The sequence below is a fragment of the Ovis canadensis genome, chromosome 18, assembly GCF_042477335.2.
Source record: "Ovis canadensis isolate MfBH-ARS-UI-01 breed Bighorn chromosome 18, ARS-UI_OviCan_v2, whole genome shotgun sequence".
Lineage (NCBI taxonomy): Eukaryota > Metazoa > Chordata > Mammalia > Artiodactyla > Bovidae > Ovis > Ovis canadensis.
In genome coordinates this window covers 47,801,153-48,059,950 of record NC_091262.1, presented here as the reverse complement: position 1 = coordinate 48,059,950, position 258,798 = coordinate 47,801,153, and the positions used below count along the sequence as shown (strand labels likewise).

At 51.2% G+C, this 258,798-nt stretch overlaps 5 protein-coding genes and 2 long non-coding RNA genes across 37 annotated transcripts; 4 read left to right on the top strand and 3 right to left on the bottom strand.

Moving 5' to 3' along the window:
• Window positions 1–14,878: 14,878 nt before the first annotated feature.
• On the top strand, window positions 14,879–16,453 carry LOC138423248 (uncharacterized). The gene is made up of 3 exons (XR_011250192.1): window positions 14,879–15,134; window positions 15,702–15,815; window positions 16,269–16,453. It is a non-coding gene; the product is annotated as an uncharacterized lncRNA (long non-coding RNA).
• Window positions 16,454–17,306: 853 nt separating this feature from the next.
• On the top strand, window positions 17,307–21,017 carry ISLR2 (immunoglobulin superfamily containing leucine rich repeat 2). The gene has a single exon (XM_069558916.1). It carries the CDS (start codon window positions 17,313–17,315, stop codon window positions 19,560–19,562), a length of 2,250 nt encoding a protein of 749 aa, XP_069415017.1. The 5' UTR covers window positions 17,307–17,312; the 3' UTR covers window positions 19,563–21,017.
• A 14,026-nt stretch (window positions 21,018–35,043) lies between these two features.
• On the bottom strand, window positions 35,044–60,005 carry LOC138423828 (uncharacterized). 2 transcript variants are annotated; one of them, XR_011250466.1, is made up of 4 exons: window positions 59,867–60,005; window positions 58,501–58,793; window positions 43,104–43,153; window positions 35,044–35,841 (listed from the first exon to the last, which is right to left on the bottom strand). It is a non-coding gene; the product is annotated as an uncharacterized lncRNA (long non-coding RNA). The 2 variants fall into 2 exon arrangements; XR_011250465.1 differs by lacking the exon at window positions 35,044–35,841 and adding an exon at window positions 37,824–39,235 and having other exon boundaries at window positions 59,867–59,986.
• Window positions 60,006–60,662: 657 nt separating this feature from the next.
• ISLR (immunoglobulin superfamily containing leucine rich repeat) lies at window positions 60,663–63,932 on the top strand. 2 transcript variants are annotated; one of them, XM_069560190.1, is made up of 2 exons: window positions 60,663–61,086; window positions 61,913–63,932. In XM_069560190.1, the coding sequence occupies exon 2, from the start codon at window positions 61,914–61,916 to the stop codon at window positions 63,198–63,200; it is 1,287 nt and encodes a 428-aa protein (XP_069416291.1). In that variant the 5' UTR covers window positions 60,663–61,086; window position 61,913; the 3' UTR covers window positions 63,201–63,932. The 2 variants fall into 2 exon arrangements, with proteins under 2 accessions (XP_069416291.1, XP_069416292.1); XM_069560191.1 differs by lacking the exon at window positions 60,663–61,086 and adding an exon at window positions 61,555–61,707.
• Window positions 63,933–65,847: 1,915 nt separating this feature from the next.
• STRA6 (signaling receptor and transporter of retinol STRA6) lies at window positions 65,848–95,770 on the bottom strand. Of its 6 annotated transcripts, none has more exons than XM_069559569.1 (19): window positions 95,494–95,770; window positions 88,766–88,898; window positions 83,600–83,666; window positions 83,211–83,296; window positions 81,856–81,995; window positions 81,236–81,259; window positions 80,886–81,052; window positions 79,402–79,524; window positions 77,010–77,077; window positions 76,755–76,831; window positions 76,440–76,501; window positions 75,364–75,526; window positions 71,444–71,519; window positions 70,064–70,197; window positions 68,720–68,837; window positions 68,530–68,631; window positions 67,704–67,867; window positions 67,331–67,480; window positions 65,848–66,669 (listed from the first exon to the last, which is right to left on the bottom strand). In XM_069559569.1, exons 2-19 carry the CDS (start codon window positions 88,879–88,881, stop codon window positions 66,500–66,502), a joined length of 2,007 nt encoding a protein of 668 aa, XP_069415670.1. In that variant the 5' UTR covers window positions 88,882–88,898; window positions 95,494–95,770; the 3' UTR covers window positions 65,848–66,499. The 6 variants fall into 6 exon arrangements, with proteins under 6 accessions (XP_069415670.1, XP_069415671.1, XP_069415668.1 ...); XM_069559570.1 differs by having other exon boundaries at window positions 88,766–88,945; window positions 95,494–95,717; XM_069559567.1 differs by having other exon boundaries at window positions 67,331–67,451; window positions 88,766–88,945; window positions 95,494–95,717.
• CCDC33 (coiled-coil domain containing 33) lies at window positions 91,542–228,414 on the top strand. 24 transcript variants are annotated; one of them, XM_069559572.1, is made up of 15 exons: window positions 91,558–91,646; window positions 105,200–105,413; window positions 159,323–159,443; window positions 166,268–166,397; window positions 167,310–167,380; window positions 221,548–221,713; window positions 221,957–222,045; window positions 222,241–222,372; window positions 222,467–222,557; window positions 223,569–223,735; window positions 224,116–224,211; window positions 224,345–224,356; window positions 225,161–225,247; window positions 227,273–227,386; window positions 228,243–228,414. In XM_069559572.1, exons 3-15 carry the CDS (start codon window positions 159,399–159,401, stop codon window positions 228,285–228,287), a joined length of 1,245 nt encoding a protein of 414 aa, XP_069415673.1. In that variant the 5' UTR covers window positions 91,558–91,646; window positions 105,200–105,413; window positions 159,323–159,398; the 3' UTR covers window positions 228,288–228,414. The 24 variants fall into 24 exon arrangements, 22 of the variants coding, with proteins under 22 accessions (XP_069415678.1, XP_069415680.1, XP_069415673.1 ...); XM_069559589.1 differs by lacking the exons at window positions 166,268–166,397; window positions 167,310–167,380; XR_011250309.1 differs by lacking the exons at window positions 159,323–159,443; window positions 166,268–166,397; window positions 167,310–167,380; window positions 224,345–224,356 and adding exons at window positions 91,819–91,911; window positions 227,986–228,080 and having other exon boundaries at window positions 91,565–91,646.
• A 1,568-nt stretch (window positions 228,415–229,982) lies between these two features.
• Window positions 229,983–244,284, bottom strand: CYP11A1 (cytochrome P450 family 11 subfamily A member 1). Its single transcript, XM_069559564.1, has 9 exons — window positions 243,312–244,284; window positions 239,852–240,007; window positions 237,943–238,142; window positions 236,724–236,927; window positions 235,702–235,859; window positions 231,775–231,941; window positions 231,408–231,486; window positions 230,751–230,948; window positions 229,983–230,380 (listed from the first exon to the last, which is right to left on the bottom strand). Exons 1-9 carry the CDS (start codon window positions 243,578–243,580, stop codon window positions 230,249–230,251), a joined length of 1,563 nt encoding a protein of 520 aa, XP_069415665.1. The 5' UTR covers window positions 243,581–244,284; the 3' UTR covers window positions 229,983–230,248.
• Window positions 244,285–258,798: the final 14,514 nt, after the last annotated feature.

Genomic DNA, 258,798 nt, shown 5'->3' with positions numbered 1-258,798 from the left:
GTCTGGGATCATCTCCAAGGCGGGTAACCACGTGGAGGGAAAGAAGCACCAGTTTCAAGAATCACCCCCTAGGGGGAGTCAGGGACCAGAGAGACCAGGGACTTTACGTCTGCCTCCTGCTGGGTAACTTTGTACCCTGGCAGAGTTCTCACTGGTACCTGCATGGGTTCCCTTGGCACGGGCACTGTAGGAATTAGTCCCCCCCTGGCCTGGGTGAGGACCCAGGTAATGTGATTTGATCAGTACCCCCATCCTTAGCCTCACCTACCTGTCTCACTCACTCATGTCCGACTTTTTGTGGCCCCATAGACTAACCCACCAGGCTCCTCTGACCATAGAATTTTCCAGGTAAGAATACTGGAGTGGGTTGCCATTTCTTTCTCCAGGCGATCTTCCCGGCCTAGAGATCGAACCCGTGTCTCTTGCATCTCCTCACTGGCAGGCAGGTTCTTTACCAGCAGTGCCACCTGGGAAGCCCAGGTCTCTAATGGCAAATCCAGATACTTCTCCTGTGCTTTGAATCTCTGAATCGATCTCAGGTTTACCTATGTCAATGAACCACAAGCTTGCTGGGCTAGAAGCCAGGGCACAGAGTTTCAGTCCTCACTCGGTAGCCCCTGACTCTGGTCTGATGCATCAAGCTCACTGATGTCCAGGCTCTGAGTCTGTAAAATGGTATAAGATGGGTCTTTTTTTTAATCTCATAGAATCTTGTGTGAACCAGTAAGGAGACGTTTGTGAAAATAGCCTTTTAGTGTATGAAGAATTGCACAAACATAAGATCTGATCTTAGCAACAAACAAGATGACAGTGTTATTGCTTTATAAACAATGGAAAAATAAACAGATACTGGATCTTAGTAAACAAAGGACTTAGGCTTGTCTTCAGGGGGATGAAGAACAAGCTCTGGGATGGAGCAGACAACTAAGGAGTGGGGTTGGGGTGGGGTGTGCTGGTCCTGGGTCCCAGGAAGGAGAGCCAGGGAGTCTGCCTTGGAGTGGTTGAGCAGTGGGTGGCTTTGTGCCCCCTAAACACCCAGATGGGAGGTTTCAACCACACAGACCTGGAGCTGAAAACAGCCATCTGGGCCCTGCCCAACCCTCCCCAACTCTAGGGCCGTGTTCTGAGGCCCAGGAGCTCACTGACACCCCCAGGAATGTCACCTGCAAGTCTCACCACTTTCACCTCAACCTTGCCCTGCCTTTTACCTGCCCAACTCCCAAGCCACTGCTTCACCGCCGGGCGCTGCTGTTCCCCTGAGCTGCACCCTCCTCTCATCCAGCCCTGGCCGGCCCCGCCGTTAACATCTATCCTAGATCACTCCGATCCCTAAGTCCCATCCTTGACAATCCTCCGCAACTCGGAGTTGACCCTTCACCCCGCACCTGCCCGAGGCCTAGCCCCCACCCTATACTCACCATCTCCGACCTCAGGCGGGTCTCCACCTTGCACCCCAAGTGCCCCAGCCCCTACACCTGGAGCAAGGGGGTCCTTTCTCACTTCTCTTCACCCCTCACAACGAAGGAAAACCACATCGCTAGGGACAACAAACGTCCAGTCGGAGAGAGTCCCCCCTGGTGGCTCCAGCCCAGGCGGAAGGGGAGTCGAGCCGGAGCGGCTCCCAGACTGGCCAGCAGAGGGCGCTGCAGCCCCACTGAACCCGGTGCTGAGGCTGCGGCTCCTCGCGGACCGGGAGGAGCAGATTGTGGGTTCAGGCTTGGGATGGCAGCATCTTTTCCAAAGCGCCACGCGTACCGCCGGTTGCGTGGCAGGTATCTTTAAGTAGATGGTGCATGGAGAAACATTTTTAACGTGTTGATAACTTTATGTTTATTTTAACATCTATCAGAAAATATATAACCAGCGCATCAATGCCCTGATTTCTGGAATCTGGCTGCTCAGAATGATGCTAAAAGAGAATTCTTTAAAGGTCTGATTTAAGGACAACTATGAAGTAACTCGGAGAAGGCAATGGCACCCCACTCCAGTACTCTTGCCTGGAAAATCCCGTGGACGGAGGACCCTGGTAGGCTGCAGTCCATGGGGTCGCACAGAGTCGGACACGACTGAAGCGACTTAGCAGCAGCAGCATGAAGTAACTACAAGCTCAGAAGGAACACAGGAACAGCAAAACCTGTGGCAGTGGACGTGGAAGACTTAATCTGGGGAAATACTGGGTTTGCTGTTGCTCTGTTGCTGCGTCATATCCGTGTTCGGTGGCTAAGTGTAGTCATGCTCTTCTAGAAGCATCCAGCAGGGATTCCACCTGAGCTCACTGAACCCTGGGGAGGACACAATGACCATCCAGTGTGTGAGTGCCTGGGACAATCAGGTGAATAAAGCTCCCAACTAACATGACTGAAAGGTGACTTCGTGCTGGACACTCTTTTCTCACTCAGCAGAGCTAGCCGTATCTAGTCTCCCCAGACACCCTATGCAGTTTACATTATTGTCCCCATTCTATTCTGGACCTGGGATGGGGGCTGAGGCAGGGAGGCCGAGTACCTTGCTCCAGGTCATTGAACTTGAATGTGGCAGGGTCGGGATTTGCCCCACAGGGAGGCTGTGTCTACACTGGCGCCTTCTGTAGCCCACACTGCCAGGTGCCTTGCCAGGCATTTGTGGGGGTTTCCACCCTCTCCTTCCGGTGCCCTCCTGGGCTGTTTGATCTCACACGATGCAAAAGGCCCAGAAAACTCACACCAAAACCTTCTGGTCCCAGGGTCCCAGAATTTGAACTTATCCTAATTCTATTTTTGTCTTTAAGGACCCTGCTTCTCCAATTTCTTTCCCCATTATTGCCTGACACCCCCCACCCCCAAGGAGCCTTCTTAGACAATGTTTTTTCCTAGTTGAGACTCTCTCCCATGAAATTTTAATACTTGCTTCCTTAGGATTTTCTGTATACAATATTATGTCATCTGCAAATAGAGATCATTTTACTTCTTCCTTACACAGATGTCCTATATATCTGTGTATGTTCTGTGGTCCTTTGGAAGGTCAGAAACCATTGGAATATCTAAAGTGTTAGTGCCCGCTCTACCTTGAACCAATTTTCATCCTCTCTGGGGCAATATAGCCCCTGTTGAGAACTCATGATTTAGGGTAAGGCCCTATCTCTAGTTATCATGCAAGTCAAGAAGTCATGATTGGTGTCAGCCCCTCCACGTGGCTTGGTTCACAGTGGGGATGAGGTGAGTCTAGGCTGCAGGGAGATGGGAGGGAATGCGGGCAGAGGTCTCTGAGGATACGTTTCCCTGGGGTGGCCTTAGTCCTGGACTCAGACCCAGATCCAGGCTGAGCCTGGGGCTAGGAGGGATGGGGCTGCAACATTATTTATTTTGTCTTGGAATCCAGGTGTCAGCTCCAAAGCTTTTGGACCTGAATAAAGCAGAAATAGATCTAGAATTTCAACTGACTCCCCCTCTCAAAAAACAAAACCCAAAGTTTGAAAATCTCTACCCACTCCTACAGAACGCATTTGCTGCCAACAGAGGGAAAAAATTCCTTCATTCTTGGCTCAAGGAACTTCCTTATACTCAGCCCAGAAGAATTCTTTCAAGACCAGCTGCCTGGACTATGCTGAAGTCAATTGATAAATATTATAAATATCCCAAAGTTGATAGCTAAGCAGATTACAAAAGCTAGCTAGCAAACCACAGAAAATTTCCACAAAGCTATCCAGCCAAACAATTGTGACCGGAAATATTGCAAAATCCAGTGTCTCGTGTCTGATTGCCTAAAATTGCATTCTTTGTGCAGACAAAACGCAGAGGGCCTGGGGGTAGGGTTTATCCGAGGGCTGACTTTCTCCTGGAGTTCTCCAGCCATGCAGGCCTGGCCGACACCACAGTGGACTGATTGTAGGGTAAAGCAGACCAACCAAGGAGAAGGCAGGGGGTGGGTGGCCCTGGGCCCACGGTGGTGGTGCCCTGGTCAAGTCTGCTTGGGGGGGTTGTGCGGGAGATGATGAATAGTAGTTAGGATGTGGGCTTTGGAGAGACCTGGTTCAAACCCCAGCTCTGCTGAGTGACCTTGAACAAACAACTTAGCCTCTGAGGTCTCAGATGCAAACTGGAGGTGATAATACATACTTAGAAAATTGTGGGGATCAGATGAAATACATAGAGCATTAACTTTGTGAATTGAAAAGTGAAAGTGTTAGTCACTCAGTCATGTCCGACTCTTGCAATCCCATGGACTGTAGCCCACCCGGCTCCCCCGTCCTTGGGATTCTCCAGGCAAGAACACTGGAGTGGGTTGCCATTTCCTTCTCTAATGCATGAAAGTGAAAAGTGAAAGTGAAGTCGCTCAGTCGTGTCCAACTCTTAGTGACCCCATGGACTGCAGCCCACCAGGCTCCTCCGTCCACGGGATTTTCCAGGCAAGAGTACTGGAGTGGGGTGCCATTGCCTTCTCTGTCAGACGTAGCAATACTCAGTAAAAAATAACTATACATCCAGTGCCACAAAGGATAAGGCACTGGGTTGACTCCCAGAAAGCGATTGGTCTATAATACTCCTCTCTCTTGCCCTCCCCTCCCCCTCCCCTTAACCTCCCTCTCTCCCCCTCCTCTCTCTTCTGGTTCCAGTTCATTAGGATTTGGGCAACTCTGTCCCCAGCTCCTTTGACTAGTACCTCTGTCCGAATCTCTTCAAGCCTCCTCCACCTTCTCCTCTACCCCGATGGGGTCACCCTGCAGGCTGCAGGCTGGATGGATTTACTACAGCTTCCCCCTGACCCTGGCCCCTACCTGGCTACCAGACACAGCCCTCTGCAGGAAGGTCACTTTCACGCAGTACCAACAAAGATGTGGGTTGGACAGAGGAGGTCCTGGGAGAAGCTAATAAATACATCAAGTTCCCAGCTGGGTCTGGAGATAAGGGCTCCGGAGACAGGCTGAGGCATCGCTGTATCGGTTCACGCTTCCCAGCCTGTCCACCCTGGTTTTGCTGGCAGCAGGAAACCCTATTTGGGGAACTTCAGAGAAGGCATCGCAGAGAACTGTGGGGTGGGGGCTGGAGGGCAGGGAAGGGGCTGTCCCTTCTGGGGATGAATTTGGTAGGGACAGGCCTGACAAAAAAGAATGTGATGGATCCTAGCCACTGTTCCAGCTGGGGCCGGTGGGTGGGGAGGGATGGTTAGCCCCAAGGCTCAGGAGGGGAAACTGAATCCAAGAACAGAGAGAAGCTTCTCCAAAAGGCTCAGAGGAAGTCGGTGGAAAAGCAGGTACAGTCCCCCACCCCCAATCTCCTGTTCTGGATCCCCTTATGCTGAGCTCTACCTGGTGGTCACCAAGGGGTGGCCATTAGAACTGGACTTGCCTGGCTACAGATTGGAGGCCCCTCTGCATCAGGCCAAGACCCACTGAGGAGAGCTCTCCTTTCTCCAAACCTCTGGCCCAGCCGGCTGCTGGGATGAGGGCTGTAATCAGGGCTATTCCAATCCAGGGCACAACCTCAGTCTGGCTCAGACATGGGCATGGCTCTGCTGCTGATGACCACAGGGTCCAGAGGAGAACGGCAGGGGACTAATACGAGAAAGAAGTCGGAGCACCTGTCCCAATCCAGAAACACGCGCCCTCTGCCGTCAGAGAGGCCACACCTACTGAGAGTCTCGAGGACTTCCTAACCAGCAAGGTCAGGGATGGCCACTGAGCTCAGCCTGCCCTTGACCAGACTGCCCTGGGAGGGCATCTCAGAGAAGCTGCCTGCCGGGGGCATCTCCCAGCCCTGTCTGCTCTGTGACCTCCGTCTTGGCCTGACTTCTCTTCTGTAAAGTGGAGAGGTAGGGAGAGAGGACCTCCAGAGCCTGAGCCCTGATGCTCTGCAAATCCAGACAGCTCCCTATCTGTCCTTCATCTCAGGCAGGTGCAGGCTCCAGAGAGTCCTTCTGACTTTGGCCCAGGTGACCTGTTGGAGCCTGTCCAAGGGATGCTTGCCTTCCGGAAGCTGGCTCATACACACAGGAGATCTGATCATGCTGGGAGGTACTTGCCCATAAGCTCTATTAGGGCAGAGACAGCGTCTGCCTGGTTCACAGCTCGCCCAGGCCAAGCAAGGCACCTGGTAGCAGGGTGGGGGCCTCTGCATAGTCGCTCAGTTGTGTCTGGCTCTTTGTGACACCCCCCACCCCACCCCACCCCATGGACTGTAGCCCACCAAGCATCTCTGTCCAAAGGGATTCTCCAGACAAGAATACTGAAGTGGGTTGAAGAATACTGGAGTGGGTTGCCGTGCCCTTCTCCAGGGGATCCTCCCAACCCAGGGACTGAACCCCGGTCTCCGGCATTGCAGGCAGATTCTTTACCAGCTGAGCTACCAGAGGTGGAGAGACTCAATTAATATTTGTGGAATGAACGATGTAGCAAACCTGTCTCTGCTTGCCATCCCTCTGCTTCTGTGTGCTCTTATTTGGCGGGGGGCGCAGTGTTGGGTCTCTGCAGCAGGTGGAGGTGGGCTCTAGGTTGTGGTGCAGGCTTCTTTCCAGAGCTCATGGGTTCAGTAGTTGTGGTGCATGGGCTTAGTTGCTCCTTGGCACATGGAATCTTGGTTCCCAGACCAGGAATTGAACCTGCGTCCCTTGCATTGGAAGGCAGATTCTTAACCACTGGACCACCAGGAGAGTCCCGGCTTCTGTGCACTTTACTTCTGACAGCTCACACCTGCAACTTTCTTCCAAGACCTGCCCTTCAGCTGCTGAAACTGATTGCCTACAGGCACAGAGAGGGAAATGCCTGGAAGCTTCCAACCCCAGGGGCAGCCCCTTGTGACTATCCGTGTCTGTGGAAGCCAAGCTCCTCTCCCTAAATCAGGGCAAACTCTGAGGTGTGATTATGCCTAGAGCTTCCTGGGATTGGGCTAAGCCTGCCTGAAATCACACCCTGGCTTGGCTTCCTCCCTTTCCTCTCCTGCCTCCCCTGTCCCTTGCTGGTTTCTGCTGAGGCATTTCCTTAATGGATCACTGGGGTGCGAATCCCTGTCTCCATTCTGCTCTCTAGGAAACCATATTCAGAAACAAATGAAAAGCCTGCTGGCCACAGGAGACTTAAGATTCCCAGGAGGAAATTCAATTTAGTCCATGCTGCCACATGACCCCCATGGGCTTTGATGGGGACAGCAGATGCAGAGACCCTGGAGCTTTGAGTCTGAGGGATGGAGGTGGCAGAGGTTCCCTGGGCCTTGCTTGCCCTTGTGGGCTCTGCCAGAGACCACACTGGGTTGGGGGGGCAGAGAGTCTCTGACAACATATTTATTGAGATCTTCTCTCCAAGTCCTCTGATAACGCCAGGCAAGAGAGAGCTGAGGGCCCCAGAACAGAGAGGAGTGGCCTCAGCTGCTGGAAGAGTTGGAATCCCTTCTGCATCCCAACTCCCAACCCCACCCCACCAGCCAGGGAGTCCCTGGCAACCTTGGCCTTTCTTCCTGAGCCTACCTGCCATGCTCTTGAAATATTCACTGATTGGATTTAATCTCTAATCATATCACGCCCTCTGCCCCCAGACTCCTACCATGTGAAGGACCTTCAGGAAGTGTTTTGTAGCAGGAATCCCCCTGCCTACAGAGTTGTGGACAGCAAGCACTCTGGGGAAGGGTGAGCTCTTGGGCGCAGGGATGCTGATGGCCTCAAGAGATGAGGTGGGCTGCAGTGTGGTGGGAGAGGAACAAAAAACCTGTCTGGGGGCATGAAGGAGGAGGGCAAGAGGTGGTCCCCAGACTTTATGAAGAGCCTCTCCTGCAGGAAGCCCTGGCAGACGCCCCCTAGAGGCCTCAATTCAACCTGCAAGCTTGCTTCTTAAGCAGCAGCACCCCAGACAGTGGCCCTGGAAGGGCCTCCGAGCTCTTCTAGCCCATTCTTCTACCTTCCCAACGGTAGAGGCTTAGAATGAGAGAGGCCGAGGAGCTGCTTGAGATCACACAGCAAATCTGTGAAGCTGGCACCTTTGTGCCACCTCCGCGTTCTTCACAAGACCAGCAGAATTCTTCCTCCTGTTTTCCACCTCGACAGTAAAATGCCTCTCTCCCCTGCCATGGGACCCAGTGACATGTTCAGGATGTGAAGTCATATAGGAACAGTCTTTGAATTCAGAAACATCTCCTGTTCATAAATACCCAACTAACGACTGAAACTTCCACGGCTCCCAAAATAGCTTTGGATCCAGCGCTGGCATTTCCAAGAACAGATTTTTATCCTTTCAAGAATTCTATGAAAGCAGAGAATCCTCTAGTCTGTATGCCTGCTCAAGAGAGCTCCCTGATCCTGGTCACAGGTTGAGCCTTGACCCTGGTCACAATCTGTGGACATAATCTGGTCTTATTTCCAGATAAAAGGTATCTACTTTGGTTCATCATAATTATGTCAACCTCAATTCATTTTAACACAATGTTAGATTACTCTGATCATGTAATTCCCCAACTTCCATTGAAAGGAGATTTCTTGCTTGTAGTGAATCTTGGGACTGACTCCTCAACATCTATTTCAGGACTAGATGATTACTCTAAGCCAATCAATCCTATCCCCTTTGCCAGTGACTGGCTCAAAGATGGAGAGTCCTAAGCCAATATGTGTCCATAAGACCTAAGGAGAGGCAATATCTCCAGTCTCTCTCTTCCGGGGCCTGCTACTGATAAGCATGTTACCCCAGCTGCTGCCAAAGCCCTCCAATGACGCTGAGGGACATGAGGCTCAAGTTGAAGCCCTGTGGAGAATGGGAGAAGAGACAGAAGAACCCAAGCCTGCCAACGTCATTGAACTACTGAATCAGCCAGCCCTGAAGCCAGACCTGCTTCCTGTTTGTGAGATGATGCACGTAATAGTTTAACACACTTTAAGATGGGCAGATACGCAGATGACACCACGCTTGTGGCAGAAAGTGAAGAGGAACTAAAAAGCCTCTTGATGAAAGTGAAAGAGGAGAGTGAAAAAGTTGGCTTAAAGCTCCACATTCAGAAAACGAAGATCATGGCATCTGGTCCCATCACTTCATGGGAAATAGATGGGGAAACAGTGGAAACAGTGTCAGACTTTATTTTGGGGGGCTCCAAAATCACTGCAGATGGTGATTGCAGCCATGAAATTAAAAGACGCTTACTCCTTGAAAGGAAAGTTATGACCAACCTAGATAGCATATTCAAAAGCAGAGACATTACTTTGCCAACAAAGGTCCATCTAGTCAAGGCTATGGTTTTTCCAGTAGTCACATATGGATGTGAGAGTTGGACTGTGAAGAAAGCTGAGTGCCGAAGAATTGATGCTTTTGAACTGTGGTGTTGGAGAAGACTCTTGAGAGTCCCTTGGACTGCAAGAAGATCCAACCAATCCATTCTAAAGGAGATCAGTCCTGGGTGTTCTTTGGAGGGAATGATGCTGAAGCTGAAACTCCAGTACTTTGGCCACCTCATGTGAAGAGTTGACTCATTGGAAAAGATTCTGATGCTGGGAGGGATTGGGGGCAGGAGGAGAAGGGGACGACAGAGGATGAGATGGCTGGATGGCATCACCGACTCGATGGGTGTGAGTTTGAGTGAACTCCGGGAGATGGTGATGGCCAGGGAGGCCTGGCATGCTGCAATTCATGGAGTCGCAAAGAGTCAGACATGACTGAGCAACTGAACTGAATGGAACTGAACTGAAGATGGGCATTCTGTTGTCTGCAGATGGAAGCATCATAAATTATTCCCTGGCCTCCCTGCCCCTGCTTCCCCCTGCCACGGAGAGACTGGCTGCCCAGGACTCCAGCTCTGGGGGTTCCAGTCATGTCTGGACTAGGTAGAATAGCTAAGCATGTTGCCCAGGCAGGCGTGTTGTGTCTTCCAGGTGGGAGTTTCCTATCTTTGGTGAGACAAGCACAGACTCAGATAATTACATGAGATGCCACTGGAAAAGCTGTCGTTAATTTTGATGGCAATAAAGCGCCTTGCCAGCAAGTTAAGCTAATTTCATGAAAGCACTGGGAGGAAGGTCATGAACTGGATTCCAGCTTATTAATAATGTCGAGCTTCATTTGAACCATTCAGGAAATTCCTCCCAGTTGCCTCCAGCAAACTGCCACAGGTTGCTACTTTCCTCTGAAATCAACAGTCTTCCCATATGCAAATGTGGATTTTTCTGTTTTTCCCTAGAAAATAATTAAAGTCACAGAGCCCAATAAATACTTAAACAGATTGTGGTTTTAATTAAAAACCTTTCTCCAAGCCTGCAGCTGCAGGTCTCTGTTCCCAAACAGGCATGCTGGTGACAGCTGCAAATATGAGAACCTGGGTTTAAGCATCTGAGATTAGAAGATTTTACAAATAATAATAATAGCAATTCTGATTTTTACCTATGCCATGGTGTGTGGGAGGTACAGGAGGAGTGAAGAGAGATTTTGGGGGGAGGGCCAAGGCCCTTCTTCCTATTGGAGAGAAGTACACAAGCATATAGGAGCATGCTCAGTGGCACATCTCATCATCCCTGTACCCAGTGCTATAGGATAATAATGATATTCATTCTAGCTATTGTTGGGAGGGGAGGAATAGCTCATTTCTGAGCACCACCTAAGTGCCAGTGTTTTGCATGCATTGACTCATTTAATCCTCACAGCAACCCAATAAAAAGTTATTCTTATTTATACCCTCCACTCCACTCCCCCCACTCCACACAAAGAGGTTAAGTAACTTGGCCAAGGTCACACAGTACATACATGGTGAAGTCAGATGATAGCACCTTCCCTCCTAACCACTATGTAGAGTGTGTATGAGGAGAAGGAGAGATGGAAGTTGGGACTGAAGTGTGTTAGTCGCTCAGTTGTGTCCAACTCTTTGTTGGACCCCAAGGACTGTAGCCCACCAGGCTTCTTTGTCCATGGAACTCTCCAGGCAAGAATACTGGAGTGGGTTGCCATGCATTCTCCAGGGGATCTTCCTGATGCAGGTCAGGGAGATTAAACCCAGGTCTCCTGCATTACCAGCAGATTCTTTATCATCTGAGCCAAGGTTGGGGACAGGCTGGGGGTGGTGGTGGTGTGATTTTATAATCAAGGACTACAGAAGCTGAAAGATGGGAAGCTGTGTGTTTAAGAGATTTTGGCTGGAGGGCAAGTGGGAAGGGTCTCCTGAATAGGCTGCTACGCTGCAGATACTTGATGCCCTTCTGGGTTCTGTCTTTCTTACTCTCAGAGACCCTTGTTCTTTCATTAAATCGCCTGCCTGTCACATTAAATACAAGGGCATGATTTCCAAGTCATTGTCTGCTAATTCCATCATCTCTGTGGTTTCTATTTCTGTTGACTTATTTTTTTCTCTTAGTTATGGGTCCTATATCCACCTTCTTTACATGTACAGTAAGTTTTGATTGGACACTGCCCATTATGGAAGTTTGGATTTTTGTTCTTTTCCTTTAAAAAGCATTGAGCTTTTCTTTAGGAAGGCAGTAAATAAATACAAGGGCATGTTCACCTCTGCGTGCAGTTGCGGTGGAATGGTCTGCACAGTGTTATATGTCCTAAAAATTCCATCAAACGTCTACTACTTCCAACTCTGCAGTTTTCTATTTCCTTCTTAGAGCCTGAGAGAGATTTTCTTTTTCAGATACAGGCATTTTATAGGTCTGGCAAAATCAGAAGACCTAAGGTTGGCCTTCTAGGCGTGTGTGTGTGTTAGTTGTTAAGTCGTGTCCGACTCTTTGCGACCCATGGACTGTAGCCTACCAGGCTCCTCCATCCTTGGGATTTTTCCAGGCAAGGGTACTGGAGTGGGTTGCCATTCTCTTCTCCGGTCTAAGCCTGGGTACTGGACTCAAAGAGAAAGCACTTAGCCTGCACAGGGAAGGTAGGGGAGGAGTACAGGGTGGCTTCATCCCAGGAGAACTAAACTTCTTCGTTGCTCACCGAATATCCAGAGGGTGCCAACTGTGCCCTGGGCGTGGGAAACAGCGGGGTGCAAAGTGGGGACTGTGCCTGCGTTGTGCGGGGGGCGAGGGGGCGGGTGAAGAGGCTGTGGATTCCTGGGACGTCCACTGAGTGGTGGGCGTGGGGACGAAAGCTTTGGTGCTTGGGTTAGCATGTCCCACTTCGGAATGTCGCACCGCGGGATGCAGAACCGGGAGCCGCGCAGGCTTCGGTCCCGGCCCAGGTTCGAGCCTCAGAACCTCCCGGCCCAAGGTACCCCAGCCGCCGCCCCGCGCCTCTGAGCCTGGCAGGCGGTTTCCAGCAGGGGGCGCGCGCGAACCAGGGCTGGGCCCGAGCTTTGAATAGACAGAATCCGGGTAGCTTAGTGCCGGGATCCAGGGGGTCTCAAGTCACCCTACCCTCGGAACCGTGAGGGTCGGCAAGGTCACAGTTAAAAGTCCACAAAAAGCTGCCCAGAGCTCGAGTTACCCTCTCTGGGTTATCTAGGGTCGGCACCGCAGCCTGGTCCAAAAACCTTAGCCTAGATTCTGCAGATTTCAAACCTGGGCCCTTCACGCTGGCGTCTTGGAAACTTGTACCGCTTCTCTCCCCTATTTCCACGCACCTAATTAGGTGTCTGTTTCTTTAACCGTAAAAGACGTAGGCGGAGGTGGGGGTGGTATCTTCGCTCCCGGTTCTCCAGCCCTTCAGTAACTGTACCATCATCCACATTACCAACATTAGAGAGGCTGGCTCCTGCGCGCCTGGCGGCGCCGGTGGAGATACGCACAGCCTTCTCCAAGAGGAGCTCGGAGGCTGATTCTGGAATCGTAGCTCCCAACCGAGACCTCGGCGGACTCTGCCCCGGGGCGACTCGGGCGCCAGCCCTGCCCGGGCGGGCACTGAACTCTTCAGGGTTCAAGGCGGGGGTAAGGGTTGTCTTTTCCCCCAAGGCAGGCTCGGGGAACAAAAGCGCTTGCAGGAGAGTGGGTGGGAGCTGCGAGGGTCCGCGGGAATTGACTCCCTCTCCTGGGTGGCTACTGCGCCCTTAGCCCCCCTCCAGGGGCCTGGAGCCCTGTCTCCCTGCCAAATTCCCCTGGCTTCTGCATCCCTGGCAAAAGAACAAGGAAGGGGGTCTTTCTTGGCTCGCGGGCCCCAGAGGTCCCCAGGTGGGGCGAGTCCCCGCGGTAGAGGGAAGTTCTTCTGCGGAAAGAGAGAGAGGTCATTTTTCCTTCCATTTCCCGGCTTCTATCTTTCAGTCCTCAACCCTTCCGAGTTACTCCATCCCTGCCTCCCCTTAAGCTTCCTAGCCCAAGGCAAAAAGAACCAAAACGGGGGGAGGGAGTGAAAACTGGTCCACAAGTCACCTGCTTCCAAGCCTGAGTCTAGGTCACTGTCTTTAAGCCAGGCACCCCTCCCCCTGCCAAAGAAAGTCTCCAGGACCCCCCATCCAGGACTCTATTCTCCAACCTGGCTGCAGGGCCCCGTCTCCCCAGATCCCTCTTATTCGACCAAGGCTCCTGAAATTGCCCTTCAAGATTCCCAAGACGCTCAGACTGTACATCCAGGAAACCCCCCTTGCTGTGCAGACAAAGAAGCTGTGCCAGGCCTGCTGGCCGCGCCATTCCCCCACCTAGCCAGCCACCACCCCCCACTCACTCCTGAACTAGGGACCTGCTCCTGCTGCCCCTTACCCCTCCTCCCTCCTCGAAGACACCTTCTCCCTCTGGGTGCCCCCATCGCCTTCCCCGGAGGCGTCTGTAGGGGTTACAGACACAGGCAAGTGGAGTGAAGTTCCGGGTTCTGAATTCTGGGTTAATGAGATGCGCTGGTCCCATCAGGGCTGCCTGTAGCGACCGCAGGAATAGGCGAGAGGAAAGGATGCGGAGTATGCATGGAGCAGTCTGTTCATATTTAATTTACAAAGCCTCCTCGGAACCCCTGGTGGGGTGATCTCTTTAGATGCAGCCCTCCTCACCCGTCGCTCTCCCCCAGCTACTCAGCTCATTAAAATGCTCGAATTCAAATAAGAAGATTGATCTCAGAGGCCCCAAACCGACCCACCTCCAGAGACCGCCTTGGCCGGAGTGAGGGCTCAGGGGCCAAGAGCCCCCAGAGTGCTCAGTGTCTACGGGAAACCGAGGAACGGGGCTCTGCATGTTCACTGCCTGCAACCCCCTTTCCGATGCTGGTCAGCAACTCTGTCTCCAGGGCTGTCACGGGCACGGGGGGAACAGAAGTCGAGATCTATACAAATGCATGGACATCCCTGAGCCTCCAGTTTCTTGTCGCTAGAAGAAATGTCGGAGTTTCGCCAGAGACAGGAAGAGCATATATTCGAGTCTGCTGAGGCCGACTGTTGTGTGAGGGTGTGAGACAGTAGGGCGGTATCGGGGCTGCGGAGGCTGTCAGGGATAGTGTGTGTGTGTGTTGGGGGGGTGGGGTGGCTGATGGTGTGTTTGCTGGTTAGACCGTGAAGACGTTGGTGGGGGCGGAGGAGGGAGAGAGATGCTCAAGCTTTACATCCCCAACGCACAGTGCTCAAAAGGAGCAGACGTTTTGTAACCATGCCTCTCCATCCCACCGTCTGCTGCAGCCTCGGAGCCCCAAGCTAGCAAGACCAGAGGGCGAGGCGCTGGGGTTCGTGGGAGCGCAGGCTGGTACCCACGCTCCCTGCCACGCTCGGCGATACGCACGGTCCCATACGCTGGGCGGTGGGCTTCAAGCGCTGGGTTAGCCACAAAAGACAAGACGTACGCAGTCCAGCTGAGGAGGCTGGGATGGGGCGGTGGTGGGCTGGGGAGGGGAGCGTCGCTTCTCCGCGCGCCCAGTAGGGCGGTGCGTTCTAGTCTTCGGGTTGGGCTGTTGGGGGTGGGGAGGGGGCGGGGAAGACAGGGGCTTGTAGCTGCCCGGATCCAGGCAAAAATAGCAGGGAGGGTGAGGCGCTCTGCTAACACTATCAATTATGCATCGTGTTGAACGTGGCTTCGGGGAGGAGGCGGTTAGCAGCGAGGGTGCGGGAAGGAAGGGTCCGCGCGAGCCGGGCGGCGCGCGGCTCAGACAGTCCCGGGCGAGGCCCGTCGGCACCACCGCCTGCCTTTGCAGAAAGAGTTTTAAGGCAAAGACACGCCTCCCCCACTTCAGGCGTGCGCCTTTCCTTCCCCCAATTCCTCAAAGATGATTTGTCTCACGTGTTGCGGGGCGTAAAAGAGGCTCGCATTCAATTAGCAGCAAAGCTAACGGGCCCTGGCGGGACTCGGGCGTGAGGGTGAGTGCGCATGAATGTGTGTGCGTGCAGGCGGAGGAGAATGGTGAGTGTCCCGGGTGTGAACACTCACCGGCGAGTGAAAATGTGCGTGAACGTAGCGAGAGTTCAACACACTGGCGCGATTATTACATGATGATGGGTAATTCTAATATTGAGGAGCAACTGTGTGGACGGTGTGAGGGTCTGTGTCTGTGCCAACATGTTTGAACGGGGGGAGGAGGCTGCATAATTAAGAATAGTGATCATGCGTGCAGATGTGTAGAGGTAGGGGAAATGTGGGTTTGGGGAGTGCGGTGAACTAGAAAGAGCCAAGTCTAGGGCGGTGGGCGTGGGGGCGCCTCTTTGTGACCAGGGGAAGAATCTCTACGGCTTTAACAAATGTAGACGATGCGGGAGGTGGGAGAGGCTGCGCAAAGCCCCGCAGCCCGGGAGGACTCTTCAATCTGCAGCCGATGAGAGGTGCGGGGAGACAGATGCGAAAGAGAAAACTGAAGCGGGACCTCAGGGTCAGGGGAATCCACAACTTACCGGTCCCTTTCTCTGCCTCTCTACCATCTTCCCCCACAGTCGCAGCAACAGATGTGGGGAGCGCTCTTGGGCTGTCGTCCTGGCTCCGCGACATCCAGTCTGGAGAGGGGGTTGCAACCCGAGGGCAGCGCACGGAGAGGTGGAGAGCAGCCGGTAAGCCTCGGAGACCACTGCACACCCTGGCCCTGGAAGGGATAGAGTCCGTCCAGGGTGCCAGACCCTGCTGGCTCGCCCAAGCAGGAGACAGCGGGGAGCAGAGGGGAGGGGCCTTCCCTCGGGAACAAGAGGGAGTGGGGATGCCGGTTCTAAAGACCAGAGTGTGGGAGGGGCTCTTGCCAACCTGTCAGGAGCCCTAAGTGGAAGCCGGGATTCTGTTTGTAGGTGCATTTGTTGTGACTGGGGATAAGAATATTTTTTTGCAGGGGGGGGGGGTCGTTGTCAGGCATCTGGGCTACAGAAGAGAGGCCAAATCTTGAACCTTCTACTTGATTAGCTAGTGACAGGCGCCTTAACCCCACTGGCCAGGAACACCCCCTCACCCCATGGGAGGTCCTGAGGGGGAAGTGAGAATCTTTAGTGACATCCCTCCATTGCTCTTGGTCCCAGCTTGGAGAAGGAAGGTTGACCGAGCAGCCCTGACGGTTTCCCCTCCCTGGAGTTGCAGCCCCCGGGGAAGCAGCTTTGATTGCAGCCTGAGAGGGGCCTGGTGAGCCTGCTTCCCCGTCCCCATCCCATCTTCCTGCCACCTGCAGCAAGCTCACACCTTTTGCTGAACCGCTGGGATTTCAGTCTCAGAGGGCTGTCTACAGACGCAAGTGCCCACCTGTGTCCCGGTATGTGGGTCCGCCCATGTGAGGACCTGTGCCCTGATGTCTGTCAGTTCCAACAATGAGCAGGAAAGTGCCTTGCCCGGTGCTGGAGAACGCTGTACAAAGGCTGTGTTCAGTTCAGAGAACAATGAGGTCTCCAGAGTATATGGTGCCTGTGTCTGGGTGTCTTTGTGTTTGTCTGTCTATGAAATGTGTTAGGACCCCCTAATCCCCTAAACAGAAGTCCCCGTTTGATGGCAGGTGCCTGGGCTTGTGTTGTATTGTCCAGCGTCTGTATGGGCGTGTGTGGGCGAGTTCTGTGCAGTTCCACAAAGAGTTCAGGGGAGGACAGACCGTCATGGACAAAAATAGCCTATGTATCCCTTTCACTGAGTTAAACCTAGGGTTAGAAACAGAGTCAGGGATCAATGCAAAGCTCAGGGCAGACCGGGTATCGGCCCAGCCTGTGGAGGGTCTACCTGTGGAGGCTGACAGGATAGGTAGAGAGAAAACACCGAGATTGGAGGCTGCTAGAAAAGGAAGTCTTGAGAGGGAGCATCCACTGAATCCGGAGACTTATTGAGCTCCAACTCATGCCTAAGAGAGACTCTGGGCCCAGAGCAGAAAGTTACCAGAGCCCTGGGATCTGCCCTAGACAGGTTTACAGGAGGCAGGGCTTGGCAGGGGAGGGAAGCTAGAGCTCGGTGAGTCACATTCTCCCCCTACCCATCTCGGTCCCACGCCTCCCTCCTCTCTCTCCCATGCCTATCCTCCTACCCCCACCCCACGTCTACCACCCCCTCACCAGCCCCCCCCCCCGTTTCCACCTGCAGGATCAGCGATGGTACCCTTGAGGGCCCTGTGTCTGGCTTGGGCGCTGCTAGGAGCGGCCGCAGCGTGCCCAGAGCCGTGCGCCTGCGTGGACAAGTACGCGCACCAGTTCGCCGACTGCGCCTACAAGGAGCTGCGCGAGGTGCCAGAAGGACTGCCGGCCAACGTGACCACGCTCAGTCTGTCGGCGAACAAGATCACCGTACTGCGGCGCGGGGCTTTCGCCGACGTCACGCAGGTCACCTCGCTGTGGTTGGCGCACAATGAGGTGCGCACGGTGGAACCGGGCTCACTGGCTGTGCTGAGCCAGCTCAAGAACCTCGACCTGAGCCACAACCTTATATCCAGCTTCCCATGGAGCGACCTTCGTAACCTGAGTGCGCTACAGCTGCTCAAGATGAACCACAACCGCCTGGGCTCGTTGCCCCGGGACGCACTCGGTGCGCTGCCTGATCTGCGCTCCCTGCGCATCAACAACAACCGGCTTCGCACACTGGCTCCTGGCACCTTCGACACGCTAAGTGCGCTTTCGCATCTGCAACTCTACCACAACCCCTTCCACTGCAGTTGCAGTCTTGTGTGGCTGCAGGCCTGGGCCGCGAGCACCCGGGTCTCCTTACCCGAGCCCGACTCCATCGCGTGCGCCTCGCCTCCTGCGCTGCAGGGCGTGCCGGTGCACCGTCTGCCTGCCCTGTCCTGTGTACCGCCCAGTGTGCATCTGAGTGTGGAGCCGCCGCCCGAGGCGCCGGGCAGCCCCCAGCCCTCCGGCCTGACGCTCATGATACACTGCGTCGCCGAAGGACACCCCACGCCCCGCCTACAATGGCAACTTCAGATCCCAGGTGGCACCGTAATGCTAGCCCCGCTGGTCCTGAGCGGGGAGGACGGCGGGGACGGGGCGGAAGAAGGGGAGGGGGAAGGAGATGGGGACGGGCCAGCGCAGACAGAGGCCCCAACCCCGACTCCAGCACACGCCTGGCCGGCTCCCCCAGCCACCCCGCGCTTCGTGGCCCTCACCAATGGCTCCCTGTTGGTGCCCTTCCTGAGTGCCAAGGAGGCAGGCGTCTACACCTGCCGTGCCCACAACGAGCTGGGTGCCAACTCCACGTCGGTACGCGTGGCAGTGGCAGCTGCCGGCCCCCCAAAGCACGCTCCTGGCGTAGGGGGAGACCCTGATGGGCAGGCTCCAACCTCTGAGCGTAAGTCCACAGCTAAAACCCGGGGCAACAGCGTCCTAACGTCCAAGCCCGAAGGCAAAATCAAAGGCCAAGGCATGGGCCAGGTTAGCGTACTCGGGGATTCAGAGATAGGGCTGGAGCAGGAGGAGGCGGAGGAGGCAGGTGAGGGTGAACAAGTGGAAGACCAGGTCCCCGCCGACCCGATGGAGGAGCAGCGCTGTGGCCACGGGGACCTCTCGCGGTACGTGTCCAACCACGCCTTCAACCAGAGCGCCGAGCTCAAGCCTCACGTTTTCGAGCTGGGCGTCATCGCGCTGGACGTCGCGGAGCGGGAGGCGCGGGTGCAGCTGACACCCCTGGCGGCTCGCTGGGGCCCGGGGCCCGGGGGCTCTGCGGGAGGAGGGCGACCCGGGCGGCGGCCACTACGCCTGCTCTATCTGTGCCCGGCGGGGGGCGGCGCAGCAGTGCAGTGGTCGCGTGTCGAGGAGGGCGTCAATGCCTACTGGTTCCGCGGCCTGCGGCCCGGCACCAACTACTCCGTGTGCCTGGCGCTGGCAGGCGAGGCCTGCCACGTGCAAGTGGTGTTCGCCACCAAGAAAGAGCTGCCCTCGCTGCTGGTGATCGTGGCGGTGAGCGTGTTCCTCCTGGTGCTGGCCACCGTGCCCCTGCTGGGCGCCGCCTGCTGCCATCTGCTGGCCAAACACCCGGGCAAGCCCTACCGCCTTATCCTGAGGCCGCAGGCCCCGGACCCCATGGAGAAGCGCATCGCCGCCGACTTCGACCCGCGCGCCTCCTACCTCGAGTCCGAGAAAAGCTACCCAGCGGGTGGCGAGGCGGGCGGGGAGGAGCCGGAAGAGGCCCCCGGGGAGGGCCTCGACGAAGAGGCGGAGCAGGGGGACCCCACTGGGGACCTGCAGAGAGAGGAGAGCCTGGCGGCTTGCTCGCTGGTGGAGTCCCAGTCCAAGGCCAACCAAGAGGAGTTCGAGGCAGGCTCCGAGTACAGTGACCGGCTGCCCCTGGGTGCCGAAGCGGTCGACATCGCCCAGGAGATTAACGGCAACTACAGGCAGACGGTGGGCTGAACCCCCAGCCTAGATGGCAGCCCATCCCCGTCCCCGACCTCGGGTATCTGGGAGCAGAGGCGTAGGGCTGTTAGGATTTATGCCCCAACCCCACCTTCACTTACTCCACCCCCTTACCCTGACTACTGGGAGCGTCCAGTGGGGAGTGGGACGATTTCACCAGTCCCACCCACGACGGTCGTTGTCCCTGTGGGCTGAGTTCCCCTCCATGCAAGCACAGTCCCCCCCCCGCCCCCGCTCCACCCGCCCTGTGTGAGACACCATCCGCTGACCGTGAGGCGAACTCCAAGCCTCTCCATTCCCACTCCAATTATCTGCGCAATCCCGCCCCGGAGCCCACTTCACCGTGGGCTCGGAAGCCGAAGGAAATGGAAGAAGACGTTAGAAATATCTGATGGTCATGCTGTGGCTCGCGGTCAGCCCAGGACCCCCAGCAGACGTCCCTGGCGTGGAGCGCTATGGCGTCCCGCCTCAACCCCCTACTCTGCCCTTTCCGGGGCTGCGCATCCCAGCAGCCAGGATTCGGCGGCAATCCCGTTTCTAGTTTCAAAGCCCCCTCCTGACTGGAAACCAAACGCTTCTGTACTTTCATCGCTTCTCCGCTTCGGACCGGCTGGAGCCGAGCCGGGTGCCTGGGGCGCATTTCAGCGCCGCACTCCGATTTTCATATTTTCGTTGTGTTCCAAGACAGCGACTCTCCGGGTCTGGTGCTAACACTCCCTTCTTTGCCTCTGGGGAAAACTGTGTGTGTGTGTGTGTGTGTGTGTCTTGGGTTGGGAGGAATCCGTCTTCTTTCGCCCTCTCCCCTAACTTAAAGTGTCGGAGAACCACGCACCCCTTTTCCGCGGAGGGTGCGGCCTTGGTCCCGGGCCAGTTTCGTTGTGGGGGACTTGGGGTTTCCGGAGACTCAACAGCTCCGCTTCCGCTGCTGCTCGCGGCCTGGACCTCAGCTCGAGAAGGGCCGGGGAGCCCAGGAAACCTGCTCTGGCTTCCTGGATCAGGTCTCCCGTGAGGGACTAGTGCTCCAGTTCGCACAAAGCCTGCGCATGACTGCGGCGAGGTCCGGATGAAGAAAAGTCACGGATGCTCGCGCCTCCCCGCCCCGCCCCTCCTTCGAGAATAGTGTTTGCCCGGCTGTAGTCCTAGACGAGCGTGCTCTGTAGGAGAAAAGTCTGTGTCCCGTAAAAGTGTGTCAAGTATAGTGTTGGGAGGCGCGCGGGAGGGAGGGTGGGGAGAGGGGACGCGGCGCGGCAACTGGGGCGGTGGTCTTTTTTTTTCGTTCTTCTTGCAGAAAAGCCTAGGGGTTGGGGTGGGGGGTTAGGGGCATCGGGGACCAGACCTGTCGGTGAAGCGCAGCACAAGTGAGGCCTCGGGGTGGAATAGCCCCCTGGAGCCCGCGCCCTTTTCTAAAGGCGTCTGTATGATGTAAACAGTCAATAAAACAATCGATTTGAACTGGGCTTGGTGACTCTTTGTCGGGGTGGGCGGGGGGGGGGTGACAAAGGGAGGGGATGCAAGAGGAAACCTTAGAAGGAAGGAACCCCTGGGATCCTCCCTTTGGGGTCTTTTGTGTGATTTTTTTTTTTTTTTTTTTTGCTTGACTGCTTTGTGATTTTTTTTCTAGGTGTTTACATCCCGGTGCCTGCTCTGGGCGCCTCCAACTCCAGGATGGAGCCGGGAGACCAAGTGGGATGGGGGAGGCTGCAAGTGAGTGAGGAGGGTTAGCAGGGAGGGAGGGGTGGTTTTCTGCAGGCTGAACTCTTGGGGAGCTCCAGAGTGTGTGTGTGAGTGTGAGAGCGTGCACAGTCCTCCCTGGGTTGACCCTGTCACTATAATGGGCTGTGGCTTTGTGTGTGAGGACTGCCTAGTTCCTGTGTCTCAGCACCAGCTTGGGTTGTGTGAGGAGGTAGAGGGGCAAGACTTGTGCACACAAGTTGGCACAAGTCATGCAAAGGACAGAGTGGGCAAATGATGGAGAGCAGCAAAGGGGGAAAACTGCAAAGAACAAGCTGGTACCTTTACCCCAGGAGCCCTGTGTGTGTGTGTGTGTGTGTGTGTGTGTGTGTTGGTGGTGGCAGTGATGATGCTCAGTGAAGTGATGCATGGACACCTGGTAGGGCATGTGATGTTAGTGTGGGCTGAGGTGTGTACCCTCAGGACTGGAAGCATACTAATTTTAGTCCTAGAAATGGGGCTTCTTGGGTGGGAAACAGGAGAGAAGGATGAAAAGTGACACTCCCGTCCAGCTTACAGTGCTGGGACTGGGCTGGTGTGTTTCAGCTGAATGTCCTCCCACCTCCTCACGTGGTGGTGGGGTGGGGGATCGCAGGGTAGGAAGGAGGTTGGAAGAGGAAAGGAATAGAAAAGAGTGGGGCAGGTGAAGAGTCCATCCCTACACTCCCTACTTCTCGCTTCCAGTCTATCTCATCCCTCACCCTCTCTGTGGGTATCAGGTCTTCCTAACTGGATCAGGCCGGTCTGGAGACTAGGCCCAGGTCCAGACATCCAGCATCCTGTCCCAGCTGGGACACTTCCCAGGGCCAGAGCCCAGTTTCCCTTCCCAGGCCAGTAAAGCTGTCTCTGAGAAAGATTCCCCTCTGAGGGCCACAACCCTAAGCCCCGCCACTGTAGTCCACACCACTGTCAGGGACATAGCTCAGAAGTATAATCTTTTAGGAAGCAGGCTGCTTTGTTCTACCTGCAAATGCTGTTTTTGAGCCGGGGCCAGGGACTGACCCGATTTCTATGGTTCATGAATCCAACCACACGGTTGCATTTGGACACAGGCCCGGCTGATGAGTGCTTATCGATGTCAATCCCACACAATCCTCTCATTGTGGGAGGGCAGGCTCGGAGGGTGAAGGGCTCCTTCTTGTCCCCTCTGTTCTAAGGATTGAGAACCCTCCTGGAGAACTCCTAAGATCCTGTGTGCCCCTAAGAGATTGTGCAGAGTTGCTGAGAGTTCTGCCCTTCTTTGTCCCAGGCCAAGCTTCCTAATGAACACACACTGCTCAGGTGGGCCTCATGCCCCCTTGGTGGGGCCAGGCCCAAAGGCTTGGCCCACAGGACAGGAATGGGTGGGTGCTGAAGGGTGCTGTGACACTCTGCCCACCGCCTATTGAGACACCAGCCTCTCAGGAACTCTGAACTTTCTATCTGAATATTTGGCCCATGCATAGAATTGTCCCCAGCCTCCAGCCTTCCTTCCTGTCTCTTTTTATATTTTATTCTTTCATTTTCTCCCCCTCTCTCTTCTGATTTTTTTTTCTTTCCTGCCTTTTCCCTTTTTCTTCCACAAGGAATGTCATAAAATCCCAGGATGGGAAGGGACCCTGAAGACTTACTAATTCAACTACCCCCTCTGAGATTCGATTCTTTTCTACACTGTCTCTATTAGGTAGTTGTGCTCACTCTATATGGGAACTCACTGTTCACTCCCTCTCGCTGAAGAACCGGTGTTGAGCAGTTTAAAATGTCTGTCCTCTACATTTCCAGCCCCCAGGCCTGACACTGTTTTGACACGTGCTCTTTGAGAACTACAGATGTGTGGAGGTGAGAGCCCTGCCTCCATCCCTCACTGCAGAGCTCCACAGCTTCTCATGCAAAGCACATTTGTGAGCCTCTACTGAATGCTTTGGGTGCTGTGCTAGCTAGCTAGCTCCAGTGCATTTTGTCATAAAGCTTGTTTGGGTGGGAGTGGTGTGTAATGGGTTGAAGAGACAGACAGAGAGAGAGAATCTAAGTGTGTATGAGGGGACCTGGAAAATGGTCAGAGAATGCAGGATGACAGCAGTAGCCTTGGAACTCGGAGCAATTTATCAGGAGCAGTAATTCTTTGAGCTACAGAAACCAGATGCCCAGGATGTGGCCTTGAATCAGATCAGAAAACTGTCTGCAGAAAGGTGATTTGAAAGGAGTGCCCCCCTCCCCACCGCCCAGCATCTCTTAAAGATCAGCTGGAATGAGAACCATCTTGAAGATCATTAGAGAAAGTCCATTAATACAAAAGGAAAAAAGGAGGCAGGGCTTCTTTGAGGAAGTAGCAGCTGGTGCAGGGTCCTCAGCATCCTGATCTCCTGTCTGGGATGCAACCCCCACCACCGCCATGACACCTGAATAACATCCGCAACTAAAGCTAACATCTCTGAAGATTACCTGAGTCAGTAAATGTTTGAATTGCTATTCCCTGGTGGTGATGGTAACCTCGGATTTCCTTCTGGGGTATCAGGGTGATGCATTTTGGTACATAAAGGAAAGGGGATGGATGGCATCTTGCTATGGCTGCCTTGCCGCAGATTTTTTTTTTTTTAACATAAGTTCTCTAAACTCTACTTTCCTTTTAGAGGATTTTTCTGAAGGAGTATTTTTTTTCTTTTTTTTAAAATTTAACTGTCAGGTCTTAGTCATGGCGAGGGGCTTAGTTGCTCAGTGGCACATGGGATCTTAGTTCCTGCCCAGGAATCAAACCCACATCCCCTGCATTGCAGGGCACTTCACAGGAAAAGAGGGACCTTCTGTCTGCACAAAAGAAGGCATCTTCTATAAAGAAAGAATCATGACTGCAAGAGCATGAAAAAGAAACTGGGGGACCTTGTCCTTCTAGGGATTATATGTGTTCTCTGCTGAAAAGGCAAGCTCAGATACTAGGATATAAGAAAGGCCCCAGGTAGAGGCCATAAATTGCCAAGTTTGACCTAACAAATACCTTTACCTTGTAAATCTCCAACATAAAGACAATGACAAGAGCAATTCTGGAATATTGAAGATGGAGCAACCAAAGCCACTTCAGTTGTAATGTGTCAATTAATTGATTGTATTTACAACACACCCACCCACGCATATGTGCTCAATGACAAGCTTTTGCCTAAGGACTCAATAGAGAATAACATTACATTGAAAATGAAAGATCTGCTGTGACTGGCATACAAAAGAGATTGAATTATAAAATGTCTTACAATATTAGCATTTATTTCAAAATATGGCCAGTGTTCCTAATGAGACTTGATATGGATTAAAAAAAAAAAAAAGCCATCCAAAGACCCCGTGATGGGTAGACTTGTTGGTTTAAATTAGTTGGAAAGATTTTGTATCATCTGCTGGTTGAATAAGCAATTTAGGTAATTTGGAGATGGTATGATTTTTTAAATTGTGCTAATTGCATATGCTTTGTCTGGACATGTGAATGTAAGTTCAATAATTAAGTTCAAGTCCACATGGAATAAGGAGAATGAAAGTGTTTATATTTTTATCAACTGTTTGCTGCTTAAACATTTCCCCTTGTGTATTATGAGTTAATTTGGTTTTGGCAAATTAGACGCATTTTCTCTTAGCAACACGCTAGCAAACTGGTCCTTAAATTGAGTCTAAAAGCCATTCAAAGCATCCAACCATTTGTGAGAAAAACTGCCACAATCATAGAGATCAGAGAGAAACTTCATAAGAATTGATCAGTGTTGAAATGGAGAAAAGAATGGGAATGGAGAATTAATTACCAATGCTTTGTAATAAAAGTGGACTATCATGTATTAAAACTGGCTGGAAATGCTACTGGTGATCAAACGTTAATAAAAATATTAATAATACCAATACTGGCTAAGATTTATGGAACTACCATGTTTAAGGCACATGCTATAGAACTTGTAAGCCTTATTTTATTAATCCTTACGATAATCCTGTGAGAATATTATTTCCATTTATAGACAGAGACCAAAGTACAGAGAGGGTTAGTCATTTGCTGAAGGTCACATAGCTCTTACTTGCAGAGTTGAGTGAGGTTTGTTCTTTGGTTATCTGACTCCAACATCAGAACTCTAAGACACCAAGCCAAACCTCCTCCCAATACCTATATAAATCAATTTAAGCAAAGGGTAATGTATTTTACATAGTGTTGCCAAAGTTGCTTCTAATTATGGAATTTGTCTAGAAAAAGGATTTCTCTTGCTGTCTCTCTCATTTCTCAAACTAGCATTTCCACCCCCCCACACACACACCACAATTAAAGATAGGCATGATTTAATACATATGGTTATAGCCACACTGAGACAAATCTTTGACAGTATTCTAAAGGTAAAGATACAAAGACTTTATGATACAGCAATTTCACTCTCGGGCAAATACCCAATAGAAACGAACGCTTCTGTCCATCAAAAGACAAGTGAGACTTTTGATAGACGCAAGCACAAGGATGTTCATACTGGCTTTATTTGTAATAGCCCCAAATTAGAAAGAACCCAAATGCTCACCAACAGTAGAATGGGGGGTGCCAGGACTGCAGTATATTCATACAATGGGATACCACACAACCACGAAAAAGGACAAAGATACAATTACACACAACAGCATGGATGTCATAATGTTGAGTGAAAGAAGAATATGTAATGTGTGATTTCATTTACATGAAGTTCAAACATGGGTCAAACTAGTTTTTGGTGAAAGAAGTCAGAATAGTGTCTAAAGGGACTGACTAGGAGTGGGGGCGGTCAAAGGAGTATTCTGAATTGTGAGAAAGGGTTTTAGAGCAAGCCTGGAAGGCATATAAAATGTTAACTATGATTTTTGTTGGATGTGGTACTATGAATACTGTTATTTTTCTATATACTTTAAAAAATATTTATTTATTTGGCTGTCTCAGGTCTCCATTGCAGCACATGGGATCTTTTCCTTTGGAGAGGTGCATGGGCTCAATAGCTGTGGCGCAGGGGCTTAGCTGCCCTAAGGTATGTGGGATCCATGTGGTGGTGTTCTTTGTCTTTATTTTGGCCGCTCCATGAGGCTTGTGGGATCTTAGTTTCCTGACCAGGGATCAAACCTGGGCCCTCAGCAGTGAGAGCCTGGAGTCCTAATCACTGGACTGTGAGGGAATTCCCTGGTGGTGGCTTCATATCTGGAGAAAGGTGGTAGTTTCATGGGTCTGTGCATATGTGAAAATTCATCAAGCTATAAACTTGAAATTTGTGCACTTTATTATATTTGTTATACTCTGATTTTTAAAAATGGAAAAATAACCCTTGGAAACAAAGCAACAAAATAATATGTGCTCATTATGTTAGAACTGCCCTGACCAGTGCAGTAGCCACTAGCCGCATGTGGTTATTTAGATTTAATTTTAATTAATTAAAATGAAATGAAAAATTCAGTCCTCCATCGAATTTCACAGTTCCTAACCACATTTCAAGTGCCCAATAGCCACAATTGCCCGGTGATTTCTGTATATCGGTTAGCAGAGAGAGAGAACATTTCCATCCTCACGGAAAATTCTGTTGGTAGTATTTCAATAGAAAATTGAAAAATGCTGAAATATATAGAAACTTCCCTGGTGATCCAGTGGTTAAGAATCAGCCTTGCAATTCAGGGGATGCAGGTTTGATCCCTAGTCAGAGAACTAAGATCCCACATACCTTAGGGCAGCTAAGCCCCTGCGCCACAGCTATTGAGCCCACGCACCTCACCAAAGGAAAAGATCCCATGTGCTGCAATGGAGACCTGAGACAGCCAAATAAATAAATATTTTTTTAAAGTATATAGAAAAATAACAGTATTCATAGTACCACATCCAACAAAAATCATAGTTAACATTTTATATGCCTTCCAGGCTTGCTCTAAAAGAAGTTTTTATGAAACTTACATGAAACTTTTTGAAATTACATGAGTGATGTATGAATGCATTCTCATCCTAAAATAATTCAATGCTGATTAATTGAAACTCCTCTTGACCACTAGCTGCAATCCCAGCATTCTCTCCAGTGATAATCACTCTTATTGGGGTAGCATGTAGCTTTTCACACCCTTTTTGCATGCTGTTGTAAACATGTATGTATCTGTATGGGCGCGAGTGGTAAATAACCCACTTGCCAATACAGGAGACATGAGACTCAGCTTCCATCTCTGGGTGAGAAAGATCCCCTGGAGGAAGGCATGGCAACCCACTCCAGTATTCTTGCCTGAAGAACCCCATGGTCAGAGGAGCCTTGTGGTCTATAGTCCACGGGGTTGCAAATAGTCAGACAAAATTGAAGCAGCAGGCACACATGCTTGTATCTGTATGGAAATATAAGCAGTGTCATTAACACCACCCCAGCTCAGGGAGCTTCCATCTGGTTCAGTTCAGTCTCTTCCAGTGCATGTAAAGGATGTTATCTCCACCATCCACACCCCACCAGGGGTCAAGGGCTCCACTCCCCTTCCTCTTGATCTACTGTGATCCTGAGGTTTCGTAAGAACAAATGTCACGGGGCAAGTCAGACAAGGGCCCAAGCACGGTCTCAGCCCAGAGGTGCTTCTCCTATTGGATGCTCCCAGGACAAAGAGCTGGCGATAAGTCAGGCAGAGTGTTACTCCATACTGACTGTACGGAGAGCTAGCCTGTGGCCCAGGGCCAGCCTGATTGATGGTGGTGCTTGCTAGGGTAAAGCCTGGGAGGTCTGCAGGTAGGACTCTGCTCCCACTGCGGGGCCTCACACAAAGGTCTTCTGCTACTCTTACACCGTAATGGAGCATGGAATTCTTTTGTGAGGCTGCCCAGGATCGCATTAGTACCAACATAATAATTTTCTTTCCGAGCTGCACTGCAAGGATTGTGGCACAGGCTCCCTCTGACTCAGACCAATGCAACTCTAGGTATTTACCTTTTGAGTTCTGTTCTTAATTCATTAAATTTTAAATTTTCTTGATTTTAATATATGCATCTATAGCTATTAACGTTCCCCTAAGTGACACTTTAACAACATCTCCCAAGTTTTGATAGAAAGTGTTTGCATTGTCACTTAGTTTTAAATATTTTATTTCCATGAGATTTGTTCTTTGACTAGTGAATTATTTAGACATATACTTTTAAATTTCCAAATGTATGCATTTTCCCCTGCCACTTTTGTGTTTAATACTAATAGTTGTATTCAAAGAATAAGGACGGTACAATGTTGGCTAGTTGATTATTAAAACTTGCTCTGAGGAATAGTATGTAATAAATTCAGGTAAATGTTTATATATATTTAAAAGAATGTTTATTATTGAATTGTTGAGTTCATGTTTATATGATATGTTCATTAGATCAATTTGTTAATTTTATTATTTACATCTATTTCTTCACCAATTTTTTGGTCTGCTTGCTCTATTAATTTCTGAGAAAGATGTATTAAAATCTCCTCCTATGATTGTGGATTTATCTATTTTTCCTTGCATTTTGCTTATTTTGCATTGCATATTTTTGAGGCAATGTCATAAGATTCATTCTTTTTCAGTCAGATTTTTATCAAAGTGTAACATACATACAGAAAAATATTTTCACAAACAGAAATCATGTATACCATCATTCACATCAACAAAAAGAAAATTATCAGCATCCACAGCCTCCCTGTACTCTCTTCCAGTCACTCCCCTGCCCCCGCTATCCTAACTTGTAACATCACAGACTAGTTTTGCCTCTGTGCACAGTATGTCTCTGAGAGTGCTTCATCCAGGTCATTGCATATAGTTCATTCATTCTCACTGTTGTATAGTGTTCCAGCATGTAAATATACCACAGTTCATTTATTCATACTACTGCTGATGGACTTTTATGCTGTTTCCAGCATGCGACTATTAGAAATAATCCTGTTATATACATTCCTGTATATGTCTTTGGGGAATTGATACATTTTTGTAGGAGTAGAATTGCAAGATGGAGAAGGCAATTTCCCATGGACGGAGGAGCCTGGTAGGGTGCAGTCCATAGGGTCGCTAAGAGTTGGACACGACTGAGCGCCTTCCCTTTCACTTCTCACTTTCATGCATTGGAGAAGGAAATGGCAACCCACTCCAGTGTTCTTGCCTGGAGAATCCCAGGCACGGCGGAGCCTGGTGGGCTGCCGTCTATGGGGTCACACAGGGTCGGACACGACTGAAGCGACTTAGCAGCAGCAACAGCAGAATTGCAAGACAATACAGTGTGCATACACAGCATTGGTAGATACCTCCAAACAGGTTTTCAATATGTACCAATTCACACTTGCACCAGTAATGAGTCTTCATCAGCACTCAGCACTGTCTGCTTTGGTTTTAGACATTCTGTTAGGTATGTAGCAGCATTGCACTGTGGTTATAATTGGCATTTCGCTCATAAGATGAACATTGTTCTTTACTGTCCATTTGGATATATGTATATATATGTATGTATTTGGCTTCGCTGAGTCTTAGTCGCAGCATGTGAACTCTTAGTTGAAGCATATAGGATCTAATAATACCCTGACCATGGATAGAAGTGGAGTCCCCTGAATTGGGAACATGGAGTCTTAGCCACTGAACCACCAGGGAAGTCCTGGATATCCTCTTAAGTAAAATGTCTTTTACCCATTCTTCTATTGGGTTGTCTAGCCTTTTCTTTCTGATTCCTAGAGTTTTTAATATATTCAGTGTAGGACTCCCCTGTATTTAAAATGTCCTCTCCCTGTTTATGTCTTCTATTTCCATTCTTTGTGTGTTGGGGGTGGGGGTGGATGGGGGGTGTCTGTGCTTTAATGAAAAGTTGTTCTTAATTTTTGTTGTTCTTATTTAGTTGCTAAGTTGTGTCTGACTCTATTGCAACCCCATGTACTGTAGCCTGGCTCCTCTGTCCATGGGATTTCCCAGGCAAGAATATTGGAATGGGTTGCCATTTTACCATTTCTTTCTCCAGGCGATCTTCCCAACCCAGGGACTGAACCCACGTTTCCTGCTTGGCAGGTGAATTCTTTATCAATTCTTAATTTTAATGTATTCCAGTTGATTTATTTTTTTCTATATGGTTAGAACTTTTTTGGAGTTTAAGAAATCTTTGCCTATCCCAAGGTAAAATATTCTCTTATGTTTTCTTCTAAAAGCTTTTTTATTTTTTATTTTTTTGCCTTTTACATTTAGATCTACAGGCCATCTGGAAGTTATTTTTGTGTATGGATTAAGGTGAGGTCAAGATTAATGTTTTTCTAGGTGGATAGCCAGGTGATTGCACATTTTTTATTGAAAAGATCTTCTTCCCCCAACCCCTCAGCTCCCAGTTTAAGGCTTTGGCACCTTTATCATTGGATAGGAGACCATATCGGAGAAGGCAATGGCACCCCACTCCAGTACTCTTGCCTGGACAATCCCGTGGACAGAGGAGCCTGGTGGGCTGCAGTCCATGGGGTTGATAAGAGTCGGACATGACTGAGCAACTTCACTTTCACTTTTCACTTTCATGCATTGGAGAAGGAAATGGCAACCCACTCCAGTGTTCTTGCCTGGAGAATCCCAGGGATGGGGGAGCCTGGTGGGCTGCCGTCTATGGGGTCGCACAGGGTCGGACACGACTGAAGCGACTTAGCAGCAGCAGGAGACCATATATGTGTGCATTTTTTTTCCTGGACTCTGATCCTACTTTGGTCGTCATATCTCTTTTTGTGTCTCTTTTCTGTGTCTTTCTTCTATTTTAAGGATCTTTGTGATCATGCTGAGTCCACCCAGATAATCCAGGATAATCTCCTCATTTTAAATCAGCTGATTAACTATTTTAATTCCATGTGCAACCTTAATTCTCCTTTGCCACCAAACCTGAAATACTCAGAGGCTCTAGGGATTAGGATATGTACCTCTTTGTTGTCGTTTGGAAGCTGTCATGTCCAACTCTTTGCTACCCCATGAACTGCAGCACGCCAAGCTTCCCTATCGCTCACCGTCTCCCAGAGTTTGCTCAAACTCATGTCTTTCCCAGCTTCAGGGTCTTTTCCAGTGGGTCAGCTCTTTGCATCAGGTGGCCAAAGTATCGGAGCTTCTGCTTCAGCAACTGTCCTTCCAATGAATATATCTTTGGAGGTCCATTATTCTTCCTACTGGAATGAGTGATTCAGTTTTTCTGCATCCTCACAAACATTTGGTGTTTTCACTATTTTTTATTTTAGTCATTCTGGTATGTGTATGGTGATACCTCATTGTGTGGTTTTAATTTGCAGTTCCCTAGTGGGCAATGGCACCCCACTCTAGTACTCTTGCCTGGAAAATCCCATGGATGGAGGAGCCTGGTAGGCTGCAGTCCATGGAGTTGCGAAGAGTCGGACATGACTGAGCGACTTCACTTTCACTTTTCACTTTCAGGCATTGGAGAAGGAAATGGCAACCCACTCCAGTGTTCTTGCCTGGAGAATCCCAGGGACGGGGCAGCCTGGTGGGTTGCCGTCTATGGGGTTGCATAGAGTTGGACACAACTGAAGCGACTTAGCAGCAGCAGCAATGGGGAATGATGTTGAATATGTTTTCATGTGTTTACGTGCCATTTACACATCCTTCTCAGCAAAATGTCTGTTCATATCTTTTGCTGATTTCCTAATTAGATTGTTTGGAATTTTTTGCTATGGAATTTTGAAAGTTCTTTGTATATTCCAGATACTAGTCCTCTGTTGGGTATGTGGTTTGCAAGTATTTTCTCCCACACTGTAGTTTTTCTTATTGTTCTCTTAAGAGTTTTCATATAGCAAATATTTTTAATTCGGACGAGGTCAAATGTAACAGTCTTTGCTTTTGTGAATTGTGATTTTGCTGTCAAGTTGAAGAACTCTGCCAAACCTAAAAGAAGATTTTCTTTTATATTTTTCTCCAAAGTTTTACAGCTATAGGTTTTGTATTTATATCTATGATCTGTTTTAAGTTAATTTTTGTATAAAGTGTGAGGTTTAGGCAGATTGCCTGTGAATTTCTCCAACACCATCAGTTAAAACAGGTATCCTTCCTCCAGCAAACTGCTTTTGCATATTTGTTAAAAATCAGTTGGGTGTATTGGAATGGGTCTATTTCTGGGTTCTCTGTTGTCTTCCATTGATCTATGTGTCTATCCCTCCACATACTGATACCATAATGTATGGATTATTGACCGAATATCATGTAGAATGATTCCTTCCATTTTACTTTTCCTTGTCATGATTGTTTTAGTTATTCTAGGAACTGTTCCTTTCCATGAAATTTTTAGAATAGGCTTGTCTATGTTATTAAAAGAAAACAAAAACCTCCCTGGGATTTTTATAGGAATTGCATTAAACTTATGGACATCTTTGCTATATCAAATCTTTGAATCCACGAACATGATATGTCTCTCCATTTGTGTAGGCTGTGTTTGATTTCTTTCATGAACATTTTGTAATTTTCAGCATGGGGATTCTGTACATATGTTAATAAATGTATACAGAAGAATTTCATTTTCTTCGGGGTTTCTGTTAAAGGTGCTGTGTTTTTAATTTTGGCTTGCACATGTTCATTATCAGGATATAAAAATGCGATGGGACTTTGCTGGTGGCTCAGTGACAAAGAATCGACCTCACAAGGCAGGAGACACGGATTTGATCCCTGGTCTTCAACGATCCCACACGCTGAGGGGCAAATAAGTCCGTTCCCCACAACAGCTGAAGCCCGTGCACCCTAGAGCCCGTGCTCCACGGCAAGAAAAGCCGCCACAATAAGAAGGCCGAGCACTGCAGCTGGAGAGAAGTCTCCACTTGCACAGTAGAGAAAGCCCGTGTGTGTGGCAACAAAGACCCAGCACAACAAAAATAAATTAATTACTTAAATTATTTTTAATTTGTGTATGTCGGCCTTATACTCTGCAACCCTGTTGAGCTCACTAAGAACTTTTTTTAAGATTCCTTGGAATTTAATAGGCAGACATTTTAATGTTATTTTGATAGCCAAGTCTTGTATTTATTTGTCCACATGATCAAGTCCTCATTATCACTCCTAATGTTGTTTATTTATGTCTCTTCTTTTTACTTGATTCCCAAATTGTGGACTTTTAAAAAGAGCAAACAGCTTTTGTTTTTGTTAATCAACTGTACTATTTTTTTTCTTTAATTCATTATTTTCTGATTTTTTTTTTTTTTTAGTATAAACTGAGTCTTTATTTCAATGGTGTAAGTTAAGGTGTCTACCATGGTAGCTACTAGCCACATGTGATTACTTCAATTTAAGCTAATTAAAATTAAGTTAAGTTAAGTCGCTCAGTTGTGTCCAACTCTTTGGGACCCCGTGGACTGTAGCCCACCAGGCTCCTCTGTCCATGGGATTCTCCAGGCAAGAATACTGGAGTGGGTTGCCATCTGATTTTTATCTTTATCAATTTTTCTACTTTCCTTGGGCTTATTTTTCTGAAAAAAATTTTGCTTTTGAGTAAATTCCTTGAATTTACTTGATTTCCTTGATCCTTTGCATATAAATCCCATAAGTTTTCTATGTCATGCTTTTGTTCTTATAAAAAGTCTGTGTTTCATTATGGGATTATGAAAAAACTTCCGGAGATGGATAGTGGTGATAGCTGCATGAAAGTATGGATGAACTTAATGTCACTGAGTTGTACACATTAAAATGGTTGAAATTTTAGGTTGTATATATATTTGACCACAGTTAAAAAAAAAAGCTTGTAATTGCAGTTTGAATTTCCTCTTTAACTTGAGAGTTTTCCTAAGTGCATTTTAAATTTCCCAATTTTTGTTTTGTGGTGGTTGTTGCTGTTGTGTCTTTTGGCCATTTTTTTTTAACCCTAATTTTATTATATGTGGTTTGTGAAGGTATCACATATGCGTTGCTATTTGAACTTTATTGATTTCTTTTGTGGCCTGAGAAAGTTTAATTTAGGAAGAACACTTACTGTGTTCTTGATGAAAATATGTACTTTCCCATTATTGGGTAAAATATTTTAGGAAATTTTTCCATCTAGCTACTTAATTATTATCAAACCATCTGTGTTCTTACTTATTTGCTGTCTGATCTCATCTGCTGAAAGACGTGTTAAAAATCTGCCACTTTGATTGTAGATTTTTCTCATTATACTTCTGTCAAAGCTGTGTTAGTAGATGCATACGTGTTTATGCCAATTGTATCTTCCTGATGGACTATACCATCTATTAATATGAAATAGACTCCCTTTTTAAGGTGGGTTGCTTTGACTCTCCTTTTTTTCTGATGTTAAGATTGCAACGCCTACTTTTAAAAAAGTGTACACCTAGGACTTCTCTGGTGGTCCAGTAGTTAAGAATCCTTCTGCAAATGGGGACATCGGTTTAATCTCTGGTCTGGGAAGAATCCTCATGCCTCAGGGCAACTACAGCTCGCAGGCCGCAACTACTGATCCCAAGCGCCATAACTACTGAAGCCTGAGTGCCTAGAGGCTGTGCTCTGCAACAAGAGAAGCCACTGCAATGAGAAGCCTGCCCACCACAACTAGACAACAGTTCCCACTGCCACAAGCTGAAAAAGCCCATGTGCAGCAAGGAAGATCCAGTGCAGCCAAAAATAAAGAAATAAATAATTGTAATAAAAAATAATCAAAATGCATATGCCTAATGTATATTTTTCTATTATTAAAATTAATTTCCTATGAAATAATTCTCTAAGGCTCATGTTGAAAAATAGTCCTGATTTCAATTCTCTAAGGCAAACACTTTCAATTTTTTCAGCTACTTCTTCCAACATTTCCCACTGTATTAAAAAAATACTTTTGTGTTATTTCTTTCAATTTTGTGTATTACTTATTGACTTTCTATGGAAGTTGAAAAATTAGCTTTCTTTCATACCCTCTCTCAACCTCCTCTATCTTCCGATGAGATTAAATTATCATTTTTGCTAAAATCAACGTTCAGTGTTTACATTATGATAATTACCCAGACATTATTCACGGCTGGTTCCTGTAACTAATTAAGCTTCTATTTCTTTTCTTGTAGAACCTTTTGTTCTCTCTGGAACTGATAATTACCTTGGTTGTTTGGTGGGGTTTTTTTGTTGTTGTTGTTTATTTTTTGTTTGTTTCTATTACTCTGCCAATGCAGGAGACGCAGAAGAACTCGGGTTTTATTCCTCAGCTGAGAAGATCCCCTGGAGGAAGACATAGTACCCCACTCCAATATTCTTGCCTGGAAAATTCCACGGACAGAGGAGCCTGGCAGACTACAGTCCAAGGGGTCGCAGAGTCAGACACGTCTTAGCAACTGAGCATACCCTAAAACTTATTGCAGAAATATACATTTTCCCTCAGTGTACCCTTAAAAGTGAGTTACTTGGTCAGTTTCTTCTGTTTTCTTGGAGATATTCCTCTGAAGCTCTCCTTCCTTCTGCTCCCATCCAGGCCAGGCTGCTTGCTCCCTACACTTGCTGCACAGTTGCCATCCGGAGACTTCCCTGTACCATCATCCTCAAGTTTGCCCTGTCTGATGTTGGACCGTCCCTTTCCTGGGTCTTTTTCTTCTTGGTATAGTCCCTCTTTTTTGATGGAGCACCTTCTCTAGAGAAGCAGGAGAAGATCCTGATTTCATGGGGCCTAAGATAATTATACAAGATTAAATATAACAGAAAATAGTGTGAGAAAAGAAATCATAACAATTTGCATTTTTTGAAAATGGTAACAAATACCACAAACAACACAAAATCCAGGAAATAAGCCCAACATTAAACTGTATGATATCCCTCTGTAACAGTTTTCCTCCTGATATTTTAGTTGTGCTCTGATGCCTTCTGTATTAGTTGAGGTTCAATCAGAAACCAATCTCACTAGAAGGAAAAATTTCTATCTATCCATCAATCGTCTATTCATCTATCCATCTATGTATCTTTTAACTATCTATCCATACACCTATCAGGTATCTATCCATCTATGTGTCTTATCTCTATCTATCTATAGATCTGTTAGAGGGCTTTGACTTTGCACATCATGGGAGCTGGTTAAGCAGAATGTATAAGGCTGTTGCCTTTGCATCTTCAGCTGGAGCCTGATGTCTGCAGGGCAGGGAGGGTGAAAAGAAAGCTGGATGTTATGGGGGATACCATGAACAAACTGGCACCCCAGAGCATAAGCTGGGACCCACAAAGACTGACTGGAACTGTCTCCAACCTTGATGATGTGGCTGTCCTGGGGGAGAAGCTGGTACCCTATCTCGAAGAGTTAAAAACACAGTTGACTCAGGAGCTGGAGAATTTGAAGAGGCTCTAGGGGAAGGTGGTGCCCCGGCTGCTGCCCCAGACCAAGGATGTGAGCCAATTGGAAAGAAGCAGTATGTGTGAGCTACAAAGTAGCTGCTGCTTCTCTCCAGCTCTCTAAACATCCCTCCAAAGTGTCCCTTGTGGCCATCCCAAATGGAGACATACAAGAAAGGGAGTTCTGGGAAACAGTTCAGCCCGGCCAAGTCAACTCCAAAGGCACCAGTGCTTCTTTAGTGGTAATGATTTTGTAACATTTTATATTCTCCATTGAAAGAATAAAAAGGTAATACAGTCTTAATCATATAGTCAAATCTATGGTTTTTCCAGTAGCCATGTATGGATGTGAGAGTTGGGCCATAAAGAAGGCTGAGCGCCAACAAACTGATGCTTTTGAATTGTGGTGCTGGAGAAGACTCTTGAGAGTCCCTTGGACTGCAAACCAGTCAATCCTAAAGAAAATCAATCCTGAATATTCATTAGAAGGGCTTTTGCTGAAGCTGAAGCTCCAATACTTTGGCCACCTGATGTGAAGAGTCATCTCATTGGAAAAGACCCTGATGCTGGGAAAGATTGAGGACAAGTGGCGAAGGGGACAGCAGGGGCTGAGATGGTTGGATGGCATCACTGTCTCAATGGACATGAATTTCAGTAAACTCCAGGAGACAGTGGAGGACAGAGGATCCTGGCGTGCTGTAATCCATAGGGTCGCAAAGAGTCGGACAGTGACTTAGAAACTGAACAATAACAACAGTCTTAACTGTAGCATGTTCAATCAAAATTTATTTCTAGTATTTCTAGTTGAGATTCATAAAACATGTGACCTCACACAATTGGACCTGAGATTTACAATACTATTATAGTTCTGTGTCCCACAGACAGGGACTCTGATAAACTCCATTTCATATGGTTCTTACTCAAAAAGAAAAAAAAAAAGTGCCCTGACATTTAATCAATAATTTGGCTGGGTATGGAATTCTAAGTTTGAGATTATTTTCCCATAGTATTTGGAAGTTATTGGTCTATTTTGCAAATACTGAATATATTCCTGATAGGATTCACCATTGGTATTGACCAAGCTTCAGTGAGAAATGAACTCTTTCCTTACAATTTTGCACATCTGATGATGGGAGAAATTTCCTACAGACTAGCTTTTTGTTCCATGCATCTCAAACCTTGTTTTTTCTCTTCTGCCCACCTCAGTAATTGCCAGATGCCATAGAATATATTATGATTCAATATTTGGCCTTGCACCTTCCAGTCAGAGTGCCAGGTTAAGCCAGTGCCAGGTAAGTCAGTGGGTGATGGAAGTATTCCCAAACATGATTTTTCTTTATTAATTTTTATTGGAGTACAATTGTTTACAATGTTGTGTTAGTTTCTGCTGTACAGCAAAGTGAATCAGCTATACATATACCCCCGTCTTTTTTGGATTTCCTTCCCATTTAGGCCACCACAGAGCACTGAGTAAAGTTCTCTGTGCTATACGGTAGATTATCTATTTCATACATAATGTCAATAATATATACATGTCAATAGCAATCTCCCAGTTCTTCCCACCCCCAAACACCATTTTTACAATTAGATGTGAGTAATCACAACTGCTTAAGAAAGTGACTTAAAACCACATAAAAATACATAGGTCACTGTGAAAGGTTGCTGCTGGGAGCTGTGTGTTGCCAGGATTCGTGACCTCCAGAGGAGAGGATTTCGATTTGGGGTTAGAGACAAGGTTTGACTACTTGGAGATTTTTGTGTAGCAAAGTTTTATTAATGTATAATAGAGATAGGGAAAGCTTCTGACATAGACATCAGAAGGGGACAGAAAGAGTGCCCCCTTGCTAGTTTTTAGCAAGGTGTTTTATGTCTGTTAGAAGGCTATTAAACAGATAAGAGAGACACCTCAAGACTGATGGAATTGCACCAGGTCCATCCCCCACAATATGCACTTTTGAGATAGGATGGCACAAGGTGTGTCATTCCCCGGGCATAAAACAATTGACAGAAATCCTGGTTTGTTGAGCCATTATCAGCCCAAGGTTTGGGAAAAGAAAAAAAATTAGTTTTAGGCAGAACCATGTTGAAGGAAGGTAGATTAGAAAGCAAATACACAGTTTCAATAACACAGTTTAAGAAAAACATTTCTGTAAGAAAAACGCATTGGTTAGCTCAAGGCAGAACCAAGTGTTCTCAACACAGAATTAAAGAAGCCTCTTTCAATTTTGTGTAGAGAAGGAATGAAATGCCTGCCACTTGCAGTTCATTTCCTCAGGCTGCTTGGGGACCTCTGGCCTTCCCGATTGTTACCCTGTCAACTGAACTCACACTAGACGTACCCCCAGCTCAATACATTCTTAATCTGATCCCAGATATCCCTGCAGTCACTGCTAACACCGGCCAGCAGCATGTTCTGGACTTGGGACCACTTTGATGGATAGAATGTGGCAGAAGTAACTGGTTTCTGAAACTGAGTCTTCAGAAGCCTTGAAGCTCCCTCTTTTGCCCCCTCGGAACCACCCAATCATCATGTTGTGACGAAGCCCCAGCCAACCTCCTGCAGGATGAGAGGCCACAGAGAAGAGAGCCCAGGAACCCCGCCGAAGCCATGACCAATGACCAACGACCACGCGTGGACTGCGGACATCCCGGGTTCTTCAGCCTCAGTCGAGCTGTCCAGTGACATCAGCCACATCAGCGACGCCAGGCCGAGACCAGCAGAACTGCCCAGACGGCCAGCCCTCAAGATGGTGAGAAACATTTTTGTCTTTAACCACTACGTTTTGGAGCGGTTTGTCACGGAGCAGTAGATAACTTACTACATGTTAACCACACAATCACGTGTAACTAGATTTTTAAAAAACCCAGTTTGAATGCCCTTCTTTTCATTGATAACTGCTCAGTTTATTAGTGATATGTTCAAGTATGCGTACGTGCTAAGTCGCTTCAGTTGTGTCTGACTCTTTGTGACCCTATGGACTGTAGACCACCAGGCACCTCTGTCCATGGGATTCTCCATGCAAAAATAATGGAGTGGATTGCCACACCCTCCTCCAGGGGATCTTCCTGACCCGGGGATGGAATCTGCGTCTCTTACATCTCCTGCTTTGGCAGGCGGGTTCTTTACCACTAGGGCCACCTGGGAAGCCTGATACGTTCATATCTATTCCTAGCACCTTATTTTGAGTTTTCTCTCCATCACGATTTGCTTTTTTTTTTTTTGGCTTTTCCCCCCTTCCCATGTCTTGCCTTTTGTTAATTTGGTCCCGTTTTATTTATTGTATTTTTCTTCTCATGCCTTTAAAGTTACAAACTCTATTTCCATTCTTCTGGCTTTTCTATGAAACAGAAGAATATATGTGAACCTGTTTCTTCATTTTTCTTTGGCTAGCGGGTGTGCTTTGGGGGTAATTAGGCTGCATTTTACCCATTGGAAGGGAAGCCACTGCTTGTGGTCTAGAAAAATATAAAATATAGAGTAAAGCAATCAAAATCACAACAGGATAGGAGCCCTGTGAGCCTCTCTGTGTGTGGGCGTGCGAGTGGATGGTTATTGGAAAATGGCAGGAGTGCAGCTCGTCAGCTCTGGTCTTGCACTTATCAGCCGCCCACCTGACACTTATTGAAAGTGTCTGCAGATGGACCAAGCATCCACACTGGCCCCTTGCTTACCCTCTGCTTTTCCTTGACCACACTTTAGGCAGGCTTCTCTTTGCACTCCAGGCCCCTGATCCCTGTTCCCCCAAGCCTGCGCAAGCACAGAAACATTAGGCTGTGCCCCCCTCCCCCATCTGCCTCTCCTGGGAATTGCCAGACCACAGTGGAACACTTTTCCTGCCAAACCTCACTGGTATTTCCCCTTGCGTTTCAGCTTTCCCTCCAATGATTCTGCTTATCGCTTCTTGGCTCTCCTCTACCCTATAAACGAAAATCCCTTTTCTGTTTGGTTTTAAGATGTTTGCAGATTTCTGAGATGAATGTTCTCCCTATTGCAATAGTTTTTCTAATTAGAGTCTCTATCTAAATCTCTTATCTAAGTCTAGATTTCTGTTTATTTGACAAGACATAATTATCATTTGCTGAACTAAAAACCTGGATAACATCAGAAACCTGGAAGGTAAACTCTTTACAGGGAGTGGGACTAGCCCCTTATTTTTCTTTTCATGAACTTAGACTGCTCTTGAAACATTATTGGCATTGAATAGGTGTTTCCTAAATGGAGGAATGAACAAAGGAACAGTTGCTGAACTCAGGGGGTGAAGGAAGAGATTGGGACACCTTGTGCCTAGTCCCTCTTTGCCCTAGAAGTTAAGCTCTCCCTGTTCAAATCTATAGCTGCTAGAGATTCTGGAAATACATCTTCTACCTTGGAAATATGTGTAATCAGAGTGAGAAATTTTAAGTTACTTTAAAAAGCTATATTGTTTCAAAGCAGATCTCCTTACTCCTGCAGGAGGCAGTGACTGGATGACAATGGCGGAGTCACATGGTTAATGATGACAGTCTCACAGGAAGCTTAAACAATAGCTGGAGGTGCAAATATTTTTGCCACTTATTGAGTTCCCTGTGTCGTTTGCCTTGCTTTCTCCACTTTTACCTAACTTCTTGCAGCTGGATGCGTATGTTAACAGCAGCAGCTCAGCCCTCCCTAGTGACTGAGGCAGGAAGTTGGTCTGTTAATCTCAGCAGCTCTTGACAAAACCCAGTCAGCTAAAATCTGTCAACCCTTCCCCCAAAGCTGTTGCTGAAGCGAGTCCCCACCCCCTGGCGGCTTTGTCAGGCCTTGTTTATCTTTTCATCACTCTTGACCGGCTCTGGACTATTTCTGGATCCCATATCTGGGATTTCCCAGACAAATCCCACATCTCTGCCAGCTCCCTGGTGTCTGAGATTCTGAGAGGTGTGGAAAAACATTGTCTAACTGAACCAGCATTCCACTGTGGCAAAAAAGTAGATTTGTCCAAAGCAAGTTGGGCACAGGTGAATGTCCCTAGTCACCAAACATCCCCAATCACCGGTTTTCCCCACAGTGAGCTTTTGCCAACACTTACTCATCTCTATGCATTTTTATGCCCTGATATTAATTTCGATGGATTTTTCTTTCCCCTTTACTTAAAAAATCATTCAAATCCATTTTTAGTTGATTATTCCTTCTCTGAGCTGTTTTTAGAACAGCTGAAAACAGCACAATTATTAATGGCAAGAGATATTCCCCCTCACCTGGTGTGGGGTCCCTGTGATTGCAGGCTGGGGCTTACCTTTCTCTTCTCATTGGGCTCACTTGCAGCTAACCTATAGTCTGGTGGCCTAGCCTCTTTCCAACCAACTGACCTCTGCCTGGTCCACGCAATCTGACAGAGCATCTTCTTATTCCCGGTGGGAGGATGGGAGAGGAGCAACTGAATGGAGCAGAGAGAGGCCTGCCCGCGGGTAACTGATGACAGAGGTGCAACTGGGGACTTCCTTGGTGGTCCAGTGGTTAAAACTTTGCATTTCCACTGCAGGGGTCATTGGTTCGCTCCCTAGTTGGGGAACTAAGATCCCACATGCTGCACCGAGCGGACAAAAAATAAGTAAAGAAATAAATCTTTTTTTAAAAGGTGCAACTGATCTACGCACTCAACATGCTCTCTCTTCCACAAATGTGGGCTGCATCCCTATCACTGCGTCTGCTCACTCTCCCTACTCACCTCCCCAGTGCAGAGCATTGAGGATACTATATTAATGAAACCCTCCCCTCCCCCACATCTCTTAGTCACCTGTAAGGCCCAGAAGCAGTTACACCAATTAGAGCATCACCTCCTACCTTTCCAGCTACACAGTTGACTAGCTGAGCATCAGTCTAGAAAAGTCATCCTGAAACCTCACTCTAGTGTGGGGAGGCGACACACTCTTGCTTTGTTCTAAGAGATGTTCTTCTGAGGTCTCTGTAATGGAGGAGAGTACCTCCCTGACCAAGCACAGCAGCCTGGCTAGAGAAGGAAGGGTCTGTTCATAAGTCTGGGAGGTGACAGTTACTTCTAAATCAGTCAAGAGTTTTCATCTCCCCAAAGATACCAATGCTCAATTGAACATGGCAGCCGCTGAATTAGACTTATTATGGTGCTGTTTTCTCAATTGTCTTGTGAAACTAAGTTACATTTCCTGATTCAGAGGTTGTGGCGAAAATGTTCTCTGGGGAAACAAATGGGGAGAATTTTGTTTAACAGATGCGTTGGCCCTTTGCAGGGCAGAGCGGATTCTGTGAGCTGTTCCAGCATCCACACATTCAGTAACACATCTAGCCATGTGCTGAAAACGGCAACCCAAACAGGTTCTCCCGGGGTCTGTGGTATTTTTAGTTGAAAGATGGAGTTTTAAATTGTTTTCCTGATTTCTTTGAAGATCTTAGTGAAATCACAGATTATATGAAACAAAAGATTGTTATCTTGTCTAAATGTTAACTTTGCTCGTCTGTTGGCATATTGGCAAACAGTGCAAAAGTAAATGTTGAAAAATTCCATTTAGTCTATGAACTTCTCACCAAAGAGAAATTTTTAAATCTCACCAGGCTAAACGTCCTGTACACCTTTTACATAACACTGCTAAAAGGAGGTTTGATTTGCTTACCTTGGATATTGAGATTTTCATGATGAAAGTTTAGGTCACTTTTCCATTTCCTGAAAGCATGAATAAGCACTCAATGAGATTTTTAATTTATAGAAGTAGAAGAAGATAGCCTCCTTAGGCATACACTTACAAGACGTCTTATGGAATAGATGTTAAAATATTGACCTACTATAAAATAACACTTTCCAAGTGTGGGACCAGAAGAATGTCCTTCTATAACTTAGAAATACACTGAGACGGAATTCCCAGTGACTTAGTGGTTAGGATTCTCAGCTTTCACTGCCACGGCCCGGGTTCAATCCCTGGCCGGGGAACTGAGATCCTGAAAGCTGTGTGGCATGCCCTTGACCACCACCCCTCCTCAAATATACTGAGGATGAGAGTGGAGAAAGGGGTTACTGTGAAATGGAAATCTATATGCCATTTCTCCCCAAAATTGTCTGGTGCTCTTTGAAGAAGTTGCAGAAAAGGATGAACGGAGTGCACCTGACTAGTTCCATTCAGGTGCAGGTTGGACAGAAGCTCATCCAATGAAAAAAACGACTCATTTCTTGGAAGTGAGACTGCTTCGGAATTCAAAAAATTATCATCGGTAAAGGACAGCCAAGCTGAACAGGACTTTCTGAATTCCTTTGCCGTCACTCATTTGAAACCCAAATTCAGTTTCACAAGTTCAAATGGCCTCTGTGGTTTGGAACCACTTTTCCTGAGAAAAGAGGTTTAACTTGTGATGCCATTCAATATGCTTCAAGATGTTTTAAAATGACGGACATTTAAGGCTTCCTTGGTGGTCCGGTGGTTAAGAATCCACCTTCCAATGCAGGGGACGTGGGTTCAATCCCTGGTCGGGGAACTAAGATCCTACATGCTGCAAGGTAACTAGAGAAAAGCCCACGTGCCACAACCAAAAACCTCTCATGCTGCATTTAGACCAGACACAGATAAACAAATCAGATTAGTAATAAAGTAAAATAAAATGATGGATGTCTTAGACATGGAGAACATATGGGATGAATTTATAGACACAAAAGGCTGACAAACAGCTGGTCTCCTAAAATGAGCTTGTAGGTACAAAGAGGAAGGGCATTTTTGGAGAGGTGGAAATTAATTTCTACAAGTTCAAATTTCTGCTGATGCAAATAAGTAAAATCCTAAGTATTCCAGGCTCACACACTTTTTCTTGAGAGGCTGCCTAGCACAGTGTTGTCACGTTGAGCCAACACTAGGACCCTGTGTAGTGCAGGCTTGAGAAGAGCAGAACTGCAGGTCAAAGTGTTTAACTGTTTAAACTCTATTGGTCTCTATTCCATTTCACCACCACATAAAGAAAAAGAAGGCTGTCATAAAGGCTGCAGGCAATTCAGAGAGGTGTCATTGGTAAAAGAAGCTGAAAGAGTAAAAATATGCTACCATATCATGGGACAGAAGGAAAAACATCTTTGTTACTTTTTATTAAGTACAGGTAATATCTGTTTTGTTTAACTGATACTATTATATTTATAGAGTGTTCCTTTTAGAAGTCTTACATGTATGTATGATTAACTTACAAAATTTTAATATCCAATAGAGTTTAAAAGATAAACTGCTATGTCAGAGGATATAAGAGTACAAAAATATTTTTATAGTTTTTCTCACACTTACTACATGCCTAGTTCTACTATTAATGACCACCATTGCTCAGCTCAGTTCAGTCGCTCAGTCGTGTCTGACTCTTTGTGACCCCATGAACTGCAGCAAGCCAAGCCTCCCTGTCCATCACCAACTCCCAGAGTTCACTCAGACTCACGTCCATTGAGTCAATGATGCCATCCAGCCATCTCATCCTCTGTTGTTCCCTTTTCCTCCTGCCCCCAATCCCTCCCAGCATCAGAGTCTTTTCTAATGAGTCAACTCTTCTCATGAGGTGGCCAAAGTACTGGAGTTTCAGTTTTAGCATCATTCCTTCCAAAGAACACCCAGGGCTGATCTCCTTTAGAATGGACTGGTTGGATCTCCTTGCAGTCCAAGAAACTCTCAAGAGTCTTCTCCAACACCACAGCTCAAAAGCATCAGTTCTTCAGCGCTCAGCTTTCTTCACAGTCCAACTCTCGCATACATACATGACTACTGGAAAAACCATAGCCTTGACTAGACGGACCTTTGTTGGCAAAGTAATGTCTCTGCTTTTGAATATGCTATCTAGGTTGGTCATAACTTTCCTTCCAAGGAGTAAGCATCTTTTAATTTCATGGCTGCAGTCACCACCTGCAGTGATTTTGAAGCCCCCAAAAATAAAGTCTGACACTGTTTCCACCATTGCTACTATTGTTTAAATGATAGCTTTTGTGTAACAGAAAGTAAACAATATAGAATAATACATAATTTCAAATAAAAACCTATTTTTATACTTGTATAGTAAAAATTTGAAAGTAATAGCTCATATGTATATAATTATTTATTACACATGATATTATTGTACATTTATTTTTTGGTCTGGTATGGCATAGCTGTCTTAGACTCTCTGAAAAGTTGGTCATCCTGTTTGTAATTCAGCATAATGGTTCTGAGATTCATCCATGTCGTGTGTATCAGTTATTCAATGTTTTTTATTGCTAGGAAATATTCCATATTATCGAAGAAGGCAATGGCAACCCACTCCAGTACTCTTGCCTGGAAAATCCCATGGATGGAGGAGCCTGGTAGGCTGCAGTCCCTGGGGTTGCTGTGAGTCGGACATGACCGAGCGGCTTTGCTTTCACTTTTCACTTTCATCATTGGAGAAGGAAATGACAACCTACTCCAGTGTTCTTGCCTGGAGAATCCCAGGGATGGTGGAGCCTGGTGGGCTTCTGTCTATGGGGTCGCACAGAGTTGGACACAACTGAAGTGACTTAGCAGCAGCAGCGACCTTCCATATTATGGATGTATGCCTGTGTTTCTTTTAATTCGTTCACTACCTGATGTTGTTTCAGTCCTGGGTGATTATGAATAGTGCTACTTTAAACATATGCAAGCAGGCTTTCGTATGAACATGTATTTTTATTTTTATTGAGTACCTCCCTAAGAGTAGAATTGATGGGTTGTACACTAAATATAAAGGTAAGCTCTTGTATTGTTTCCCAAAGTGGCTGTGCCATTTTGCATTCCCCCAGCCATGTACGAGCTGCTCCGCATCCCAGCAAGCACCTGATTATTTTAGAGTTTGTTTTGTTTTAAATTCCTTTTCAGCCATTCTAATAGGTGAATAGTGCTATTTCACTGCTTTAACATTTCACAGCAGTCATTCTGATGGACGTGCACAACTGCCTTGAATGGAACTGAGACAAAAAGAAAACACAAAGAAAAGAAGTCCCCCAGTGAAATTGGAGAATGGGACAGGTGTGGAAAGGGCCCTGGGGAACATATGTGGCTTTGGGTAAAGAATCAGCTTGTGGTTGGGGAGGAACAAGAAGGGGATCAGCCAGACTCTCCCCTCCCCTAGAAGCTCACAACCGCAACCCTAAAAATTCTCAAGAGGAAAGAAGGAATGGGGGAGAGGGGAAGAACTCTTGCTCAGAGAGTTCGCTCTCAGGGACTTTCATAAACTCTATGAAGGCAGCCTGCTTTCCACCTCATCCCCTGCCTCTGTCCCCAGAAACTGCCTCATCAAGGAGCCCAGGGGATGCTACAGAGTGAATGAATGAGGGTCTCTGGGCCACGGAAGCTGCTCCCTCTCACCATCCCTTTGCGAACCAGTGAAGCAGTGACTGCCTTCTCTGCCAGCCCAGGGAAAGCCCCTTTGCTCATCCTGTCAGCAGAAACACACTGACTGAAACCACCCACCCTGGCCAAGCACCATAGTAACTGTTTGTGTGAGTTGTTTTAAGACAGGAGGTCCTGGTAAGGAACATGGAACTAACAAGCCACCACCAACCGGAAGAGTTTGGGAAAGGTCAAAGGGAGACACCACGCATCCTACCACCTCCCAGAATCCTTCTCGCTGGAATCCATCTTGGCTGAGCAATGTGTGTGCCACCAGTAAGAATCCTGAGTCAGGATGACTGGCCAAAGACAACCCTGAAACTAATCCCACCATCATAAAACCCGAGACTGCAAGCCATGAGGTTCTGGGGTTCCCCTACCCTTCTGTTGTCTGCCCGGGCGCCCCTTCCCAATAACGTCTCTTGCTTTGTCAGCACACGTGTCTCCTCAGACAATTCATTTCTGAGTGTTAGACAAGAACCCACTCTTGGGCCTTGGAAGGGGTCTGCCTTCCTGAAACAACCCCAAGCGCAGGCCCAACTTGTTCCCATCTGGTTATTTCCTCACTGCCTCTCACCCCTGCCCACTCCACTGCTGCCCTCTTCCTACTGCTTCTCCTCTGGGTGATTGACACAACCTCCTGACAACTCTCCCTGCACCCCAGCCTCCTTCTCTCCCGCCTTGCTAATCTATCTCCTCTGCTCCAGATGCCAAATTCAGAAATCGCAGCTCTTGTCCTGTAGTTCTCACATCCAAGCCTCTTCACCGGCTCCAAGGTGCCCACACGAGAGAAGTCAATGAGCTGTCAGGGCCTGGCTCCCTTCCTCACACTGGCACTCTGGTGGCTGGGATTTTGGTCAAATTCCACCTTCACGTCTCTTATCCTCCTCTTTCCTGATAAAGCCACAGTTGATCCAGAATGTCAGGCCCCTTGAGAAACAGAGAGATTTTGCATTCTGGTCCCCTTATTTCCTAAGCAAGGGGACATTGATGAATTTCTTAACCCTAGTCTCAGTGTTCCCTTCTCTGTGTTTAGTCACTCAGTTGTGTCCAACTCTCCATGACCCCATGGACTGTAGCTCACCAGTCTCTTCTATTCATGGGGATTCTCCAGGCAAGAATATTGGAGTGGGTTGCCATGCCCTCCTCCAGGAGACCTTCCTACCCCAGAGATCAAACCCAGGTCTCCTGCATTGCCGGTGGATTCTTTACCATCTGAGCCACCAGGAAAGCCTAAGAATACCAGAGTGGGTAGTCTATCACTTCTCCAGGGAATCTTCCTGACCCAGGAATTGAACCGTGGTCTCCTGCATTGCAGGCAGATTCTTTACCAGCTGAGCTACCAGGGAAGACCTCCCTTCTCTAGAATGGGTAATAAAAAATGCCTATGTTCTGTGTGGTTTTAAGGAGATAGTTTGTATGAAAGGTCTGGCACATGGTATTTAAAGAATGGTAGGTACAATTTTAGGTAATTCCTGCCTCAAATAAGAAAGAAAAAAAGGCTAAAAATGTAACAGGAGGGAAAAGGACAGGGCACAACTTTTGAAAGAATGACATAGCCCAAGACAACATAAACCGGTTAGAATCAAATGGGACCACGATGGTAGACAAGACTAGACCCTGATCCTCAGTCAGCAAGCTAAATGACACACCCAGAGGCACCACGACAGTTCCAAGGCACTATCAAAAGAGCAAGGAGTGGGCAGTGGCCCAGTTCCTGCAAACCTCCACCCATTCTCCAAAATAGATGGAATAATGCATATGAAACTACCCAGCCTATGAAAACTAGCCACACCACATTTGGCGGCCACCCTCACTCTCTGCCATGGCCCACACTTTGCCTGTGCTCCTCTCTAAGTAAGTAAGTGAAGTCACTCAGTCGTGTCTGACTCTTTGCGACCCCGTGGACTGCAGCCTACCAAGCTCCTCCATCCATGGGATTTTCCAGGCAAGAGTACTGGAGTGGGGTGCCATTGCCTTCTCCGGCCTGACTATATAACCTCTCCCTACTCACTGGGTACAGGGTGCATAGTTCTGCTGGCCTTGGCCTACTGTTTTCCCCCTTTGCCTGGCAGGGCAAAAAAGGCACCCTTTCTTTCTCCTCCATAACTCTGTCTCCTTATTTCTGTCTGGCATTGGTTCACAAAGAGCCAAGATTTTGGTAACACTGCCTCTGAGTTCAATGCCCCCACTGTGGCCTTTGGGGTATCCCCTAATCGTTCATACAACCTAAAGAGGGGTGGGTCAATCGATGTGCCCTCCCAACCCCTCTCTGCCCTCTTCCCACCAGCAACCAGCCTTCCTTCTTGGGAGAGAGGTCTCCAGTGTCCAATAGGAAGCAGTAAGGAGAAGAGCGAGAGAAGATCTCTCATTCTCTGGGATGGGCAATTGGGCTTTTCTTCATGTGTGAGCCTCATGTAGCGGCAAGATAAACCAACAGACGGAAGCTTCCTGAAGGTAGTCACTGAACTGGGGCTAGGCACAGGGCTCCAGAAACCACTAATAATGTTTGGAATTCTTCTAAGAAGGATACCCTCAAAATTCTCCAAAGTGATGGGCCTCTTTGGAGTAAAAACTTCCCCGGAATTGATGGTGTTCTAGAGGGAATATTATGATTGAGTATCAGGGAGGAGCTTGAGGGTTCTAAAGGGGTCTTTTGATTAGATGCCCTCTCAGTTCAGTTCAGTCTCTCAGTCGTGTCCGACTTTTGCGACCCCATGGACTGCAGCACGCCAGGCTTCCCTGTCCATTACCAACTCCCGGAGCTTGCTCAAACTCATGTCCATCAAGTCAGTGGTGCTCTCTCAAGCCTGGCCTCATTCTGGGCTCTATAACTGAACAAGGCATCAGGGTTTCAAAGGGCTTCCAGCTGCTTGAAAAGCAAAAATAAATAGAAGCAGCTCGTATATCAATAAAGCAAGTCATTAAGGAAAGTAGGGGCTTTTAATACGAGGCAATGTCAGCACAAGGAGATGTATACAAAGCGGGGTCATTTTTAGAATATGGTGAAGGCCCATTATTCTTTTGACAATAGGAATAAAGAAAGCAATTAGAAACTCCATGAAAATAAAAAGCCGTACAAAAAAAGCCATCACCCAAATATAAAGCAAATGAAAATGTGGCAAGCCTTTGAGTACTTGATGGAGCCTAAGAAAACTGAATACATGTGACCTTGGGGCATTCTCAGCCACCCTTTAAACGGCCTGGGCATCACGACCTCAGATCAGAAGGGAAGGAAATCATCCTTGGGTACATATTCCTTTGCTCAGCAGTGAACTGTACTCCTAGTAATATTGGTTTATTGATTTTTCTTAACTTTTAAAGCCGATCTAAAGAGAAAATGCAACTGACGTAATTATGACTTCAACACAGCATTTAAATATCATCATTCTTTTAAAATGTCAGACTGTTACAGACAGGTTGAGAGGTAGATGAGTGTGGGGGAGGGGAAGAGGAGAGAAAGGAATGGCAGATTTCTCATTTTGTTTAGTGGGAGGCATTAGATGGCATCTCCGTCCCTGGTGGCTCAGATGGTAAAGAATCTGCCTGCAATGCAGGAGACCTAGTTTCAATCCCTGGGTTGGGAAGATCCCCTGGAGGAGGGCATGGCAAACCACTCTAGTATTCTTGCCTGGAGAATCCCCGTGGACAGAGGTGCCTAGTGGGCTACAGTCCATCGGTAGCCAAGAGTCAGACACAACTGAGCGGCAAAGCACAGCACACAGCACCACTCTATGGAGGAGGAAGGAAGGGGTACTATTTAGAGAACAAAGGCAACCAACAGGAGAACCAGGACTATTTTAGCTAGCCCTGCACTTTAGAAGGCTCTGCTCTGACTCTAGCCTAGAGTTGCCATGTTTGGTAGAATTTCAGATAACAAATATGGTTTTTGTTCTTTTTTTTTTTTTTTCAGTATATGTATGCTCCCATTTACTATTGGGGCCATACTTACACTAAAAAATTATTGCTGTTCAATGGACTTCCTGTATTTTATCTAGCAATCCCATCTTGCACATGCCTCTCAAGGGGACTTTTCCACCTAGAGCCTGCACCCACTTCTAGACCTGGGACCCTGGAATTCTTTGCCCAAATGAACAGCCTGAAACCTACTTCCAGGGCATCTGTAAGTCTTCTCACCCTAACCACTCCTCCTGAGGGAGAGCTACACCAGGGTGTGTGTCCCCTTAGGCCTGAGTCAGTTTGAGGGAGGCAGGGGATGTGGACAGAGCTTGGGTGGCGGGACTGGGGCATTCACTTCTCTTTGCATAGGGCCCCTCATGGTATGGGATGGAGCCTGGGGTGGGAAGAGAAACAGGCCAGCTGTCAGCTGGGGGCTGTGGGAGACGGTGGGTGGGCCCTGCCTGCCTGTCTAGTTCTAGGACTCCAAAGAGTACAAGAATTCTAAATTTGAACTTGGCCTTCAAGCGGTTATGAAAGTACATTTTTCAAGGTAGGAGAATAGAACACTTTATGTAGCTTGCAGGATTTACAACTTCTAAATATTTAGACACATGCAATGTGTGCCCCCCGTGTGCCCTTGTCCCAGGCCCTGCAAACGTTCTGGGCAGGCCTGATGTGTGTAACCACAGCAGAACTAAAAACAGAAACCAGCCCAACTTGTTGCCTCTGGGGAGGACGGGGCAGGAAAGGATGGGAGGCAGAGAACTGTAATATTTTATATTAAGCCTCTCTGTCCATTTGATTTTCTGTTGTATGATTTGCATTCTTTGTCATGAAACACCATTCAAGTTCCAAGCTCCTCCCTCAAATCCTCCTCACCCCCAGCTCACACCCCCTTCTCCCAACCCCTACACCCCTACGTAGTGCAGCATTCTGGCCTGCCTGGCTCTCTCCCAGAGTTCTCTGCAGCCGAGGCCGCCTCCCCAGCTTGGCCGGCCACCTGTCTCCTCTTCTTGTCTTCCCCTGAGAGGCGGCCTTAGGCTGAGGTCAGCACAGCCCTGTGGCCCTGCTTCCCAATGGTCAGCAGCCTCAGCAGGAACTCCTGTCCTCCCTCCATTTCCGGGTGGTGCTCTCACTGGTACCCTCCAGGAAGCCTCTCAAGGTTGGGAGAAGCCTGCTGCCCTGCCTGCAACCTCTTTCTGCAGGTTTGTGTGGAGCAGGATTACATGGAAACGGTGCTGCCGCCTGGCCGGTTAATGGGCAGCATTAACCTGGAGGGCTCTCTGCTGCTGGCAGGATGCTCCACGCTCCTCCTAGCTGTCACCACCTTTGACACCCTGTTCTCTCATGGCTGCAGTGCTGCCTGCCCTCTCCTCTCTTCTTTCTCTCGCTGCCCTTGTCTCCCTGTTTCTCCTTTGGCATGTTTACATTAGTCTATAGTCTTCTGCCTACTGCCAAGGATTTTGCCTTCCAATAAGGCACAGGGACCATTGCTACTCTCCCATTCTGGATCCCAGACCCTGCTTCAGACCTGGTTTTAAAATACTCCTGTCCCACCCTCTAAACCTGCACCTTCATCCAAACCTAGCCTTTCAAGCTGACCCCTAACAAATAGCCTTTGGCCTGTTTTGGCACCCTAGAGCTACTTAGGGACAGGTATCCTGACCCTGTAACTCTGGCCCCAGTCTGGAACATTAGTTCAAGGCCTCATTCATTCGCAGCACTCCCCAGTCCCACCTCTAGCCTTGGAGAAGGGCTGGGGCTGCAAACTGGAAATCTGCTGTGTGCTCTGGGTGAGTGGCCAAGGTCTGAATTTCTGGAAATTGTGGGATTGACCTGCAGAAGAACAAAAATAATTCCAATGAAATATGTCCTAGTTGGCACTGCTGCTGAAAGTGGTCCCTGTGAACTAAGGGAAAGGTCAGGAGAGGGCAGTGAGGATGGTGCTAGGAGGTGGGGATCAGAAAGGCCAGCTAGAGAGTGTCCAGCGACAGAGAGGGCAGTGCCACACAGAAGGGAGGGGTTGGTGGGACACTGGGCAGACAGAGGAGGGCTGCGTACAGGGGCGTCTTGCTAGGAGCCTAGAGGTCTTTCTTCACTAATTCATTCAACACTATTTATTGAGCACCTACTAGGTGACTGGCCCTTGGCAGGCACTGGGGGTATTGCAGTGAACAGAACCAAATACCCTCTCATGTGGAGCTCATATTCAGACTAGGGAGATGGAGAAGAATTATACTCGGATACATCAAAGGTGTTAGGAAGAGAGACAGAGAATTTCCTTGTGGTCCAGTGGTTTAGGACTTTCACTATCGTGGCCCGGGTTCAATCTATGGTCAGGGAGCTAAAATCCTGTAAATCCCATAGCCATGCAGCTAAAAAAAAAAAAAAAATGAAGAAGAAGAGGGACAAATAAGGCAGAGTGAGGGGGCAGATTCAGAAACTGAAGAAACTAGGGAAAACCACTAGACCATCAGGTATGACCTAAATCAAATCCCTTCGATTATACTGTGGATGAGAAATAGATTTAAGGGACTAAATCTGTTAGACAGACTGCCTGATGAACTATGGCCAGAGGTTCGTGACAATATACAGGAGACAGGGATCAAGGCCATCCCCAAGAAAAAGAAATGCAAAAAAAAACACAAAATGGCTGTCTGAGGAGGCCTTACAAACAGCTGTGAAAGGAAGAGAAGCAAAAAGCAAAGGAGAAAAGGAAAGATATAAGCATCTGAATGCGGAGTTCCAAAGAATAGCAAGGAGGGATAAGAAAGCCTTCCTCAGTGATTAGTGCAAAGAAATAAGAAAAACAATAGAATGGGAAAGACTAGAGATCTCTTCAAGAAAATTAGAGATATCAAGGCAACATTTCATACAAAGATGTGCTTAATAAAGGACAGAAATGGTATGGACCTAACAGAGGCAGAAGATATTATGAAGAGATGGCAAGAATACAAGAAGAACTGTACAAAAATGATCTTCATGACCCAGATAATCACGATGGTGTGATCACTCACCTAGAGCCAGACATCCGGGAACGTGAAGTCAAGTGGGCCTTAGGAACCATCACTATGAACAAAGCTAGTGGAGGTGATGAAATTCCAGTTGAGCTATTTCAAATCCTGAAAGATGATGCTGTGAAAAGGCTGTACTCAATATGCCAGCAAACTTGGAAAACTCAGCCGTGGCCACAGCACTGGAAAAGGTCAGTTTTCATTCCAAACCCAAAGAAAGGCAATGCCAAAGAATGCTCCAACTACCGCACAATTGCACTCATCTCACACGCTAGTAAAGCAATGCTCAAAATTCTCCAGGCCAGGCTTCAGCAATATGTAAACTTCCAGATGTTCAAGCTGGTTTTAGAAAAGGCAGAGGAACCAAAGATCAAATTGCCAACATTCACTGGCTCATCGAAAAAGTAAGAGAGTTCCAGAAAAACATCTATTTCTGCTTTATTGACTATGCCAAAGCCTTCGACTGTGTGGATCACAATAAACTGTGGAAAATTCTGAAAGAGATGGGCATACCAGACCACCTGACCTGCCTCTTGAGAAACCTGTATGCAGGTCAGGAAGCAACAGTTAGAACTGGACATGGAACAACAGACTGGTTCCAAATAGGAAAAGGAGTACGTCAAGGCTGTATATTGTCACCCTGCTTATTTAACTTACATGCAGAATACATCATGAGAAATGCTGGGCTGGATGAAGCACAAGCTGGAATCAAGATTGCCGGGAGAAACGTCAATAACCTCAGATATGCAGATGACACCACCTTTATGGCAGAACGTGAAGAAAAACTAAAGAGCCTCTTGATGAAAGTGAAAGAAGAGAGTGAAAAAGTTGGCTTAAAGCTCAACATTCAGAAAACTAAGATCATGGCATCCAGTCCAATCATTTCATGGCAAATAGGTGGGGAAACAGTGGCAGACTTTATTTTTGGGGGCTCCAAAGTCACTGCAGATGGTGACTGCAGCCATGAAATTAAAAGACGATTGCTCCTTGGAAGGAAAGTTATGACCAACCTAGACAGCATATTAAAAAGCAGGAACATAACTTTGCCAACAAAGGTCCATCTAGTCAAGGCTACGGTTTTTCCAGTGGTCATGTATGGATGTGAGAGTTGGACTATAAAGAAAGCTGAGCACTGAAGAATTGATGCTTTTGAACTGCAGAGTTGGAGAATACTCTTGAGAGTCCCTTGGACTTCAAGGAGATCCAACCAGCCCATCCTAAAAGAGCTCAGCCCCGGGTGTTCTTTGGAAGGACTGATGTTGAAGCTCAAACTCCAATACTTTGGCCACCTGATGCAAAGAGCTGACTCATTTGAAAAGACGCTCATGCTGGGAAAGATTGAGGGCAGGAGGAGAGGGGGATGACAGAGGATGAAATGGCTGGATGGCATCACTGACTCCATGCACGTGAGTCTGAGTGAACTCCAGGAGTTGGTGATGGACAGGGAGGCCTGGTGTGCTGCGGTTCATGGGGTTGCAAAGAGTCAGACACAACTGAGCGACTGAACTGAACTGAGGGTCTCTTCCTTCTCTTCTTTGGTTTCACTTCCTCAGATCCTGAAAACCAGAAAGTGTCTCCGTGATCTGCACCACCCCCCACCCTGCTCCCTGTGTTCAGCTTCTCACATCACCTGCTCCCACCTTGGGGCCCTGCTATTGCTCTTTTCTCAAACTGGAATCTGTAGGGCTCACTTCCTCTATCTCTGGAGACTTTCAGATACCAACTCTCCAGATCTTCCCCAGTCACTATATTGTCACTCTGTCCCCTCAGTTCAGTTCAGTCAGTTCAGTCGTTCAGTCGTGTCTGACTCTTTACAACCCCATGCACGCCAGGCCTCCCTGTTCATCACCAACTCCCGGAGCTTGCTCAGACTCATGTCCATTGAGTTGGTGATGCCATTCAACCATCTTATCCTCTGTCGTCCCCTTCTCTTCCTGCCCTCAATCTTTCCCAGCATGAGCGTCTTTTCAAATGAGTCAGCTCTTTGCATCAGGTGGCCAAAGTATTGGAGTTTGAGCTTCAACATCAGTCCTTCCAAAGAACACCCGGGGCTGAGCTCTTTTAGGATGGGCTGGTTGGATCTCCTTGAAGTCCAAGGGACTCTCAAGAGTATTCTCCAACTCTGCAGTTCAAAAGCATCAATTCTTCAGTGCTCAGCTTTCTTTATAGTCCAACTCTCACATCCATACATGACCACTGGAAAAACCGTAGCCTTGACTAGATGGACCTTTGTTGGCAAAGTTATGTTCCTGCTTTTTAATATGCTGTCTAGGTTGGTCATAACTTTCCTTCCAAGGAGCAATCGTCTTTTAATTTCATGGCTGCAGTCACCATCTGCAGTGACTTTGGAGCCCCCAAAAATAAAGTCTGCCACTGTTTCCCCACCTATTTGCCATGAAATGATTGGACTGGATGCCATGATCTTAGTTTTCTGAATGTTGAGCTTTAAGCCAACTTTTTCACTCTCTTCTTTCACTTTCATCAAGAGGCTCTTTAGTTTTTCTTCACGTTCTGCCATAAAGGTGGTGTCATCTGCATATCTGAGGTTATTGACGTTTCTCCCGGCAATCTTGATTCCAGCTTGTGCTTCATCCAGCCCAGCATTTCTCATGATGTATTCTGCATGTAAGTTAAATAAGCAGGGTGACAATATACAGCCTTGACGTACTCCTTTTCCTATTTGGAACCAGTCTGTTGTTCCATGTCCAGTTCTAACTGTTGCTTCCTGACCTGCATACAGGTTTCTCAAGAGGCAGGTCAGGTGGTCTGGTATGCCCATCTCTTTCAGAATTTTCCACAGTTTATTGTGATCCACACAGTCGAAGGCTTTGGCATAGTCAATAAAGCAGAAATAGATGTTTTTCTGGAACTCTCTTACTTTTTCGATGAGCCAGTGAATGTTGGCAATTTGATCTTTGGTTCCTCTGCCTTTTCTAAAACCAGCTTGAACATCTGGAAGTTTACATATTGCTGAAGCCTGGCCTGGAGAATTTTGAGCATTGCTTTACTAGCGTGTGAGATGAGTGCAATTGTGCGGTAGTTGGAGCATTCTTTGGCATTGCCTTTCTTTGGGTTTGGAATGAAAACTGACCTTTTCCAGTGCTGTGGCCACGGCTGAGTTTTCCAAGTTTGCTGGCATATTGAGTACAGCCTTTTCACAGCATCATCTTTCAGGATTTGAAATAGCTCAACTGGAATTTCCTCACCTCCACTAGCTTTGTTCATAGTGATGGTTCCTAAGGCCCACTTGACTTCACGTTCCCGGATGTCTGGCTCTAGGTGAGAAACTCTCACACCTGAGCAATGGGGAGGGGTGTGTGGAGAGGAATGTGGAGGGTGGGAGAGAAAACAGGAGTAGAGTCAGCCGGGGGCCAGGCATGCTTTGTCTGGGCGAGGGCCTCTGGGTGGAGGCGAGAAGATGGGGCCTGGCCTATGCCCCCAGTTACAGCCTTGGGAGCCTGCACGAGGAGCTGACGCTGGAGCTGTCCACCCCTCATACCCACAGTGTGCACGTGTCAACAAGCACACATAGAAAACCAGCACAGTGCATGTAAATGGAAATGAACATGCATGAACACACATGTGCACGCAAACTCCTCATGCGAAGGCAGATGTTCGTTAGAAATTCTAGAACATCAAGGCTGAAGGACGTCAGACAGTCTCATCTGACTCCCACATGAAAAAGAGAAACTGTATTTTCAATGGCCCAGGACAGACTCTCCTTCTGGGGAGACCCACAGGCTTACCCAAGTCCCTCCAGGAGCAGCTGAGCTCCCTACCAATTATTCCCACAAGTTGTGTGGAGAGAGAGTGAGGTTGGGATCAAGACCCACCTGCCCTCTTGGCATGATGGCAAAACCCTACCACCACGGCTGCCCACGCTTCTGAGTGCCTGCTGTCTCCTTCCTCTCAAAGCTGATTTCCAGGCCCACTAGACCTTCTCTCTCCATCTCCTTTGCTGTGTCTTCCTTTGTCTACCTTCACTCTAACCCTGGTTCTTAGTGATTCTGCGGTTTTTTTCTTTCTTTCTCCCCCATCTCTCTGTCTCTCTTTCCTTGGTCTCTCAGTTTCTCTCCGGTTCCCTCTCTGCTGGGCTCTATCCCTCTCACTCTATTTTCTTTCTCTCTCTCTCCAGGATCTTTATTTGCCTTCCAGGAAAAGCTGACGTGGCTCTGGTCACTCAGCGGGAGTGAGGCCTCTTTGGGGTGGGGGCTTCAGGAGGGCTGAGCCGCTGCAGCTGGGGAGGGATTGGCCGCCCCATGGGAAGGAGAGGCTGGAGGGATGGGAGGAGAAAGGGCTGGGCTTCCAAGGAGGGCTGGAGAAGGGGGAGCCGGAAGAAAAACTCTGGGAAGAGGCGAGCACCACCTCCCCTGTTAGGGCGATCAGCTGTTCCAGCTGGCCTGGGACTGTCTGGATTTTAACACCGAAAGCCCTGCATCCCAGGACTGCCGGGCACTCTACCCTGAGGCCCACAGGAGCCAGGATGGGGCAGGCAGGAAGGGCTTCCAGACCTGACTCCTTCCCTCCCACTCCACACCTTCCAATTCTCCCTTCCACTGTGGAAGGGCTGCCGGGTATCCAGGGATGGTGCAGAGGTTTGGGGTCTGGGAGATGCTCTCTAGTCCTGGGCCTTTATGCCCGCATCTGCGATCTAGGGATAGTCAGGGTGTTCACACACTCACCAAGGACCCCCACCTCCAGGCCCCCAGGGAGCTCCTGGCCTGGAAAGAGAAAGGGGAGCTGACTCCCGGTTGTGTCCTTACCTGCTCGCATCATCTCCTGTGGGACAGGCTTTGCAGGGAGAGCTTGATAAGATGATGGCACCCGGAGAGCTGAGGGGCTGCCTAGGAGGTGATAAGTCCCACCCTTGGAGGCGTGCCACTGCTTCTCAGGCTTTGTGGTGGGTGGCCCCACGTGGCCCACTGTGAAGCGCCTTGGAAGACGCGAGACGCTTCTTAGTAGAGGCCCGCTGCGTCCCGGTGGCCCTTGTCCTGTTGTCCTTCCTGGGAGAGGTGGCTCATGCTGCCCCCTTTTTACCCTCAGGAGGTGATGGGATCTGGGCAGATGGGGGAGGGTTGTCAGTGACTGATGGGTGCAGACTCGGTGGGCAGGTTACTCTTGCTTCACCTGCCATAGCTCCCATTCCCCCCACACCCCCACCCCCAGCTGTTCTGCACGGGATTCTGAGGATGGCCTGGCGCTGGGTTACCATCAAGGTCTTTGGCAATGTGGAATGAGGTGCAAGGACCCTCAGGAAGGCTGGTAACATGCTCACATACCCAATGGACTGCGGATGCCCCACGCACGCTCATGCTCATGTTAAGTCGCTCAGTCATGTCCAGCTCTGTGCGACCCTGTGGACTGTAGCCTGCCAGGCTCCTCCATCCATGGGATTCTCCAGGCAAGGGTACTGGAGTGGGTGGTCATTCCCTCCCAACCCAGGGATTGAACCCACATATCTTATGTCTCCTGCATTGGCAGGCAGCTAGTGCCACCGGGGAAGTGGGTCCCCTACATTGTGTGAGATAGCCTTAAAACATCCTAAGGAACCTGGTCTGGACCCAGAGTCCCTATCTGTAAAAGAGGGTGTGGAGAAGGGAGCCTCCAAAGTGCTTTCATTTCTGGCATCTGATGCTCACCCAACTCACCCACTCGTTGAGTCAAGAACTATTTATTGAGCATCTTCTCTTGTGCCAGGGATTAGCAACAACTGGGAGGGCACATTGTCTGCCTTCAACAGGCTTCCTTCCTAGTAGAGGGGTCTCCCTTTAAACACGTGGGAGTACATTTATGTTGAGTGAATTAACTGAGAGAACCTCTAAAAAGAAAGACAGTTCTAAACAAGTAAACTAACAGGGGAAAATTAAAAGGCAACTTAAAGAAATAGACAATGTAGATAGAAGGACACTTTTTAAAAAAGGCTATTATTAGCTTCAGAGAAATAAAAAATATATACACATAAAACAAGAACTGGGTGTAAATCTCCTCCCCGGAGGCAGTTAGAGTTGGGACAGTGGAGTTCAAAGAGTGATACTGCCTCTCCAGACAAGCAGCACCAACGGTGGGGTTTCAGGCCCTTTGGAGACCCCAGAGAGAATATTACAGAAGGAGCAAGGTCCTCAACCTCACCTGGCTGCCAGGCGGACAGTCCTGGGTGATAGAGCCGTCTCTGTGCCTGAGTGCCTCAGAATCCCCATCAGAAAGCTGAAGCCTGGCTGATTCCTGTCCAGAGCTTCCTTTTACCCGACTGGAGTGCAGTCACACCCCTGCCTGCCTCCGCCCTCCTCTCCCAGCTCATCCAGAGACCTCCTGGGACTTCAAGTGTTTAGGACAGCCCAGCCCTGGAGCCAGCAGGCAGCCGTGACTTGGGGCGGCGGGCTGGTGAGGAGGATGTGTTTTCTTACAAAAACAGGTCTGAAGTTTTGGCTTCTCCCTGAGACTCTGCATCATGGTGGGTGTTTTATACACTTTGGCCTCAGCTTTTCACTGGAACACACCCACCACCCACACAGACACATGGTCACAGAGATGCACATTCATTTCTACACATAAACACACACACACGTGCCTAAATATACGAATTAGACTCACGCACATCCACACAAACACACAAAGACTTAACCTCACAACCCGCACAAATACACACACTCAAACATTCCCAAACACACAAATTCACACATACATGATCTCACACCCACATCCACACACACACACACACACACACACACACACACAAACTCATCCACACACAGAGATGTCACACCCACACTCAGACATGCAGACACAGTCCCTCACGTGGTCCCAACTTGGAGAATGCCCTCTCCTTTTTCTCCTGTTCAAAGTGAGGTTAAAAGTCCCCCACCTTCCATGGGATTCAATTTCCCACTCCTCCCTCCCATAAAAGCCTTCTGGCCCATCTTTTCTTGGGTCCTGTCCAGCTAGTGCTGTGGCTTTAAGGAAGTTGAAGCTGCTAAAAGTGAGTGAGAGAGAGAGAAGAAAAAAACAAAAAATTTGGCATCTTTTCCCCCTCAAGTTTCTGGTGTCACTTATGAAACACGGGTCCTTGTTGCTGCAGAGAGGCAGTCGTTTTGCTGGAAGGAGGGAGTATACGGACTGCCTGGGTTCCCTTCCTGCAGCCTCGTGTCAACAGATGGTCTCAGGCACCCTGTCTGGATAAGGGCAGGCCCAGGTGTGCAGACTGAAGGTGGGACAGGGACCAGGCTGTCCCTTCCTCCAGCATCGTCATCTTTCCTTGGCCCTGCAGACTGTCCAGGACTAACTCTTTCTTTGTTGCTTATTGGTTCCATCTTAGAAGAAGCTCTGCTTGACTAAGAAAGAGTAGTTTGAAGGTAAGTCAGCGGCAAAAGGGCTCTAAGGGCCAGTGGGAGGAGAAAGCAGTCTACTGGGCACGGGGACTGGACACTTTCCTGTTGGTTTGGGGTGCTCAAACAATCCCTTCCTTGGATCTGTTCAGGGGCCACGGATCCCTCTAACAACCACAGCTCTGGAAACCCCAGCAGTATTTGGGTTGAGCCACTGGCCTCATCCAAGCCAGCTGAGAGGTCCTGGCAGGGGTTTATTTAGGCAGCTGCCTGGTGTAGTTTGAACCGAAAAGGCCAAGGGTGTGAGTCTGTAGAAAGGGTCTGGTGTGTGCTGTGGTCACGGCTGGTAGGAGCAGGAGAGCGGTGGGTGGGGCGGATGGGGGTGGTGTGCACTGCACAAGGGGCCTTGTCTAGGCCAGGGGGCAGAGCATACCTTTGGGGGGCTCCAGGGGGAGGGGCTGTGGCCAGGATGTGGGAGGGCAGGAGGGAGGCTCTGCCAAATGCTGGGGGAGGAGGCGGCTGGAAAACAGATTTCAAGTCACAAAGTCAGCTAGGAGCCGGCGGAGGCAGGGAGAGCTCTCGGCTCAGAGAAGGAGCTGGGGTCCTCTTCCATCTTGTCTTCGCCCCCTCCTGACTGCGTGACCTCGGGCAAGTCCTGGACCTTCTGTGGGCCTCAGTTTCCCCTTCTGTAGAATGGGGGTGGTGGGCTAGGTGGTGTGGGGGGTGTCTTATCTGGATTATGTGGGCAGGGCCTTCTTATTATGGGGAAGAGCTCTGTGTCGGGGTGCTGAGAGGGACAAGTGCCTTCTGTGGGTCTTTGGGGGTCACCTTGGAGGCATGTCCTTCTCTGCAGGATGCAGGAGCTGCGTCTGCTGTGCCTGGTGGTCCTTGTGGGCCTGGCACGGGCCTGTCCAGAGCCCTGTGAATGCGGGGAGAAGTACGGCTTCCACATTGCCGACTGTGCCTACCGTGACCTGAAGGCTGTGCCATCCGGCTTCCCGGCCAACGTGACCACGCTGAGCCTATCGGCCAACCAGCTGTCAAGCCTGCCGGGGGGCGCCTTTAGGGAAGTGCCCCGGCTGCAGTCGCTGTGGCTGGCCCACAATGAGATCCGCAGCGTGGCCGCGGGTGCCCTGGCATCTCTGAGCCAACTCAAGAGCCTGGATCTCAGCCACAATCTCATCTCTGACTTTGCCTGGAGCGACCTGCACAGCCTCAGCGCCCTTCAGTTGCTCAAGATGGACAGCAATGAGCTGACCTTCATCCCCCGTGACGCCTTCCGCAGCCTTCGCGCCCTGCGCTCGCTGCAGCTCAACCATAACCGCCTGCACACGCTGGCCGAGGGCACTTTTGCCCCGCTCACTGCACTGTCTCACCTGCAGATCAACGATAACCCCTTCGACTGTACCTGCGGCATCGTATGGTTCAAGACGTGGGCCCTGACCACGGCCGTGTCCATCCCAGAGCAGGACAACATCACCTGCACTTCGCCCCACGTGCTCAAGGGCACGCGGCTGAACCGTCTGCTGCCACTGCCCTGCTCCGCACCCTCGGTGCAGCTTACCTACCAGCCCAGCCAGGATGGGGCCGAGCTGCGTCCGGGCTTCGTGCTGGCACTGCACTGTGATGTGGATGGGCAGCCAGCCCCTCAGCTCCACTGGCACATCCAGACTCCCGGTGGCACCGTGGAGATTGCTAGCCCCAACGTGGGTGCCGATGGGCGTGCCCTGCCTGGTGTCCTGGCGGCCAGCAGCCGCCCACGCTTCCAAGCCTTTGCCAATGGCAGCCTGCTCATCCCTGACTTTGGCAAGCTGGAGGAGGGCACCTACAGCTGCCTGGCTACCAACGAGCTGGGCAGCGCAGAGAGCTCGGTGAATGTGGCCCTGGCCACACCAGGTGAGGGTGGCGAGGACGTGCTGGGCCGCAGGTTCCGGGGCAAAGCGGCCGAGGGGAAGGTCTGCTACACGGTTGACAACGAGGTGCAGCCGTCGGGTCCGGAGGACAACGTGGTCATCATCTACCTCAGCCGCGCCAGGGGCCCCGAGGCTGCAGCAACAGCAGAAGGTGTCTCTGGGAAGCAGCCCCCTGGCCTGCTTCTGCTGGGCCAGAGCCTCCTCCTCCTCTTCCTCGCTTCCTTCTAGCCCCACCCCTACCTGAGGGCTTGCTGACTCCTGCCCTGACCACTGGCTGTCCCTCACAAGTGGTGCAGTGGCCTGGGGGTAGCAATTCTTGGAGCCTGCATCAGGGACTTCCCACCTTCCTACCTCCCCTTCTCATCCCTTCTGGGACACCCAGCACTCCCACTTCTAGACTTGCTCAAAGCTAGTGACTAGGATGAAATTGGATCCCCTAACTCACCGTCTACGGTGCTAATTGCTGCTAACCACGCTGCACATGCTCCTCTGTCTCGGGGGCAGCATGCCGACCAGGCGATGCCCTAACCACCCAGGGGGAGCCTCCCTGACGGACTTCCAGGCACTGGGACTGACAAGCTCTCTAAGGCTACGGTCAGGGCCTGGGGCCTGGGGCTGGGCGGGAAGTAGCCTAAAGCAGATGGGCACGGGAGATGTAGAATTAGGACACAGAGCAAGTGGCTGGCGTAGCTTGGAGGCTCTCTGATCTGCTTGAGCTCCTGCTGACCTTCCATGTTCTCTAACGACTTGAGGGCTGGGAAGTCTCTGCCCTCAGACAGGACTAGAAGGCCCAGGATGGTGCTCATCTCCAACTCTTCCTCCCTTGATGTGCCCCTCCATCCTGGATTCCTGCCCTGCCTTCCTCTCCAGGTACACATCTATCACCTGCCTTCCCCTCTACCTCGGGAGAGGCTAGCCAGCCTGGGGGCGGCAGAGAAATAAATAGCATTTCTGATGCTCCCCTGCGTCTGCCTCGAGTTTTGTCTGGATCTAGGAGCCCTGATGCCTCCAACCCCGCCCCTTTCCAGATCAAAGGGTGCTATACTTAGGGACAATAGCCTGTGAAAGAAGCTCTGAAGCCTCTGACCAGAGCCCCCAGAACTGCTGAGACCAGCAAAGTGGAGACAGGGAGGCCCAGGAACGTAGGGTAGCAGCTGTGAGACTTGGAGTCTGGCCAGCCCCCCTTCCCCCTCCTCTACACACAGTATCTCCTCATCCCTGTCAGCTTGCAGCTCCCACTAGGCTGCTGTCACCAGAGCACAGGCCGAGGATGACCTCACCTCTGATGGAAAACAGCAGGATGCAGCCAAGTCCCCTGTGCTGTGTTACCTTGGGTGAGTCACTGCCCATCTCTGGACTTTGATTTCCTCAGAAAACAAAGGATGGGGTGGGACATGGTAATGTCAAGGGTTCCACTGACTCTGAGTATCTAAGGCCTTATAATCCTAACCCAGCATGGACCCCTTGACATCTCTGGCTCTGTTCACAGCTGAGCAGGCTTGGCTTCTTGCAGTAGGATGTGGGCCTAAGACCTGAGTTGGGGGCAGCTGGGGAACACTTGTGTCCTGCCTGAACTAGCTAAAGTCCCCTGTGGCCCCCGTGCCCTCAGGGTGAAGCCAGAGTCTCCGGTCAGACGTTTCTGGCCCTTCTGGCTGGCTCTCTGAAGTCACCCCTCCCCACCCCTATGGGAACAGCTAATTAATTGTTCCTTGAACGCTCTGAGATGCGTCATCCTCTGTATATTTACTTACACTGTTCCATCTCTCCGGACATCCTCCTGCTTGTCACTTGACTAAGTCAGCTTTTGAGACTCGGCTTAGGTACCACCTCCTCCAGAAATCCTTCTGGATGCTTTTCCCTCACCCCCTCAGACTGGACTAGGCCCCCTCCTCCAGCTTACATAGCCCTGAGTGTCCAGTGTCCCAGTCTGATCACACACTTTTATGACTGTTTCCATATGAAGGACAGACCCTGTCAATCACAGACACAGGGCTAGGAATACATTTTTCAACGGGCTTCAGTGGGATCATCTCTGCCTCCCTTGCCCTCTTCCTGGGCACCCTTGAAGGTGAGTTGGAGCTCCCTGGCCCTGCCTGGCTTCCTGCCAGTTTGAGGCTGTAGTTTGGGATTGGGAATGTGGTGGGGGTGGTCTTCACTAGCTGTACAGACATCTCTTGAGGCCCCACTGATCTGGGTGTGTGGGGTGGCTGCATTCGGCCCACTCTCGGTAGCCCCAGCCCCACAGTAGTCCCCACCTCAGCCAACCCCCAGCAGGAGTGGGGGGCCCCCTCAGTGGCCCTTCCCTTTGCAGGCCAGTCTCCTCCCACCTCCGTGTGTGTGTGTGTGTGTGTGTGTGTGTGTGTCACTCAGTCTTGTCCAACTCTTTGCCACCCCATGGACTGTGGCCCACCAGCCTCCTCTGTCCATGGAATCAAAGTGGGTTGCCATTTTCTTCTCCAGGGGATCTTCCTGACCCAGGGGTTGCACCCCAGTCTTCTGCATTGTAGGCAGATTCTTTACCCTCTGAGACACTAGGGAAGCCCCCCACCCCAACCTCCATACTCTGTTTCATATTGCTTTCTCCTGAAATCTCTCCTCCTCCCCAAATTGCCCATTCTTGAAGACCCAGAATCAGTCTTACTTCCAAAGCCTACACTGACACAGCTCAGGGGTGGCACCCTGGGTCCTGAGTCTCTCCACCACCCAAAGGGATGTGGCCACAGGTTCCCCTCTGCCCTCTCCACCCAGCCCAGCATGTGACCAGAATACCCCAACCCCACCCAAGCCCCACAAACACACTGTTGATTCACTGAAAGTCTGGGTGGTTTTCCCCACATATCCCCTGCCCCCCCAACCCCCACCTCAGGAGGACTGCTTCTCAAGCACAAGTTTATTACAGAGAGCACACTAACCTCTTTCATAATCTCTAAGGGCATACCAACTACAAAAATATCAGGCTCTCAAGTGTGGCCAGCTCGGTGTGGGGTCTGGTTGAGCCATGACTTTGCTGTGGGATAGGAGCCCATGGCTTCCTCCTGGGCTGCCTTGCAAGCCATGAGAACCCCCAGAGGGAGAGGGGGAAAGCTGTAAGAGACAGGAGGCACTGCGTCTCATCACGGTGGTGACGAGAAGCTGAGGGGGCCAAGCTGGAAGGCTAGGCTGTCCTGGCCTGAACCGCCAACCCAGGTCAGGAGAAGGCTTCAGGGAAGCCTGGAGGCTGGTGGCAGGGCCGGGCATCGGGAGGGGCCTGGACCTGCTTCCTGGGCCAAGCTCGCCTTCTCCAGAGCCCTTACTGGCTTCCCAAGGTCAAGAGGGGCAGACCAGAGCCTTCCCAAGGCTCGAGGCTCATAGTGCTGACGGACTTCCATCCAACCACAGCGAGCCCCGGCTGGTTCGGCTAAATCCCCGGGCCCTGCAGGCAGAGCTGGGGCCAAGCAGGGGGCTGCCGTGGCCATGGTGATGACGCTGGGAGAGCCGGGGAGGGACGGGCTGGGAGGCAGGGACACGGCAGTGCAGCCTTCCCCGGCTCAGGGCTGGGCACCGTTGGCCCGAGCACCTGGCAGGGCTGTCTTCCGGAAGGCCTGCAGAGCTGGGTTGTGCAGCAGTGTGTACGCCAGACCCCAGCGAGCCCTGCCGTGGCGGGCCCTGGGCCCCGCTCCTCTGGCCACCAGGTCCTTGGCCTGTAGCAGCTGAATCCCTGAGAAGAGGCCTTCTGTGAGTCACTCAACAAACACCCGGCCAAACCCTGCCCTCCCCCCACCACCCCAGCACCAAGATGGGGGCCGAATCTGAAAATTGCCCGTGTAGAGTCGGGGAGATTGACGAGACAGGGGCTCCGGGTGCTATTTCACAGGGTGGGAAGCCGGAAGAAGTGTGGGGCTGCAGAAGGGGTTTGTTCAAGCTCAGGTGGTCACCCTCTGGGTGGCCGGTAGGACAGGGTGAGGAGGAGCTCTGTGAAGGCAGGGCTGGGACCAGGGACTGGAGGCAGCTCAGTGTCCCCCTCCCTACTACACCCAGGCTGCAGGGCAGGGAAGACAGACGGCTTAGAAGGAGAGTAGGGGTAGCCCGGGTGGGGCGGTGACAGAGCCCCTTAGCAAGACAGCGGTCTCATGCCCAAGTGAGGACTAAGTGTGTGTGCACACATGTGACAGACAGTGTGTATATGTTAGTATCAAGGAAAAAGTTACCCTGAGATGGACCAGGAAAATTCTCACTTCTCTCCCACAGGCAGCCCAGAGAGGAAGTAAGCATTTTCCTGGCCCTCTCTCCCTTGCCTGTGTTGGAGAGGGGGGCGTGCCTTCCTCCTGGGAGAAGCCAGCTGGGTTCCACCTCCCCCCGTCCCCACTGGAAGGGCATACCTTCCTCTTCCTCCCCCAGTCTGAGGCCATCCCGGGGGGTCATGCGGGGCTGGGGCCTCTGAGTCCGCAGGAGCAGGGTGCAGAAGGCTGTCGCAGCTGGGTGTGCCTGGCTGACCTCCATCTTCAAGAAGTTGCAATATGTGTGGTAGCCTGGGTGGGGGGTGCAGCGCTAGCTGGGGAGGGCCCAGATGCCCCGAAACACAGACCCCGGAAGTGTCCTGCACACCCTGCCTGTGAGCGCGCGGCCCCCTGCACATGCCCATGGCTCAGGGTTACGGACATCCTCCAAGGAGACTAGGTCAGGGCAGAGCCTCCCTCCCTGCTTGGCCAGGCTGAGCATCCCCCACCATCAGCTCCCGCCCAGTGACCTTACCGGGGTCAAGAGTGGCAGCTCTAAGCGGCAGCAGGCTGAGGTCCATCCGGCCAAGGTGGACGGCATTGTAGAGGGCGGAGAGGAGCACTCTCCAGGCGGCCACCATGGTGCCCACCAGCATGTTGATGGGGAAGAGAAGGAAGGTGGCTGCAGAGAGTGCTCTTCTGCGGGCCGGGAGAAGAGGGCTGAGGCAGGTCCCCACACAGAGGCCCTTCCTCGGGTCAGTGTCAGACTGAGATGACCACAGCTGCCGTGCATTTACTGAGCACACCTCAGTGCACCCACGTTGTGCCTTACGTCTGCCCTCTTAACCCAGCTCACCCATTCCCCCAATCTGGGATGCCCAGACAGATTGACTGACTTAGGTGACTTAGCTAAGGCTGCCTAGCTGGTCAGTGGCAGATTTGGGGTTTCACTCCAGGTCCACCTGGATCTTTCTATGATCCTGGTGTCTCCCACTTCCCTCCTCTGGGTCCCTTGTCCACGACTCTAAGCCTCTCCTGGGGCCAGGATCTCCCACAGCCTAGCAGAGAAATGACATGGCTATTAACCTCGTTCCTGCAAAGAGGGGAGCAGGGCTGATCCCCAAGAAGGGAAACTCAAGGGGGTATTTCTGGCCCTGTGACAGGTAAACAGAGGCATTTTGAACTAAGCTGGGCCACGGCAGCCTCTCTCTGTGGATAAGGCGAGCCCTTTTTACCACCTGCTGGGGTTCCCTGTTAGAGAAAGGGGAAAGACAGCAGTGGAGGGAGAGGGGGACAGAAAAGAAGACAGGGAAGAGGCGGCCAAGGGCCTGAGGGAGCCACGAGCCCAGGAGCCACCTCACCGGTTGGTCAGCCCCGGGCGTCCATGGTGAGTGTCCAGAAAGAGCCAGTGGGCGGCCACCTTCTGCAGGGTCACAGCCAGGACCAAGGTCAGCCAGAAGGGCCTGTGAGAGGTGAGGGGATGGGGAGGGTGTCACTGTTAGTGGCCCTTGGGGAAGGGGTCTCAGAACCCTCAGCCTTTTCCTCACTTACCACGAGGACTTCAGGTAATGGAGGAGCAGGAGGTTCCTGCCGTGAAGCATGGGCATGAACACCAGGAAGGCCAGGGTCAAGGTCCCCAGGAAGAAGAGGATCTGCTGTACCAGGAGTCCTGCCAGCATCGGGAGGAGGGGCGCAGTCATCAGCCCACCCCCTCCACTCCCAGGCACTCAAAGCTTTGGAATCAGGTAGACCCGGTTTCAGATCCCTGCTCTGCTGCTGTTTAGTTGGGCCACCTTGAGCAAGTTACTTAACCTCTCTGAGCCTTGGTTTCTTCCTCTGTAAAAAGGGGAAAGCAGCCCCTACCAGGAGGGCCGCGCTGAGAGGGCAGTGAGACGAAATCTGTGGCCACTCTTGGAAAACCACAAAGTGCTTTGCAAATGTTATTTTCCCCCCAATTGCTCCTGCATCCTTGAGGACAAGACAGTATTTGAAATTAATGTTTACATTCCTACTGGCCAGAGCCTGGCCCATGGTAGGCACCTGAAAGCTGTCTATTAAAATGATGGGCTATTGTTTACCTAGGATGTGTACAAAAGGGCTTCAGAGGCTTAAAGTTTACCAATTCAAGGAATTATGACTTTTAGTGCTAATAGTCCCTCTACCCCTTTATCATCTTTTCCCACCTTACCCAGAGGGGCGAGAACTGAAAGAAGCCGCAGGAAGGGAAATCAGGTCCTTGCTGGCTTCAGCCCGCTCACATTTGAGAGGACTTTACTCACTGCAGTGCCCAAGGGAAGAATCAGAAACTTGGAGCATGGAAGGGTCCTTGAAGTCCACTAGTCCAATTCTCTCAGAGTAGGACCCCCTTTGCAGCCCCCAGTAATGGCCACATAACCATGCTAGTGGAGGATGGGGAAGCCTGGCATGATACAGTCCACGGGGTTGCAGAGAGTCGGATGTGACTTAGCGACTGGACAATATCAGCCATGCTTGAATACTCCCATTGATAGGGATCTCATTACCTACTGAGAGCCCATCATGATATAGCCCTCCCTTACAAAAGCAGGAATGTGCCTCCTTCAACTTTCCAGCCCTGGGTCACCCTCTGTGCTAACACCTGGTAGCACCCAGGAGCCAACCTAGTGAGGGATGTTCTTTCACCAAGGGCTCCTGCTCCTAACCCCTCCCTCTCATCCCACCTGTGCAGACTCCCTGAGGGCAGGGGAGGCAAGGTGGCTCCTTCCTTTTGCTTTTATCCCAGAGCCAGCTCCAGCACAGGCAGACCTGCAGGGGCAGCCAAGACCTGCAGTGCATTCCTTCCCCTACTCGGGCCAGCGTCTGGGGTTGGAAGGCGGTCAGTGCTGAGGTCAGGTGGAGCGGGCGAGGGGGGCTCACCAAGGCAGGTAAAAGCAGTCTGGTAGGCAGTGAAGCTCATCCAACAGAATATGGCCTGGCGGGAGGGGTGGGGGCTCTGGGTCAGGGGGCCTATGTCCAGGGCACCCCCTCGGTGCAGAGCTCGCAGGTTGGTCCTAGGGTGGGAGTGAGGAAGGCAGGGATCTCAGGGTGCACACATGCTTCCTTATTGCCAGCTCTGGGCCAGCCTCTGGCTGAACTCCTAGTCTAACCCACAGCCACGGGCAGGGAAGCCCAGGGCTGTGGGAGCCCAGTGGAGCCTACTAATCCAGCCTGGGAGGTCAGGGAGGGCTTCCCAGAGGAGGTGATGCCTGAGTTGAGTTTTAAAGGATGAATAAGAGTAAGTTGGTAGGGGCTGGGGCAGGGATCAAGGGAGACAAATTAAAACAGAAGACTCAACCTGAGCCAAGTCAGGAAAGTGAGACACAACAGTAGGGATAGAAAATGACTTGCAGCTCAGCCACCAGGGCAGGAGGCCAGGTTCCAGGTAGGCAGAGGCTTGAGAGCCTTAGCCACCTGACAGGAAGAGCCGACTCACTGGAAAAGACTGCTGCTGGGAAAGATTGAAGGCAGGAGGAGAAGGAGGTGACAGAGGATGAGATGGTTGGAAGGCATCATTGACTCAATGGGCATGAGTTTGAGGAAACTCTGGGAGTTGATGAAGGACAGGAAAGCCTTGTGTGCTGCAGTCCCTGGGGTTGCAAAGAGTTAGACACAACTTAGCAACTGAACAACAACAACAAGTAGCGCCAACCCAGTAAGAAAAGATCCCGGAGCAGGAACCCTGAGGTCTGATCAATGTAAAGCACGGGGACCAGCTCCCTGCTAAGTCCCTGGCCCTCCCCTTCCCACCCACCCTACTCCCAACCAGAACTTTCTCTCCTTCTCTGCTCACACTTCTTCAGTGCTCCTTACCATTCACCATGAAAGGGCAAGGTAGGCGGCTTGGCATTCAATATCCCACAAGAATCTCTCTGGTGCCCTAGGCGCCAGCCGGCCCGCCCCCTCACCCACACTCACACTTGCTCTTGCTCAAGCAGCTCCTCCCGCCCATGGCACCCTGCCTCCCTCATCTCCCAGTAGGACGCCAGCTCTCCCAGGTAACCCCTCCTCAGAGGACAAACTCCACACTTCAGCCCTTCATCAGCCATGCCCTGCATTAGTCACAGACGTTTCTCCGACCAGACAGGGACACCCCACCTTCTCCACCCACTGCAGGGCAGCTGGCCTCAGGGACAGCTCGGTCCTGCAGGCATTCTCCCTCCCTCTAGTCCCAAGATTTTCCCCTCCTGGGTCATGGGTCCTGCAGGCCCGACCTCTCCCCGACATCTGTATCAGGGGGTGTCAGAGCCTGCCACTGACCTGTGTGTCACCAGCGAGTGGACCAGCATGAGGAAGGTGAGCAAGCAAGACAGGACCAAGGCCGAGATGTAGCAAACTGGAAAGCCGAAAAGGAGCAAAGTGGCAGGTCAGGGCCTGGGGCGGGTCTCCTGGGTAATCTCTGAACTGCCGTCAAGGGACAGCTGGGTGGGAGTTACCCCCACCCCACAGCCACACTGAGCAGAGGCCTCTCGTCACTTTCCCTGTTCTCAGATCCAGTGTAAGTCGACAACTTTGGTTGGCCCATACTGCCAGGTGACATCTGATGGCCAGGATGGGAGAGGCCAGCTCTGAGGTTGCAGACCTGGCCCTCACTCTGGTCTTGCTGCTTCCACTGCTGTGTGGCCCCCAGTGAGGGACTCCATGGGGGTCTGCCTGGTGTCTGCCTCCAGCTCCATGACCTCCCGGCTCTGAGGCGTCAGGAGACCATGCCATTGCCCAGCCTCAGCTTGTCCATACCAGGCACACCGCTGGGCTGCCCATCTCCCAGCATGTTGTGAACACTAAAATCCCATCAAGGCCTGCATTAGTGGCCTTGGTTCAGAGCACAGAAGATACAAGCACCCATCAGCGTGACCTGAGTCCATCAGAATGAGGGACATAACCGCTGCTGCGCCATCTCCTCCTCAACTCCCCATCCACCCTGGCCAGGAGTTCCTTGTATCAGCAGCAACTGGGAGAAAATGCATTGAACAAGCCTGGTCTTTAAGCATAGCAGAGCTGTAACCCTTCCTATATCCACAGCCAGTACCCTCCGTACCCTCAGAACAATCCCACAGGAGAGGCCCTGGGAGATGTGGGACCCACAAAGAAGCTGAGACTCAGAGCTGGTGGGCTTGACCCACCAGCCACACCACTTGGAAGTTATGGAGCAGGCTGTGCAATCTTTCGATCTAGGATAAGCCTGGGAGGTCTGCACCCTGATCTCATTAGTCATCTGAGGAAAGTGTTCCTGGTTCCCATCAGAGACTCAGGAGGGGAGCAAACACATCTGGTCCCCTACCAGAATCTGGTAGGAGAGGCAAGCACTGGGTCCGTGCAGCCACAGGTACTGGAGATATGAGTCTTATCACTGACAGCATATTAGGATCACCTGGAGTTTTCAGTTCCCATGGCCCAGGGACTTCCAGTGGCCCAGAGGTTAAGAATCTGCCTTGCAATGCAGGAGACATGAGTTTGATTCCTGGTCGGGGAACTAGGATCCCACATGCTGCAGGGCAACTAAGCCCACGTGCCACAGCTACTGAGCCTGTACATCACAACTGGGAAGCCGGAGTGCCACAAGGAAAGATCCTGACTACTGCAACTAAGACCCCACGCACCAAAAAAAATAATTTCAAAAATTCCCATAGCCCAAGCTGTGCCCCAGAGCAATAAAGTCAGAATTTCTGGGCATGGAACCCAGACCTTAGCTTTTGGGAAAGCAATCCCAGTAATTCCAACTTGCACTCAGGGCTGAGAACCACTGAACTGGTTTTTGTTTTTTTTTTCCAAAGTCAGAGCCTTAATGATTTCTTTGCGTCAACAGTTGATTGAAATCCAACAGGTCAACCATCATGTGTAAAGCGCCTGCTACAAGTGGTTCTCAAACTCAGTCTTGTATTTGAATCATGGAGAAGGCTTGTCCAGTCACAGAGGCTGGGCCCCACCCTCCAGGTTTCTGAGTCTGACTAGAGCCTTGGGATTTCTTTAAAGTTACCAGGTGATTCTCAGGCACAGACAGGAGCGAGGATGACCGCTACAGAAACCTGGGGCCACTGTGCCTGCCCCTGGTTCAGTCGTGCAGAGGGGGGCCCTTTACTGAACATGAGGTTAGAAGAAAGCCCTGGGCATGCACAGTTCTGCTCCGCTCTGTCTAGAGCCCTGCCCTCCTATAGCCAACATGATGCCCGCAAAGATACACTCTGGACTGTTTCTGCCAGGAGTCAAGGAGTTTGCCTGCAGAGGCTGCCAAGGTGAGCAAATAGGTTAACTGAAGGGAAGAGTTATCTGACTCTGATCCCCAGCCTGGCCTTGGTCTTCAGGTGTCTACCTCTCCCTCCTCTCTCCCTCAGTTGGTTCCCTCCTAATCCTGGTACTCATAAAATCTTCCTGCTCTTCGCTTCCTCTGGAACTCTGCACCTTCCCCCTTCCAGGCCTGGGTTTTGCGGATCAGTCTGTCTCCCACACCTGATCAGGAGTCTCGAGGACAAAGATGCCTTTAGAGCTTCAACACCCATCTTACAGGTAGGGAGATTGAGATCCAAAGGAGTAAACAGCTTGCCCAGGACACACAGCTGGTAAGTGATGGAGCACAAATTCTAATCTAGCTGGCCTGACTCAAATCTAGCTGGCCTGACTCAGAGTGCGAGCTTTCTGTGAAAGATGCCGGGCTTATGGTCCAGGTGTCGGGTGGGTAGCCCTAAAACAGGCTCTCAAAGCTCAGAAGACATTAGCTTCTTAGACTGAGAACAGACCAAAGGGCCTCAGATCTCATCTCAGTTCTACCCCTGGTTTGCCTTGTGCTTAGGGCATATCCCTAAACCTCTTGGGCCTCAGTTTGCCTTGCCTGTGAACTGGAAAGGTAAACACTGATCTACTTAACCCCCGCTTCCAAGGAGATTCAGAGTGGGAGCATCTGGACTTGGAAACTGCAGCATGTGATTGTAAGTGTCAAGTGTGTTGCATAGAAACCAAATCCCTTGTCCTAGACATGTCTGCCTCTTGATTTCCTGCTCTGTGAGAGGAGATCAATGATGCTAACCCAACAGGGCCGCTGTGAGCAAGGTCTGAGCTTGGATATGGACTGATAAGGGTCATGTCTGCTCCTGCCTGTGGCTCAGATTGCAACCAACTTGGAAAATCTTGGAGATGTCATTTTCAGCCCATCCAGAGCTTGTCACCTATGGGCTTCAGTCACAGTTCCAGGACAGATTCTGGTAGGGGAGCAGATGCACTCAGGAAAGTGGTGGTCAGGGAAGGAAGCAGTCACTGCACACACCTCTGCCCACCCGTATTCCCTCCCTGATGGTCTTGGTAAGGAAGAGCAGCAGAGCAGTCATACCTCCACCTGCAATAATGGCAGCCTAAGCTCCGACCATCACATGTTACTCCTCAGGAGCCAGGGTGCCTGTGCCAGCCAGGGACTCCCTAGCCAGAAGAGAGTGTAGGCCACATGACATCTGACCAACAGGCCCTGTCTTAAGGTGGTAGATAGTCCCAGCCTGGGTGTTAGGAGACTTTATTCTTCTCTTGGCTCTATTTCTGCCTGGCTGTACAACCTCAGACCAGTTCTTCCCCCTGTGTCAAGTGAGGATGTGTCTCAGTCTCCAGCATAGGGCTGTGGAGATGAGGTAGTGGGTAACAGGGCGAAGGGCTAGAGGAGGCATCAGACCACAGAATTGGCGAGGGGCACCTGGTATAGTTTTGGAGCCCAGGAGCTCATTGTCAAGGGAAGGAAGGAGAAAGGAGGTGCCTTGAGGACAGGGATTGGGAAGAGAGAGCATTCACCCTTCCTGACCCCACCCACCTGCCATAGGATTAACTCAGAATCCTGGCCTGCCATCCTGACACACTGCCTGCTTGCCTGCTTCCCTCAGAGCCCATGGCTGTCCCCTCAGCTTACACACTCCATGCCCTCCTCCACCTCCACCCCTGCAGAGCAGGGCAAAGTTGCTGGGGGCAGGGGTGGGGGTGGAGGTGAGAGATCCCACACAAGCTGACAGGGGACCAGTGAGATGACCCCTTCAGGTCTCAAGACTCGAAACTGGAAGCTCCAGCCTCCCAATTTGTAGATGAGGCAGCCGAGACTCAGAGAGGGGATGCCCAAGGCGCCCCACGTGTCCATGGCTCCTGGGATAGAGCTCAGGCATCCCAGCTTGGGTCCCCACTGCAGCGCCTCAGGGGCTTCTGGGAGGCCTCACCTTCTAGAGCCCACAGGTGGTGCTTCACCAGCTCTACCACCTCCTGCTTGTCCTCTGAGAGCACGATCCCAAAGCCGGCCAGCAGGTAGGAGACGTCCGTGGTGATCCCCGCCCTCACCTTCTGGATGGTGGGTACCACACCCACTAGCAGCAGCAGGGCCACCTGGAAGAACCCCAAAATTAGGATGGCAGGGCCTGGCTATGCTCACACCAGGCATTCCCATCCCAGGAGAAGTGTTTTCTGAGACTTCAGGAGATAAACTCCAGCAGCCTGTGGGCTGCAGCCACATGCCCATCACTCATCACAGTGTTCTTATCTGTCTCTTGGAGCAGCATCCTCAAGCCTCTAATCAGCATGTTACAGATACGACTTTAGCCTCATCGACCCCAGACATGCTTTCAAGCAACTCAAGTGCACATGTGCATCTCTGAATCGTCTATCTAAATTTAGTATGAAATTTCCAGTTTTTCCATGTTGGAGAAAGCAAAGTGTCCCCTAAATGAGCACAAGCATTGAAGCTAGCCAGACCTGGATTCGAATTTTGGCTACCCCGAGATATTGGCTGTAGGAACAAGGCCAAGTCAAATTCATCTCTCAGCCTCAATTTCCTCCATCTGTGAAAGGGAGAAGACTCATACCTACCTCCCAGGATGTTCCGATTTTTTTGTCTCTTTTAGGGGGAGGGGTGGTGGGGGGTGGTGGGGATTTATCAAACATACATTATTTCACTAAATCTTCCCGACTGAAAGGAAGTAATTCTATTTCCTCCATTTCACAGACAAACTAGTGCGTTCAGGGATGTTGAGTACCTTGTCCAAATCACTTGAGGTAAACAAAAGAGTGAGGATTTAAATCTATGTTTACATGACTCCAGAACTCATGCTCTGACCCTGTGTGAGCCCAACAAGGGTTAGCATCCCCTCCCTTCTGGGTAGGCCAGCATTCCCAAGATGGCCAGAAGCAAGAGGATAGGATTGCGGGTGGGGCTCTTGGAGAGTTGAGCCTAAGTCATCTCAGGGTTGGGGGTTGGGAGCAGGGGTCCAGAGGCACATGGCATGACAGAGGCAGGACATACCTGGTAGATGGCCGTCCCTGTCAGGGTGACTGAAAGCACCAGCTTCAGGGGGAGTCGGAATCCTGCAGTCCCCAAAAGGAGGGGTATGGTGAACCCCAGCACCACCCAGGCCCCGGAGCCCCCTCCCGCCCAAAGGACCCAGGAATAGGACCAGGGCTCACAGGATCCTGGACCACCAAGGCCAGTCAGGGGCTTCCCCTTGTCTCCTGATGACAATGGTACTAAAGGTAGGAGCTGGCCTTCTACAGCAGCTGTTCTGTGCGGATGAGGGGTGCGGTCACCCGTCACTCTTGACCTCAGCTCCCCACCCCATACCTCGCTGCGGAATGTAGATGGAGTGTCTAAAGTAGATCCAGGCCCAGGATGCGAAGCCATGCTTGCAGGTGTGGGAGCTGCGGAAAGACCCAGGCAGGGGGCAGCTCTCAGGAGAAGCTCCTGCCCCGAGCCTGGGCCCCAAGGTCTGGTTGATTCTTCAACTCTGCCCCACCATGGGGCCCAGCGCCAACCTCCCAAACAAACCTGCCTGCCCAGGCCTGTCCCCCAGCCCACAGGATGTGCCTGGAACCTCACCTGCTTTTCAGCTTCTTCTGGCAAAGGAGGGTCCTCAGATATTCTTCAGAGTAGCTGCTCTGCAGCCCCTGTGGGGACAGAGGACAAGAAGGTGGGACCTGTCTTGAGCCATCCCTGGGGCCCTGGCTCAGGATACCTTGCTGGGCACCCAGTAGGTGCTCCATACAAACCTCTTGGCTGTGGTAGAGTACAGAGAAAGGGCACCTTGTGGGCATAAGGGCCCCCCCAGAGCTGTCCTCCCCTCCTCCTTAAATAAAAGACTAATCCGTCTCCTAGCTAAGAACTCCCAATGCTGGCAAGTCTTTCCTAAGGGCTATTTCCAACCCTCCCCTGCTTTGCTCAGTCTCTTCACATCACTGCCTTCCTCCTGGCCCTCTGGCCTTTGCTAGCTGAGACGGGGGCTAAAGGGATACTATGTCCCACGAGTTTATCCCTGACCAGGACACAGGCTGGGCCGTTTTGGGTCAGATGCCCCAGGCCTCTCCTACTCCAGGGAGATCACAAGGGTGACCTGATTTGTCTAAGCCACATTCCAGGCCTTAAGCTGCCTGCCAAGTGGCAGAGGTCCACAGTAAGATGCGGTGAGCCCCTGGCCCCTGATCATTTGGAAAATATAGGCCAAGTCACCCATTGCCATGGGAACCCTGGGATCCAGGGCAGGTGTGGATCAGCTCAAAGAATGACTGTGTCCTTTGAGGATTAAAACTCTTTGACCAAGGGCCAAAGAGGATTTTATTTCTCCTAAGACTTCCCAAGAGGAAAGGCGTGCAGTGGAAGGAGAGGCTGAGACGATCCCCAGGAGAGGAGGGAAGGGCCTGAGCAAGGCAGAGACGTGCTGGTATCCTGGGGAGCCACTCTCCTCCTCTGAGCATCTGGAGGGCAGTAGTGACAAGTACTGAGGACCCTACTGCTACCCTGTGAGCATGAAACCTGCAGTCAAGGGGGCCAGCGGGGTATCCAGGGCCACCCTGGAGACACTGAGCCCACCCGCCTCTTCTCCCCTGTGGGGACCTCACTCCTTCTCTGGTTTCAGTCCCAGCCCCTCTGTTGAGCTCCAGGCCCAGGGTCCAGCTGCCCGCCAGACCCCTCGGCACCACACACGCACAGCTGTACATCGCCCCCCGCACACCTGCTCTCATCCAGGGCATCTCGCCAGGAACTGGCGCCACCACCCACCCGCTGTCTGTCCTGGATGCCACCCTTCAAGCCTTTCCTTCAACCTCCCCATCTGCAGAGCAACCAGCCTTTTGCATCTCTGTGGGGTAGTTTCCCTCCTCCCCCTCTCTCACCAGGAAAAACCTTGGACCCCTCCTCCACCCATGCTCTGGGATTGCAATTCTCGCACTGTAAGTATATCTCTGTATCCATTGCCCCCAGCACGCTGGGAAGTCCAACACAGGTCACCCAGCTGAGTCTAAAGCCCCAGCCCAGGACCTGGCATAGGATAGGTGCTTGGAGAATGGAGAATATGATTGGCGTATCTTGTAAGAATTCTCCCTTGCCATGACATCTTCATCCACACACACACCTACCCAAAACTTCAGAAATATTTGCTGAGTGTCTACCATGTCTACCAACTCTACCATGATGCTGGGAAAGTTTGAAGGCAGGAGGAGAAGGTGATAGAGGATGGGACGGTTGGATGGCATCACTGTGTCAGTGGACATGAGTTTGAGCAAACTCTGGGAAATGGTGAAGGACAGGGAAGCCTGGCGAGCTGCAGCCATGCAGTCACAAAGAGTCAGACACACTGAACCACTGAACAGTGTGCCAAGACCTGCCCGGTGCTGCAAACCATGCAAGAGTGAGCAGATGCAGCCCGTCTCTGCCACTCACACTCTGCCATGCCTGCAGTGCCTTTCTTTTTCTCTCCCTATGCCAGATCTTCCCTGTCCTTCACCCCCTGCCATGTCTGCTTCCTCCAGGAAGCCCTCCAAACACGACTTAGTTCTTCCAGCCCTGCCCTTTACCCAAAGTTATCCAACCTAGGGTTGATGTAATTCAGGTGCTCTCTGAATCATGTCAGCATCTACAGAGCTTCTATTAGGCCCAAGGCCCTGGCCTGTCTCATTTCTCCAGCTAGATCCTCTGTGTTCCAGAAATAGGGCTATGAGTTCCCTGTCTTCCAGCCCACTTCTCCTTTGTTGAGTCCCCACTCTGCAAACAGCTCGGTGCCCCAGGGATCCTGGGTGCCAGCCGAGGGCCTGACTTGGCCTTTGCTTGGGGAAGGACGACTCACCAGTTCCTCAGTGACTCAGCAAGTGTTTTCTGAGTACCTGCTATGTTCTAGGCCCTACACCAAGCATGACCACATGTAGGAGACCAAAAGACCTGGGTGAGTCCAAGGTGTCTTGAGTGCTAAGTACAAGCCCACCCAGCCCTGAGCCTTTACCTTGGAACCCGTGGCTGCCCCATGACTGAAGCTTCTCACCAGCTGCACTGGGTACCAAAGGCTCAGGAATCCGAGGCCCAGAAGGAGAGGCAGCGAGGCCAACAGGGAGTAGTGCTTGTAGATCTGGAGGAACAGACAAACACGAAGACACATCTGCCTTCTGCCTCCTTTCCCCAGTCAAAGACTGAGATTCATTTCCCTTTCCAGCTCACAGGGGCCCCTGAAGGTGATCGAGGGTGCTTGGGAAGGCTTCTGGTTCTATTACTATCCTACAACCTAGGTCACTTGGCACCGACTCCTACTTCTCCTTCTCGGGCCCCACAGAGGTGCTTGCCCCTCCTCCAGGCCCCTAGACTCCCCGGGCCCTTTCAGGAGCCAAAGGGAGGATGTTTTGTGAGTCCCTCCTACCCACTCCAGGGGACTGCCGTGGGACCTGAAACAGGAGACAGCCACCTTCTACGTCCCTATGTTCCTGGTGCTTTGACACTGGCCTGTTTTTGTTTTTTTCTATTACAGTTTGCAACCTGAGCAACTACGAAGAACATGCCCTGCCTCCTGGGGCTGAGGCCCTCCTAGGGTTGAGCCTGGATTCATTTATCTGTTAATGCCATATGTTTTTACTGAGAGCTTAGTATGTGCCAGGTCCTGGCTGGTGAAAAAGACCAACCAAGTCCTTACTCTCACGGGAACCACCTAAGCTTCAACTCTACCCTTAAGGATTCGTGTTATCAGCTCCATTGTGGGAGTGGGGTGGAGTGGGTGGGGGAACCTGAGCCTCAGAAAGGTGATAAGGTGTTCTCAAAGAACCTGGCACCACTTGGCATCATTGCATATATTTGCTTGTTTGACTGTGTGTCCCCTTCCAGAAAAGGCAGCTCTTGGGATGCCAGAGACTTCATCAGTCTTATTCACAGCTCTACTCAGGGCCTAGAAATGCCCCTGGGACAGAGAATATACTCAAATATGTTTGCGGAATGAACTAAGGCAGGAAGGGATAAAGCTGGATTCAAACCTGGTTGTCTGACTATGTAGGTTACACTCACACCCTTTGGGCTCTGGACCAGGCAGCTTCACACCCTAACCAAGCCCAGTGAACCAGGGTCTGAGGTTCTGGAATTCTCTTTTTAGCCCTCTGAGACCATCACCCAACTCAGTGCTTGCATTCTGCAGCTTTCTTCACTCCTTCTCCAGCCCGGCCAAGGGAAGTCTGGGCAATTAATAATGGGGAGATTTCAGGGTTCCTCTCCCTCCTTCTCTGCCCCTTCCCTCCCTTCCCTCTCCCAGACAGGAAGCTCCTGAGGGCAGGCCCAGCTGTCTCTCCCACAGAAGGGCCGAGCTTGGAAGGAGCACATGGCTAGAGGCATGAATCCCATGCCCAGCAGAAGTCAGCAGGGAAGCATGTAGACAGAGATGAAAGGAGCCTCGCCGGCTGACGCAGCTCCCCCATGCCATGCTTTCCCGGGCTGTCCCGAGTCCATGGTTACCTTGGGTGACTCGGGACACTCTGCCCTTTGCCAGACCTGGACCCCCAGATGAGCCCAGGACAGCAGGCTGCCGAGCAAGTGGGCAGCTCCATGTCTGATGGTGGCACAGGCAGCCAGCGGATAGTAGAGGGCAGGGTAATAGAGCAGAGCCAGTATCTTCCACGGCCCTGGAAGGCAAGACAGGCAGAGAGACACACAATGGAGGAGCAGAGGTGGGGCCTGGGTCCCTCCCATCCCCACTTCCCTCCCGTCTCTATCTCCCCAGCCCCTCAGCTGATTCAATAGGCAACAGCCCTGCATTCAAGCCAGGCTCTTGACTAGTATCACCTCCGTGATCTTGGACAAGTTACCTCTTGAAGTCTCAGCTTCCCCATCTGTAAAATGGAAATAAGAGAGCATATTAGCCAAGATCAAAGGAGAAGGTATATGTAGGGTGCATAGCACCGTGTCTGAGTTAGTACTAAATAAATTCAGCTATTTTATTAGTGTTCCCATCTCTGACCCTTGGCCTCCACCACTGTAGAATGGAGCTAATATCTGCACTTTGTGGAGTTGTTGTGAGGATCAGATGACCTAAAGAGGCCACGTTGGAGGGCGGTGGCTCCTCTGGATGGTGGCTGTGCTTTCTACCACCACTTCCTTAAGCCCAGATCAACTCTCCAGGACCCCTCCCTATTCCCCTCCCCACGCTCCTTCATGTTCACACGGGACTAGGCTGTCTGGGGTCTGGGGGACTCAGCCTTTGCCCCCTCACCCAGGGGAGAAGAGTTTGTACAGGAGCCAAGAGAGCAGCATTGACCCAAGGATGGAGTGACAAGATTCCAGGCACCGTGGTGGGACAGTTGGCGAGGGTGATGGGACAGTGTCTTCTGGCCAATGGCTCATGACTGTGATCAGGAGCCCCAGTGCTCTGGATATCTACCCGCCTGCTGCCGTCCATCCAGCCCCGGGCATGAGCCATGCTGGGTACCTTGGCCGAGTGGTGAGGCGAGGCTCAGGAAAGGCAGCGGGTCCTCGGTGGGGAGCAGCAGGCACAGGGAGCTGAAGAGGACCATGAAGACGGCGGCAGGCACGGCCCGGGGCCTGTCTCCAGCCAAGAAATCCACAGGGCTGGTACAGAGCAGGGGCAGACAAGAGCGAGTCACTCAGGCCCTGCAGGCCCGTTACCACCCCGTGTTCCAAACAGGGGGGAGGTGGAATCCTGCTTTCCAGATGGGGAAACTGAGGCCCCTTCATGTATTCACTCTACAAATATCTATGGAGTGCCTCCTACGGATCCAGACCTGGGCCCTATGGCAAGTGACTCAGGAACACGCCCCCCTCCCCCCAACACACAGATGCAGAAGGAACAAGTCTAAGCACTGCTCCCCCCCCCACCCCGCCCACTCTGGAAGCTTCAGGAAACGGCCGCCTCCACACTAATCGGTCTGTCTGGGCTGGCAGACCTTCAGAGAGCTGGAGAGTCACAACATCCTTATGCAACGGCCGCCGCCCTGGCCTGGGAGTGGCCCCAGGGCAGAGGGCAGACAGCGGGCACGGTTATCCCAGGCATTGCCCCTCTGAGCTCAGAGCAAGCCTCTGAGACCCTCTGCTTGCTCTAGATTGCCTCCATGCCCAGAGGGCTCTATCCTGCTTCGTTCTCCCCCGGGCCCACCCCTAGGCAGGGCAAGCTCTTTTTCCAACCAGCTGGTGCAGCAGAAACCCCCGGCTCATTCCCATCAAAACCAGTATGGCAGGCCCCACCTCGGTGTGCAGTTCTGAGTGCAAGGCTGTCTACACTGAGGCTCCGCCTTCCACCACCCCCGATTCTTCAGTTTCTCTCACACTTGCCTGCCCAGTCCCAACTCCTCAGAGTCATCCCCACCCCAGGCTCTGGGGTTGCAAGGCTGAAGGAGGCAGGGGGAGAAATGTCAGCCAGAGGGGCTGGAGGGCAGTCCCTCATAAGCCTATGTCAGTAGGAAACACCCTCAGGGAAGAGGGCGAAGATGGCGCGGAGTGATCATGGCCCGTCCAGACCATGGGTTGCCTGGCCCGTCCAGACCATGGGTTGCCTGAGGGGGTGTGTCCTGGAGCTGGGCCCTCTTGGGCTCCGTCTCCCTGGGGTCTGGAACAGGAGTGGGTGCCCCTGAGCAGGTCCCTCCCCTTCTCTCTGGGAGTTCCAAACAAACCTGGAGATCTCGGTGAGGGGGGGCAGACGGGAGAGCCTCCAGACTGAGAGGGTTCTGGGTGTCACTGAGGCCCAGGTACCTAACAACTCACCACCCTCCCAGAGTGGCCCTGTCAGCTGGGCCCCCCAGAGAGGGGAGCCCAGGCCAAGGCACCAACCTGGGCAGCCCGGGCCTGCCATGCCCGCAGCGGGGCCAGAGCTGGCGGCGCCGCACCAGCGTGGCCAGCAGGAGCAACACGAGGATCTGAAAGAAGAGCACAGAGGCGTGGCTAGGGCGCCCAGGCCTTCCCCAGGGGCTGAGTCAGAGCCCTCGGCCCTGGGAACCCCCTAACCCCCATGCACGCTCGGGCAGCATGTTGGGGACTGGCACGGAGGTGACAGAGGTTTGAGAGGTTTTACTCCGTCTGCATCCTGGTTTGGGTCCCTACCCTGGGAGAACTCCCAGTACCACCCCCCCCACCCCCATGTTTAGGCTCCCAGCGTCTCCCTTCACCACCCCAGCCTACATCCCCCTATTCAGGCTGGCAGCAGGTCAGTTTGGACTCACCGACAGCACGGCCAGGCAGGTGTGGTAGAGGCCGGGTGGCACGTTGGGCTGGCAGGAGGGGACCAGCCTGCAGAGCAAGTGAAGGCTGGTCAGGCTGAGGTAGGAAAACCCCAGGTGTGCGGCGAGGTCTGGGGTTCCAGGCTCCCTATGCTGGGGCTCTACTCATCACCTCCCTTGACCCCTCTGATCGCTCTCACACAGTTCCACCTTCTCAGAGCTGTTCTGGGCCCCATGACCCTACGGGGTGCCGGTCCCATACCAAGGCTTCAGGTTACAGGGCTGAAGGAGGCAGAGGGCTCCCCGGGGAAGACATGGGAGAAACAGAATGGGTAGACTCAGCCTTTCTCTCCATAAAGGCTCGCTCCATTCCTCCCTCCTCCAGGAAGCCCCCCAGACTGCTCCAGGTGTCAAAGGCCTCTTCTCCAAACTGCGGCTGAGCATACCACCTGGATCCAGCAATCAAGCACTTGGCTCTGTGATCTGCCTTTCACTCACTGGTATCTGAGTTTGGTCTGTCTGTGACTGGAATGATCTACCTTGGTCTCCCAGGATTTATGTCTCTACTTATTTTACTTTTGCTAAGGGCTGAGTCCTGTGTCAGTGAAAGGTATCAGGTGGAAGCCCTGAGCTCAGGATTGGACCTGAACCTAGAAGAGCAGATAGGATTGGGTTCCTGCGGGAGGGCTAGACCTCTGGGTTTGCTCAGCCAGAGCCTGGGAGCTCCAGCAGGAGGCCACCAATGTGGACGGGGCCACCAAGTTCTGGCCGATGAGGCATCGGAGGAAGCCCCTGCTGCAGCTGGGCCTGCCCTGCCTAGGGGTGGGGGTAGAGGGCTCACCCACCCTGCTGGGCTCCTTCCCCTGTGTGGACAAGACGAATCTCAAGGGTGAGCCTGAGGACTCTGCACTAGAACAGCCCAGGCTTCCTGAGCTTGGAAATATCAGAGAGTGAGCAGCAGGAAAGAACCCAATCCTGTGGGCTTGTCCTTCGGGTACAGGGTACAGAATAAGCCTTTTTTGTGCAACTTCTTGGCCCAAGCAGCTCCAGCCTCTTTCCAAAGCAGAGTAGTGCTCGTGGTAGAGTAGGCACCACAGGGGACCAGGTTCCTTCTGTCTGCGCTCAGGCCTCACACAGCCCACTTACAACTCTGAGGCACCTTACTGGAGTACGTGGGGTGGGGTTTGGGTGAGGCAGGCTCCCTGACCAGCCCCAAGAGTCCAGAGCCACCACTCCTGGCCATCCCTGCTGGCATCTCATCACTTGACAAAGTCCGACTCAATCCTGCCCCCACCCCCAGGCCCAGCCAGAGCAGGGGCCTCCGCAAACTGTTCCTGGGCAGCCTGACCCTTTCCCATTCATCCTAGACCAGGAGGCACCCTGGACCCCTCCACAGCCCTGTCTGGGGGAATCACTGGCCTTTCTGTACCACCTGGCATCCGCCTCCATCTACCCTTTATTTATCTCCATTTGGCTGAGACTCATGGACCCTCAAATGTTTGAGGTCTGGGCAACAGAAATTTGGCTGAGCAAATGCTTGGCTGATGGCCCGTGGACCCATGTTTCGTGCTATGGGGCAGACAAGATGGCACAGACACAAAGAACGCCATGGTGGGGAGGGTGGGAGCACGCTCCTTGAGGGAGTGCAAGCAGATAAAGATGAAGAGGGGGAGACATTTGGGGCAAGGCCTCGGGGCGGGTGGTATTTGAGTTTGGAAGATGGTTAGCATCTCTTCAGGCAAACAAGGGCCAAGGGAGATCCATGCGGAGGAAAGAACAGGAGAAAGTGCAGCGGCGGGCAGCAGCGAGTGGAGCTGGGGCCGCACAAGGCTTTCAGCTTGACTGGAGCCCAGAGGGCAGGCTGAGGGCCGGTTATAGCAGGCATGGGAGGCACTGAGAGTGTTTAAGCAGGACACTGCTCCAGATTCTAGGAGATTTCTGTGGCTAGATTTGAAGGACTTCCCTGGTGGTTCAGTTGTTGGGAATCCACCTCCCAACGCAGGGGACGTGGGTTCAATCCCTGGTCAGAGAACTAAGATTCCACATGCCGTGGGGCAACTAAGCCCACACACACAAGTGCTCTGGGGCCTGTGTGCAGCAACTAAGACCCAATGCAGCCAAATAAATAAACATTCAGCCTAGTACTTACTAAGCATTGAATAAGTGCCATGTACTGCTTGTTCCACATGCTAACTCAGCTGTTACCTAAGAGGTGGATGCTATTAGGATCCTCCTTGTGTAAATGAGGAAAACAAGGCTCAGAGAGGCTAGGCGTCTTGCCCAAATCACACAGCTAGTAAAGCACCAGAGACAGGATTCAAACTGAGGCAGTCTGACTCCGGTAGCCGCAAGTGAACAGGACGTGAAAGATAAGGAATATGTGGAAGCTATTAAGCTGAACCATATGAAACTGCCATTTCTTTACATCAAAGACAGTTGAGTATCAGCATTTTCAAATGGCTCGGCGCAAACAGTCTCAGAGGTATTCAGGAAGAAGAATTGACATGACTTAATGTGGAGGAGCGGAGGGAAGGGGCGTTTCTGGGATGGCTGTAGGGTCCTGGGCCTTATCCCAAGATGAAGAGTGAGAACCAGCGTCCAGTGGAGTCCAAGGAAGCAGAGGCCTGGTACCGGGCAATTCAGAGGTGGTAATGGGCACTCGGGGACAGAGGCCAGACTGCCAAGTGGTGAGGACAGTGGGACAAAGGAGAAGCCAGAACACTGTTTCTAAAGTTTGACTCTGAGCGAGAAGCTGCACAGGGCCCCACCCAGAGCAGAGGGTAGAGCACAGCTCTGGGGGTGAGACAAAGAGGCTGACTGTCTGGGGCAGGGGTCTGCAGGCCTGGGGTCCAGGGAGGCCTGAAGCCCTGCTCCCTGGCCCTGTCCCCCTCCCACAGCAGAGTGACCTGCGCATCACCCTGGCGTTGGCCTCGCTTGGTAGGAGGGCAGGCCATGGAGGAAGCCTCCCAGTTCCGCCTTCCAGGCAGCTCTTTGAAGTGGTGGGGAGGTGACTGACATCCTGGACAGCTGCCACAGATGTATTTGTGTCCCCAGGCTCTGGCTGGGGAGCTCAATATTGATGATGGGTGGATGACACACGAGCACATGGCAAGTAGCGCCCGTAACCTGGCCGGAGGAGCCTTTGTGGGGAGGAAGGAGCCAGCCTGGCTTCTATAGATCGATCCTATGTCCAGAGAAGACCCCTGCCAGTGCATCCCATCCCCATCAGATGCACCCCCACCCCCTAACCTCTCCAGCCAGGCCCTGGTGCCAAGGGGGCATGTGGGTAAGTGTGACCAGGAGGTTAAGTCTGTCCCAGACACTGTCACCATTTCCCATGACCCTGACTCCAGCCCAGTGAAGCACGGGGGGAACCCCTGTTCAGAGCTCCTCCAAGTTTGGGGGCACCACCTCACCGGGGTGTCTGACTCACACGGGAAGAAGTGAGTCCAAATTCACCTCCTTGGGATTCCCCTGGGCTCCCAGCTTCCCACGCCCACCTCAGCAAGAAGCTCGACTTGGTTGGGCCAAGTAAATAGAGTCAAACAAAGTTCTTCATTCTCACCTGCAGTGGGAGAAGGGAGCTACAAATACGAGATGTCACCTACCTCATAGGTAGTACTGCTCGTCACTCAGTCCCTGCCACGCTTCCAATTTTATTTAAAGGCCATGTCTAAATACCGGAGCCACGGAGCTGGCTACAGGCACCCGGCCCCAGCCAATGCCTGGGTCCTGAGGTGGCTATGGACACAGCTTCCAACTAAGGCCTTAACTTGGGTGGAAGTCTGTGTCCTCCTGGGGCTCCTAGGACCCTCTCCATTCTTCTGTTTCTCTCAGCTCACACGCACACACACACACACACACACACACACACTCACACACACACACACACAGCAGGAACCTGGGGAGCCCTGGGCTCTCAGGCAAGGGAGGTGGGTACATTGTGCTGACCGCAGGACTGCATCCCAGGTGGTCAGAAGCCCAAGTTCTCCAAACAACACTCCTTCCCCCAGGCTGGGGTGGGGCCTCCCTCCCTGCCGGGTGACCCAGGCCTGGCTAGGCTGCAGCCCGGCCCCTGGGAAGGCACCAGAGCATTTTCCCTTCTCCAGTTTTGGTTGCTGATGGAGAACAGATGTGCACACATCTGGCTTGACACCGCCCACCCCCAACCCCTGGCCTACCTCACCTTTCCAGTTCCCCAAACCCTCAGACAGAGCAGGGAGGTGGGGGATGGGGCCGAGGTCAGGAACAACAATGGGAGAACTGGGCTCTGGGGCCCACGCAGGCTGGGTGTCCTTGGCAGCATGGGGGCACAGGGAGGTCCAGCTCCTCTGCCAGCTTGCCCAGATTAAACAAAGATAGAGGGATCTGGGCAGAGGCAGCCGTGGGCCGAGTCCTCAGGCCACATAGGCCTGGGCAGAGGCCACCTCCCTCCCCTGACCTGGCCCGGGCACTCCTGCTGAAGAGAACTGGATCTCCTATCTCCACAGAGCCTCAGACCAGCCTGCGCCAACAGGGCAGCCTGTTCCCCCAGGCCTCCCCCTGACCCGGGCCTGCTCAGAGAAACTGACGCTCATTAACAGCGCACCCAAGATGGCCACCTCAGAGACCAGTAACCCCTTGAAGGCAGGACCAACTTCCCTCAGCCACTCACCCAGCACTCTCCGTCTTGGCTACAAGCCAGAGTCACCCAGCCCAGTTGGATCTGAGTTTGCAAGAGGGGCCCCAGGAGTCTATTTTTGAAACACACCACAGGGAGTTCCCTGGTGGTGCAGTGGTTAGGACTCAGCGCTTTCATTGCCAGAGCCCGGATTCAATCCGTAGCCAGGGAACTAATATCCCGCCGGCCACGCAGCATGGCACCACCATCCCCTCCAAAATAACAGTCAAAAAATAAACACACCACACTGGTGATAGTTAGGTGCCTAGCCTGGCCAAGGTCCCCCACCTCAAGTATCTTAACACCAGCGCAAGGGCTGTTCTCACAGAACAGGGGAGGAGTTGAAACCCAGAGAGGCTGTGACTTGCCAAGGGTCCACAGAGCAAATGAGCAACAGAGTCCCTCTTAGCAACCCTTGCTCAGGGTCTTCCCCACCTACCCCCCAATATCAGTAACCTCTGCCACACCCCACATGCTGGCCAAGAAGAGCCAGAGAGAGTACAACTCACCCCTCGGGCTGCAGCTCCTGGCCACCTTGGGGCTCGTCGACGTACCAGCTGTCATAGGAATCCTCGTCGTCAGTGGCCCCGGAGGAGGTCTGGTTCCCTGCTGCCTGGGTGGACATCCTCAAACCCTTCTCCTCTGACCCCGAACAAGAGGGAGAAAACCACTATAGATGTGAAAAGAGGCTTAGGGGGAAAGAAAAAGAAGAAAGAAAGAAAACCCAAACAAAGAAAGGTTTCTCTTTAATCCTAAAGGTTACTTTCTTGCTTTTAGCTTTCTGGGAAAAGCCCGTCTGGGAGTGAGGGCTGCAAGAGGAGGGAAGGGCTTCTGTCCCCTCCTGTCCCTTCCCGCCCAGTCTCGTGTGGTCTTGCAGGAGGCTATTATCCCTCAGGGTCGGTGCCCCCTCGGGGTCCCTAGGCTCTTGCTAGAGCACCTGTCTCTTTGTGACTGGCCACCGGTAGGCTTTGCCTCAAAGCACCATTTTCAAGGAAGTTTTATCCAATCCAAGCTGCTCACAGAGACCTCCCCCCTTCCTTCCCCTCCTCCCACCCACCCAGATGGACCCACAGACACACACTCAAGGAAGGACCAGGGAGGAAGAAGCTGCGGAGATGAAAGGGTGGGCGGGCAGCGGGCGGGCTCAGCACACCCGGCTGGACTCTCCCAGCTGGGCTCCTGTCCCCTCCCGCTCTCAGGGGTCCAGCCCAATCCCCTCCTCTTTGTTCAGGTTCCCTGGAGACCATCCCCCAGCCTCAGCCTGCCCCTCACTGGCCCCTGTGGGCGCCACTGATGGGAACATACCCAGGGTCCTCGCAAGCCCCCCTCCCAAAGGTGGAGGCCTGGCTCCACCGGCGGTCCGAGCCTGGGAAGAGCGTGGCCTGGAGGGCCAGCACCTCACTGCACCCACATACCTGCCTTCCGCGCCTGCCCCAAATCGCTCACACCTTTGCCCAGCACATCTACTGGGCCCCTACTTACAAGACAGGCATTCTGGTAACCCAGGGAGACTGCTGGGGCTGGGCCAGGGGTGGAGGCAGGGGAGGGAGCCCGTCCTTTCCCTCTCCTGGAGGAACATGTGTCCCTCGCGGGTAAAACCTTTTTGTTTCTCCAACTTGATTTCACAAGGAGATAACTCACCCCCACAAGGCATTTAAATTAGTCCTTTAAACTCAAACCAGACCCGCGAGTAGGCAAGAGCCCTGCCTGCCTCCTGTTCCCCTCAGAGTGTGGGGTGTGGGTGAGGAAGGCAGGAGTGGGGGTTCCTCTCCCCTTCCTGGTCCCCAACTGTGGGTGGGAGTACAGCAAGATACAGACGAGGCAGAGAGCGGTTCTCAGGACCCTACTCCTGGGTGGGAGTCAGACCCCCTCCCTGAACTTTTGAGGGTCCCTGAACTTTTGAGGGTCCCTGTCCTTTCAATACCCCACAGGTGCCTGAGCCACTGCCCTACCCAGCTAAGGCATTCATTCAACAGCTTCGGAAAAGGACATTTATCTATTTGTTTTAACACAAATTCACTGAACACCTACTAAGTGCCAGCACTGTTTGGGGCCCTGTGACAGGAGAATCTACAGTTTAGGAGGATACAGCAGTTTAGGAGGAGGCGGTAAATAAGCTCGAATCTGAAGGTCACAAAGGGAACGCAGATTGCCCTGCTGTACACAAGAAACTGAATTTGGTCTGAAAGGACGGGTTGGGTGGGCTGGAGGGAAGCATGTTCCTGAAAGAGGGAACAGCCTGAGTGATGCTCAGAAGGGTCAGAGCTTGAGATCCTAAAAGCTGTCCTTCCAGATTCTGCAGCCAGGCCCACCAAGCCTTCCAGAATTAGGACGTGATTTTGCCCTGTTGGCCTTGGCTCCTCCCTCTGCTTCCCAATGGCCCCTCTTCCGGGAAGAGGGCTCCGGCCACCCCTCCCCTCCCCCACAGAGACGTCAGTATCTTGCTGACTCAGAGCTGAACCTGAACTTTGATGCAACACAGGAGCCCACACTGCCCATCTGATTTCAGGCATGTGGGGGTGAATCCTGCCTCCCAGGCCCCGCTACGATCTAAGGACAGAGCTGGGTCTCTGCTCCTCTGCCCTCCTTCCCCCTGATGCATGGTTGACTGGGGCCACACAGGCTATCTAAGCTGGGTTTGGCTCGCTGCCTGCTCCGGTGACGATGACTCCTCCATGGGCCTGTCTCGTGCACGCTGCTGTTTCTCCAGGCAGGTTTCCAGAGCCCTCTGCTCCAGCACCCGACCCACCTTCCCTTCACTGCTCAGGAGTCTTAGACCCGTAGCTTGCATGCATGCCCGCTAGGTTGCTTCAGTAGTGTCTGACTCTTTGCGACCCTATGGACTGTACCCCACTGTCTATGGGATTCTCCAAGTAAGAATACTGGACTGGGTTGCCATGCCCTCCTCCAGGGGATCTTTTAGGGAACAGCTAACTCTCTGATGTTAAATCCCCCTCCTGATTCCTCCAACAACTGGAATCCAGTCTGTGCTGGGGAGCTCACTTGCTCTACCAGGTAGAGAAGTTCAGAACTGGATAAATGCCCATCAGAAACTGCTTCCTACCCTGCAGGCAGCCTGAATCTGCCTTCCCAGTCTGGTTTGTTCATCCCCTCCTTCATTCAACAGCTCTAACTGCAGGCCGATTATGTGCCAGGCAAGGTTCTCCACACTGAGAATAGAGCAGTGAGCAAGAGAGAGAAAGTTCTGCACCCCAGGGACCTTTATGTGTAGTGGGGGCGGGGAGAAAGAACACGCATCACGTGTGCTGAAAGGGAAAATAAAGTGAGAGGAGGGAGGAGAGACAGATAGACAGAAGCAGTCTGTTTTCGGCAGGATGCTGAGGACAGGCCAGGTGAGAAGGTGATGTTTCAGCAGACACCTGAACGAAGGTAGGCACCCAGATGGGCACTGAGGAAAGGCACTCACGCTGCCTGGAGGGGCCTCCATCAGCCTCAGGGGCTGCAGCCAGACCAGCAGGGAGGGGCCCAAGCTACAAGGTCCAGGCTTAGCCCCTTCCCCATAGCACCCTTTCCTCACCCAAAGCCTGCTCTGCTTCCAAAGAGACCTCAAGTGAAGTCCGTGCCTCCTCCCAGGACTAGCCCGGAGCCTACGCAGAGAAAGCGGAGACCACTTTCAGGAAGGCCCTCAGCAGAGGTGAGGAAATGATGAGCTTCGCCCCTCTCCCCAGCTCCAGGCGCAGTGGAGAGAGGGCAGCCTTCTGCCCAGTTCCCCGAGTCAGGGCCAGGCTGAAAATGGTAGGAAACAGGTCCAGAAGGAAAGAGCTGGGTTTCCATGCGGCAGCGAGAAGTGCCCCGGTTGGGCAGGCAACCTACCTGGGTGATTTGAGCCCTGGGACGGGCTGTGTGGCCGTGAGTGATTCCCTTGGCTTCTCTGAGCCTCAGCCCTGCCTCTCTTGCAGGATGGGGTAGGTTATCCAGCCAGGAGATTCTTTGTGGGCTCTCTCCTCTCTCCAAGGCCCCCACTCCCTGCCCTCAATGACTTCATGGCCCAGGAATGTGAAGCCAGCACACCAGGCACTGGTTGTAGTAAGAAGGTCAAAGCCACAGAGAGCGGCTGCGATTGCCCAGGGCCCCCCATTGTCTTTTACCCACCCACCCACCCTCTTGGCCCCCCAGTAGAGTGGCCTCCACTCCGGGCGGGGCGGGAAGCAGGCTGAGTTGAAGATCCATGGCTATTGGGTGGTTGCGGAGCTCAGGCTAGGAAGGGAACCCCACTTCTTGAGCCCAAAGCACCACCCTAGCTTGAAGGTAGGAGAGCTCACATCTGTGAAATGGAAGGTTATCACTGAGGTGTTAGGAAGGATGCAGCCCAGTCAGATTGTGAGCTGGTGAGGAAAAGTCTTGAGAAAAGAAAGATGGCAATGACATGCTCCTGAATTCCTCCAAAGGCCTGGAGGCAGAGGACAGGGCAGGCCCTCTGGGGTTGGCTGTATAGGGGGACTCTATCCAGAAGTCAGAGGCCGGCACCTGCCCTTAGGAGAGGAGGGGATGTCGAGTGGAGGTACTTGGAAGACAGTGAAATCTTGGAGAAGGGAGAAGAGGGGAGGAGGAATAACGAGATGCTTTGAGCAGTCCTGGAGGCTTCCTGGAGGAGGGGGCCTGGAGCGAGGCCCAGAGGCTCAGACTGTGAAGAATCGGCCTGCAGAGCAGGAAATCTGGGTTTGACCCCTGGGTTGGGAAGATCCCCTGGAGGGGGAAATGGCAACCCACTCCAGTATTCTTGCCTGGAGAATCCCATGGACAAAGAAGCCTAGTAGACTGCAGTCCACGGGGTCGCAAAGAGTTGGACACGACTGAGCGACTAACACTTGAGCAGTCTTAGAGACTTCCTGGAGGAGGGGGCCTGGAGTGAGGCCTTGAGGTCAGACAGGGTCAGCAATGGCAGCAAAGATGAGGTGTGTCATAGGAGAGTTGAGAAGGGGAATTTGAGAGACAAGGAGAGTGCAGAGCAGGGGTCAGAGATGCCTGGCACACTCAGATGAGGCCAATGCCAACACCCAAGGAACAGCCCAGGCCAACAGGGCTCCCAGCTGAATACAGATCTGGGGATGTTCATGCTGAGAGGGGGTCACTAAAAGCTTCTGGGCTTGAGCAGACAAAAGTCATCTGCCATCTGGGCTTGGCACTGAGCTGCCCGGCCCTGCCCCTCGGGCTGGAGTTGGCCCATGCAGACCTCAGGACAGAGCTTCCTTCCTCTCCGTGTTTTTGTTCAAGTTGATTAAATCTGAGGAATTTTTGCGTCCAGGAACAGAGGCCCACGTGTGTGCCTTCAGCAGCCCGTGGTTATCAAAATCCTTAAAGGGCAAAGTGCTAAGCTTAAAAGGAGCTGACAGTGGGCCAGAAGGCAGGAGGAAGAACCTCAGACACACCCCCAAGGACCCCCAGTTCCTCCAGAGGCCCCCACTTAGCATCTTAGCAATATCTCCAGAACTTTAGTAACACCGCAAGAACTCCCAGAACCCAGTGTCAACCCTTTATGAGCCCCCAGAACTTCAGTAACACGCCAGAACATCTACAACACCTGAGAACTCCAGCTACTTCCTGAGGACCCTCAACTCTGGCAAATCAGGCATGGGTGGGGCAAGATGGTCAAAATCATACTGGGCAGGTTCAAAAGGCCCAGAGACCCCTCACTGCTCACCACATTCCTATCCCAGCTTTTGCCTTAGAAGTCCAACTGCACCCCCAAAATTTCTACAGCACTGAAACCTCAGTAACATCCCAGAGCCTCAGCAACACCCCAGTCTCTGGCAGGGAGCCTGAAATCTCCCACAGCAGACTATGGCCAAGGAGTGCTTCAGTCCAGGAGTAGGGGGACGGCCCATGCCCCTGCCTGTGCAGTCCAGCCCCCACGAGCCTGTGGATAAGCAGCCAAGGCAGGTTCAGCCCCATGTGGATCTATGAGCTCTGGGTCTGTCCCCATCTACACAGTGCGCACGCACACGCACGCATGCACACACACACACGCACACGCACACGCACACACACGCACACGCACACGCACACGCACACACACGCACACGCACACGCACACGCACACACACACACACACACACTGAACTGCCCCCGGCACACACAGATACCTAATCCTGGCTCCAGACCCAGCCTGACCCCATTCGGTGGTTGGAAGGCAGCATTACTGGCTGCTCAGCTTATGAAGGAAAAGTGTGGGTTAGCTCTCTACTCCTACCTCCCTTGCCGCATGAGAGCATCAGTAGCATCATCTGATATGCCCTTCTTGGAATTCTCCTGCCCCCTCACCAATAGCATCACCACAGCAAGAGAGACTGAAGCCAGAGCGTGCTGGCATGAGTGTGGGCACTGGTGGGAAAGAGGGCAGCCAGCTCTTTCAGGGGAGCAGTTGTTCTTCCCCTCCCAGAGTGCTAGGCTAGAACTGGTTCAGAGGAGGGAAGGCAGGGAGGCAGATTTCAGCTCAAGACAAAGGTAGGTTTCTTAATCTCACAGAGTAGTGAGCCTGCCACAAGAGGAGGCAATCAAGAATTGGCTAGTAACATCAAGATACTACAGAGGGTTTCCTGCCTTCACAGGAGGGCTGGTCAAAAGGCCATGAGGACTCCCCTAGCTTTAGAGGCCTGGATTCTCCCTTCCTAACACCTCCTCCCTAGGATGGTACCACCGTGGTCTGGTCTTGAGATGTGGGCTTTGTGCTACCCTCTTTCCTCACTAAGGACACCGACTACTGGGCAGATCCCGAGTTCTCCTTCCTTGTTGCCTGCTGACTACAGGACAGGGCTCTCCATCAATCTCTTGCCCACTTGCAAATCCTATGTGCTCAGTCACTTTAGTCGTGTCCGACTCTTTGTGGTCCTATGGACTATAGCTCACCAGGCTTCTCTGTCCACGAGATTCTCCAGGCATGAATACTAGAGTAGGTTGCCGTGCCCTCCTCCAGGTTCCCAACCCAAGGATCGAAACTGCGTCTCTGGTGTCTCCTGCATTACAGGCAGATTCCACTGAGCTACCTGGGAATCCGATGCGGACTTTATGCAGACTCAACTGTTCTGGTGTGCCCCTGCCTTTTGGAGCTTGCACTAGCTCCCAGGGTACCCCAAGTCCAGCCATCTCCAGGCCTCCAACCTCATCCCCCAGAATTGCTCGACCCTACCATTCCTGCCTCCTTCCTGCCCCACGCCTTCATTTGTGCTCTGCCCCGCACCATACCTTTTCCTTGCTCCCCAACCTGTCGCAAACCTACCTGGCCCGCAGGCTTGGCTCCAGCCCCACTGCCACAGCGTTCTCTTGACCTCTCCCTTCGGTATCTCTTCCTTCTCTTTAGTGATCACCCTCAGGAGTCCTGTGCCTCCGGGCAGACAGAGTGTTCCCCACCACCTGGGACCTCCTACTCTGAGCACCAGCCCCAGCTCTGGCTAGGATCCCGGAGGGATGACTGGCTGTACCGCCGTCTCAGCACTTGGCCCTGAGCAGAGTCCCCAGCACCTGCTTTAAAAGGTGTTTGATCTCCTCCCTCCCTCCAGGAAAGTCAGCTCCCTCCTTCCCACCAGTCCTGGCCCTGCCCCTCCTCCCGCCCCCCAGGCCTCTCCCGCCCCCCAGGCCTCCCCCATCCCCCAGGCCTCCCCAACCCCCCAAGCCTCCTGCCTGTGATTCTGGGGATCAGAGAAGCCCACCCCACCCCCATCTCTCCAGCTCAGGCCCACAGCCCGGCTGGGGCCCCACACAACACACAGGGCGGCTTGTTTTTGGCAGAGACTCTCCAACCCCCAAACCATTTGCCCGAAACTTGATCTCCTTGGCCCTTAGTCACCTCGGTGGAGAAGCCTGCACGGGGCTTTCTTTGATGGCTGAGTTTCCCCAGCTGTGGCCCTGGGTGGGTTCAGGAACCCCCTACCTACCTCCGTTTGTCACCATCCATCACTCCCAGGGGGCCATTGCCTGATGAATTGCACCAGGCCGGAGGGGAACCACCAGCTAATCTTTTAATAACCCGATCAGCGTCCTGCTGCTGCCCAGCTGGGCTGAGGGCCCTGACTCTGGGAAGAGGGGAATCTGTCACACTTTCATGGAGCCTTGGGGCTCAAAATTCAGGTAGGATCCATTCCAGGGGGAGAGCCTAAAGCATCTCTCAAAGAGCTTTCTCTCTACTCTAGAAGGCTGGGTTTCTGGGGGCTGCTATTCACCCCAAGCACAACCCCCAAGGCTGCAGGGACAGTCGCCCCGTCCCTGTCCCTGAGTTGGGAAGGGGAGATGTTTGGGTCAGATTTTCCCATTCCCCCCCACTCCCCCTAGGAGGGGTGACCTGGAAGAGTGTGAACCAGATAGGGAAGGAAAACAGGGCTCAGAAGATGCCAACATATGGTGCTATGGTAGTCAGGGAGGGAAGGAGTGAAGGTGGAAACCAGAAGCAGGGCCCTCAATTCCCAAGAGAAGGATACCAGGGGAGGTGTCTTCTGCCTCCTCAACCTGGGAAGGGGACCCAGTCAATGAAAGGGTGGGGCAGCCTAGGCACCAATTAGAATGTGAAATTGGCTTCTGGTGATGGCACAGACCCCAGAACAGGACTTCTGTGGTGGTCCAGGGGTTAAGAATCCACCTGCCAACGCAGGGAATGTGAGTTTGATCCCGGGTGAGGGAAGATCCCACGTGCCGTGAAGCAACTAAGCCTGTCACCACAATTACTGAAGCCCACGTGCCGAGCCTATGCTCCGCAACAAGAGCGTGGCCCCCACTCACCACAACTAGAGAAAGGCCGCGCATAGCAACGGAGACCCCGCACGGCCAAATAAATAAATTTTTAAAAAAAAGACCCCAGAACAGCGGGCACAGAGATGAAGATGTTGCCAGAGCTGTGCCTGCTAAACAGGAGGGAAGGAAGGCAGGAGGGAGAGGGAGCCGTCCAAGCCAGGACGGAAGGGGTCTCTGACCTGACTGTTATCTTCCCCATGGAGAAGGATTTTCACAGAAAGGGTTAAACCCCCAACACTAGGAGAGAATTCAACTTTGGCCCATTTTTAGAAATCTGTCCTCAAGGACCACTTGTATATGTATATGCAGAGAAAATGCCCAAGACTGTCAGTAATGTAAAAATTTGTCAACACGCCCAATATTCATCAATAAACTTTGGTAAGTCTGTATGGTAAGGTACTGTTCAACTGTCCCAAAGAATGAAGTACCTCCACATGAACCAACAAGGAAGAGCTCCAAGGCAGAATGCCATGTAATAACCAAAAAGGCAAGTTACAGAATGCTATATACATATGTTCCTTTAAACTAGATACACATTTGTGTGTGTGTGTTGTTTGTGTGTCTGTAAACACACAAAATGAAACGGAGAGACACACATCAAACTGTCCACAGTGATCACACTCAGGGGAAGGATGAGTTTGGGGAAATGAAGGGCGATTTTCACTAATAAAAACTATTATCTGTCTTTAGTAAACAAAGTAAAACATTGCAAGGCTGTGTTGAAGCTGCTGTGAGGAGCTGTGACACCATCACTGAACTGTGGGAAACGATTCTGTGCCCAACGTAGTACTGAATATTTCACAGTATTCCTTGAAGTTAGATGCAGCCTTGTGTTCCAAGTCTTAGCCAATAAGATGGAAAAAGAAATGCTGAGCGTGACTTCCAAAGAGGTGTTCTTTTAAAGAGGGGTGGTTTCTTTAGCCCTTCCTTCTTCCAACTGGTTGAAATGTCCTTGTGATGGCTGGCCCACAAGCAGCCATCTTGGACTATAAGGTAGAGGTCATGAGTTAAGTAGGAAAGAGCAATAAATTAGCGGCTAAAACAGAGTCTGAGTTAAGACCACATCCTAGGGCTGGAGGAGACCTGAGACCCCTGCCTGAACCCACATCCAGAGGAAACAGAACCTCTGGGGGCACGTGATATGTCAGGGGCAGTGACTGAGCTAGCAGAAGCTTTGCCAGAGATCCCCCACCCCCATCCCACCCACACATATACACAGAGTTCATGGTTCTTTCCCCAGAAACCTCCCTCCCCAGAGCTTTAATGTTGCTCCGTTCTGTGACTAGGAGACTCCCTCTGGGGCCCAGTCTTAGGGTTGCATGAAGGCCCCCACAGTTGCTTAAGTGACCGGCCTGGGACATACCTCTCAGGACTCGGACTCTGGTGAGGACATAGCAGAACCTCTGCCCACCGGTGGGTCTGTCAGTTTCTCCTACTTGCTTTCTCTCTCTCTCTCTCTGTCCTGTCTTCTTGTCTGTCCCCATCCATCAGCGCCTCTTTTCATCTCAGTTATTGTCTGTCTAGCCCACCCGCTCTCTGAGCACCCCAGTCTGCTTGTCTGCTCTCTGCCCTGTCTGTCTCTGCCTCCTTCTCTCTTGTCTATCTCTGTCTCCCTCTGGTCTTCCTGGCTTTCCCTTTCTGTTTCGCTCCTGCTCCTGCACTGTCTCTCTTTCCATCTCCCTCTCTCTGAGCCTGACTGTGAAGCACACCTCTCTCCTCAACACTTCGGGCAGTACCTTTCGTTCGGTCACATTGTGTGCTGACTCGGTGCCACCCCGCCAGCTCCTGCCTCCTCTCTCCCCCTCTACCTGCTCTGTCTGCCTGTGGCCCCCAGGCAGGCTGGACGCCCTCTCAGGGGTTTGAGTCCTTGAAGCCAGTGGGGCAGCTGAGCAACTGGGCACGCAGAAAGCAAAGCTCAGTGCTGCGGATGCTGGCGGAGAGGCTAGCAACTGCTCCCTCCTACGACCCCAGAACTTTATCCCTTCTTACCAAGGCTGGCAGAGTGGGCTATTGGGGTGAGCCCAGGGACCATGGGTATGACTCTAGCTCACACTTGGCTGAAGGCCAGAGCCAGAGGGCTTCAGGAATGACCTAAGACCCTCCAATGTTCCATGCTGGCTCCTGGAGCAAAAACCACCAGGGGAAGAGTATGTAAACTGATGGGTTCGGAGGCTTGGGGACTGGATCAGCCACCACTGAGACAGGAGAGTTTCAAGGTAGCCATGCCCCAATCCTGACCACCACAATCAAAGGAGGGAAGAAGCCAGGCTTCTAATTTTGCCTTTATCCCTCACTAGCTGAGTGACCACAAATAAAGTCCTTTCCAGCCCTAGGCCTCAGTTTTCCCTTCTGTGCAATGGACGGAAACAGGCTGCTGTGTTTCACTTTGTTGGTCTGAGTCTGCGATTCTGTCACCCCATGAATCTCTAGCACAGTGGATCTGAAGGGAGTAGAGTATGGGGCTCAGATGGTTTCACTGTTGGGGAGGGGAGGCTAACAGGAGAGGGGCTGGGGGCTGAAATCCCAGTGTGAAGCAGTGATGATCACATGATCCCACTGGCCTGGGAATGAGGCAGTCTGAGGTCCAGATCTGTCCCTTCACTCATCCACCTGGTCTCTCTGTGTCTCCGTTTTCCCTTCCGTAGAAGGGGATAGTAGTAGTCCCAGCTCCCAGGCCTCAGGAGGACCCAGGGAACTCCTCCTGGTCCCTGCCAGGAAGACTCAGCTCAGAGTGCGGAGGTGAGGGGTGAGGAAGGGGGGAGTTGGCGGTGGGCCTTGGGAGGTGGGGGTCTTCGGGCCCACAGGAGCCATGGGGGCTGTCAGCAGGGGAGCAATTATGGGAAGCAGGAAGGGGGCTCTCTGGAGTGGGCTAATCACAGGCCGCAGCTCTACCAGACAAAGCCAGCAGCCTCTGAATGGCCACTCTTCTGGAGAAGAAAGAACACTGTAGGCCTTGCAGGCTGGAACTGTGGAAAGCAGCCTGGAAGTCCGCCCCGCTGCCTCCTCTCCTCACGCCACACCCCCTGCCCCTTCTTGGCTCCTTCTGTGGGAGTCAGGATTCTTCCTAGAGTTTAAACCTTTTGAAAAACCACAGGAGGCTGAATCAGGGAGGCAGCTGGGAATAGAGAAAATACTAGGAAGGGAGTCAAGATCTGGTCCTGCTCTACTATCCTGGGCTCAGTTTTTCCATCAGTAAAATGGGGGTACTATCCTGTCCTGACCTGATAAAATTCATGAGGTGTCCAGACTTTCTTGGTGGAACAGAGGCTAGGCTCAGAGAAGCCTGAGAATTAGGAACAGGCCTGCTGCCCTGCCACTTGCCCCCCCTCGCTCCTGGCACCAGCCTGTCCCCTGAGATACCAGGATACATCTCTGAGTCCAAGTGGGGGTCAAAAGCCCAAAATGGTCTTCATTATCACAGATGGGTTCCAGATGAAATGACCAAAAGAACTATTTCCTATTCTTTCATGCACTCACGGGCTTCCCAGGTAGCTCAGTGGTAAAGAACCCCCTTGCCAATGTAGGAGACAATGTAGGATTCGATCCCTGGGTTGGGAAGATCCCCTGGAATAGAAAATGCCAACCCCATCCAGTATTCTTGCCTGGCAAATTCCATGGACAGAGGAGCCTGGCAGGCTACAGTACATGGGGTCGTAAAGAGCCGCATTCAACTGCACAAGCCAAAGCTGGGCGAGGTCTGTCCTTCAGTTCTTCCTTCTTTCCCTCCCTCCCTCCCTTTCCCCTCCCACTCTCCCTTCCTACCTTCCTTCCTTTCTTTCTACAAGGCTTTAAGTTCTCCCAGTCACCTATCCTTTGCCCAGCCCTGTCCTGGGCACTCAGACATGATTCCTGAAAAACCTTCAGTGGAGCATGGGCAAGACATCATTTGAGACAGGAGAGGAATATGCAGTGTGTGGCAACCGGGAGGGGTCGACAACCTGATTCCAGAGGAGGAGGCTATTAGCCAGACTGGAGGTTGAGTAGGGTGACATCAGGGGAGCCTGGGCAGTCTGGGCAGAGAAAACAGCCCCAGCAAAGACAGGAAGGGGAGACAGGGCAGGCCTGGCCTGGGGCAAGAGTGAGCCCTCCCCAGGACACTACATGGAATGAAATAAGTCAGCCACCAAAGGACAAGTACCTTGTGATTCCACTTACCTGAGGCACCTAGAGTAATCTCATTCATAGAGATAGAAAGTAGCCTGGTGCTTGCCAGAGGCTAAGGGAAGGGAAGTGGAAAGATGTTGTGTAATGGTGTAGAGTTTCAATTTTACAAGATGAAGAATGCTCTGGAGCTTGGTTGCACAACAAAGTAAATATCCTTAACACTACTGAACTTGCACACTTAAAAATGGTCAAGATGGTCAGTTTTATCTTATGTATGTGTGCGTGTGTGCGTGCTAAGTCACTTCAGTCATGTCTGACTCTTTGCAACCCTATGGACTGTAGCCAATCAGGCTCCTCTGTCCATGGGATTCCCCAGGCAAGAATACTGCAGTGGGTTGCCGTGCCCTCCTGCAGGGAATATTCCCAACCCAGGGATCAACCCAGGTCTCCTGCATTGCAAGCAGTTTCTTTACTGTCTGAGCCACCAGGGAAGCCCTGATATTACATATATTTTATCACAAGTTAAAAACAAAAACAAAAAAACAGTCACACATACACACCAAAACATGAGTTTCACCCAGAGACTAAGGAGGGGAGGGGAGGCTAGAAACGGGAGGGGGTGGGGTGTCAGATGCAGAGGGCCCTCAATCTATACTATCGCTGACATAGTCATCTCAGATCCTCTGTGGAAAGTTGGAGGGAGGCAAAGAAGAGAGGAAGGGGAAAGAGGGAAGCGCTGAGGAAGGGACTCAGGACAGTTCAAAGCACAGTGGTGTGCCCGGGGCCGGCCTGCAGGAGCAAGGGTCTGGATGCAGTGCACAGAGGTTTGTCCGAAGGCAGAAGAGACTGGTTCCCATCTTGTAACAGCTCTGAGGGTCACTTCAAACATACAAGAGAAGAGGCTCACTGAACCTCCAAAACTTCAGACCTAGAAGAAGCATACCATAGCTTCTGGACTCAGGCTGGTTGGTCAGGCCCAGTTGTGGAGCCAAAGGTTTCTAGGTAACCTCTGCCAGCCAAAATGGCCAGACTGTGGCCTTTCCCAATATGACTTACACAGTTTTAGACCACCAGAATTAATCTGGGAAAACTTATCCATCTGACTCCTACCCATTATACAGATTGGTCCACTGATACCCAGAGAGGGAAAGGAATCTGCCCAAGATGACCTGCAAGTTAGGTGACTACATCTCTGGCCTTATGAACCCTCTCTGTCTCAGTTTCTCCTTGGAGGAGCTGAAGAAACTGAATTTTAATCATTGTAGAAGAAGACTACCACATACACCAGGGCCCTTAGCTGGACTGGCCAAACCATCTTTAGACTGTAGGTGTTGTCATGTCTGACTCTTTGTGACCCACCACGGACTGTGGTCCACCAGGCTTCTCTGTCCATGGAATTCTTCAGGCAAAAATACTGGAGTGGGTTGCCATTCCCTTCTCCAGGGTATCTTCCCAATCAGGGATCAAACTCAGGTCTCCTGCATTGCAGGCAGATTCCTTACCATCTGAGCCACCAGGAAAGCCCACCTGTACACTGGTTCTCTTATTTTTTGAGAATGATGCCTTCCAGTCAAGATGACTTCAAATGAATGCTTTTGGATGAAATCTGTACTGTCCATAAATCCACCTGTTAGTCTCAGAACTTTACTTCTAGAGTTTTAAGGTACAGAAGTCCTGAATAGTATGATTGAAATCCATAAGCCAGTCCCAGGACATGTTTAGTAGGGGGAAATGTAGATAGATTTAGAATCTCTAGGTTCATATCTCAACTCTGCTTCTTACTAGACACATTATCTGAGATTCTCTCTGCCTCAGATTCTTCATCTGTAAGATGAGGATAATTATATCTATCTCACAGAGCCATATAATGTCTGGTACCTGTAGCTGCTCAATGAAGAACCATATAGTGTCTGGTACCCAGTAGCTGCTCAATGAAGAGGAAATGATGGTGATGATACTGGCTAAGGACAAGAATGATAATAGTGGTGCTGATGATGGTTATATTGATGGTGATGGCAGAGATGACTCTTACTGAGGAGTGTTCAGAATCCCCCCTCTCCCACTGGTATCAGCAAGACCCAGGGTGAGGAAGGATGGGTTCTAGCTTGACAATTCTTTGGTCAAGAATTGTGGCAAGTTCTGGGCTCTCTGCAAAGAGAAACTGTGCCCCATATTCTATGTTTTGAAGCTTAACAAACTAGTTCTAGAAGCAGGTGTTAAGGATATGTTCCCAGGGAACAGACACTTCCCTAACTCAAGATCTCCAAGGAATGAATAGGCATGTGGAAACAGGCTTTCCTGGAAATGGGAAGTCCTGATTACCCCATACCCACATGCTCCCCACACAGGGATAAGTACTCCTTAACCCTGACCCTGGTCAAATTTTTCCATAGAACTTATCATCGTCTAGCAGACATCACCGTTTACTTATTTTCTATATTTAGTGTTTACTTGTATCTGCCCCATGTCCCTCCCCACCTAGAAGATAAGCTTCAGGAGGGCAAGAATCTTTGGCTTACTGCTTCACTTTTGATGCTGAAAATAGTGCCTGGCACATAAGACATGCTCAATAAATATTTGTTGGATGAACAAAAGCTAAATGGGAGGAATCTACTGTTGCCTTTGTTCCCTGGGATAGGCCCAGCTTCCTAACTTGTTACCTGGGTTCTCCACAAACAAACAGAAAGGTGGAGTGTGGCCCTGAGTGCCCAGCATGTAGGTTTTTAGACTGGGCCCAGGTAGGGACTGTGGGTGGAAGGGGGCTGTGTTGAGCCCACGGGTCAGTCCCCAACACAGGCAAGGCCTTCCGGGGGCCTGAACCCCAGGTCCCTACATCCCTGCTGAGTCAGAGGCTGAAGACTGAGGCAAAGACACTGGACCTGGAGTTCGAAGTCTTGAATGTGGGGTTTAATGGGGAGGGCAGGTATGCCCTCCGGCTGTCAACTGAGGACCCCCTGAAGGCTTGCTCTGGGGCTGGGGTGTAGCTGCAGGTGATTGATGGGGACCCCCTCCCCACCTACTCTGCTGTCACTGATGCTGTTGAGCCAAAAGACCCTGGGCAGAGCCTCACCCTCACCAGGAACAAATTAGCCTTTACTTTTCCTAAAGGTATGAAGTAAAGGCGGTGGCTGGGGAGGAACAGAGACCCTGCAAATTCTGCCCAGCCCCTGTCAGGGACTCCAGGGAGCCTCAAGGGAAACAGGAGGGGCAGGGGCAGAGCTCTAGACTGAACCCACAGCTCTGCTGGTGTGACTGATGGCAAAGCTGACCCTCTGTGAGCCCCCACCTCCTTCAAGGTGACCTGGGGACACTGATGCTGGTCAGGGTCAGATGAGGAGGGAATGAAAGGACAGGCGAGGAATGGCTTTGTGAAACTGTAAGAGCTGAGCACACAGAAGGTCTGGGGCCAGTCCTGCTGGGCATCACACCGAGTAGCCACTGGACTGTGGGCACGCAGGGTAGACAGAGAGATGGAGACCTGGGCCCCACTTTCTGCAATATTCCAGCAATCAGGTAGAAAGGCAGAAATTCCAAATAAAGAATAGTTAACTGATCTGGAAAGAGGAGCAAATCCATGCCTAGCTTGTGAGGCCATCCAAAGAGGCTTCCTGAAGGAGGAGGCAGTGAGAGAATGGGGAAACTAAGTCCCAGGCTTTCACATGGTCAGAGATCAGGGTCAGGTTGAACTCCTCCCTGGGTGGCAGGACCCAGGATCATCTCATAGGCTAGGAGCCCTCAGCTCCCCACATGAGTAAAGGGAGGAGGCCATAGGTGTGGCCTGGCAAAGGGTCATCCTCAAGAAACTCCTAGCCAAGCCTGGTTTCAATTTGAAGGCCAAGCTGCTTGTGTTTCCCAGGGGCCCTGCCTGTCATCCTCATCCCCTGGGGGAGGCAGAGAGAGAGATTCCAGAGTCCATCTCTGGGACCCACGTTCCCTACCCAGGTTTCTGCAAGAATGATGGACAGCACGACGCATAACTGTGTGTGGAGGCGCTGAGCCTGGGCAGGGCCTCGGGAAGGGTGGCCCAGGGGGTGTACGTGGCCATCTTCCCCATCTACCCACACCCAGACCAGCCCCGTGTGAATTGCTCCGCGCAGGACAGGAATACGAGGACTGTACCGCTACTGCGGCAACCTGGCTCTGCTCCAAACCAGTGCAGACTCCACGGCCCACCACTGAAGGGACCTGGCTTACAGGGTGGCCTTCCACATGCACCTCGCCCCTCAGCCTCCTGCCACAAACTGCCATTCTGGTGCCAGCCAGCTGGAACCAATGTCACCGCACGCAGAGCTCCAGCTGCCCAGGCTGCAGGTAGGTGTTCCCTGGGTGCCCATCAGGTTCTAGCATCACTGCTCCCCTAGTTAGGAAACCCTGTGTCTCTGATGAGCCTGGCTGCCCCACAGTCCTTCACTGAGCGGAACGGCAGAACTTGCCTAGGTTGCCTCATTGGGTTCTGAAGAACAAGCAGTCTGAGGGTGGAACGGGGAGTTCCAGTTTGAAGTGGGAGACAGAATGGAGCAAACAAATGCCACACAGATCAAGGACATCACTGGGTGGGATTTCTTTGCCCAGTGGTGAGTGTCCCCAGAGACGCTTCAGTCCTCAAACTCACTCTCACATGTTCTCACCGGGTTTCAAGGGAGGCCTGGAGTGACCAGGAGACAGAAGTCTTTCTTTTCCCTCACTCAACCCCATCTAGCTTCCACCACAACCAGGCAGGACTCAGCCCTGAACTGGGACCCTGGCAGCCTCAGGCCCAGGTGAGAGGATCTAGCTTTCGTCCAAGCTAAGGAGGATTCATTCCCCAATGTGGTAGTGTTCTGCAACCAGACAGTGTATCTGGTGGGCCTCACAGCCAGTATAGGCAGAAGCTAGTAGAGCAAGCCGTCCATTTCACAGGCGGAGAAACTGAGGCTCATCCCCCAAGGATGCTTGATTCCATCTAATGCCAGCCACATTTCCTGGGGACCTTAGTGCACAGTAGTGCATGGGATCCAAAGCTGGGTCAAACCCTGGGTTCAAGATGCCACCTGGCTTGAAGACAGCCTGGCACAATGTGGGGATCCTATGGGCCCAGAAGTTATGTGCTGGGAGGAGAGCTCTGATGAGGGAGTGTGCAGGTCTGAATTTGAAGCCTAGGAAAGGCTTTTCAAAAGAGATGTTATTCGAGGTGAATCCTTCATTCATTCAGGCTTCCCTGATAGCTCAGTTGGTAAAGAATCCACCTGCAATGCGGGAGACCCCCGTTCGATTCCTGGGTTGGAAATATCCGCTGGAGAAGGAGGCTACCCACTCCAGTATTCTTGGGCTTCCCTTGTGGTTCAGTTGGTAAAGTATCTGCCTGCAATGCCGGAGACCTGGGTTCGATCCCTGGGTTGGGAAGATTCTCCGGAAAAGGGAAAGGCTACCCACTCCAGTATTCAGGCCTGGAGAATTCCATGGACTGTATAGTCCATGGGGGTCACAAAGAGTTGGACACAACTGAGCCACTTTGACTTTCACCTTCATTCATTCATTCATTCCCTCATTGATCCATTCATTCATCCATCAAACACTTGTTAAGTACTGACTCTCTCAGATTCCATGCTAGGTGAGTAAGATTTAGTAATGGTAATTGTGGGCTTTGAGGAGTATATTCCAAGGAGGAGTGACCAGAATAAGCTGACTGAGAAGGAAAGGGTTTGGCTGGCAGAAGAAATGAGCTGAGGTTGAAACCAAAAGTTTGCAACCAAAGGTGCCTGGCTGTCCTGCAGGGCCTCCGTCCCATGATGCATTGGTTTGAAAGTGGAGCCCAGGCTGGTGGGCTCAGCTGGGCTGGGAGATGGCCGATGGGTGGGAGAAAGTGGAAGGAAGAGTGACAGAAGAGCTAGATGGATATTCATGTCAGGAGGCAATGGGGAGCCCCCAGAGGGGTTTGTGCAGAAGAAAGACAATCTGATCTGTGGTCTAGCCAGAGTAATCTGGCAGAATGTGCCAGGAAACCAGAAGAATGGACCAAGGACCAACTTCTCTTGCCCAGGTCTCAGTTTGTTACCTGGACTACTTTGGCCTCTGTTTATTAATTCGTTAGTCAGTCAATCAGCAAATACTGTTGATCACCTACTCTATGCCCAGCTCTGAGCTGGGTGCTGAGGGTACTGCGGTAAGCTTGTGAATAAAATAGATAAGGCTTGGACTCCTACATGTTCTAGAGTTTATCACAGGCCAAGATAATGCAAGAAGCTCAGAGCTCAGGGAGAAGCAGTCCCGTGCTGTCTAGGTCCCTGCGTGCCCTGACCACCTGATCCAGGGGCCACGTGGACCGTTTTTGTGCAGGCTGCTCTTCTGAATGCCTCTGAGGGAGGGTGGGACTCCCGCAGGGAAGGGGGGCTGGGAGATGGCTGAGCCAGCCCGCTGCAGCTCTAATTTCTGTTATTTAATGCCATCATCTCCCTGCCATTCTCCCTCTTAAAGTGTCAGATGTCTGCTTCTACCAAGACAAGAAAATAGCTTTCAAGGGAGAGGAAAATCACTTCCCTCCTAGGGGAGGGGTCAGCCATCACAACCCTGACAACAGGGCCAGGAAGCCAGTGGGGGGAACAGACAACGGAGAGGCGTCCTCCAGAGGAGAGAAGGGCTGTCTCACCTCAGGCAAACTTACCCAGCAGTTCAGCATGAGGAAGGGGGGTACCTTTCTGGCATCTTTGGAGGCTCAGAGACACAACTTGTGGGACAGAGCATGACCAGACACTCAGGGAGGGGTGGGCTTGCAGGCGGTCGTCTGGACCTGTGGGCAGCTCCTTGGGGAAGTGGATCAGGCCTAGAATCACAGGGAGGGAAACCATCCTCTCTCCCCTCCTTGCAGATAGGGAAAATGAAGCCCAGGAGGGAAGGACTTAACCCAGCTCTCTTTGATTCTCAGATGAAGAGGAGGAGAAAGCAATCTAGAGGGGTTGAAGGTGTCGAGAAGAAAAGACAGTGAGCAGGGGGGAAGGAGAGGAGAGGAGGGAATTGCATTCTCAAATTCAGCCCAACGTCAGCAATGCTCAGTTCAAGGCCAGGAATGGATTTCTAGGCTCCAGATGCTCATGGGTAGACCGAAGGCCATTTCCTTCAGGAAGACTTCCGTGCATTAATTTTGTTCCTTCCAAACTAGCCTCCATCCTGTCTGCATCAGTTATTTCAGTCATTCAGTCTATTCAATTGAGAACGTCATTGTAAACTCACAAGTTGTTTTCCAACTTGCGTGTCAGGTTTTTTTTAAGCCAGGACTGATGATGGTCATAGATTGAGAGATGGGGTAAGGGTGGAGCAAGGGGCAGAGGGCAGGGGATTAGGAATGGCACGAGCAAGAAAGAGTAAGGGGCGGGAGGCAAGGCTCACTGTGAAGCTGCAGTGACTGACTTTGAATCACTTTGCTTCTCAGCCATGGTCCACAGGTTACATAGCCCTAAATGGCCATGCCAGGGCTAGTCACAGGTTTCCCGAAATCCTGGAGGCTCTGCTGGGACAATCCATTCCCCTAAAATAACATCTTTTCTTCAGTCCTCAAGCTACCTCCTCTGTGTGTGGGGAGCTGGGAAAGGAGTGGGGGTAGGAGGTGTGGGGGTTGGTGGTAGGGAGGGCTTACCTCCCTGAGTATTTCCAGTGTGTACGGCCAGGCCACAGACCCCAGAGCAGACCCCAGACCCTCGGGGCCTGACCCACGAATTGGGGGACCAGGACGTGCAGGCAGTGGCTGCAGAGGAAAGATTACCGCACACAGGAGGGAACCAGCTCCAGGCTTCCTGCCAGATGCAAGAGGTGCTCCGGCGGTTTCCTTTCCAGGCAGAGCTCCGCCAGACTCATCCTGTCCCTGACGCTGCCTCCTTCACCTCTTGGCTGGTTTGAGACCGTGAGGCTGTACCACCCCAGCACTCCCAAGGCCCTTTCTCCCCAGGGCAAGAGAGAGTTGATCTGAGCAGAATGAGGGTGGCCTGTCCAGTGCAGGGCAGAGTAAGGTACCCAAGGACGAGGGAAGCAGCAAGTGTTAAGTCGCTCAGTCGGTGTCTGACTCTTTGCAACTCCATGGCTTTGTAGTCCGCCAGGCTCCTCTGTCCATAGAATTCTCCAGGCAAGAATACTGGAGTGGGCAGCCATTCCCTTCTCCAGGGGATCTTCCCAACCCAGGGATCGAACATGGATCTCCTGCATTCCAGGCAGATTCTTTACTGTCTGAGCCACCAGGGAAGGACAGAAGGAGGAGCACGGTGCAGGCCAAATCTGGCTGCTGAGCCCTTGGGGGCTCCTGCTCAACTCCTTTAAGGGCATATGAGGCCTCTTGGGAAATAAGGGTTAGGGGGAACGGGGTGGAGGGGACGGGGTAGGGGTGGGGAGGAGGCCACTGCGGCTTTGGGCGGGGAGCTGCAGGGCCCTCAGGGGCCGCAGGCCCTCCTCGCACCTCACTCACCTCTCTAAGAGATCCTGAAGGTGTAAGGACAATCTCCTGCGAGCCAGGCGGAGCTATTTAAGAGGGAAACTGTGGCCTGGAAATTCCCAGTGATGAAATTTCTGGAAACATGAACTTGAAAATTCCTTGCTGCGGCTCTGTGAGCCATCCTGGGGGCTCCTGCGCTGGGCCCTGGAGCTTCCTCCCACGCAGAGGTGGGAGGGAGAATGGGAGCTGGAGGCTGGGGAGGTGGGCTCCCTCCCCTCACATGTACCTCTTGCAAACAATCGCAGTTTTGTTTCAAGGAAATGATTCTGTTCCCGAGGAGCCTTTTAAATGATGCTTTCAAGGGTCTTTTTTTTTTTTTTTAATTCTTTCCATTTAAAACATTTTTTTTTTTTTTTTTTTGCCCTGGAGGGGAAAAAAAAAGAGAGGAGAAAAAGCTAATACAGCAATCTCCAAATGCTGAGCACCTGGCTCTAAGCCTGCGGATTCTGGTTGTAGCCTTGGCACCAACAGGCTGGGGGGCTTTCATTAAAAAGAGGAGGGGAACGAGAAGTCAGTGGCTCGACCCGCATGCCTGCCGCCGGCTGTCCGTCTGGGCGTCTGTCTCCCTTTGTTCCCGCCTTCCTCCCCTCCCCCGCCCCGTCTCAGATTCTCTCCATCCTCTTCGGCTCGTAGTTCCGGCTGGCTCTCCAGCCCCGAACACTTCCAGCCCCAGGCATCTTTCTGCCTTCGGCCCAGCGCACTCCAGGCCTTCACTCTCTTCCCCTTTCTGCTCCGCTTTTCAATTTATTCTGCCTTTTATTGCTCGCTATTGCAGAGACTATTGCCCTGGAGACAGGAATGGTTCTAGTAGGGAAAGGCACACTTGGTGGATTTCATTAACATTCCTGCCCGGTCCGTCTGCGGTGGGGGCGGGTAGCTGGCCCGGCAGGGCAGCCAGGTGCCTCTTTGCTCCCACCCCTACACCTCAGTACCAGGCCTTTAGGGTCAGGGGCGGCTGCCCAACTGTACCTAGGCTTGTGGTGGAAGGGGATGGCCCATAGCCCATTTCACAGGTAGGGAAACCGAGGCTTGGACTGCTACTAACATGGAAAGGGTGAGAACAGGTTAGATCAGGACTGCCAGCCCCCTCCCCAGCTAATGCCCCAGTTCCTCGGTATCGGGGCCCCATGTCACCCTCCCCTCTCCCTTCCTGTGCTCCATCACGTGACAGAAGCTGTGAGCAGGTCAGGTCCTCCTTGCAAATGAGGCAGTTTTATGGGCTTTAGAAAAACACTCCAATTGTTCCCTCAATTACCCTGAGCGGATTGAATATATTAATCTCTCTCTTAACTGGAGTGAGACTCGGCTGCTGCCCCTCCCCCAGCCACCAGCATCCCTTCACCGCACGTGCCAGGGAGTGACTCCCAATCCCTGCTCCCCTGGCCTGGGCACCTGAGCAGGTCAGCCTGGGTCCAGGCAGCATACTTCTGCTGTGCCTAACACACACACACACACGTGTGCACATGTGCACACTCACACATGCACACACTCAGACATACACACGCACGCACACACACTCATACACAGACGCACGAGGCTGCTTTACATTTCTCTCTCAATTTGTATTGATTTTCTCCTTTGCTGCTATTTGGAAGAATCTTTTCCTTGTGTAAAGTTGATCAAGGGGCCGAGGGTGGCGGGAGGGGAATGTGGGCAGCTCCCCCTTCTGCTCCTGTGACAACTGCCTCCAGCTTAAACACACTCTGCCCCAGGCAGCTGAGCTCCGTTAAAAGCTACCTGAGGTTTCCCTTTGTAGCTCGATTTTCTTTTATTTCTGGGGAACAAAGACTCTGTCAAGGCGTTCCCAGAGAGCGCTGTCACCCATGCAGGGAAGGATGTAGACCCGTCACCAATCATCCAGTTGGAGAGGCCAGGCTGGTAGGAGAGGCGGGGCTGGCTCAGGCCGGCCCCAGGGAGGGCAAGGGTGAGGGGCATGGCCAGTCCCCACTCAGGAAGAGAAAGGCTCTTAGCTATTTGTACCACAATGACCTTGCCAACTGCCTTCTGTCCCCTCGTGCTCATGGGTGGCACTGAAAGGTTTTCTGCCCATGCGGGTCTCTGAAGGGCCTCAAAAGTCCCTGAGTAAGACCTAAAAATATGTTATTTGGGGGGGTCTCATATTTAGGTCCTTGCCCAAGCTGGTCTCTTCTCTCCCCTGGCCGATTTCCATGTCTCTGTATATGCCTGTGGAGTCAGTGCCTGAAGCTCACAGAAGTAGGGTATAGGAGAGGTTTGGGGTCCAGCCACCTTGCAGTGAGAGGCAGGCATAGTGGGGTCAGGTGGATCTGGGTTCAGGTCAGTCTCTGGCATTTATGTAGTAGCTGAGTGACCCTGTGCAAGTTGTATAACTTCCCTCAGCCTCCATTTTCACATCTGTAAAATGGGGTAGGACCATTCCTATGCCCTCTATTGCCGGGGAAATTAAATGACCTAGTATATGGTTAGCTTTGCCCTGCAGCCAGGGCTTAATAAATGCTGTCCTAGTCACGAGTTGGGATGTCTGGGCAAAGCAGATAGGTCTGAAATGGCCTCAGTTTCTGCATGTAGGAAAGAGGGTAGCTCCTTTATGCCTAGCTGGTCTCCCTAGGGGAGGGCATTGGGATCTTGTGAACCGCATTGTCTCTGGGACCCAGGTACCAGGTTTCTGGGTGGAGGAGGCTGGATCAGCCTGGGGTGCTGGTCTGCGAAGAAACTCCATTAGCAGATTGCTGTATCCGAGCACACCAGATGGCCCTGCTGCCCAGCCCCCATCGCTGCCTTCCTTCACCCCAGCCAGGGGCTGTCGCTGACTCACACCTCCTAGAAGCTGTGTGTGTGTGTGTGTGTGTGTGTGTGTGAGTGTGTGATATATGTGGGGTGAGGGGGAGATGGAGAGGAAGGGGTTACCTGGCTCTGATGTCCTCCCAGCCAGCCCAGGCCCAGCTGCTGATGGGTTCCAGGGTGGGAGTGAGGGGGACTGTGATTGCCTTCTCATCTCCAGAAATTACCTTCATGGGAAAGGAGGAAGGAGGGGCAGGAGGGCGCAGTTGTCCTGACCTTTTAAGGCCATCTTCCTCTTCTCTCCTTCACTCACACCCTTGGAAAGTGGAGGCTCCCCCAACAAACACTCTGGAACACAGCCACTCTCACAGACATGCAGACGCACAAGGACATGCATGTCGAGTATACACGGACCCACCACATTCCGGACATGCAGAGACCCCCCCACACCCCGACATCACAATAATAGACTCACAACAGCTCACTGGTGGTCGTACCTGGGGCACACCGCCTCCCACACAAACACAGGCCCACACCTCCTTGGGTAACTTCTGGCTTTATCTCGGTAGGAATTCTCCAAGTGCAGCCTCTACCAGATGAGAAAGAGGCTTTGGGGACACAACATGTGTGATGTAAGAGGTGAAATTAAAACCCTGTGTGAAACAATCTTTAATAACTGGTCTTTGATGAAACAGCGGGCCGAGGAGGGCAGGAGAGAAAGAAAGCTGACAGTGCCCAGTTGGCCTGCCCTGGTCCTGGTGAGGGCTTGGCCTGTCAGGAGTCAGCCAAGACACCCCAACCTGGATTCCGAGCTGGCACTGCAGAGTCCCTGGGCGAGGAGCAGCTGAGGCCAGCAGGATGGATGGAGGATGAGTTGAGGACATCCTTTCTCCCATGCTTTCTCCCATCCTTGTCCTTGGATCCAATGGTCCAACCTCCTTTAGCCCACATTGGTCCTCTGTCCATCCAGCCCTCCATCCATCCATCCACTCCCCCAGCAGTAAGCAAGGTAGCTGATCTCTCAGCCCTTAGGGAGCTGCCAGGCTATGTGGGGAGAAGAGACAGGAGAAGTTGGAAGATCATGACCTAAGAAGCACACTCTGAGGGCCCTGGAGCTCGGGGAAGAGGGATGGGCTTGAGTTGGGTGGTCATCACGGACTCAGTCTCTCGTAGGAAAGCCAGTTCTGACTGGGAATCAAAAGACCTTGGTTTAGGATTCCATTTTGAGGTTGCTTAAGAGCTGTATTGTTTTTCTGTCGCTAAGTCGTGTCTGACTCTCTGCAACCCCAGGGACTGCAGGTCTGCCAGGCTTCCGTGTCCTTCACCATCTCCCAGAGCTTGCTCAGACTCATGTCCATTGAGTCAGTGATACCATCCAACCATTTGATCCTCTGTTGCCCCTTCTTTTCCTGCCCTCAATCTTTCTCAGCATCAGGGTCTTTTCCAATGAGTTGACTTTTCACATCAGGTGGCCAAAGTACTGGAGCTTCAGCTTCAGCATCACTTCTTCCAATGAATATTCATGGTTGATTTCCTTTAGGATTGAGTGGTTTGATCTCCTTGCTGTCCAAGGGACTCTCAAGAGTCTTCTCCAGCACCATAGTTTGAAAGCATCAATTCCTTCATCGCTCAGCCTTCTTTATGGTCCAACTCTCATATCTCTACATGACTACTGGAAAAACCATATCTGTAAGTGCTGTATGACTTCAAGAAAATCACTTACTTCCCTGGGCCTCAAGTTCTTCATCTTGAGGGCAGAGCAGTGCCCACTGACAGGGAGGTTGTGAGGCTTAGATGAGGAAGAAGGTGGGAAATTTCTTGGTTCATTATAATCCACCTCACAAATGTCAGGGGGTGGGGCATCTAATCCCTGCCTCAAAGAATGGGTGTGATTCTAGTAGGGATTGAGGAAAGTGGTTTTCAAGTGGAGAGGACAGGGTGAGCAAAGGCGTGGGAGCCGGAACATGGAGGTGTGTGAAGGAACAGCAAGCAGGGAGAAAGGATGGAGTGGAGGGACCACGCTTGTGGGAATAGGGAGTGGCAGGGAATGCCGAAGCAAGGGAGGGTCGGTGCCAACTCCAGGCCTCTGAGCCCTCTGCTGTCACGTTTGCCCAGGCTGCTTGGAGCCAGGCTGGCAAGTGCAAAGGGCTCAAAGTCCATTAGAGCATCGCATGGATCTTGGGAGGTAGGCAGGGTAGCCTTGATAAGGTTCATTTCCTGGAGCAAGAAACTGAGTCGCTAGGAAGCCACTTACCCAAGGCTTCCTACTGACTCAGTAGTAAAGTCAGGCTGGAATCCCAGTCTCCACGATATGTTTTGTTTTTTCTGATACAGTAATCAGTGCAGAGGTGGGAATGAGTTGCTGTGTTCTTTCCCAGGGAGACTCATTCTTCAGTGGGCTTTCTAGACAACGTGACGGGATCATGGGCAAACACTTGGAGGAAGAGATTTCTTCCCTGTCGCCCCATATCCTACCACAACCAGCCAAGACAGATTACTCAGGGTTATGCTGACCCTAACAGCAAGTGCTCATTGTCCCGGATGGTTTGGGAGCCGGACTGGGGAGGAGGCTGGGGCAGTCAGTGACTCAGAGTCCCCAGGCAAACTCCCTAGACCGCTGGAGTTGGCTGAGGACACTTAGAAAAAAGTGTTGCATAAATAGCCCCAGCGCAGAACTAAGCCCTTACCCACCCTATCTGAGGAGTGAGAGTGAGTTACAGCCAAGAAAATGCTGTGGATAAACATCAACTTTGTATTCCCGTATGAATTCAGATCCCTGCTCTGCCTTGTATTACGTGTTTCTGATGAAGTCACTTCACTTCTCTGACTCTCTGTTTTCTCCTCTGCAATATGGGGATGACAATGTCTACTTTGCAGTGTGACTATGAAGATTAAATAATATGTTAGCCTGACTGCAGTCCAGGAGTCCTCCCTGGAGGAGAGGGGATTCCAAATAGATTCCAGTTCCAATACAGGTAAACTGGAATACACCACTGGAAGGATACAGCCTCGGAGGCAGGAGTGGGCCGCACCTCAGCACCCCTACTGTCCCTGTAGGGAGGTGCATCAACTCTCATACAAGAATTATCTGTTAAACCCTGATTCTGCTCTAAGCCTGGCCTCTCAGAGCTCTCAGGGAGGTGAGACCCCCACAGAGACCAGAGCAGTCATGGGGATGGGAGGGGAAGCTGCTGGGCCTACCCTGGGTGTGGAGGGAATGTTCTTTAACCCCTGCACTGCCACTTTCCAGCTATGGGAAGCTGCCCCCTCTTTCTACATCTATAAAATGGGAATAATGATGATAGTTCCTGGACAGAATCATTGAATTGAATAAGTAGTCAATTTAATTGGGAGGCTAGGTTAACATGAATACACTACCATGTGTAAACTAGTTAGTGGGAAGCTGCTGTATAGCGCAGGGAGCTCAGCTCAGTGCTCTGTGATAACCTAGAGGGGTATGGGAGGTGCAAGAGGGAGGGGATATGTGTATACGTCTGTGTATATGTACAGCTGATTCACTTCATTGTACAGCAGAAACTAACACAACATTGTAAAGCAATTATACTGCAATTTTTAAAATTATGGGCAAAAAAATAAACATACTAAATGCTTAGAAACTTAAGTGATGATTATTATACCAAGTGAACAGCAACTTGCCGGATAAGCAGGGGTTGGAAGGCTACATTCTACGCAGGGGGACAGCCTCTGCAAAGGCCCAGAGGCTTGAGAGGGCGTGGGTTCTTTTAGGATCTCAGGGAGGTAAGTAGTGGTGGATGGGGACAGGTAAGGGACCAGGCCTTGGGAGCACAAGTAGGAGGGAGCGAATTGAGTCAGCCCCACCCCGCAACCCAGCAGCAAGCCTGCCCTTGTCACTGTTGGGAGGTGGTGGAGGCTGGGTAGAGCTGAGACCGGGTGGGGCTAGGGGGTGGATATTATTTTAAACTTCCTCTTAAAGCATAATTGCTTTTTGTCAGCGGGTGTTCTGGGAGGCACCTCCCCATGAGATTGCTTTCCAGGCTCCTCTCCTCCAGGAGACAGGCAGGGCTGGGCCAGCTCTGCTCTACTTTAATACACTGCAAATGCGATTTCATGGCCGCAAATGAGATTAGGGCCAGAGTCTCTGCTCTCTGGTAGAGACGGTGGGCAGGCGGTGTGGGCCAGGGGCTGGTGCTGAGCACAGAATGAGGTGGAGGGAACCAAGGGATGCAAGCAGTTGAGGTCTGAATAAGCAGTTTCTTCTAACTAGAGCTCCCTGGACTTGCTTGCTCATTCCAGCTGCAGAGCAGCCCCTGAGGCCCTGTCCTGGGAGTCGGGGTGTTCTGGGCTGTCTCCCCCAAACTCTTCACAAGCGCCGCATTAAGGTAGAGGGCTGTGATGACAAATGCTGGCTCTATAGCCGTATGGCTTGGGTCTAAGCTTGGCTCTTCAGCACTTGCTACTGCCTCTGTTTTTTCATCTGTAAAAGGGGTTTAAAGTTGTACTAACCTCACATGCAGCTGTGAGCACTAAGTGAACATATATAAAATGCATAGACAAGTGCCTGGCACACACACCTTGGGAGGTGTGTGCTAAGTCGCTTCAGTTGTGTTTGACTCTTTGCTACCCCATGGGCTATAGCCCACCAGGCTCCTCTGTCCATGGAATTCTCCAGGCAAGAATGCTGGAGTGGGTTATCATTTCCTCCTCCAGGGATCTTCCCAACCCAGGGATTGATCTTATGTCTCCTGGAGGTGGGTTCTTTACCACTAGTGCCACTGGAAAGCCTGCTTATGAGGTTCACACTCCCAATATTCATGCTCTAGTTGGGGAAAAAGGTCCCTGAGGGCTTGCTCTCTGGAAGAGGGAGGGCTATTTGGGAAGCAGGCATCACTACCCCAGCTGAAGTGGGGGCATCTGGAGAACTGGCAGGGAGGAAGAGGGCACCTATTCTTAACATCTTCCCTCACTCATTTGATGAGCACCCACCTGGCCCTCATCTTTTACCAGGCAACAGCCTGGGCCTTGGGGACAGGGCATCACCAGGCACAGTCTCCGCCCTCAGAGACAGAATAGTCAATAGTGGGTCATGAGCCAGGCCAGGGGGAGGCCCAGGGACTGTGGGTCTGATGCCCCTGGGTGGAGATGTGAGCTATGGGGGGAAGTGTCGGGGAAGATTTGCTGGAAGTTATTGCATTTGTGTCTTGAAGATATATGATGAGTTATTCCAGCTGGTAGATGGAGGACAATCCAGCCAGAGCTTAGGTGAAAGGCAGAAGGCTGGAGAGACCAATGCCCATTCAGGGGACCTCAGGCATGTAACGTGGCTGGAGCGTGGGTGTGAGGCAGGGATTGGCTGTGATGAAGCTGGAGGGGCTGGGGTGAGCAGACCGGGAGACTCGTGAGTCAGCACCTCTCCTGAGAGTAATGGGGAAATGTTTATCAAAGCAGAACAGGGACATGGTCAGATTTCTGGGTGGGAAGAGTAGGGTTGAGGGAACTGGTTGAGCCTACTGCCACCTCTGCCTACTGCTCGGTCCTGAGTGGACCCTTTGGCAGGGTCCCTCTTCCACCCCCTTCTGACAGAAGGGAATGGCAGGAGGCCTTTCCTGTTTACCCCTTTATTCAGTCCTTTGTTAACAAGTTATTGATTTTTCCCAAGAAAAGTGCCCCAAAGCCACATTGCATCTTTAACAAAGTGATTCACAGCGTGATGATGGGACCAGGGCTGCCCCAAACAAGAGCTCTGGTTACCAAATGCTGAGAGGACTTCGATGCAGCGATCAATAAATGTGCCTGCTGAGCTCAGGGACACGGAGTCGGTGTCAGTCAACAAGGAGAACAGCACACCCATAACAATCATTGCGAGTCTCCCATTGCAGAGCTATGGCTGCAGGGGCTCCAGATTGGCACAGACTGGCGTAAACACGAGGGAAGCTTGTTTCTGGGCTGTCTGCCATGCGCCAAGTGTCCATTCTCTCACCTGATCCTCACCGCACCCCTACAAAGTAGATTATCCTTGCTGTTTCACAGATGAGGAAGGGAGGCCCGAGGGAGTCAGAAGTGAAGTGAAGTGTCAGTCATTCAGTTGTGTCCAATTCTATGCAACCCTATGAACTGCACCCCACTAGGCTCCTCCATCCATGGGATTTTCCAGGCAAGAATACTGGATTAGGTAGCCATTCCCTTCTCCAAGGGGTCTTCCTGATCCAGGGATCGAAGCCAGGTCTCCTGCATTGCAGGCAGATTCTTTACCATCTGAGCCACCAGGGAAGCCTGGTAAGGCAGTCAGAGGACTTGCCCAAGTCCTTGCCACGGGGCCTGGAGGAGGCAGGGTTAAAGCCGCACCTGGCAGATTTCAAGCCCATTGATAGAGTTCTTTGCTGCCCAGTGTGGTGGTGCTAGGCCAGTCTGGTCAGGCCTAAAGGATGGAAACTGGATGCAGGACAGGATTGAGATTGTAAAGTACTCCGTGACAAAATGCGGAGGCACATGCGTTATGCCCAGCTGCCATTGACTGAGAAGATCCAGGTCACCTCCACACAGTTGAGCACCAGAGGAAGGTCAGAAGGGGAGGCCCCCAGTGCCTCCAGGATCCACCACCCAGTCAGCAGGTAAGCTACATTGAAGGGGCATAGCTGGAGCTGGGAGCAAGCTTCCATCAGTGATCCCAGGCATAGCCTCTGGACACTGGGACCCTGACAGACAGCCCTGCCACCCATTTGTGCTAGACAGAATGGGCTCCTCTGGGCACCCCAGCTACTGCCCTGGCTGACAGGGGCTTGGCCCACCTTGCCCAGCTAAGCCTCCAGGGTGCTCCACCTCTCTCTCCTTTGACTCTGGTGTCTGCAGATGGCACACTGTCACAGAGCATCTCTTTGGACCCATTCAAAAAGTCGGGTGTTTCCATCTCTGAACTTCACTTGTTTCTTTTTCTAATTTATTTTTTACTGAAGTATAATTGAATTACAATGTTGTGTTAATTACTTCTGTATAACAAAGTTAATCTGTTATCATATATATATATATATATATATACACACACATATATACCCACACATTCTTTTCCATATTCTTTTTTGTTATGGTTTATCACAGGATATTGAATATAATTCCCTGTACTGTACTATATTCTTGCCTGGGAAATCCAGAGGCGCCTAGCAGGCTACAGTCCATGGGGTCACAAAAGAGTTGGACACAACAGCAACTCAGCAACAACTATATAGTAGGACGTTGTTGTCTATCCAATTTATATACGCCAGTTTGCATCTGCAGTCCCACACTCCAGGTCCAACTCTCTCCCACCCCTCTCCCGCTTGGCAGCTACCAGTCTGTTCTCTATGTCCCTGATTCTGCTTCAGAGATGTTACAGGCTCATTTGTGTTGTATATTAGATTCCGCATATAGGTGATATCATATGGAGTTTGTCTTCCTCGTTCTGATTTACTTAGTATGCTCATCTCTAGTTGCATCCATGTTGCTGAAAAAGGCATTATTTCATTCTTTTTATGGCTGAGCAATATTCCATTGTATACATGGACAACATCTTCTTTATCCATTCACCTGTTGATGGACATTTAGGCTGTTTCCTTGTGAATTTGACCTTCTTCATGTTGTCCCAGTTTTAGGAGTGAGGGATGGAGTAAGGAAAAAGCAATATGCTTTGGTGGTTATGAGCACAGGCTTTGGAGCCAGCAGGTCTGCATCCAGATCCCAACTCTGCTGCTCTGAAGTTTCGACAAGTTCCTTAATTTTGCAGAGCATCTGTTTCTTTGTCTTAAAGTGGAGTAGCAGCAATAACCCCTGGGGACTGAGTGTGAGGATGGAATGAGTCAGTGACAAGTGCTGGTCACTGCACCTGGCTCATAATAAGCGCTCCCTCATTAGCAGGGAGTGAAGAGTGTGAAGGTAGCTGAGTGTGAAGATGCAGAGGTGACGAGGATGGCAGTGATACCAGGGTCAGATGGGTGCTCGGGCCCACAGAGAGGGGCTCACACAGCAGGTGCCTCAGTCAGGGGCCTTGTGGGAAAAAGAAGGCATTCAAATTCAGTCATTTGAGGGGAATTGATCAGAGGGGTTGTTTGCAAAGTTGAGGGTGATATTTAGGAAAAATAAAAGGGACAGTGTAGTCCCCTGGGAGCTAGTAAGTCAGAGGACCCCTTACTGCCCCTTAGCCTTAACAAGCAAGAGAGGGAATGATGACCTGGAAGGGCAGCTATAGGAGCGTGCTGCCTGTCAGGCCGCGTGGCCCTGGGGAGGGGAGCAGCCACCTGGAGAACCAGCCAGGAGGATATGCCAAGCTCCTTGATGACCCTCCCATATACCCAGCTCAACCAGAACCCAGTGAAATAGTGACATAGATAGCCTTCTGGGCACAGGGCGGGGTGGAGACGCGGGAGAATGGGAGACACCCGGCACTGTAGGTGACAGGAGAGGAGACTCAGCTGCATCCTCCAGCCACGCTCACCAGCTCTCCAGTGGGGCCTCTCTCAGAAGAAGCCAGCGGCCCAGTCCTTGGGCTGCTTCTTTGGTGTGGGAGGGGCTGAGGGCAGGAATGGGGACAGGCTGGAGGGAACCACAGACCGAGGGGTTCCAGGTGCCCCCAGCAGACCTCTGGCTGCAGTGACTGAAGCCCAACACCTTAACAGGTAGGATGTGAACTGGCCCCAGGCGCCCCAGTGGGAGTTGTAACTGAAGCACAAGGCAGAGCAAGTCTCCCCTACTCACCCTCAAATCTCTCTAGAAACTTCCAGGTTGAGCCTCAGCTGATGTGAGGTCAGAGCAGCTGTGGATTCACCACTGTAATTAGAGGAGGGGGTCCCTCCTGGAGTCTGCCAGCCTTCAGCCAACAAGTGAGCACCTGCTGTACACACCCCTGGGGCTCAGGGGAAGTGGCGTTTGGAGCGCAGAGACCCTCTTAGGGAACTGCCTTGGCTGACAATTGTCAGTAACTCCGGGAGGGGCAGGGACTTGACCTCAGGTTTATTTCCTGTCAGGAGTGAACTCAGCAGCGCAGGTGCAGGCAGGTGTTACCATGAACAGAGGACTGTACAGAGCAGGAGAGAAGGGGGTCAGGAAGGGCTCCTGGACAACGTGTCTTGAGCTGGACCCTGAGGATTTAGGTAGGAGAGGAGGAGAGCTTTCTGGCGAGGGGGTTACCTTGAGAATGGTGGCTGTGGGAATGGGCTTGGAAGCCAGGATCAGAGTGAGTCGGGGAAGAGAGTAGGTGGGGGGCTGGAATATCTGGGGTGGGCTGAAGGCTCCGGTGCTGGGTGAAGATGTGCAGACTGTGCCCTGCAGACATCTTTTTACTTCTCTGGCTTATTTGTTCTGGGGTAGAACCTGCCAAGGCAAAGTTGTTTAGCAAGGAAAAGAGCAAGCATTTTGGGAACACTTAATAGGATCAGCACTAAGAGCTTTGCCTGCACTGTCTCATTCAGTCCTCATAGCTGCCTGATTTCCCCACTGTACAAATAAGAGAGCTGAAGCTCCAAGAGGGTTAGTATTTGAACCATGGTCACACAGTTATCAGTTGCTATTTGCTATGAAATCCACTAAATTTCCCACTTCATTTATCCCCTCCCTGTCCCAGAAGCCCAGTTCAGCTGCCCAGAAGAAATGGAGATAAAATGTTGGGATGGGGGATGGGGAGTAGTGGTGGGGAAAGAATGGGAGAGATGGAGGGGTAGACGCTTCCTGCTGCCCAGCGAGCCCAGCGCCAAGCTAAGGGAGGAAGCAGGACCCCTCCTTCCCCAAGAGCTGGACTCAGATCCGGAGCAGTGGCTGTGGGCTCCTTAATGGCTGTGTTTAACCCCTGGCCCCATTGAAAGAGGCTGCTCCAAGTGTTCTCTGCTAGGGGGAGGGGGTGGGTAGGGTTACCTATTAGCTGTGAGATCAATCATTACCTGCTTCCCCTCACAATGGAATCTCCCTGAGTCATCAAAGCTTGGGGCTCGTCCCCCGGGGCAGGGGAGCAGAAGGTCTTCTGGGCACTTGGGAAGGAGGTTCATGTCCCTTGGCAGGGGGAGGCCAAGTTCCCTTTACTGGGAAAGGGGAATGAGGCAGGTAGAAGAGCTGGGGGTGGGGGAGGTGGAGTAGCTGGGGAAGGGGCTTCATTGTGTTGTAATGTAGGAAAGCCATGTCCAGTCCCCTGGCTGGTGGCCCTCTCCCTGGTGAGGAGTAAGCAGTTCTGGGGGGGCAAGGTTAGTGAAATACAGGAGTGAGTGTCCCAGAGGCCCTTGGTCCAGGGAGCTGGGCAGCCAGTGAGGCAGTGGGAAGGCCCTCTTTCCGGCATTGCTGAGTGTGCAGGGATCACTAGCACTCTGGAGCCAGACCGCCTGGAACCAGCCCTCAATTGCATTATCTTCTTCCCAGGCAGGAAGGTCACCGGGCTGGGAGCTGCAGAGACAGATAATTCAAAGGCTAGAAGGGCAGCCGGGTGAGAGCCCAGGGGTCACCGGGAGGAGCTGCAGGGCAGGGCAGGGGCCACAGCAGGGCAGGCAAAGCAGTTAGGGTGCAGAATTTAAAGAGGTACAGTGTCAGGAACACTCACATAGCCCTGAGAGCCAGTGCCTCTTAAACGTTTGCTCCCTGAGAGCCCTCCTGGAGGGCTCTGGACTGAGCCACGAAGGGCCTCTGGAGTAGCGCTGGTCCCCAGCCCCCACCACAACTTGCTGCCAAAGCTTTGGGCCTGATAGAAGGGGAGACACCCTAGGGAGACTGGGGAACCATCCCCGGAGGCCTTCTCCATGCGTACTAGATCGTGACAGTCAGCCCAGCCTGGGAAGGGAGAAAACTGGGGGTGGAACTCACAGCCTCCGTCCCCAACCATCTGAGTAACCTTGGCTGGTGACCTTTCAGTTCTGATTAAAGGTGAGCTCTCAGCTTTTCTGTTCTAAACGAGGGAGAAGCACATCCTCTCTTCATGGAACACAGCCTTGTTGTGGCGAAGGGGATTGCGTAACTCGATGAAGCTATGAGCCATGCCGTTTAGGGCCACCCAAGACGGACGGGTCATAGCGGAGAGCTCTGACAAAACGTGGTCCACTGGAGGAGGAAATGGCAGAACATCCCATATACTTGCCAGGAGAACCCCATGAGGAGTATGAAAAGGCAAAAAGATATGACACCAGGAGATGAACCCCCAGGTCGGAAGGTATCCCGTATGCTACTGGGGAAGAATGGATGGCAATTACTAATAGCTCCAGAAAGAATGAAGCAGCCAAAGTGGGAAAAACTCTCAGTTCTGGATGTGTCTGGTGATGAAAGTAAAATCCAATGCTGTAAAGAACGATATTGCATAGGAACATGAAATGTTAGTTCTGTGAATCAAGGTGAATTGGACATGGTCAAGCAGGAGATGGCAAGATTGAATGCCAACATCTTAGGAATTGATATCTTAGGAAATGGACACGAATGGGTGAATTTAATTCAGATAACAAGATTGCCAGGAGAAATATCAATAACCTCAGATATGCAGATGACACCACCCTTATAGCAGAAAGTGAAGAAGAACTAAAGAGCCTCTCGATGAAAGTGAAAGAGGAGAGTGAAAAAGTTGGCTTAAAGCTCAACATTCAGAAAACTAAGATCATGGCATCCAGTCCCATCACTTTGTGGCAAATAGATGGGGAAACAGTGGAAACAGTGGCTGACCTTACTTTTCTGGGCTCCAAAATCACTGCAGATGGTGATTATAGCCATGAAATTAAAAGATGCTTACTCCTTGGAAGGAAAGTTATGACCAACCTAGATAGCATATTAAAAAGCAGAGACATTACTTTGTCCACAAAGGTCAGTCAGGTCAAGGCTATGGTTTTTCCAGTGGTCATGTATGGATGTGAGAGTTGGGACTGTAAAGAAAGCTGAGCACCAAAGAATTGATGTTTTTGAACTGTGGTGTTGGAGAAGACTCTTAAGAGTCCCTTGGACTGCAAGGAGATCCAACAAGTCCATCCTAAAGGAGACCAGTACTGGGTGTTCATTGGAAGGACTGATATTGAAGCTGAAACTAATATGTTGGCCACCTGATGCAAAGAGCTGACTCAGTTGAAAAGACCCTGATGCTGCGAAAGATTGAAGGCGGGAGGAGAAGGGGATGACAGGGGATGAGATGGTTGGATGGCATCACCGACTCGATGGACATGGTTTTGGGTGGACTCCAGGAGTTGGTGATGGACAGGGAGGCCTGGCATGCTACGGTTCTTTGGGCTCGCAAAGAGTTGGACACGACTGAGCAACTGAACTGAACTGAACCATTATATCTACTAGTATGGGCAAGAATCCCTTAGAAGAAATGGAGTAGCCCTCATAGTCAACAGAAGAGTCTGAAATGCACTACTTGAGTGCAACCTCAAAAACGACAGAAAGGTCTTGATTCATTTCCAAGGCAAACCATTCAACTTCCAAGTCTGTGCCCCAACCACTAATGCTGAATAAGCTGAAGTTGCCCGATTCCATGAAGACCTATAAGACCTCCTGGAACTAACACACACACACACACACACACACACAAATGTCCTTTTCATCATAGGGGATTGGAATGCAAAAGTAGGAAGTTAAGGGATACTTGGAATAACATGCAAGTTTGGCCTTGGAGTACAAAATTAAGCAGGGCAAAGGCTAACAGAGTTTTGTTAAGAGAACACATTAGTCATAGCAAACACCCTTTTCTAACAACACAAAGAGCTGGCTCTACACATGGACATCACCAGTTGATCATTATGAAATCAGATTGATTATATTCTTTGCAGCCAAAGATGGCAAAGCTCTGTACAGTCAGAAAAAACAAGACTGGGAGCTGACTGTGGCTCAGATCAAGAGCTCATTATTGCAGAATTCAGGTTTAAATTGAAGAAAGTAGAGAAAACCACTAAAGCCACTCAGGTATGACCTAAATCAAATCTTTTGTGATTACACAGTGGAGGTGACGAATAGATTAAGGGATATCTGGTAGACAGAGTGCCTGAAGAACTATGGATGGAGATTCATAACACTGTACAGGAGGAGGTGATCAAAACCATCCCAAAGAAAAAGGAAGGCAAAGTGACTGAGGAGAGCTTACAAATAACTGAGGAGAGAAGAGAAGTGGAAGGCAAGGGAGGAAAGGAAAGATACACCCTCGTGAATGCAGAGTTCTAGAGACTAGCAAGGAGAGATAAGAATGCCTTCTTAAATGAACAATGCAAAGAAATAGAGGAAAACAATAGAATGGTAAAGACTAGAGAGCTCTTCAAGGAAATTGGAGATATCAAGATAATATTTCATGCAAGGATGAGCACAGTAAAGGGCAGAAATTGTAAGGACCTGACAGAAGCAGAAGAGATTAAGAAGAGGTGGTAAGACTACACAGAAGAAATATACAAAAAAGGTCTTAATGACCCAGATAACCATGATAGTGTGGTCACTCACCTTAAGCAGGACATTCTGGAGAGTGAAGTCAAGGTGGCCTTAGGAAGCACTACTATGAACAGAGCCAGAGCTAGTGGAGGTGACAGAATTCCAGCTGAGCAATTTAAAATCCTAAAAGACGATAATGTGAAAATGCTACAGTCAATATATCAGCAAATTTGGAAAACTCAGCCATGGCCACAGGACTAGAAAAGCTCAGTTTTCATTCCAATCTCAAAGAAGGACAATGCCAAATAATGTTCAAACTATTGCACAATTGCCCTCATTTCACATGGTAGCAAGGTGACGCTCCAAATCCTTCAGGCTAAGTAAGCTTCAGCAGTATGTGAACCGAGAACTTCCAAATGTACAAGCTGATTTAGAAAAGGCAGAGGAACCAGAGATCAAATTGCCAACATTAATTGGGTCATGAAGAAAGCAAGGGAGTCCCAGAAAAACATCTACTTCTGTTTCATTGACTATGTGAAAGCTTTTCACTCTGTGGATCACAACAAACTGTGGGAAATTCTTAGAGAACTGCGAATACCTGACCACTTTACCTGTCTCCTGAGAAACCTGTATGCAGGTCAAGAAGCAACAGATACTGGACATGGAACAACTGACGGTTTACGCGCCAAGAACTGATGCTTTCGAACTGTGCTGCTGGAGAAGACTCTTGAGAGTCCCTTGGACTAGAAGGAGATGAACCTAGTCAATCCTAAAGGAAACCAACCCTGAATATCCATTGGAAGGACTGTTGCCAAAGCTGAAACACCAGTACTTTGGCCACCTGATGAGCTGACTCACTGAAAAAAAACTCTAATTCTGGGAAGGGGCTTCCCTTGTAGCTCAGTTGGTAAAGAGTCTGCCTGCGGTGCAGGAGACCCGGGTTCGATCCCTGGGTTGGGCTGATCCCCTGGAGAAGGAAATGGCGACCCACTCCAGTATCCTTGCCTGGAAAAATCTCATGGACAGAGGAGCCTGGTGGGCTGCAGTCCATGGGGTGGCAAAGAGTTAGGCACAACTGAGTGGCTAACACTAATCCTGGGAAAGGCTGAAGGCAAAAGGAGAAGGGGGCAGCAGAGGATGAGATGGTTAGGTAATAACATCACTGATTCAGTGAACATTAATTTGTGCAAACGCCAAGGGATAATAGAGGACAGAGGAGCCTGGCTTACTGCAGTCCTTGGGGTCCCAGAGTCAGACACAACTTAGCAACTGAACAACACCAACATCCTCCCAGCCCACCCCCCTCGCTCTGGAGTAAGGAATGGGAGGTAGGCTAGGAGGCCTCCGTAAAATATGGCTCCTGCCTCTTGATGCCAGAGTGGGCCTGCTTTTGGCCCTCAAACCAAGGAAAATGCGAATAACCCTCTGTACAGTGTCTAAAGCAGCTGGCAGAAGAATGAAGCAGGGCACAGGAGTCTTCCAGACATCGCTCAACTCTGCCCAGTGCCCGTATCTCACCTTTGCTAGCCCAGGATTCCTGGTCATCCTCTGAGGCCAGTTCAGACCTTGCCTCCCCATGGAGCACACCCCACCTCAGGCCAAGGGCCAGTCACTCCTCATTCTGCCATCTCAGGGTGGCAGAACCATGCCTGACATGCGGTAAGTGCTTGATAAAAAGAGTTATTATCTTTATAACCATTTCTTGTGGAGTTCAGAGTTGGGTTAGTCATAACCTTTGGTTCGTACTCTAGAACCACTGTTGACCTGTACATGCCCTCTTTAGTCATTTGTTTTCAAGAATATAATGAACACTCGTGAACTGGCCACCCATTCTAAGAGACAAGGTTACAATAACACATCCACCTATTTCCCATTCTCTCCCCCATCTTCCCACCCACCCTCCAAGAGGAAACCATTCTCCTGAACTTTGTGTTTATTATTATTAAACAAACAAAAGACCATAGGCATCCACAGAGGCAGGATGGCTGCAGATTCACTAACAGAAATAGCTGTTTTCCCAATTGAGTTGCAACTTCCTTGCCGGCAGCGGTGGGGTTTCCTCCTTTCCTGCAGAGCGGTCAGCATGTGGCTGGGTACACAGGCCCATCGGTGAATCTTGGTTGGTGGGCTGTTTGGGGTCCCAAGGGCAGGAAGGATGAGGACTGAATGCTGGAAAGCGGCTCCAGGAATAGGGGGAAGGGCTTCTGATTGCCCTGCCTTGGGGTCTGTGTGACTTCTGCCTGCCTTGTGAGGTCACAGTATTGCCCAGGTGACCCAGCTGGGTGGGAAAACCCACTGCTTTTCCAGGTCTGAGCAGAGAGAGGGCCACTCCTGTCTTTACCTTCTGTGGGTGCCAAGAACCAGTTGCCCAGCTGCTGATCCTGCCCAGCTGGCCATGACCCAGAGTCCCCATGGCGCCTCTGCTTATAGAATGTCTCCCTGTTGAGAAAGCACCAGACCGTGGCCCTCTCCCTTCCCCTGCCCAGGTCCCAGAGCCCATGTCTGGCACCCCTGAGACCACCTTGACGTTCCATAATGTTAGCCAACCGCAAGACTCCAAGGTGCCCAGGCCAGCTGTCTGGGCAGGACTGATCACCCAACGATACCAGGTACTGGTCCCCAAGATTGTTAAACAAGGCCAAACACTCCTGCCCCCAAGAGGATGGTATGGTGAAAGAGAAAGGTATGGGCTGTGCTCCAGCATGAACTCATCTCTTCTAGAGTTCTTTGTTTCGTTTGCTCCTGAATCACAACAGAAGCTTCCTTTCTCTGGACGTTGGTTTTCATAACTGTGAAATGGGGATGGAAGTGACTTTGGTGGCTTTTCCAAGTGAGGTTCCTAGACCCCCTCGAACACGCGGGATCCGAAACAAGGTGCACTTACAGGTGTTATCAACGCAATCTGGTGATTTTTGCCAGAGAGAATCACAGCTTGAAATGAGTCTGTCACCTCCCCTACACACACACACACACACACACACACACACACACACACACACAGTCTAGAAAGGAGTCTCTGCTTTCTTGTTGCTGGGGGTCACAGAGGCTCAGAGAGCCTGCTGCGATGGTTCATCATCATCCTCCAAGATCTTCCGGGAGATTTCCAGGCTGCTGCCCTGGCAGTGCACATGCCCCTCTGCTCCACAGCCTCCCAGCCCTGAAAGCCCTCTCCCTCGGCCCCAAATGCTCCAGTGCCTGGAAAGAGGGGATTTTTTTCTGTTTCAGTCACGGCGCATAGTGACTGACAGAGGAGCTCGACCTTTACCGTGCTCACTGGCAAGCCCACGCCCTTCACTGTGTCACTTAGCAAAGGCATACAGGTACTTGCTAACTCGGGAGCACTCTTTTTGTAGTTACACTCCTAGGTCAAATAAACCAGATGGCTAAGGGTACCCCGACCCCAGTGAGGTTTCTACTTTATTACCCTTGACTTTGGTGTCTCTGGTTCCTGCTGTTCTCTACCCCCAGCTGGTTCCTCCTTTTGGCTCCACCCTCCCCCTTTAAGCCTCCTTCTGGAATGTCACCACCACTTGGGGCCAGGAACCCAACTGGACTGACCTGGGGGGCCCTGAACTGCCAGCTGGTTCTGGAAGCTCATTCCCACCTGCCCCCGCAACTGGATTTGGGGATCTCGGGAACCCTGAGGAGGAGCCAGATGTGTGTTATTTGGTTCACAGCTTTGGGAAACATTTTTGATAGTTGGCTAGAACCCCCCTATAAGGAGGTCTGTAATATACATAATCACATGTCACATATTAATAATCCATATTAGTATTTCTTTGTGCATCCTCCATTCACGTTTTTTCTGAGATGGCAATGTTTATAGACTTCAGTGTTCTTTGTGCATTAGGGATATCGTCCTTTTATATATACTGCAGATATTACCTCCAGTTTCTCTTTTTTCTTTTTTGCACTGTGGTGAATTTTGCACCATTATAGAAGATGATACGGATTTTTAAAATTTATTTTATTGTTTGGCTGCACTGGGTCTTTGCTGCTGAGCATGGCTTTCTCCGGTTTCAGGGAGCGGGGTCTCCTCTTTAGTTGGGGTGAGCCGGCTTCTCACTGCAGTGGCTTCTTTTGTTGCAGAGCAAGCAAGGGCTCTAAGGCCTCAGGTTTCTTAGTTGTAGAACATGGGCTTAGGCAAGTGTGTGATCTTCTGGGACCAGGGATCGAACCTATGTCCCCTGCATTGACAGGCAGATTCTTAACCACTGGACGACCAGGGAAGTCCTCTGGTGTGGATTTTTAATACAATCAGTCTATCAGTCCCTTTCTTTATAACTGTTGGCTTCTGCGTCCTTTTGAGAAACCTCTCCTGCTCCAAGTGCCACAACTTCTGTTAGGACTGTTTGCTGGTACTGGCTCCTCAGGTTATGAGCCCGCACGAATACACACATTGTGGTTCAGAGAAATCATGTCACCTCCAAAGAACAGCTGGTGAGAGCAGGCTAGAGACAGAGGATGTGGAGGTGGATGGATCCTGGTTGCATTTCCGGCTCTGTGCCTATGAGCTAAGCTGTGCGCTTCAGTGAAAGGCCTTTTGTGTCCCTGAGCCTGCCTCCTCTCCTATTAAAAGGGCCTCACCATGACCGTCATAACTCCCAGGCAAGTTTAAATGCTGAAATGAGAAGGAACACGGCGGGGGGGGGGGGTGGATTTTTAACTCCAAGCCCTTGTGATGCAGCTGGAGAAACAGGGGCCCCTGGAGTGAATCAGCCCAAACGACTGATCAGGGGCATTCCTCCCATCCCTCCCAGCCCAGCAGCCCCTCCTCTTGCCCCAGTCAGAGCCTCTCCAGTGGCATGGCTTTCAGATCCAGGGATACCCTGGAGGGTGGAACTTGCCTTCCTTGCTTCCCTTGGCCTCCCAGATTGCTGGAGCAGAGGAGTGGCCAGGGGAGGTTGGAAATCTGTCTCCTTCCACCTCCTTCCCCACCAGAACCAATTTAAGTGCCTGCCACACAGACCATTAACCGCTTCACTGCTGGTGCAATCTTCCTACCCCACCTTGTCCCATCCCTCCACCACCACATCCCCAAATGCCCTGAGCGATGGGCAGTCACAGGTCCCTCAGGACATCTGCTGGCTAATCCTGGCTTACTGAGGGCATGACAGACTGTCTGGAGGGTGAGACACTGGAATTAGCAACTTCTGAGCCTGCCCACATGCCGGAGCCCAGTGGTGGAGCAGAGAGAGCTGTGCTTTGGCATCAGGCAGGTTTGGGTTCTCATAACCCAGCCCTGCCAGTACAGGCTGAGTAGCCTCGGATGCTAGTGGTAAAGAACCCACCTGCCAATGCAGGAGGCATAAGAGGTGGAGGTTCAATCCCTGGGTCAGGAAGATCCCCTGGAGGAGGGCATGGCAACCCACTCCAGGATTCTTGCCTAGAGAATCCCATGGACAGAGGAGCCTGGTAGGCTATAGTCCATAGGGTTGCAAAGAGTCAGATACACTGAAGCAATTTAGCATGCATGCAAACCAGCCAAACCTCTGTCTAGAAATCCTGCCTACTGATTTCTGCACCCTGGCAGTGTTGGGTGAGTTAACGGAGCAAGCCAATGGTGAGTGTGTATCCAGCTCTGCCCCCTGGCCTATAGGAAGTGCCTTCAGGGGATGTGAATTCCCTCCCCAGGGCTCAGCTCATCCTCACAGATGGGTTTGTCGGACCGGAGACTTAGTTTCATCATCAGTTCACTTCCCCACGTGGAACCTGGTATGTGGACATACCCTACTCCCTGATAAAGTCTGCAGTGTAGGCCTGGGAAGGGCAGGAGGTGGGGAAGGCCTTGATCCCGATACAGGCACACATCTGAGGGAAGAGGGGAAGGCAGAAAGGTTGGCCCACTGTGGTTCCTCCAGGTCCTGCTTGATGCCAGGCCTTGGGCCAGCCTGCCCAGTGGGCACATGCCTGAAAGTGAAGCATGAGGAGTTCTTGCCAACCCCCCTGCAAGCTTTATTTCCCAGATGGCTGTCCAGAGGGGAGGTACTGAGGATGCAGAGGACATAAAGAGGCACCACGCACGGCCTGGTCTGCAAAATGCCTGGCCAAACTTGGGGTTGCCAGGAAGTCAGTGAGAGCCTCTGGGCAACTGCCATGCTGCTGGGCGCTCACTTCCAGGGACCTCGGGAGCTCATTACAGCCACGAGGGCGCTAGAGCTACCATCCTAGGCAGTTCCTGGGAACCTGGGAGTGAGAGGGACATTAGTCACCTCTCCTGAACTCACCGCAGGAAGCTTAGGCCAAATCATTGGGAGAACTGAATTACCAATGGTTCTGGACATCCCCATTGACCGGGTGGGAAAAATTAAGGCTCAGAGGGGTTTTCCAAAGAGCTGGGGACATGGATGGGTTGAAACCTAGGTCTCTTAATCCCTGGGCTGCTTGTCTTGCTCCTGGATCACCACACCAGGTCAAACCTGCTGGGGAGTGAGTGGGTCACAGAGCATGCAGTGAGGGTGGAACACTGATCTATGAGCCTGCGGGTGGCTCTGCAGCTGTTTTTCCTTCTTTCCCCCGCCACCTGGCAGGAATCCTGAGTACAACCTCCCTCCTCCTCCTCCCGCCTTGGCCTGGAAGAGGAATAGGGGAGGAAGGGGGGGTTACCTCTGCAGATGGTGATGTCTCCTGCTGGGTCCCAGGCTGCGGGGAGGGGCTCCTCAGAGGAAAGGAAGGAGAGTCTCTGTAGGGCAGGCCCTTCTGGGCTGGGGGAAGGGCGTGGGAGTGATGCTCTCACCTCCCAATTAGCCATCTTGTTAGGCAAGGACCACAGCCTGTACCAGGAAGGCCTCTCTGATAAAGAGTCAGATGCACAGGAAGTGAGGGAACAAGCCGCAGAAATGGATTTGTAGGGAAGAGCAGTCCAGACAAAAGGGACAGCCAGGGCCAAGCCTGGGAGGCAAAAGCCAGCTTGGAGGGCGTGAGAGATCACTAGAAGGCCAGCATGGCTAGAGCGAGTGGGCAAGGGGCTCGGGGATGAGACAAGGTCGGTTTCCTGGACCAGAGAGTGCAGTCCTTACAGGCCACGGTGCAGCTGTGTGGGAAACAAGGAGCTACTGCAGGAGCTTGAGCAGAGAAGTGGTGTCTGCTTGAAACTGGCAGAGGATCGCTCTGGCTGTTCGTGAGAGGGGGCGGGGTGGCAGGAGGGCCAGAAGGAACAGGAAAGTGATGAGGCGAGTGCAGGAATCCCATGTCTCAGACCCAAGTGGAGATGGTATGAAGGGATCCAGTTCTAGACACGGTTTGAAGGTAGAGCTGGCGGGACATGCTGATGGATTGGAGAGGCACTAGGAGCTGCATGAAATCACATGCATAAAAGCCCTTCCCTTCCTCTCTGCCTGGAGACTTCCCACAGCCAGGAGCAAATGTGCCCAAGACCCCCAGGCTCAAAGGGAGAGCAGTGTCTGGGGAACCTGGACCCTCACAGAGGAAGCAGGTAAGTGTCAAGACAGGCTGGTCCAAGGACTCATTGTCACATTAGGGAAACTGATTCTCAGAGCACACGTGGCTTTGTTTCTCACCGTAATAAGAGGCAGAGTTGGTTTAAACCCAGCCTTTCCAGCACTCGGTGCTCATCAGGACAGAGGGAGTCAGGGGACCCAGCCTGCCTAGGCTACCATCAGCACAAAGCCTGCCTAGGACACGTCCTTGCTTTTCTGTGAGTCAGCGTCTCACATCATTCTTGACGGTCTCCGTGGACATTTCCCCCTTTGAGGGCTCCTCCTCCCCTGCCATGGCCTGCCTTGGAATGCAGATCTGATAGTTCAAGTTTCTCATATAAGACGGTCAGCCCCCAGTTCCCTCCGTATCCCCCCAGGACCCCTTCTCCAACCTGAGAAGGTCCACTGCCTCTCCCCCAGGGCCAGGGGGGCCTCTCACATCAGCTGGTGCTTATGAATTAGCAGGAGGCACGTAAGGTAGTGGTGGGGGGCACCTCTCGCCAGATGAGGTTTAATCTAGGTCAACTGTGTCAACCCCAGACTCTGGGAAAGAGGGCCAGGCTGTCAGTGCCAAGGAACTGACGAGAACTGGACACCCCAGCTACAGCAGCCCAAGGGATGAACATCCCAACCACAGCAACCTCATGTCCGTACCCTGACTCTGCCACCCTCCGTGGACTCCCCACTGCCTCCAGAGTCAAATTGAGCCTGCCCTGGGCCTCAGGAAACTCCCTCCCCTTCCCACTTTGCCCTCTTTGCCCTCAGCTCAGGGTTCTGCTCTCTGCTTGTGAGCCCACAAAATGCTGAGCTGTTGAGCCCCTGCACGTGTGAGCCCCTGCCTGGGGCAACCAGCCTAGAGACCTGATGTGCGGGCAGGCCCCTCTCCTCCTCCATGGTCCACGGGGTTTTCTGGGTAGAAGATGGATGAGGCATCTGGAAAAGGCACATTCGTTCATCTCCATCTAGTGCTTTGGGTGACTTCATGGATGTGGATAAGCCTTTGTAACCTAGAAAGTGCTGGACCTCCCTGGTGGTCCAATGGTTGGGACTCTGAGCTCCCAATGCAGGGGGCACAGGTTTGATCCTGGTCAGGGAATTAGATCTCGCATGCTGCAATTGAGACCCAGCACAGCCAAATAAATAAATACTCTAAAAAAATATAAAGCGCTATGCACAGGTGGGACCTGGGGTAACAGGATGGACTAAGGTGAAGTTACAGGAGAGAGCAAAGAGGGCCAATCGCCAGAATCTCAAAAGCAGGCAGGATTTCGAAATTACAGACATGGGTTCCAGTAAAAGCAAAGGCTTAGAGGTGGGACTGGCTGGACTTGAATGGTGAAGTGGCTTGTCTCATTCTATAGAAAGTGCTGGATCAGGACTGGGGGAGGCAAGAGGGAGGTAGAGATGTGGAGGGAGGGACAGAGGTACAGAGAAAAAGGGGTCAAAGTTGACTGCCCCTCTAGTTGCAGACTGGGTATGGGGATGACAGAGGGAAGCAGCTACTTGGACAAGAGGCAGTAAAGGGAGGTGGCCACCCTGGAAGAGGCCACTCAGCCCCGGCTTTCTCCACAGGTCACTGAGGGCCCAGAAGACCCCATGAATACCTCCCAGAAGGTGGACTCTGTCATCAGCCACCTGGCTCCCCCTCATAGGGAGGCCATAGCAGTCACTCTCCATGGGGCCACCAACCTTCCCGCCTGCAAGGATGGCTCTGCACCATGGCCCTACGTGGTAGTATAAATAGCTAGCTGGTTGAGAGCAGGGTCAGGGATGGTGTGCAAGCTGGAGCAGAAACCAGCGTGTGGATATTTGGGATATGAGTACCCAAAGGTTCAGGGCAGGGACTGTGACACCCAGAGAGGAAAGAAGGCCGAGTGTGAACCACCCAGGGACTGTGGGCTCTGCAGAGGTCTCATATCTTCCCTGCTGTGTGGGAAGCTGCTCACCATGGCTGGGGAGGAGGGAAGAGCCACTCCTTGATCTCACAACCACCAGGGTTTGGCCACAAATCGACCTCAGCAAGGCAGGGCCCCCAGATGCAGAGACCTGGGCTGGACTCAGTGGGAGGTGATGGTCAAAGGAAGGAGAAAGCCTAAGGCCTACCTCTCCCGGCCTCTGAGTGCTCCGTCTTACCATGCCCAGTCCTGGGGTAAGGGCCCCATGACCACCCTCCTCCTCGGTCCCCATCACTGCTTTGCATACGTGTATGGTGCTCAGTCATGTCTGACTCTTTGCAACCTCTTGATCCTATGGACTATAGCCTGCCAGACTCCTCTATCAATGGCATTCTCCAGGCAAGAATACTGGAGTGGGTTGCCATTTCTTACTCCAGGGGATCTTCCTGACTCAGGGATCGAAGTTGTGTCTCTTGTGATTCCTGAATTGGCAGGCAGATTCTTCACCACCAGCGCCACCTTCTTTGGTCATTTCTATTATGAGGCTTCCCTGGTTCCTTCTGATCCCTTAATGCATGCTCCCTCCCCTCCAACCAGCTGGAGTCAGGAAGCATACTTCTTGCAGCCTGGTATCTGAGTGAGACCTGGTATGTCATGTACACTGCATGCTTCCTGGACCTCACTTCTGCTGGAAGGGCATCAAGGGGCGACAGAGTCTCCATCCAACCAAACGTCTATATGGATGAGGGGAGGGTAACATCTGCTCAGTCTTGATTATAAAGCATGTGCAGTAACCCCTCCATGAACTTGCTATCCCTTAGCTCCTCTGTAGACAATGGGAGCCCTTAGGCCTCCCCACCAGGCTACCTACCCCTCCCCTCCTGCAGGCTTTGCCCACCTTTCCTTTGGGGGAGTGCCTACCCCAGCTGAAATCCACCTTCAGAGCCTGGTTTGTGCCCCTCCCCCTCGGGGCACCCATCCTAGCTGAGCTGTCCCTGCTTTGGGACCCACAGCAGCGGCAACACTGGTCTGACATACTTTATATAAACAAAATTAGGTGCTGCTCCTCTGTCCCCCACACTGGGGTTTCCAAGGACAGACCCCCTCTCCCCCTCTCCATTTCCCTAACAATATGCCCAGTAGAGGCCTGAGCAGACTTAGGGGTCAAGGAATACTGAGGCAAACATCCTAGGTTACTATGACAACAAGCCGGCCACAGGCACCCACACAGCGAGTGGGACAGAGGATGAGCTGGAGCCCAACAGGTGACACACTTGCTTGTCTCAAAAGCCGGGTTTCCACCGCCCAGCTCCTCAGCCCTGCCCGCCCCGCCCCCCTCCATTTCCGTGGTAAGGAAGGACAGGTGGCTGGGAGCAGGCTTGGCGGGGAGCTCCCTTTTCCCCTCCGCTATTTCCATAAACCAATTATCGCCGATCATCTCGGGAGATTGAGGCCCTGCCTATCACCGATCCAGCTTGGGCGGCGGGGCGGGGAGCTGGGCGGCCCAGGGCTCCGCGACCCGCGCCGGCACCCGGTTGCCATGGGAACGCGCAGTGGGAGCCAAGCAGCGACGCCAGGGTGAAGGGTGTGGAGGGTGGACGTGGGTAGCGGGGGAGCGCATCGCTGCACCCATCTCCCCCCAGAGAGGGGGCAGGGAGCAGGGCCTGGGCGAGCCTGCAGCCTGCGTTCCAGGGCTCCAGGCGGCAGAGCTGCTACCGGCAGCGGAGGTGCTAATGAGATGCAAAGACAAGCAGGAGGGTGGGGGGGAGCTTCTGAGAAAGAAGGCCCAGCTGTCAGAACCTGAAAGGGGCTTTCAGTGCGAGCCCCTGGCACCAGGCAGGAGCCCCAGAGGGAGGACTGGGACCCTCAGAAGCCCTACACCCTGGAAAGAATACCTTATCTGCCATCGCCCTTCCACGCCTGATTTCAAATACACAGCAACAGAGTGCGTCCACCAAAGCTTTCATTTTTCTCACAATGAGTATTTCAATGCTTGAAATATATATTGTATGTTTAATATATATTAAATCATATTATATAATATATATTGAATATATATGGAATTTTATGTCCTTTCAAAGTTTTTTTCCCCCTCAGATTTTTGTTGCCTGTGTTTGGATGCCCTCTCCTCGATTCCTGGCTTAGTTCCCTACTTTCTGCCATCCCATTGGTCTCACCTCAGATAGGGAATATGGTCCTTGGGGTTCCTACCTCTGTCTGGTTCCCTCCTCCTCTCTGAGTGGTTGCAATCCCAGCAGGCAGGCCCATTTTGGGGCCAGAGAGGTGGAGTGGATGAGAGCACCCCAAAGCCATTCACTCATTCAACTCATTAGTGAGGAGCAGAATAGGCAGGGTTCAGGTCCAAAAACGGGGCCTTGCTAGTCTGGGGTTTAGCCACTTCCCTCCATCATGAAGGCTCTAGCCTTGAGAAAATCTAGTAATAGAGTGTGTCCCCCAGTGGTGACTATGCCAGACCAACAGGTCCACGTGGCTCATCTTGTGGTTGGTTCTGCCTCTTTCCAGCTGAGCCATTGACCTGCTTCCAATCTGACCCCACTTCTTCACTGAAATGTTGTTCAGTCACCAAGTTGGGTCTGACTCTTCGCCACCCCATGGACTGTAGCACACCAGGCTTTCCTGTCCCTCACCATCTCCTGGAGTTTGCCCAAGTTCACGTCCATTGAATCAGTGATGCCATCGAACCAAAACTTTGTTTAAAATCACCAGTTAGCTCTCCATCCAACGGGTCTCATCTTCTGTAATCTCTCAGTGGCATTAGCCCCTCATGACCACTGTTTCTGTTGGAAACCCTTCCTTGTCTTGGCTTCCAAGATGCCCTACTCTTATTTTCTTTAAAGTGTAACTCTATCTCGTCTACCTGAAATTACATGTTGGCCTGTTCCAGCTTTCAACCCACAGTCTCTCTCTTATTTCCCTATACTCTCTCTTCATGTGAGCTCCTCCCCATCTTGGCATCAGTAATCACATTCTTTTTCCCCCGTTCAATCCACTGCCAAGTTGTGTCAATTCTCCTGTGATCTTGATTTTGGCTGCTCCTCTCCCCCAGCTCCACCACCTTAGGTTACTGCACTGTTCACCTCTTGGTACATCTAACATGACCCTTTTTCAAACCCTCTTCAAAGGCAGGTTGTCATTTGATACGGTGATGCCACAGTACCAGTGGAACTCTCTGATGCTTTCACATTGCTCCCAAGGTAAAGAGAATTCTAGGCCAAACATGGTTAGGTCTTTGTCAGTCCCTCCAGCTCCCCAGCAGCATGATACCCCCCACCTCCTTCTGTCTGCTCCAGCCATACCTGATGGACAAACATCTCTCAATTCTCTGAGCAGTCCCTCTTCCCTCTCACAGCAGGCCTTTGCACTCTCCCTCCCCAGATCATTCTATACCCGCTCTTTGGGGGATCATCAGTCATCACCGCCTCATCATCACCGTGCAATAGATGAGGATCTGGCCTGGCCTGGGAAGTGAGGAGGGCTTTCTTGAGGCGGTGATGAAAGCCCTCCTCACTTCCCAGGCCAGGCCAGATCCTCATCTATTGCACGCTTCCACGGGACTCTGTACTTCTCCAGGGTTGCTGCTGCAGTTTCGCGTGGTTTATGTGCTTTGATGTGATTAGTGACTTATTCTTCATCAGTGCCTCCTCCCATTGTGCCCCACTAGTTCCATGAGCAACCCCAGGTCTGTTTCCCTCACCATCTTATCCCTACTTTCAACATAGTCTCTGGAGCTTAGGAAGCTCTCAATAATTATTGAATGAACAAATAAACAGATGAAAGAATGAATCTGGCTGTATTTTGAGCATGCTCCATGACATTGGGAAAGTTACTTTATCTCTTGAAGCTGAATACCTCACCCGAGAACCTGCCCCAAAGGGCTGAAGAAATGGGGGAGCCAGACCACCATCTGGGAGATGCTGGCAGATATAAAGCCTTACACAGGGTGAGGGGGTATCCTTAGTAGGGGTCACAGTGAGCACCTGAGACATAGCAGAGGAAGCCACAGAGCAATGGAGAGAGCAAAATGGAATCAGGAAAACCCAGGGTCGAGCCCACAGCCCCTGAATCCCCGTGTGACCCCAGGCTGGGCCCTGCCCCTCTGAGTCCTGGTCTTCCCGTGGCCAGGATATAAGACTTGGCATCCTTGCTAGTTCCAGGCTTGCTGGGCTGGTTTGTGCTCTGGCCTGGTAAACCGTCTCAGTTCCTTACAGGCAACAAGAGCTCCAGTTGTACCCCCCCCAACAGATTACACCCCGAGGTCTGCTGGGCCTGTGGCCAGGCCCAGGGGCTCCCCTGAGTGGCTTGATTCAAGGCTCTGGGGTCTGAGCAGTGCCCAGCACCTGCCTCCCAGCTTGGCACAGAGAGACCTGCCTGACAGAGCACAGCAGGGACCAGGAAGACAGTGGCCTGTCAGGTGGGGGGTATCCCAGCATGCAGAGGGTGGGGAGGGCACCATCCAGGAGACGGCCTGCAGAGTTCCTACCCTTGGCCAAGGGCTGGATGGCTGGGCTGCCCGTTGGCAGCTGCTTCTGTGACTGCTTGCTGCCCAGAGCTAAAGAGCAGGGCCAAAGCCAGTACTGGGAGGGGGAGGGCTGCTTCCTCTGTACACATGGAACAGGCTTGGTCCAGGCCAGGGTAAGAGAGACAGGGCACAGATCAGCCCAGTTAGTCATACTCAGGATCTTTGGGGGTTTTTTGGACAAGCCTGAGAGCTGTGTCTCTGGCCCCAGACTGAGCCTGACCCTGGTGACTAATTGAAGAAGCTATTAAAAGTAGGGCACTTTTGTCTAAGGTCCTAGTAAGAAAGGCCAAGTTGAAGATGGTTATATTTTTCAAGTGCCTACCATGTATCCAGGGCTTCTTTCATAGCTCAGTCGGTAAAGAATCTGCCTGCAATACAGGAGACCTGGGTTTGATTCCGGGTTGGGAAGATCCTCTGGAGAAGGAAATGGCAACCCACTCCTGTATTCTTGCCTGGAGAATCCCCTGGATGGAGGTACCTGGCAGGCTACAGTCCATGGGATCACAAGAGTCGGACATGACTTAGCAACTACACCACCATCACCATATACCTGTCAAATGGGCTAAGAGTGTGCGTGTGTTTGTGTGTATGTGTGTGTGATGTTTAATCATCACTTGGTCTTGTTAAGTAGGTAACATTGTCCTTAGGTTACTAAGGCTCAGAGCATTTTCATGACTGCCCAACATCACAGAACTAGTGAGTATCCAAGCCAGGATTCCAAAATCCAAAAGGTCTTTCCACTTCACTCTCTGCCTTGATCTTCATGTAGCTGCTGCCCTTGGAAGGTGATGTTGGCATCAGGGTCCCAGAATTGCAGAGAAGATCCAGTGACTATTCTGAAGACCCTCCTGGGACTTGACTGCTCACACCTGCCCATGTCCAGTTGTGGGCCTTGGCCAAGGCCCCCAGAGGGCAGAAATTTGGGCGAAGTCGGTAGAGACCCAATATGACCCATAGGTGCCCTGGGAGCTTGTCTCAGCAGCCAGAGCATTGGACTTACAAAAATAACACTATAATAACAAAAATAATCCAGTGACAGGTGTCATGTGAAGTTAAAAAGCAGCCCGCATTTGCTGGGAAGGTTCCACACTGAGCTCACTCAGCTTGGTTCTCCACGCACTCTGGCTCTAACACTGGCCCAGGGAGGCCAGTCACATTGGCCCCATTTAATAGCCAAGGAGGCCAAGACTTCGAGCAGTGAAGGGACTTGACTAAGATCGCATGGCTGGCCAGTGGGAGTGGAGCAGATGAAGAACACTGTCCCCATCTGGCCACCAGCCATTTGCTCTGACAGAGGCCAAGCCTTCTTCCTTCCCAGCAGGATGCCCATGGGAGAAGGCGTGTGATGGAGGAGAAGGCCCTGGAATCCTGAGTTTTATCTTCCCTGCAGGGCCTCCTGCCTATGCCACAGCCTGACCTACCTGCACCTGCTCCAAGTGACGTCAGTCCCCTGAGGCTCAGAGCCTCAGAATTTTTGTTCAATGAGAACATCCCTGTGGCCCAGAGCTATAAACACAGCTGGCATCAGTGTTTAAAAGGAAGTTGGTGGGAGACACCCCAAGCCAGACTGAAGCCACAGGGTTCTTTCCCAATGTTCCCCCATCACTGCTGCCAAGGCCTCCTGAGGTCTTCTCATACTTGAAACTTTTATTCAAACCCCCAAAGCCTGAGTTCTCCCGCGGGGGTGCTGGAATCCCAGAGGGGCAGCCCAGAAAGACAGAGCTTACCAATTGAAGCAAGTATTAGTGGAGTGATTTCAGGCGATGAGGCAGGCCTGGGGGCCCTCCTGGTGTCCTCATCGCATTAGACACAGACTGTCTGGTCTGCTTATTTCTGAGCATGACCAAAACTGATGACAGGGCTCCTCCTTCCTCCCAGGACACCATGAGGAGCCCGGAGCTTTGGTGCCCCATCCAGGCATGGTCAGACTTCGCTCTGCCCTTGCCTGGCCCCCCAGTTTCAGGGCCACACGCCTGTAGTCTAGCATCTATCGAAGAGGATGGGAGGCCACTGGGCAGGGAGCCAGGACTCGGGTTCCAATTCGGCTCCTTCTGCCCTTGTGCGCTCCCGTCTCTGTCCTTTCCCATCCCTACACACACAGTGAGATTCCACCAGAAGGAATGGCATCAGGGATGGCACGGTCACAGCCCCTTCAAGGCCCATGCCAGTTAATAGGTGCAGAAGTCAGCCAGGTGTACAACATCTCGCTCACCCCAGGTTACCCATCTCCACCCCAATTCTGGAGTGGTTAGAGCTCTCAGGTTTTCAAGAGAAGATGGGAATCCAGATTGTTATGTGAAATCGGCCAGTTTTTACAGGCAGAACGAGCGCCTCTGCTCAGTTGGATCTGAGTCTCACCTCCTTGTCTTCCCTTCCTGAACCCTCAGCCCACTTTGACTCAACCTCCACATTCATTGTCACTGACCGCCCTGCTCTCCCAGGGGCCACAGACTCCCCCATGATTGCTCATCCTTTGAACAAGTCTGAGAGGCATCCCCCCCTTTTTTTAAAAAAAAAAATATTGATTTATTTGGCTGCACAGAGTCTTAGTTACAGCATGTGGGATCTACTTCCCTGACTAGGGATCGAACCTGGGCTCCCTGCATTGGGAGTGTGGCATCTTAGCCACTGGACCACCAGGGAAGCCCCAATCGCCACTTCTTGAAGCCCTTTCTTTCTTTGCTTCCAGGACACCTGGTGTCCTGATTCCCCTTTCTCTCTCTGCCCACTCCTCTGTGGGGCCCTTTCTCCCTGTACCCTGTGAATGTCCATGCTCCCTGCTCAGTCCTAGACCCTCCCCTGCATTTCTACACTCCTGAGACATCTCCCCCACCCCAGACTACCCACCTCCACCCCAATTCTGGGGGTTCCAGAATGTATGGGTCCAGTTCAGACCTTTCCAGCCCCTGGACCCACCAGTCAGTGTACACTCTATGCCAGACTCAGTCTTCCGCAAACTGGCCTTCTCATCGCCTCCTCCTCTGGGGTTCACTGTCCATCCAGAAACCTGTGCATTACAGAGACATTGTGAGTTACACTGTTGGTAGGAGCTGAGCTCACAGATGTTTAAAGGATGAGCCTGCACAATCAGTAGCCAGTCGTGTGTGCGTGCCTGTGTGCTAAGTCACTTCAGTTGTGCCTGACTCTTTGCGACCCCATGGACTGTGTAGCCCACCAGGCTCCTCTGTCAATGGGATTCTCCAGGCAAGAATACTAGAGTGGGTTGCCACATCCTCCTCCAGGGGATCTTCCTGACCCAACGATCGAACCTGCATTTCTTGTGTCTCCTGCTTCGGCAGGTGCGTTCTTTACCACCACCGCCACCTGGGAAGCCCCAGTAGGCAGTGAGGCCAGGACTCAAGAGACCCACAGCCTGTGAGACTGAGCACCAACCCAGCCTCTCTGGCCCGGGAATGCTCAGAAGGCCGAGGGGCTTTATCTCTGGGGAAGGGGGCTGTGGCCTCCCTCTTTCCTGCTCCCACAAAGTTGAAGACAGAGGTGCGGCTGGCCCTGAGTGAGGGGAAGGGCTCATGGTCCTGACCTTCTGCTGCCCCATCTCTCATTTGCTGACTTCCCAGTTAGTTCCAGGGCTTGTGGGGAGTGCCATGTGCATGCCGAGATGTCCTGTGGGTGTTGGAAAAGCTGGACCTGGGGAGCCAGACCATGGCTACGGTGGGCAGTGATCAGGATGGTCAGTGCGGCCAGGAGAACCAGGATTCAGGATCCAGCCCCAGGGCGCCAAGCTGGGACAGAGAGGCCAAGGTCCAATCTGCACCAAGGATCTCAAAGCCCCAAGGCACCAGAACCTCAAGAGGTCCCAGACCCTACTGCTGGGTTCCGCTTGCCTCCTTGTGAGGACACACTTCTGGGTTAGAACTTGGGATCTGAACTCTCCTCCTAGGCTAGAACTGATTCCAGGGTGGTCCTGATGAGCTTCCCCGGGTTAAAGAAGGGTCCCAGCAGTCCAGGCTGAGGGCGGGCCTAGCAGAGCTGGAGAGGAGGGGCTGCCTCTGTCTCCACGTGCTTTCCCAAGGGTCCGGCGCCCCTTTCTTCATGCCACAAACACTTGCTGGGACCCACTGTGCCCAGACTGGGAGCTGGGAACAACTGCAACTCTGACAAGGCAGATCCCTGTCCTCCAGGAGCTCACAGTCTAGTGGAGGGAGATGGAGTGGTGAGTAACAGATAGCCCTCACTTGCCCTGTGCCCACAGTCTCCCAAGGAAGAAGGCAGCTGAGCAGGCTCCAGGCCCCAGCACTTGGGAACCAGAACTCCTGAGGGAGGCTGTCTCTTGGGAAGGGGACAAGAGGCAGGCTCTGTGTCTCAAGTCATTTTTCTGAAGCTGGGAAGTCCACTTAAATGTCTGCCCACATTCTTCCTGCTCTAAAACAGCATCTGTGAGAAAGGGGATACTCAGAGGGAGTGCACAGAGACCCATTGAGAAGGTTCCAAGTCATGGTGGATCTTCCAGGGTTGTCTCTCCCAAGGCTGTACTTTCCCAAGGAGACTGTCATGACATCCTTTAGGAAATGGTGTTGATGGACAGCTGGGCCCTCTCTCCTCTGCCTGAGAAATGGGTCCCTCACCAAGCCAGGCCACAGGATTGGCCACAGCTGGACATGCCAAAGGGCTTCTCTGGTGGCTCAGAGGAAAAGAATCTGCCTGCAATGAGGGAGACCTGGGTTTGATCCCTGGGTCAGGAAGATTCCCTGGAGAAAGAAATGGCAACCCACTCCAGTATTCTTGCCTGGAGATTTCCATGGGCAGAGGAGCTTGGCGGGCTACAGTCCACGGGTCACCAGGAGTCGAATACGACTGGGCAACTTCCACTTCAGACATTCCAAAGGCTGGCAGATGGCACAAGCAGAGGCCTTTCTTTGCCTCCTATCATCCCCTGCCTCAACAGAGACAAAAGGGGTCTCTGGAAAACAAGGAAATTCTTCCCAGGAGAGGATGAAGGATGTGACGGTGCCTGGTAGGCTGGGGCTTGAGTCTGGCTTGGACCACCCCCAAAGCTCTGTGGGCTCTGATTTTCCTGTGGGCCATATGGAAAGACTATCCCTGCCTGGCTGTCTCCCTGAGCTTCCAGGGGGAGGGGTGCCTGTTGACCATAAGGGGCTCCCCTGAGAACAGCCGGGCTATTTCAGATGAAGTGTGGGTGGGGGTGTGGGGATCAGCATTCTTGTTTTACAGAAAGACTTCTTCCTTTGCCAGAGCGCTCATCTCAGAGTTTCTTGGAGTGTGCCATTTCTGATTTCCAGAGCAGTCCCCGCTGCCCACAGGAGAGTGCAGGGAAGGAACCATGTCTGTGTGGATGCCGAGATGACTGGACTCCAGTTTACACCCGCCTTACACCTTCGATCCTCTAAATCGAGGCCCCCCTGAGGTGGTGTAGCACCATCAACAATTAGTGATGGTTCATTAGCATCCAATTAAGAAATGAAACCCAGGATGAGAGCCCATCACTTCACTGAGAATAGCAGCCCCGCTTATGCCTTAAGTGGCAGCCTGCCAGGAGCTCAGAACCCACAAGAATCAGATGCACTGGGAGCTGAGTGGGGGGAGGCAAGCATGAAGTGGGAGGGGGACATCATGGATGGGCTGTTATCTGGTGATGTGGGAGACGCGAGAGGAGGAGATTCAGACTAAACACTCCCTGACTCGGATCTCAGCTCCTCCTTCATGGAGCCTCTGGAAGCATCTTCTTGCCCAGCTATCCCTTGGCCAAGACTAGAAGTGTGAGGAACAGGGCTTTTCCCTCCTACCTGTCTGGCCTCAGAGGATGACCACATCTGGGCGTGGAGAGAAGGCTGGAGAGGAGATGAGGTCAGGGAGGACCACAAGCCTCGTTTTCCTCTCTGACTACTCCAACTCAGGCTCCCAACCCACTGACCTTAGAGAGGACCGCCAGCCCCTCTCCCGACCTGCCCATTGGCTCATGGCTCCTTTGAGCCTCAGGCTCTATCTCCAGTTGCGAAGGTCTTTCTTTCCACCTGTTCAAGCCCTACCTCCTCCAGGAAACTTTCCTTCCCTGGTCCATCTCAGGCAGGGTCAGAAACACAGGAATCCAGCCTCTGACCAGCCTGATCAGATGGCCATCTCTGCAGAGGCCCGCTCTTCCATCCTGTCCACGTTGTGTAAGGCTGGGCCTCTGAGGCAGGAAGTGGTCATGGGGTTTGTCTCTGCCTTCTGGAGATGGGGGTAGCCCTGTGACCTGGGAATCCAGCTGCCTCTTGGGCTTCTGGAGGGTGGGGGAGGCTGGCCTTCCTGGCTCAGAGGCCAGCACTGAGGGTCCAGGTAGAAGACAGCTTCCTTGTCCTCTCAAAATAGAATGAGGCCCAGTCATGGCGCGCCAGCATCTGGCCTGCAGCAGTCTTCATCTGAATCTGTTTCCTCACCTCCCTCTAAGGTTCCCTGTGAGAGAGCAGCAAGGCTGTGGAGGACAGGTCAAAAGGTCATAAGACCTCCTCTGCCACCCATCCACCTACAGTTCTGCCCTCCACCACATCCTTCTCTACCCAAGCACTTCCCTCCCCAGGGCTTCTGGGAATATACCTCTGGTCTTTCAGGATTCAGGAGCCTGCCCATCTGGGACCCCAGCAGTCAGAACAGACCCACACTGGAGGGCTCCCCTTTCCCCTGATCCCCCAAGGGCTGCCCAGGGAATGGCACTCAGGTCAAGTCAGGTGGCTGACATCCTTCCAAAACCCTGCCTAGGAGGAGGCCAGACCTTGGCAGTTGTTCATTTTGAGGAATGTGGAAGACCAAGAGGACAGCCAGGGCAAGAGGTGGGCTGAGAGACACAGAGGCACCTTGAGGGCTAGGAGACTGGAGGCTGGGTATGAAGATCAGGTACAGCATGTCACACAAACCTCTGGGGCAGCCTGTGTGTGCGCGCGTGTGTGTGTAATGGGAGAGGGGAAACCAAGGGGTCAGCGGAGCCTTCCTGGGCACAGGGACTTTGGCACATAGGTTTCCCCCAAGGTACGTGCCCTGGAGGGCATTCGGCAGACAGTGGAGGCTGAGGAGGACCTCAGGGACTCGCCTGTCTCCCTCAGCACTCTGCGCCTTCTCGGAGCTCACCTCCATTCAGAGCTGAGGCCCCTGGAACCAAACAGCACTCTCCCCTTAGTTCTGGCCTCACGAAGCAAAGCAGAGTCCTTCTCCCCTCCCACTTGCAGCTGGCTGGACTTTGTCAAACACACAAGCACCCGCTCCCATGCCCTGAGGGGTAGGCCGGATGGAGGCAGGTTTACATTTCCTGCAGTTTGGGACCCAGGACTACTGCACTGGGCCTCTGAACCCAAGCCCGCTTCCATCCTGGGGTGGCTGCCCTGCTCCCATGGCTGGATGAAGTCTGAGCCCCGGGACAGTGGGCAGCAGCTGGCAGCTCCCCACGGGTCCCCGATAGAGCCAGGCCAGGGCTTTAAGAACAGGGAGGGAGGGTCTCAAGCTTGCAGGCGGCCTGTGTGGAGGCAGGTCCCTGAGAGGTCCTCTGGGTACTGAGACTGCACTGGGAGACCTGAACTCCATCAGAGGCCTGGGGGATATTAGAGCTCAGCTTCTCTCGTACCAGCTGGGGGCCCAGAGTGGGGACTGAAAGCCGAGAGTGAACTGGTTTCCTTCTGCAACTGTGTGAAGGATCAGAGGCCCCTCTAGCTCTCATTTGTAGAATAGCATCAAGACCAGGAGGAGTCAGTTATGCCAGGAAAAGCCATTACCCTGACAGCCTCCCTCCACCTGCTAAAAGCCTCCATCCTTCCCCTGGGGCCTCACCCCTCCTGAGCTATTTCTTCTCAGCTCACCTAGCTCTGCCCAACCCCAGTACTCCCACTGAGGGAGATGCTTGCTTAACCCTTTCTATGCCTGAGCAGAGTCAGCACCAGCAGACTCCCTTGGCCTTTTCCATTGCCCTTCCCTGTTTTTCCACCTGGAATTCCTCCTGCCAGATGCCCAGGAGCTTATGTAGAAGAGGGGAGGGGACAAGAGGCTGAAGACATCAGAAGGGTGGAAGACAGGCTGGAAAGTTGGGGTCATGGGTTAAAACCTGCATTGCGTCACTGCACTGCTGCAACCTAAGTTCATCACCCACCCCATGGGTCTGTCCTCTCTTTGCTCAGGGAAGCCCCCAGGGGTGCAATACCACGTGCCCTGCAGAAGCAGGCTTGCTGTTTGGGTGGAGAAGGTCTGACTTCCTCCTGACACATGTCCTTACATCACTCCCTGCTCAGCGCTTCTGCCTCTCTGCTTCGCTCTGCCTTCTGTCCTCCGTGGAGCCTGGTTGCTGGTTCCCAGAGGAAGGGAGGTGTGGGAAACAGACTGAACAGGCGGCATGGGAGCTGGTGGGAGGCTGCTGAGAGCTCTGCAGCCTCCAACCTTGGGGCTGGCTGTCAGAGGGAGAACCCGAGCAGAGCGGCAGGAGGAGAGGTCCCGGTGTCACCCCTCAGTTAGCAGAGGTCACAGAGCTGGGAGGAAGGGACTGAGGAGCATGGCAGGCTGGGCTCTACCACCCCGCCAGCCTTTCTGCCTGCTCCTCTCCAGCCTGGCAGCCTCTCACACGCATATCCCTGGGCCTGAAGGACCTGCTTTTCAGGCATGCGGAGGTGATGGCCATATGTGGGTGGGCACTGAGTCTGGGGGGCTCTGTGGTATGGCTCTATGGGCACCCCTTCATACCTCATTGAGGTGGCAGGGGGGTCGGTGCTAAAGCTTATTATACTTTCTTCCTTGTCCTGATAACCATCCTTAGAGGGAGTTGCTGCTTAGAGAAGAGGAAACTGTAGCTCAGAGAGGGGAGGTGCTCGGCCAAAAGAGAACTGTGGGCTTGAAACCACTTCGGCGTGGCTCCAGAGCCTGTGCTTTTTGCATCCTTGGTCACAGCAGCCAGGGACCTCCTGTTGCAGACCAAGAGTTGGGAGTCAAGACGGAGAGACACCAGGCCAGGAGCAGCTAAAATTATTGTAATTATTGCTACTATCATTATTGTTAACACTCTCGTGGTATTTAACAATGTCAGATAGTTTACATGTATGAATTTTTGTCCACAACAACCCTGCATTACCACCCCCACTTCACAGATGAAGGAAGTAAAGCCCAACAAGGTCATGAACCTTGCTCAAGGTCACACAGCTACTTAAGGATTGTGTGTTCAGTCATGTTGGACTCTTCGTGACCCCATGGACTGGAGCCCATCAGGCTCCTCTGTCCGTGGAATTCTCCAGGCAAGAATACTGAAGCAGGTTGCCATTTCCTCCTCCAGGGGATCTTTCCGACCCAGGGAGCAAACCTGTGTTTCCTGTGTCTTCTTCATTGACAGGCAGATTCTTTACCACTGAGCCACCTGGGAAGCCCCATACTTCAGGGTTAGTGCTGGGATTTGCAGCCCATGTGGTGTGACTCCAGGGAGCCTGTTGCCATCATCACCATGCCATACTACCTCTAGCTGAAGCAGAGGGAGGAGTCCTCAGTGGACCCCCGAGCTTGGTTACAGGACTCCCATATGACTGGGTGTCCATAGTAGTAGAGCTGTAAAGGTTCGAAGGAAAGTTCCAGGCCCCTATGTCACTCAAGTTGAGAGGACAGAGGGAGCAGTGAGGGCCAGGGCATCCAGGAAGGCTTCCTGGAGGAGAGGAGCATGCTGAGCTGGGAAGGATCTCGGGCCGGGCTACTAACACAGGGGACACAATGGCTCTGAGCTTCTGAGCTGACTCCCCTGCCACACACTCCTTGTGGGGGCCTCTGCAGGTGGGGGCCAAGGGTTGGTGAGGACGCCATCTCTGCTTCCCACCCTGAGGCGCCATTTGATGCTTCTCCCTCCCAAGTGCGGTCCCGCTGCCAAGGCTCGCTTGGATGGTTCCTCACCCGTGATCGCTGCAGTTAATGTAGCAGCACCTGTTCCAGCCCTGATGTAATAACCTCCTCCTTAGAAGAAGCGTTAATTCCCTCACTGAACTGTTTGATGGCTCAGGATCTCAGGGCCGCTTATCCCAGATAGCTGTGGGGTGCTCTGGGATGCAGAAGGCCCACACTCCCGCCTCACCTCGGACAGCCTGACCTTGCATGACCTTGAGGTCTCATGGGCTTGAAACCCCTCACCACCCCCTGCCCTACCCCATGCCCAGCTCCAAGTGCCAAGCCCCGGGGCCCTGCACACAGTGGCTGCTGCAGAGGGCAGTGGTGTGTGTGCGTCCCATTGGAAAGGTTCAGAGCCAGGGGAGCTGGGAGGATGAGGGTTAAGGAGAGACCAAGCAGGGGGGCACTGTACAGCTGCCCTGCCAAAGGCCCCCCTCCCACCAGAACCTCAGAAGAGGGCCAGGAGAAAGGCGTCTCTGCACTCAGCAGCCTGCTAGGCCACCCTGACCTGGCAGGGGTCAGGAAGTCAGACAGACAAGGTGTTTCCCTCCAGTTCTACCCCACCCTCAGCCTCCAGTGCCTTGGTCACCCAGGTAGGCAGGGCAGCCAAGGAGCAAGGCCTGGCGTTCCCTGGGCCTGGGCCGACGTGAGTGTCTCTGCCTGGGAGGGAGTGCGTCATGCTCTGTCCACCCTTTGCTCAGATTTATGGACAGTGGAGTCTGAGAAGGGGAACAACAGGCAGGACCCCCTCCCTCTGACTCAGCCTGCTCCTCCTCCTCTCCAGGAAAACCACATCCAAGGGGGCAAAGAACCTGAGTTCCAAGGCAGTCACGTCTGTGTCCTCAGAGCTCACCAAAGCCCCCATCTCGGGGGACACAGTCAAAGTGGAGACCCAAGCGGAGGATGCAGGACATGAGGGGGAGGCGGGGCAGGCCGGCTGGCGTGCTGGGGTGGAGTGCGAGGCAGAACCAGGCTCCCTCAGCACAGCTGGAGACCACCTGAACATCTCCTTAGGCTCAGCTGAAAGCACTTTAGAGGAAAAAAGTCATAATGCTGTCATGCTTCATCTCCCCAGCCTGCTCGAAAAATGAGTTGTTCCACATAAATGAATTTTCCAGACAATGAAAGCTTATCTTTTTTACGACCGTTGTTATTATTTTCATGGTTGTTATTACCACCGTCTCCCACTGAAATGGCACATTACTGCTTCCTGGCACGTCCCCGCGCATTGCTCACTGGCTCACCCCTCCCCAGAGGAGCAGTGCTGTTCCCATTGCTGAGATGAAAACACTGAGGTTCAGGGAACTTATGAACACAGACGCAAGCTCAAGTGGTCGGTAAGGGGGGAACTCGGCCCAGGATCCCGTGCTCTCAGTGTAGCTCCTGAGGTCCTCTGCTTCCCTGGAATGGCTGTGTTGTCCTGCCTCATCCTCCCCAGGCACTGCAGGCTGTCAGACAGTAGAATGTCTGCTTCCGAGGTCGGGGGTCGTGTTCATAGAAGCTACCTAATAGTTCTCACTCCTTCACCCCCGGGAGCCTTTCTAGGCCCTGTGTTTTGGCAAATTCTGACACTGCAGGCAATTTAAGGTACCGACATACACACGTATGGGCTTCCTGGGTGGCGCTGGTGGTAAAGAACCCACCTGCTAATGCAGGAGACAGAAGGGACCTGGGTTCAATCCCCAGGTCAGGAATATCCCCTGGAGGAGGGCATGGCAACCCACTCCAGTACTCTTGCCTGGAGAATCCCATGGATAGAGGAGCCGGGGGGCTATAGTCCATAGAGTCCCAAAGAATCAGACACGACTGAAGCAGCTTACATGCACACACGCCTGTACGCACATATGTGTGCACACTTGTGTTTTCCATACTGGGGACCCATCTGGTTTCCATTCTCAGGTGAGAGCTTAGGCTGGGCACGCAGCAGTATTGACCGGCTGATGCCAGGACAACTGTGGGCACCGGCATCAGGCTCTGTTAGTGCAGACTTGCAGATGCCGGTCTTATCTGGTCAGTCTCAGGCTCCCATCTTGCAGGTGACCTAGAAGACAGGCCTTATTCCTCCCCTTGGAAACCTTGCCGGGGACTTAGACAGAGCTCCTCGTCTACCTCACAAAGACGGGCCCCCAGCTGCTAAAGACGGTGGAAAGGGCGAGAGGGAGGGGTGGGAGAGGAGCACCGGTAACAGGACAAAGAAGCTGGTTCTAGGGCAAGCCCCAGGATTTTCCTTTTCTGCCTATGAAGGGATAAGTGGAGCTGCTGAGCAAATGTGGAAAAGGAGGAGAAACTGACCAAGGATCTCATGCAGGTATACACGTACGCCTGCGTATGAACACCTTCATGCTGGTTGACGTGCATTGTGAACACGTGCCTGTGCCCACAGGCACACGCATCTGCGTGTCTTCTATGTGTAAGTGCATTCACATGTCTGGCTGCAACAGTGTGTTATGTGTGCAGCTAGATTTACCTGGGAGCTAGTGTAAGCCTGTTGATACATAATGTATATAGTTTGTGTGTGTGTGTGTGTGTATGTATACCTCTGTGTGGCTGACAGGCTGGCAGGTTGGGATGAGTAGACCTGGGCTGTGATCCTGCCCTGGGCTCTCCACATCTGGGGGGATTACAGGAAAGGGCATGATGAGTCAGTGACCTTGGGGCCCATCTGTGTGGCAGAGGGGGAAGCAGGATTCAGCGCAGGAGGGACAAGAGGGTGGGGAGACCTTGTGGGCAGGCAGGGAATATTCGCAGGAGCCTCTTTGCAGCCTGAAGGAGCTGGATGCTTGCTGGAACCCGGTTGGAACTGGTTGCTGTGGCGATATCTGCAGTGGGGGGTGGGGGAGACTGGGGGCCAGGCCAGGAGGTGGGGGAAGGGTGGGAGGTAGCTCAAGGATGTGTTAATGAAAAGCAAAGGGGAGTCGCAGACCCCGTGTCAGGGCCAGAGCAGGCTGGCGGCAGAAATGGCTTGTCGGCCACACAAAGGGAACTGTAGGAGGCCGGAGGGGCACAATGCCCAGAAAAGAAGCTGATGAGGCGTGTTTGTAGCAAGGAGACAGGAACAGGGAGGATGGCTGTCCATTTCCCCCAATTACAGCTCATCTGCTGGCTGCCCACATAGAGCTCCAGAGATTGGGGAGGGGGTGGTGAGAAATGCAGGCACTCACCCCTTGTTTGGCCTCAGTAAATTCCAACTGGATTTGAGGACTCAGGGCCCATGGGTAATGGCCATGAGGGGCTTCAGGCTTCACAGCTACTCTTGTAAATTTGACTGGGAGCACTGGAATCCCCCAGCTGAGTGTTTTGAGTCTGCTCAGGGCTGGGTGAGCATATGGAACACTACAGATGGTTAATGAGCAAGAAAAGGGTGACTGCTACAAGGAACATTTATTTGCTAAGAATTTTATGGGTTGAAAAACATATACCCCTTCCCTATAGCACTTATTAGGAGAGGGACAGTTTTTCTTCTTTAAAGTATTAACATTTTGCAGAGCAGGAACATGAAGCTCAGAGAGGTTAAGTAACTGGCTACAAGTCACAAAGCAAGTCAGTATGTTGGTACTAGAAACTAGGTCTACTGACTTCATCCCTTGCCTTACTCTACTTTCTTTTTTTTTTTTTAAATAAATCACTTAAAAAGTGAAAGTATTCCTTGCTCAGTCATTTCCGACTCTGTGACTCCATGATCAGTAGCCCACCAGGCTCTTCTGTCCATGGAATTCTCCAGGCAAGAATACTGGAGTGGGCAGCCATTGCCTTCTCCAGGGGATCTTCCCGACCCAGGAATTGAACCTTGTTCTCCTGGATTGCAGGTGGATTCTTTATTGTCCGGGCCACCAACGAAGCCCTATATTTCTGTTTCATTGCATTATTATTTTCGGCTGTGCAGCATATGGAATCTTAGTTTTCCAGCCAGAGATGGAACCTGCACCCCCTGCAGTGGAAGCACAGAGTCTTAACCACTGCACTGAAGTGAAGTCACTCAGTCGTGTCCAACTCTTTGCTACCTCAGGGACTGTAGCCCATCAGGCTTCTTTGTCCATGGGATTTTCCAGGCAAGAGTGCTGGAGTGGATTGCCATTTCCTTCACCAGGGGATCTTCCCGACCCAGGAATCAAACCCGGGTCTCCCGCATTGCAGGCAGACTCTTTACCGTCTGAGCCACCAGGAAAGCCCACATCACCAGAGAAGTCCCTTATTCTCCTTTCTTGGAGGCAGCTTCAAGTCCTTTCAGTGCCTATTTCCTCCTCTTTCCTTTGAGCATGAATCCCATATGGTCGGCTCTTGAGGGACTTTGGCAAGTGTCTTTCCCTTTCCGTGCCTGTGGGGAGGAGGAAACAAGGAAGAGTAAGCAGCAAAGCTCTCAGCTCCTCCTCCACCCCCTGATCCAAATGACCCACTCAGCTTACGTGACCCAGCAGCGCTGTGCTCCCAGTGAGCCTGCAGGGCCGGCAGCTGTCCCTGGTGCTGAAACGTCCTTGTCTCAAGAAGAGAGGCAAAGGGCAAGGGGCTATCCAGAATCTCCCTCCAGTATATCCATCCACCCCGATTCTCCCTTTCCCATTCTCCTCTAGATCTCTCTTTTATCTCCCTCCCTCCTCCATCTTCTTATTTATTTCCTCCTCCTCCCTCTCCTCTTCTTCCTCAAATCATAGGTTTCTAGAGTGGGAAGATGAGTCCAGGGTCACTAAATCCAGCCTCTCACATCAGCCATTTACCAACCATGTGGTGCTGATAAGTTAGATCACCTCTCTGAACCCCAGGTCCACACTTAAAAAACAGAAATGGTGATTCCTCCTTGAGGGTCTGTGGTGGAAATTTGTTGGAATAATGGGTCAGGAGTGCCTGTCCCTATGCCTGGCAATCAGTCAGTGCTTACTGAGTAGGATCACCATGATTATTTCCAGGTCAGTGGTGCTCCTCAGAGTTCATCCCAAAGCTCATGGATTTGAAGACAAAACGAAGTCTCTTTGGAATGAGTTTCCTAAATGCTGCAACATCCTTAGTGTTTAGACCAGTTTTCATTTATAGACTTTTGTTGATATTTGCATTGAAAGATTTCTTGATTAGAGCATTTTTTTCTTACTGAGCCTCATTTTTCCCCCTCTACAACTTATGGGACACAAGCCCTCCCCCTCCTGCCTAAGGAGTTAGTAAGAGTGTCTGTGACCACAGGAAGGGGCCTTATTCCCGGGAAGGGGTACTATCCGTACTTACGTGTGTGTCTCTGGATCTGTCCATGAGTCTATTGCTAAGGGGACTGGGCTCCGTTCCGTGTGTGTTCATCTCTGGGCTGGGAATCTGGGGAGCAGGAGAGAACTGCATCGTTCGGTCCCAACAGCGCCTGGCGTGGACCCTTACCCTGTGCAGGCATCAGCACTGCTTGTGAAGTTGTGTGTGTCTGTGTGTTCTACAGCTGTGCACGCATGTTGATTCTTCAGCGTGGGCCCCTTGCTCACCTGTCACTGTCTCACCTCATTCGCAGGGACAGTGATCAGCTGAGCCCTGCTATGAGCCTGTGTTCATTTCTATCTCTCTCCAGAAGTTATTCTCAAGGTGGTGGACAATGAAAAGAAAGAGGAGCTGTTGCCCTTCCAAATCCCCATCAAGTCCTTGCCTGTCTTCTGCCCCTACCACTTTGAGTTGGTGAAAGTGAGGCAGAGCCCTGGGCTCTGGGGTCATGTAGGCCTAGGACAAGTAGAGAGAGGGCAGGTGGGCACCACCTAGATGACCCCAGCTATTCCTTCAGAGCAACTCTGGGCATCCCAGGCTGACCCAGTATTGCAACTCTTGGGCCATGTGGGACTCAAGAAACATAGCTCCCAGCAGATAAACAGGAATGATTTCCATAAGAATTTGGAATTCTTCGAGTTCATCTCCATAAAACAGTCCAGTGAGCACAGAACATCTACTGCATTAAATGAATACACCAATTAAAGATGTATTCTCATTTCACACATATTTAAAGAAAGGGAAGTTACCTAAAAGTCAAAGAAATACAGTATTTACAGAGCACCTACTATATTCCAGGTCCTGGGCTAGGTACCACACACACCATCTCTGATTCTCAAGGTGAATCGTATTTTGCATACATAGAACTGAGACCCAGAGAGTAGAACCCTCTCATCCTGGGTGACAGAGTAAGTGAGTAGCAGAGTCAAGGGTGAGCCTAGGACACACTGTCTCCCACGCTAGCTCATTCTGTGCTGTCTCCATGTTGCCTTGGCAGGAGGAAGGCTCAGGAGAATTGGGGTGTGTGGGAGATACAGTGTTCCTTGGGATGCACCCCACTAGTGGACAACAGGGCAAGAGCCTAGAGGGGTGCATTCCAAGGCAATAACCCCTCAGTCCATGACCCAAGCCTCCCTGCCCCAGTGCCCCCTGCCCAACCCTTCTCCCCATTGCTGACTGATAGAAAGGATAATTCAGTCTTTCATTATTCAAGTACTTTATTAAGCACCTACTGTGTGCCAAACACTGGTAAGAGATGAACAGAAGCATCACTTTTCCCTCTCAGTATACATCACAGACCTCTATGATTGTTTAAAGAAAAATGTGAAGTTAGCCTGGGTTCCTAACCCAAGTTTCAGTTTGGTTCAGTTCAGTCGTTCAGTCGTGTCTGACTCTTTGTGACCCCATGAATCGCAGCACGCCAGGCCTCCCTGTCCATCACCAACTCCCAGAGTTCACTCAGACTCACGTCCATTGAGCCAGTGATGCCATCCAGCCATCTCATCCTCGGTTGTCCCCTTCTCCTCCTGCCCCCAATCCCTCCCAGCATCAGAGTCTTTTCCAATGAGTCAACTCTTCGCATGAGGTGGCCAAAGTACTGGAATTTTAGCTTTAGCATCATTCCTTCCAAAGAAATCCCAGGGCTGATCTCCTTCAGAATGGACTGGTTGGATCTCCTTGCAGTCCAAGTTTTGCTGCTTACCAATGGTATATCCATAACCCCCTAGGCCTCTATTCCTCCTCAGCAAAACTTAGACACTGTCCTTCCTAGTGTGGACATTAGGAAGCTCAAGTGCCATGATGGGCATAAAGCACATAGCAAGGGGCCTGGCACATAGTAGGTGCTCAGTTCAGATTAGTTCTCCTCCTCCCTCCCTCCCTCAGGCCCTGGCACTGACTTCTTTCCAAACAAATCCTCAACCACGGCCCCAGAAGTCCATACCTTCCCTGAGCTCCAAGGAGAACCCCATGCCCAGGCCCTCAGGATGAGGAAGCAAAGATCGAGAGAGATTAGTGCCTCACCGGGGACACTGAGCAGTTCAGCCATAACACTGGGAACATCAGCAGACCTCCTGACTCTCTGTCCGCTTACAACCTTTATCACATCTTTACAAAGAGAACAGGCAGGCAGTGGTCCTTGTGAGGGTGATGAAATATTCAAATAGAACAGGGAAGATTTATTGTATTGATCTCCTTGGAAGGGCTCGCAGGGACCATGAGCTTTAATTATCATCTGGGAGCCCCAGTAGAGCAATGCCAAGTGATTGCAGAGGGCTGGATTTATGGCCAGGGTCGGCCCCTTAGTCGCGCTTCCTCTTGTGTGTCTTCTTCCAGCACCCTGTCCCTAGCCCACTGAGTCTGGGAAAGTCGATGAAGCCACTGCCAAGACCCAACTGTATGCAATGGTCATTCAGAAGGGCAGCTTCATCCCCTGCTACATCGACCACAACCACACAGCTCTGGGGTGTTGGCACTGGGACCCTCAGGCATGGGGTGGGGTCCAACTTTAAGCAGACCCCAAGCTCTGCCCTTGGCTGCCACCTCTGGCTGGCCTGATGGTGTGAGGCAGGGGTGTCTGGGGAAGAAATTGAGAAAGAAAAAGGCACTGGGCCTTTCAAAAATGGCCGAAGTAGTTTGTATAGAACCTGCCCTGGGATGGCAGGAGTGATGGGGATAAAAATGACCATGATGATCCCTGATCTTCTCCAGCACTTTCCAGGCATGTGACCCTGCCCTAACCTTGCTCTGCTCCTCACATACCATGCAGGGAGGACAGGAGGTTCCCAAAACCTATGTCTCCCTGACCGTCATGGGGTGAGGCAGAGTGCCCAACTGTGGCCTACATTCTCTGGTGTTTTCTCTCTTTTTTTGTCCCTTCAAGAGTAGTGACCCCTGAACTAGGGCTTACATACCCTGAGGGAAATTTTTAGGGACCTCCTTACCCTTCTTTGTTTCTGAAGAGATTTGGCTGGTCTTCCAGTTAGGTCATCATTCATTCATTCATTCAATGAATGCCTCTTCCATTAGCCAGGTCAGGACCAGGCCCAGCTTGGGCCTAGCTGCCATACATGCTCCCCTCCCCCCATTACCTTCTATCTCCAGACCTATCAGTAGCTCCAGGAGGACTGGCAATGCTCCAGGAAGATGTGGTCTTGGGACCTAGCCCTTCTCCCTTGCCATCAGCCTTCAAACAGCCCAGGATGACAGATTCAACTCCAGTCATGGCTGGAGTATGATCAGGGTGGGAGACAGGTGGCTCCCACCTAGGCTCTGGGCTTCCCCTGCCCCAACAGGGCTGGTCTGATCTACCCCATAGCACTGTAGGCCCGGTAAGGCAAGACGTGTTCGTCAGCCCCATTTCACAGCTGGAAACACTGAGACCCAAGGGGAGTCTGGTACTGGAGCCCAGAGCTCCTGACCTACATCTCTGCTTCCCCTTGAACGCTAAGGGTGTCAGACCTGCAAACACCCTCTGCTCCCATCTACCTCTCTCCCCCTTTGATCATGTCTTCCCTGAAGACAGCCAGCAGCTCACACACACACACACACACACACACACACACACACACACACAAGGAAGAGTGACAACAGCTTGGCCTTGCTGTCCCCAGATCACACCCCTCAGTGAGGGGCTACACCTGTCATATCCAGGCTGAACTTTGGCCTGCAGGGCACCCCCCACTGTGGGTCTGCTCCACCCCCACCCCAGCCCTCTGACTTGTCCTGTAGAGTCTGGGCCCCTTTGCCCGCCAGCACCCTGCCCACTCCCCTGCCCCAGCACAGATGTCCTTCCTGTCTGCTCCTGATGGCAGAGCAGAGAGCACAGTGGAAGAAATTGCTTCAGGTTGGCATGAGCAGGTAGCTGTTCATTCACACTCAACCATTCAGAACAGAACAGTTGGAAATTAACACCTCCCCTGCCATGCACACACACTTCTCAGACCCCCATCTCAGCCCTTACACCTGTTGAAGTCCCTGTGAGTAAGTCTAACAAGTTCCAGTGAAGTCCCTCAGGCCCTGACCCCACTTCCATCCAGAGTTTAAATTGCCACCATCAGAGATTCAGTCTTTTGATTTTAGTAAAGAGATTCTGTCTCTTGTGAGAGCTGAATGGTCCTCATCACTGTTTTAAGCCCTTGTCAGCTCATACCTGTGTGGAGTGAGCAGGCAACCAGCAGGGAGGAATCCTGGCAGGGGAGCTTAGGAAAGGGCACTGGAGAGACAAAGGGAGGAGAGAAAAGAGAGAGAGATCCAGAGCAAGCTCCTACTCCCAGGCACTCTCTTCCCACTGAAAGCAGTGCTAGAAGGGCCAGAGAAAGTGTGGTCCAACCTGGCAGGGGCCTCTTCCCATCCCCTTCCTCATCCTCCTGGCAGTCTCCTTGGCCCCATCCCTGGCCCATCCTCCTTCTCCCCAGGCCTCTGTTGGGTCTGGTGGGTTCCCAGTCCTCAGGAGGGGACTCAGTGAGGCCGCCGTGAGTCCTGGGGAAGGAAACCTGGGCACTGCAGCCCGTATCCTGAGCAGGGCTTTCTCAAGGCTAGGACCAGTGATCTGAAGGATCAGGGTCTATCATCTGTCTGGGGGTCCAGACCTGAACGATGCGGGCTGCTTCACCCTTTTCCTCTCTCACATCAATCCAGCGCCCACATGGGAGTCCTCGGCCACCAGGTTGGGCACAGAGCCAGCAGTGCTGGACACCCATCGCACTCCTGTGCTGAGGAGGGTCTCTTTGCCTCCCCAGGGACAGTCAGGTAAACCAGAACCCGGCCACCACGGGGCTTCCCGTCACCCCACTCTCCTTCCCCACGCCGTCCGGAATGAACTTTGACATTCCTCGGGTCAGCCAGAACGGGTACCCTCAGGTATGGCGCTTTCCCTCATTCGCCCTGTCTCTGGCTCATATCTCTAGTAGCTCACCCACTCATGTATTTGCTCACTCAGTCAGCTGTTCACTTGACTGTTAAATAAGAGTTCACTGGATCCTGGCCTGTGCCCTAAGGCAGGGCTGTCTGTGCTGTGGAGCAGCTGCCCTCAGGGGAGTTTTTGGTTTGGTGAAGACAGGAGTCACATACGTGAAAAGGTTAAATATATAAAATAATGTATAATAGCAACAAACCAGGAGGGACTGGCAGAGCCATAAAAATCAGAGTGGAGATAAATATTATGTGATTCCACTTACATGCAGTACCTAGAGCAGGCGAATCATAGAGACAGACAGTAGAATGGTGGTTTCCAGGAACCGGGAAAGGAGAGAAGGGGGAGCTATTATTTAATGGGTACAGAGTTTCTGTTTTGTATAATGAGAAAGTTCTGGAAATCAGTGGTGGTGATGGTTATGCCACATGGTAAATGTACTTAATGCCACTGAACTATGTACTTAGAATGGTTAAAATGATAAATTTTATATTATGCCTGTTTTACTACAATAAGTAAAAATTTTTAACCAAAGGTGAGAGGGGTGTGAAGGCTGGACAGGTGCCCAGACGTTGGACCGCTGAGTTTTTAATAGGGAAGGGTTGGTGTAGAATGGCTGAGAACAAGAGCACAGATGTGGAGGCAAAAACGCACAGGACGTGATACACATCCGGGCTGGAGGGGAGGGCGGTGGGTTTGAGTACAGCGTGGGGGCGGGGTGTGCAGACTGGCTGGGTCCAGCAACGGCCTCACTGATCTCTTCCCATAGTCTTCCCTTTGCCCCACACCATGGTCCCAACTTTCCTGGGGTCTTGAATAAGATAGGAGTGCTTGGGAAGTGCTTCTTGTTGTCTGCCAACCAGAGTTTGTGTCTGGCATAATGAATATAGAATGAGGTACCTCTTTGGAGCCCCAGTCTCCATTTAAAGGCAAAGACACTGGAAGAAGGCTTAGACATGAACAAGAGTGATGGTGGTAAGGAGGGGTGGGACAGAGGGGGACTCTGGGGACAGAGGCTTCAAACCCAAACCAATCCTCGGCCTGATTTCCCCGGAGTCATCTCACTCATGGCCCTGCATTTGCCCAGAAAATTATGAACCAATCAGTAAGCAATCCCGAGGGACAGGAAGCGCTGACTGCTTTAATGAGTGAGCCCCCTCCCTACCCTGGGGGGCTCTGGCTGCCTTTGCTGCCTAACTAGTCTGGGTGGGGGCATTGTTCCCAATGCCTCTTGCACGTGTGGGACTGGGGGCCAGAAGCCCAGCGATGATGGGACACTTGCTGAAGGTCACCCGGCCGCGGCAGTTGGGCCAGATTGGGAACTCACTGGCAGCTGGCAAAGGGGTGCCCAGGTTCCAGCAGTGAGAGGACATGGGCAGGCTTCTGTGGCACAGGCAGGGAGATGAGGGGGGTGAGCAGAGCCCTACCTGGAAGGGGCACCAGTCAGCAGCTCACACGGATCCCTGTCCTGTCCTCTCTCAAAGTTATCAGTCCCCTCATCTGAGTTCAGAGGTGGGGGATGGACTAGGTCACTGCTGGGACCTGCCCCTCGGACATCTTGGGGTATAGTGATGTCCCACCAGTCACGCACCATGACGCAGCACTGTGGGTGGGGACTCGAGGGTTTAGAAGACCTGAGTTTGACCCCTCTTCTGTGACTTGCTGGCTGGGTGAACTTTGGCAAGCTTCTTCTTTTTTTTTTAAATCTGTTTGGCTGTATGGAGTCTTGGTTGTGGTACATCGGGTCTTCTGTGTTCATAGTGACAAGCAAGATTTTTTTTTTAGTTGCAGCATGCAGGTTCCAGTTACCCAACCAAGGGTTGAACCTGGGCCCCCTGCATTGGGAATGTGGAGTTTTAGCCAATGGACCACCAGGAAAGTCCACTTGGCAAGCTTCTTGATTTCTCCAGTTCCTAATTTCTACCTTACTAGGCTGTTAGGAAGACTTACTGGGTTAACTTCTGCAAAATGTCCACATCCTGGGTGGAAGTGAAATGGATTCGGACCCTTTCACAGCTGCCCCTCCCCTAGTGCAATGCCCCCTCTGAGGCCAGCCTTGCCATTGCCCTTGTTACAATTGGCTGCAAGTAGCATGAACCCTAATTCCCATCAACTTAAACTCTTATGGCCCCTTGGGATGGATCCCCATGAAGATGCTGCCAGAATTGGTTGATGCGTGGGCTCAGCAGCATGCTCAAGGACTCAGGATCTTTTCAACAACCCTGGATTGCCATCTTCAGCCAGTTAACAGCTCATGGGTACATAACGTTCTGGCACCCCATCCAGAGAAAGAGGTGCCAAGACCAGGAGGACAAGAGAACTCTCCTTCCCACAAGTGTTGTTTTTTTTTTTAATTTATTGAACTGTAGCTGATTCTCTGCTAAACAGCAAAGACTCAGTTTTACACATATAGACATGCTTTTTATATATATTCTTTTCCATTCTAGTTTATCACAGGATATTGAATATTAACCCCTGTGTCATATAGTGGGACCTTATTGTTTACCCATCGTCCTACATAAAATAGTTTACATATGCTAATCCCAAACTCCCCTTCCCTCCCGCCACCCCCCTCCCCCTTGGCAGCCACAAGTCTGCTCTCTGTGTCTGTGAGTCTCTTTCTACTTTGTAGATAGGTTCATTTCTGTCGTATTTTAGACTCTACATACAAGTGATGTCATGCCTTATTTGTCTTTCTCTTTCTGACTTACTGCCCTTAGTAGGCCAATCTCTAGTTGCATCCACATTGCTATAAGCGGCACTATTTCGTTCTTTTTACCGCCTGAGTCGTGTTCCATTGTGTATATGTATATATGTTTTCTTTACCCACTCATCTGTTGATGGACGTTTAGGTTACTTCCTTGACTTGGCTATTGTGAATAGTGCCGCTGTGAACATAGAAGTGCCTGTATCTCTTTGAGTCATAGTTTTGTCTGGGTATATACCCAGGAGTGGGATTGTTGGATGATACGGCAGCTCTTTTGTTTTTTTAGCTTCCTGAGGAACCTCCATACTGTTTTCCATAGTGGCTGCACCAACTTACATTCCTGCCAACACCCACAAGTGGTTTTTATGAGGACTTGGCAACCTCCTCCAGCTGCCCTTCAGAAGACTCTCCCCCCCACCTCATCTTTTTGGCCAGAATTGGATCGCATGCACGTCTCTCAGCCAATCACGGAGAAAAGGCATGGCAAATCACCCTGCCAGTGCAGACAGGTGTAGAGAAGGGGCACCTGGACCAAAGCTGGTTCTGGGCTTGGAGGAAAGAAGGGGATGGCTGAGGGGTAGGCAGCCCTCAGTGTCTGCTTCACTCCTCTCGGAGCCTGGTGATGACAGCGAAACCTGAACTCTGATGAGTTGACTGGGCACAGCCTGTGGGACCCAACGGAGGGTGGAACTTAGGAGTCACTCCTACCCTGGCCTCCTACAGAACTGATAGAGCTCCTAGCTGATTAAATGCAAGCAGTGGAGTCTGTGCCCACTTGCATCTCTTCCCTGCTCAGTTCCCACAGCCAATCTGCACCCAAGCTCTCACGAGACCCCTTTCCCTTGCTGGCGTCTCCTTTTGGCTGGACAATTGCAGCAGCCTCCAGCAGGGCCCTTCCCATCCATCCTGTGACAAGTGGCCACAGCGGCTCCCTGCCCAGGTTTAGGCTTTCCCCCTGGACTCCTTGTCCCTACCACGGACAGGGCAAAGCCCTCACTGTCAGCCAGATACACAGGCCTTGTCCCCTCCAGCCTCCTGGGTCTCTGTCCCTGTTCACCCAGGCGTTCTCTAGCTACACTGGATGACTGGCTATTCATAGCCATGCTGTCCTCTGTCACCTGCCAGTCTTGGCCTCTGCTATACTCTCAGACTGGAGTGGTCTTCCACCTTCTTATACCTCCTGCACAATCCCTAAGGCCCTCCCCTCTCCAGTCAGGAAGTCATAGCTTTTCTCTCAGACATTTGGCTTCCACGACCCACAACTTGCTTAGGCCTCTGCATGGATCATAAGTGTGTGTGTGTGTGTGTGTGTGTGTGTGTGTATCCTAACCCCCTGGCAGGCAATGAGCTCCAGAGGGGAGCATGGTCAGGCTCTAGTTCTCCCATAGGCCTTACTGCACCCCAGTATCCATGAGCATGGAGAAGCCTCCAATTAGTATTTGCTGAGTTCAACTGAACTGAGCCTTCACCTTCACAGCCAAACATCTGCTGTCTCCTTCAGCCTTCACAGCAGCCTGTCAAAGCATGGCGCCCAAAATGTCTTCTCACTGGACAATGAAAACCAGGTCTTAGAGAGGGGAAGGGACTTGCTGAAGGTCACACACAAGGTTGAAGCAGACCCGGGCCCAGAGCCTAGGTGTCCCAGCCACCCAGCATCAGCTGCCCCCTTGGTGGCCACCACTGCGTCTGGGCAGAGCAGGCAGCAGCAGGCATGGGTGTGGCTGTGGTGGACCCTGGGGAAATGTGAGGAGGGACCGTAGGCCCATGTAATGAAGGCTCTGTCCCCGGGGAAGGCAGGTCTGCCTCAGTGGCTGGGGGTTAATGGCTTTGCTGAAAATCACAGCTGAAGGTTAATCACATTCCTTATTCCACAGCCTGCCAGAGCCTTTGCCATTAGCATCTATGGGGAATGGCTTCTGCACTTATGGTGCCCCCACCCCATGCTACCAGCATCTTCACCAGGTCCCTGGTATCAGCCTCGGGAGATAGTTTAACCTTGATTCCTTGCCCCCACCCCATAAACACAGGAAAGAGGCTGTCCCTTCCTCCGCAGTTCAAGGTCTGAAAGGATCTTTCCTGGGGGACTCATCTGGGAAACCATTCAGGGAGGGAGCTGTCCTTCCTGGCCAGGCAGACACTGTTTCTTGCTGTGTAGACTCCATTTAGACACATTAATAGCCCCTAGAGAGCACAGACAGCATCCATTAAACAACCCTCTTCCTGGGTGGGGCAGAGGGGGCTGTCACAGGTCCTCCTTGAGTGCCTTGGTATCTGGCAGATGGTCCAGGCTGTGCGGATGCCCCTCTGGGATTCGGGAGAATAGTCGCTCTGGGATGGGCATAGTTTGGGGATAAATCCTGAAAGGCCATTCCCGGGCACCACAGAACCCAGAGCAGCTTCTCTGACCTGACCTGGTGGCCAAGTCACTGTCCCTGAGCTGCCACCAGCGCCTGCTCTCAGGAGCACTCCCATCACCCCTGATTTCAGGTCCCAAAGTGACTGCAGCTCATCTCCCTGGGGGCAGAGGCAGACACAGCTGAGCCTGCAGCCGGGTCTGGGAGGATGGGAGAGACACTTTAGTGTGACAGGCATCAGGCCCTGCCATGGCGGGGGAGGGGACCCACACTGTGCTTCACAATCCTGCTGTCAATAATTCCTGGAGCCGGCAGTGCATTTGTGCTGACCTTTTCGAGTGATGACTGATTCCCGCAGGAGAGCCAGAGGTGGGAGCAACTGCCACCCACCTAAAAGCCCCAGGCTGGGGGCAGAGGCACGGCAGCTACTTGGAGAGTTTGTGCCAATGACCCCCAAGCACCTCCCTGGGTTGGGACCATGCGGGGCTGCCTGCTGGGTGTTACAGGCTGACACCACCACCGCCCTCCACCACACACACACACCCAATCCCATCACTTACTCATCACCTTTTGGCCTTTGCAGATGCTTGACCTTCTCTGCTTGGAGTCCCTCCTCATTCTAGGGGGTCCACACACGCCAGGCTTGATGCCACCTCCACACGTTGGCTCAGGAGGTTTTCCCACCCAGAATAACAGCCTCCCTCCCTTCAGCCTGCCAGACCTTTCTCTTAGAGGCTTTCTCTAGTCCTGCTTCCTTCAAGCAGGCTTTTCTGATCATCCGTGGGAGTGTCTCAGATAGTCCCTTGTTTGGAAGCTATCGTTAATGCTGTCTCGTTTTGTTGTTTAAATACTAGCCACATGTGTGCCCTGGATACTGGCTTAGTCCCCCAAATGCCCTATTGAAGACCTGCTGTGGCTGCTGCGAGGGGCTGGGACACCGATGCAGGGCAGAGAGGGACTGGTGACAAGGACAGAGGTCACATCTAACTTGGCATCTAGAACACCACCAGCCATGGGTGGGAACACTGGTATAACTGTTGGGGAAGAGTTTCCCCATGATGAATCAAGTGTCTTAAAATATGTATGTCCTTTAATTCAACAGTTCTATTTTGGGTACTTGTTCTAAGGAAATAATTTAAGATACAGAGCTATGTATCAAAGATTATTTGATGCAGTTTATTGGATAAATGGGAAGGGAGAAACCAGGATGCTTGGACATGACAGAATGTCCTGCAGCTACTACAGATGGGTAATTAATGTTACTTAGGACTCTGGATATGCTCAGGTTTTAATGGTAAATGTAAAAAAAAAAGGCAAGATGACGATTACACGGCGATTATATACAAAATAGGCATAGGAAAAAAAAACTGTCAATAAAAAGAGGTAATTCCCTGGCAGTCCAGTGGTTAGGATCACAGGGGCATGAGTTTGATCCCTGGTTGGGCAACCAAGATCCTGCAAGATTCACAGTGCAGCCAAAAAAAAAAACCAAGAAAGGAACATGCAGTATTATAAACAGTTTTCTCTAACATAGGAATTCAGGTTTTGTTTCATCTTTCTGCTTTTCTGTATTTTTCCAAAACTGTGTTGCTTTCAAAATCGGGACAAATCTCTGTGACGTATACAGACATGTACACAAGCTGATGTCTGAACATTCCTTGATTCAGGAGAAGCTGTGACCCCACCACCTACTCCCACCTTCTCCTTGCAGCTGTTCAAGCCTGGGGGACCCCCAGAGCTGCCCCTGTGGCATCAGTCCTTCCTTTTCCAAAACCAAGTTGGGGCCACCAACTTCTCCGAGGACACAGCCCTGGTGCTGGAGTACTGCCCCTCGTCTTCAAGTGAGTGACCTCCGTTGCCACCTCAGGGAAGCCACACACCAGGACACGTGTCTGAGAGGGTGTTCAGACCATCCTGCCTCTGCCTCCTGTGGGGATGGGTGAAGGGGTCCCAAGAGAGCCTCCGGTGTATGCAGACAGATTGGGGAGCACACTGGGGCCTGGGCCAGGACACACGGGCCCTATTCCCATACTAGATCCATGTGTTTATTGCACCACCACCTGCCTCCAGTTGAGTCTGTCAGTGACAAGAGAGGAGAGGGACCCCAAGAGCTCACAGCCTTGGGGGCAGGGATACAGGATTCAGAGACCAGCTGATCCACAGTCAATTCCGCACCATCAGACTGAAGCCCCCAAAGCGCAGAGCCAAGGGAGAACCATATACACACCTAGAGACATGGAATATGCTTGGAGCTGGCCTTGCACTCAGGAAGCCCTGAAGGGCAGAGGAGGAGATTTGCGTAGGGACAGGTCAGGAGGCAAGAAATTGGTGGGTGGTGAGGGATGGGAGAATTAGGTGTCAGGTACCAAAGCGGGCTTCCCTGGTGGCTCAGTGGTAAAGAATCTGCCTGCAGTGCAGGAGACACAGGCAACGCGGGTTGGATCCCTGGGTCAGGAAGATCCCCTGGAGAAGGAAATGGCAACCCACTCTGGTGTTCTTGCCTGGAGATTCCCAGCTGGAAGCAAGCTGGGCAGGCTGCAGTCCATAGGATCACAAAGAGTCGGACATGACTGAAGCAATTTAGCACTCAGTACTGACCAAAAGACGGGCCCCAGTGGGGCCTCAGATGCTGGGATCCAAGAAGCCTGGGCTGGGGGCTTTAGTAGGAGCCCAGTTGATCTTCCCTCACAGTGAAAAGCAATGAACCATGGACCCTTAACATACTCCTGGGTATCTCCGTGTTGCCTCTAAAGAGCCGTTGTACCACAAGATGCTGACAGGGCAAGGCCTGAATGGACTGCACGTAGAGAAGCTCCCCATCACTGTGAGTAGCCCCCTGGCTCATCCCCTGGACAGAGTCCATGGCTGGTCCCCCTGGCCTCACCCCTCCCCAACCTGCTCCACCACGCCCCACCAACAGAGCAAATCTGGTTTCTCCAGCAACTTCCAACAGGGCCTCCACCAGGGCATCTGACCACTGTCAGATGTGAGGAGTACCTCCAACACCAAAACTCAGTCTTGCCCCTGGGCTAGTGATGAAATTGTCCCTGAGCAACTTGGGAGAGGCACAGGGAGGCCCTGGGGGAGAGCAGACTTTTAACCAGCCAGACCTGAGTTCAAATCTTGACTTGCCCTAGTCCTCACAATAGAACCTGGGACAGTTTACTTAACCTCTCTGAACCTATAGAGCACCCATCTCTGAAATGGAAACAGCATGCTGGATATGATTTCTCTGTATATCCTGACAGTCTGGAGCCAGACTGTCTGGTTCTAGCATTTATCAGCTTATATGACCATGGAAAAATTACTTGGTCCCAGGGCCTTAGTTTCCCTGTCTATAAAATGGGTTCATAATAACAGTACTTTTCTCATATGGTTGCTATAAGTTTTGTTTTGTTTTGTTTTTGAGGAAACACCTGTATAACCTTAGAATAGAATAAATACTCAATAACAATGAGTTATCATCATCACTATCTATTTCTATGCCATGTTTTTCCCTAAAAGACTATGGTCAAGGGGCTTCCCTTGTTGGTCCAGTGAGTAAGACTCTGAGTTTCCAAAGCAGAGGGCTTGGGTTCAATCCCTGATCAGAAAACTAAGATCCCACATGTAGCATGGCCAAAAAATTAAACTCATAAAAAACAAAGAAGCATAATTTGGCAACCAAAAGTAATTTTAAAAAGATATCTTGGCCACCCTGACATAATAGATAGAGTTAGGTGCTCAGTCATGTCTAACTGCGACCCCAAGGACTGTAGCCCACCAGGCTCCCGGTCCATGGAATCCTCCAGGCAAGAATACTGGAGTGGGTAGTCACGAACAGACCTCAACAAATTAGAGCTTCCCCATTCCACCAGGAGGCAAGCCTGAAGGAGCCAGTCAACTCTCCTGCGGGCTTGGGCTCAGGAGGGTACGGAAGCAGTTAGGGTGACCAGAGGTGGGAGACCAGCTCCTGCCTCCCTTCCACCCTCTGGGCACAGCCTCCACCAGGCACCGTCCTAGGGAACCTGGGACAGCGGGCAGAGCAGTGGCAGCAGCTGCCAGCCCTGGCCAGTGCGACCAGTGGTTCCCTTTACCTCCCCCAGGACACCAAGCTGAAAACCATAAATAGTGAGGCCCCGCGGTGGATCTCTCCTTCCAGGTGCTTTCCTCTGACATAAGACCAGGGTCAGGGAAAGCTCAGGGCCTGGCAGCCCACACGCCAGCTTGTATAGCCTCTCAGTGGCTTGCAACCTCCTTCTCAATTGCTGACCTTATTCAGGAGCTTTTGGAAGGAGAGGGCTGCTGTTCCTGATGGTGAGTTTAGGCTTGAAAAAAACAGATTAGGAGGAAAGAGTTGAGAACAGAGGGCCACTCAGACCTGGGAGTCAGCCTCTAATTCCTCCCATGCCAAGCCTGGCTCCCTGGGATCGAGATGCTACAGAAGTGAGTGAACTAGGATATTCGCTTCTGTCGCTGTGTAAAAACTACCACAAACTTAGTGGCTTAAAATGACACTCATGTATGAGCTCACACTTCTGCAGCTAGGGAGTCCAATACAGCAAGGCTGAAATCAGCATACAGGATATGGACAGAGTCCTGTTCCTTTCCAGAAGCTCCGAGGAAGGGGGCACTTTAGGCTCACTGAGGTTGTCATCAGAATCCAGTTCCCGGCAGCTGCAGGACTAAGGTCCCTGTTCCCTCAATGGCTGGGCTCAGCCGGGGGCCTCTCTCAGCTCCTGAAGGCCACCCACATTCTTTCTCACAATGCCTCCTCCGTCTTTATACCCGCGTGTCAAACCCCCCTCCCACAGCAAAGCACTCTAACTTTCTCCTCTGTCAGCAGCCAGAGAGAATGTTCTGTTTGTAAAGGGGCTCCTGTGACTCGATCAGGCTCCTGCTGATGTTCTATATTGAGGTCCGCGGTGCCACATGACATAATTTTAGGAGTGATAGCTCACCGTATTCACAGGTTTCAGGGCTTAGGGTATGGAATCTTGGAGGCTCGTTTTTGGAATCCTGTCCACTGCAGCTGAGTTGACCTGAGTAGAAAAACCCCAGGGGCTGAGCCCTGTCTGATGGACGAATTCTCTTCCTCCAGCAGTTGTACCTGAGCTCTGAGTCCAGCTTGAACCTGGGTCACTTGGCACCAGGGCACATGATAGGCTGAACTCTTTCCACTTTTCCCTCTGAGGTGCTGAGAGAGGCAAGAGGTTGGAATGTGGGCAGTTTAGGACCATGAACCCCGGAAATGCTTGCAGGGGGCTGATGGCTGAATCAGCCCAATCCTGCTGGCTTCCCAGGCCAGGAGAAAGAGCCACCTGCTCTAGGGTAATACTTGGCCTGTGACTTTACCTGTGAAGAACCCAGGGACTTCCGTGTGGGAGCATCTGAGGGGGTATCTGGGAAGGTACCAGCCCCAAAGTGTCTCCCCACAAGCCCTCTGGTGAGTGCTGGAAACCTCCCATAGCACTCCCCACTGTGGAATGCTCCGCATCGCCCTCCTCTGGTTCTTGGTCACAGAGGGTTTGTTGGGTACCACCTGATGTCTGCCCTCCCCCCACCACCACCAAACCAGAGACAGATGGAGAAGTTACCGAGAGGGGAGGACACAGAAGCAACAAAAGACCCCAAGGAAGGGGAGGCAGAGTCCTCGGAGAAAAATGTCCCAGACTGGAGCTCAACCCTCCACGGCTCTTCTCAGGGTCTGGAGTCAGTCAGTGCCAGGCCACCGCCAGCCCTTTCCTTACCCCCGCCCCCGCCTCACCTTCTACCCATTTACTGGAGCACATGTGTCCTGAGGACCGAAAGGAGCGTCACGTGCTGCTGGTCAGGGCACTGGGGGACCCAGGCAGGCAACAGGCAGGTGGGCAGGATGTTTCCTCCATCGCCCAGGGGCTGGGCACAAAGGTCTCAGTGATGAATTATTCACTGGAGCTGCGCTAAGTGCAGAATTAATCCCTTTCCTTCCAGCTGGCGGCCTCACTAAATTATCCCTCCAAGTCATGCGGGAAAATGCTGCCGAATTCATTTAGCTGCTGAGTGTTTTGATCTGGGCCTTGTGATTTTAGCTTCCCCTTCTCCCAGCCCCCTCCCCCTGTAGGCGGGTTTAAAAAAAAAAAAAAAGACCTTTCAGTAATGGATTTCCGAGAAGAAAGGACAAGAAAGGGGATCAAGATTGGGTGTGGACCAGGAAAACAGTACTGAAGGAAATTCAGATTCTGCAGCCAAGTGTTCATACACACACAGTTCTACACATGCTCTCACAAGATCGCATTTGAAAACCCACACATAGACAACCACATATGCAGAGACACACACACACAAACTTACACACCTCTCTGCAAGGGTGTGCACATTTAATGCGTACAGATGCATGCCCCCCCACACACCTGCAAACTGACACACAGATGTTTTCACACAGGCATTGGCGCACGCAGAAGCGCAATCTTTTTGTGGTTAAACTGTTTCTTGGCAAAACCATCTGAGAATTGGCCAATAACTGACTCGCTTTGATTCTAGAATCTTGAAGTCCAATGTGGGGGCCTGAATATGAAGAGCTAACATGGATGGCTTTGGCATAAGGTTCCTGCAGGCTTGGTAACCCAATCACTTTTTCTTTTATCCCACATATATTTGACGAGGACTAGAATTTCAGAGGCCCTTGTGGACTGCAATGAGGAGAGAGAGGAGCCGGCAGACATGCAGCCCGCCTGCCTTGAATTCCCCCTCCTCAGGTGTGGACATGGCTCTTTGCTAGTGTCTGAGCCCTTTGGCGTCCTCCTCCCTAAGGGTAGTAGGAAAGTGTTGATGAAGAGATCAGAGGGTATAGCAGCTCCACCTAAAGGACGAGTCCCCGGCTCTACTCCTCACCGTTGTCTTTACTGTAACACCGCCACCGTTTTCCACATAACCGCAAGTCTTTGCTGAGCACCTGCTGTGTAACCAATACTGTTCTAGGTTTATGGGTCTTACACGGAAAAAGATGAGAAAAGGCCCTGTCTTCACAAAGCTTGTATTCTTAGAGGGCAGGGAGTGTGGACCAGACAATGAGCAAATCAATTCACGAGCAGATATCAGCTCAGGATACGAGGCCTGATGAACCCCAAATGAGTTGACATGATAGGGAGTATTTGGACAGGCTGCTGGGCTCTCCAAGTAAGCTTACCAGCCATTATTGGCCCACCTAATGTGCTGCCCGCCAGTTTGTGGTGGGAGTCACGCAGCCTTCATCTCTGCACTCCAGCCTCTTCCCTGAGAACGTACATGCCCTGCAGATTTGGGCACAGGCCATCCTGATTACTTGACCTTCTGGTAAACACAGTTTCCTCGCAGCCACAGCTCTCATAGCATCCATTCTCAGAGCTCCAGGAACAACACCACTGTGGAACTTCCAAATAGGCAGAGACCACAGAAGTGTCTCTCAACAGCTCACCTGGACAGGACTCTCTGTGATGCTGTCCACCACGATGGTCATCCCAGCCTCTTCCTGTTGCTCTGCCCAGTCTGGGAGCTCACTGCCTCCAGAAGCAGCCAGTCCCATGGTTCAGTGGCTACAGCTGATAGAAGTGCTCTCTCCACATTGAGCCCACCCTGCCTCTAGGGGCTCTCCCTCTGCCCAGGCTGCTGACTCTGCCCTCTGGAGCCACTGCGCAACCCCAGCAAGCCTCCTTCCAAGCCCTCCAGCACGCTGGTGGGCAGACTACACAACCAAGCCTGCCATCACAGTCAACGGCAAGAGGGAGCTGTTTCCTAGGTTGGGGTACTGGGTTTGAAGCTGGTTCTGCTGGTGACGGGTTAAGCTTTTTCCCTCCGATGGAACTCCTCAATGGACACCTGCTGCTTAGAGTGACCTGCCTTAAGCTGGAGTTGTGTGTGTGTAGATGAGTACATACACGTATAACTACACACAGATACAAAACCTAGGAAAACATGGACACATGCGTATATATGGAAAACTTCTCTTCATGGCCTATTCAGTGGGAGTTCACCTTGGAGGTCTATTCGACTCTGAGAACCCAGGAGTCAATGGCCACTCCACATATACATACATGAATAAACCCATAGCCTCCTCCAGTCCCTCTCTGATCTTGGCCTCTACTCTTTGAAGAGTGCAATCTGTCTCCCAGGAGTCTGGGCTTCTCCGGGCTAAGCAGTCTGCCGCTTTTAATGAACTGGTTTCTGGATCCCACAGCATCCTGGGTGCCCTGCAGCTTGCAGACAGCCTCTTTGAAGTGAGATCACTGACTGGGTTTCCTAAGCTGACTATGTGGATGGGAGCCTGGCTTGCACACAGTAGGAGCTCATTGTGTCAGCTCCTGACTCCTTGCCTGGAAATACGCCTCCCCCCAAGGTGGGACAAATCCTTACTGTCATCTGGGTGTTCTCTTGGGGCTGGGATTTGGGGCCTAGAGTCTTGCCAAAGCAGGGTGCCAGGTCACCAGGCAAGGTAGGGCCTCTCGGGTGGGTAGCCACCTCTCGTTAGCCCATAGCCCTGAGAGTTGCTGGAGGATTCAAAGTCCACTGCTTCCTTGGGTTTGTCACAGACAGGGTGCACTGAAGGAGAGGCGGAGGTGGCCCCTGCTCTCCCCACTGAGGGTGGCTCCCACAGTCCCATCTGATCTGACCTTCCCCCTCCTTGTTCTCCTCAAGGTGGGGGGCAGGGCTTTGAGGCCATGCAAAAGGCTGCCCTGGTGCTTTTATTCAACCCACTTACAAAGATCTCTCTGGAGACCAGCCCAGAGTGGGGACAAGTGGCTGTTTCGCAAATGTGGAGTGGAGGGCAGGTGACAGGCAGAACCATGCAGACATCTGATGAATTTTTATGGATTTTTGGAAACCACACATGACAGCCTTGGGGCTGGTCCTCAGAGAAGCCCCAACACAAGCTCATCTCCATTTCCTCACCAAGCCCAGCTGCCCAGAAGACCCAGTGTCCAGGGTAGCACAGCTGCCTCCTCAGTCAGTTCTATCCTCTGGGAGCTTCAGTTCCACCCCCAAGACTTCAGCTCTGGAAATGCTACTGTAAGGACAACGGCGAATCCAGAAATAAAATACTCTTTCCCCTCTTTCAACCTCACAACATCCCTGACTGTCTTCCCTGCCCTACCCCCAGCCCCGAACCTCACCCTGAGCCCCCTCCCTCCCTGTCCTCCCATTCTCCCAGGCCACATGGCAGGAGACAGAGAAATTGTCTGTCTCCAGTTCCCGGGTACCCTTCCCCCACTTGCTCAGACTCTAGGCCCAATTCAGAGATCTTCCCATACAACCAAAGGAAGCTGGAGACAGATGCGTGAGAGGGCAGAGCCTGTGCTTTTCCAGGGCCCGCCTGGCCCTTGGCTCACAGGTGCTCAGTGTTGGGGCAGGGCTCACCATCCCACCATAAGAGGCTCTTGCCTGCTTTTCACAGTGCCTCAACCCCTCCCAGCGGTGCTCCATACTCCCTGCACAGGCTGTTGGTTATGATTCAACCTTCCCACCCTGCTCCCTGCCTCAGAGAGGATTTTTGACACTCCCTGCAACACACAAGGTTTGACAGACTCTGCTTGCTCACTTCTCATGACAGGGAGCTCACTACCTCTCAGAAAGCCCTCTCCAGTCTCCATCAGTTCCCTTATAGGCCTCTTCCTCCCTACCTCTCTCCAGTTGCCTCTCCCAGTCCTGCCTTTTCCCTTCTGAGGTCAGCTCTGGAGAAATCAGCTCCCATGTCCAGGTCAGCCCTGTTGTTTGCAAACTGGCGTCGTCTCCAGCCTGACCAACTCTCCTTCCTCTGGCTGTCCTTGGTCACACTGAGTGTTTCGCTTCTCACCCTCCTGCTCACCTCACCTTGCCAACACCCCCCTTAAAGTGTCCCCTGCAAACTGTGGAACTGGATCCGTATCGGTGGGTAGAATAGGACCAGCACCCTTTTTCTGCAAATACTTTCTCCCCTTTGGTGCAGCCAAAGTCTATCATTTGCTTTATTTGATTACTAACCAAGGCCGTGGGGGCCCATTTAGAGCCAAGAAGTCCAGTCTGGATGTGAGCCATTGTCAGGCAGCACATCTTCACCTTGACCTTCTGCTGCTCCAGTTCGAACTTAAGCAGGGCTTCTCTTCCCTGCGGCATTTCACCTTCTGTGTCTCGGCATATTGTCTGGACCTGAGATCATCCTGGACTCTGATTTCATCATGGGTCACACATTCACAGCCCCGCCTCCACCCCACCCCAAGCTCCAGGTCATCTGTTGACATGGTTAGGACACTTTGCTGCAACGTGCAGTGAAAAAAGAGATGCATCCTTAGAACTGGGTTTGAGTTCTGAATCTTCCACTTGATCTTAGCCACCTTAAGCTTTACTTTACTCGTCTATAGAAAGGGGCTGTGATCCCTACCGGCCAGGAATGTAGTGAGCATTGAACGAGGGAGCATGTGTAAGTGCCCAGCACAGGGTCTTGCAGACACTCAGTAAAGCGAGTGCTTCCTATTGTTCACCCAAGTCGCTGACAAACACGTTGAACTCATCAGAGATGAGGACAGGGCTCCTGGGGGAGGGGAACGACAGAGCCCTGCTAATCCATCACTCGGCGCCCGCCCCTCATGACAGCTGCTCCACCAGATTCCCATCCATAAGGACATCAGGAGGCCTTGCCGAGTGCTGAAGATAAACGTCACCAACACCACATTTGGTCTCACAGCAGTTTTTCAGGGAATGAAGAAACGCAGAACAGACAGACAATCACGTCTCCAGAGGCCAGAGCCCTGAGCTGGGGGCTGGAGAGAAGATAGAGAAAATGAAGACCTGTGAGCTCCCAGGTCAGGGAAGCCAGAGCTGAACCCAGAGCCACACTGCAGGCTCATCCTGAATGCCTCCCTGATCACCCCATGCTGCCTTGAGGGTGAGCCTACGACTCCCAGCCACAGATGGAATGGATTGAGTCAGGATGCAGACTTGGAAACTGGACATCTGGGCCTTCTCCTGGCCTGCTCTCCTCTTCCCATGAGCCCAATGCATAGCTGATGGATTGAAGAAGGGGAGGTGGGGAAGTAAGACTGGGCAGAAACTTTCAGACCAAACTTCTTAGAAAGTGGAGGCTGCTCTTGGGTTTTTCCCTATCTCAAAGCCAGACTACCGCAGCCTAGACCTCCTTTCAGCCAAACCATGAGCGCCGTGGGTCCAGCCAGGGTCATTCAGGCATGAATTCATCAGCCGTTTATTAGATCCCTCACCTGCACAAGCAGTAAAGCACTCCAAAAGAGCATCAGTATCCACCTTGCTAAGGGTTCTAGTTAAGGTAGATGCATTGAGCACAGGGGAAGAGTCATAGAGAAGCATGGTTTACACTCTGCCTCAAAGAGTGGCTTGGAAATGGGCAAGACAGGGGAACCACAAGTGCAAAGCCCCAGAAGCATGTCTGGAGTGCATGGGACATGAGGGAACTGTGGTGGGCAGCAAGACTGGAGAGTTAGATGAGGCCTAGATTGCGGAGTGTCTGGATGCCAGGATACAAGGTTTAGACTTTGTCATATAGCAGTAGGAAGCTGGACTTCCCTGGTGGCTCAGACAGTAGAGAATCTGCCTGCAATGCTGGAGACTCAGGTTTGATACCTGGTTCAGGAAGATCCCCTGGAAAAAGGAATGACAACCCACTCCAATATTCTTGACTGGAGAATTCCATGGACAGAGGAGCCTGACTGGCTACAGTCCACAGTACCAAAGAGTCAGACATGACTGAGTGACTAACACACATAGACACACAATAGGAAGCTGAGGAAGAGGTTTGATCAGCAGTAAGATGTGATTTGATCTATATATTGGACGGATCTCTAGATACGAATAGAGGGAACCCAAGGGGAAAGATTCAGCACAGAAAGACAAGGTTTCAGGCTAACAAGAGAAAGCCCACAGCTTATCCACTGAGCCATAGGCAGGGCTCTATTTAATACTAAAATCTCTGCCAGAATTTTTTAAAAATCTTTATCACTGGCTCCCCTCCTCTGACCCCACAACTTGCTTTTAGATTAACCCTCTGACACCATTTTCTGGAGAATGAATCATGGCCCCAGTGAGGATTAACACTTGGGCCCTTCTTGGCTGGCGGACAGACTCAGAACTTCAAACCCCACTGCAGCTGCCAGACCACATGGTTTGTCATAAATGAGGCTTTCGATATTCAAGGGAGGTGGCAAGCCCTCTTGGAGGGACTCCTTGCCTGAGCCTCGCCTTCAGCTGAAGAGATAAGAACCTACAACTGCAGCCACAGGAAATGACAAAGCGGCGACTGAGGGGGATCCACGGCACAGGGCTCATTACAGCGCTTGCCAGCGGGCGAGACACCCTTATCAGGGAGAAAATTGCATCAGGCCTCGTGAATTACTAGCGATTGGAAGCAGATTTCTCGGGACGCACTTTGTTAGATACCTAATGAGCAGGATACAGGCGGGCAGAGCCCAAAGCCAGTAGGGCGGGGGACAAATGTCTTTGTTAAACAGAATTTGTCAGTTTCCGCTTCAGGCTCCCTGGGGAGGGTTCAGGGCCAGCTAATTGAATTAAGAGGCCTCTGCGCTCCAGCAAGAAGGTTCTGGGCGGGGCGAGAGGCAGGCAGGCCTCAAGACGGGCACTTTCAGAACCGAGGACAGCAGCTGCAACCCGGCTAGTCTGTAATTGCCAGGGCAGGTTGGAACTGTTGCATTTTGCATGATCAGGGATCTAGGGGATGAACTGAGTAGGAGGGAGGCAGAAGATGCTGGGGGGGGCGGGGGAGGGGGGAGACAAGTGACCCAAGACGCTTTGAGCCTCTTAATGCTATTGGCCTGGTCTGTCTCAACAGACCCTCCTCTGCAGGCAACAGCGAGGGCTGAGAAGGATAAAGAAGGGGTGTCTTCTCCCCTCCATGCATCATGTGGTGTGGGGCAGCTGCAGCAAGACAAGGAGCGGTGGGCTGGGCTCTGAGTCTGAGCCAGTGCACGGCTGTGCATCACTTTGAGCTTTCAGAGTAAGTCTCCCAATTACAGCCCTAATGAAGCAGGACGTGCTGTAGCCGTGGAGCCACAGAGCGCGGGGCCACTTGTCAGCCCCAGGCTTCCTCCGCAGGCAGGGCCAAGCTTACCAACAGAAGAGCAAATAAGCAGGCTGTGGGGTGAACCAGCAGCCTCCTCCCCCACCTGGAAGAAGGGAAGGAGAGCAAGGCAAGGCTGGACCTGAATAGGGAAGAGCTAGTCCCCAAAGCCCCACCCTCTTTCCGTCCCCATTTTAGCATTGCTTCAGCCTGACTCACTGCTACCTGCAGTGTCAGACTAGTTCCATCCCATGAAGAGCAAGGAGAGGAGGGCACGACCCCCTCCCCAAAATGTGGGCAGGCAGTGTTGGCCCTAAAGAAAGGGAATGACTGGGGAGCATTTAAGCACTATGTGAGGGGCTATGATGGTCCTGGGGCCCCTTACATCAACATGACTGGAATAGCTGCCTCTGACCTTCCCTTTAGAGCCTGCGTTATACGGAAATGAAAAAGATTTTTCTAGAAAAGTCTCCCACCCGCCTTGCCCCAACCCTCAGGAAGGGAGGAATCTTGGCAAAGCTGACGGGGGCAAGGATTGGAAATGTCGGCAGTAGGCCTGCAGCAGTGGGGGCTGAGGAGGTACTGGCATGAAGCAGCTGTGGAAACAGGTAGAGGCCAGGGCCAGCCATGGAGAGGACAGAGCGGGAACCAAGTCTGGCAGAGGCTGTAGAAAGAGCCACGGGGAGTCCACAGGGGGTATGACTGAAGTCCTTAAATACCCTGCCTTTCCTTTCCTCCTCCTTGGAACAACCCCTCTGCCCACCAGCAACTGATGGGGTGGTCTGGACTGAGGGGTCTGTCGCATGTTTATCTTTGTGATGAAATTAAATGAATTATACATAATACATTTCCGAATCCACATAAAAGTAGTACCTGCTGAGTGCCCAGCCCTGATCAGGGGTCCAGTAAGTGTTGGCTCTGGGTCACCAAATTGACCCACCTGGTACTGGGACCACACAGGGTGGATATCAGGCCGACAGGCTGTGGGGGGAGGGACACTGTCAGCAATGTGTCCCTGCTTTCAGAACTGACGGGGGCACCTCTGGAGACCTCGCCCTTGATTTCATTACTTCTACTTCCTCCCCTAACTGGATTAGATGGCAGTCTATGAAACCCAGGGCATCCAGATTGGCTTTCTGCCTGGAAATGAGGAGAAATGTCATTATAGGTCCTGAATCAGCATCTCACCCTAGTCCCAGGGGCCAGTTGGTCAAATGGGAGTTGCTCTTTGCTCTGGCTAGCTATTCTTTCCTTCCCTCTCTCCTGCATCCTCCCACCTATCCATCCAACCGGTACATATTCTGCCATTTTTCTGCTACAGCCAGTCTGGTGTTCAGCTGTTCCAAACAGGAGACAGACGTGGTGCTTTCTACCACCTAAAACACACAGACGACCAGAAAACCCCAAAGCATCTGACTCAGATGCTTTACAGAGGGCATGTTCAGTGGGGAGTCTCTGAATGAATGAAACTTACTGAGAGGAGCTGATGAGAGAGACAGCCAGGCCTCATATCCAGGGACAGAACAGCCCCAGAAGTCTTGGTTATGCAATCAGTGCCGATGTCAGCCTCGAGGTCACCCAGTGCTTCACTCTTCCCATCCCCAGGGTCTTCATACAGCAGCTTTCTCCTGGTACCAATTTGATGGAGGGAGGGGGGGTGAGGCCCAGACTGGACAGGATACCTCTGTACTTGAATGAATGTCCCTTAATCTGCTGATGCAAGCCTGAAAATGCTTCTTGTTAATGAAGTTCTGCTCACCAAATTTATTTTATTTTATTTTTTAAACGTTTACTTATTTATGTGTTTATTTGGCTGCATTGTGTCTTAGTACTGGATCTTCGTTGTGATGCACAGGCTTCTCTCTAGTTGTGTCTCATGGGTTCCATAGTGCAGGGACTCAGTAGTTGTGATGCTTGGGCTTAGTCGCCCCTCAGTATGTGGGATCTTAGTTCCCCAACCAGGGATCAAACCCTTGTCCCTTGTATTGGAAGGTGGTCCTTTACCACTAGACCACCAGGGAAATCCCCACCAAATTTATTTTTAAAGGTAATGGGCTTCTCTGGCGGCTCAGTGGTAAAAGAATCTGCCTGCTAGTGCAGGAGAAGCGGTTCTATCCCTGGATTGAGATGATCCCCTGGAGAAAGACATGGCAACACACTCCAGTATTCTTGCCTGGGAAATCCCATGGACAGAGGAGCCTGGTGGGCTACATAGTCCATGGGGTCACAGAGTCAGAGTCAGCTTAGCAACTGAGCGTGCATGCACGCACAAGTAATGGGAAGGGTCGTTGTCGTAATTCAACTGGTCCATATGTGTGGGCTTTCATACAGAGCATCCACTTAAAGAGAGGACCACCTGCATTCATTCTGTTTTGCTCAGGGTCAGACATTCGGGCATGTCTAACGCTGAGCACGTTTGTCCTGGTTGGCATGGTGCCCATTGTTCAATTTGCTCCTAGCACAACACTCTAGACAGTGAAATAATTTCTCTACTGTGTGGCCAAGACAGGATTCCAACAGCTGAAGTAGGGTGGAAGTGAGTCACTGTTGAGGTCCCTACAAACTTCAGACTGACTACACAGTTCTTTGAACAGTGGGCACATTTTGGAGGCTAACATGGATTTTCAACAGAGCTTTCAAGTAATCTCTCCCCAAAGGGAGAATGAGACATATCCCTAAGCTTGAGCAACTTAAAGTTTTGCCAGAAAAACAAAAGTGGCAAATAAACCTAGAATTGGAGGAAAATGTGAGAGCAGAAAGCTTCCCAGGTGGCGCCAGTGGTAAAGAACCTGCCTGCCAGTGCAGGAGGTGCAAGAGATGCAGGTTCAGTCCCTGGGTTGGGAAGATCCCCTGGAGGAGGGCACGGCAACCCACCCCAGTATTCTTGCCCGGAGGATCCCATGGACTGAGGACTCTGGTGGGCTATAGTCCATAGCATCGCAAAGAATTGGACACAACTGACTTAACATACATGCTTGTGAGAGCAGAAAAGCCAGCTGCTGGGCTGGGAGAAGCCAGAAAAGCTTCGAGCAAGTGTGGGGGGAGGCCATCAAGGGTTGTTGCTGGTCGTTGCTGTTGTTCAGTTGCTAAGTCACGTCCAACTCTTTACAACCTCTTGGACTGCAGCATAGCAGGCTTCCCTGTCCTTCACTGTCTCCCTGAGTTTGCTCAGACTCATGTCCATTGAGTCAGTGATGCCATCCAACCATCTCATCCTCTGTTGCTCCCTTCCCCTCCTGCCCTCAATCTTTCCTAGCATCAGGGTCTTTTCCAATGAATCAGCTCTTTGCTTCAGTTGGCCAAAGTGTTGGAGCTTCAGTTTCAGCACTGCCAATGAATATTCAGGGTTGATTTCCTTTACGATTGACTACTTGGATCTCCTTGCTGTCCAAGGGACTCTCAAGGTTTCCTGGAGGGGCTGGTATTTGAGTGGGGTTAAATTCTGGATAAGCAGAGATGGGAGTATTAGTCATGCCAACGGAGGAAGAAGAGAATTAGGAAAAACAACATGGATGGAGAAAGAGGCCCATCAGAGAAGAGAAGATGAGAGGGTGAGATGAGGAGATGGAAAGGAAAGCAAGTCTACAAAGCAAAGGGTGTCAAAGGAGCAGAGAGGTTTTCAAATCTGTTGTTATTATACCAAGGGTTGGAGTCACAGATGCCACAATTTATTTATTCTTTCAACAAATATTTCTTAGATTTCCCTGGGGGTCCAGTGGCTAAGATTCCTTGCTCCCAATGCAGGGGGCTGGGTGTGATCCCTGGTCAGAGAACTATATCCCGCATTCCACAACTAAAGATCTCACACCCTGCAGCAAAGATCAAAGATCCCATGTGCTACAATTAAGACCCAGCACACCAAATAAATAGAATAAATACTAAAAAACCACAAATACTTCTTGAGTACCTACAATCAGGCAGACACTAGGGATAAATGGGGTCCCTGTTCACTAGTAACTTGCATTCTAGTGTGGAGAGTGGAGGAGGGAGGCAGACAGTCAACAAGTAAACACATTTTTTGAAAGTGAATTTTCTGGTAAATACTGTGAAGACAGTAAAATGGGATAGTGTGGATAGAATGTATTGGAGGAAGGGTTACTTTAGGTGGGATGGGCCTCTATCTCCAAGGCAGGGCCTCTCTTAGAAGAGCCCATCTGGGCTGAGACCTGAATGATGAGAAGTGGATAGCCATGTAAAGACGTAAGGGACTCTCCAGGTAGAGAGAACAGCAGATGCAAAGGCCCTGAAGCGAGAAAGAGCTTCAGGCAAGGTTTTCCTTGTTGGAAGAAAGGCAAGGACAGTGTGGTTAGGGCGCAGTGAGCAGGAGGCAGGTGGTCGGAGGTAGACAGGGGCCAGGCATGCAGGCCTCCTGAGCCAAGAATAGGAGTGGCTTGGGGGTGTGGAATGGCACGGTTATGGTAGAAAAGTCACAGAGCCACGTCTCTGCACCTTCTCTCCACAAAGGCCGGAAAACTTGACACCAAACTACAGCAAAGGCCTGCCTGTCCTGGACCCCAAGATTTTAGATGAGAAGCTGGGTGTCATCTGTGAGTTCTGGTCCAAGGCCACGGTGAGCTGCATGATTGGGTCCATCACATCCACTTGGCAGGAAACAGAGGCCAAGTCTCAGGTGCCCAAGGTGTCCTGAGAAACGGTGAATGTCTCCCCTCTGAGCCAGGCTAGGAGGGCCAGAGTGGGGATTGGGCCTGGGGAAGGGGCTTGCCAGCCACCTGTGGGCTGTTCACTCCTAGGTGGCCAGTGGACCTTCCCTTTAGGCTCCTTCTGTGTGTGAGTCACCCTAAACGGGTGAATTCTTCATTTACCTAGTCTCTTTTCCTTTTGAATGGAACTCCCATTTGCGCTTCCCAGGTGGCGGAGTGGTAAAGAATCTGCTTGCAAGGCAGGAAACCTGGGTTTGATCCTTGGGTCAGGAAGATTCCCCTGGAGGATGAAATGGCAACCCACTCCAGTATCCTTGCCTGGAAAATTCCATGGACAGAGGAGCCTGACGGGCTACAGTCCAGGGGGTTGCAAAGAGTCAGACACGACTGAGCACACACACACCAGGGATTTCTTCCCAAACAAACCCCTGCCACACTTGTAAGACCGGGTTCCTTCCTCTGACTCAAGTTGCCATCAACACAGAACTTCCTGGGGAGCTCGCCCTCTGGGTAATGGGAAGCCCCTGAGAGTTTGAACTTTCGAAAGAGGAAACAGGGGCTCAGAGAAAAGGAGACTCTGTCTTGGGTCACAGAGTCTCTGCCCTTAGTCCCGGGAATTGGTCTGGCTTCCTGTTGACCAGACACTGGGAGAGGGATGGTGCAGGTGGCTGAAATGATGCCTTCCTTGGATGAGGGGTCATGGCCCAGTCCCAGCCCCTTGAGGCGGAAAGCTCCAGACTGGCCGCCAGAAAGACAGCACCATCCAGGGCCCCCACTGAAGTCCTACCCCAGCCACCATGGGTGAAATCACACGTGGCTTCTTCTCTTCTCCCCCAGTGCATCCCATGGGGAACACTGCTCTGGAAGACACTGAGGAAAGGCCCGAGCCGAGGCCACCGGCCCCTAGGGGAGCCCTGGGCCTCCTCTTCCCAGGACTTACCCCTCGCCACCGACAGCCTCCGCATCTTCCCCTGGCACTTCTGCCCCTTCCTGGAACACGTCCCATCAGACCAATAGGGAGTGAGACGTCCACTGGGTGTGCCAGGATGCCCCCACGTGGAGTGCCCCTGCCCACCCCCAACGGCGCCCTCCCTGGAGACCCAGAGCACTCAGGCCATCTTCTACATTCACTCTTTTCACCTCTGCCCCCTGGGAAAGCGACTCTCAGGCCTGACCTGCCAGCCCACCCATCAGTTGGGTTGAAAATAAAGATTCAGGCCTGACTTTGGAGACTTTGGGTAGTGTGAATAATCCAATGCCTGCTGCCCCCACAGCCTGGCCTCTTGACACCCCTCTTGTGTCTCTGAGCAGAGGATGTGCAGGGGAGAAAGGAGGAGGGGAAACAGGGAAGAAAGGAAAAGGGAAGGCGCCACAGGAGGGGAATGGCAGACCGGGAGGAAGGAGAAAGGCAAAGGCATTCCATCCCTGGTCTCTCCCTGCAGAGACCTCACCCCTCCAGGGCACTCTCCTCCCCTCACCCCTCCAGCTCCGGGGGTCTCCTCGGGGATGCTGAGCCAGCCAAGCCTCGGTCATCACCCAGTGAGGCCCCGCTTACTGCTGGATGCAGACCTCACACTGTCCCAGGGAGTAGAACTGGGTGCTGGGCCAGTGGGACAAAGGAGGGAGCCGTATGGGCCCCACTCCGGGTACTGTGCATGGCAGCCCTCTCTGGTTTGGAGTCTGGTGAACATTTCTGCTTGGCAGAGGATCTGAGGTCTGAGTTGAAGTCAGTGGCTCTGGATTATTTGAGAGAAATTAGATAGCGATGGGGGCTTGCCAGGTGGCGCTAGTGGTAAAGATCTAGTGATGTAGGAGACATAAGAGACACGGATTTAATCCGTGGAGTCAGGAAGATCCCCTGGCGGAAGAAATGGCAACCCACTCCAGTATTCTTGCCTGGGGAATCCCATGGACAGTGAAGCCTGGTAGTCTGTGGTCCATAGGCTCACAAAGAGTCGGACACGACTGAAGCAACTTAGCACCCGTGCACAAAGATAGAGATAACTTAGTATGGTCTTTGTGTTTGGTTGGGGAGGGTATGACTTATTAATAGAAAGTGTTGGAATGGGCTGAGCGGGACTTCTCATACTGCATACAAAATGCATTGGTGTTAATGGCAATGATGGGGGTAAGAAGGCGAAAAAAAAATCAGAGCTGAGGGGAAAGGGCCTTTACATATAGGATGGATCCAACAGGTGGGCAAATTTAAACATTTTATTTATATATATATTTAATGTCCCCTAATACTTAGAGGATAATAACTTGGATAGTGGCCAGCTAGTCTTGACCCTCTCTAAAGCATTAAGCCGTGGAGATGAGTCCATATTGCACTTGAGAAGTCAAAGCTAGCCACCAGGAGGAACCCTTTTTGAGCGAGGGGTTGAATAAATATCATGACTGACAGGGGGTAGGAGGGTAAATAAGTGGCCCGAGGGCACTAAGGCAGGATGTGAGGAGGCTCTGAGTATGAACAAGGGGGCTCAGGGCTGCCCTGTACCCTGTCAGAGGTGTTGTGAGCTGGGTCTATATGGAGAACTAATTCCAGCGTGCCCTCTCTGGGTATCACCGCAGCACCCTCGTTGGTGGACTCAGTCCTCTATCCTCCCCCTTGCTGGGTACGTGGCAAGGTCTCAAGCACTGGCTTCTCGCCCTAGCTTCCTGTTGAATTCGGTACCCTCAGCCACCACCTTCCAGGACTTGAACTAAGAGCACTTTGGCTTCCTCATCTCTGAGCTCCAGGGCCCAGGGCAGGCCTGGTTCCACACAGATGTAGGTAAATGCTTGGGGACTGTGTGAGAGAATTCCTAGCTGGACAAGGGCATCAGAAAGAACCTTAGAATATCCAGGACAGTCTCCTAATTTTGCAAAGGATGTCAGTGAGGAAGCCCAGCCGTGGGATAACCCTTGCCCGAGGCTTTCTGACTCCACCACCCCAGGGTGTCCTGCACACAGCCGAGTGAACACCAGATGGCTGCAGAGGCCCACACATCCAGCCCTGGGCCCTTTGGCCACCCTGACGCCACTGGATCCCTCAGACACTCAGAGTACTCAGGCAACAGACCTGCCTGTCTCTCTTTCCCATTCATCCTGTCCCAGGCCCAGCTTCCAGCCTATTCTATGCTAACTTTTGGCTCCATTCCCTTTACCCTCCAGCCCAGCCTCCGTCCTCCAGTGCATCATTGTTCTGTCTCTCTCTGTCTCTTATCAGCACAGATATACCATGCTGATTATTCCCACCTCTGCTTTGGTTGAGTCCGAGACTCAGCCCCCAGCTCCAGTTCCAAGCCTTTAGCCAGAGCCTCGAAGGACCAGCGCAGGAGCCAGACAAGCATTCATGCAGCCAGCAGAGCCCAGGAACAAGGACTAGACCGTGGGTGGGTAGCAACTGTGCACAGCTCTGTGACAGGGCGCATGTAGCAATGGGTTCCATAGCAACCAAACAAAATTACATAGCAATCAGTGAGCCATGTGACCGAGAGACACAATGACAAGCTATAGGCCACGGCCAGGGGGCTGTGGAGCGTCGTTGCACAGCAATAGACCCAAGCCACACAATGATATCACACAGCCGGCGTAGAGGAAGGCACAGCCACGGAGCACGGCAGTGGGCAAAGACGGCAGTGTGCACACTGTAGACACAGCCGCAGAATGTGAAAAGACACCTCACTGCACTAGCACACATCTGGGTGGCCGTGGCACCGTCACGGGTGCGTGACTCCTGGATATGCCGTCAGGGAGCGGTCAGCAGAAGCGGAGCCTGGCGGACAGCGGTGGGCTCACAATTGACTGTGTCCCTCGGCTCTCAGCCCCTATATCTGGACTAGGAGCCTCTCAGCACCACCTGATTCCAGGAGTCATTAATCTGTGTCTGGTCTTGAGCACACTCCCCACAGCCCAGAAACGATTCTGCCGCTGATTTCCTCCAGAGCCTAATAGGAAATTGAACATTTGCTGGAGAAAGGATCACCTTGGGAACAGAGAAGGGAGTGGAGGAGAACAGGGTCTGTGCCCCCTCTTCCAGGAGGATACCGCTGATGCTCCCTGCCGCCCTGGGCCTGCCTGTCCCAACCCCACACCCCTCTTCCCTTACTGGCCGCGCTTGCCCTAGTGTGCCCTGGTGTGCCCTGGTGTGCCCTAGTGTGCCCTTGGATCTGCCTTCAGGGCAGTCAGTTCTGCCTCCCTTCATTCAAGACACCTGATTTTGACACAGGCTTTTCAAGTTCCATTCTGTCCAAGAGGTGCAAAGTGCCAGTCCTGAGTGGACCCACCCGGGTCAGGGCCTTTGTGAGTGTGACCTTGAGTCCAGAGTTAGTCCTGGGAGGAGCTAAAGAAAGCCTTTACCTCCCTTCTGAACAGCCTAGGGAGCCTTCTTTGGAAGAGGTAGGCTTTTGAGTGAGGGTGAAGAATGAGATATTAAGAGTCATCCCAGGGGACTTCCCTGCTGGTCCAGTGGCTAAGACTCTGAGTTCCCAATACAGGGGACCTGGGTTCAATTTCTAGTCAGAGAACTAGATCTCACATGTTACAACTAAGACCCACACAGACCAATAAATAAATAATTTTTTTAAAGCCATCCCAAACATGCTAACTCTCCAAATTCCAAACAACTTGTAAGCATTCCCTGCTCACTCCCTAGACACCCTGAGCCCACCTCCTGCTGAGCCAAGCAATAGATGAGGGGCCCCAGGCAGCCTCCAGACAGAGCAGCTTCACTCACTGGGGCTTGTAAAAAAAAAACCCTTGCCATTGCCCAGATTTCTGTTCCCCAGCAGCTCCAATAGCAATTTCTCTCACCAGCCAGGAAAAAAGAACTCGCCCCAGAGCCAGGTGCCCAGCCGTGTGCCCAACTGTGCAGGGGCCTGGAAGGTGGTGGCGGGGGGTAGGGTGGAAAGAGGCCCAGGCACCCAGCTCTGGGAGTTCCCAGCAGGTAGGAGGAGCAGGGTAGGTACACAGTAGCCGGGAAATATTTGCTCTTTCCTCTGTCTCTCTCCTCCAGTGCCCCCCCAAAGCATGCCCCCTCTGTTTCCTTCCCTCCCTCCTTTCCTCCACTGCTCAGAGGAGATTTGTGGCAGACCAGAGGGCCCTCATACCAGCAGATGAATGAATAATTGACGAGGGTTGTTTAAAGATTCAGTGGAGTTTTTCCAACCTCACCGCACTGGAATAACTCATTTCTTTCATTCTCTGTTTGAAAGCCTAACCCCCTCCCTTCATCTTTCCCCTTCCTGGTCCCCACATGCCTGCCCTGCTCCGAGCATCACACTTTTGTTTCTCTTCCTCTCTTGAGTCTGCTGAACCCTGAATGATCCCTTGATCTCCGCCTACCCCCGTTTCCTTTGTGTCCCCTTCCCCAGCTGTCCCCACCCCCATTTAACCTGGTAGGTTGACTTCAACTCCTCTAGACGTCATTTCCCCAAGACAAAGGGCCCCATTTCAAGGATGAGGTAAGGAAGAAAGGCGGCAGGCACTGTGGCTCCTCCCAGGTCACACAGCTGTGGAGGGGGCAGCTTGGGAGACCGAGGGCAGACCTCCCAGCCCAGGGACGGCTTCTTTCCCAGCCAGGCAGAGAGGGGTTGGCTCTGCTGTGCCTTCCCAGGGTGACTTGGAGCCCTTTGTGTCCCTGGACCTTGATTTCTCCCTCTGTAATTGAAGAGAACCACTTACCTGCCTTGCCTGCCTCTCAGGGTCAAATGGAACTGGTAAGGGGCCATCAGAAAGGGCTGGCATGTAGCAGAGACACCTGTGAGCCTGGGCCTGCGAGTCTGCCTGGCATGGCCTTTATGGAGTCCAACCGTCCCTGTTTGCCCAAGACTGAGGGATCCCGGGACATAGGACTTGCAGAGCTAAACCTGAGTCCCAGGCAAATCGGGATGGGGTCATGGAGTGGGCTTTCCCCTGCCCCTGCCCCAGCCCTGCTGCTTTCAAGGTAGTAGCCCCCTCAGCCCCCCACAGCCATAGGACATATACCCTCCACCTGTCAGCCCAGCGCCACACTGTGCCCCACACTCACAGCACTCCTCCTTGAAGTGACCTTGAACTCCCTTCCCTTCTCTGGGCCCCAGTCCCTTCCTTGTCTGCAGAGGAGGTTGGAGCAGATGTTCCAAAGCCCCCTGGGGTCCCTGGGCTGTGACTGGAGCCTTGGTCCTGCCCCCAGGCTCTGGCCTAGGAAGAGGACTGCAGACTGAGATGAGGTTCAGCAACAACCTCGGCTCCCCGGGCACCGTGTGGTAGCAGGTGATGGGTCCTAGGTAGGAGGCAGCTGCCGACAGTGGTCCCCAAGTATGGACGCCACGCACATCAGTGGCAGCTAGTAGCAGGAACATCAGCTCAGGTTGTGAGCATCACAAGACCAAGAGCCTGGGGTCAGCCCCCAGAAACCAGAGTGACACAGAGCCCGCCCTGGGAGGCAGATTGCCCGGTCCTGAGAGTCGGAGCCCCACCCAGATCTTTGGTCCACAGGAGGAGGAAAGATGCAAGAGAGACAGATGGAGGCAGAGACAGAGAAAGCCTCTGGTGCCCCTCACAGCCTCCGTCAGATGGCCCTGACTGGTGCCCCCATGGACCACCAGAAACATCACTGTCACCCCATCTCTCCTGCTCCAACACCCCAGTCTCTGCAGTTCAGCCTCCACTGCCCGGTGTCCGTGGTCCCGTTTGCCAGGTCAGGCTCCTGTCCCTGTCACTCTACAAGCACCCCTGTTCTGTCCACCTGGCTTAAGGCTCATTTAAGGATACGTGTTCATCGCACATGGGCACCAGATCCACTCCCATCCCGAGCCCAGCTCCTGCAGGTAGAAGGTCTTCTCGGGACTCCAGCCCGCCTCAGCTCCTCCCCTGCACTCCTGCAGCCCGAGTGGTAAGCCCTGCATGCTGGCACTCGGGGGCTGTCTAAAAATAAATCTTGTGAGGGTACAGCAGTCACAGCTCCGGGCTTGGCTGAAAGCCGTCACCAGCTCCACTCTGCTTCTTCTCTGTCCTTCTCTTCCTCCTCCAGTCCCTACAGAGCGAGAGAGGAAAAGGTGCTTACCAAGCATTTGAGAGAAACAAGGATCTCATCCTATATGCCTCTGTTATCTCCCTCTGCAGACTCCTCCTCTCCCCCCTCTCTCAGCCGTGAGCCATCTCCACCTCTCAAGAGCTGTGTGACCTTGGATAAATCACTCCAAGTCTCTGGGCCTATCTTCTTACTGTTAAGTGCAAGAAATCCACCCCCTCCCCACCCATACACAACCTCTTGAGGCTGTAGAGAGGGTTAAGCAGAGAGTGGATGACAGTACGGTGCATTAGAAACTGTAAGGGGCTGTCCACTTTACAGGAGGCTTATATAGTCACTGTGTTGGTGGGGCTTTTGCAGACAGAGAATGAAAGGGGGAAAGCACGCATCTCCCAGGCCTCCCTACTCTGACCCCTTCTGCAGAAGGGCTGTTCCCAGACCCCTGACCCTCTTCTCCCTCCTTCCCCCCATCTCCGGCATCTCCCCGGTGGGCCATTCTCCTCCTCCATCCATCACCTGGGACTAAAGAGATTAATAAACGAGACTCATAACTCAGCTGCTGGGATGCGGCAGATATTTACAGCTTCGTTTCAATTTGCAGAGAGATTAAGTGTTTGTCGATTTATTGTCTTGGTGTGTGTGTGTGTGTGTGTGTGTGTGTAGCTGAGCGAGGCCCCCTGCAGGCTGGCTCCACCTCCCCCAGTGCACATACTCTATCGCTTGTGGGCTCACTCCCTCCCACACCATTCCATACCCCTGCCAGGCCCCTGGAGCTGCTGGGGAGCCCAGGGTCAACTAGTAGCCAGTCCAGAGAAAGCCACTAGCTGCTGGAGTGGGTTTGTTTTTCTAAACACCTTGACCAGAGTGGCAAGTGGCTTGGCCACAGGAAAGGTCCCCAGGGCCCTTGGAACCAGGGTTTTAGACAGGACAGGGGAGGAATACCATCCTTAGATGATTTCAGTTCAGTTCAGTTCAGTTCAGTTCAGTCGCTCAGTCGTGTCCGACTCTTTGCGACCCCATGAATCGCAGCACGCCAGGCCTCGCTGTCCATCACCAACTCCCGGAGTTCACTCAGACTCACGTCCATCGAGTCAGTGATGCCATCCAGCCATCTCATCCTCGGTCGTCCCCTTCTCCTCCTGCTCTCCAATCCCTCCCAGCATCAAAGTCTTTTCCAATGAGTCAACTCTTCGCATGAGGTGGCCAAAGTACTGGAGTTTCAGCTTTAGCATCACTCCTTCCAAAGAAATCTCAGGGTTGATCTCCTTTAGAATGGACTGGTTGGATCTCCTTGCAGTCCAAGGCACTCTCAAGAGTCTTCTCCAACACCACAGTTCAAAAGGGTCAATTCTTTAGCGCTCAGCCTTCTTCACAGTCCAACTCTCACATCCATACATGACCACAGGAAAAACCATAGCCTTGACTAGACGGACCTTAGTCGGCAAAGTAATGTCTCTGCTTTTGAATATGCTATCTAGGTTGGTCATAACTTTTCTTCCAAGGAGTAAGCGTCTTTTAATTTCATGGCTGCAATCACCATCTGCAATGATTTTGGAGCCCCCCAAAATAAAGTCTGACACTGTTTCCACTGTTTCTCTGTCTATTTCCCATGGAGTGATGGGACCGGATGCTATGATCTTCATTTTCTGAATGCTGAGCTTTAAGCCAACTTTTTCACTCTCCTCTTTTACTTTCATCAAGAGGCTTTTTAGTTCCTCTTCACTTTCTGCCATAAGGGTGGTGTCATCTGCATATCTGAGGTTTTAGAAGGGCCCTTTCTGGGCTTCCCCCATCCTCGTCTCTCCCCAGAGAGCAAGGGGTCCACAGGGCCAGATAAATGTACTCTGGAGCCCAAGCCTCGCAGTCTAGACCAGTCTTTCGGTATCCAAGACCTCAGAATTCCCTGCCTGAATGGACCTGAGCCTGCTTCTGAAGGCTGTGCAGACCTCTTGCCAAAGTCTATCCTCCCAAGATCCAATACTTTTGAGGATGCCCATAAGCCCAGGAGATAGCTGTTTATCAGGGAGTGTGGGCACCTGCTGGTAGCCTCTATTTATGCCCTTATCCTGGGCCTCACAGATGTCAGGGGCAGACCTAGAGATGAGGAGACATGATTCCATGGAGAAGGCCCCCAGCCTAACTGGGAGGAGCCTGCAGAGGCCAAGGGAAGTGAGCCAGCCTGGGTAGGTGAGTTAGAAAACAGCGCTTCCCCAGGGACTGCAAAGGGGAAAGAGCTCTGCCCTGAGTCTGAGTGGGGCTTGAGGAGCTAAGACAAGGGCATGTGGGCACAGGGAACAAAAATGTCAAGACTCCCCATCCCACATGCCCTGAGCCACTCCCCTTCCCAGTGGACTTTGCAGTCAGGCATATGAGCTCACTTGCTCATTCATTCACTCATTCATTCATTCAACCAGGTTTTTGAGCATCTACTCTGTGCCAAGCCCTGTTATCTCCCCCTGCAGACCCATCTACTCATCTGCGCAGCTATAACAGGTTTGAGTCCTGTCTCCACCACTCAGGAGCTGTAGGACCTTGGAAAAGTCACTCCACCTCTCTAGGCCACCTCATCTGTTAAAAGGAAGGAATCCTCTCCCCCTACCCGACTCTTGAGGCTTTTGAGAGGATTTATAAGAGAGTGGATGGCGGTACATGGGAAACTGTAAAGGGCTGTCCACTTTGCAGAAAACTTATTAATAGTCACTGCATTAATGGGGTCCTTCCAGATGGAGAGAGAAAGAGGGAGGTGGCACAACTCACCCAGACCCTCCCTTTTGATCCCTTTCCAGAAGCTTATCCCCAGGTTAAGTGACAGTAACATGATAATAGTGAAGTGAAGTGAAGTTCGCTCAGTCGTGTCTGACTCTTTGCGACACCACGGACTATACAGTCCATGGAATTCTCCAGGCCAGAATACTGGAGTGGGTAGCCATTCCTTCTCCAGGGGAGCTTCCCATCCCAGAGATTGAACCCAGGTCTCCCACACTGCAGGTGAATTTTACCAGCTGAGCCACAAGGGAAGCCCAACATGATAATGACCCCCTACAAAGGTCCCTGTCCTCAGGAAGCCCAATTCAACAGAAGAGTCATTGTTCAATTGCTCAGTCATGTCCGACTCTTTGTGACCCTATGGACTGCCCCATGCCAGGCTTCCCTGTCCTTCACCATCTCCCTGAGTTTGCTCAAACTCATGTCTATTGAGTTGGTGATGCCATTCAACCATCTCATCCTCTGTCGTCCCCTTCTCCTCCCAGCACCAGGGTCTTTTCTAATGAGTTGGTCTTTTCTGATGAGACAGAAGAGACACATCAGAATTCACAGGAGGAGAGTATGTCCAGGGCTGGGGAACAGTCGGCTCAGGGGATTGTAGGAGCACAGAGGGGAGTATACCTAACCCTAACCCCAGTGCCAGGAAGGGCACATTTCATAAAGAATGCCAGGTATGGTCCACAGACGGCACTGCTGTCAGGAGTTGTTGGTATGAAAACCGTGGCGGATCATTGATTTGCCAGTAGAAGAGAAGTGTAGGTGAGTGAACTTATTCCTGCAAGAGTAGTCTGTTGAGTGACGATGACATGTGTGTGTGTGTGTGTGTGTGTGTGTCTCCATAGCCCCCAAGTGGGACCCTGGCCTAGTATCTCACCAAGAGGTACTGTGGAGTCTTTGGGCTAGTCTCTTCCCTCTCTGGACTTCAATTTCTTTATCTATAAAGTGGAAATTGGCCAAATCAGGGCCTAGCCCCAAGCACCCAAGAACTGGGCTCAGAGGGGGAGAAGATGAGGGGGCCACCGGGAAGAGAGGAAAGTAACAACCGAGAGAGCACCAGACAGGAGAGGCATCTGAAGGCCTGGGGCCCAGTCTCTGTTCTGCCACTGACTGGAGGAGGCACCCTGGCTGACTCCTTCCTCCTCTGGGCCTCCGCCTCCCTCCTCTGTGGAGTGAGAAGCCTGGTCTTCATGATGTCCTCCTTCATCCCGGCAAACAAGGCAGGCAGAGGGCAGGATGGCCTTCTGGCTCGCTCCTTAGTGAGACGGCTCTTGCTGCCCTGTATCACTGTCCATCTCAGTTCCTTGATTAAACAGTGGATGGGTGGTGCAGGAGTGCAGCTCTCTCTGTAAATAAAGCCAAGATGATGAGGCCATAAATTGCTGAGCACTCCAATCATCGATTGTGGAGGGTAGGAGGCGACTGCAGAACCAGGGGAGACTGGGAGAGATTTGCTAAGCTGGGAAATGGGACCCATCCCTTCCCACAAACAGCCAGCTCAGCCCTCCTTTTAATACTACTAATTATTCCATCAATCTTTTACTGAGTCCTTACTCTGCTCCCAGATCTTTGTCATAATCTTATTTCATCCTTGCACCAATCTGATCAAGGATGTACAATGATCATCCCCATTTTCCAGCTGGGAAAACTGCTGGAAGCTTGATAACTATCTCAGGGCCGCAGAGTGAGACTAAGGGAGAGCATTCATTGGTCCAGCAGGTCTGGGTTCTCCGCCCAGGGCCTGCTCCTGCAGCTGCCTTGGCCAAGCCTCGTGACTCAAAAGTCAAGGGCCTGACTCATCGTCTTCCCAGCCTGTCTGGGTGGGAGGACTGCCTTGGTCTCAATTAAACTCCAAAACAGAGCTCTGTGGCTGCAGGTCCCCTCCCCAAGCCCATCCCAAACCCTTGAGAATACATGTGGAGATCTATACATCACATTACCTACAACCCAAATAATGAAAATTTGTAAATCAAGCCGGACCCCCCAACTCTTACATACATTCTATTCTTCTATCGTGACAGATATATATAATATATATGTATATTTAGATATATATATATCTTGCATATGTTAATAATATATGTCTTATATATGCATATCTTAGAAACAACCTCAGAGGATTCTCAGATTCCACCTTGGACCCTGGCGACATGGGGAGCACAGCTCCCAGCCCCCGCCCCTAGTGCCCCCACATTACACAGGAGGCACCCCCTTTCCTTCCCTTTAGGCTCAGTTTCAGCCCCACATCCTACTGACCCAGTGACCGTGGGAGGCCTTTCGCCTGTGTCAGGGTGCACCGTCCCCTTTAGGAGGACAGGCACTAGAAGCAGGAAGGGATTCCAGGGTCCCCTGTATCAGGGTGTGGTCTAGTGCGGGACTCAGACCCTGCATGGGCACAGCCCCTCTGCCCCACCATCTCCTCCCACCCCACGGGGAGGGTTCGGCCCTAGGAGAGCTGGAGTAGGACTCCATATAAGACACAGGGCCCAGGGCAGGGCCCCTTTTCGTCCAGGGTCAAGGGCAGAACTGTCTCTCCCCCAGCTCAGTGACTCTATTAGGGTGGGCTCCTGAGCTCAGATTAAATGCTTTTCAGTACAATCCAATTTCCTCCCGACGTGGACTAGAAAAGCCCAGTTCATGCACGTGCGTGCACACACACACACACACAGACACACACACACTACACTTGGTGTTAAATATCCAATCAGGTCCAAAGATAATAGAGAAGGGCCAGTTCACTCCCAGTTTAATCAGATAAAATGCCCATTCATCGCTCCTCCAGCCGCAGCCCTCCCCTCCTCAGCGCTGCAGCCAGGACCAAGCAGACAGGGTGGGAGGGGAGCAAGGGGAGGGCTGAGAGGCCGGTGGGAACTATGGGAGAGGAGAAGGGGCTGAGTAGGTGGGCTGTGCCTTTAAATCTTCAAGGAGGGGGGGCAGCATTGCCCACAGGGGACTAATTATCCTTCAGCCTTCAGCTCTTACTCAAACAGACAAAAGGGGGCTTGAAGCCCTGGTGGCGCTAAGCTTCTGCGGCAGAATGTTTTTTTTTCACCCTCAGATATGCAAATCCACCTTGATGTGTGGACACTGGGGATGGCCAGATATCGGCTCAGGGATTTTGAAAGGCCAGCCAGGGCACAGGCCTGGCAGCTGGACCACCTCAGAAGACTGATGTGGCAACTGGCGGCATCTCACGGTCCCTGAGTCCTGCTCCCCGCTGGAGGAGAGTCTCCTGGAGGCCAAGATGAAGGCCCCTCCCTTTCACCTTCCTTCAGAGGTGGGGGCTCCTGTGGAGTGCCGGAGGGGCTCCCTCCGGAAGCCAGCTCAGGGTCCAGGAGCCAGCAGTCCAGATGGAACTCTCCTGTACACCTGACCCCCTCTGCCTTGGCACAGAGCCACCCGGCGTGTTGCTCCCAAAGCTTTCCACAGTTTCCATACCTGCTGCGTGAGCCCCTCGGCCTGATGACCCCTGCAACCTCTGAAGCCTGTGCCCCAACCCAGAATATTCTACTAACACCCAACCCTATTCATGCTTGCTCACAGCTCAAGGCCTTTGCTCCTCTGCTCTCTCTGCCCACATTCTGGGGAGCCTGGATATATGCTCCATAAATGGGTCCACAGGTGCATAAAATGTCCCTCCTAAGCAACCACATGACCTGGGGAGGAGACAGGTCTGGATCACAGATAGGAAGTTTGCTTCCCACTCAGTACCCAGCCAGCACCTATAGGAACCTCAGTCTTTTCAGCTGTGAAATGGGAATAATGATAATGCTTACGCTAACGCTACACACTAGCTTTAAAAATCCCATGGTGCCTGGAAAGGGTTCTGCGAGGTGTGAAGGGGCTCAAGTGCCTTAATATTCACAGCAGGAAGTGAGGACAGTATGGGAGAGTTTGGGCAGATTTCCTCTCTCTCAGCCCCTCCAAGACCCTCATATCAGACTACATAGTCACTCCCTTGGGGAATCCAGTCCCCCACTGTGTTTGGATCTCTGCCTTACCCAACCCAGACCTTTCCAAATCCTCTGGAGTATGTGATCTTACTGCTGTCTCAGCAGGAGGGACTTGGGACCTGACATTAGAAGCGGGAGGGGAGCTGGCCCTGAGGCAGGACTTGTGCTTGGAGCAAGTCTGACTAGTCAGGATTTGAACCTGGGCCTTAGCTGGCCAGGGGCATGGGCACCCCAAGAGACTGGGTAGAGAAGGAGCCCTCAGCAGCAGCACCACCACCCACCTCCACCGCCCCATGAAGCCCATCCCTTCATTCCTGCCTAAGTCTGTGAGGACCAGGGCCTGGTGTGCAGTGAGTGGGATTCCCAGGATGGGGAGGGGGCAAGTCATGAGGGCAAAGTGCCTAAAAGAGGCTGGGTCACCAGTCAGGTGAGAAGGAGCTTTGAAGGGACCCACTGCCTTGTGGCTCAAGCCTCTGAAGGCAAAGCATAACATGGTTGTCCAGAAGCACCACCCAGGAGGCTGAAAGCAGAAAAACTCTGTGATGCTAGGGGATGAGCCTGGAGCCTGGCAGAAATGGAGCCCAGTGTCTAGCACTTCTGGGCTGGCTTACAGACAGGAGAGGACAACCAGACAGAAAGGGTCCAGACACTGAGGGTGTGGGGCAGACGACATAAAGTTTTCTTAAAAAGAAACTCGATACGGCTAGAGAGGCAGAGACAAGGTCGGTGAGCTCCCAGGGGTGGGGAATTACACTTGCCCATCCCCAAGTACCCTGGGGCATTGTCCAGGCATGCCAGCCTCCCCCAGAAAGTCCTGGGAGTCTGGCCCTTGGGCACATCAGGTCCAGGCATTTGGAGTAGAGGACCTGGCTTTCCAGAGGTTAAGGTGAGCCCTGGAAAGAAGGAAGAGAGATCCTACCTCCAACTCCCCTGTCACCCCAGCCCCTCCCCATTCACTGTCTCTCTCTCAGCTCCAGATTGTCTCAGTACCCTTGAATCACGCAAGAGGTCCAGACATCCAGCCTGGGGCTCCTTCCTCCACACCAGAGACTTGGCAGGTAGCCTGAGGACCTCTCTCTATTGCAGTCTGCCCCAGGGCATCTTTGCTTCTGGCCTAGGGAGGCGACACTGAACGGGAAGCAGTGAACACACACGCCTTCACAGAAATGATGAATTGTGGAGGGGAGGGGTTCTGAAAATGAAAGTCTAGAATTCAGGCATGGAGCACGCTAATCGAAACAAATGATGTTCTACTAATAATCTCAACTCCTCTAGCCAAAGATGACCGAGAAGGTGGGTGGGGACCTCAGGAAGTTGTGCTGGCAAAGGACAGGAAGGACTCAGGCTCCCGTTGGGTGATTCAGGGGAGACTTCAAGGACAGAGGGCTTTTCTCTAGTCAGATGCTCTCAGGAGGGGGGACAGTTCTATAAGCAAGGATTTTAGTGATTCTCATCCAGAAGGAGGGGAAACAACGAAAACTACAACCGTTCTTGGTAAGAAGCAGAAGGCACTTGTATTAGCCAGGGAAGGCTGCTGTCTTGTCACCCTTGTGGTTTGGGCAATGTTCACGTCTCAGCTGTGTTCAGACACGATTACGGAGTGTCTTGCTGGTCAGAGAGTAGCCTTGTCAATGCTGTGAAATTATGTTCAATAGGAGAACACCAAGGTCCAGGTGGGTGTGCCAGGCCAGCTCCTGGCATGTAAGGGGCTGCTGCCTTCTTTCTCGGTGACTTCCAGCAGACTGACCAAGAGGAGAGGGAAGGGCTGTGTTGCACATGCACCAGTGCCAGGCCTGGTGCTCGACTGTTACAGACACTGCCCAGTTCATCTTCACCCCAGTCCTGTTCCCACTGTACAGATGAGAAAACTGAGGCTCAGAGTGGCCAAGTGCCTGGCAGAGCCAAGAGTAACTGGCAGGTGAACCCTGAGCTCCCTGGCCTCAAAGTCTCTTCCACCCCGCTGCCTTTCATCTGGAGGCTGAACCTCTGCCCACTCTTTGGGGCCTGGGACCCTAAGTCGTGTCCCCCTAGGCATCCCAGCTGGGCGTCTCTTGCTGCAGCGGCTCAACCCGCCGTCACAGTCCAGCCGGAGTGTCAGCAGCCGCCACGGCTCAGGCTGGTCCCCTGTGTCTAGAGGTGTGAGGGGTAATGAGGCCCCGTAATTAAGGTTTCTGGAGACACGGCCAGGAGATTTATAGACAGGCTTTGTCAATAACCACGTTAGCAACTGCAGACCCAGAGAGACATCGATAAGTGCTCGTTACAGCTTCTCACCCGTCCTCACCGCCCCCTCCATCCCTCCCAGGCCTGTCAGCCTGCCTGCTCACGGCGCCTGTGTACACAGGCTTCGCTCAATTAATTTGCACTTGTTGGCTCCATCTGTTCTTTTCATGTGTCCTTATAGGGAGTGTGTGGGTCCTGCCTCCCTGCCAGACGTGCTCCTGAGCAGGTCCATGGCTCCCCCCTCAGACTGGGGCTCCACAGGCAGGGGCACCGTTCCCTCCCTCAATCTAGGACCATCCCCCTGAAGGTAGGACCAAGTCTTCCTCTTCCTTCATCTCCCTCCCCACCTCTAGCCCCTCACCCCGGTGAGCTGATGAGCCGGGCCTGACCTGAGGTCCTTGCAGATCCCCTCTGAGCCCTCCCCGACCAGGCAGGGCCTTGGTCCTCCCATCCCAATCCAACTGTCCCCCAGAAAGCTGGCTGCCCCGGGGGGACCTGAGAGGCACAGCCTAAGGTTTTCAGGTTCCTGCTCTAAGAAGAGGGACATCACGGAGCCACAGGGTGGGAGGGGGCTGAGAAGTCACAGCCAAGTCTGCTTCCTGTGAGGTGAGGTGGGGCTGGCCTGGTGGCTCCAAGATGTCAGGATAGGTGGCCCACCCAGAGAAAGGGCAGCGTCCTAAGTTCACCTGCCGGAGGCTGGCTCCCCATCATCCCCAGGTTCTCAGCGGCCAACATCCCAGCCCAACCCTTTCAGACCACTCTCTCCTCCAGAAGGTCTCAGTCCTTCCAACCCTGATAGACTGTTTTCCAGCCCTCAGCATGGATCCTGAAGCAGCCTGGCTTTCCCAACCCTGATGATGCCAAGCTGGCTCTGCCACTGAGGTCTGTAGGAGGCAAGGCAACTCCCTGCCCTCTCTGGGCTCTGGTGCCCTCTGCAGCTCGCTGGGCATGGTTACAAGGCAACCAGGTCCTGGGAAAAGTGTAAAAGTGTTAGTCACTCAGTCACGTCCAACTCTTTGCAACCCTATGGACTGTAGTCCACCAGGCTCCTCTGTCCATGAGATTCTCTAGGCAAGAATACTGGAGTGGTAGTCATGCCCTTCTCCAGGGGATCCTCCTGACCCAGGGATCAAACTGGGGTCTCCTGCATTGTAGATTCTTTACTATCTGAGCCACCAGAGAAACACCCAAAGGTCTTGGGAAATTCATCATCAGGCTTGGTGCCAGCATCTAGCTCCAGCCCAGCCCACCTCTCTTGACTATGATAGGCTTAGATCCCAGCCTGGCATTAAAGTCCCCATGACTGGGCCCTGCAGCCACACCAGCCTCATCTCTCACCACCCCTCCTCAGCACACATCCGGACTGTCTGCCCTTCAGCCAGTGTGCCAGGCTGCTTCTCGCCTTCCCTCCTTTGCTCCTGTGGCTCTCTCTGCAGGAACCCACTGCTTCCTCACTCCTTTCTCACCTGGCACACTCCTACTCACCCTTCAAAACTCGTTTCAGCTCCGGGATACCCTCTGTTTACTCTTCTGCCTGCATGCATCCTGGGGTGAGGAAGGGCTGGCTGAGGGGCTCCCCCACTTACGCGCTGACCATCCTGTGTATCATATCACACTCTGCTTGCTGCCACATCCACTACAGGCTCCCCGGGGACAGTATAAGCCCCAAGCATTGGTCACATGCGTGTCCCTGGTGCGCAGTACAGGCCTGGTCAAACGGGGCTGCTGGGCAGTGTGTGCTGAATAGATGGACCCTAGTGCCCTTATCCCAGCTTGGAGAAGAGAGATACTTAAGCCTCCCCCACAGATGGGGGGCTATGTGCCTTCTCCCTGGGCTGCCTGCTAATAGAACTCTGGAGGCCTCAGAGGGGGCTGTGGATTCATTAGGGCCCAGTGCAGTGCCCCACCAGGGAGGCACCCAAGGAGGAGGCTCTATCCAGCTCCCCACCCAGCTCCCCCAGCCCGGCCTAGCTGCAGGCCCAGCACAAGAACCCCATGTAGATGTTGGTGTTAGAGTCATAGTGAGTCCCCTGCCACAGCTCCAAGCTTATCCTGCCTGGGCTCCTGGAGCAGGGTTTTGCCTGGGCGGCAGAAGGGGAGGGACGTGTGATTCATGGCTTCCATGTGTATTTCAGACCCACTGGTGGCATTTCTGCCAGGAGAGGCTTTTAGAAATGGAGACCCAAACCCCCTTGGCGTATGCCAGGCCTCCAGGTGCTGGTGTCTGAGGCCCCACACAGCCCATGTGCAGGGACACAGAGCCTGGGGTGCCCACAAGCCCCCTCCTAGGCTGAAGCAGAGGCCCATAGCTTGGCAGGGCCCGAAGAAATACGGCAACGTGCCAGAAGCCATGGGACAAATCACCTCGGTCCCAGCCTCCTCCTCTCCCGTGTGTTGATGTGCTTTATTGCAGGGAAGGGCAGAGCCCAGGACAGCCTCAGGATGTTGGAGCCAGTCTTGGAGCCTGTAGGGTGGGGGGAGTAGGTCAGGGTGGGTGTTATGAGACCTCCAGGCCCTGCTCTGAGTTCCCCTGAACTGGGAGCCGGAGAGCCCTAGGCCCTGCAGTGGCAAGATCCCAGCCCTAGTCAGTGAGGAAGTGGAGAGTATAAGCCCTGCCTCAGGGGACCCGAAGGCCAATTGAGGACAGGACAGCCAGCCCCAGAGTCCGAGCAGGTGGTTAACAGAGTGGACTCGAGCCATCTCCTCCACTGGGACAGGTTCCTGCTGCACTGCCCACTTTTGTAGAATGGAGGTAGTGGCAGCTGCCTCACTGGGTTCCTAGAGGGATGAAATCAAATTCATCTCTACAAAGTACTTAGAACAGAGCCTGCCCATGATGAGCGCTTCGGGTCTGGCTCAAGCTCTCGAAACTCAGCAAAGGAAGCTGCCGTCGCTTCTCGCCAAGGAGAGTGGAAAGGCTTGGTCAGGAGGGAGACTGTTTAAGAAGGGATCTGCAGAGATAGGGTGAAGGCGCCTCCATCTTGCCTGTGGAAGAACTGTAACGGCTTAGAGGAGAATAGGACAGAGCCTCTGTTCTTCCCCCAGCCTTGGTTCTGAGACGACAGAAGCGCTCGTGGAAGGGGAGCTGGGCTTTGAGGCTGGAGGGGGCAGGGCCGGGGCCACATTGGACCTTGACCAAGGAGTTGAGTGAATAACCTCTGCCTCAGTGCCACCAGGCTTCCCTCTTCTTCCCTCAACTGCCTCCCCACCCCAGCCTGGTGCCTACCCTGCTTTCCTGGAATCCACAGAGGAAGGATATCCCCCAGCCCCACAAAGAACCCTAGAATTCCCCTAGCAACTCTGCTATGCCTCACCACGCTTTAAGGAGTAGGACTCCTCAGCACCCATTCTACGGATGAAGTGACTGAGACAAGGCTTCAAGGGGGCAGGCTCAAGTCTTTGAGTCCAGCTTCTTCCCACCTCCCAGCATCCCACATTTATGGGGTCCAGTGACGGACCCCCGAGGGCTCCACTCCCACCTCCCACCAGAGCAGACTGGAAGACAGCCGTGTCTGGGGCCTGGCTGAGCTCAGCAATGCCTCTGCACGGTGCATTATTGATGGGGCTTCTAATTGTGCGTTTCCCAAAGTCTACAGGCCTTTGATGAAAAATTCATGGCACGCCCGAGGATGGGAGCAGATTCAATCGATAGGCAGCGCGGCAGGCGTGCGAGCCCAGGGCCCCTCTCATTGAGGGGGCGGGCGGCTGAAGGCCAGGCTGGGAGAGGATGTTACTCTGGCTTTGCCTATATCCCAGGCTTCTTCCCTGGGATCTTGGGATGGAGGTGGGTGGAGATGGGAGATACACCAGAAGGCAGCAGCCTATTTCCCCTGTGGGGAGGCTGAGGGGCAGGACCAGGAAGGTCTAGGCCCATATCTGGGATGCCATTTGAGAGGCTGCCGCTGCCCAGAAAGGGTGGCCAAATCCCTCACAAGCCTCATTTCCTTAGAGAAGGGTTAGAACCCCCAGGGGTCCCACAGAGGAGATGATAACATTTCCAGAGCTGCTCACATGCCAGGCACTCTGATTAGAGCTCTACCCACCCCCTTGCCCCAGCCTCAGTATCCTTGCCCCCTAGCAGCTCTGGGAGGTGGGTGTGATCACACTCCCCACCTCACAGAGGAGGAAACTGAGGCCCAGGGTGGGACTCGAACACAGTGCTGAGCAAACACAAAGCCCACTGCCTTCCCACAGCTCCCAGCCAGCTCAGGTATGAGCCCCAGAGCTGTGTGGAGCTTATCCTGCTCCATACTCCTGCCTTTATGATATCATATTCATATGATAGAGAGGAAGAAACCCCATGAGGAATGAGTGAATTCTACAGGGTCTCAGAGTAAATTCAATGAGAAATGAGGCCTGCCAAGGAAAGGAGTAAGAGCCCACCTACAATACTGACAGGGGCCCCCACCCACACAGAACCCTGGGCTAGCACCCAGCAGTCGGGGGTGGGGGTGCCTTAGACAGGCTGGAGCTTTGGAAACAGGTCAAGCTGTCTGTCTTGGACTGTCTTCTTGAACCACCACTGAAACCCCAGAAACCCCCATCGTTCCTCCATGCATTTATTAAATAGATAAGCAAATATATATGGAGTCCCAGCTTCATGTAGACATCTTGCTAGGGGCAGATGGAGGGGTGGGGCCATCAGAGGAGGCTTTGGGACCAAGCTTGTCTGAGATAGACAGGCTGGACCCAGCTCAGTTGGGGCAAAGCCAGACAGAAAACGCCAAGCCCTAGGAGGGTGTCTCGGCAGTCCCAGGCCAAGGGCAGTTGTAGCAGATGGCTTTGCCTTAGAGACCAAGGCCGTTTCTAGGTGGTGGGCTGCCTTGTTTGGGTTTGTTTTCCATTTGCTTCCCAGGGAGTTCCTTTTAAAGACATCCACCCATGCTGTCTCCACTGAACTAACAGGAAAGGAATTTGTCCAGACTATCAGGACAGCGGAGATGGGAAGGCCCGGGGGTCAGGCTTGGGGCCCTAGGCCTCGCTATGCAGCTGCAGGAGAAAAGTGAGCCCGGCCTGGACCACTGCAGGAGGACTGCTGAGGGTTCAAGGGCCAGAGAGAAGGGAGACTGAGGGCTAAAAATAGGAGGAGGCTAAAGGGAAGAGGACAGGGGAGACTAGGCTACGGGGTAACCAAAAGGCAGAGACAGTGGGAATGGATGGCGAGACTAACGGGAGACTGAGGTCTACATAGAGGGCAGGTCGGGGGGGATGCTGAGACTGGGCTTGGGGAGACAGAAGGTCGGAGCCCTTCAGGGTCTTGCCCGTTTCCTGGTCTCCTGGCCCCACAGCCCTTCCAGGTCCTGCCATCTCCTTGCAGTTCCCTGGCTAAGGAATAAGCCTAGCCTGATTCCAGCCACCCCACCCAGATGCCCTCACCCTGGAACAAAGCGGGAGTGGTCCCCTGGGCCTGCCTGCTTCCAGCGCAGGGCAGGGCTTAGTCACCAGGCAGGCACTTGTTGTAGCAACGGTCCCTGGGGGCCCATCCTGGGGAACGGAACTGCTAGCAGGAAAGATGGGGGAACCAGAGTCTCCATCCCCTCCAGCCCCCCAGGCTGCCCCAGGCCTCCTGGACAGCCACTCTGTAAGTCTGCCCCCATACCGCTGGTTCTGGGAGGATGGGTTGGCTTACCTAGCAGCCAGGTGTGTTGGGGTGTGTTGCCTAGCAACCGATAAAGGTATTCCCAAAGGTAGAGGAAGGACTAGAAGATCAGGCCCCCACAGCCACTGGCCACTGGATGCCTGTGGTCACTGGAACCTCTGTGGGGCTCCCAGGCCCAGCCCAGGCTACCCGAGCCCACACCTGGGAACCCAGAAAGGGAAGAGAGAAGGACTTCTGGAAACACCCCTTAAAGTGACCGCTGCATCCTGCTAACTCAGGGCTTGTCTCTGGTCTCTTGGAGGTCCAGTCCTATATCCTAGAAAGTGGCTGGGGCTGGGCTAGCCTGGGGCAGTCAGGCCAGGAGGTCTTGTTGATAGGGCCAGAGCTCATAAGGGCCAGTGAGGGTGAAGAACAAAGCAGATTATTCAGTCATTAAGTCACGTCAGACTCTTTGCAACCCTATGGACTGCAGCATGCCAGGCTCCCCTGTCCTTCACTATCTCCTGGAATTTGCTCAAATTCATGCCCATTGAGTCAGTGATGCCATCCAACCTTCTTGTCCTCTGCTGTCCCCTTCTCCTTTTGCCTTCCATCTTACCCAGCATCAGAGGCAGGTGGGGTCATCCAAAAGGAGGGGAATCAGCATTAGGCCAAGGGGCCTGCCTTGCCTGGGATAGGGACACCTTTCTCCTTCAGACTCCAGGAGCCAAAGCCTTTGTTCTTTCTTCATGGCAAGAACCCAGAGCAGGCCCATGAGGGAGCATATCTCCAGCCCACAGATCAGGAGACCTGGAGTAGGTCAGGGCCTTGCTTAGGGTCACACAGCTGATTTGAGCAGAGGCTAGATTAAAACCCAAGATTGTGGCCTCCAACCAGGGCTCTCCTCACACCCCACATGGAGCACTCACGGACAGCAAAGCTCTAACCAGGGAGGAGGCTGGCAGGACATGAGCACAGGGGAAGGGGTCCTTATGGGAGAGTAAGCAGAGCCTGTAAAGCCAGGGCAGGGATTTGTCTGCTCATCAATGCCATGAGTGCCTGTTCCTCAACTTCCCTGGGCTGAGATCAAAAGCCACCCCCAAGCTGAGTCTAGGAGAGGCAGGTCTCTGATCTCCATACCTGAGGAGGTATAATGGAGGTAGCCCAGGAGATCTTCCTGGAGGAGGAGGGTCCAGAGTGGAGCCTTGAAGGTCCACAGGGAGGCCTGGGAAGGGAAATGGGAATGGGAGAAAGCATCCTTCAGGAAGCCCCTCCCCCAAGCCAGCCCCACCCCCCTCCATTGTCCAGGCTCTGCTCAATTAGCCAGCTGACTCGGCAGGGGCCACCTAGGCAGAGCTTGGGGTCAGCAACCAAGGCCTTGCCATCACCCCTCCAAGCTTTACTGTGCTGAACACAAAAGCTTTCCAGGCGCCGTCTCTGCTGCCACTGGAAGGAAAAGAAAGAGCAGAAGGAAAGGAAATTTCACTCCTTCCGTTCCATTGCTGTAACCTTGGGCTGAACAAAGAGGCAACTGCCTCCCCCTCAGGGAACCTGTTTTGAACTGCAATTTGCACAGATTTGCTTGTGTTTGGGAGGCTCAGCTGACATCTGAGGTGTGGAGGTGTCGGGTGGAGGCACCAACTGGAAAAAAAATTGCACAAGCTGAGATCTGTGAGTTCAGTTTTATGTAGGGAATTAGGACGATAGCTCAGGATTCAGCCTGTCTCCTAGCTCTGATGGAGCTCCTTCAGAGAGGTAGTGGGGGAGGTCAGCAAGCACATATGTGACTGTGGAGAAAGGAGTCCATGCCACCAAGCACTCATCTCGGTAGAAGGCTGCTCTTAGTTACGAGGAACAGATATCTCAGTTCATGGTTTTAGTGCTTTTCTACGTAGGGGAAGATGCAAGATTCTGGATTCATACAATTTTCTCCTGAAAATGTACCTAACTATCTGAAGGCTTCTTCTGCTGTTTTTCCCAGAGCACAGAGTGCCTCATTCCTGATTTTTGCCCTGAATTTCTTTCAGGGTGTACTATACATGGAACTGGATTAGGGACATTCATAAATTCGACCAAGGTTTGGGAGGCGTTGCATGACCAATTTTTAGTAGAAATCCTCGTTGCTGAGTCGGCAGGGATTCCATTGCTAGGTCCCTCGATGGACTATTGTTGGACTAGACCCTGTTAAACACACCCAGAAGTCTCTGGACATGTCTAACTAATCTGTTATGGTCCAAGAGAAGATTCCCTCTTGTTGCTTCTTTCCATATCTGTAACTACACTATTGCAATCATTGATCCGTTTATCTGGTCGGTCATTTCAACTCACCAGCCATCATTCTTATCAGTAGCTGTCACACACTGGAGAATACAAGAAATAATAATCTTGTAAAATAGGCAGAATATAATAATATGTGAGTGAGTGTTAGTTGCTCAGCTGTGTCTGACTCTTTGAGACCTCATGGACTGTAGCCCACCAGGCTCCTCTGTCCGTGGAATTCTTCAGGCAAGAATACTTGAGTAGGTTGCCATTTCCTCCTCCAATATAACTAGTAGGCTTTATAAGGTCATAAGTAAGAATTTAAGCCAAGAACTTCCATTAGATGCTGCCCAGTACATCCCTGGTCAGCTGACCCAATCTGTTTAGTATCCATCTCTATCTTTAAGGGCAATAAGGCATCAGCCCCAATTTCCTAGTGTTATTAGGCTGATTATCCTTAGTATGATTTAACTGTCCCTGACATAAGGGGGGGTGGTCCCTTCAATTTAAGCCATAATAGCCTGATGTATAAATCCATCCCATAACTGAGGGGGGGGGTCCCTCCTAATAATCGAGAAGTTGTATTCTTTGACTGAAATTTAGGTCATTTCTCTGATTGAGCCTGAGTAAATTTAAAGATCTTGCTTAGGGCCAGTATGATTGATTGGCCAAGTGGGTTCCATCTAGTAAGATCAATAGTGACTCAGACAGAACTACAACTTCTTTCTTCTAGAACAAATTTCCTAAGGTCTATCCAATTAGAGCCTCAGAGAGGAGAAATCCGCCAAGAAGTACTGGTCATATTGGTAACTGACCATAAACCCAACACTTGGATTAATTTTGAAGTTCTGCATAGGCTTATGCTCATGGTAGAAAAAACTTTTGATTCATATGCAAAAGTTCAAGACCACAAAAACACTATAGATAATCACACAGATCAGGTCCAGCATCTCGGAATTGCTGTTGACTGCTGTGGTCAGGCACAACCTCTGTCCTCTCCCCTGGCTCCCCTGCTCAGACTTCTGATCTCAGGAACTACAGAAACGACACCAATTTGTACAAACCGAGTGTTTCCATTTTAAAGAAATGTGGTTAATTTCCCCTTAAAGCTACAGATTAGCTAAGAGTGACCTCTCAGACATCCTGAGGGGACCTATAGGAGCTCTGCCCATCAAATTGATGACCAATCTGGCAGGGTCCTTGGCCACCACTCCAGGGTTGGGGCAGGGGGGTCTTCCTGACCCTACTTCCCCAACTCAGAATGGCAACCAGAGGTTGTGGAGAGGAGGAGAGGTCCTTCCATAAGTCAGGATCTTCCACAAGCTAAGGACTTCCTTGGTAGCTCACACTGTAAAGAATCTGCCTGCAGTGCCGGAGACCCAGGTTCGATCCCTGGATTGGGAAGATCCCCTGAAGAAGGGAATGGGAACCCACTTCAGTATTCTTGCCTGGGAAATCACATGGACAGACCGCGCGGTCACAAAGAGTTGGACATGACCGAACTACTAACACTTTCCAGGAGCTAAGCAGAGACTGGTAGGGTAAGGAGTGCCAAGCTAGAGTGGGGGTGGAGGTCAAAGATGTCTTCTAGACAGAGCAGTAAGATTTCAGAGATAGGGAGGAGCCCAGGAAGGCTCGCCCCTGAACTTAGTGGCCAGGTGATATGGTTGTGCTGTGACAGATGGCCTTGAAATTGATTTGGAAGTTTATTATGCAGGCACGTGGAGCAATTAGAGGGCTCCTGAGGCCAGGCAGAAGGTTCCAGTTACCTCTTGCTGCATAATAAGCATCCCGAATTTAAAGCAGTAATGTCTTCTTTTATCATTCTCAGTTTTGCGGGTCAGGAGCTAGGCCAAGGCACAACAGGGAGGCCTGGTCTCAATCCATGATATGTGGGTTCCTAGCCGCCATGACTTCCCAGCCCAGGGAGGCTGGGGCCAGGCAGGTATCTCTCTCCCACACACTTAGTTTGGGCTTCCTCACAGCATGGCCACCTCAGGGTAGTGGACATTCTTCTCTAGGGGAACAGCAAGGCTTCCAGGAGGAAGGGTGGACGCTATGAAGATTCTGATGACCTGGCCTGAGAAGTCCCAGAACTTTGCAATGTGCCATTCTGCAAAGTCTCTGAGGCTCATCCAGTTACACAAGGAGGGAGATTAGATTCAATAAGAGGAGGAACACAGCCTTTCTAGCCCTCTTTCATTGATCAGAGAGGTAGGCTGTGTATTGAGAGAGCACAAAGAAAGACCAAATGTAAGAGAAGCGGAGAACCATGAGGCCTGCCTGCAGAAGGCTCCAGAGATCAGACCAGTCAGCCAGGAGCAGTGGAGGAGGCTGCCCCATCCCTGTGTCCTTCTGGGCAGAGGGAATTCCTGAGGGGAGGGTGGATATACCTACAGTCTTAGCTGGTTTCTCAAGGGCCGGGGGCTTCCCAAGTGGTCCTAATGGTAAAAAAAAACCTGCCTGCTAATACAAGAGATGCAAGAGACACGGGTTTGATCCCTGGATTGGGGAGGTCTGCTGGAGGAGGAAATGGCAGCCCACTCCAGTATCCTGGCCTGGAGAATCCCATGGGCAGAGGAACCTGGCAAGCTACAGTCCACAGGGTTGTGAAGAGTCAGACACGACTGAACACACACACACACAAAGGCAGAGGGATTATGAGGGAATAGAAATGGGCCCTCCTTGCTTGTGTAGGAGTCCAGGAACACCAAGGCCTGGCCAGACCAGGGTAAGGGGGTATGTGGGTAGAAATGAATCTTTCTGTCTCTGACTCAAAAAAGCAGCTTCTAAGGGCTCCTAAAACACCTTGCTTGAAGGGAATGTGCACACACCCACCCCAAGGCAGACACTTTGCCTAGGAGATAGCCCCAGTCCTTGGAGAATGGAGAAGGTCAAGGGCAGGGTGGCAGCTCGTCCTGTCCCCTTGGAGACAGCAGCTCAGTAACCCTACCCCAGGCTTGGCTTCCTGGGCACCATAGCAGCCTCCCTCCACAATGCCCAGAGCACCCCAGGTAGAACTGCAGCTCTGCCTCTGAGAGTGGGGCAACCTTGAACACATCACTCAGCTCCTCCCACTCTGGGCCTCAGCTTCCTCCTCAGCAAATTGGGTCTGAAAATGCCTCCCTTGCAGACTCATTGCTCAGGGCAGAGAAAAAGTACATAAAGGGCCTGGCCAGTGACAGACGTTCAACAAAGGGGAGCTGCTGTCATGAGGCTCCGTGACCCTTACAGGTCAACCTGGGCTTTGTGTATCTTCCTGGGAGGATGGAGGACTTGTAAAGATTTAGGCTTTGGGGTGTGTGCGTGAGGGCGTGGCGTACACGTTTTAAACTGCACCCAAGTCCCTCTCAACTGTTCCTCTGGCACAGTGGTCAGCCATGTATGTGTATGTATGTCAGGGTCGCTTCAGTGCTTTGAAATGGCTCTTGTCCCAAGTCCCATCTCTCCCTACTCAACCCCATCATTTTCCCTGGGGCTGGCTCGGGACAGAAGTCCCAGCTGAGGAGCAGGATTTGCTGTGTGACCTCTGGTAAATTACTGCACCTCTCTGGTCTCCATGGGCAGTTCTCAGCAGAATCTCCTAGACAGAGTTCTGAGGCAGGAGGTGTGAGATGGCAGGTTAGACTACCGGGGGGAAGAAGGTGTGTGCCTGCGGCTGGACAGCACCCCTAGACATGCTCCCCAAGAGCACGGGGCCCACTCAGGCCATACTTCCCACTGCAGGCCGAAGCCAGAGCATCTGTGGAAGGCGAGTGCCCTCTGCCGGCTGCAAAGGCAGACCACACTGCAGGTAGCCTGCCAGTCAGGGATCCCTGAGGCCTGGGGACCCAGATGTTGGGTGGTTCCCCAGGGAAGGGCAAAGTTGGAAGGGTGCATGCGCAGCCCTGCACACCTAGCCCCTGGCTGGGCCTCCCCACCCACCCTCTGCACCCACTCCACCCCCTGCAGAGCCCTGTCACCCATGCCACCTTTGATCTGGACACCCCAGGATTCTTCCTTCCCCTTGGAGCATGAAGGCCCCGCCAATGCCCTAAATTCCCATGCTCCAATCCATGACCCCTAAACACCTCTCCCTGCATGTCTCCTCATCCTCCAGAAAACCCCCTCACCATCCCCAGGTCTCTCTTCTACCCGGTATCCCCAGCTACCTCTGTCCTTTCACATCCTCTGTCCTCCTCCTGTACACCCTCCTCCTGGCACTCAGAGTGCTGGCCAAGGCCACCAGGGGCCATTTCCTTCAGGTCCCGCCCAGAGGCTTCCTGTACAGATTGGAAAGCTAGTAAACCCCACCTTTTATCAAAACCCTTTTAAATTGTGAAATACAACCCCCATGGAGACAATTGCGCTGAACAGAAAAATTAAACACAACCAAATTATCTTAAAGTAAACATCCATGAAACCAGCACTCAGGTCTAGAATTGGAATATCACCAGCACCCCAAGTCCCTGGTGCTTCTCATCTCCTAGACATGACCCCTGGACCCGCTCATGTCTTATACTCTGCTGCTGCTGCTTGTTCTTTCTTTTTAAATTTATTTCGCTGTGCTGGGTCTTAGTTATGGCATGTGGCATCCTTAGCTGAGGATACAGGGTGGAAGAGAGACCTAGGGATGGAGAGGGGGTTTTCTGGAGGATGAGGATTTTTTGTTGGCGGCACATGGGATCTAGTTCCCTGACCAGGGATCAAACCCAAGCCCCCACACTGGGAGCTCAGTCAGCCACGGGACCACCAGAGAAGTCCCTTTTGCTTTATTTCTTTATATTATCAACACTTCCGTACATCTCCCTCATCACTATGACCTAATAGGCCCTGTTTTTAACTTTCTATAAGGAGCATCACGTCACGTGTTTTATTTTGTGTATGGTTCATTTGCTCAGCTTTATGTGTGACAGTCATCTGTATGGTTGTGGGGTGCTGTGGGTCCTCTTTTACATTGTTGTATAGTATTCTATTGTATGGGTTCCTCCACCCCACCCCAACCTCCTCTCTTACCTATTCCGTTAATTCCTCACTGTCACACCAGTCCTTTATATGTTTAAGAAGGTAATTTCTACTTTGTATCCAGCTTTGCAGCTTATCTACAGGGAAAGTTGGTCTATATTGCTGCATGTGCCATTATCCAAGTTCAGTTCAGTTCAGTCACTCAGTCGTGTCTAACTCTTTGCAACCCCATGAACTGCAGCACTCCAGGCCTCCCTGTCCATCACCAATTCCCAGAGTTCACCCAAACTCATGTGCATCAAGTCGGTGATGCCATCCAGCCATCTCATCTTCTGTCGTCCCCTTCTCCTGCCCCCAATCCCTCCCAGCATCAGAGTCTTTTCCAATGAGTCAACTCTTCGCATGAGGTGGCCAAAGTACTGGAGTTTCAGCTTTAGCATCATTTCTTTCAAAGAACACCCAGGACTGATCTCCTTTAGAATGGATTGGTTGGATCTCCTTGCAGTCCAAGGCACTCTCAAGAGTCTTCTCCAACACCACAGTTCAAAAGCGTCAATTCTTTGGCGCTCAGCTTTCTTCACAGACCAACTCTCACATCCATACATGACCACTGGAAAAACCATAGCCTTGACTAGATGGACCTTTGTTGGCAAAGTAATGTCTCTGCTTTTGAATATGCTGTCTAGATTGGTCATAACTTTTCTTCCAAGGAGTAAGCGTCTTTTAATTTCATGGCTGCAATCACCATCTGCAGTGATTTTGGAGCCCAAAAAATAAAGTCTGACACTGTTTCCACTGTTTCCCCATCTATTTGCCATGAAGTGATGGGACCGGATGCTATGATCTTCATTTTCTGAATGGTGAGCTGTAAGCCAACTTTTTCACTCTCCTCTTTCACTTTCATCAAGAGGCTTTTTAGTTCCTCTTCACTTTCTGCCATAAGGGTGCTGTCATCTGCATATCTGAGGTTATTGATATTTCTCCCAGCAATCTTGATTCCAGGTTGTGCTTCTTCCAGCCCAGCGTTTCTCATGATGTACTCTGCATATAAGTTAAATAAGCAGGGCGACAATATACAGCCTTGACGTACTCCTTTTCCTATTTGGAACCAGTCTGTTGTTCCACGTCCAGTTCTAACTGTTGCTTCCTGACCTGCCAAAGCAGAAGGCTATCTCCCCTCCTTTCTAAAGCTCTGTGGCCTTGACCAAGTCAACCTGCACCCACCCCTTTTCCTCCTACCCCTCTGGCAATTTCCCTGAACTTGAAGGCTCCTGTCCCACCACCACCCTTTTCCTTTGTCCTTGAACCCCTCTCCCCACCCTACACTTCCTCTGACTCTGGAAAATCTCCTCCCGTCAAGGTTTCCATCACACCTGGGAGGCTGTCTTCCCACCCCTTTATCTCCAGCTGAGATTCTTTAGCTTACCACCATCACCTTCACCTGGAAGCCACACAGGTACCTCCCACCCAGCCTGACTGCACCTCAGGCCAACTCCTCAGCCTCCGTACTCCATGTACGCGCCTCCTCCCCTGAAGACCCACTGCCTACCCCTGATACAGGTCCTAACAAGTTCACCTGGCTCACTGTTCTTAGCCTTCATTCTCCTGATTTATCTTCTGGGCTCAGCATCCTGAGAGGTCTTATCACAGGCAGCCCCTGCCCCACAGCTTAGGCCCTTCCATGGCCTTCAGAACGGAGTCTTAGGCCCTGAGACTGGCCTTCAAGGCCGTCTTCTGTCTGCCCAACTACCTCTCCAGCTGAACCCCTATTTCTCCTCCCCGCACCCTGCTCTCATCTGCTTTGTTCCTAATCTCACTCTCTCTCACCTCCTTGTCTTTGCCACAGCATCTCCTCTGCCCAGGGGCTCCCCAGGGGGCTCAGTGGTAAAGAATCCCCCTCCCAATGCAAGAGATGCAGGAGACTCTGCAACTCCAGGGTCAGGAAGATCTCCTGGAAGAGGAAAGGGCAACCGCTCCAGTATTCTTGCCTAGAGAATCCGGTGGACAGGGAAGCCTGGCAGGCTACAGTCCATGGGGTTCCAAAGAGTCAGGTATGACTGATCGACTGAGCAGTGTACACGCCTTTGCCAGGAGAGCCCTCTCTCCACCTCCAGAGAGCTCATTCCCAAGAGTCAACTCAGATGATCACTTCCTCCAGGAAGCCTTCCTGCCCCACCCTGCCCCGAGACTGGAATAAGACTCTGAGTTTCCCTCTGTCACAGGCACTTCCTGCCACCTCCTCAGTGTAGAGGGGAGCCCACCACGTTCCTGGAACAGTCTGGACTCTTCTGGGCTCTGAGGCCCCAGCATAGCTCACATGTGGCACTCAGCAAGTGCTGTTTGACTGGATGTTTGCTGAGCTGCTTCCAGTCAAGGCTTTATGACTGAGTTTCTGCAACCTTGGGCACACTGCTGCCTTCTTGCCTCCGCTTCACCATCTGAACAGTGAAGGTATAAGGCGTACCTGGGCTTCCCTGATAGCTCAGTTGGTAAAGAATCTGCCTGCAATGTAGGAGACCCCAGTTTGATTCCTGGGTCAGGAAGACTCTCCAGAGAAGGGATAGGCTACCAACTCCAGCATTCTTGGGCTTCCCTTGTGGCTCAGCTGGTAAAGACTCCGCCTACAAAGCAAGAGACCTGGGTTTGATCCCTGGGTTGGGAAGATCCCCTGGAGAAGGGAAAGGCTACCCACTCCAGTATACTGGCCGGGAGAATTCCGTGGACTGTATAGTCCATGGGGTCACAAAGAGTCGGACACGACTGAGCGACTTTCACTGTCACTTTGGCCAACATAGTTGGTTGTGGCCACAGGGATATTTGAACAGCCTCAAATGGCTGAAGTGCCTCTGATTCCACCGTAAAAAAGTTCTTTGTGGGGGAGAGGGGCAAGCATTGCCCTCTTCAGGCTTTTGTGAAAGATCACCACCACCCCTCCTCTTTTATTAAAGGTGAGGGAGGCTGAGGTGGATGCTGGGCCTCAGCTTCTGTAAAATGGGAGCAGTCAGATAATCATACCTTCTGGACTTGGTACTCAGGGCTATCACACGGATACTTTTTTTTCATCTATGTCCAATAATTCCTCATTATCTCACCTGCTCTTTATACGTGTAAGGTGATTTCTACTTTGTATCCAGTTTGTAGGTTATCAAAAGTGGTACAAAGATGGGAGGTAGAGGGAGATCCCTAGTGGCCTAGTGGTTAGGATCCCAGGCTTTCACTGCTGTGGCCCAGGTTCAATCCCTGGTCAGAGAACTGAGATCCCACAAGCCAAGGTGGCCAAAAAAACAAAGATGGGATGTGGTGTCTTCAGGCAGCCTATATACCAGAGCCAGGCAGACCCTCATCACACTTCCTGATTCCACAGCCACCGCTTGAGATGAGACTATTTTCCCATTCCACAGATGAGGACACTGAGGCTCAGAGCATAGTTACTACCCTTCCAGGGCCAGAGAGGAGGTGCATGCAGCAAAGGCCACCAACACCCTGTAGCAGGGGAGTTATAAACCCAGGGCCACCTGGTGCCTCTCACGTCAGCTGCTCAGAGAGCTGGGGTCCCAGTGGGTGAGGGGGGTACAGTGGGCACTCAGGGTCGGGCACAGGTAGAGTCCTTGTCACTAGAGGATGTGCAGGCCCAGAGAGATAGGAGTGAGGCTGACGTCCTGCCCACGATCCCCACAGCAGAGCAGCCTGGGAACTGGAGGGGGAGGAGGCAAGTGGAGGGCCGGCACACCACAGGAATCTGGGTCGTGGTGTCCTGGGTTTTCTCAAGGCTGCACTGTGACGCAGAACGTGGCCCTGAGCCGGGAGCCCAGCCCAATCTGTTTGGAGAGGTCAGGGCTGCCGTCGAGAAGCACAGCTCAGCTGTGGGGGTGAGTGGAGTTGGAGAGGAAGGGAGGTTGCCGCCCCTCTGGGTCCCCTGGGATAGAGGAAGCTGGCAAGAGTAGAGCCTGAGGGCGGGTGATCCAGGGCCAGGTCCCTCTCCACCCCTCCAGGGGAGATTTGGCTGGGGGTGGTGGTGGGGCCTGTGGAAGCTCAATAGGGCTAACCTCCGAGGGATGGAGCCCCCAAGAACCCATCAGCCATGTGGCTGATGTAAGGCCTCCCCACTTCAGCAGGAGCCACACTGTCCTTCTCCATTTATTTTTTTCCCTTCCTCTGGACCTCATCTCTCGTTCTTTGTCAAGGAGGAGGGGTGTTAAGAATAGAACTTTGTTCACCCCCAAGACTCCTGAGTGAGAGGTAACAGAGCATTAGAAAGGGTGAGCCCAATAAGAAGAGGAGCTGATTAGACCCGTGGGGCAGGCCAAGGTCACAGCCCCTTCCCCAGGACTCCTGCCACGCAAACGTGCACAGGTGCACACACATGCACTCTCAGGAGCACACACACTACCAGTCCTCATGCAATTACAAATTACTGTTGTTGTCCATTCAATCATGTCCAGCTCTTTTCGACCCCATGGATTGCAGCACGCCAGGCTTCCCTGTCCTTCACCATCTCCCGGAGCTTTGAACCCATGTCCATCGAGTCGGTGATGCCATCCTGTCCTTCACCATCTCCTGGAGCTTTGAACCCGTGTCCATCGAGTCAGTGATGCCATCCAACCATCTCATCCTCATCCCCTTCTCCTGCCGTCAATCTTTCCCAGCATCAGGGTCTTTTCCAATAAGTCAGTTCTTCGCATCAGGTGGCTAAAATATTAGAGCTTCAGCTTCAGTCCTTCCAATGAACGCTCCGGATTGATTTTCTTTAGGACTGAATGGTTTGATCTCCTTGTAGTCCCTTAGACTACAAATTACTGAGTGGACTATAAAAGATCAAAGATTAGGTAGTGGAAATGGGGGAGAGGTTCTCTGCAGATATTAATAGTTCAGCCTGAGTAGAGATGTGAAGGGGGAGATAAGAGTGCTGGAGGGGAAGGGCGGGGTTGATGGGCATAAGGGGATGGCTTGTAAGAGGCCTTGATTTTGCCTCTAAGTTGAAGCAGGGCAGGAAGAAAGCTGCTCCAAACCTCAGGCACTCATTCTGAACCACAGCCGTGATGATCTCAGCCTTCCCCATCCGCACACACATAGACTAAGGTACCCGGACCTCAGCATCTAGCAGGGTTCTTCCCTGCCCAGTGCCTCTCTCGCTGCCCCCCTACCTTGAGCAGGACCTACTGAAGGAGAAGCTGGTAAAGCAGCAATGGGATCAGGCCACAGTTTTCTCACTGTGCTAAGCAGGCTGCATGCCCACCTGTCCCAACGCAGGGAGACCTGGGCACTTCTGGCTCCCTGAGGAGCAGGCTGAGGATGCCCTTCTTCCATCTCCATGCCAGGCAGCCTTGGCATCAGGGACAGAGGGTACCCTGGGACCTTGGGACATCATATGGACACCGGTGCCTGTGCTGGCCACAACCCCCATCAGTGCCCCTCGATTTCTGTAGACAGACTCAGCTACTGTCAAGGCAGGATCCCAATCTTCTTCCCTCTGGGTGAAGCCCCAACCTGCCTCAATCCAGTAGGTGCAAAGAGCACAGGTTTTAGCAGGGTCTGAGTGCAAAGGCTCGCTCCACATTTGCAGGCAATGGGAAACGTGAATTAATCTGAGTCTCATAGGATGTTCTGAGGCATCCTTTAGGCCCTCGACAAGGGTCAGCGTGGGCCTGCTTGCTCTCAGAGGGCCCTGCCAGGAAGGTAGAGCAGATCTGGCCATTTCTCCCAGACAGGACTGGATAAGCCTCACAGGGTGGAGAGGCTGTGATCAGGGCCCAGAACCAGGGCCCACAGGGAGCACCCAAAGCTCAGGGCTGGAAAGGACCCCACTATTGCTGAGAACCAGGATGCTCTCCAAAGGGGTGGAAATGTGGAGGCTTCCTGTATTTAACTGAAGTTGACCAGGATTTCCTTTCTTTTTTAATTCATTAAACGTTTTTAACTTTTTAATGTGAAGTACAACACCCATTCAAACAAACACGCAAAACATAAATGCATACAAGGGATGAATCATCGCAAGGTGAACATACACATGTAACCCCCTACAGGTCCTACAGGTCAAGAAGAGCACTCCCAGCACCCCAGAAGCTCCCTCATGCCCTCATCATCTCTCTACCTTCCCGAGGGGATCTAATACCCTGATTTTTAACTCGTCCAAGTGTACTTGCTTTTAGAGAAAATCTGTATGGAATTGTAGAGTAGGGGATTTGTGTCTTTCTTCTTTTGCTCACAATTAGTTTGAGAGATTCCTCCATGTGGTTTTCCCTGACCACCATTCATTCATTTGTGTTGCTGAGTAGCATCTTACTGTATGACTCTCCCACCATTCTACTGCGATGGGTACTTGTGTTATTTCCAGTTTAAGATTATTACAAATAATACTACTAGTGATGTTCTTAAACCAGCCTCTTGATGCATTCGCATGTGCATTTTGGGGGGTGGTATATACTCAGGAGTATAATTGCCAGATCATAGGCTATGCAGGCATTCAGCTTCAATAGGATCCAGTTTCTGAACAGATCTGTGAAAGGATGGTGGCACTTCACGTTCCCCCAGCAGGGACTAAGAGCTCTACTTGTGCTACATCATCACCAATATTTGGTATGCTCAGGGTTGTTTTGTTTTTGTTTTAGTCAGTGTGGCAGCATATAGCAGAATCTTTTTGGTTTTAAAGGACTAATGAGGGTGGCCACTGATTCCGATGCTTATTGGCTTATTTTGTTGAGGGTCAGTTCAAATCTCTTGCCTGTTATTCTCTTGCATAGTCTGTCTTTCTCTTATTGATTTGTGGGAGTTGGTTTTTTATAATTTTATTTATTTATGTCTTGTGTATTCATTGGCTACGCTGGGTCTTAGTGGCTGTGCAGAGTTGTCTCTAGTTGCTTTCAGCAGGGATGACTGTAGTTGTGGTTCACGGGTTTCTCTCTACGGTGGTTTCTCTTGTTGTGGAGCGTGGGCTGTAGGGCGCTTGGGTTTCGGTAGTTGTGGTTCCCGGGATTTAGGGCGCAGGCTCAGTAGTTGAGGCTTAGTTGCTCTGCAGCATGTGGGATCTTCCTGGACTAGGGATCAAACCTGTGTCTCCTGCATTGGCAGGTGGATTCTTTACCACTGAACCACCAGAGAAGCCTGGGAGTTGTTTTTATATCTGAATATGAGCTCATCTTTGGTTGTGTTTGTTTCAAGTATCTTCTCCCACTTTTCTTGCGCATTTCACCCTGTTAATAATGTCTCTACATGAATACAATATCTTAATTTAAATGTACCAATTTATCAATCTTTTCCATCCTGATTTGTGCTTTTTTGGCATATTTTGGTTTGGGGTTTTCGTTGTTGTTTTGGGTTGTTTTTTTTTGTTTGTTTTTTGTTTTTTGTGTTTTTTTGCCACACTGTGTGGCTTGTAGGATCTTAGTTCCCCGACCAGGGATTAAACCTGGGTCCACAGTGGTGAAGGCCAGCATCTCAACCACTGGACCATCAGGGAAGTCTCCCCTTTTTGGAGATATCCTGTTTTGAAATACCTTTCCCTACCCCAAGTTCATAAAGATGTTCTTATCCTCGTCTCCTGGAGGCTTTATTGTTTTACCTTTTACACTTAGATCTACAGTCCCTCTGGATTTGTTTTTTTTTGGGGGGGGGATTTATTTTTAATTATGGTATGTAATAGGAGTCAAGTTTCCCTTTTCTCCAGATAGATATCAATCTATGCAGCACCTTTTATTAAAATGACTGTCCTTTCCCTACCACCCTGTAGCACCATCATATGTTAAGGGTCCATATATGCGTGGATCTGTATTCGGGCTCTCTCATGCTTTGGCCTGCTTGTCAAACTTTGCGGTTATATTACCCTGTCTTAATTACTGTAGCTTTATCATAAATCTTGACAGGTGATACAGCAAGTCTTCCCACCTGTTTCTCTTCAAAAGCGTTTTGGCGATACTTATTCTTTTTATTTCTCATAGAACCAGTTCATCTGTTTCTCCACATATACAAGAGGGTTAAGATCTTAATTGAAAATACATTGAGTCTATGAATGAGTGTAAGGAAGAACTAACTCTTTAAACATTTCGTTTTTCACTCTGTGAACATGGTATAGCCCTCAATGTATTTCGGTTTAAGTTATTTTTAATTAGATGAATAACATGAATAAATTCTTAGAAAAATGCAGAGATTAAGCAAGTGTTCCTTTTCCTTCCCAAACTGAGCAGTTACTACTGTTACTATACATCTGTATGTATGCTCTCATGCACACGTGCACACGTGCATTCACACGTACACATATCAGTTGTGGATGTGATCATATTAATTTGCCACATTGCTACTTTTTTTTTTAACTTAAAAATACAGTGTGGACATCTCTGCCTCAGAACAATTGAATCTAGGTCATTCCTTGTAAGTACTGCCTGTATCCAGAGACTGAGCATTTCCTAGAATAAAATCACACTTTGCAGTGTGTGGAGCATCCTTCAACTTGTTTTCTTGGACAAGCTGTGTTTTCTCTAAAAGATAATTCTAAATCAAGGAAACCCACTTGGATACTGCCGTAATTGTTCAGAGAAGACATGAGAAGAGCGTGAACTAGGCTAGGGAGGGAAAGGAGGGATGAATTTTATTTTTCAAAAATATCATGTGATTCCTCTTGACGGTCTACTGAGCCTCCCAAACCCCTGTCCATCAAGGGGCTGCTATACATTGAAGATGTAGAGCACAGCAGAGGAGGGAGCAAGGGAACCCAGGCTGAGGGTAGCAAGGACGAAGAGGAAGGGGTCTGACCTGTTAACTAAAGCTGATACTAGAACAGTGATGGGGTGGGATGGGAACTGCTGCCTCCAAGGCCTGCCTGCCTGAGGCAGGGCTCCTGAACTCTGACCTTGCAGCAACTCCATGCTCCTCCTGTCAGAGGAACCTGAGGCTCAGCAAGATGAAGGGGCTTGTCCAAGCTCACTCAGTGAGTCAGTAGCCAAGCTGGGCTTCTGCCTGGGGCCCGACCACAAAGCCCTGAGGGGGTGCAGTCTCTGGGCTGAGTGTCCTAGTTAACGTAGCTGTCTGAGGGCACCAGATGGGCAGATCTACAGGAGCCAAGACCTGAAACTTGACTGGGGCAGGTGCTGGGGAGACGGACCCAGCGCTGGCACCATTCAGAGGCAGTCTAGCCAGAAGGCTAGACAGCAGCAGGTGACAAGTGGTATCTGATGAGCCCCTGCTGTCTGGAAACCCCGCCCTGGGAAGCCAGCAGCCCACCATGCAACAGGTTGGAGGCAGTGACTGGGAGCCAGGCCATATCCCCAGTCAGCATGGGGCCCAGGTGGGAGTTGGGGACCGAGCTCTGCTTCCTGAGGACTTGGGAGCCCCTTCCTGGCTGGAGCCCCCACCCCCCGCCTGCAAGGCCTGCACAGTCTCAGGAAGGCCACAGGCCACAAGCTCCCCCTGGCCTTGCTTCCCTCCTCCTGCTCCACCCCCAACCTAGCTCATCCCTCCTCCCCCTCCACAGACCTTTCTGGCTTCACATTTTGAGTCTCTCTTTTCTATTTTGTTGTACTGTTTATATTTAAGAAGCTACCTTCACAAAAGTGTTTGTAAATAACAGTAGGGAATTTCTGATTATAAAACAAATAGTGTAAATATAACCTATGAATTCTCCTATGTACACACAAGGGTAAACATGAATTTTTTTCCCAAGTTGAAATCATAATTCTTTGTAATAATCTGTTTTCATCACTTCTCAAAATATTGTGAAGTTTCCCTATATGGGGCATCGTGACAGGATTGCAGTGCTTAAGAACAAGGATTCAAGGGCCAGCAGGCCTGGATTTCAGACCCTGACCCTGCCGCTCATTAGTTTTGTGACTGAGCAGGCTACTCACCTCTCTGGGCCTTGTCTTCATCATCGGTAAAATGAGGATGATAAGAGAACCCATCCTCACAGGCTAAATGAAGGAGGCGGGCCTGACCTAGAACATGGTAAATGCTCAATGAATACCAGATGTTAGTATTGCTGTGAATCCTATCCTAATGACAGAGCCTGGCATCCTGGCCCCACCTCATATCCTGGATCCTATAGCTGGATCCCAGCGCTGACCCTGAGTCCTTATCTGGGTCTCCCAGGCTTACCTTGGGTCCCTTCAAGACCCCTGGGCTGGTTGGGAGGCTGGTGCCCAGGGGCAGCTCCCAAGGGGCCTTCAGGGAGATTTCAGAGAGAGTCTTCCCTGGGTTCTCAGTGACACAAAGAAGAAGAGGGATTAGAGAAGGAAGAAAGGAGAAAGGAGAAGGTGAGAATGGCCCGAATTTAGCCAGGCCCTGGAGAGCTGGCCCGGAGGTTTTCAAGTCTCCATCACTCAGGGGCTTCCTCAATGGTGTCTGAGGCCTGGGTCCCCCCTAGAAGGCATCTCATGAAAAGATGTAAGCCCCCAGAAGAGCACATTTACACAGCTGTTCTCACTGACCAGGAGGGGTGAAGACCCAGTCATGACCACCCCTCCAAGGAGTTGCTAAGACTTGAGGGCACAGCTTGGGATTCTCTCTGTTCTTTGGCCTCGGGAGTGACCCGCTGACCTCTAAGTGTGAATGTCGATATTGGGTGGCAGCCACAGTGGGGCTGGGGGTTCAGCTCTGAGCTCCGGGGTCCGCAGGAGATGAACAACTACCGGCGGGCCATGCAGAAGATGGCAGAGGACATCCTGTCACTGCGGAAACAGACCAGCATCCTGGAGGCAGAGAACCGCATGCTGAGAAGCCAGCTGGCCCAGAAGGAGGTAGAAGAGGAGTCAGCCAGCCCTGACAAGGCCCAGAACCTGGGTGAGGGCGTGCAGGCCAGCTAGGGAACAGGGAGGTGGGGGCCTCTCCCAGGTGTGTGTGCTGCGGGACACGGGCTAATCAATAGGAGTCTGGGGTCTCTCCAGGGAAGGAAATTGAGAGTCCAGCCCTGTCTCAAGCCCCAGGACTGAGAGACATCTGCCCTCCCCACCTGCCCACCCTCAAGTATTCCAATTTGAATTGGGAGGTGTCTCCTCCCTGAGCCAGCTCCTCCACCACCACTAGCATCCATGAAGCAGAAACTGCTGCTGAGTGAGCTGGACATGAAGAAGCTGAGGGACAAGGTGCAGCGTTTGCAGAATGAACTGATTCTAGTAAGCCAGGGCTCAGAGTGCAGAGGGGAAGGGCCCTCAGGAGGGAATGTCTGAAAGTAGAAGGGAGAGGGACATAGGGGCCAGGGGGCCAGGGCAGTGGAGGACTGAGCAGAGGGGGCTAGGGTAGACCCTCGGGGCCAGGGGCACCCCTGTTCCCCCTTCTCTCCCCTCTCTTCCCCCGCCCCCCACCGTCAGAAGAATGATCAAGAAAAGGAGCTGCTCCTCCGACACCAGGCTCAGCAGCCACAGGCTGCGCTGCTGAAGCGCTACCAGGACAAGCTGCAGAAGATGAAGGCGCTAGAGGAGACCGTGAGGCACCAGGAGAAGGCAGGTGTCAGAAAGGCCAGGTTGCCCGACCTGGCCATTGAGGGGAAGGTGTGGTGCCCCGGGGCCAGCCCAGCCTTTGTGCTCTGCCCTCCAGGTGATCGAGAAGATGGAGCAAGTGCTGGAGGACAAGCTGCGCAAGAGGGGCAAGCCCCTGCAGGACAAGCCGCAGGGAAAGCCCAGCATGCGTGAGTCTGCTCCCCAGCTGTCGTCCTGCCCCTGGAGGCCCTGCCTTCTTGGAGCCTCTCAATTTCAGCAGCACCTTCAAACTGCCCAGAGGGTGCTAGTTCCCCATTCATTCAGACACTCAGCACTTTCAGAGGCTCCCTGAACTCTCTTCTCCTGCCAGGGAGCCCCTCAACACAAGTGAGGGGACACAGCATGTGAACCATGCTAGAAAGAGGCTCTGACCTTCCAGAAGCAGCTCTGAGACTCAAGTGAACAGAGATGGGCTACCTGCAAAGTGGGGCTTTTCCAGGCAGCAGTTACCAACTTCTTAACTCCAGGACCCTTCAAATTATATGCTCATCTCCCTGTATCTTCAAAGAGTCTGCTTCTATAAAATAAACAGAAAAAAAATATTTTGGTCAAGTCCATGATTTGCTTTCTCCATCAATGTTAACCAAAGCCATCCAGAACTGCCCATCCGAGGCAGCTCTGATGAGCAGAAGAGAACCAGGTCACACGGGATCAGGTCAGCCCAAGCAGAGGATTTCTGTGCCACCTCATTGGGGACCCCCGTAAGCCCAGCCCTGTGACAGCCTTCACTGCATGGAGGTGTCAGTGGGGAGGGGGCATTTTTGAAGGCCTTTAACAAACAATGAAAGTTGAGCCTGCCTTTCAGGAACCCTGAGGTTAGCATGAGAGATGAGAAGGCAATCTTGGGAGAGGAAACAGCCAGGCCCTGGCTCAGGGAGTAAGGATGCCAGAAGCAGAGAAAGGAGGAGAGATAGAGATGAGGAGCTGAAACAGACCCAGGAAAAAGGGTGGGGCAGTGATTAGGGAGATCACCCAGGTCAGATTCTAAAGAGCCTAGAACGATGGCCTCTGGAGGCGTGTGGATCTCACTGGCAGTAGGGAGCCATAGCAGGCTGGGGAGCAGAGGACGAGCAGAAAGAAGGAAAACACTGAGGCAGATTGGACCAGGCACATGGAGGCAGGAAAGCCTATCTCATGCACATCTATGGCCACATTCACAGGCTTCCCCATGCTCTGGGCCTCTGGCCTTCCTCTGGGTCCTTCGGGCGAGAATCTGCCTGTTGACGTCTACTCAGTGCTGCTCACGGAAAACTCGAGACTGCGGGCAGAGCTGGATAAGAACCGCCACCAGTCGGCCCCCATCATTCTGCAGCCGCAAGCCCTGACGGTAAGAGCCACCAGCACAAGCGTGGTCCTGGGCCTGCCTACCCAGGTCACCAGGTGCCCAGAAACCGCTCACCACACAATCCGAGGCGAAGCCCCAGACCAGGAGCTAGGTTTCCCAGGGTCTTCAGTGTGCCTGGAATCTCTGGAGAGTCTCTAGCTCTCGGGCCTTGGCTCTTTTCCCCTGGAGAACACTACGAGTCTGAAAGCTTCACCTTTACCCTCATCTAGTATCCTGGGAGAGCAAGCAAGCCCCTAGCTGACCCCTGAGCCCATTTGCCACTGGCTGGCCTGCAGTGGGCTCCACACAGGGCTCTCAGAACTCCATCCTGGAGCATTTCCTGGGATTCGTACAGCCTTGGAGAGCCCTTTCCCTGATTCCAGGTGGACCCTGGGGAGTTGGGAGCAAGAGGAGACCTGGCAGAAAGCCTGCAAGAGACAGAAGCCCCGGGCCACTCCAGGGGCACCCTGCCGGCACAGGTGGGTGTCCCTAGCCCCTCCCTCCTTCCGAGGCTGTTACAGGTGTCCGTGCTTTATGCAAACCCAGAGACTGAACATTTGGAATTACAAGCCAGGTGGGCTGGGCACAGCAAAGTTTTTCTCTTCATCCCAGGATTTGCAGGAGGTGAGTTCTGTTTGAAAGAACCCTCGATGTGTGGACATCCAGGTAAAGTGCGGAAGACGGGGAACCCTCACTTTACAAACGGATCCTTTACTTTACAGAAAGACCCACCCCCCACCAGCTCAAGATTACCTTCTGTGCACTAACCTAGTGCTCCCTAGCATTAATACATTTTTTCTTAAAAAGGATTTACTCATTTACTTATGGCTGTGCCGGGTCTTTGTTGCTGTGTGTGGGCTTTCTCCAGCTGCAGTGAGCAAGGGCTCCTCTTCGTTGTGGTGCATGGGCTTCTCATTGCAGTGGTTTCTCTTGCTGCAGAGCATGGGCTCTAGGCACGTGGGCTCAGTATTTGCAGCTCCCAGGCTCTAGAGCGCAGGCTCAATAGTCGTGGCACATGGGCCTAGTTGCTTCCAAGCATGTAGGATCTTTCCAGATCAGGGGTCAAATTCGTGCACCTTGCACTGGCAGGTGGGTTCTTCACCCCTGAGCCACCAGAGAAGCCCTCCCTAGTATATTTTTACATTTTTAATTGATGTACAAAAAATTCATACACTCAAAATATGTGGGGAGAACAGCTGTGAAAAAGCCACATGCTAAGTGTGAAACCCTGGACAGGGGCTTTGGCCCTGAGTCTGAGGTTCTGCAAAGAGTCGGACATGACTGAGAGAACAGCCGGGGCTCTGCACTGGGAGCTGAACTTGGAGCTTGGACCTGGCTGATTTCCCCCTCAGCATCACCTGGCCTCCCGAGCTCACACAGCTGCAGCCCCCGACGGGGACCATGTGCCAATTTCTGCTGTGCCCACAGGATCTCCTTGCCAGTAATTCAGACAAGTTTAACCTCCTGGCCAAGCTGGAACGAGCTCAGAGCCGGATCTTGTCCCTGGAAAGCCAGGTAGGTGAGGCGAAGGGGTCTCACAGGCCAGGGAGTCTCCACGCAGTCAGAGACCTGGCTCCGCCTCTATAGTTCAGGAGGGCTGGGGCTCCGTGTGTGAGGAGGGTCAACTCCAAGTTCAAGGAGGGTTTGGGTCCATTTGTGGCCAGAGTCGGGGCTCTGTGTTTGAAAAGGATCAGGGCTGCATGTGTGAGGAGAGTCAGGACTGAATTCATGACCAGGACTGGGGCTCCCTGTATTTAGATATCAGGACTCCCTATTTAACGACATTTGGGCTCAGTGTGTGTGTATATGTAGGGTCACCACTCAATCTGCATCCAGGGTCGGGGGTCCATTGTGACCAGGACTGGGGGCTCCCTCTTGTGACCAGGGCCTGGTGTGTGACTGGGGTCAGTGCTCTGTATGAGAGGAGGGTCAAGGCTTCGTGTGTGATCAGGGTGGGGGCTCTGTGTGTGTCGAGGATTGGCGACGGGTGGCTTTATTTCTAATATTTATTATTCGGCTGCTTCGGGCCTCAGCTGCAGCGCACGGGGTCCTCACTGTGTCATGCGGGATCTTTCCTTGCAGGGCACAGACTCTAGCTGTGGAGAGCATGGACTCAGTAGTTGTGGCACACGAGCTTAGTTGCCCCGAGGCATGTGGGAGCTTAGCTCGCCTGCGTCCCCTGCGTTGCAAAGCAGATTCTCAACTGCTGGATGACATGGGTGTCTCAGTAATCAGTTTTGGTCTAGGGTCTGGACTTCCTGTCAGAGCTCAGTGTGTGAAGAAAGTCGGGGATCCCTTTGTGACCAGGGTCAAGGCTGCACGTTAGAGTAGGCTAGGGCTCAGGTCAGTCTCCATGCGTGACCAGGGTGGGAATGCCCTGTGTGACCAGGGTCAGAGCTCTGTGTGTGTCCGGCACTGCTGATCGGTGTTTGCTGGGGTCGGGACTCCCTGTATGAGGAGGTTGGGACTCCAAGTGTGAAGAGGGTCAAGGCTTGCTTTGTGAGCAGGATTTGTGTTTCAGGATGGTTAGGGCTCTGTGAGAAGAACCGGGGCTCCACCGGTGACCAGGGTCAGGTCCACATGTCAGAAGAGGGTTGGGGCTCAGGGCATGAGGAGGGTTGAGGCTCCGTGTGTAAAGCCTCGAGAGTGGGGGCTCTGTGTGTTTGGAGGGTCAGGTCTCTGTATATGACCAGTGTCGGAGCTCCATATGTGACCGGGATCTGGGCTCAGTGCTCGCCCAGGGTCGGAGCTCCCTGTGTGACCACGTCTGGGCTCAATGAGGAGGGTCAGGGTTCAATCTGCATCCAGGGTCTGGGCTCCATTTGGACCAGGGTCCGAGTGTGATGTATGACTGTGTCCATGCTCCGTGTGTGATCAGGGTGGTGGCTCAGTTTGTGAGGAGGGTCTGGGATCTGTGTGTCAAGAGAGTTGGGGCTCCATTTGTGATCAAGGGGGCTTCCTTGGTGGTGAGACCTGGGTTCAATCCCTGGGTCAGGAAGATCCCCTGGAGAAGGGAACGAACGGCTACCCACTCCAGTATTCTTGCCTGGAGAAATCCATGGACAGAGGAGCCTGGTAGGCTACAGTCCATGAAGCTGCAAAGAGTCGGACACAACTGAGCGACTTTCACTTTCACTTTGTGATCAGGATCAGGGCTCCCTGTGTGACCAGGTTTGGGGCTCAGTGAATGAGGAGTTTGGGGGCTCAACTCGTGACAATGGTAGAGGTGAGACAGGGTTTCCCGTACGTATAAGGAGGGCTGGAGCGCCATGGTGGAGGATTGGTTGGACTCATTGTAATAGTGTCTGAGCTCAGTCTGCTGGTGGAACTAAGAGAAGATCCATCAGCCACAGTCAAGCTGTCACTTAGTCCCTCTTCACCCACTCTTGTCACCCTGAGGTCTCTAAGGAGGGTAGCTAGCCCACATGACCCAGGGTTTTGCTTTTCCCCCAAAGAGCAGGCTCAGGTAGGTTGTCCTAGCTCTCAGGGAGGGGCCCTGCTGCCTAGTGGTTCTCCATCTATGCCTCTTCATGTCTATAGTTAGAGGACTCAGCTCGGCGCTGGGGACGAGAGAAGCAGGACTTGGCCACACGGCTGCAGGAACAAGAATATGGCTTGCGGCACCCTTCCAACATAGTCGCCACAGACGTGCCTGTGAGTGATCCCCATGGGGGAGCTTCTTGGGGCTCGGGTGGTGGGTTTGACAGCCATCCCACCTCCAGAGTCAATGGACCCTGTTAAAAACTGTCCAGGGGGTCCTACTTCCTGGCTGGTAGTCAGAAGACCCAGGCTCAGCTTCTGCTCAGTGCCAGCTGAAGCTCTTGCCCCATCTCAATGCCCCGGTCTAAGGGGAATAGTGAGTCCTGCCAAGATATGCCCTCCCCTTCAGGTAGTGATGAGTATCACCAATGAGATGGCTGTGGTTGACAGGTTGCCCACAAGGGCATTTCTCGAATGCCCTGGCACTGGCTGTACCTTAGGACTGGATTTGCTCATGGGCAGAGTAGCTGTGGCCCCACCCCACCCCACAGTGCCTAAGATTCTCCCATGAACAAGCCCTTCTCAGGCAAGCGCAGTGCTGCAGACCTGCCAGAGATGGGATCGTGCTGCCAGAGAGAAACCTCGCCAGCTTCCCAAGAACAAATAGGCCCCTCAAGCTCAGCCCTGGGCCACCCAGCCCCACAAAGCAAACCCCCTGATTGCTCCTGCTCTTGAATTATCAGTATTCTGCTTCTTTCCTGGCTCCTGGACAGATCTGAAAAGGATGGGGGAGCTGGGGGCTGGAAGGAATACCGGGCTACCTTAGTAGACTCACCCACTGAGCCCCGGAGACTCTGAGAGAAATTAGGTATGACCTACTGTGGTTAAATGGGTTTGGAAATATTTGAGAAGTCATGACCCACTGGATTTCGGATTGTCTGAGGCATGACTTTCCAGGAAAGATGCATTTTATTGGATTACTCCTCTGGGAGCAGGGGCATACTCACTTCATCTTGCTTTGCCACCACAGAACCCTTCCAAGGACCAAACGCAACCCTCCAAGTTGGATCCCTGATGCCCAGCTCAGAGACTAAGCTCAACAAGCTCTCGAAATCTCAACAGACTGACTCCTAGCAAGCCTCCCCCTCTGTGTGCTGGAGTCTCAGCCCCACCCCCTTAAACTGACTTTATTAAATGCTGAATGTTGGTGAGCATTCACTCTTTTCCCAGAGCAGGGCAGCCTGGGGTACCTAAGCTTCCTCCTTCGAGACCCCACTCTGGGTCTGGGCCCTCTGCTGTAGCCCAATAGCCTCCTGCCTGTCCCAGGAGCTACCCTCTTTAAAGAGTCAAATGCCATAGTGGACTCAGGACAGGGGTGGGCAGGGAGAGGGAAGAGGCCTTTCAAAGCATGAACCAGGGAGACAAGCCCCATTCAGACCTCCAAAAGAATTGAGACCACCAGAGGTCAGCTGGTAAGAGAGGCTGGGATTTTCTACCCGCCCCTCAACATGTATCATATCTGAAATCCTTTGTTTCAAGTTTGGTTTATCTGTTTCTTGGGAAGGAAAAGACTTGAAGCCTGCCTGTGACAATCAGTTACATGTTTGTATGAAATACTCCATTCACGAGGGATAGGCTGAGCTGGGAGTGTTGTGTCTAAACACATCCAGGGACAGAAAAGCAGAAGGGGCTAGAAGAAGGAGCCCTCCACTGAACGTTAGGAGGCCTGGCTTCTAGCTACAAGCATGCTGTGTGACCTTGTGTGACCCAAACAACCTCTCTGGGCTAACATCTGTGACAGTAAGGCCCTCCAGCTCTATCATTTCCAAGCAAAAATGACTCAAGCCTGGAGAAAGGAAAAGAAGCAGGAAGGAGAGAGAAAGACAACAAGGAAGAGGATTGTGATGAGGAAAAGCAGAAGGGCTCCAAGAGTGAATTCAGAACCTGCAGATCCTGGTAGATGAGGCCAAGCCATCTGTGCTGCTATCCTGAGCAGCACTAGCCCCTTATGTCTGCCTGACTTGGACTTGGGTAGCCAAGGGCCAGGGAGGATCAGGTACCTGGTCAAGTCAGGAGTCACAGAACTCAGAGGGGGCCAAGGGGGTTAAAATTGAGACCATTTTCAGGCAGTCCAAATAATGCACCAGAGGCTCTGCCCCAGTCTCCCTGCCCAATGCCCAGAGCTTGGACCTGTGGGCCCATCCCACTGGTGCTGGAAGTTAAGGCCTGGGGAAGCCCAGAGAAGGGTGGTCAGGTGGGGTAGAGGAAGCATGCCAGCCTCTTCTTCCCAGAGCCAGTCACCTCACACCAGCCCCTCACCCACATCCTCTTCACCACATTATCCCCAGATATCACGCTCAAGACTCTCATTGGCCCTTAGCAGGAAGTCCTCATAGCCCCACAGGCAATTCCCACCCAAGGTTCAGCCAAGCAGAGCACTGTAGGAGCCTCATCCGTGATAAGCGGGCCTGCCCCAGGAGCCAGGATTGGCCCACACCTCTCAGGCTGCTCTTCTCTCAGCAGAGCTCTGCCAAGTTCTTTATCCCTATGCCAGCTGCTCCAGGGGTGCAATGGCAATAGCCCTCCATCTGCTCTGCCTCATAAGCAGCAGGACAACAGGGAGCTGCTATAGGTGGGTGGGTCCCGGCAGAAAAGGCTTCAAGGGTAGCAGTTCTCCATTCATGCTCAGATCTATCTGCTGACCTGGGTCAGAGAGCATCTCTCCAGGAGTGACGACTACCTTAGGGGGTCAGAAGGAAAATGAAAGCACTTTGCAGCGTTCACCCGTTTATTGCCTTCATAGGGTGGGTGAAGAGGGGGAAGAGGTAGGGTGAGACAGGGGTGCCTCAGCTGAGCGGAAGCAGCTGACCCCTGAGTGCCAGCTCCATCTGGTCACAGCTGGCCAGAAAGGTGCAAGGGCTGTGGACTGAGTGAGCAATGGCGGTGCGGGTACCTCCACGGCCCCACCCCCTCGGGCCGTCCTCCCACACCCCGGCTAGCTGGATTGGTGGAAAGGGGAGTGCCCGCCCTCTCCGGTCACGCCTGGGGCGGGCCCTGGTTGAAGGGCCGGAAGACAAGGAAGATGGGCTTGTCCGGAGTCAGGATGAGGTTGAAGATGGTGTTCACATCACCGATCTGCTGCATTTCAACCCTGAAGTTCTCCAGAATCTGAGAAAGAGGGGTAGTGGGCTTAGGGGAGAGGCGGGGCAGGTCTGTCTCCCCCAGCCCAGGCTCATTCACCTGGGAGCAGTTGTGTGTGATGTGAGATGCTCCAAGTGGGTCTACCTCCAGCTCCTACTGAACCCTGTGCAGAGCCTGAAAATACCACTAGCACTCTGTCCCCCTGGTTCAGGCTTTCACTTTGGTTTCTACGAAACCTTTTCCACCCCACCCTCCTCCCATCATAAGTTCTGTGGGAACTTATGGCCAGGGAGCCCCCGTGGATGGTGAGTGGGTTTGCCCCAAAAGGAGACCGCAGGAGGTTGTGGGGGAGGGGAGACCAAGTCCCGGGAGACAGATGTCCCCAGGTCAGACTCACGTGGATGAGGAAGAGGGTCATCTCCAGCTCGGCGATCCGCCGGCCCACGCACTGCCGCACTCCCCAGCCGAAGCCCAGGTTCCGGAAGTGGATGAGGTCCTTGTCTTTACCCAGCCACCTGGTTGGGTCAAACTTGTCCGGATTGGAGAAGAAGGCAGGGTCTCGGCCCATGGCATAGATGGCCACTTGCACCAGTGTCTGAGGACAAGGTGAGCCGAGGTCTGAGTAGGCCTACCTCCTCACACCCGGAACAATACCAGCACAGCATAATACCCATTATGTGATCTTGAATAAGGCCCCACCTCTCCCTGAGCCTCGCCCATCCAACGGGCACCACCAAAGACACTAGGCTGGGGATGGGCCAAGGGATTGTCGTGCCCCTTTCCTCAGTCCCAGAGGACCCTCAGAAACCCAGGCAGCCCATGGAATCTCCCTCCTAACCTAGAAGTCCAGCAACATCCCAAAACCACCGTCCACTGTGACCATCCCCTCTGCCCTTCATTCACACTTGGACCACTGCTGCCCAGGACCCCACCAGCCAGCCCCAGGAAGAAAGGCAGGACAGAAGCCCCCCTTGCCACTATCTTATGCAATTGCAGTCTGCCCCTGGCCTCCCCTGTCTGACGACAGAGCCTGCAGCCTTCTTGCCACACCTACCTTGGCAGGAATCAGGTAATCTTGAAGAACCAAGTCACTTTCAGGGTATCTCTGCAGGGTCACGGAGATAGGGTGGAGTCTGCCAGTGGAAAGCATTCAGAAGCTGATGCCCCAAGGCCTGGACAAAGGCCCGGCCCCCAGCATGGCAGCTCAGCTCCAGCTGGAGCACCCCGGCAGGGGTGGTGTTCTGGAGGCAGGACCCCTCCTCCCCATTCCCAGCTGTCTTCCCCAGACTCCTCACTTCCTGCTACCCATTTTCTCCACCAGCCCATCCTTGTAACCCTGTGCTCAGGCAGCACCCTATCCCTGCCCAGGGATTTGAGGGAGTAGGGTGGGGCAGGGCAGGCATAGGTGGGAGTGGACTTGCCTTAGCGTCTCCTTGATGCTAGCTTTGAGAAGTGGGACCATTTGCAGCATCTTGCTTATGTCGCCCTCTGCCTGGCGTCGGGCATTCAGAACCTCCTCCCGCAGCATCTCCTGCACATTCAGGCTGCGTGCCATCTCGTACAAGTGCCACTGCAACGTCATGGATGTCTGGTGGAGAGTGTGAGGGTGCAGAAAACCCAGAGGGCTGGTTACTCATGGGGCATCTAGTTCATTGCCAAACACTTCCCCTCACCCTTGTCTAGGGATCCAGAAACCACTATCCACATAAAGCAAACCACAATTCAGAAGGCAAATGTCAGGACTTCCCTGGTGATCTGGTGGCTAAGACTCTGCATTCTCAATGCAGGGGTGGCCCAGCTTCAACCCCTAGTCAGGGAACTAGATCCTGCATGCTGCAACAAAGACCTGGTGCAGCCAAATAAATACTTTTTTAAATTTTTTTTTTTAAGGCAAATGTCCAAGAAGCTTTTCTTGTGGTCCAAGCAGGAATGTTTGGGGCAGCAGTTATCCCTGCCCTCCCCACTCGCATCACCAGAGCCCTCACATCTTCCCAGCCAGTAGAGGGAAGGACCCTAACTAATGCCTTCTTCCAAAGGACTCCAGAGGCCTTAAGAGGCCAAATCCTACTTCTGTAATGGCTGTACTCCTGATGACTGCCGTTCCTCTTGAAATGCCTGTTAAATGAGCAGCCCTCTCCCCAGCAGAACTTCCCTCTAAATGTAGCATCTGCCTATAGTAGTGTAGCATAAAATGAGGCTCAAAAATGCTGAAACCAGAACAACCAGACCTCTTTTACGTCAGGGTTGCAATTAGCATGTGGTCTATACTGAGACTGACCAGCTAATCTCAGAGCTAATGTAGTGAGTGTTAACTTTCACTGGAGGTATGAGTGATCCTCCTCAGGCCCCATAGAACAGATTCTTCAGTGATGGAACTGGAATATGTCCTAGGGCTAGACACACAGTGTTGGCGTATTAACTTGCCAAGGATCATATTTTGGTCCAAGAGGTTTGGACATGCTTCTTCTTCCTCTCAGTGGAAGCAATTGTGAAAAAAAAAAAATGCCATCCAGTCACTTACCAGCTTGAAATCCTTGCCTGGATCCCTGGAGTCCCCAGATCAAGTCCAGAGTCTGTGACCAGACCCATGGACCCCCTCCAACAGCTGCCGGTTGCTCCCAGCCCACTGCCACCTCTCTCCAGCATGCTCCAGCCACCTTGAGCTACATGCAGCTCCTGAAGCCCAGAAATCTTCCTCATGCCATTCCCTTTTCCTACAGTTCCCTTCCCCAGCCTTGGAAGCAGGTGTGTACCCCTCCCTTAAGGCTCAGATCAAATGCATGTAATTGTCTCACTCCTTCCAAGCCCTGACACAGCGTGGGTACTCAAGAGATACTTGTGTAATAAGCAACAGGGCTGAATCACGAGGCATCAGGTACTGACAACACTGAGAAAAGAGGAGAGACCGACATGGCTTTTGGAGAATGAGGAGAGAGACTACTGGCTGTATTCAACTAAGTTAGGGCTTCCCTGGTGGCTCAGATGGTAAAAGAATCTGCCTGCAATGCACGAGACCTGGGTTTGATCCCTGGAGAGGGTATCGGCTACCCACTCCAGTATTATTGCCTGGAGAATTCCATGGACAGAGGAGCCTGGTGAGCTATAGTCCATGGGGTGGAATAGAGTCAGACATGACTGAGTGACTTTCACTTTCACTTTTCACCTTCACCTGAATTACTGGTTGTGTGACCTTAATGAATTTCCTTAACCTCTCTGTGCCCCAGTTTCCTCATCTCAACAAAGGGGAGCAGTAACATACCGCAAAGTATTGTTTGTGAATGCTAAACGAGTTAAAAGAGTTAATGTGAAAACCTTAGGCTCCTGCTTGCTTAATAAATGTTACCCAAGAATAACAGCTGCTCTGGTGCAGGTGAGCTTTTAGCGGGGAATCCCTTTTACATGACTGACAATGAACTATGTTTAAAATATGCTCAAAGTCTCCATCTGCAGCCCAGGAATGGAAACTCCTGCATTAGAGGTTAGAGCACAATGTAAATAGAATACCTAGGAAATGAAGTTATTCACCCAGGGGCTTTGTCACCGGCTTCTCCCCAGTCCTGAAATGCTATCTCCTCTCTCTCCTCCTGGCACAAGAGGGAAGAGAAGTTGACTACTCTGTGGAGTGCTCTCCCTGTCCTGCAAGGCCACGCTGATCTCTCCCCTCTTCTTGGCATTGTCAGCACCCAGTACCTCATCATCCAGCCCTATAAGGTGAAGAGGTGGTCGTCTGGGCCCATGCTGCCTCCTTGTCCTGGGCTGAACTGTGTCCCTCCCAAATTCATATGTTGAAGTCATAAACCCAGCACCTCACAGTGTGACTGTATTTGGAGAGAGGGCCTTTAATAAGGTAATTAAGGTAAAACGAGCTTCCCTGGTAGCTCAGTAGTACAGAATCCGCCTGCCAATGCAGGAGACACGGTTCAATCCCTGAGTCAGGAAGATCCCCTGGAGGAGGAAATGGCAACCCACTCCAGTATTCTTGCCTGGGAAATAGCATGGACAGAGGAGCCTGGCAGGCTGCAGTCCATGGGGTTGCAAAAGAGGCGGACACAACTTAGCTACTAAACAAGGTAAAATGAGGTCAGATGGGGGGTCCCTAATCGAATAGGATTGGTGTCCATGTAAGAAGAAAAGGGAATGTTAGTTGCGGCACAGGAACTCTTAGTTGAGGTATGTGGGATCTTGTTTCCCAACCAAGGATCGAATCCAGGCCCCCTACATTGAAAGCAAGGAATCAGAGTTCAAATGCTGCAACTAAAGATCCTGCATGCTGCCACTAAGACCCGGCTTAACCAAATAAATAAATATTTTTTTTGAAAAGAAAAAGAAGGAAGTAGGGGAAATCATGTGAAGATGTAGGAAGAAGACAGCCATCAACAAGCCAGGCAGAGGGGCTTCAGAAGAACGCAACCTTGCTGATACCTTGATCCAGAATTATGAGACACTACACTTTTGTGGTTTAAGTCACCCAGTCTGTACTGCTTTATCATGGTACCTCTCACAAACTTATACATGCTTCCTGTCTGAGCCATTTAGGATATCTGAGGTCTGCTGTATTCATCTTTATAGTCTTGGGGCCTGAATCATAACTAGCAATCAAGAAACGCTAATGAATTAACCCTCACCATCACATTCGCTTGAGGAAGTTTAAGGTTTAGGAAAAGGGAAAGCACACAGGACAGAGAAATTTTGACATTCAAGAACAGAAGCTTCTGGGACTTTCCTGAAGGTCTAATGGTTAAGACTCCACGTTCCCAGTGCAGAGGGTCTGGGTTCAATCCCTGGTCAGGGAACCAGACCCTACAGGCCACAACTAAAGATCCCACGTGCCACAACCAAGTCCTGACACAGCTAAATTAATACAGTAAAATAAATACTAAAAAAGAAGTTTCTTGGATATTATTCTACCTGTGGACCTCTGGGAGACACCGTGCATGATGCCTTCAGACACTGGGGGCATCAAGGGGGACTGAGGTCTGGAAGAGGGGGCATGGAAGGCAACAAAAAGATTTGGAGGGCAAGCCCAGGGCAAATTCCACTGGTTGGTTGGCTCCCAGCTGCTCAGAGACCCGCCTGCCTTCCTGATACCAAGTGAGCTGTGTCACCCACCTGAACCTAGTCACGCCCTCTTCATTAGCAAAGGAAAAATGGTGGATCAGCCTCAAGGCACGCTCAGTGGATGACTGACTTGAGCTCGCTCTCCCAGAAGATTAGCATCTAGGAAGTGGGGTCAGGAGGGGGAGATGGAGCCTTCATGGACAGGGGTTTCAGACAATGAGGAAGGCTGTGGGGAAGGGGCGCAGGAAGGGACCGGATGTACCCCTACGGCCACCTTACTGGGTCCTCACCGTGTCCACACCCCCGGCCAGCATCTCCGTAATATTGGCCTTGACATCCTCCAAGAGCATCTTCTCACTTTTCAGGAGGTGGTAGAGGATGCCTGGGTAATTCCTAAATTCTGTTTTCTGTCTCAGATCCTGGTAGAAGATCTCAGTGTATTTTTCAGCTGTGGGGCAAAAAGAAAGAAAACAGGGAGGCCAGGAATTTCCCTGGCTGTGCAGGGGTTAAAAATCCATGCTTCTCCTGCAGGGGAGCACAGACTCAATCCCTGGGCAGGGAAATAAGATCCCACATGTTTCCAGGTGGCCAAAAGAAGAAAAGGAAAAAGCAGCAAGGCTCTCTCAGAGGGGCAAGAAGGAGCACAAGGGCTTGAGGATTCTGGAGCCCTGCACTTTCTTAGCTGCTGTTTCTTTGAGGAGCGTGCTCTATAAAGTTCCTCATACCTGTTTTTTTTTTAATTATTAATTATTTAGGGTAAATGCTATCATGCCCATTTTACAGATAAGGAAACAGAAGTCCATCTAAGACAATAACTTGCACAAGGTCACAAGGGTGTCCGGACAGAGGCAGGATTTAACTCCAGACCTGGCATCATCACCACATCCCAGTCAGCCGTCTCCACCCTGTCACCAAAGCCCTGCTCTGTCACTAAGCACGGCCGTGTCTGAAATGCTGGTCTTTAACCCATGTTGGGAATCCCAGGCTTCTTGGAAGAATACGATAGACCTCTTTAATCCTTTCTTCAGAAAAATCTGATCATCCCCAGGAGCCAGCTTTCTGCCTACCATATTCAGGGGTTCCTGGTCCTTCCTGATGGCCATCCGTGGGTTTTCTATGCGGCAAGTCGTAACTTGGGACAAAGCGGCAGGCCAAGGTCTGAGGCTCCCAACTGACTTTCTCTCTCCCTCTGTGTCTTTCTCCCCACTCCCCCAACCCTCAACCTTCCAACCCAGGCCTGGATTTCCCATCTCCAGAGGCAGACAGGACTCTCCTGGCTCCCACCTATGACTGCCCAGGGCACAGCCCTCACCTTTATTGAAAATTGTATCCCATGCGGCTACATGGTCCCTCCAAGTCTTGGTTCTGAACAGACGGTACAGTTCTGGAGGGAGGTTGAGCAGAGGGACACTGGTATGGAACATCTTGTAGACGGCATCAATGAACTTCTGGGCCTCGGTGTCCACTGTGTCCTCCAGCATCCCCAGGCGCTCCCCAAACATGACATTAGTGATGGCTGCAAAGTTGAAGAGTCTCATTAACCTGACCATCTGACAGCCTCAGCTCCCAGGAAACTATCGCCTCCCCCTCTCCCCAACACATGGAAGCCCTTGCATCCAACCTCAGCCTCCTTCAGTAAAGAAACTGAGAGCTGAGTCCCAAAGGGCTGAGATTGCAGGAATAAGGAAAACTGCCTTTGTGGCAGTCAATCAGGCCCTTCAGAGGGTCATAGGACAGACCCTAAAAAAGGATCCCTCAAGCGGGAGGCAGAGCCTCCAGCACGGCTGAGAAAAGGCTCAGGCTGGGAGGAAACTGCTCTGTCCCCCTTCCACCAGCACTCCCCAGCAGCCTCTCAGCTTTCCTCCTGGGAAGAGAAACTTCTCGTCTATAACTGATCAGAGTGGCTACATACTTCCTGGAACAGGTCAGATGGGTGCCTGGGGGGACATTAGTCCCCAGTAACTGGCCATCCAGGGCCTGCTCTGGCTGGTCATAAGAAGTCACAACAACCCTCAAGGGTTTCCTGCCTCTTGGGTCAGGAATTTTATGCCAAACCCTGGGCACTGCAAATCTCCTACAGTGACCACATGATCCCCATCAAGCCACAGGGCCTTTGCATGTGCTGTTCCCTCTGCCTACACTGTCCAACCTCTTTACTCCATCTGGAAAATTCCTACACATCCTCCAATACCCTGTTTCAATTACCCACCCAACCCTCCCCTCTCCTCCCAGACTTCGAAGGGAAGCTCTGTCCCGAGAGAGAGATTTGCTGAATGAAAGGCCAAGTCAAACCTTGGCTTTTGGAGGAAACTGGTGATAGGGACCCACATTTTAGAAATTCTTGCCCCCATATCATGAATCAGATGAGAGCGTGCAGCTCTCCCCCGGGTAGCTCATGACAGAGAATGTGTTCAGCGGCTCCTCCCAGAAACCAATCCTGACACTTCTTCAGAGTCTATGCTGGGTCTCAAGGTGAGATGCTGGATTCTCCCATCCCCAGGACTGTGGCCAGGTAGGTTCCAGTTCCTTACACTCAAAGGCAAAGTGAAACAGGTCTTCCTTGATGTCCCCTACAAACTTTCCGGAGCCCTGCTGCTTGATGCGCTTGTGCAGCAGGCTGACGAAGTCCTGAGACACTGGATTCAGCAGTGGGATGAAGTTCTTTATTGCCTCTGGAGCCATCACCTCCGTGTTCAGGACCACCCGGTCTTTCTTCCAGGCTCCTGACTTCCTGGAAAAACATGGGCCCTCGGGCCCTCATGGTCACAAACCCCAGGCCTAGCAAACACAGAGGGGGCTGACTAGGCTTTCCCAAGAGGCTGAGCCACAGCTCGAAGTCCAGCGCTCACATCCACAGCCCTCCCTGCCCTACCCTCCTCCCAGCTTCTGCCTGGCCTAGGCGGGACAGAGGGGAGGGAATAGGGAGGCTTGTGTGACAGAAAAAAAAAAAAAAAGCTGAAGATCAAACCCCCAACCGTGCTCAACTCCCTCTGCTGCTGCTGCTGCTGCTGCTGCTGCTTTAAACAAGATGGAAATCCTATTTTTAGAGCCTTCAAGTAACTGTCAAGCCCTCTAGTCTTGGCCTCTGCTACAGATCTGCCCTCCCCACCACTTCTGCTTCCTCCTGGTCAATCTCACCTCCTACCATTCAAGGCTCCCTCTACATCACCTTTTCTGGCCCCTGCACAACTGACCAACCTCTGTACCCCCAACACGTCTCATTACTTTCATTGGTGGGGGAATCTCAGGTGCCCAGAATTGGGTTAATACCCATTCCTATTCACAGCTTATAGCCCTTTCTTGAAAATAGATCCGTGCAAAGCCCTCTTTGTTATTTGGGGGCTTTTTATGTTTACAAGAATGTTATTATAAACTCACAATCCAACATGAATACTAGAAGCTTGATGATAACTTTCAGATGCCAACCCGGTCCTCCCACATCCTGCCTCCCTTCCTCCCAACCTGAATCTCTTCTTTGCTTTTGTAAATAGTTTTATCTGATCAACATATATTTCCAAAACGTGCTTTTAAAAAATGCATGCTTGTTTTCAATTTCTTATAAAAGCTGTCATGACTTGCTTTTTTCACTCAATTTATATCTCTAAGTATCATCTGTATTGTTGTGAGACACTGAGTCTGTTCTTGTTGACTGGGGCCTGCCACCGTCACTCCTTTCATGCTCCTGTTAGGCATTTAGGTGATTTCCCGGTTTTTGCTATTATGAACAACTGCATTGCAAACATCTTAGTACATATCCGTCTCGGTGGGTGGGGTGGGGGTATTCTTTGGAGTATATTCCTGAGAGCAGAATGACTGCATTTTAAGTATGGGTTTATAATGGCTGCATTATAAACATTCAACTGCAGGAAGTAATGTCCAACCATTTTCCAAAGTGGTGACATCGGTTTTCAGTCCCACTAGCAAGCTAGGAGCACTCTAGTTGCTCCATATCCTCATCAACATTTGTTATGGTCACATTTTCTTGTTTTGATGAGCAATTTGGTGGAAAATGGTATCTACTGCATTTAGATACACTGATTTGTTCATGCTTCTTACTGCTCCTTTAGACTATAAGGGACTCTCCTAGGGGCAGGGCCCTGCCCTACTTGTCACTCAGAGTCCGGCACCAGGACTGGCACATATGAGGCACTCAATAAAATGGGTCTTACTGGATGAACCAGTGAATGAGAACTTTTCAAGGTCTTTAATTACTTAGTAAGATCTTCTTCCTGACCATGTTCCTGAAGATTGGCAGGGCAGTTCATCCTCCCCATCATCTGTTTGATGGAGGCAGGAAGATGACAGGGATTTGTCTAGAGGCCCAGCTGTTAACAGAAAGGGCAGGACAAGCACGGCCCCAGCATCTCACCCCCAGCCTTTGCCCTTGCCCCAGCCACCGAGCATCTCCCTCCAGCCCCTGGGAGAGGGCCCAGGACTCACTTAAACAGGACTCCGATGGGTTTCTGATAATACTGGTGATAGGCCAGCCAGGGCGGGATGTCATATCTCTGTGGGTAGGATCCCTCGAACTTAAAGAGATGGGCCACGTCTTCAGGGTGAATGATATAAACTGACTCCAAATTGCCGAGCTTCTCCCTGGAGGGGCAGAAGAGGGGCGCTGTGAAGTCAGGATCTGCGGAGAGTCCCGCAGACCCTGAGCAATCAGGGCACAGGACTCAGCTCCTCTGTAACCACCCTGCGGCCAACAGCACAGCGCGGACGGGCCTGGGAGTGGATCCTGGCCCTTAGTTTCCTCGCTGTACGACCTGAGTCTCCTCCTCCGAGTCTCAGTTTCTCCAGTGGGGATAAATACAGTACCTGCCCAACAGGATTGCTGAGGAACAGGATGATATGAAATCTATGAGTGTGACTGCTGTTGCGTGTGTCTGTGCTCAGTCTGATTCTTTGTGACCTTATAGACTGTAACCCACCAGGCTCCTCTGTCCATGGAATTCTCCAGGGAAGAATACTGGAGTGGGTTGCCAAGCCCTCCTCCAAGGGGTCTTCCTGCCCAGGGACTGAACCCTTGTCCCTCGTGTCTCCTGCATTGGCAGGCGGATTCTTTACCACTGTGCCACCTGGGAAGACATTCTCTAAGTAACAGCTTCGTGCTCATCTTATCATCACAGTGGCTCCTACACATCCTCAGGACCAAGCCCACCCCTACCCAGGGCCTCCCCTGGATCATCAGGCCCTCCAGTGTTCATTCTTCCTGTGTGTCTACACTCTCAGCACCCTCCACCCTCTCACCTATGCAGAGCTCAGAAACATGGCACTTTCCTGGCAGCTGGGAGTAACCCTGGACTAGAGTGACTCCATGCAGGTCACACACCAGGCCAGGCAGTCCCTTCTAAGCTCTAGGAGTGACGTTCTGGGACTGGTCACCCTCCCCCAGGAATTAGATGCCCAACAAAGTACTCTGTCACTATTAAAATAAAACAGAGCTAAATCATCAAGCCCCAGGTATAAATATACCTTAAGACACTTTGCATAGTATTAATGTACAACTTTCGTGAAACAACAGAAAATTCTGCTTCTCACTTGTATCTGCCTTTTGCATAAGAAAGTTAATTCAAGATACACTTCAAGGTAAAATATAAAAGCATACAAGTATAAGCCAAATTCTCATTCTCTCCCTCTCTCTACCCTCCTTCCCCTCTCTTCCTTCCTCTCCCTTGAGAATGGAGAGAGAGGGGAAGGGGAGAAGGTGAGGCTGGGGAGTGGGAGACAGCATGGCTTTAGCCACTAACCCACAGAGCCCAGGCCTATCTTCCCCAAGTCTCCTTGGCCGACCATGGCCTCCCAGAAAATCCCCCCAGTGTTTTTCCAGCTGCCACACATCCTCAAACCGCTGACTCCATTAAAAACAGCTAAGCAGAGTCCTTGAAATGCTATTGTTATTATCAATTCTACGTCTGGGAATCTAGCCCAAGGCAGCTATCTGACATCAGTGATGCCTGATGGATGAAAATGTTCATAGAAAAAAAAAAAATGGATAAGGATGTCTAATAGTTAAAAAAAAAAAAAAAACTAGAGTGGTCTAAATATCCACTTTAAAAAGCTGGCTGAAAAAAATATGCCTTATCCATACTATGGGCTAATATGCTGCCTTTTTAAATTATATTAAAGAGAGAAAAGAGAAAAGAAGTCCTTGGTACAGTGTTATAGGACAACACAAATAGCATATAAATACATTCACATTCTGAATGGTACATAAATATTACCAAAACTGAGATTGTATTTGATATCAATTTTTCTAAACTGTTGAATAAAGGACAGGAATAGACTTGTATTAAGGGAAAGTCCATGAAACTTGTAAATTCTTCATGTTCATTTAGAAATTTGTTATTTCCAGGCTATAGTTAGAATACTGACACCCTGAATAATAAAATAATATGCGTGCTCACTCACGTCCAACTCTTTTCGACCCCATGGACTCTAGCCCGCCAGGCTTCTCTGTCCATGGGATTTCCAGGCAAGAATACTGGAGTGGGCTGACATGTCCTCCTCCAGGGGATTTTCCTGACCCAGGGATCACACCCGCATCTCTTGCATCTCCGGCATTGGCAGGTAGATTCTTTACCACTAGTGCCCCCTGGAAAGCCTGACACCCTGAACTGGAAGCTAAACAATCAGGGTTGCAGCCCTGGCTTTGCCCTGATGAACTGTGTGACCTTGGCAAGACCCTTCTCTCTGGGTCTCAGTTTTCCCGTCTGTGAATTGGGATAATGCCAAATTTAAGGACAGGTTGCAAGACTCAAATGAAAGTGACTCAGAAAATAGGGGCTTTATAAAATAAAGAGTTCCTACAAGGGGCTAGGAACAGGAAGGAGGAGGAGGGGAGGAAGTAGGGAATAATGAAAAAATCCATGGAGTAAGACTGGGGAGAGAGGCTTAGAAGGGAGAGAAAGAAACAGACAAAGAAGAGAGACTAAGGAGCAAACTTCTTCCAAACCTAACATTCAGCCTGGGGCTAAGGGGGTGCCCTGTCTCCAACCAGTTCTAAAAAAGCGCTTATAACTGTAAAAGGGGGAATTCCCTGTCAGTCCAGTGGTTACGGCTCAGTGCGCCCACTGCAGGGGACACAGGCTTGATCCCTGAAGAGAACTAAGATCCCACAGGCCACGCAGTGCATCCCCCCCACCAAAAAATAAATAAATAAAGTAAAAGTAAAGCGTTATCCTTCCTCGTATCCCCTCCCTGCCCTCAACCATCACCTTTGCCACCTCTAATCCCCCTCACCTATGCTTTCAGAAAGGAACCCAAATGTCTCTTGAAGCCCACCTACCTTAGAAACTGCTAAACCAGAACAAGTGAGGCCTCCCTCCCAAGGGCAGCCCCCAGACCTCACCCCCAACCCAGGGCAAGAAGGTGGGGTACAGCGAGGCCAAAAGCCCAAAGGCCCTCCCTCCCAGCTGGATGCAAGGCAGATGTTTGGGGAAGAGGGACGGCAGCCAGGCCTAATGGAAGGGACCAATCAGCCACTGGGAGCCCCACAGGCCCAGGGGTGACAAGACCAGCACCCTAGCAGGACGGGCTTCTAGCTGAGTGGTCAGGGCTAGAGTCCTAACCTCTCTGAACTTCCTTCTCCTCTGAAAATGGGGATGACAACCACACCTTGCAAAGTGTCCTGCAGATAATGGAGGTACTGGGGCTTATTCTCTTGGCCTCCCCACCTCCCCAAAGTTTCTAAGGGTGTAGAGCCCGGGGACTGTTGAGGCCTCAGGGCTGGAAAGTAAACCCACTGTCTGGGAAGCATTAACTCTACTCCTGCCACCCCAGGCAGGAAGAAATAAAGTCAGAGGTGAACCAGAGCCTGGAAAGGGAAGGCAGACCTTTCAGGGAGGGGGCCACCACCGGCTTCCCTATCCCGCCAGCCCCCATCCTCTGCCAGGCTTACCTGTAAATGGGACCATACTTCTGGAAGTTCTCGATGTGGTGAAAGTGGATTCTCTGTGAGCCCTTCTTCCTCCAGAAATGGTACAGGTTAATCCAGCCGTTGTCACCAGGGGAGGGGATCTCACTGTAGGGGCGAGGGGTCCTCGTGGAGATGCCAGCTCCCTCTCCAGTGCCCACCCTGTGGTGGCCCCAGCCCTCCCTGCCCGTGTTCAGGAGGGGTGGGCAGGCTTTGACCAGGGCTGAGCGGAAGGGAAGCCCCCTGGCCAGCATGCTGCCCCTACAGCTGCCGCTGTCCCTGCCCGTACTGCAGCATGTGACTCTGGCCCTGGGGCCCTGGGACCCAGCTTATAATCACCAGCTCAAGGCTAAGTGAGAAGCTGACAGGGCGGTCAGCTTCCTCCAACTGACTCCAGCCCACACAGCTCCTCCCAAACTTGGTACTGTAAAGGAAAGAATGTAGCCCGTCATTTCAGTTCTACAAACATCAAGCATCAGCCACAGTGGTCACCTACCTGAGGGAACTCCCTCCCTCAGTGCACCCTGAGGAGACTTCAGGATGAAGAAAAACAGAAAGCATTTGCATTGTACTGGTCCCTAGGTAAGATGTTTATCTAAGGGAAAATTTCCATGACCCCAGATTCTTGCACACATAACTTCTCTGGTGGCTGTCAGTAAAAAATCCACCTGCAATGCAGGAGACGAGGGTTCAGTCCTTGGGTTAGGAAGATCCCAGGGAGAAGGAAATGGCAACGCACTCTAGTATTCTTGCCTAGAAAATCCCATGGACAGCGGAGCTTGGTGGGCTTCAGTCTATGGGGTCTCAAAAGAGTCAGACAGGACTTAGTGACTAAACAACAACATATATAGAAAAACACTAAAATCATTCACTTGAGGTGTCTGTTGTTTGGGATTAGCAATAATCTTTTTATGACTACATATTCATCCCCCTTCTCCTGGCAAAAAAAAAAAAAAAAAAAAAAGATTGATATAAACCCTATCTTTTCCCTTACTTCTTTGGAACAGATCATTGGAGCTGGCTGAGAGCAGTCTCCTAGGCCAAAGTCCTGTAGGGGAGCAAAATCTGCCACCCAAAATATCTCTTTAGAATGCAGATTACTTAAAAATGAAAACAATCAAAGCCCAAAAGACTTAGGAAAAATTGACCTTCCCTCTAACTGCCTGAAGAATTTAAACAGAGGGCCTGTTTCAGGAATCACCAGGGACATCTACAGAGAATATGGTCTTAGAGATGGAGATGAGACCCCTCTGTATCCCATTATCTCTGCATGGGCCAGCAAACATCTATTTACCAAACATTTGCTATTCCATCCCCATGCCTCTTCAAACCCCTTAAGCCCCTACCTCCAACATCTTCTTTTACGGGAAAAACACAAGATACTGGTCCCAGATAGCTGAGATACAAATGAAAAGAATTATTTCAGTGAGCCCAGACTCTTATAGTTGTTGTTGTTTAGCCGCTCAGTTGTGTCTAGCTCTGCAAGCCCTTTGATTGCAGCACGCCAGGCTTTCCTGTCCTTTACCATCTCCCAGAGCTTGCTCAAACTCATGTCCATTGAGTCGGTGATGCCATCCAACCATCTCTGCCTCTGTCATCCACTTCTCTCCTGCCTTCAACCTTTCCCAGCACCAGGGTCTTTTCAGATGAGTCGGCTTTTCGTATCAGGTGGCCAAAATATTGGAGCTTCAGCTTCAGCATCAGTCTTTCCAGTGAATATTCAGGGTTGATTTCCTTTAGAATTGACTTGTTTGATTTCCTTGCAGTCCAAGGGACTCTCTCCAACATCACAGTTCAAAAGCATGAGTTCTTCAGCACTCAGCCTTCTTATTGTCCAACTCTCACATCCATACATGACTACTGGAAAAACCATAGCACTGACTATATGGACCTTTGTCGGCAATGTCTCTGGTTTTAATAGGCTATCTCGGTTTGTCATAGCTTTTCTTCCAAGGAGCAAGTGTCTTTTATTTTCATGGCTGTAGTCACCTTCCTCAGTGATTTTGGAGCCCAAGAAAATAAAGTTATTCACTGTTTCCATGATTTCTGCATTTATTTACCATGAAGTGATGGGACTGGATGCCATGATCTTCATCTTTTGAATGTTGAGTTTTAAGACAGCTTTTCACTTTCCTCTTTCACCTTCATCAAGGGGCTCTTTAGTTCCTCTTCACTTTCTGCCATGAGGATGATGTCATTTGCACATATGAAGTTATTGATATTTCTCCTGGCAATCTTGGTTCCGGGAATCAAGTTTGTGCTTCATTCAGCCCAGCATTTCACATGATGTACTCTGCATATAAGAAATAAGCAGGGTGACTATATACAGCCTTGACGTACTCCTTTCCCAATTTTGAACCAGTCCGTTGTTCCAGGTACGGTTATAACTGTTGCTTCTTGCATACAGGTTTCTCAGGAGGCAGGTAAGATGGCTTGATATTCCCATCTCTTTAAGAATTTTCCACAGTGTGTTATGATTCACAGAGTCGAAGGCTTTAGCATAGTCAGTGAAGCAGAAGTAGACTCTAACTTTCCCATGTATAGAAAAGTGCTAAATTCATTAACTTAGGATATCTGGTTTCCTTTAATTATATCATTTTGATGTTCAGACTACATGCCCTTTGTTACAAAACTTCTATATAACCTGGCTCCTCGCCTCACCTCCTCAGAGAAGTTCTCTCAGGGTCACTTGAGATGCTGTCTCCCAGGCTTAAAGTCCTAAAAATTCCCACCAAATAAAAACATATTTCTCAACTTTTAGGTTGTGACTATTTTTTAATTAGACAGTATTTAAGGTGAAAGTTTCAAGTATTTCAGCGTGTTAGTTTTTCTGGATCTCTCCCATTTATGTGTGTTGTTAAACTTTGTTTTATTTTCTTCTGATGAGACATCAGTCTCATGTCAATTTCATTCTTAGACCAGCAAGAGGAACCTAGAAGGGCAGAGGAAAATTTCTTCCTCCCCAAGAGCTGGCAACAAGGGTGGGATGCAGCTTTACTGGCTGGACACTACTCACTTCAAAGCTGCTACAGTTAAAAGACCCTAGGATGACTGACAAAATTTAAGAATTCTTACTATGCCTGTCTCCTGAATCTCTATCTTCTAGATCTATTGGAAACAAGAGTGGTTAAGTTTTCTCTTTCCTAAAATAGATTATCTGGAGAAAACAGATATAGGGCTAGCTGGATTTGGTGACTCTTGGCTTGAAATTTGGCAGAGTACTCTCGATTTGTTGATTCTTTTCCTCTCAGAAGTTGTCACTGTTTTCCTTGTCTGTTTTTTGTGTCCTTTGTCCTAAGGAAGAAAATCATTCATCTGATTAGGTTTTCCTTTCGTCTTGTTCTGTGTCTTGAGAGCTTGGCTTGTAAACCAGTGAGAATACTCTCTATTTTCTCTACCATCTCTGGCAGGTGCACTTTTGCTGTTATTGTTCAGACACTAAGTCTAATCTGTCTCTTTGTGGTCCCATGGGTTACAGCATGCCAGGCTCCTCTGTCCTCTACTATCTCCTGGAGTTTGCTCAAATTCATGACTATTGAGTTGGTGACGCTATCCAACTATCTCATCCTCTATCACCCCCTTCTCTTCCTGCCTTCAATCTTTCCCAGCATCAGGGTCTTTCCCAATGAGTGGACACATCCCATCAGGTGGCCAATGTTTGGAGCTTCAGCTTCAGCATCGGTCCTTCCAATGAATATTCAGGATTTATTTCCTCTAGGATTGACTGGTTTGATCTCCTTGCAGTCCGAGGGGCTCTCAAGAGTCCTCTCTAGCAACTCATTTTGAAAACGTCAATTCTTTGGTGCTCAGCCTTCCTTATGGTCCAGCTCTCACAAGGTGCACCTACCAGTGTGTGCTTGGGAGCCAGCTGAATAGACTGGGATTCTTGGCAGTCTCTTGGTCCAGCCGTGCCAATTCTCAGGGGACTTTGTCATATGGAGTCTCAGTCCATATGGGCCTTTGTTATCTCAACCCTCATTGCTTTATTAGTGAGGTAACAAAAGTCTTTAATTTCTCAAACTATATTTGAGAGTGAACTTTCTGGATCTTGTGAAGACTGAATTCTCTACCCTCCCTTGTGGGGATGTCTCTTGCATTTTGTTGGTTTGAGTCACTATTAAGATCCTTGTCAATGGCCAGATGATGGATCCTTTAAATTGGAAAAGCTTCTAAAGTGATAAAATGTTTTACAGAGATCTCATCATAAGTACCTGTTTTATTGGTACCTATTAAAAAGAATAAATTAAGAGGGTGGATACAAAGAAATATAGCAACTAACTTTAAGAAATCCTTGATGAGAAAAAAAGGAAAACAAAACCAAAAAGAGTTTGGAAAGCCTTAAGGAGTTTGGTGTCTCAGTTTTCCCTCATGGGGAACAAGGTGGAAATTTTAAGGGGTTATTTAAAAATAAGATAAATAAAACAAATATTGTAAGTGGTAGAATAAAGAGAAATCAAAAGGGAAGAGTTACTGGACCCTTCAGGCAGAATGAAAATCTTTAGATATTTATTAACTAATCGGATAAATAAAACAGACATTGAAACAAAGGTTTTAGGTTTACCTACCACTGGGTGGGTCAATGAGATCCCACCTCCACTGGTCTCCCCAAACATTCAGTTCACTTCAGTCACTCAGTCGTATTCAACTCTTTGCAACCCCATGGACCACAGCATGCCAGGCCTTCCTGTCCATCACCAACTCCTGGAGTTTACCCAAACTCACGTCCATTGAATCGGTGATGCCATCCAACCATCTTATCCTCTGTTGTCCCCTTCTTCTCCTGCCTTCAATCTTTCCCAGCATCAGGGTCTTTTCAAATAAGTCAGTTCTTCCCATTAGGTGGCCAAAGTATTGGAGTTTCAGCTTCAACATCAGTCCTTCCAATGAACACTCAGGACTGGTCTCCTTTAAGATGCTCTGGATGGATCTTCTTGCTGTCCAAGGGACTCTCAAGAGTCTTCTCCAACACCAGAGTTCAAAAGCATCAATTCTTCAGCACTCAGCTTTCTTTATAGTCCAGCTCTCACATCCATACATGACTACTGGAAAAACCATAGCCTTGACTAGACGGACCTTTGTTGGCAAAGTAATGTCTCTGCTTTTTATTTTTATTATTATTTTTTTTTACTTTACAATATTGTATTGGTTTTGCCATACATCAACATGAATCTGCCACGGGTGTACACGTGCCCATCCTGTACCCACCTCCCACCTCCCTCCCCATACCATCCCTCTGGGTCATCCCAGTGTACGAGCCCTGAGCATCCTGTACCATGTATTGAACCTGGACTGGCAATTCGTTTCACATATGATATTATACATGTTTCAATGCCATTCTCCCAAATCATCCCACCCTTGCCCTCTCCCACAGAGTCCAAAAGACTGTTCTATACATCTGCGTCTCTTTTGCTGTCTCACATACAGGGTTATTGTTACCATCTTTCTAAATTCCATATATATGTGTTAGTATACTGTATTGGTGTTTTTCTTTCTGGCTTACTTCACTCTGTATAATAGGCTCCAGTTTCATTCACCTCATTAGAACTGATTCAAATGTATTCTTTTTAATGGCTGAGTAATACTCCATTGTGTATATGTACCACAGCTTTCTTATCCATTCATCTGCCAATGGACATCTAGGTTGCTTCCATGCCCTGGCTATTATAAACAGTGCTGTGATGAACACTGGGCTACACGTGTCTCTTTCAATTCTGGTTTCCTCGGTGTGTATGCCCAGCAGTGGGATTGCTGGGTCATATGGCAGTTCTATTTCCAGTTTTTTAAGGAATCTCCACACTGGTCTCCATAGTGGCAGTACTAGTTTCCATTCCTACCAACAGTGTAAGAGGGTTCCCTTTTCTCCACACCTTCTTCAGCATTTATCGCTTGTAGATTTTTGGATCGCAGCCATTCTGACTGGCGTGAAATCGTACATTGATCTATATTTCTGTCTTTGTGCCAGTACCATACTGTCTTGATGACTGTGGCTTTGTAGTAGAGCCTGAAGTCAGGCAGGTTGAGTCCTCCAGTTCCATTCTTCTTTCAAGATTGCTTTGGCTATTCGAGGTTTTTTGTATTTCCATACAAATTGTGAAATTATTTGTTCTAGCTCTGTGAAAAATACCGTTGGTAGCTTGAAAGGGATTGCAGTGATACTATAGATTGTTTTGGGTAGTATACTCGTTTTCACTATATTGATTCTTCCGATCTATGAACACAGTATATTTCTCCATCTATTAGTGTCCTCTTTGATTTCTTTCACCAGTGTTTTATAGTTTTCTATATATAGGTCTTTAGTTTCTTTAGGTAGATATATTCTTAAGTATTTTATGCTTTTCGTTGCAATGGTGAATGAAATTGTTTCCTTAATTTCTCTTTCTATTTTCTCATTATTAGTGTGTAGGAATGCAAGGGATTTCTGTGTGTTGATTTTATATCCTGCAACTTTGCTATATTCATTGATTAGCTCTAGTAATTTTCTGGTGGAGTCTTCAGGGTTTTCTATTTAGAGGATCATGTCATCTGCAAACAGTGAGAGTTTTACTCCTTCTTTTCCTATTTGGATTCCTTTTATTTCTTTTTCTGCTCTGATTGCTGTGGCCAAAACTTCCAAAACTGTGTTGAATAGTAGCGGTGAAAGTGGGCACCCTTGTCTTGTTCCTGACTTTAGGGGAAATGCTTTCAATTTTTCACCATTGAGGATAATGTCTGCTGTGGGTTTGTCATATATGGCTTTTATTATGTTGAGGTATGGTCCTTCTATTCCTGCTTTCTGGAGAGTTTTTATCATAAATAGATGTTGAATTTTGTTAAAGGCTTTCTCTGCATCTATTGAGATAATCATATGGCTTTTATTTTTCAATTTGTTAATATGGTGTATTACATTGATTGATTTGCAGATATTGAAAAATCCTTACATCCCTGGGATAAAGCCCACTTGGTCATGATGTATGATCTTTTTAATGTGTTGTTGGATTCTGATTGCTAGAATTTTGTTAAGAATTTTTGCATCTATGTTCATCAGTGATATTGGCCTGTAGTTTTCTTTTTTTGTGTCATCTTTGTCAGGTTTTGGTATCAGGGTGATGGTGGCCTCATAGAATGAGTTTGGAAATTTACCTTCCTCTGCAATTTTCTGGAAGAGTTTGAGTAGGATAGGTGTTAGCTCTTCTCTAAATTTTTGGTAGAATTCAGCTGTGAAGCCGTCTGGACCTGGGCTTTTGTTTGCTGGAAGATTTCTGATTACAGTTTCAATTTCCATGCTTGTGATGGGTCTGTTAAGATTTTCTATTTCTTCCTGGTTCAGTTTTGGAAAGTTGTACTTTTCTAAGAATTTGGCCATTTCTTCCACATTGTCCATTTTATTGGCATATAATTGCTGATAGTAGTCTCTTATGATCCTTTGTATTTCTGTGTTGTCTGTTGTGATCTCTCCATTTTCATTTCTAATTTTATTGATTTGATTTTTCTCCCTTTGTTTCTTGATGAGTCTGGATAATGGTTTGTCAATTTTATTTATCCTTTCAAAGAACCATCTTTTGGCTTTGTTGATTTTTGCTATGGTCTCTTTTGTTTCTTTTGCATTTATTTCTGCCCTAATTTTTAAGATTTCTTTCCTTCTACTAACCCTGGGGTTCTTCATTTCTTCCTTTTCTAGTTGCTTTAGGTATAGAGTTAGGTTATTTATTTGACTTTTTTCTTGTTTCTTGAGGTATGCCTGTATTGGTATGAACCTTCCCCTTAGCACTGCTTTTACAGTGTCCCACAGGTTTTGGATTGTTGTGTTTTCATTTTCATTCATTTCTATGCATATTTGGATTCCTTTTTTGATTTCTTCTGTGATTTGTTGGTTATTCAGAAGTGTGTTGTTCAGCCTCCATATGTTGGAATTTTTAATAGTTTTTCTCCTGTAATTGAGATCTAATCCTACTGCATTGTGGTCAGAAAAGATGCTTGGGATGATTTCAATTTTTTTGAATTTACCAAGGCTAGATTTATGACCCAGGATGTGATCTATCCTGGAGGAAGTTCTGTGTGCGCTTGAGAAAAAGGTGAAATTCATTGTTTTGGGGTGAAATGTCCTATAGATATCAGTTAAGTCTAACTAGTCTATTGTATCATTTAAAGTTTGTGTTTCTTTGTTAATTTTCTGTTTAGTTGATCTATCCATAGGTGTGAGTGGGGCATTAAAGTCTCCCACTATTATTGTGTTATTGTTAATTTCCCCTTTCATACTTGTTAGCATTTGTCTTACATATTGGGGTGCTCCTATGTTGGGTGCATATATACTTATAATTGTTATATCTTCTTGGATTGATCCTTTGATCATTATGTAGTGTCCTTCTTTGTCTCTTTTCACAGCCTTTGTTTTAAAGTCGATTTTATCTGATATGAGTATTGCTACTCCTGCTTTCTTTTGGTCTTTATTTGCATGGAATATCTTTTTCCAGACCTTCACTTTCAGTCTGTATGTGTCCCTTGTTTTGAGGTGGCTCTCTTGTAGACAACATATATAGGGGTCTTGTTTTTATATCCATTCAGCCAGTCTTCGTCTTTTGGTTGGGGCATTCAACCCATTTACGTTTAAAGTAATTATTGGTAAGTATGATCCCGTTGCCATTTACTTTATTGTTTTGGGTTCGAGTTTAAACACCCGTTTTGTGTTTCCTGTCTAGAGAAGATCCTTTAGCATTTGTTGGAGAGCTGGTTTGGTGGTGCTGAATTCTCTCAGCTTTTGCTTGTCTGTAAAGCTTTGATTTCTCCTTCATATTTGAATGAGATCCTTGCTGGGTACAGTAATCTGGGCTGTAGGTTATTTTCTTTCACCACTTTAAGTATGTCTTGCCATTCCCTCCTGGCCTGAAGAGTTTCTATTGAAAGATCAGCTGTTATCCTTATAGGAATCCCCTTGTGTGTTATTTGTTGTTTTTCCCTTGCTGCTTTTAATATTTGTTCTTTGTGTTTAACCTTTGTTAATTTGATTAATATGTGTCTTGGGGTGTTTCACCTTGGGTTTATCCTGTTTGGGACTCTCTGGGTTTCTTGGACTTGGGTGAGTATTTCCTTCCCATTTTAGGGACGTTTTCAACTATTATCTCAAGTATTTTCTCATGGTCTTTCTTTTTGTCTTCTTCTTCTGGGACTCCTATGATTTGAATGTTGGGGCATTTAACATTGTCCCAGAGGTCTCTGAGATTGTCCTCATTTCTTTTAATTTGTTTTTCTTTTTTCCTCTCTGATTCATTTATTTCTACCATTCTATCTTCTACTTCACTAATCCTATCTTCTGCCTCCATTATTCTACTATTTGTTCCCTCCAGAGTGTTTTTGATATCATTTATTGCATTATTCATTATATATTGATTCTTTTTTATTACTTCCAAGTCCTTGTTAAACCTTTCTTGCATCTTCTCAATCCTTGTCTCCAGGCTGTTTATCTGTGATTTCATTTTGTTTTCAAGATTTTGGATCATTTTCACTATCATTATTTGGAATTCTTTATCAGGTAGGTTCCCTATCTCTTCCTCTTTTGTTTGGTTTGGTGGGCATTTATCCTGTTCCCTTACCTGCTGGGTATTCCTCTGTCTCTTCATCTTGTTTATATTGCTGTGTTTGGGGTGGCCTTTCTGTATTCTGGCAGTTTGTGGAGTTCTCTTTATTGCAGAGTTTCCTCGCTGTGGGTGGGGTGTACAGGTGGCTTATCAAGGTTTCCTGGTTAGGGAAGCTTGTGTGGGTGTTCTGGTGGGTGGAGCTGGATTTCTTCTCTCTGGAGTGCAATAAAGTGTCCAGTAATGAGCTATGAGATGTCAGTGGGTTTGGAGTGACTTTAGGCAGCCTGTATATTGAAGCTCAGGGCTATGTTCCTGTGTTGCTGGAGAATTTGCGTGGTATGTCTTGCTCTGGAACTTGTTGGCCCTTGGGTGGTGCTTGGTTTCAGTGTAGGTATGGAGGCATTTGATGAGCTCCTGTTGATTAATATTCCCTGGAGTCAGGAGTTCTCTGGTGTTCTCAGGATTTAGACTTAAGCTTCCTGCTTCTGGTTTTCAGTCTTATTTTTACAGTAGCATCAAGACTTCTCCATCTATACAGCACCGTTGATAAAACATCTCCTTTCAAAGACAATGGGCTGCTTTTCTGGGTGCCTGATGTTCTCTGCTAGCATTCAGAAGTTGTTTTGTGGAATTTTCTCAGCGTTCATACGTTCTTTTGATGAATTTGTCGGGGAGAAAGTGGTCTCCCCATTCTATTCCTCCGCCATCTTAGGACCACCTCCTCTCTGCTTTTTAATATGCTATCTAGATTGGTCATAACTTTTCTTCCAAGGAGTAAGCGTCTTTTAATTTCATGGCTGCAATCACCATCTGCAGTGATTTTGGAGCCCCCCAAAATAAAGTCTGACACTGTTTCCACTGTTTCCCCATCTATTTCCCATGAAGTGATGGGACCAGATGCCATGATCTTCGTTTTCTGAATGTTGAGCTTTAAGCCAGCTTTTCCACTCTCCTCCTTCACTTTCATCAAGAGGCTTTTTAATTCCTCTTCACTTTCTGCCATAAGGGTGGTGCCATCTGCAAATCTGAGGTTATTGATATTTCTCCCTGCAATCTTGATTCCAGCTTGTGCTTCTTCCAGCCCAGCGTTACTCATGATGTACTCTGCATACAAGTTAAATAAGCAGGGTGACAATATACATACAGCCTTGATGTACTCCTTTTCCTATTTGGAACCAGTCTGTGTTCCATGTCCAGTTCTAACTATTGCTCCTGACCTGCATATAGGTTTCTCAAGAGGCAGGTCAGGTGGTCTGGTATTCCCATCTCTCTCAGAATTTTCCACAGTTTCTTGTGACCCACACAGTCAAAGTCTTTGGCATAGTCAATAAAGCAGAAATAGCTGTTTTTCTGGAACTCTGTTGCTTTTTCAATGATCCAGTAGATATTAGCAATTTGATCTCTGGTTCTTCTGCCTTTTCTAAAACTAGCTTGAACATCTGGAAGTTCACGGTTCATGTATTGCTGAAGCCTGGCTTGGAGAATTTTGAGCATTACTTTACTAGTGTGTGAGATGAGTGCACTTGTAGTGTAGTTTGAGCTTTCTTTGGCATTGCCTTTCTTTGGGGTTGGAATTCTGGTCAGATTTTTCAGTGTATTTTTTTTTCCAGTTTTTAAATTTTTCTAAAATGGGAATAAACAGAGTGGACTTGTTTAGAAAAATTTAAAAACTGGAAGAAAAAAGTATACACTGAAAAATCTGACCAGAATTACTTACAGCGACAGCTAGACCAATTAGTCAAGTTAAAGACTGACCAAAGAACCTGAGTCCCTTGGCTCCATCCTTCAGTGATGACCCAAAGCCTTTTACACTGGAGTAGACAAAATACCAGGGGACATCGGAACTATCACAACATTGTTAACTGGCTATACTCCAATATTTTAAAAAGTTTTTAAAAAATAGCCAGAGGATAAAACTTTCTGGGACTCATTGCAAAACTGAGTCCCCCCTAAAACTGAGTTCCCCTACCAAGTTTTTGATTAACTTCTCTGTCCAAAACGCTATTCTCTTTCTTGTCCCATTCCCGTTCCCCCCACAACTGAGGAATATCAAAGCAAAGAGAAGATTAAAACTGAGCAAGATCCTATCAGACCTTCCCAGTGACAAGACCCCTCTGTGTCCCCCACTTCTTGTTTGTAGAAAAAGATTTCATCTCCTAGACCTTCCCTGAGTTCCAAACAGCAGGTTAGAGAAGTTAGCAACTAGAGAAGTGAGGGAATGCAAAATCAAATGAAAAGCTGTCCATCAAGAAAAACAATGGTAACTTAAACAAATAGTTCAGTAATAAAAGAATCTTGGCTCTTCCTCAAGGGCTCTAGATAACCATCTGATTCAGAGCTTTGAGTTGTTTTGCAGAAACTAAAACCCTCCCCTGGCAAAGGAAGGAGACTCACTGACCACAAGGACATGGACCCCAGACTGGCTGGAATCAGGTGGATGATAAAAATTCCTGAAATATCACCCTGTTGCCTCACAACCAGCCAATCAGAAGAAAGTCCACAAGCTGCACCCATCACCCCTAATGTTGCCTTTCAAAACACTTTCCTGAAAGCCCTTGGGGAGTTCAGGTCTTTTGAGCAAAAACTACCTGCTTTCATTGCCTGGTGCTCTGCAATAAACTCTGTACTTTCTTTCACAACAATCCAATGTCAGTAAATTGGCTTTGCTGTGGAGTCAGACTGCTGCTGCTAAGTCGCTTCAGTCGTGTCTGACTCTGTGCGACCCCATAGACGGCAGCCCACCAGGCTCCCCGTCCCTGGGATTCTCCAAGCAAGAACACTGGAGTGGGTTGCCATTTCATTCTGCAATGCATGAAAGTGAAAGTGAAAGAGAGGTCTCTCAGTCGTGTCCGACTCTTCGAGACCCCATGGACTGCAGCCTACCAGGCTCCTCCGTCCATGGGACTTTCCAGGCAAGAGTACTGCAGTGGGGTGCCATTGCCTTCTCTGGTGGAGTCAGGCAAAGGAACCCAAATTTGGTTCAGTAGCAGCTGTAAGACCAGGACCTGCTGATCGGGTCCTAATGGAGGCTATGGTTAAAAGAGTAGGAGTTAACAGAATTGAGATGAAAGTTTCTAGGGAAACTGAAATATCTGAATGGGCTTTTTGTAAGATGGTGGTGTCTCTTTTGCCTGATTTGAACAGAGGAGCCTGGCAGGCTACAGGCCATGGGGTCACAAAGAGTGAAACATGACTGAGCAACTGAACAACAACAGTCGTGGGGACAGACATTGTGTCTCACTGGGAAATGTTTCCCCACCTGTAACACAGGGCGCAGAAATCCAGCCTCAGGCAATGTTAATTAAACACGCTGAAGAAACTAGTAGGGATGACTGAACCCATACAATGTGAGGTAAAAACTGGGGGATTCACATTGTGTGGGTTCAGTTGCCCCTACTAATATCAAGGGGTTAAAATGAGCAATAGTGAAAGCTTTTTGCCCATAGGGTGAATTGATCTGGGGTTGATTTATGTGCTTGGAAAAGGGGTCTTTGTTGAATGCCTTGTGCAAACTTTTGAAGGCATAGTACACTGAACTCTAAAGTTTTAGAACATAAAAATCTTTTGATTTCCCATTTAGTTGAAACTCTCACTGATATAAAGAAGCAAAGTGAGAAAAAATGTAGTTGGGCAAATCAATCTTTTGATATCATTTAGACAGCAGTCCACTTCTTTGGGGAATTGAAAGTAACTGTCTTTGTCTTGAAAACTCTACAAAGTCAGAAATATAACTAGACTGAGCCTAGTTGACTTGGATCGGGTAAAACTTGAAACCAAAGAAGAGACCTTTTAAAAAATATAAATTGCTGGAGTTCTCCCTTACCCAAAAACTAGCTCACAGGGCTTCCCTAGTGGTTCAGTGCTAAAGAATTCACCTGCCAATGCATGAGATGTGAATTTGATCCCTGGTCTGGGAATATCCCACTTGCTGCAGAGCAACTAAGCCCATGAGCCACAACTACTGAAGACTGGGCCACCTAGAGCCCCCTGCAGCAAGAGAAGACACTGCAAAGAGAAGCACTCATGCCACAACTAGAGAGTAGACACCGATCGCCGCAACTAGAGAAAAGCCTGCACGCAGCAACGGAGACCCAGCACAGCCAAAAGCAAATAAATCAAATTATTTTCAAAACACTAGTTCACAGCCTACGTAAGGATTTATTCAGGACAAATACAAATCTTAAAATTCCTTTCCACAAATAGTGAAAAGCCTTAGCCATCAGAGCAAATAAACTTAACTTATTCCAACTGCTATTTATAAACTAATGAGTTTTATACTGTTATGTCTGATTCACAACTAAAAGTTTTAAATGCAAGCTATAAGGTCTCTGGTTGTGTCTGTCTTTAAGTCTAAATGTGTACATTTTAGATGTGGTAGTTTTCTACCTCTGGATGTATTGCCAAAATTAATTTGTAAAAGATCTCTAATTAATGGGCTTAAAAGTAAACACTTACAAATCAAATAACTCTAAATCTCAAAAGTGTAACAGAAACTAATCCAAACATTTTTCAGGTTCACACGTTCTGGGACTAGTGCACGCGTGCGTGCTCAGTCGTGTCTTACTCCTTGCAGTCCCAGGAACTGCGGCTCCTCTGTCTATAAACTTGTCCAGGCAAAAACACTGGAGTGGGTTGCCATTTCCTACTCCAAGGGTTCTAGGACTAATCTTTAGTAAGTAAAAGCAAATTTTAAATTATTGGCTTAATTAAAATAAGCATGTTTTTACTGTTATCAGCATTAAATGTAAAACTTTTATTGTACTTAGGCTTACCACAAGCCAAATAAGCTTATGCTATCCCTGTTACAAAATCTATCAGCAAGAAAAATCGCTTGGGATGATGGGTGATTTTACAGAGAGAAAAGAAGTGTTTCTGCAGAAACTATAGCACAGCAGTTGTGGATGTTAGATTCCGGTTCTGTTTATTATCTTTGAGGTTTTTGTTTTTCCATCAGTAAGCTGGACTGGATCCTGAATTCTTAGGGTTTCCTCAAATATTTGACTACAGCTCTCCACACTCTTCGAATTTTTTTCCTACTTTGACTTGGAATCATTGAGAACTAAAACCGTCCTTTTTCCTGAAGCCCTGCAAACTAAAGCTCGATGATTGGATAGAAACTTCAGAGAAATCACCACAACAGCTCATGTTTAAACAGCTTTCACTTCTCTTGTTGTTGGGGCCACTCAGAAAGTTTACCTAAATACCTGACAGCATCGTCACAGACATTTCAAACTTCAGCAGGTGGTTCGACCCTCACACCTAGAAACCTTGACTGGTAGCTTTCAGGACTCAGACACTGGGTTTATATTAATAATTTGCTCCAATCACTAACCTTTGTTTTCCTCCACAGAAATGTTTCTTATTAAATACCTGATTGCTAGCACCTTATACACCTAACTTGGAGAATCCCCCTGTGTCAGCATCTCTTAAAATGAGTCCTATTATCAGGACTAAGAGAGATGGAACAATCCACCAACTCAGCTTCTAGAATGTGAAACTTCTGAAAAATTTCAAAGGCAGGACTGCAAGGAAGCAAAACATGCCCAAAATATCTCTGAAATGCATATTGTTTCAAGATGGAAACAGAAGACTCAGGTAGAAGCATTTAATTTTCTCCCAAATTCCCTGAAGAATTTAAATAGAAGGTCTGTTTCAGAAACAGACTTATTATCAGAAACATCTACAAAGAATACAGGCTAAGTACCATGAGGTCACAGAGTCCAACAATACTGAACAACTGGGCAGGCTCGCATGCAGGCACCAGCATGTGCATGGGGGCGGGGGCAATGCTTGGAGATAGGAGACCACTCCATCCCATTGTCTCTGCTGCTGCTACTGCTAAGTCGCTTCAGTCGTGTCTGACTCTGTGCGACCCCATGGGCTACAGCCTACCAGGCTCCTCCGTCCATGGGATTTTCCAG

Coding starts and splice junctions, on each gene's coding strand:
- STRA6 (XM_069559567.1), bottom strand. CDS start 88,881: ATGTCCACCCAGGCAGCAGGGAACCAGACCTCCTCCGGGGCCACTGAC. Junction 76,832..77,009: donor CAGAAGAAGCTGAAAAGCAG/GTGAGGTTCCAG, acceptor GTCTTTCCGCAG/CTCCCACACCTGCAAGCATG. Junction 67,868..68,529: donor CGCCCGGGGCTGACCAACCG/GTGAGGTGGCTC, acceptor CCCGGCCCGCAG/AAGAGCACTCTCTGCAGCCA.
- ISLR (XM_069560190.1), top strand. CDS start 61,914: ATGCAGGAGCTGCGTCTGCTGTGCCTGGTGGTCCTTGTGGGCCTGGCA.
- CCDC33 (XM_069559572.1), top strand. CDS start 159,399: ATGAACTTTGACATTCCTCGGGTCAGCCAGAACGGGTACCCTCAG. Junction 222,373..222,466: donor CCGTGAGGCACCAGGAGAAG/GCAGGTGTCAGA, acceptor TCTGCCCTCCAG/GTGATCGAGAAGATGGAGCA. Junction 225,248..227,272: donor TCTTGTCCCTGGAAAGCCAG/GTAGGTGAGGCG, acceptor TCATGTCTATAG/TTAGAGGACTCAGCTCGGCG.
- CYP11A1 (XM_069559564.1), bottom strand. CDS start 243,580: ATGCTGGCCAGGGGGCTTCCCTTCCGCTCAGCCCTGGTCAAAGCCTGC. Junction 231,942..235,701: donor TGGCCGGGGGTGTGGACACG/GTGAGGACCCAG, acceptor ACTCTCCACCAG/ACATCCATGACGTTGCAGTG. Junction 230,381..230,750: donor TGACCCTCTTCCTCATCCAC/GTGAGTCTGACC, acceptor CCTCTTTCTCAG/ATTCTGGAGAACTTCAGGGT.
- ISLR2 (XM_069558916.1), top strand. CDS start 17,313: ATGGTACCCTTGAGGGCCCTGTGTCTGGCTTGGGCGCTGCTAGGAGCG.